Source organism: Rhinatrema bivittatum, chromosome 1, assembly GCF_901001135.1.
Source record: "Rhinatrema bivittatum chromosome 1, aRhiBiv1.1, whole genome shotgun sequence".
Classification (NCBI taxonomy): Eukaryota; Metazoa; Chordata; class Amphibia; order Gymnophiona; family Rhinatrematidae; genus Rhinatrema; species Rhinatrema bivittatum.
The window spans coordinates 34,883,994-35,172,351 of record NC_042615.1 but is presented as its reverse complement, the minus strand read 5'-3'; the positions used below and the strand labels follow the sequence as shown (position 1 = coordinate 35,172,351).

At 46.0% G+C, this 288,358-nt stretch overlaps 1 protein-coding gene and 1 long non-coding RNA gene across 4 annotated transcripts; one reads left to right on the top strand and one right to left on the bottom strand.

Annotated features, from left to right (window-relative positions):
* The first annotated feature begins 113,300 nt into the window (after positions 1-113,300).
* On the top strand, positions 113,301-252,910 carry SLC7A11 (solute carrier family 7 member 11). 3 transcript variants are annotated; one of them, XM_029593502.1, is made up of 12 exons: positions 113,301-113,792; positions 127,758-127,884; positions 135,636-135,751; positions 152,593-152,718; positions 156,741-156,840; positions 166,742-166,786; positions 215,974-216,097; positions 218,808-218,911; positions 220,880-220,976; positions 225,922-226,071; positions 236,614-236,791; positions 251,209-252,910. In XM_029593502.1, exons 1-12 carry the CDS (start codon positions 113,510-113,512, stop codon positions 251,271-251,273), a joined length of 1,515 nt encoding a protein of 504 aa, XP_029449362.1. In that variant the 5' UTR covers positions 113,301-113,509; the 3' UTR covers positions 251,274-252,910. The 3 variants fall into 3 exon arrangements, with proteins under 3 accessions (XP_029449362.1, XP_029449534.1, XP_029449445.1); XM_029593674.1 differs by lacking the exon at positions 113,301-113,792 and adding an exon at positions 115,304-115,428; XM_029593585.1 differs by lacking the exon at positions 113,301-113,792 and adding an exon at positions 125,215-125,310.
* Positions 120,843-142,329, bottom strand: LOC115087065. Its single transcript, XR_003855424.1, has 3 exons — positions 142,208-142,329; positions 140,996-141,064; positions 120,843-122,397 (listed from the first exon to the last, which is right to left on the bottom strand). It is a non-coding gene; the product is annotated as an uncharacterized LOC115087065 (long non-coding RNA).
* Positions 252,911-288,358: the final 35,448 nt, after the last annotated feature.

Here is a 288,358-nt window from a genome sequence, read left to right as displayed (position 1 = left end):
CTTGGTTCACCAATGAACTCAGAAAACTAAAACAAAGCTTAAGAAAGAAAGAAGCGACTTGGCGTAAAACTCCTAGTGACATCACCATCTCATCATACAAATCTACACTATACCAGTACAAAGCCCTCACCTCAAAATCAAAAAAAGATTATTTTGCATCTAAGATTCACAACCTGGTCTTTGATGCTAAAGCCCTCTTCGCTTATGTATCCAGCCTCACGCAAACCATACCGCGAGAAATCCCCAGCGACATGGCACAATCCAAAGCTGAAGAACTGGCCCAATTTTTCCAAAATAAAATCGACAATCTTTTAACCCAACTGCCTTCCAATACAGTAGACGCCCTCCCAACATACCAACACCCGACCTTCTTAAACTCCAGCCTTAACACTTTTGAGCCCGTCTCTTCCACTGAGATACAAACCATCCTGAGAAGAATGAAACCTTCATCTCATCCTGCAGACCACATCCCCACTAAACTACTTCTATCCATTCCAGACACAATAGCTACATCATTGACAAACATCATCAACTGCTCTCTAGCCCAAGGATCCTTCCCAGACGATCTCAAAATGGCCTCAATCTCACCTCTCCTAAAGAAACCCAACCTTGACCCAAAGGACCCCATCAACTTCCGCCCCATAGCTAACCTCCCATTCATCGCCAAGATCATGGAAAAACTTGTTAACACTCAACTCTCAAACTACATAGAAGACAACAATCTCCTCTTCGCCCCACAACACGGATTTCGAAAAAATCGAGGCACAGAATCTCTCCTCATCTCTTTGTCAGACCATATACTATTGGGCCTTGACAAAGGAAACTCGTTCCTACTAATCTTGCTAGACCTATCCGCAGCGTTTGATACGGTCAACCATGCCATCCTCCTAAACCTATTGTCATCCATAGGAATCAGCGGCACCGTCTTCTCCTGGTTTAAAACCTTTCTCAACAATAGAGGTTACAAAGTTAAACTCCAAAACAAGGAATCCTCAAGATTTGACTCTGCTATAGGAGTCCCACAAGGTTCTTCACTATCCCCGACTCTATTCAATATTTACCTTCTTCCTCTATGCCAACTTCTCACTGACCTCAATCTAAAGTTTTTCCTATACGCAGATGATATTCAAATCATCATCCCTATTAAAGACACTTACTCTAATGCTCTTGACTACTGGGAATCATGCCACCAAAAAATCAAACAACTACTCAACAGCCTACACCTCATCTTAAATTCCTCCAAGACTGAGATCCTACTCATCTCGCCTGAAAACACAAACAACAGTACTCTTCCTTCCAATCTTCTTACCACACAAACCAGAGACCTAGGAGTGATAATAGATAACCGGCTAAACTTCAAGGCACACATCAATAAAACAACTAAAGACTGCTTCTATAAACTCCAGGTCCTAAAAAGGATAAGACCTCTTTTCCACGCTCACGATTTCAGAACGATCATCCAAGCAGTCATTTTCTCGAAACTGGACTACTGCAATTCCCTATTGCTAGGTCTACCTTCATCCTACTCCAAACCACTCCAGATGGTGCAAAATTCAGCAGCCCGTATTCTGACAGGCACAAGGAAAAGAGACCACATCTCCCCCGTCTTGAAAGAGCTACATTGGTTACCCATATACTTCCGCATCATGTATAAGGCCTTAACCATCATCTATAAAACTATACATCAACTCACCACTCTCGATCTCCAATACCCTCTCCAATTACATAATTCTACTAGACCTACCAGAGATGCTTATAGAGGCTCCCTACTAGTTCCCCCAGCGAAAACGACCAAACACATCACCCTAAGAGATCGCGCCACCTCCACAGCTGGCCCTCTACTGTGGAATTCCATTCCTACAGACCTCAGACAGGAGCCATGCCTCCCAACATTTAGGAAAAAACTTAAGACTTGGTTATTCAAGCAAGCTTTTCCGGACACAACCTAATGACACAATCCAATGACTCATAAAACACATTGCCGTTTGTATTTAATATTTATTCTATACTACATTTATATTGTATTTTGTTAACTAGTCTCTCCTCTCTTCTTCCTTCCAAGTTCGGCTTCCCTTGTTAAATGTAACTGTACCTTCTGTCACCACAGTTCTAGTTCCATGTATTTATTATCATTTTTTGTATTTATTGCACCCCCGTTCTATGTAAACCAGCAAGATATGTTTTCATGATTGCCGGTATATAAAAACTCTAAATAAATAAAATAAATAAATAAATAAATAGACACCGGTTAATTTTAAAAAGAGAGTGCGAGCGCCAATAAACACGTGTATGTGGGCACGCGCGCCAAACCAAAAGTATTTTGCCTTGTGCGCGCACAAGCCCGCACGGCCGCGTGGCTGGCCCGTGCAACACTTACAATTCCTGGGCAGCAGGATGCCACTGTCCTGAGCGCTCTCCTACCTCACTGCCTACCTCCCCGGGATTTTTTTTGTTTTAAACTTTTGTACAATCTTTAGTCCCTAGATGTCCCCCTCCCCTGTTCCTTTATTATTCATTTATTTTACATTTACATTCTGCTCCAAAGTTTATGAAAAGAAATATTCTGCTATCCATCACGTGTCGGTGTTTATTGAGCACCTAGCGAGAAGAGGAAGGGGGGAGAGGTTGGAAGGTGGGTTGGGAGAAGGAGGACCTAGTGAGTGGGGAACAGGGGGAATAGGGGGAAAGGGATTTGGGAGAGGGAGTACGTAATGAGAATGAAATAACCTGAAAATGAAGAACAGACCATAAAGAAAACAACTCCAGGCATGTATTAGCAGTTCATATAGTTTATTTCACCTTAAAGAGTGGGTCAACGGTGGAGGAGGGAGAGGCATCTGCGAAGAGAAGAGGAATGCAGGCGCGAGATGCATCTGCGCTGGAAGGAAGTGCTGGAGCGCAATCACCATCTCCCCATACAGCAGCGACGAGCGACGACATTGACATCCACCTGAAAAAATAAAATAAAATTAAATACTTTTGCAATGCAACCTCCACACATTTCTGCGTACCCCCGGGGACCCAGAAAGGATGGCAGCACTTTAAATGTGGAATGCAGCTACTCATGTATACAGGAGAGATGAGTGAAGTTGGACGGTGGGGCAGGCAATAGTTCAGGAGGGTGGGAGAGGCATCTGCAGAGAGACGAGGTGTGCAAGTGCTACTATCCTTTCTTTAGTGGCAACTGGGGCCTATTTAATGTGCAAATGGCCAGTTCTGTTGATCCAAAGCCTCTTATCAGGCTTAAGAAGCCAACCTGCAGGGCTGGTCTTCTCTGGGCTCTCCCGGCTTCATCCCCCTTCCCCCTTGCTCTGTCCTTGTGTTGCTGGGAGAAGAACAGGAAGAGGACGTAATGTGGCTTGCATAGCAGAGCACAGAGCACACACGCAAAGAGAGGAATTTAGCAACAGTCAGAAACGGTGGAGCTTAATTTCTTTTAACATTTCATTATCTATTTGTACATTCTGGCCAGGTGGATGGTGATACACCCCCATTATTATTTTATTCCTTTTTCACCTGGAATTTCTGTCCATAAAGATTCAATGTTGCATTTTGTTTCCTGAAGCACTTTTATCCTGTTTGACTCAGTGCCCTCTTTAACACATACAAGCCGATACAGTACAGTGCGCTCCGGTGGAGCGCACTGTTAACCCGCATTTGGACGCGCATTTTTGACGCACTAGCTTTACCCCTTATTCAGTAAGGGGTAATAGCGCATTGAAAACGTGCATCCAATCTCCCCCGAAACTAATAGGGCCCGCAACATGCAAATGCATGTTGATGGCCCTATTAATTATTCCTGTGCGATTCACTAAATAAAATGTGCAGCCAAGCCGCACATTTTACTTTCAGAAATTAGCGCCTACCTAAAGGTAGACTTTAATTTCTGCTGGCACCGAGAAAGTGGCGATATTAAGTCGGAGGTCCCAAAGTAAAAAATAATTGAAAATTAAAAAAAAAAATGTAAATCTGCCCGCAGCTCGCGGGTTGAAAACCGGATACTCAATTTTGCCAGCATCCGGTTTCCGAGCCCGTGGCTGTCAGCGGGTTTGAGAACCGACGCCTGCAAAATTGAGCGTCGGCTGTCAAACTCGCTGACAGCCGCCGCTCCTGTCAAAAAAGAGGCGCTAGGGACGCGCTAGTTTCCCTAGCGCCTCTTTTTACCGTGGGCCCTCATTTAAATACTGAATCGCGCAAGAGCCGCTCTCCCGCGACTTTTACTGAATCAGCCTGTCTGTGCCAACCCTTCACCAATTTCATTCATCCTGTCAATAGTGTTAGTGATTTCTGGCCAAATGGACTCTCTTCCTACCGTTAAAACAAACTGGGAGGCCTGGGGTCTGTGACTGAAGTATGGAGCCAGAGCTGATCTGCTATGAGGGCCGTTGCTGAGGTCTTGAATTTTCAATGACGCGCCCGGGACTCTGTGCAGTTTACCTTTCTAGTCACCGCATTACTTCTGCTGTCTACTGAGCCTGATAGAAGGCATCCACCACTTCCAATGTTTATTCCAGGTTATGGCTTGGGTGTCGACACATCCAGTTCTGTATGGGCCTGTCCAGCCCATCCAGCAACTCCTCCAGGAGAACCTGACTGGCTACGTCAAGGCTTGTTTTTGCCTCTGGTTATAGCCACTTCTATCTGGCTTCTCTTAGCTGATGAAAAAGGCTTCATGGACTTTTCCTGGGCTGTAGGGTGCCATGCCAGAACTGTTGCCAAGATGTTTCTGAAGTATAACTCGCCTTTTCCAGGATGACGGTTTTGACTTCTGGATAGCTGGCGCTCCTATCTGGACTGGTGGCTTGAAAGGCCGCTTGGCTTTTGCCTATAAGTTGATTTGCCTGGTACATGGTTCAGGTGGCTTTTGGCCGGGTAGCCCTGTGGGCGCTTCTTTCAAAATTCTTTAAGAAAACATCTAGGTCTTAACCTATCTTCATTGTATTCACAGGAGGCAATGAAATGGTGGCTTGCATGGCTTGTGCTAGCTGGGTAACCTGCTCTTGTGAGAGCTGAACCAACCATTCTCTGGAGTTGCTGCTGTCCTTCAGTGAAGGACTGCATTACTCGATCCATGTTAGCTTACTGGCTTCGGTAGCACAAAAACTCTCTTTGAAGAGTTCTGACCTATTCAGGAGCACATGCACAGCCATACTTTCCCTTAAGGGGAAATAAATGAGAAAAAACAAACAAACCTGCCTTTTCAACTCTGATTCACTATATAAATCCTTCTTTCCAGTCAGAGTTTCCCCTTTAGCCCTCTATGTCTTAGTGCGGAGGAGCAGCAGGCGACCCCTCAGAGAAAAACAGGGTTCAGATTCCACCTCTACTCCTTGTGACCTTGGGCATGTCACTTTACCCTCTATTGCCTCAGGTATAAATTTAGGGGCCAATGCAATTAAAATGCGGTGAAAGCGGGAGCTGAGTGTTCAGCGCCCTCTTTCCTAACGCGCCCACAGGCACCCCCCGTGAGGACACCAATAAATATTTAGATTAGGGACCCCAGCGCCTCCTTGACAAGGGGAGCCCGTGAGCAGTTGGCTGTCCATCCGCTGGCTTAGAAAACAGACGCTGAATTTATCGGCGTCCGTTTTCCTAATCGGCGCACAGCCAGGGGTACGGGAAACGGATGCTTGTTAAATGAGCGTCCGTTTCCTGAACCCGACCACCGGCCCTTTTTTAAACTTTTTTTTTTAAAACTTGTTTTAAGATTTTGTTCCTCCTACTTAATATCGCAACGATACTGCTTTTCTGTGCAACTTTTGAAAGTTCTCATCAATTAATTCCTGTTCTAGGCAGGCATTAATTTTTTAGCGTAAAAATGTGCTTTTTAGACACTTTTTTTTTTTTTGCATTGCGGTGGTTCGCTAAGAGCCTCATCAACATGCATTTGCATGTGGTGAGCGCTATTAGTTTTGCAGAAGGGGATTAGGTAGCCGCCTACACAACCCACGCCCAACGGCCAGTTAGACAGTGCTCTCGTCTGAGTGCACTGCATCGCATCAGCCCCTTAGATTGTAAGCCCTTTTGGGATAGGAGAATACCTACAGTACCTGAAGGTAATCCACTTTGAAATGTTGAAAAGCAGAATATAAATTTGAATTAAACTCTTGGCTGCTGCTGCTGCAGAAAGCCACAGAAAAAAAAAAAACCCCTTTCTTTCTTTCTCTTTTTGGCATGGTTCTTTGCCTGTGTTAAGATTAGCTTGCAAATTCCCCGAACTGACACCGTATGTGACACCACGAGTGGTCTTGGGCTAGCCAGAGAATAGATTCAAGCTGGACTTTTCGCCCATAAATTTCTTTATTAATAACAAGGAAACAGAAACGGAAGCAGCTCTGCTTACCTTTTGCAGTTCAAAAAACTAAAGACAGCAATATAACTCCCAGTTCAGCTGGATTAGCCTTCCCAAGGCTTCCTTCTCTTTCCTGGAGCCTCTCTTATTCTCCCCGGACCTAGCTTCTTATTATCCCCTTCTAAGGAGAATGCCCTTCGAGAAAAACTCCCTTCCTGTCTGTGGCTTAAGATAAACCAGGCTAAATGCCTGGTCCTTGGCTTTTATGGAGGTTTTAACATATATACTCCTTCACAGTGATATATTTTTTTTCATTTTTTCAATTAGGTGTTTAAGAATATTTGGATTTAAGACTAAAAGGATGCTTTTAAGGGTATGATTACAGATTGGCCAGGGCATTTTAAGACATATAGCACTCTGAGGAATAATATGATATCCTTCTCTTTACACATGTGGTTCTTCATCTGAGTCTGAGGTTGTTGATACCATTTGAACTCCTCAAGTGGCGGACACCCCCCCTTGATTTGCTTTCTGTGGGTGAGTGGGAGATTTGCTCCACTCCTGGTTTCTCTTGATTATATCATTGCAATGACACGATGAACCAGCTGTGCTAAGTGATATCCCCATAGGCGGACGTGTGCCAGCCTTTATGAGTGGGTAGCTTTAAGAGCTGATCCCAGCTGGTCTAATGCATATACGCTTATTGTGATTATTAATCAGCTTCGGAGTCTCGAGGTGCACATGGCAAAAGAACTGCTCAAAAGAAGAAAAAAAAATTGTTTCTTCTTTTCCCGTCTGACTCATCGACATGCACAGTTTGAAGATTTTAAACTGGCTCAGACTGAAACAAATATTAGTGATATGAAATCCTTTTAAAATATATATTTTCTTGCGCCAGAACAAGATAGATATATATATATAGGCTGAGGTACCGTCAATCTGTTATTGGCTCTTAGCCTGCAGTTGCAGTCAGGCTGGCTCTTGCCATCTGTAATTAAAACATCTCTTCGTGAGCATGACTGTAACAGTCAGAAACTTTTTTTTCACAGTAACGTATTTAGCATATGTGCACTGGGTCATTCTCCCCATGACTGATATTCTTTCCAAATAAAAACCATGCCATGTAATTGCTTTTGAATTATATTTTGTTGTTTATCACAGCTTTTTTTCTGTTCTTTCTGCTGAGATGGTAAGATGCTTGCTTTGCTGCCAGAATTTAGAGTTCCTCGTATGAGTGGGTGGAAACGATGGTCTAGAGGTCAATCTTTAAAAAAAATCTAGGAATCTAGTTTGGTTTAGTTTACTTTATTGATTTGATTAAATGCTTTTCAATACAATATGAATGCAGTGTACAAACAAAAACAATATATATACACAACTGCATAAAAGCACATTATCATGCATCAGTAAAAATCAAATAAAACATAATGAGGCCTATATCAGCGCTACTTAGCCAAATAAGCTAAATGGGGAATGCTGACTATCCAGCTACCTTGAGCAGTTACCACTCAGCAGGATAAACCACTTATTTGGCTTAAGTAGTTAGCTGTATATCTAAAAGGCAGGCAGTGGGTGGATCGGGGCAGTGCTACTTATCTGGCTAATTTGGGGGTAGATTTATTAAGCCTCAATAGGGAGAAAGGGGCTAAATATTGTGGGCGGCATTCCTGTGATATTTGGTCCTTCTCTGACAAATTATCATGCTATTACTATGGGGAAACTTTTAAAGAGGCAAAAAATGCATGACAAAAAAAATTGCACCAAGTCAAGGCTCCTTCCTGTGCGATGGTTGACCAATTTGGTCACCATTGCTTAAAGGGCCAGTGACCTAAAAATGGCATTCCCCTCAAGAATATAAATCACTCTGGGGGTCGATGGTGACTCCTGCTCACCCTCCCCTCCCTTGCTGCCTACCAAGGCAAGGTCCAAGGATCAGACTTAAGCCATGTGGCCTAGGTCCAATCCCCAGACCTTGCCCCTTCATGTGATGAGCCAAGATCAGGTTGGCACCAGTTTGAAAATGGCAATGAATGGGCCTGGTGCTAGGGGGTGTCCCGGCCACCCAGCTGGTTATGGAACACAACTTTTTAAGGTACAGGGGTTAGGAGTGGGGGTCTACCTGCCCCCCCGACTACCAGGGTATTATTTTGGGGGCTTGAGTTGGCGAGGCAATAGACAACAGGGATCTTATATTTGGAAGGGGGTAGAGATGGGCCAGGGGGGTCAATGGGGCTTTTTGGCTTTGAAGGGGAAGAGGAAAGGAAGAAGCCATCACCACATGTGTGACATACGTTTTTTATTTTTATTTTTATTTTGGGGGGCCAATGCTGCTTTGATAGGCAGCAAGAGGGCAGATGGAGTTCATCATTGACCCCCAGGGTGATTTTCCTTCTTTAGGGGAAGGCTATTTTTGAGGCCACTGGCCATTTAATCAATGGTGACCCCGGCTGAAGTAATCAACCATTGCATAGGCATTGCAATCGACTCCTGAGGTGATTTTCTTTTGGCCTTTGGGGACTATCAGGCTCCTTGGCCCTTTAATTTTCCTGCAGGAGCATCAAGGTCCCATGTTAATTTTCCTGAGGGAGCATCAGGGCATACCTTCTTCAAACATAATAAATACAGGGGATTACTTTTTTCAAAATCAGCCATGTTATTTTATTAACATTGGATTGCCTGTGCAGAAGCTGCTTTGCATGCATTAGGGTATTTTATGCATGCAAATGTATGCAAAGCAGCTAATTTCCATAGAAGGAGGAACTCTTCTGCTATATCATGCAATATCTCGTGATAGTGCCACAATATGATGATATCGCGTGATAAACAGCATTTAACGCATATTACATGCTCTTTAACTCACAATATCTCTATATCTCTAGGCCTTAGCTGGATAAGTAGCAATATTTGTACTGATCTGATTATGTTAATCGGATAATTTAGACCTGCCATAGAGCAGGTCAATATCCCATGTAAATTAGCTGCATAAGTCTTATCTGGCTGACTTACACAGATGTTTACTTTTCAGTATTGAGCCCAATATAACTTTAAGTTTGATGCTTAGAAAGTTTAATTCAAAATGTGGACATCTCTGAATCCCTAAATAGATTCCTAAAATTCTAAGGCCCCTAAAGGCTGGGTCAGGGTGGGGAAAGACAATTAAGCATCTAGGGGGTCAGTTTTCAGCCTCTAGCCTGCTAGCAAAGTTACCTTTGGTTAAAGTTATCTGACTTACTTTGCAGGGATATTCACCTCTGAATATGCCCAGCTATGTCAAAAATAACTAGATAAGTTTAACTTGGGTGGCCAAATCTAGGTGCTCTTGCACCTGGATTTAAAATCCAGCCAGTCTGACCACCCCAAACTTAGCTCACCTTTCTTAAAACATAATCTTTATTCACAACTTCAGTCATATATACTACAGTAGACTGCCTTGACCTTCAGGCAGTGTACTCTCTCTACTCACAGTTTGCACTGCTTTGTCTCAGCTTAGTGACTGAACAGTATTACGTTACAGGAGCAGCCTTCCTCCTGGAGACCTGGGCCTGATCTCGTTCTTCCCACTTGGATCCCAGCTCTTATTCCCCAGTCTCTGGCTATGCCTTCTGATGAAGCCTAATATGATGGTCAATCATATATTAGTGATATGAAAACTTATGGTTAAAGTTGATTATAAGGGTATGTAAGTGAGGGATATTTAGTTTATGATAATTTAATTCTTATCCTCCCTTTAAAAAATTGAAGTGGCTATAGTTACTGGGCAAATGTAGGTACTGCAGAGCGGCCCACAATCTGACTGCCAAAACTCCCTCCTGCCCTCCTGAATGCAAAATTAAATTGCAGGGCCTACAGTACCTTCTAACCCAGCCCCCCAACTCCAGTCCAGCTAAAGATAAATAATACTGGTGCTGACAGCACTTTTGACCTCTCTGTCCAGCAGCTAATACATTTTAGCATGCCTGAGGGTGCCCCATTTCCACTCCCAGCCCCAGAAGCCTATCCACCTTTCCACCCCAAAAACTTCCATAACTAAGCCAGGATAACAGCCTACGGATGCTCTGACAGCATTGCATCTACTGTTGCTGTCAGAGCAATGGCAGACGTTAAGTTGGGAGGACCAAAAAAACCATGTTCTCCTGGCTTATTTATGGAACTTTTTTGATTTGTTGAGGCAGGTTTCTGGGCTAGGAGAGTAGTTGGGGTCACCCCAGGCACCCCACAATTTATCTTTGGGTAGGTGGGTGGGTTATTTAAAATCATTGCCTGGATGGGCAGAGTGTTTGTAGGGACTATTAGCCCCGTTACTAGAATTGCCACCTGGCTTAAGATTTTCAGAACAGGCTGATCCAGTTTTGGTTTTACCCCACTATCTGCATGGACTTGTAGATCTGGTGTCCTTAATGATTTCCCTAACAAAAGCAAGACTAAAAATCCCTGCAGATAGTGGGATAAAACCAGAACTGGATCAGCCAGTGCTGAAAACCTGGAGCCAATTGGCAACCCTACTCGCTACTGAGTTGTTTGCTTTTGTCTTTGACCAGGCAACAGGGAGGTTTGGAAGTTCTGCTGGCCCCCACCAGTTTAATTTTTGATTTGGGAAGACAAGGACTCAGTCCCCTAGTGCTGATTTTCAATGCTAGCTGGCTACGTTTGGATGCCTTCAATTTTCATTTCAACTCCTATATTCAGCCTGATTTTTTGGCTCTTAAAAATGGCTGACTACAGGATCCTAAATTAAGCACCTAAAAAATCGAGGCACCTAGCACCTTTTGAAAATGGGAATACAATGTATTTTCTTGTGTGTTTTAATTTGTAAACCGTTGTGAAGGCATGTCTGATGTGACGGTATGGAAATGCTAATACACTAAACTAACTAAACTAAACTAGTGATTAGAGTATCATCTCATGTTACTTGAGAAATTCTGGGTCACACTACCAGTGACGCTCAGTATGAGCAAGGCACTTTATTTCAATGTGTGATGGAGATCAAGTTGGTCTTCAGTCCTGGCCTGCAAATTAGATTATTATTTCCTCTGTTCTGTCGTCTTTATAAAAGGACATTTGTAATTGCACTGCACAAGGGATTTTGAAGAAAGAAAGGAAGAAAATAAATGTTGTTTTTTTTTGTCAGCAATTATCTGCGTACTGCATGGTTAATTATCTTTTGATCTTTCGATCACACATGCGGCTTCTGGCAAGCAACCAGTTTCAGTAAGGAAATGAGATTGCTACTGCACTCAAGACACTTGAAGAATTCTTCATTTCCATATGAACAAGCTGGCTGAGATGAAGGAGTGCTGAGCGAACAGATGACAACACTGATAAGAGGAAACTGGCATTTTTTTCAAGGGTTTCGGCTGCATAATCCACCTTTTAACATTTGTGTTGGGAAGTGGATTTTATTCCTCAAGAAGGTGCAAATGGAGCTGAACTAAACCATCATTTTGGACTGTGGCTTTGTCCTAGGCAGAGCACTTGGCTTGACAGAATAATTCAGATTTGTTGCATAATTTACCCAGCCCCCATGCTACTGTATGTAATGCAAATACAAAAGCGAACTCGAGAAATAAAAAAAAAATAACTGCACAATGGGAAGTATTAGGAATGGTTGGCTCTTACAGAAGGCTCCTGGTTCCAAAATGACCAAATAAAAGGAGAGAGCCATATCAGGCAGCAGGCAGAAAAATAAGCTTAAAAAAATATTGGGGCAGTTTTTATAAATCTGCACACACGCGTACTTTTGTTCGCGCACCAGGCGCGAACAAGAGGTAGCGGGATTTCAATAGATACACACGTAGCCATGCAGCCTGCCTCCGTTCCCTCCGAGGCCGCTCTGAAATTGGAGCGGCCTCGGAGGGAACTTTCCTTCGCCCTCCCCTCACCTTCCCCTCCCTTCCCCTACCTAACCCCCCCCCCCCCGGCCCTATCTAAACCTCCCCCCTATCTAAACCTCCCCCCCTACCTCTATCACGAAAGTTGCGCCTGCCCGAAAACCTACCCCAAATCCCCCCTGCGCGTGCCGAGCCTATTTTGCATAGGCTCGCGGCGCGCGCAAGTCCCGGCGCTTGCATGGAGGGGCATGTCGGGGGCATGCCGGGAGTGACGCGGCGTTTCGGGGGCGTGTCGGGAGTGACGCGGCGTTTCAGGGGCGTGTCCGGGGGCGTGGTTCCGGCCCGGGGGCGTTCCGGGGGCGTGACAGCGGCCCCTGGACCAGTCCCTGGACCGGAACATGGAGCGCGGCAGCCGGCCCGGCGCGCACAAAGGGGGGGGGGGGGGGGTTAGGTAGGGGAAGGGAGGGGAAGGTGAGGGGGGGGTGAAGGAAAGTTCCCTCCGAGGCCGCTCCAATTTAGGAACGGCCTCGGAGGGAACAGAGGTAGGCTGCGCGGCTCGGCGCGCGCAGGCTGCCGATTTTGGGCAGCCTTGCACACGCCGACCCCGGATTTTAATGGATACGCGTGGCTACGCGCGTATCTATTGAAATACCGCGTACTCTTGTTCGCACCTGGTGCGCGAACAAAAGTACGCATGTGCGCAGATTTATAAAATCTGCCCAAGCAGGCGTAACTTTGCGCGCGCCGGGCCGGCTGCTGCGCTCCATGTTCCGGTCCAGGGGCTGGTCCAGGGGCCGCTGTCACGCCCCCGGAACGCCCCTGGGCTGGAACCACGCCCCCGGACACGCCCCTGAAACGCCGCGTCACTCCCGACACGCCCCCCCCGACACGCGCAGGGGGGGTTTGGGGTAGGTTTTCGGGGGGTACGCACGTATCTTACACGCGTACCCCTTTGAAAATCTACCCCATTGTGAAGTAGATTTAAAAAAGAATCTGGTGCAGAGACACAAAGACTTTAGCAAAGAGCAAACTGGCATATACATTTTGTAATGCCGGTGGTCCCTATCCATACACAGGCTAGAATCCACACACCCACAACTCCGTGAACTCTGCCTTCTTCGACCCTGCCTGTCTGACCACACCTTAACCTTCTATTTCTGTTCTGGTGCCTTGGTCCTGACTGTCGGCTGCTGTGAGTCCTTCCCCTAGTCCGTGACACCTCTACTATCCCCTGTACCTTCAAATAACCCAAGGCCAGGGACAGAGCCTCCTGAGCAAAGACCTCTCCTCACTCCCTTCAAAGAAACCATGGCCATGGTCTCCCCAACCACTACTTACCCCCTTCCATGGCGATCTTCATTCTAGGAAGGAGCAGGAGTGATCCCGTCACTCCTTCCCTGCCAGCCTGCTCTTTAAAAATGGCACAGGCTAGTCCTAAGGCTGGTGCCAAGTTTGAAACCAATAAAATGGCACCGCCTGGCCATTTTCCTTCAGATACCCTGTCTATCTACACCTTCAAAGAATTCTAATAGATTAGTAAGACATGATTTCCCTTTGCTAAATCCACATTAGCGCTTCTCCATTAAGCAATTTATTTATGCGGCATGGCTGCCACTAAATGTCTACTGGTCCTGTATTTTTATGGGGTTACATGTTTACATAGATTTATTCTGTACAGTGTTTGAAAGTTTGAGTGTAGCATTATGGTTATGCTGTAGGAGGCCAGCACCTACCAAGAGGGTAGACACATCTACCTCTAGGATGAATGTCTTGGATGGATCTGGGTGGTGTAGGCATGGCTCAAAAGTGAACTCCTTGAGATGTTCGAAAGCTTGAAAAACATCCATGATCCAGCTCTTGGCGTCAGAGCCCTTTTTAGTTAGGGCTGTGAGTGGGGCTGCCAGGATTATTACTATGTCCCTTCTGTATAAAGTTTTGTGATTCTATTGAAGACCATACTTCAGCGGGTGATGGTGTGTGACGTCACTTCCGACGACATGTGAGTACGGGGATGCCCAACGGTTGCAAGCTTATGGAATGCTGTGGTAAGAGGTTGGTCTATTTAAGTTATTTAAAGGATTTTTATTAGATTTGTTTATGCTTTTTCAGAGAAATGTTCGCTTGAGCATGCAAGTTGACGCTTCCACACAGAAGTCTAGCGCTCTGAAAGTACAGGTTTATAATAATCATTCAGCGGAATGTCGAATAATATGGATTTTGGACCTCTATTTCAGTAAGTTTCATATTTCATTTTTGGGTCTTGGAATGGTAGTTTTTTATCTTGGTGGCGGCTTATATAGGTTTGGTTTAGGATTTAGGTGGTGATTTTGTTTTATTTTATTTTTCATTTTCAGAAGCTTTAATGAGAATTTGATATCATTGTGATCAATGCGGTTAGTATCTGATTTAGCTCATTTACCATATTAATGGCTTAAATTTGGAGAGGTGATGGTTTGATCACCTTGTATTTATATTAAACTTGTATTTATATTAAACTTGATAGGTGGTAGCAACTTGTTTATCTTATGCTTTTGTAAATTACTGACATTTGTTCATATGTCCTCCCTTTTGTAGTGAAGGAATATGAATATAGATCTGATATAATATGAGTCCCTGAGGAAACCCCTGACAGTAGGGGTGAAACGAAGATATCTTTTGTCGGACACATTGGATACATTGTGATGATTAATGAATATGCTTTAGTGACAACAAGCAAAGATACATTGAATGCGGATTAGATATGAGATCAAAGAAGAAGATATAATGGTTATAATTGATATTTGAAACACTTGTGTGTTAAACTTTGTATTGCTAAATATTCATTCCTAGTTAAATAAGCATCTTTACTGGAAAGGATGATATATGTTATTTAAATCTAACATCTCGAATGAACATTTGTTATTTTAATTGGGTTGTATGAATGTGTGAATGTGCTAGCTTAGTTTTAAATGTCTATGTAGGTATATATGTGGATGTTTGCAATAAATACTACACAGCTTAAATGTGTTGTCTCTCTATTTTTGTGGTTTAGGATTATTACTATAGCATAAATTGCCTATAGTAATTTGCAAACCACACGAAGCAGCCTAAGAGCCGGGTCCACTCCAATATGGCTTTTAATTTATCTGGGTCCATACAGAGGCCTTGCAAGAGATAATATAACAGGAAGAAGGGAAATTCTTCCTGTTCAGAAGAACATTTCTCTAACTTGGCATAGAGATGGTGCTCACGGAGTCTCTGAAGAGCCAGTTTCACTTGATGTCAGTGATCCGACAATGACTTCTTTAGTTTAAATGTCTGATAATGTATGATCTGAACTTTTCACTTAGCATCTCCTTTTCTGTCACAGACAAATGTAGGCCGTCCTTACCCTATCGTCTTTTATTGCCCCATACACGACCCCAGCCTCCAATGTATCCAAAACCATTTTCCTTACACCAGGTTTTGAGCCAGACATTGAAATTATCTATAAGGCATAACCTTTCCTTTCCTTTTCTAGAGAACTTCCCCCACTTGTCACTTCCCAGACCAACTGCTCTGTGAAGCAGTCATTTATGACATCTAGAAGCTTAACTTCCCTGGCATGTCCCAATGAGACATTCACCAAATCGTTACTAGGGTATTTGAAATCTCCCATTATTATTGTGTTAGAATTTCACAAGGTGTTTCATCATCCTGGTGAGGTGGACTGTGGTCTATCCCCACTGCTATACTCTTCCCCATTCTGGATGGAATTTCACTCCATATTATCATATTCTTATTCTGTCCATTTCTTTATTCTCTAACAAAGCAAGAGGCCTGCAGCAATAAAAATTGTATAATTATGTTGCTTTACTTAATCATTGCATTTCTAATTAGATAGTAGTACAGCAAAATCCACTTCAAACTTCCAGTAGTTTAAAGTAACCAGGATACTTTTCTTTAAATAATTCAGGAGTAAAAGTTCAACTATCGGGCCGATACAGAAAATCTCGCGGGAGAGCCGGCAAGCGTCCGCTCTCCTGGGCGTGCGATTCATGAAGCCAAGGTCTGAAAATTAGGGCCCGCGGTAAAAAGGAGGTGCTAGGGACACTAGCGCGTCCCTAGTGCCTCCTTTTTGCCAGAAGCGGTGGCTGTCAGCGGGTTTGATAGCCGATGCTTAATTTTACCGGCATTGGTTGTCGAACCTGCTGACAGCCACAGGTTCGGTGTTACAACTGTCGCTGCCCGACGTCTCCACTCCACCCACCTTACCTTTTTTGCGACTCCTCTCGTGGTTGATGGATGTCTGGCTGCTGCGGCGTCAGCCTGCTGTCCTCTCCGGCATCCCCGGTCTGGCTTGGGCGCTGCATCCCGCCATGTTGTCCAGGTACCATAGGGCGCGCACGCCGCGCGGCCCTGCTTCTTATTCTCTCTTTAGCGTGAACCTCAGGTGTGTCTCCCTGTGATGATTTCACGCATCCCGGATACAAAAGCCTACACTTTTGATAGCTAATCGAGTTAGCAAGGGAATCCTTACGGATGGGATTCGCTCTCCGTACCTAGCTACTCTGCCTCTCCAACTTTGGATTTTATCCTAACGGGGTACTCACTCCTCGGGGGCCTCTCTCATTTCTTGCAGGTCGCTATCAGGAACCGGTACTTGCTCCTCGAGGGCCCATGTTCCCTGACTCGCTGCCTGAACTTATTGCTTCTGCTTGGAAGAAACCGCTGCCTACATCATCAGTGAGTTACCAACTTTATTTCCTCAGAGCAGTTCCCTGGAACCAGGTACTCGCTCCTCGAGGGCCTGCCTCTATTCCAGCTTCTGTGTCACCTTCCGGGAGAAACCGCTGTTTGAGTAACTTTACCAACGAGGCTCTATACCAGAACTCTGTGTATGCTCCACTGTACTCACTATCTCAGTTTTCTCCACTACAGCACAGCTATTGAGGGATCGCTGTTCCAGTGTCCTGAGGAACCCTAAGCCCAGCTGGGCTTCATCTCTACTCACTACTGCCACCTCTGGTGGCTTCTTAACTCTGTCTAATAAAAGATAACTCTGTGTTGTGTGTCCCAAAGCTGAGCCTGACCTGTGGCCCCTCACGGGACTTCCCCCCCGTGGGCATGGTCAGCTGCCACAGTGTCCAAGGGTCCACCCAAAACCTTACAAACAATAACATTCGGAAAACGGACGCTGGCAAAATTGAGCGTCCGTCTTCCAACCTGCAGGCCGCGGGCAGATTTTACATTTTTTTTTTTTTTAGATTTAAAATTTTTTTTAATCTTTCGGGCCTCCAATTTAATATCACTATGATATTAAGTTGGAGGGTGCACAGAAAAGCAGTTTTTTCTGCTTTTCTGTCCACTTTTCCTGTGCCGGCCGAAATTAACTTCTGCCTTTGGGCAGGCGTTAATTTCTGAACGTAAAATGTGCGGCTTGGCTGAGAGGTCGATATTTGGTTCCACTTAGCAGGATATCCAGCCCCGTTCTGGCCAAGTAGTTAGCTGGCTAAGTGTGGTGGGTGGAAAACTAGAAGGAGCTACTTATCCAGCTAACTTAAAGACCTGGCTATTCAAGAGAGCCTACTCAGACTCCCTCAATCAACCAATGCACATATCTGACACACATCCAACAACAAAAAGGTCACATCCACCTCTTAGAAATAATAATGTACCAGACTTATTCTAGCAGTAGGAAAATCTATCATGCAACTGTGTTATAAAGCAACCCTGTAGAGGACATAAAGGAGAACTTGCAGTATGTAACAGTATGTAATACCTTTCAGCTAGCACTATGGAACTGAATGTTACCTAATGTATATAACCCTAGGTAAGAAAAATGGGAAATCAGAAGAGTATATATATGATATAGATAACACGAGCTTAGAAAGAAAAAGGAAATAAGAAGGAGTACGCAACAGTACGAATGAAGTAACTTGCAGTATGTAACAGCGATGCAAGAATTTAATGAGGTAAGAAATAACTGGTATATGTAACAGCACATACGACAATTTGTTACATGTTTATGTAAACCGTTTTGATGGCGAAACCAAATGACGGTATACAAAACACCTTAAATAAATAACTTAGCCAGACAAGTTAGACCTGCTGCGCCACTGAACATCCTGGCTAAGTTAACTGGATACGTTTATCCTGATAATTTATCTAGCCAGCTAGGTTTTGAATATGGACTTTGGAATCACTGACATTGCCTTTATTTGTGTTTAAAGGTTTTGAAAGCTTTTGTTCGGCCCTTCCCAGGAAAATGAAGCCTAAGTAAATTCTGCTGCATTTATTCTCATCGGTATCAGAAAGCTGTGCAAGCATCATCCTGACACGCAGAAAGCACAAACGCAGCTCAGACAAATGAAAAGTGAATGCAGGGCAAGATATCAACAAAACCTCAGTAAAGAAATGCCAAGAATAAAATGTCCTGGGACTGAAAAAACACAGTATGGGAAGTCAACAGAGTTTCAAAATCCCAGGGGAAGTCTGGGCAAGCATAGAAAATCCATAGATATGAGGCTGTGAGGGTGAAGCCTGGAACGGGGTAAGCTCTGTGACACCGCATCAGGAATGGGGCAGACTAGCCTGGGCCTTGTGGGCCTCATCTGCCACCATTTCCCGCATTCCTGTGCTTCAGACCAAAACCGGTGGCAGTTAGTTGATATCTTGAAGAAGTGGATTAGGGCTGCTTAACCATATCACACCTTCAGGGATTCTGCTGTTAAGCAGATTCCATTTCCGGTTCGCCTTCCCCAGTACCTTTACAGTCTGGGTTTATTAGAAAGAAGCAATACCGTTTGCTAAGAAAGAAACACCACGTTCTAACGCACCAATGAAGCACGCTTCACAGCGCTGCCCTTAACACATCAAGGTCTATAGGGTCTGAGTGTTCTATCATTAGTCGCGCAACATTTCCTCTCGGTGGCAAACAGTGAACATTGCAACATATGGAAATCACTGAAAGACCATATGCCGATTCACATGCACCATATTGACAGCTATTTATAATGTCATATGGATTCATGAATAATTGATATAGCAGAAAATAAGCCAGCAGAGATAAGTATTCATGACAGTGCCATAGAGCACAAAGGAAACAGATGTAGAGAAATGTAAAGGAAAAAAAAACAAAACCGAGAGAGTGAAAATGAATTGCATGAATTATTAATAGACTAATAATTACCAGTCGTACCCTTCTCCATGAATTTTGCAATTTGTACATAATAGAATTAAATACTCAAGGAAGTTGAATCAGGTAGAGCAGAAACTGCAAAGCTGCAAGATGTGGCGAGGGAAGCTGAAGCTGGCTGAGGTTTTAGAAACCCTTACATTGAAGACGTCGGATTGAGGAGAGACTGAAGGAAGATTATTGTAAATGCTGAGAAAATGAAGGTCTTGAGGGATAACTGAAGGAATCTGAGGACTCGGGCTGCCCCCAGCGTTTCGCGCTGAAAGATTACCCTAACTGGAGGCAGCGCCTCAGACTAGAGATGTTTCTTCCTGCCTTGAATCCGTCGCTCATTGCTCATGCTGGACCGGCCGCACTGGAAAAGCAGAACTGCCCATTCCAGAAGAGAAGCGACTTGCTTAGGATCACCCATGCAGACCACAGCTTGGCCTGTAGGCTTGTTAAAGGTGATCTGCAAATGCATCATTCCCGTTTGTGGTCACGCGTTGACTAAAATGTGTCTTTGCCGTTCAATTTGATTAAAGGCATGAGCCTGAATATTTCACCGAAGGACGCAGTTTTTATCTCTGTACATGTGAAGCCCTGAGAGTTTAGGGTAGAAACAAAAATCAAATTCTAAATGTTTAGGAAAGCTTCAATCTGTCCTTGAATGCCCCCTTATTAATACATTGCAAGGGATTTGCCTCCCCATCCACCCGCTGTTCTCTGCTACCTTCAATGTGTGCTCTTGGAGCTGTATTTTTAGACAAATGGTAAATTAAAAGTTTTATATGCATAATTGGTATGTTTAACATGTATGAGATGATTGTAATCCGCACTGAGCGTTTTGGATTTGCGGAACATGCGAAATTTTAAACAAACAAAATAAATAAATTCATCATCGATAGGCACCAATCATGCATTCATTCCATTATATCCCTGCGTTCATTATAGTGCATTCACGCATCTTTAAAACCAATCAAAGGACCAATGTCTATAGGCGACAGGTTATCGGCAGCATGAAGTTTGGAGGAGGCCACTGTGTGGAGGAAGGATAAGTGCCTCCACATTGCGAACGAAGGTGGACTGAATGCACACAGTGCCACAGAGGGATCGAGACCTTCTTCAACTCCTTGGATCCATCTTTTCCTAACTTTTGCCAGTCAGTATAATGGTCACTGAGGGCAGTAGCTGCAGCACTACGCTGCAGTGACGCTGCCCTCCCTCAGTCCTTTGCTACCAGTTCTGCAGAGGCTTCTGTTCCCAGAATCTTGCAATTAATTTACATCGGTGGTTTGCCTGGAGGAAGCAGGCCCTGCTCTGTGTAAATATTTCTGTCGCAACCTTTCTTTTGTGCTTGCCTAGGAACTGCTTTTTCAGCATTTTTTGCAGCTTAAGAAAATGGCTGCCGCCCAAGTAGGATGTATTTCTGTTCTGATGAGCCGGCAACTTCAAAGGCATAACTCATGAGTGGTAGGGCCTAAGGCAAATTGCTTCGTGTTTCCCCTTTTCCATTATGACATGTGGTGAAAAGGACACCTTTCTTTTCAGAGGGGAAATCAGTTCATTGCTCCTAGCAAGCCACCGAGACCCTACAGTTTGCTTAATGCAAGTTAGCCTATTAGTGACATCTCTAGTGGTCTATATGTATATATAATCAGAGAGATTCACATACAGTATCCAGCTAGATTACCACTGATAATTCTTTACAGAAAGCGCATTTATACTGCTTTTCTCTTCCGGTTTTAAATATAGATTTTTTAATTTTGCAAATATGTCCCCATGGTTCTGTCCTGTGAATGGCAGCGTTTCTCTTCAGGAGCTGCGCATGGTAACGTGGTGCATTTCTGAGGCTTTTCGCGAGGGGAAGCCTTTCATTACAGTTTATACATTATTCATAAGCCCATTACTTTATGTTAATAAATGATCTGTAAGCCGCTTGTAGCACAACTCTTAACACTAAAATGCCGCCTGTTGGACTTTAACTGTTTGTTGGTTTCCCCAAAAGTTCAAGACTGCGGAATCGGTTCATCCAAATTCTTTTTGTCTTCCAGAAGATGAAAAGAAAAAAAAAATGCCCAGAATAACAATGGTCACAAAAGCAAGTAGCAAATAAGAAAATATTTTCCATTAAAAATAAATAAATAAATAAAAAGATCTTCCGAGCCTACTGGAGGAGTCACCACCATAGACTCTTCATTATTGCTCTCTGCTCTGCCCGTGAACACCCATTCACCCCAAGCGGGCACTCGGCTTTTGTGCAGGTTCAGAAGGCCTCAGGCCCAAACCTGCTTACTCCTGCGTGATACTGGCATAATCCCAGGCTGGAGCCCTACCGCAGCCGTGCAACTCTTATTCCTCCCTGCGGCAGCCATTCTGACATGGATAACACGGATGATCTCCCAGGCAGCGGTAAGGATCGGAAAGCTGAGTAATTGGCGTGGACGGGCGGACTGGATAGGCCATAATGATCTTTTTCTGCCGTCATGCTTCCATGTTTTTTACACTTTGGGAAACACAGAAAGCAAACTTCAACGAATCCTTTTTTTTTTTTTCTATACTCTACGAGATAACATTCCCCCCCCCCCACCCCCGCCCCCAATATTTTAAACAAGGTTGCCCTAAATTTTAAAGGCAGCTTTGTCTTTCCTTTGCAGAAGCTGCTTTTATGGAGTCGGTGCTGATTTCCTGCACCGCCTTTCAAAAGCCTCTTTGGAATACTCTAACACTGTAATCTCATCTATGTCATGCACACTATCTGTCTTATCCAAATCTAAACCTACTTTTGCCTTCTTTTCTAAATTTTACTCCATCTCATACTCATTCGGTCACACCTTACATGTTCATTTTCACAGAGTACATATATTATCTACCTACATTCGGATCCTTTTGTGATATATCAACATGTCATTAATTTAAGCATGTAGCATACACAGTGTACACAGTTCTAAAGGATTATCACATGATACACACAAAATTGTCCCAAATCACATCTACATTAGCACACATGATACATTTACACTGTATCAATACCTGAAAGGTTTTAATGATGCATGAACTTCAAACGTTTTCTGTTGGAAAGGAAATAATAGAACCAGGGGTCATGAATGAAACTCCATGGGGGACACAAACAGAACCAACATTAGGAAATTATTTCTTCATGGAGAAGGTGGTGGATGCCTGGAATGCCCTTCTGGAAGAGGTAGTGAGGATGAAAACAGTCAACGAATTCAAAAAGGCATGGGATGAACACTGTGGCTAGAGGATGGAAATGAAGAAAAGCGTGCATGGGAGTAACTTGCATGGAGAAGCAGTTGCTTCCCTTAGCAGAGGGCATGGGGATTTCCATCCTTAACCAATTAGCTTGGATTCTTTTGACGTAACTGCAACATCGCTCTCTGCTTTGATGGCGGGAGGGGAAAAGGAAAAGGGGGAATTGGATTCAGATGACAGCCTATGCTGGACCCCAACTTTTACGGTCTGGGGTACTGATACACAGACATTAGGGAAAAAAGCAGCACTGCTTTTATGGCCAAGTTCAAATGCTAAACACATTCAAGCAGCATTGTCTGACATCAAGAAGGCTGCTCGCCCTGTAAAAATGTTGCTAGCAGTAATTTTGTTATGGGTTTGATAGTTGCATGGTTTTGATTGTAAATATTACTACCCTTAATATAAGGCTTGAGGGTAATGGGTATGGAGAGGCAGTATTATCCTTAACATAAGGCATGGGGGTTACCTACACGGAGCGGCAGTTTACTACCCTTAACAGAAATATGGGGATAACCTGCACAGAGTGATAGTTTCTACCATAAAATCTTGTTGGGCAGACTGGATGGACCATTTAATCTTTTTCTGCTGTCATTACTATGTTACTATGTATCATGAGACCTAAATAGGAGAAGGTGACACTGTCACTCTCACTCAACTCTGCCCACCTGGCTAACAAAGTTACCACACACCCTGACTCATGGGCAATGGAGGAGGAGTTGCAATCTTCTTCAAAGACACATTGGCTCTTTATTTAGTTACTACCAAACAAATAGGTAAATCAGATGGCCTAATAATTAAATTTTTGACAACAAGAGCACAAATCTCATCTATTGTCCTCCAGAGAATTACCCTATCTGAATTCATATGTGATGTTGCTACCAGCACTCTTGGTTCTAGGAGACTTCAATTACTATGTAGAGGTCCCCCCCTCCCAAAGGCAACACCGCTATCTTCCAGAGTAACCTGGATGATGTTGGTCTCACCCAGCTAATCAAGATTCCCATACACAAGTATGGGCACTCTCTAAACCTGATTTTCATTCTTTAAATATTAAGCTTGATCCCAACAAAATTTCAGAGATCCCCATCTCTTGCTCAGACCACAGAGTAATCCAGGCCTCTATTCCAATTTCTAGATGAATCCATCTTATCGTTACACCCAAACCTACCTTTAGGAACTTATCTGCAGTTGCTAGTGAAAACGTATGCAAACTCCTCAACATAACAGTAACTATTGCCACTACAGACCAACCTGAACTCTTAGTTCAGCAATGGAATGATGAATACTCTTCAGCCATCGAGGACCTAGCACCTCTCACACAGAACTCCACGGAATCCCCCAGAAGCTCTGATTCATGAAGGTCCATGTCTCCTCAAAGACCTCCTTTAACACCCATGATAAACATTATAAATACCTGGTAGTGCCCTCTGAGGTGTGCAACACTCCACAGTCTTCCAATTTATGGTAAATTAGTTCTTCCAGGACTTGCTTTATTCCCATGTAGTGGTCTACCTAGAATACATCCTGATCTCCTCAGTCATTGTCTGAGCACCAACACCATGTGAAACAGGTTCTTTAAAGGCTCTACAATCACCATCTCTACATTAAGTTAGAGATGTAAACCTTCGAACAAGAAGAACTCCCCTTTCTGGGGTATATCATCACACGTCAAGGCCTTTGGATGGAGCCAGAGAAATTAAAGGCCATATTAGAGTGGCCCCAGCCTATAGGCTTCAAAGAAATACAATGCTTTCTGGGATTCACAGGCAATTTATACCAGAGTATTCCACCTTGGTGGCCTCCACTCATGGCCCTCACAAGAAAGGGTTCAGACACTAAGAATTGGACCTCTGGTGCGATTCAGGCCTTTGAACAACTAAAGAAGGAGTTCACCTTCGATATGTGCTTACATCATCTATTTGTCTCAACTATTCATTCTAGAAGTAGAAGCCTCTACTCTTGGTGTAGGCACTGTCCTCCTACAGCATAACTCTAATGATACTTTTGTGACTTGCTCCAATTATTCAAGGAAATTCTCTACAGCTGAGAAGAATTATACCTTCAGTGATCCAGTGCTGCTAGCGGTCAAGCTAGCCTTGGAAGAATGACTACATCTGCTGGAGGGGACCAAGCTCCCAGTAACCATTTATATGGATCACAAGAAGCTTGAACATTTGGCACAAGTTCAGAGGTGAAACCCCAGGCAAGCCCACTGGTCTTTGTTTTTTAATCAATTTGACTTTGAGTTGCGGTACCAGCCCGCTGACAAGATCTGCTGAGTTGATGCTTTCTCCTGGATGTTTGATTCTGAGGGGACCTTGGAACTCCCACAGCTCATTATTAACCCAGCCAAGATTTTTGTCACCAGAACTTTCACAGTCCCTCCTGGCAAGATGGTGGTACCTGACATCTATATCAAAAGATTCTCAAGTGGGAGAATGACTCCTGTCTCTCTGGTCATCATGGCAGTACCCAGCCACTGGAATCAATCGTGTGACACTAGTGGTGGCCTCAGATGAAGACTTGTCCTACATGTGCCATGCATAAGAGTGTCAGAGCACAACTGTGGGGGTTGTTACAGCCGCTGCCAGCCCCCATGGAACCCTGGACCCATATGGCCACAGATTTTTTTCTGTGACTTTTCCTTCTCTGGTGGCAATACCACCATATGGGTGCTTGTGGATAGTTCTGAAAGATGGCACATTTCATCCCTTTTCCCAGATTCCCATCTGCACCTGAACTAGCTAAACTCTTTGTGCAACACATCTTTCGTCTACACAGGCTACCAATTCATATCCTTTTGGACCAAGGGGTTCAGTTTAGAACCTGATACTGGAAAGGCCTGTGCAGATCATTTGGAATTACATTTTTACCTACGCTGACCACCCTCAGAGTAATGGTCAAACCAAGTGTGTGAATCAAAGCCTCAAAGCCTTCCTGTGGCCTGATGTGAATTTATGTCAAGACAATTGGGCCTCTCTCCTTCCATGGGCTAAGTTTGCCCATAACAATCATGTGAGAATAAGCTGATAGCATATGCCATCCTGCACCTCAGCAGCACCCAGGAAGCTTAGTCTGGCTTAGCATCAAGAACCTGAAACTCAAGTTGCCCTCTATGAAGTTCGCTACATGATTCATAGGACCCTTTCCTATCGACCGGCAACTGGGCCTTGTGGCATACAAGCTCAGACTACCACCATCCTTGAGGATTCACAACATATTCCACATCTTTCTGTTAAAACCAACCAACTATCTTGGTTGGGCAGATCACCCCTCCAAATCACTAAAGTAGCCACCAAAGGAGATACCCAATTTGAGGTACAAGAAATTCTAGATTCACATAAAGTCTGAAATCAAATACAATACCTCATTTCCTGGAAGAACTATGGACCTGAGGAAAATTCTTGGGAGCCAGCAGCTAATCCGCAAGCTCCATGGACTTCCACATAAGATTCCCCAATAAAACTGAGACCAGGAAGATGAGGAGGGGGCTTTGAAGAGGGGGTACTGTTAGTATTTGTCGCTCATGGGAAGGCCCTGCAAGCTCCTGGACTTATCCCCAATGTCACCAGCAGCTGGCTGTGAGGTTGCGTCAGGATGCTGCCAGGCTCCCCTCATGTGGCATGGGATATCACAATCACTGCTGCTCCTCCATTCTTCCCTAGGTGTACATGTGCTAGACTATATGCTAGTTAAAGGGTTTCCCAAACTTCCCCTCCTCGCCTCAACAATGAGTCTTCTACCTACCAGAGTGTATTGCTATAGCATTCCTGCATTCCCAGCTTTATCTTGCCTTGTCTTCCAGTCCAGTCTCGTCCTGCCTTGCCTTCCAGTCCAGCCTCGCCCAGGTTGTCTTCCTTGTTGTTTCATCCAGTGTCTTCTGTTTGTCTATATCTGCATTCAGCTAGTCACTTCAGATCTTGAGCTCTTGCTTGGACCTGACCACGTTTGTCTGCTACCTGGATCTTGACATCTTGCCTAGGCTCAACTACATTTGCCTGCTGCCTGGACCTGCCTCCTTGCCTCTACCTGACTATTCTTGCCTGCTGCCTGCCCTGATCTTGACTTTCCTCTGACTCTTGTAAGTTTGCTGCCTACTCTATCTCTGGTGTGTCTATGGTTTCCAAGTACTGCCTCTACCCTATGGACCTGCTTACGTTCTGCTGGCCACCAGACTCCAAGGGCTCAACCTGCAGAAGAGACAGCTGGTAAAGATGAAGTTCCATTCTGTCCCGCTACAGGACACATTTGTCAGCTACCAGCGTAGGCCTTGGGGGCTTGCCCTCGAGGCTGTGTCAACTACGCTGCAGCACTAAGGGCTTACATACCCTCTATCCCTTACACCCAGCTCCTGATCACCCTAGTAAGGCTATTATACCTCCTCCAAATCTTGAACAAATCAACACAACTTCTTCCTGATTGTATCCCACCATTCGACTTTAGAACAACCTCCTCACAAGAGGTAGAGAATATACTCCTAAATGAGCCCATTAAACCTTATCCCGACCAGATTCACCTGCAATCTGAAGCTTAACCTAACCCCCTAGTAAGCTATTATAATAAATACATTATCCACTCACTCAAAAAGGCAGTTCTGAAGAAACCTGTCTCTGATTGGAAAATAATTGACAAATATCGCCCAGTCTCCAACCTTCTCTTCTTGTCCAAACTAGTGGAGAAAGAGGTTTACCTCCACCTCCTTAACTTCATAGAGGAATGTAATATCCTGCAAGGCCACCACTCCATCTTCAGGAATGGCCATGGAATTGAATCTGTCCTATTTGCCAACTCAAAAAGAATCCACCTCCATGCTGATTTGGGCAATGACGCCCTCCTTTTCCTATTAGATCTATCTCCTGTTTTTGGCGCTGTTGATCACCAACTCCCGCTTCAACATTGGCATCAAATGTACTGTCCTTAAATGGTTTGAGGCATTTCTGTCTAATAGAACACAATCTATTACTTGGGCCAACATTCCCTCCAAACCTAGAGATTGTGTATGGTGTGCCCCAGGACTCAGTCTTCTCTCCTATCCTTTTCAAAATTTACATTCGCCCAATATGTGACCTCATTCAGTCCTTCAATATTGAGTACCATGTTTCTGCAGGTGACATTCAGCTCTGTGTCAAAATTGGGACTGACCAAACTTCCTCCATTGCTAATCTCAATAACTTTCTTGCAGCAGTAGCCCAATGGCTTAGCAACTATAAACTCAAATTGGAACTCCTCTGGATCAGCTGCCAAGGGCATCCCTTACATCACTTCCCAAATAATCAGTATGATGCCTAGGAGTTCAATTTGATAAGATCCTCAGTATGGATACTCACATCATGAAGGTAGTAAGAACCTTATTCATACCAGATCTGCCAGCTGTGCAAATACCATGATAAAGACTATCTTTCTACCATGATCTTCATGTTAATCACCAGTAGAATTGACTACTCCAACTCTCTGTTCAATGGCATCTCACAAAATAGTATAGTACAACCACAAGAATTCTGGTAGGAACCAAAGCAATGGACCACGTAAAACCAATACTACTGGCTCCCAGTCGATATCAGGATTAAATTCAAAATTCTCTGCTTTGTCTTTAAGTGGGTGAATAAACAGGTCCCACAGTACCTATCTCAACTTGTTCTCTCTTACACCCCACATGAAAACGCTGTGCCTCCCAATTGGCCTTGCTTCCTTCCCCCTGTATTAAACTCTGAGCCTTCAGTTGCTACGCACCAAAAATTTGGAACATAATACCGCTAACTAAGCCTTGACCCTTTCAAAAGGTAAAAGCTAAAATATGGCTCTTTACCCAGACCTTCCCGGCAGAAACCTCTAGTCTGCTGACCTGAACTACCTGACTACCTATCCTGAAGGCCAAAAATTACACATCTTTGGATTCTTACTGCTATGCCAACTGTGAATTTGATGTTAACTTTATAGCAATTCAAATGGTATTATCTGTTTATAAATTTGCTGTAATTCATCTTGAGGCCATGCTTGGTAAAAGGCCAATATCAAATTAAAACATTTATAATACAACTCATAGTGTTCGACTGCACCATGGCATACAGTTTCACTAACATACAAGATACTGCACACATAAATAACTCACAGACCTCTAGCATATCGATAGCTTTTTGTTTTCAGTTTAAACTAGGTTTTCACTGATAAATTCCCCAATTTTTAGCAAAGATGAAAATTGGTTTAAACTGATTTGCACCCTAACTTCAAAAAACCTAGCTGCAGGCTCATGTGCTGCATGCACGGGAACTGGGCTCAACCTGCACGCGTAGCAAAAAGGTGCAGAGGCTGCGTGCGCTTGCAGTGCTGCAGCCAGGACTATATGCCCATCCCGCCGGTGGAGGAGGGAGACCAGATCCACCGCCAAAGCCAGAGTCACCACTAGAGCTGCACCAAAGGAGGGAGCACGGAGATTCTGCTGCTGCGGCTGAGGAGAGAGAGGCTGGAGTGGCCACCGGAGCCGTGCTGGAGGGGATAAGAGGTCTGCTTAAAGTGGTTTGCTTCTGTTTTGGAAGAGGAAAGCAAGGACAGGAGCAAAGACTCCTGGGACAGTATCTGCCGCTGCTTGGCTGTTTGGGAGAAAGTGCCCGGGGGGAGAGGCAGGGAAGACCTGAGAGTTAAGGTCATGCAGCCCCTAGGGAAAACAATTTAAATTGAATGTTTGGACGTTGCGCTGGTTAGTATTAGCCTCCATCACCATGACTAGAGGGTTTTGGCATATCTTGGTGGCCAGAGGAAAGTCTCTGTTCCGGGACTCCATGTCTTTAAGGAATCCAGTCCAGGTTTTCCCTGCAGGCTCACTGTATTCCCTGCAACAAGACAGAAAAGCACAAGGGCAGGCCTCGTGATTTTTGGAGGCGATTTGCCAGTGTAGGAACACTAAAAAGTGAAGTGACCAGCCCCTGGGGAGCTGGTTTGGGACAGCACAGCCACCGTAAAAGATTATGACATTAAATAGATGTGGCTGACATGTCTGCCTGTTTATTGAGACGAGTAGCAGTGCCAGGGGAAGAAAGAGATTTTTAACAGTGGCACTACTTGGGTGAATGATAAGCAATAATTCCCTGTCTTTAATTTCAGGGGAACACCATTCACTTTTCACAATTTCCTCAAACTTCACACTCTGCTCCTTGAGGGGAAAGGGTCTGCAGGTGGGGACTTTAGCAGAAAGCAGGAGGATTTTGGAAGAGGAGGAGGCAGAAGTGCTGATTGTCAGCTTTGCCATACTCAAAAGAATTTGTGGTGGAGCCAGCCTGAACCAGAAGGGAAGCGCTACAGGAACCATTAACGCCGCTGTTCCTGTGTCCCTGAGGAGATTTGGAAGCAGAAAGAAGAAAATAAAAGAAGTTTGAGTCCAGATTCCAGAATGACTCCTGTGCTTTGGAAAGTAAAGACAAAAGGGACAGGGTAGTTAATCGTATTAAAGCCGAACAGGAATGTGGTCTAATAGAGCCCATGCTAGTTAGAGGGGACTGTGAAGTTTGAGGAAATTGTGAAAAGTGAATGGTGTTCCCCCTGAAATTAAAGACAGGGAATGATTGCTTATCATTTACTTTTTTTAGCTAGATAAAAATTCCACCAAGCCACTCCTTTACAGGAGCGGCCTTCCTCCTGGAAGCAGAGGGGCATCCTGAACACAGCTGGACTTACACTCTTATCCCAGCCCCAGCTAGGTCCCACCCACCTAGCTCTCTCCCTCTGTGGGATTTAAGGTGGACCAGTCTCCATGCCTGGTTCCCCACAAGTTTAAAGGGGAAAAAACAGGGTCACCCTGTCACAGGTCCCCAAAACAAATTGAAAGGGGCCCCATAAATTAAACAAATACTCTTCATTTCATTCATTTTAAATTGAATGATTTCTCTAAGCCATTCTAGTCAATGGACTATAGGAAAACCACAGGTGCATGTGTACAGATAAACATGGATACAGTGTAGAGCAGGCGGTCAGCAGAGAAGGGGAAGATGAGCCTGTTGTCAAGGAGACACGAAAAATGATGCACCCCAGCGAAGCAATGTGCCAGTCTGACCTATTGCTGCAGACCGGGAACAGTGATGCTGTCACATTGATTATAAAGCCTAGCTCTGTGCTGTCTCTGAGTTCTTGTTAAAGATTTTTTGCTGCATCATATTTTATATTCTCACTGTGCCAGCAACAGTCAATCATACAAGAGAGGAAGGCAGTGAGGCAGCGCCGCTTCACAATATCTGAGTCTCATAGCAGATCTGTCTTGCTTCACTTGCAGTTTCTTTTCTGCTTTTCCTTTCTGGTAATTGAAGCCTTAGGTACACTTGAGATTTTTGCCTGGCAGCAGGCCCAGTGTGGGCAGTGGGCAATAAGCAGTGGGCATAAGTGAGCAGTGAGGGCAGGGCAGAGAGTGCAGCCTAACAGGGATAGTATTCTCTGCCTGCCAGTGTCAGAAAAGTAGTGCAGAGCAGACAGTGTGACATTCACTGCAGCAGTTTCTCTGTGCTCTTCACACAGCCCCGTGGCACTGGCATAGTCAGTGGGCATTACAGTACCAATACAAAATATTAAATCATTGTTGTAATCATCGCATCCCCAATCACATAAAAACAATCATGTCAGGGATAGGAAAAGGCAGAGCAAATAAAGTAAATGTAAATCTGTCCAACGTTGGCCAGGTTGGCTCTGGCACTGGCAGTGCCAGCAAGAAACTAAAACGTAGTCCCGGTATAGCAAACCAAGACGAGATCAAGTGTGAGAAGAACACTCCAAGGCTCTAAAAGAGGTTACCACTTACAAGCAACAATGCCATGAACCCTTGATGGCATCTCAAGTGGCAAACTGGCACCAAAAGTGACATTAGTATCCTAAGTCAACATTGCATGCACTATAAAATATTAATTCTGAAACTCATCCCTATTGTACAAAATAATGCACTCTGTTTAGTACTGGAACTTAATTTAATCCCAATATGAATTAATGTTTCAAGGAGTTGCCCTGCATCAGTGGGTGTCTCCCTAGACCACCAATTAAATTTCAAAAATCACATTAACACTATTATAAAGGGAGGTTTCTTCAAGCTCCACATCCTCAAAACTTAAACCACTGCTCCATACTCAAGACTTTCGTACAGTCCTACTAGCGACGATACTATCATACTTGGATTACTACAATTCCCTATTATTGGGTCTCCCCTACTCTACTATTAAACCCCTTAAAATGTTGCAGAATACTATGGCTAGAGTTCTAACTAATACCCACAAAGCCGACCACATCACCCCCATTCTCAAGGACCTCAATTGGCTACCCATTTCCTCCCCCATCACTCACCATCATTCACAACTCCCTGCACAACCACAATCACTCCTGGCTCGAGGATGCACTATGCTTCCGTTCCTCCAGTCGTCCCACCAGAACCACACTCGCAGGAACACGCTACACCCCCACCCTTAAAATCGCACACCACACCTCCACCAGAGAAAGAGCCCTATTCATTGCAGGCCCCACCCTCTGGAATACCATGCCAATTGAGCTCCGATTAAAACCATGTTCTCGTAAATTCAAAAAAGGGGTTAAGACATGGCTTTTTTAATTGGCTTACCCAGACTCGGACCCAACTTCTTCATTCAGAGATTGTGCCCTGTCCATTGTACTTATCCTGCAAGGTTATATATAATGCTTAATGTATAATTTCACTGTTATATAATATATATAGTCCCCCTTAGAGTGTATATTTTGCAATGTTATATATAGTGCTTATCATATGGTTATTAGAGATGTGCATTCGTTTTTGCCGAATTGGAAAATTGCAACGAAATTGTCCAATTCGGCATGTTTCAGGGAGCCCGAAAAAAATCAGGATTTTCCTGTTTTTTCGCAAAAATTTGTTTTTCCGGTTAGTGCGCACTAACGGGAGTTAGTGCGCGCTAACTCCCCGTTAGTGCGCGCTAAGTCCTGTTAGTGCGCACTAACAAAAACTAACAAAAAGTAACAAAAACTAACAAAATCTAACGGTTTTTGTTAGTGCGCGCTAACAGGAGTTAGCGCGCACTAACGGGGAGTTAGCGCGCACTAACTGGGAGTTAGCGCGCACTAACTAAAAATCGATTTTTCGCGAAAAAAAAGTCCCGAACTGAAAAATAACGACATTTTCCATGGTGGCCGAAAAACGAAGAACGACACGAACACAAAAAACGATGCACATCTATCCCATCGCTTGTACCTTCTCCTTCAGGCACTGTTCCTATTACCTTTTCCATCTGTCTTTCTTTCCCTCTCTTCACTCATTCCTCCTCTCTTCTCAGCTGCTCCCCTCCCTGTTTTTTGTTGGTTCCTCCTTTCAGTTATATTGTAAACCAGCATGATGTACCCATGAATGTCGGTATAAAAAAGCTAATAAATAAATAAAAATAAAAGAAATCACTGCTGGTATGCAATTCACTCAGCTTGAATATATATTTAATGCTTTTACTTCAGCGGCATTCCAAGCTGGAAGGACGCACAAGCAACATATATTTAAAATAGCAGAAAGATTGTAACAGCCAATCACATAGCGATATTTATATTATTTTAATTGGTCACTTTGGTATAAATCCTCCAATCATATCCACTAAAAACATCTGTGGAAAATAAACATAAAAATCATATTTCAAATTACAGAATTCCATTCTATTGCTTCATTTAGTCCAAACGTGGTTACCGCATTCAACATAAAAAGGCAATACTGTTTGCATAAGCTCAATTGAGCCACATAATCACCACCCCTGGGTGAATGGATAATCTGTTCTGCAACTGTCTAACATAAGGCTGAAAATTGGTGACGTTGCTCTACATAACTTTGTACTATTGGAGCCTGCGACTTAACCATGGATATAAAGCTTCTGTGTTCTATGAGTCTAATGTTTACCTGTCATTTTGTGCGTCCTATATAGATCTTATTATAACGACATACTATCATGTATATGACACATGATGACAGGCAGTTGGTTGAGCCATATTGATATTCTTTATCTGAACCTGAATGAAACCAGGTAGCTCCATCAATGGTTGTACTACAGATATCACAAGCACTGCATACAATATGCAGTGTTGTGCCCTCGGCTTTATCTTGTATGGTGGACAAATTTGACAAAGCTACAACCTCAAGGATGTTCCTTCTCCTATTATTGCAGTACAGAGAGGCGATCTGAATATTTCGTGAAGAGCCAGGACATGCCAATACTGATATATTGAAACGATGACTTGTTGGTATAACTTAGTGCACATGCCAATTCCGAATTGTAGTTCATTGTTTATGATAACAACTCATAGGGGTGGATTTTCTAAGTTCACAGAACTTAGAAAATCCGGTGGTAACAGGGGGCAGGGGGGCGGGCCTGCGCTAGCTGGCAGCGATCGCACAGCCGCTGTGCGATCGCTGTCGGCGATGCACCAAATAACTACACCATAAAAGGTGCAGTTATTCGGCGCGAAATAGGCAGCGAAAAGGATCCTTACCTTTTCACTGTCTGCGCCGTCTTCACGGAGTCGGCCCCGGTGACGCTCCGACTCCTCTTCTGGGGCCAACTCCGTCCCGATGTCCCCTTCGCAGGCGTGTGCTATGATTTCTAGCTATCGCATGCTTGCGCTGCTAGCGCAAGCGTGCGCTAGCCTTAGAAAATAAGGCCCATAATTTGCAAACAATGCTCATTGGTATGCTTTCTTAACCACAGTAGGAAAGCATACAAATGAGCATTGTTTGCAAATGATTATACATGCTCAGGAACCCTTATATAGGCTTTATAAGTTAGGCTCTATTATACAAAAGTCTACATTTGAATCTACAGCTGGCTTTGAATAATAATAAAATATATTTTGGATAGGACCTTTTTCCATATTCATGAGTTTATTTATTTATATATATTTTTCTACCGACATTCAATCTGAGATATCACATCAGTTTACATTAAGGTACTGTAGGTATTTCCCTATCCCCTGAGGGCTTACAGTCTAAGTTTGTACCTGATTTTTTCAATAAGGTTTTTGGGGTTCAATTTGTTCTACCAAACCTGCTTTTGTCCACCAAAATAAACTCTGAATTTTACCCTGAAAAATGAAATGAAGTATTTTTTTCCCCTGGTTTTCTCCTGTATTTCTTCTTCTTGTAATAAACTGATAAATTTCCAGGAGAAATTTTAAATCTGAAAATGAAGGTCCTTGTTCTTACCACATATACAATACAACTTACATTTCAACACTCACACCTTGTATGCCATACATAGCAGAATAAAGTGCATGGCACACCAAGGGAGGGTAATTTTCAATAGTGGAAATATTCAGCAGATAAGTGGCTGCCCTTAGTACAGTTATGCTTGTATTTTATAACCTGTGCAGTAGGAGTCAATCAGTTTATGAAATACCGAATTTCACCACCCCAAAAGTATGTGCCTATGTTTCAGTACATAATTTTGTACTATTGGAACCTGCGACTTAACCATGGATATACAGCTTCAGTGTTCTATGGATTTAATTTTTACCCGTCATTTTGTGCATCCTACATAGATCTTATTATCACGTGCAGTATTATAATGTACAGTACATGCACATTTTTCTAATATAGGGATCCATACAGCTTGTGCATCTATTTAATAAAAGTATATGCATACATTTTAAGTGTTCAACATTGTAATGTGCATGTAATAACCCTCGCTTTATACGTGGAGGCAGGGTTTTGTTATATAAAGTTGGCTGATGGCTGCACGTATCTCAGTAATGAAAACACGTGCGCACAATTCCACGCAGCAGTTTGCTGGGACCTCCCCCAGTTTACCTAGACCGTTACCAGTTCACCCATACTCGCCACCATTTGTCCGGATCTCACACTCACAGGTCGTGCCCTGTTACTGCCATCTCTCGGGTTCTGAGGAGAAATGAGCAAAATCCAATGTCAGGGATAGTGCTGTTGAAGACTGACAGAGCTCATAGGATAATTGTTTGCAATAAAGTACATGAGTAGTAGTCAGGTACATAGGCAACCATGACAACCATAAAGGAGCTGACTCATCTGTGGGACAGAAACTTCTTTCAGTTCAAAAGGGTTGAATTAGCACAAGTTTGAAACTTGTGAGCAGTAGCATCAAACATCAAGGCTTGAACCCTAGCCAGTGACAGGCACTACTGCTGACAAGTTTAAACCTTGTGCTGCTAATTCAACCCCTTTTTGTGTCTGTTACCGTGTGTCCAATGTATGTGCACATACTTTTCTGTGTCCTTAATTCTGCAAAGTATGTTTGTATAATCCTGTTGGGAGAAGCCATGTAAAGTACAATAAATCAGAATACTCTCAGTAGCAGCTGCCCTATCACGTTTACGGGTAGGTAGCCAGAAATTTAGATAGAAAAGTCATATGCAAGCGAAAGAACAAAACCTGACTGAGAGCAAACCCAGAATGTGTCATTTGATCTGTATTCCTGTTCTAAGATGGATTTGTCTTTGAATGTTTGTGGCTCAACAAGTGACCCTATCTTCTATGATCATTATGGGAGGTTTTGAGTCTCATGCAACCTAATCTTTCATCTCAGGCTAAATTTAGAACTGCTGAGAGAGAGAGTTGCTTTGAGAAAGGTTTCACGTGACCAGACCTCTCATCTCCCATGTGGACAACTCATCTGTCACACAGCCCGTACTCCTTGCTCGGCGGTGGTGATAAAAATGCTGACTTGCTCTGCAGTCTGCACCACCTGGCTAGTGGCTTCTTCATGAGGATGGCAGAAGGTAGGACTAGGGTCAGTCAGTCTTCTGTCGCCAGAAGTGTCAGCTCTTTATGATGCCATGGTTGCCTTCATGCCTAACTACATCCCGGGCCCATGTGATCAGCAAAAGAGGCCAACGGTGGAAGAAAGCGTCTGTAAAACAGCTCACACCCCCAGAGTCCTCCGGCCATGATTCCTTCAAATTTCCACAAAGTCATCTACCAGAAGCAAGAACATTATCACAGTGTTGGCGTGAAGGTGCACCGCGATCACTCCTAGCTGCTGCAAACATGCAATCTGGCAAAACTCACACTCAGGATTAAAGATGTACATATTAAATCTGAGAATACCCAGTAATCCTACAAGGGTAGAAAACTGATGCAATATCTTGCATTTATTGCTTAATAAACATCAACCCAGCAAGAATGATCCTGAAACAAAAAGAAAGTGAAAAGACAAGAATCAGGAGATAACGGGACAAAAAAAAAGACATAAACGTAAGTTATAGCTAATTAGCCTCAAGTATGATTTTTGAGCTGAAAAGATCTACATCAAGGGGGATGGGAAAGTACTGCCTAGAACTTCTTTTAATCTTTTCATTTTTCAAGGTACTGAGAGGAAGAAGGACTGCATTCAAGGTTTCCACTGAGCGTCTGCCAGGCATTGCACCATTTCACAAGCCTTGAAGGATTAGCAGCATTTGAGAATTTAATCTGTACATTTTCAGGCTTGAGCCTGAATTGAATTGTTTGCCGGACCTCGCTTGCGTAGCTCTTTTGTCCCTACATGCTGCTTAGTGATAGTGTTTGAGATGGCGTAGCCTTTGGTGAGAACGGATTGATTTGATGAGAACGGAATTGATTGGATGAGACTTAGCTTCATTGTATTATATTCTGAGGGATTTCATTTTCTGGTGTGTGTTTCTGAGGACAGTCCTTTCTGCTGGCTCTGGTTAGAGTTTGTTTGTGAGAGCTATACCTGGCCATCAGCTGGGCGGATCTGACACAATAAAGATGGAAATAGGTGAAAAGCAAAATGGTGTGGAGAGAGGGCTGCAGAACTCAGGAGATTGGATAGATGCCATGATTTTATGTTTTCCTTTTGTACCTCCTTCAGAGTTTGGCAATCTAAGGAAATAATAATAAATACTTAACATAAATAAATTAAGACCCATTGTCGTTGATTTTTATTTATTTATTTATTTTTTTGCGGAAGGGGTTTGCTTGCGCAAATTACTCTTTGGAAAGTTTTCTCTTCCAGAAATTGGACTAAGCCGGCTCATGTGGCGATATAGGAGCTATTTCAAAACTGTGTGCGGTAACTGGCTCAAAAAGCTTTTTCACACATATTTGTGACATTATTGTCCTTAAATGTGGATCATACTGATAGCGATCAAAGTGCAATGCAGCACTTAATGAAGGCAATACCCAATGGCCCAGCCCCCTGACAAAGGTTTTTTTCTAAACCCCACAGTTGCTTTGTGAGTTATGAGGCCAGAGTGGGAGTGCTGGAAGCATCCTTGTTGTAAAATATGTCGGGTTCAAAACTACCCATACACTATTTGCTTAAGAATAAAAAAAGGAATTCTGACTTTGGATCTGAGGTGAGTTTTCCTATCGGTTCAACCAAAAAGGTCAAGACAACTTGTAAAGAAGCTCCTTTCTAATAATGCCTTCCTCTTTATCTAGCTTTTAATCAACCCCGAGCTTCTTGCCTGCCTGCTTGGATATTAGCCAAGGACCAGTTTAGATGGCCAGCCTACATATTCCCATGAGACTTTTCCTCTTCCTTCCTTAGAATTGCACAACATGAGCTGGTAGAGCCCTGTTGGGACAAGCCATGTAATAAAACAAATCAGCTTTTCATTCTGCAATATTCCCAGCATCAGCTGTCCTACAAATTCTACAGGTAGGAAGTAAGATATTTTGATAGATGCATCAGAGTCAAGCCAAGACGAGCCAAAGCAAAAGATCCAGCCTGGCCTTGAGACCAAATACAAGCCAAGTCAAATCACATAACACCACAAAAAAAAAAAAAAAAAATTACACCAACTGCGATCCTAACATAACTTAAACAGCCTTTTGCATTTTACCACCCATGTGAGGTGGTCAGTTTTGTTCCGTTTCACTTTTTTTCTAAGTGTTTGTTTTAATTCATTCTCTTTTCTCTCTCGTTCCTCAATTTATTTTGTCTCTTTGTTTTTAAATCACCCATTTGTTCCAATTTTTCCTCTCTCCTGGGCCATCTGCTGTATCCCGTACTACGTCTTTCTGGTTTGCTCCCTCTCTCCACACGTCTGTTTTCTCCATTCTTCACTGTCTCTCCAGGGGCTGAGATATTCTAGAAGGGACGAGCCCCTTCTGGTGCCTCTGGCATGGCTCCTCATCCTGACAACCTTAGAGAAATCCCATGCTGTCACGTATCTTCATTTACAAGTCGATTTTAAAAGCCTTGCACGCACCAAAACCGGGAGATATATGTGCGTGACTCGGACGGATTTTAAAAGCTCGCGGCCATGTGAGCGTTGTGTGCACAAAAATCTTTTTGCCAAAAATGGGGAGGGGTGTGGGCTGGCCATAGGCCGGGCATGGACAGACTGGGTCTGTAGCACGAATCTAACGTGTAAGTATCTATGCACACAAGCATGTGCCGGGGTCCCCTACTGCAAAACTTTACTTCTACTATGGACAGAGTGTAAGTCTTGTAACAAAAACAATAGGCTAGCCAGCGGGGTTTTAAGGGTCAGGGTAGTAGGATAAAAGGGAGGCAAGTTAACTAAGTGGATTTGGAAATCCTCTTCTTTACTGGGCTGAACTGGGAGCGAACTAGGATAAAAGGGCTATTGCATCGGTGCACATAAAATTCCCCCTCTTATGCGCGTGTCAGAATAAAATCACGTGCACATATAGGCACAAGTATACATGCATATACGCATGTATGTTAGAAAATCGCCACATCCATGTTTACCTCTTAGGTTTCTGTTCTTTCACCTTCTTGGGTTCCACTCCAATGCTATGGACAGCAAGCAGTTGGGATTTAGTTTACCACCAGACCTTCTTATTTTGTAGCGGTCCTAGACTGCTTCCCATAGTGTTAAGGGAAATGTGAGACCACATCCTGACCAAGACCTCTACCTTGTTCCAAAGAGAGTTGGCACTTTGTGTTCTGTCTGGATGTTTTTGCCAGTTGTCTTTAAATCCTTGATGTCCCTCTGGTTCCTAAAGCCTGAGGGCTAACTGAGGTCCTGGCTACTACAAGCAAAAGCTCATTATTGAGAGATGAAAGTCCCTGCAAGCTGCTCTGTCTCTGGAAGTGGCCATCAGCATGGAGATCACCTAACGCTTCACTTGTACAGCAGGAGAAGGAGTGGATTGTGTTGTGGAACTCTTGTAGGTAGTTTGCTTCCTGTTACGGGTTGAAAAGTGTTGGGTCTTTCATGAGCTCCAAGTGATGTGCGAGTCAGAATGTAATTATAATATGTTGGCTGTCATGGCATCATAGGAACTCTTATAACATTATACTTCAGAGGTGTTTAATTACTTTCCTGCTGTGAGGCGGCAATTAGACATTGTACACATTTCTGTGCTTTTCCCGTTTTTAGATTCCTAACAATTCTCCTGACATAAACGAGTGGATATGTGTTATACAAGATTCGGTTGTTACTTTACAGCTTTTATGGCATTGCTCATTTCCCCAGTGTTTCCTATGGAGCTGCATAAGCGTTTAAGAGGATAATTAAATGGAGTCGTAAGTGACATGTGGGAAAGCATTTTTGGCTTCTTGCCCATGTTTCGCACTGACATCATCACAGCCTTAAGCTTGCTCACTCACCACCCTCTCCAGATGTCACTGATGTCAGCAGAATGACTTTGCATGTTTGAAAAGGGATAGTGAATCTCATACATATTGTAATGAAGCCGATAATGTACTACTCATGGGACAGCAGGAACCAACCTCAGATCCCAATTATAAAGGATTTATTCAGGTATTTAGAGCTGTGCGAAGCTTCTCAGCAGCCATTTTCACATGGAAGGATCCAATTCATTAATTAATTATTAAATTTATAACTCACCTAGCAAATGTTCCTAGGTGACGTCCAATAAAACATACCTATATACTAAGCATAATAGTAGCTCAAATTAAAAAATTAAAACAATAAATACAATAAAACATAACAGGTCAAATAAATCATGTCCACATGTATTGAGAATACAGTCTACAAAGGCTGGCAACCCACCATCAAAGCCTTTTTTAGAGGGACCCGCTATCCTTTTGCTAAATAGGTCTGTCTAAACCCCACCAAATGCATGTTTAAATACAAAAAAAAACCAGCCTCTTGTGCATAAAGTCATTTAGGAAAAAGGTCATCTCGGAGGGAATGTCATCAGGAAGGTTATTCTAAAGCACTGGCCCCTGACATCGCAAACATTCACTCTCTAGTCTCATTCAAGCGATAACCGTTAATAGATGCTACCATTTCTTTATGCAAAATGGAAAATCTGTTTTAGCCGGAAACTTTTCGAAGACCTGAATGGGGGGTGGGGGACACTGGAGCCCTAGGAGAACATCTGGCTGAAAGAAAGCAACAAAAGCAAAAGCCATGGCGGCAACACAGCAGCTATTTTATGGGCTTCTTCCACGGCACGGTTGCCATGTTCGTCCCCTTGAATATGGGCAAACAAGGCCCGTCGTCCCTCTGTTGCAGGTAGAAAGGCCGGGATTCGTTAAGATGAGATCGGGCTGCAGTTTCTGCATGGATAAAAGAGGGGTACACTCGCCCCCATTAGGGTCAACAGTGTTCGGATGCCGGAGAGCTGCAATTAGGTAGAAATTTACTGAAACAGTGCAGCAAAACTCAGTGCAAACGTTAGGCAGAAATGAAACGAAAGCAATGGTTCCCGCACAATATTAAAAATTGCATGACTAAAACATAAATGCTATAAAGTCTCTCATTTTATTCTCAGCAGCAATTATCAGTTCAGTGGATTACTTGATACCACTCAAGTATATCCACTGTGCTTTATGTGCATAAAAAGCCATATCTGCAGTACAGTAAAATCCAATCAGACTAGTAAACCTCGGACTTACAGGCTAATTACATTGCAGCAAATACTCACTATCCTCCTACCCACAGTTCTCAGGGTGTGGTATAGTAACCTTTTGCTTCTGCTTCAGAATCCTGGGACAAGAAAGAGTGTAGAATAGGCCATATTTGATCCAACACAATTAACCTGTGACGCCTTATTATTTGGTGATATCTAGAGATGGATTTCTGTCTGCTTCAAGCTCATCAGGTTTTTTTTTTTGTTTTTTTTTTTTAAATGTCTCCAGGTTTGCTGGGGAAATTCCATCAAACTTGGTGCATCCAATTTTCCCATGCATTTGACTGTTTCTGATGGAATTTTGATGTCCTGGGTTTAGAATTTCAGCATCAGGCATATTCATTTTTCACCTGGAATAAATCACTGGCTGGTTGGCAGTGAGAACCCACCACATAATCTCGTTCTGCTCCCCTCTGATGAAGGAGTACAGAGAGGTGTAAATTAGCCTGCCTGGTGTCTGAGTGTGTGCTGAGCCAGAGAGGAAGCGGGGACAGATACTGCAGTTAGTGGCTAAGCACCGGCCTCAGACTTAGACGAAGCCACACGTTGTCAGAATAGTATTTTCTTTGAATCCTTTTTTGTTTTGTGCCCTGTACGCTTAGGGCAAAATTCCCCCAACGGGGTCCTCAGAGGCCACAGACGGGTTTATTTTTCAGCAGTCCACAATGAATGTGCACGAGGTGTGTTAGCATACAATGGAGGCCATGCATGTAAATGTATCACATGCCTGTTCATTGTGAAAACCCTGAAACCTGACTGATTTGCAGCCCTTGGGCAGTTTTAGGGTTTGTTGTGTTAGGTCTGTAGATACTGAAATGACCCTTAGATGGATGCTCACGACAGGGAAGTATTCACTCTCATAGTCCCTGGGTGTAATTTCCATTCTGACTCTGATTCCCCCCCCCCCCCCACACCCCCCCAGCAGCAGCAGGACTAGTGCAACAAGGAAGTACTTCCACATACGCAGTTGGGGGGGGGGGGGGGTGCAGATGTGGGAATGCGGTGCCAGCATGAATCTCCTGATTTAATACTTCTCTACACGACAGTCGGGCTTTGTGCAGCTGCACGGCTCATACCACGCCTGAGCCTCGCATTCGGCACGCTATAACAGGGGGTGGAATCGCAGTACCGCAAGCTTTGACTCCATCAGCATCTTGCACAGAGCTCAGACTAAGTCACTGGCAGGGTCTCGCAATACCACAGCGTAATGCCATCTGATATCGGCCAGACGGCCATCAGGAGTGAGATAGCCCTAGGAGACTGCCTCCTTCACCCAATGGAAAACAGGGTCATGCTTTAAGCATATCGCCATCTGATAGCAGTGTCCAAATAGTCTCACATTCTAGATCTTCCAGCACCTTCCAGGAGCAGGCGTTAATTGATGTGCGCATCGAAAAAAGAATAAAAAGAAAAGAAATAAAAGAAAAAAAAATTGGACGATCAGGCCCATCACAAAAATCGCCGCCAAGTTTAACAGCATCGGTTTTAGTTACCCGCGGACAGTCACGAAAACCGACGCCGATAAACCCAAATCCCCCTACCAACCCCAACAAGAAAAAGAAATATCTCTCTATATCTATATCTATATCTATTTTAGACTTCACCCTTCCGGAGGAAGTGGTGAAGTCTAAAACTGTGAACGACTTCAAAGGGGCGTGGGATGAAAACTGTGGATCCATCAAGTCTAGAGGGCGTGAATAAAGAGGAGGCAGCAAAACACTGCACGGAGCGGCAGTAGCCACAGAGGCATTCACGGAGCGGGATGCCAATGGCCAGTAGTTGGTGTTCCACCTTCACAGAGCGGAAGGATGGAGGGCTGCTATCTCAAAACATAAAAAAATAAAAACAGAGGTGGGTAAGAGTATGGGGCAAGGGTGTGGCCTGCTTGTTGCAGCGGTTGCTACCCCTAATTGAGTTGGACGTTCACTTGAATGCAGATACGGCGCTGCTCTCTAAATTGGTGGTGGGGTGGAGGGGAATTAGGGCTGGAGGGTACTGGAAGCCAATAGTAACAGGTGGGAGAGAGAAAAAGGGGAAAAAAATGGATAAAGTGCATAGCTTGCTGGGCAGACTGGATGGGCCGTTTGGCCTTCTTCTGCCGTCATTTCTATGTTTCTATGTTTCTATCTAATGCATAACCATGGTGCAGCCGAATCCAGGGCGAGGAGCGTAACTTTCCCTGCTGAACCGCACATACACACTTCACCTCAGCAGCGGCCCGCACCTATCGGACCCGTCCCGGCAAGCACCCACCACGAGAGGTCCACGATACGGCGCCGCCGCTATTCCCTTCCGCTTCCGTTTTATTTTAAAGACGTATTTGCGATGGGTTTTGCTTGGGTGAGAGGGGGAGGAGGCGGGAGATCAAGTCGCACGTCAGCTCTTCCCGGGCAACGTCTGCCGCAGCCCCTCCCCACCAGGCACCGCCCCGCCCGACGCCGGGTTTGTCAGCGACCCTAGCACATCCTTGCTAACGCGACCCCCTAATTTAAATATTGCATGGCGCCGGCCCCCCCTTTGGGGCACCATGGGCGCGTTAAGAGAGCAGGCGCTGACTGTTCAGTGCCCGCTCTCTACGCTCCTTTATTGAATCAGCCCCTTAGTGCCCAGACGTTTCTGATCCAAGCACGGGGTGAGTAAACGTGAGATGTACGCTCACTCCAGACAGATGATTCTGTTTCTAAGCTGATTGAGTTGTGAATGCATCGGAAAGATGTGTGAATGGACAGTAGCCAAGGTTGAAGCCTCGACGATTCGTGCTGCTGCTCACAATTTCCAACCCTGTGCTAATTCAACCCCTTTTTGTATTTGCAACTATCAAACTCTTTCCTTCCATTGATGAGATTGATTCAGTGATCTCCGTCACTTATAGCTCGTCTTCCTTCAACTTTTAGACAAACAAGTTTGACGTGCATTCCTTCAGAGTGTCTAATGCATTTTGTCTTTATGTTTTTGAATCTCTCGTGGGATGTATTTCAAATTTACGGGAAGTAGTACACACCCAGAGCATAAGTACATATTTATGCATACTCTTGGCCAGGAGACCCACAGAGAGCATTAGAGTAATCAATCTGAGGGGGTAACTAATTCATTCATGACCAACTTACATGCCCTAGCTGGCACCAGTGTTACGTTTTGTGTGTAAACTAGGCAGTGGGCCCTTGGGTCGTGGAGGAGATGACTCAACCCACAGGGTGGAGCCCTGTGAGGACACGCCATGACAGGCGGGATCTCAGCAGTGATAGACAACAGAGGCAAATAGTTTATTATGCGGCAAGAATAACCTGAGGAGTGGGTTAATATACTCAGTCCAAGTTTATAGCCTGGAAGCAGGCTTCTCCGATAGTGGTCCGCAGAGCTGGGTAATCCAGGAGATACTTCCTCTGAATAAGACTTGTGCTGATGGTCTCCGGTAGTGGTCCGCAGTGCGGGGTAGGCCGGAGACTAAAGCTGGAAGTTGCACAAGATGATATAGATCCGGTAGTGACCCGTAGCACGGGGTAACCCGGGGAGTATCTTCTCTTGATGGAAAGATGTGCTGGCGATCTCTGGTAGTGGTCTGTAGCACGGGGTAAGCTGGACGCCGGTGGTGTTGGTAGCACAAGACTGTATGGATCTGGTAGTGGTCCACAGAGCGGGGTAACCCAAGAATCCACACGAAGAAGGTAGCCTAGGTCCAGAACTCACTCAGAGTCAGAGGAAGCTAAATGTAGAGGAGACAACGAGGAGACCCGGAACAGGAGCGTAGGAGGGTCGTCCCAGGAACGCTGAAGAACTCACTAGAAGAAAGGGTGAGAAGATGAGATGGCTTTCTGAGGAGCAGATAGCCCTAGGGGCGGCAAGGCCCCTGAGGAGCAGGTACCAAGGTCACCCAGTCAGGAACAACGAGACAAGGTCCCAGAATAGCGGCATAAGCAGGACGGGAATCCTTGCTAACTTGTAGCTTGGATGGTTAGCTGAGCTTAAGTACTGAGAGCGGAAGACGTCATGCAGTGGGGACGCCCCCAAGGTTCCCGCCATGACGTGTACAAGAAGGGGGCAGGCGCGCACACATACCCTAGGTTACCCCTGATACAAGATGGCTGCCGGAAGCACCCATGCCGTCCCGGGCACTCCATGGAGGTCAGTATGTGGAAGCGGAGGCGGCCATCCTCCCTAGACTTGGTGCTGTGGGAGAAAAGGAGGTAAGCAACAAAGGTCACAGCCATCTGTGACCGACGGGCACAACAACCAGAGGGCACAAACGTCTGATTAAGCGCAAAACCACATATACTCATCGTATCACGGTTACACATTTGCCTTTAATTATTCTGCCTACTTCCATCTGTTACTTTTTACTGCCTGTCACACTTTCCAAATAAAGTATGAAATTTCAGTCTGTTCCCACACCGGGAGAGTAGCTTTGGGATGCATGCTAGATTCATGTGGTATCTTGTTTTCCCTGATGCTTTAATCAAATTAGCAACTTTAATGTAGTTCTCGTTTACAGTAGATACAAGATATTATTTTCATAGAAAACAATGTTACCAGGAAGCCCTCGATTTCCACATTATTATGAGATCACAGCTATGTTATTTTACAATAAAACAGAACACAATGAGATCGATATTCCAAAAACCTAGGCTCTGCTTAGCCAGATAAAATAGCAGTTATCCGGCTACTGGTTATTTTCAGCGGCCGTGACTTCTCCGAATACCTTAGCTGAGCAGCACCCTTTAGCCAGATTATAAAGAAGGTGTTTTGGGGCACGCATGCCCTAGGTTACCCCTGATACAAGATGGCTGCCGGGAGCACCCACGCCGTCCCGGGCACTCCATGGAGGTCGGTATGTGGAAGCGGAGGCGGCCATCCTCCCTAGACTTGGTGCTGTGGGAGAAAAGGAGGTTAAGCAACAAAGGCCGCAGCCATCTGTGACCGACGGGCACAACAACCAGAGGGCACAAACGTCTGATTAAGTGCAAAACCACATATACTCATCGCACCATGGTTACCCATTTGGGTCTCCAGCCTGAGAGCAGCATCAAGGGTCACCGTCAGAATTTTAGCCTCCCCAACTGGCTTAACCTGAGATTCCTTGTCCTTAACTGATATTTGCATATCGATCGGATCCCAAATGCCAATTTTTCAGCACTTTTCTTGTTCCTGCATTAGAAATCTCTCACATTGAGAAAGAAGGTAAAAATATGTGTACTTCCAATTTTTTTAAATAGTCTTGGGTCACTGCGTGATGCTGGCGTGGGAAGATGAGAGTTAAATAATAGGCCCTGTGTTGTTAAAGGGGTTCTATGCCATGGTGTTGTCAAAGAAATAGGCGGGCACCCAGGCAGATTGCATGGATGTAGGCAGCCTGCTGTTTCTGGGTTTCAGAGAGAGGTCAGATACATAGAAGGTAATTTTCAATGAAGTTACACCCTATCGTAGCAATTTTACTCACGTAAAGTGCACTTACAAGAGTAAATCCTATGGACAATTCGATGGCATATATTGTAGCAATTTTCAAAAGCTCACTTACTCGTGTAAAATGCTATTTTAAACATGTAAATGCTTTTTAAAATCAGGCCTATAATTATATCAATTTACGCTGGGTACTTTGTCTAATGTAAATTGATTTTAGTATTACCATATATGATATTTTGTCTGCTATTTATTATGACCGTGGTAACTCGGTTTCCTAAATTACACACCACGTTGGATGATCTTTTGTTCAGGAAAATGGTATGTAACAGTTTTTAAACAAATGTTTATCTGCGTAATAATTTTGATTATTGACCCGTATATGTGTAATAATTGAAAAGTGGCACTACTCCTCTTAATTTCTTAAAATAAATTGAAGTAGATGCTGTTTGTTTTCTTGCATTTTCCCCAGGTTTTGGAAGGGGGGAGGGGAGGGGAGGAGAGTTACACGCTGGTTTCCCTGAAGTCAGCAGTCCAAGCTTGGGCCTTCTGCTTTCATCCTTTGGGTACTGCTTCTAATTGGCCATCACTGGTCGAGCATGGGCCTTCCTATGCGACTCACTCTTGGTGCTAGGTATTGGACACGAGGAGGCCCATATTCAGAAGCATTTAGCCAAGTAACCCAGAAGTTATCCGACTAAATTAATATTTGGGTACATATCTGCCTAACTTTTAGCTGGGTAACTTTTTATCTGGCAAACATTTGGCCAGATAAATCGGGGGCGTTCTGGGGGTATCCTGGAGGCCCCGAATTAGCTGGATAAGGTACCCGACATTGTTTTAGCAGTTGAAATTTAACCGATGAGCGCTTGACCACTCCTTGAGTTGCCTTTAATTATTCTGCCTACTTCCATCTGTTACTTTTTTACTGCCTGTCACGCTTTCCAAATAAAGTATGAAACTTCAGCCTGTTCCCACACCGGGAGAGTAGCTTTGGGATGCACGCTAGATTCATGTGGTGTCTTGTTTTCCCTGATGCTTCAATCAAATTAGCAACTTTAATGTAGCTCTCGTTTACAGTGGATACAAGATATTATTTTCATAGAAAACAATGTTACCAGGAAGCCCTCGATTTCCACATTGTTGTGAGATCACAGCTATGTTATTTTATAATAAAACAGAACACAATGAGGTCGATATTCAAAAAACCTAGGCTCTGCTTAGCCAGATAAAATAGCAGTTATCCGGCCACTGGGTATTTTCAGCGGCCGTGACTTATCCGAATACCTTAGCTGAGCAGCGCCCTTTAGCCAGATTATAAAGAAGGTGTTTTGGGGCATATCGTGGGCATGGTCAAAATATGGCTGGATAAACCAGAAATTCATTTTTTTCTGAGGCGTTTAAGTCTGACGTTATATCCAGCTAAACTTTAGGCCAGATGTTTAGGCGTCTGCGGCAGTGGGGCCTTTCAATCTACATGAATAACTTTATCCAGCTGGCATTTTCAGCATCTGTAGCACAGTAGCTTCGGGTTGTAGGCTTGCAAGGGTGCAACGTGCTTCCCATTTGGTGCTGGCGGTGGCGCTGTAGGCAGCAGAGGCAGCAACCAAGAAGGAGGTATCGCCCCCGAAAGAGTGTACAGGGGCTGTATAAACTATTTTGATCTTTCAGAAGAGCAAGCATTCACCAGGTATCGTTTTAACAAACAAACAAACAGTTTTGGATATTTATTTATTTATTTATTTAAAAGGTTTTATATACCGACATTCATCAATGATATCACATCGGTTCACAGCGTAACATAAAACTAGTGCCTGTAGCGGCGCTTTACATCGAACAAGTTTAACATAATACAATTAGAACATATTGAAACATAATAACTAGAAAGTAAAGGGAAAGGTGGGGGAAATAAAGAATTAAACTAAAATTAAAATAACATGTTTACAAAAGGGTAAAAGAAGATAAAAGGGGGGGGGGGGAAAGTGACAGCAGAAAAAAGTTAGATTAATAAATTATTGTAGGGAAAAGTGACAGAGGAATTATTGAAGGGAAAAGTGACAGAAGAATAAAGGTAGATGAAAATTATTGTAGGCAAAAATTGCAAGTATATACAATATGTACAATAATAGGGATTAACATAATTTAACATATGTGCAGGGTAAGGGGTGAAGGTAAGGAGAAGGGAGGGGAGAAGGGGTAGGAGAGGGGGTAGGGTGACATAAAAGGGAGAGAGGGGAGGTGGGTGTATGCTTTTAGTGGTAAGCCAGTAGCTTGCTCAAAGCGGATCTAGAGAATACCACACAGAGAGGCCACGCCTTGCCAGTACACATAGAAATCACCACTGCCTTGGCCTTTTTAGCCACTGGCAGTTTCCAGACCACTTATGGTTGATACTACTGGCACAACTCAGTCAGCCACGTCTCATTGTAATAAACCAATTTATTTATGCTTTATGCCAAAGATTGAATGACTACATATCCCTTCTAAATGCAAGACAGCAGAGAGAAGAAACTATGAAGAACTTCTATCACATAGAGGATTTTCCATCAGTGATGGGTGCTATAGCTAGGCTGCACACATGTGGCACTAAGACCTCCAATTCAGCAGGAAAGAGACTGTAGCAACAGGAAAGGTTTTCACTGTGAATGTGCGGGCAGTTTGTAATGCCAGGGGAATAATCATAGATGATTTTGTCGAGTATCCAGGATCCTGCCATGATGCTTTCATTCTTGCACGGTTTGACTGGAAGAGGCCTTTGAAACTGGAGGGTAAGTCAGAGCTCCTTCCAAATTTTTTTTTTAAATATTATTATATGCCTTAGTATGTACAAGTCTGGCAAGTAGCATTGGGAATAATGCAGAAAATCCAAGATATACAATTGTCTCCTTATCACACATACCCCCAGGAGCTTCTTTTGGCTCATGCACAACCAAGATGTACTGTTAGCTTCTGGCCCACAGTCACCTTTGATCTCTGAAGGAGCTTCCTGCTGTCTAGAGTAGTGCATCACATCATACTGATACTGGGGGTCCTCCTTTTAGCCTCCAAACCTTACACTATGCTGGTCTCCATAAAAGGTTAGATGCTGTGATCCACCAATCTTTTTGTCCACTGCACAGGTGATGGAGGCTATCTGCAAAAAACCAAGCTGTTCACCCCCCCCCCCCCCCCTTAGAAATCAACAGACTCCAGCACAGGAAAGGTACACTAGGTCTCACAAACACACCAGATCTGTCATTGAGTGAACCTTTGGCATTTTGACAATATGTTTCCGATGTCTGGATAAGATGGGCGGAGTCTTACTTTATAGTCCAGACAAAAGTGTGCCAGATCTTTGTCACTTGCTGCATTCTCCACAAACACTGCAACCCAACGAGGGGGTTCCGGGACCAGAGGAGCGCAATGGAGAACTTCATGATTCCGATGATGTACCAGACATCCAAAATCAGGCACCAGCTGCTGGCCATCATCTAAGACTCAATTTAATAGAGGAACATTTCTAGGTAAATATGAACTCCATGATGACAGCATGTGACAAAGCAAAAGGCGTCCAGACCGGAACAGTGCTCAGAATGTAACAATCGTTTTTCGCCCCACTGTTCCACATCTGTGTCTTTGTGTGTTATAGATACAGATTTTAATTATCAGCTGGCTTTAAGTAGCAAAAAAATGGTACTTTGGCTCATTTCCAGCACATGCTGCCAAGCTTCCGACTCTGGGAAGCAAGTAGATATATATTCATCCAAATTTGTAAAATGGACAGCTATCTTTTTTTTTTTAATGAGATGATAGCTGGATAAAGCTTTGCCACATAGCCGGACATACTTTATGCGGATACACAGCTCTTAGACTGTTTTGCACTTAGCTGGCTATATTGAAAACTTATCTGGACAAGTATATTGGGCGTGCTTTTTGATATTTTTGTTTAACTTGTATTATATGTTTCTTTCATTCATTGAATTTCTTGTACTTGTTTTGTTCTATGATCATTAGAATGTAAAGCTAGTTGCTGAATTATTGTTTATTGTAATCCGAGGTGATGTTTTTAACGTGCCACGGTATATAAAAATTTATAAATAAATAATATCTGAATAGCAGGTCTGCTAGTGCGGAAGCTGTTAATAGTCCTTTTGGCTAAATTCATGAGTGACTAATAACAATATTAAGAAAAACCATCCTCATGTGTGATTTACATGGTAGGTGATCTCGCTGTTTCTGGTTGCTGGTGTTTGAAAGGCAATTGATGGGGACACAAGGCTTGTTTACACAGAAATGCTTTTCCTGTGGAGAGATATATGCACACATGAATATCCGTCATCAGCTCCGAACAGCCTGTATAGGCTAATATTTCACATGGATCCAAATCTAGTGGTTGGGGCAGAGGGCTATGAACCAGGAGACTAGCGTTGGAGTCCCGCTGTCGCTCCTTGTGGCATTGGGCAAGTCACTTTACCCTCCATTGCCTCAGGTACCAACTTGGGGCAGGATTCATCATTTCTCGCGGAATGATGAATCCCGCGAAAAAGGGGGTGAGCCTGCGAAAGGCTGTGCGATTTCGCCAGCCGTGGTGGGGCCGGCTGCAGCCTTTCGCAGCGAATAGCGACACCGTAAAAGGCTTAGCTATTCTCTGCGCCACTGCCGGATAATGTTCCTCACATTATCGCCGGCAGCGGTGCCGCAGCCGACTCCTCCCCCTCCCCGCCCTGACTCCTCCCCTCCTCCTAATTTGCATTATTTTGCATGCATTAGGGCCTTATAGCGTGCGACAAGGCCCTAACGCACGCAATAATGCTTTGAAAAATAACCTCCTTAGATTGTAAGCCCTCTGAGGATAGGGAAATACCTATAGTACCTGAATGTAATCCACTTTGAAGTGCTGGGGAAGAAAAAGTGGAATATAAAAATCTAAATAAAATAAAAAATAAAATAAAATCTATTAGTCTGCATGGAGTTCTGTGTTCAAATGAGATGATGCATTGAGGTTTTGTATCTATGGATGCACCTCTGAAGTTGTACACAACGCTCTGCAATATTGATTTCTGTAGAGTGGAGATGCAAAGTCATCAATATGAGTCTGGTTTACAGATAGCCAATTCATTATGTTAAGCAGGGGTGTCAGCTCTGTTATCTGTGTGTTACGGTGTGACATATAGAGCGCTTTAAGTTGTGCACTGTCCTCTCTGCTTTATTCCACTTAGTAGGTTGGACCTTTCACCTGTTTAAGGACTCCATTTGCTGGACTGTTCCGCCATAGAGAGATGGACAATGCAGAGGTGAAAAGCAAACTCTGGGGGACGATGCACCCTTCTTGATTACCACATCAGGATGAGGGCCTAAAAGTTCCCCTAGAGTGTGGCCTGGACAGAGTTGTCATGTGAGTGGAAAACATTTAAAGGGAGGTAAGTTAACCCTTCTTATACCACTTTCCTGGCGGTGACCTCCTCTCTTCATGATCATCTCCTGCTTTGCCAGTACCAACACTTGTCTTGGATCTTGTGATCTGGAGTCGTTGTCATATAACGGTTGATAAGCTATTTCTTTCTAGCTTTCCATGTGTGTGCCGTACAGAAGAAGCTACATTTCAGGAGGAGGAGTAAGAAACAAGGGAAGCTGTGGCTCCTGCAGAGTCGCCTGACACCTGTTCCGCGGCATGCAGTGTGTGCAGGAGTGTGTGCGGTGTGTGCGGGAGTGTGTGCGGGAGTGTGTGCGGGAGTGTGTGCAGTGTGTGCGGGAGTGTGTGCGGGAGCTGTGTGTGGTGTGTGCGGGAGTGTGTGCGGTGTGTGCGGGAGTGTGTGCGGGAGCTGTGTGCGGTGTGTGCGGGAGTGTGTGCGGTGTGTGCGGGAGTGTGTGCGGGAGTGTGTGCGGGAGCTGTGTGCGGTGTGTGCGGGAGTGTGTGCGGTGTGTGCGGGAGTGTGTGCGGGAGCTGTGTGCGGTGTGTGCAGGAGTGTGTGCGGTGTGTGCGGGAGTGTGTGCAATATGTGCGGGAGTGTGTGCGGTGTGTGCGGGAGTGTGTGCAGTGTGTGCGGGAGCTGTGTGCGGTGTGTGCGGGAGTGTGTGCGGTGTGTGCGGGAGTGTGTGCAGTGTGTGCGGGAGCTGGGTTTTGCGGGGGGGTGACTGCATATGGCATCTACTCCCATGTCCCAAGGATGCTGCTGTCTTCTCTTCTGCTTCTTTCAGGCTGCACAACTGGCTTGTCAGGAATACCCTAAATTTCTGGTGCTGTGCACAAAATGTCTTGAAGATGCAGTAATAGGGAAATGATCATCTAAAAAAAAAAATGTCTGTGAAAAAAAATACGATATATGCATAAGTCACAAGTCAGTGATATGCAGTTTTCAGTGGTGAATAAAAACGCAACACCTGATATAAAGTATAACAAACGTATTTATTGTGTACAAAAACTAAGATTATTAACTATATACAAAAATAGTTTCCCCCCCCCTCCATTTGCATATTATGGGGTGGCCCCCCAAATATGAAGGGTGGTGTACCACCAGCCAGCGTAGGGCACAGCTACTAGCCTGTAATCGTCCACGTCGGGCTAGCAACCGGCGTGCCAGCGCTCTATGCCTGCTGCGCAGGCCCACCCTTTCACACTGCAGGACTGCCCTGCTGACTGCCCTGCGCAGTCGCTGCAGCTCTTCTAGAGCTTGCTGCTGATGCAGGCTCCTCCTCCTTTGAGGTGGGAAGGGGTGTGAGGCTGGTCTTCTGCTTGCAGGATGAGGGAATTGCTAGATCCTAGTGCAATGGAAAAGAGTTATTTATAAAGAGAGGCAAATATTAGAAGCTTAAAATGCCTCATGAGGAACATCTCAGTATGTTTGGTCTGAAAGTGCAATATCGTCTTCACCTTGTAGGTAGTCACCTTGTCTGTGACGCAAGCCCCGACTCATCAGAACTGTCATGTCAACTTCTATGTAAACATGTGTTAATCTCCTCCATAGAGACTTTATCCAGAAAATGACCTTCCCAATGTATATTGTTTGAAAGTGGTAGTGGTCATTAGAATCAGAGCGTATATTCTCAGATTTGGGCACATGGTGTAAAAACCTTTGCAACACGGTAACACTTGCCCTCTGCAGCCTGGACGATCAGTGAGATCATTTCCAAATTTACATCTAAATTTTATAGGAAACCAATGTAGTGCATCCAATTAGGAGAAATATAATCTTATTCCTAGTCAGTAGGCCTGAGTGGAGGCATTTTGTATTGCGTGCAACTTTGCTAAAGATTTGTTAGATTGATCAACAAAGAACTGCATTAACCCAGTTAATTGATAATAAAGGTGTGAATAAGAGTAACCAGATCTGATTTCCCAAAAAATGTTCTTAGTTGGTGAGGTGATGTAATTGAAAAAACATGACAACAATAGATGCTATAGGTGGGACCCTGATCAATTCATGATTTAATAGAACTCCCAACACACGAACTTGACCACTTTTTAGAAGTACTACATCCTTTAAAAAGTAAAAAAAAAAAAGGATCAATAGTATGAATTGAACCTCTCTTGTTTGGGTATTATGTGTTAACCTGTTCTGTGTCATCCAGAGAGCAAATTTTGAGAGAGAGCCATTAAGATGGGCTCCCTCTTTCTTTCTCCTGGGGCCCAGCTGCAAATGCAGCTGTATATCATCAGCATACATCTAGAACCAGGCCCCCTCAGATCGCATAAGATCTGCCAGGGGCCTAATACAGAGATCGACTCTAAGGTCCTTCTCCTGGATGGTGACTCCTACACGGAACCCATAGCTATGTGTGCTCGTAGTTAAGAGAATTGTTCCCTAATTGATCATGAGGTTGTACTTCTCTAGAAGGTGAACTGGAACTTTCGATCCCCTGAGATCTCTAGTTTTATTACTTCTCATTGTGTTCTTTGATTCTTCCATTTTTGGGACTAATTTAATTGGGATGATAATAATATATTGGGCTTAGTCCTAAATTTTGTGAAATATCTGCTTATTATTGTCTTTTTTTCATGATTTCAGTCCGATTGTTTCTTTTTGAGTTGAATGCTCAGCTTAATTGTGAAATATATAACTAGGTGACTGTATTTACCAGGTGGAGCTATGCTGATTATTATTATTTTTTTTTTTTACTTTTAAAATAATGGACTCTTCATTTGATAACAGCATCTTTGATAAAAGCAGTCTATCCTCAGTATATGCCATTCTTCAGAACAGGTAGTATTTCTGATCCCTGTTGTAATGATAATTTATTGACTGTACTGGGACTTATTTCCTGCAATTCTGACAAGTCTATTTTCACTTTTCATTTCCTCCGGCCTCAAGAACTTCTGAGTTAAGTCTGTTTGCAGCTGCCGGCCCCGTACAGCTACTAAAACTCCTAAAAGAGATCAATTATTAGTGTGTTCAAATAGCAAAACCCACTTAGCTTGCAATGCTGTCATATTTTATTTTGTTGAAGGTTCTTTAGAGAACTCATTATCTGTGCTTTCCTATCAGAATGTTTGCTTACTCAGATTGAGCTCCTTGAGGACAGATCGTCACGGCTTTTATTTATCACTGGATTCTAGTTTTTTGAGAAGTTAGTCCACGTATCATCTGCTTTCAGACTGAGCCAGAGGTACTCAAAGGTTGAATTAATACTTCAGTTTTTGAACCTCTTGCTGCTTTTTTTTTTTTTCCTGCAGCCCATGTCGTTAACAAAAACATGGCCTCAGTAAAAAGACATTTCTGTAGGGGGATAATCTGGCAAGCATGGGTTCTGTTGCAGAGTTTTATCATCCACCTAATGACGAGCACGTAGATAATATGCTGTCACTCCCTGTGACTTGGTACTGCTTCTTGTCTGTGAAGAAATGGCTATTCATTAAAATGATGCTGCCAGGGAAAAAAACAAATACAAGCCAAGGTTGTAAAGCTTTAATTGTGTTTATCTTAGGGCGAGTTGAGATCAATTAGCATTTTCTTTCCTTCATATTACCCAATCCATTTCTCACACCCTTTTTCCTGCCTCTCACTAGTGTATTGTGTCATAAATAGCAGGATTCAATCTGTTACGTAGCTGTCTATTGAGGGGGGGGGGGGGGGGAGGTCCCCCTCATTATGAAGAACAACTCATTAAACCACTAACATCTCCAAAGGACAAACCTTGCTCCATGGAAGAGCCAAGGCTGAGGGGCCCAGTGGATGGAAAACTGGTTTTGCACCACTTTCATAATAACATCAGACAGCTGGCTTACAGGCAGCTTTACAACAGCTTTGCCTTTTTGCCTGCCCATGGTCCTGCTACTAGAGGGTCAAGACCATGCTCCCCATGGTCCTGCCAATGCCTGGCTAAGGGAGGGTCAAGAAGATGACGCAGGCAAAAAGCCAACCTTGGCCTCAAGAAAACAGCTCAAATGCACAACACAATTTGATCCCAACAACTCCACCTACTTACCCGGCCTGTAGTGCTTAAATCCTAGGCAGGCAAACTTCCTATGCAGATTTTGTTGAGAAAACAGCCTAATTTTGTGGAAAACTTAATACATACAGATTTCTGTCCCTTGTGAAGTTCTCTAATTGTTCAATTTTGGTGCAAAGAACCAAACTGTCTTTTATGGTAGCCATGATAAAAGCTTGCAACAGTGAGATCTGAGCTCCCTGGGTCATCAACTAGTTGTAAATTCAAGAGTGTCTCCAAAGTGTCTCCAAGGACATTGGTGGATGAGGTAAGATTGAGTTGAAGTGGAGAAGTGTGGCTTGACAGTCCCCAGTGGGAGGTGTAGTTTCTCTTATGGTGTTTTGACAAAACCCATGAGCCCATTTGGCACGGGGTTCTTTTGGTGTACACTGGCTGAGACTTCACTTCAGCTAGTTTCTTCTTGGGGGGGCTCTTTTTCCAAAAGAGGGATCTTTTCTGCTCTCTTCTGTCCTGAGGTGGTTGGTGGACACAAGGGTGGGATTCTCAGGCCCTAACTGCTGTGTCTGTGAACCCTTGGGCTAAGGCAGGATTAACTCTACGTGCAGGGAGGAGCCCGGCGAAGCATAGACCAGTTAGGGCCTTCACCTATACCAGCCCACGTTCCCCTCTGGTTGAGTTTTTGGGTGACAGGGCCAGCAGAACTTAGGGAGGGGGGGAGTCTTTTCTGAAGGCTGAAGAGAAGGTCCGAAGATAGCTGGAGTCATAGGAAAGTGGCAGCAGTCAGGCTATTAATCACGTTGACTTTGGGAATAGCCACTGCTATTAATCAAGTTTACTTAGGGAATAGCCACTGCTATTAATTGCATCAGTAGCATGGGATCGTCTTAGTGTTTGGGTAATTGTCAGGTTCTTATGGCATGGATTGGCCTCTGTTGGAAACAGGATGCTGGGCTTGATGGACCCTTGGTCTGACCCAGCATGGCAATTTCTTATGTTCTTAGGCATATCCGGGTCCAGTCAAGGGTCAAGATCAGGTATCCATCCAAGGAAGGAGAAGAAGGATGGATAGACAGGCAGGTAGGCAAGGGCAAGAACTAGCAGGCAGCAAATATGGAAGACAAACTGGATGAAGACTGAAAACAAGGCTGGAACGAAGACTGAGCAACACGCACTACAAGGCAGTAGCTGGACCTGTTGCTGAAGCAAGTTGTGTCTAAAGCCCAACCTTTTTATAGGGCCTAGGTGCTGAAGTCATGAATAGGGGCTGTGGGGGATTTCCTGTTGTGGTCCCTTTAAGTGCCAGCAAGAGGTGCGATGTTCAGAGGCCAGCGGCATCTGTCCATGTGTCTGGCGATATTTTTTCCCATCCCTTCTTGCTTATTTACAATGTATTTTCTTAACACTGGAAATTTAACTCCTGATCAGAGGTGGAGTAAAGTTTCTTGGGCTAGTGTAACTCTATGCGGTTGACCCTGGAGTTTGGGGTGCTGTGGTCCTGAACCTGGGATTTATACAAGCAGAAACCTGGTTTATGTATTTTCTGCACACAGTCTATGAGCATACATTTTATGCTCTTAACTCATGTTTTATGCACAGCTTTCCAAAGCATAACCTGTGCTCATAATTTATGTTTTGTTTTCCTAATTTAGGAGCATAAGTTGTGCTTTTGTTAAAAAAAACTCCCAATGCATTTACATTCTATTAGTGTGCTGCATTGGGAAGCGTGCACCGAAATGCAGGGCACATTTTCTTATTTTTAGCTTACTGGCCTCTCAGGCTCTTCATAAATACGTCCGTACAATTGATGTTGTTCCACAGCAAAAAAAATATACTTTACTGAAATGCATATCAAGTAAAGCAGTGCTACAGATGCACACGACGCAAAAGGATCAGGTCTCCCAAATCTGGGGAGCAAAAGATCCAAAAGCGCAGTTCCTAATGCCACGTAAGTGTTGTAGCACACTCGGAGCTTCCACTGGCTCCAAGCAGGACTCTTCCCCCCTCCCCCCCCCCCAGACACCTGATCAAATCTTCGCGGTCCCCTTCTCCCACAAATAACTGGCACCGCCATGCATTGTTGGTTGCACTTAGCAACCCCAGTGACTCACCTGTTCCCTCGAGAAACGAACCCCTCCAGGGCGCTGCTTGCCGAGCTTCCCCCGGAAACTCTCACTCCATCCAACTTGAGAAAGCCGTACTGCTCCCCCATGGAAAGGAAATGCAAGCACCCCTTTTCCCTTCCTGGAGCTGGGAGAGCCTCAGGTCCTTACTGCCTCTCCCTTGCTGCCTCTCAGGTCCTTACTGCCTCTCTCTGGTGACTCATGAGGTCACCTTGATAGAATCTGGACACAGGCCCAGCCTGCAGGAGATGGACGCTATCACTCACAAATTCTTCTTAGCCTTACATGATAATCCAGAAAAGGGAATGAAAGAGTATATGAAAAAGCTGGAAGAATGGTCAAAGTTATGTAAAATGTGCTTCAGTGTTAAAAAGAGTAACATCAGGCACCTGGGACACAAAAATCCATTAACCACGTATAGATTAGAACGACAAGAACTGGAAACTGCCAGACAAGAAAGATTTATAGGAGTTTACTTTCAAAAAGTATAAAGACCAGGGGACACACAATGAAGTTATTTGGTGATACTTTTCAAACAAACAGGAGAAAATATTTTTTTACTCAGTGCATATTTAAACTCTGGAATTCATTGCCAGAGGAGGTGATAAAGCTGTTAGTGTAGCTTGGTTTCAAAAAGGTTTGGACAAGTTCCTGGAGGAAAAGTCCATAAACCATTATTAAGGTGCACTTGGGGAAATCCACTCCTTATCTCTGGGCAAGCAGCATGCAATCTACCCCTTGGGATCCTGCCAGGTACTTGTGACCTGGATTGGCCACTGTTGGAAACAGGATACTGGGTTTCATGGACCTTTGGTCTGACCCAGTATGGCAAATCGTATGTACTTATAAGCACATCAGATAACCTCAGTGTAGTAAAGCAACTGGAAAAGCTTTCCAAATGCTCAGCTGAATATGTAGAGATATCATCTGCAGGAAAATGGACATAATAATGCCTTTGTATAAATTTCTTGAGTACTGCATTTAGTTCTGGAGGCTGTATCTTGATAAGGACACTAAAGAAATGAAAGTTGTTCAGAGCAGGACTACTAAAATTATATAAGACCTGTAACACTAAGCCTACAAAGAAGCTTAAGACGATCAAAGTGTCCTTTGTAGAAGTAAGGGAAATGATAGAAACATTCAAATACTTGACAGGATTCATTAAAGTACAGGAAGGTACAATAATCTTGCATAGACAAATAAATTCAAGGATAAGGGCTCGTGATCTGGAGCTGCAGGGAGGAAGGCTCAGAGGAAACATGAGAAAATGCTTCTTTAATGAGAGGGTGAGAGATGCCTGGAACAACCCACCTGATGAGGTGCTGGAAACCAGTACTGCGACAGAATTCAAGCACGCTTTGGACAGACATAGAGGACAGTGCAAGGAGCGAGGTTAGGATGCCGCATTATTGTAAATAAACCGCCCCTTATGCCCTCAAGAGCAGAGGCGAGGGGTAAAAACAAGGCAGGAACAGAGAAAGCACAAGCTAGCAACACCCAAAGTCATGGGGTAGTTGGGTGGGAACCTACTCCTCAAAAACCAACGGGGTCAATGCTAGCAGGTTGGTGGTGGCCATGGGGACTTAGGAGGTCAAATGATCAGGCAACAGCTTCACTAGTGTGGAGCCCCTTTTGGTTCTCTCCCAGTTCAGGGTTAAACCAATTCTTGATTGGGGAGGGAACAAATAATAGTGTGAGTGGTTGGTTGGCTCCCCCAAGCGGGAGAGGTGAAATGGTCAGTCCCTCTGATATATCGCCCTCTGACCACCATTTTACCTGTGGAAAACTTTAGCTTCCCTTGCAGGGGTGGCACGCTGCCGGCTGTCCCCTGTTTTGATTATGCTGAAGGGAAATAATGGGTCATTGCTGCCTTCTGCAGAAGATGCGGGAGTCTTTCGGAAACATATGAAGACTTTGTTTCAAGAAGCTTTTGCCCATTTTATCAACTGAATAGTGTGTGTGTGGGATTTGGTATTTTAAGCTATATTATTTGCTCTATGTTGTTTTACAATGTATCGTCGGGGAAACTGTTTTAATATGCTCTGCACACCGCTTAGATCAGATTGGCCTGTTATAGGCAGTAAACAAATGTCTTCAAATAAATAAATAAAAAGCCTCTGAGTTTCTCAAAAGTGAGACCTGGGAAGGCCACGGAGCCTGAGAGACTTCCTTTGTTTGAAGGGGGATTTTTAAAGACACCTTTTCTTTACGGAGCTGGAAGTTTGTCCATCCTCCTGTCCCGTTATTGAGCTGGAAGTTTGCCCCTCGTGTGTTTTTCCCTTTTTTTATTTTCTTTCCATAAAAAAAGACTTATTTTAATTTATCTGGGTTCCCATCAGTTAGGGGCTCTCAGTCTTTTTTTGCTTTGACTTCCAAGCAGTGAGAGGGGACCTGGGATCATCTGCATCCCGAGGAGGGACGACTGACGGCCGCCCAGAGGAGAGGAGTGAGGGGGAGAAAGGAGTTTCGGGGACTGCGTGTGCATACATCCTGGGAGCAGGGGGAGCACAACCCCTAATCGTTCCGATGCTATGAGGAGAAAGAGAGAGGCGGGAGAAAACTGCTGGCGAGGCGGGAGATTCAGGTGACCGATCATTAACCTCCTACCACTGCCCCTTACCAGGCCAAAGGAGGGAAAAGAGACATTTCTAGTATTTGGGTAATCGTCTTTTACATTTATTAATAAATTAAAGAACAGCAAAGGTCACAAATTTACTAAGGAACTTGATGGTAACATGCAGACAGGGATTGTACAGCTGTAAAGGTCCTCGCATCATTGCACACCATTTCGGTAAAAGTACTGTTGGAAACCAAATCAGCTTTCAGTGTGTTTCCTGCAGCACAGATAAGTCAGCACTCGTCACTGCTGCATGCCATACTGCTACCTGGCGATTCAATTAATTGCAATGCACAGGGCCCAGAAGAATTATCTTCCCCCACTCAGGGAATCCTGCGCTGGTAGTACTTCTGTCCAGGACTATCCGCCCAGGGGTTACACTAGTTTTGGCAGCTTTTCAGATTATTACAAAGCTTGCTGACGGAACATGGAGAATGGGAGGAGCTGGTATTGGGTTATATTTGGAAAGTTGTATGTACATCTACCCAGGATGGGAAGACAGTAAAAACTCAGTCGGATTAAAGGAGTGGTATCTTATAAATGGCCAAGCTTCTACAGCCAAGTTATATCCTTTCCAGTGTAGACCAGAGTAACTTGGCATATTGGATGTTACTATGTTGGAGAGAGTGATAATGAACTTTGGGATCCCCGTGTCACGGTGTGTGAGCCCTTGTACTGTGGTAAGGTTTGCGCAGCCCAACTGGTGACCCAGTCGGGCCCCCTCCAACAGTAGGCGGACTTGCAGGAACTGGGACCAGATCAAAGCTTCACCTATACCAGCCTCCTCCACCGCAGGTTGAGCCCTTTGATTCGGAGGCCAGCAGGATTTAGGCGAGGGTCCCTTAAGGAACAGATGAAGCTGAGGGGCAGGCTGAGGTTGGAGCAAGTGGAAGACAGGCACAGTCGAGGTCCAGGCAGTGGTCAGGGCAGATGGCAGAGAGGCATGGTCGAGGTCTAGGCAGAGGTCAAAGCATGAGGGATCAGTTCACGGAAGATCAAGAGAATACTGGGGTAAGGTGGAGCCAAGGTAGGGGAAGAGCAAGGCAAAGGCGGCTGGAAGAAGGCAAGGCAGGGAGGAAAAGGCTACACAGGCTGGACAAGACTGGTGAGGCTAGGCAGGCGGGAATGAGACAAGGCAGACAGGAATGAAGCAACACACACTGCAGAGCAGGAGGACCTGTTGCTGAGGTGCCAGATGGGAGCGTGGACCAGCCTTATAACCTCGGCCAGTGATGACATCGTCACTCAGCACCACTTTGCATTTCTCATCTTGGAGCCTTTAAATAGAGGCCCACAGCATGCATACACACCTAAGGCAGGCCTTGACTGGAGGCTCAGAGAAGGTGTGTGATAGTGGTGATCCTATCGCATGGAAGGCCTGGCGGCAGCTGGGGTGGGTGAGAGCCGACTGTGGTGTGGCTGCCTCGGTCGGACGATCATTATACCCCACACCAGGATTCCAGTTAATGTGGGAGTGACTGCTGACCTGAGGAGACCCTGATTAGGGTCCAAAAGGAGAAAAAATTGGCATAAGCCTGGAGATCCCTTCCCCAGGGCCTGGAACAGGATGGGTGCAAGTGTGGGCCCAGGGATCTCTTCTCTAGGTCATCATAGGTGACCTAGAGTGACCTAGAGTCATCATAGGTGACCTAGAGTGAGTACAGAGTTGGAGATCCCTTCCCCAGATCCCAGGAGCAGAGATTGAGTATGGATGAAACTTTATTTTAAAAGTAATTTATTTATTTAGGTGTTTTATATACCATTGTCCCAAAATTAGATCACAATGGTTTACAAGATCAGCTTTCATTTACTGGGTCAACAATCCCATTCTGTTTAAATGTTCATATTCTAGGTCAATATACCATTAAATACATTTCTAGGGCATATTTATACATAATCTGGTTCGTCTCAACAGCAATTGTGTATTCTGAGTCGATAAAACAACATCGAGTACAAGGTCATTAGGATGCTTTGATGTGGAATTATAACCAAAGATTACCATTTCATTATCCTTCATGTTTAAATCGGTTTATATAGAATAGTGCTTAGTACTTATTGCTCAATCTATTAGAGTAATCACAGGTTCTGACAGTGATGATATTAGCATATTGGAGTTTTATGCTAGATCATGGCTTTCTAAAAAGCCATGTTTTCAGTTCTTGTTTGAAACTCTTTCTTTCTGTTATCTGGTGCAGAGACTCTGGAAGAGAGTTCCATAGTTTAGGACCCACCGGGGAAAACATTCGGTCTCTTATTTGTGTTAGCGGTGTGTTCCATGTTGGTGGTACCCTTAGAAGTCCTTTGTTTTGTGATCTTAGTGTTCTCTGAAGGGTGTATGGTTGAATAGTTACTCCTATTAAACACGGATTAATGTTGTTGATAATATAAAAAATGAGGGTTAATACTTTATAATTAATTTTGGATTTTATAGGAAGCTAGTGTAGTTCTATCAGTGAGGGGGGTGATATGGTCAAATTTCCTTTTCCCTAGTAAGAGTCTAGCTGAGGCATTTTGTAGTAACCGTGGTGGTTTTAGTAGTCCTGAGGGTAGGCCTGGTAGTAGGGAGTTGCAGTAATCTAAGTCTGAAAATATTAAAGTTTGTAAAACAGTGTGGAAGTCTTGTATTGTTAGTAGTGGTTTCAGTCGGTGTAGTATTCTCAACTTGGTGTATCCTGATTTAATTAATTTGCTTATATGCTGTTTCATTGAAAAGTTCTCATCAATTTATATTCTAAGGGCTCGTACTTGATCTGAGTTGTAATGTTAAAATTTCCTAGGTCTAAGGTTGGCAGTTTGATTATCGTGGAATTTCTCAACAACATAATCTCAGGGTTTTTTGTGTTTAGCGTTACCTTCAGCTGAGATAGTTTTTGTCTTGCCTTCATGTAGGTGGACAGGGTTGAAGCAGCTTTTTGAATGATTTGATGAATGGTATGTAAAATTGTATGTCATCAGCATATAGGAAGAAGTTGATTCCTAGTTCCACTAGTAATGTACATAGGGGTAGCAAATATACATTGAAATGGGTAGCAAAGAGTGCTGACCACTGGGGGACACCTGTATCAATTGGAAAGGTGAGGGATAGATGATTGTCTAATTTGACTTGGAAGGATCTATCTGCTAGGAAGGAAGAGAACCAGTCGATGACCTTTCCATCTATTCCAGTTTTTCTCAACTTATTGCACAGCAGGGTGTGGTCTACGGTGTCGAAGGCTGCTGTAAGATCAATTAGTACCAGGATATAGGATTCATCATTGTCAAACCCCTGTAGTACTGGGTCGGTTAAGGAAATGAGTAGGGCTTCTGTTGAGTGGTCTTTTCTGAAATTGAATTGGTTTGGGTATAGAATATTATTGTCTTCTAGGTAGCTTTCTACTTGTGATAGCACTGCTTTTTATAGGTCTTTAGCGATGAAAGGCAGGTTAGATATTGGTCTATAATTGTCCCAATCATCAATTGTGCCAGTTTTATTTTTTAGGATTGGTTTAATCACAGCTTGTTTTGCTCTTTCTGGGACCAATCCTTCTGATAGCAAGTAGTTGATTATATTTGTGATTGTTGGAGTTTTACACTGTGTACTGATTTCAGGGACTTGCGGGGATTGGGTCCAGTGGGTGAATAACAGGTTTAAATTTAGTAATGATTTGGTTAGTTTCAAGTTTTCTTACTGTGTCAAATGCGATCAATTTGGCTTGCTCGGGTTTTTCTTCTTGTTCTTTTGTTGGTATGTAGGTGGAGAATTGTGTTGTTAGCCTATTGACTGTCTAGCAATGATGTGGCATATTCATAGCAAGAGTTCTTTGTAAAATTGTGATTATTTGAGATAGATGTGGATGGATCCTTGATTAGGTTTTTGACTATTTTGAATAGTAGTTTGGAGTTAGATATTACTCCATGAATCTGTTTAGCGTAATAGTCTTTTTTTTGCTTTATTGATTTGTTCACGGTATTTTGTTAATAGGGATTTGCATTTTTCCAAGTTTGTGTTGCCAGTCCCCCATTTTGATGCTTTATCCTAGACTAGGGGTGCTACAGCTCTGGGTTCAGGTCTGGATGTGGAGGAAGACTTCTCTTCTGGGACCGCTGGTGCTATTATCCACCACAATCTCCGTGCCAGATAGTGAAGGATAAAAGCAGGGAAGCAAAAACCAGCACAACAGAGAGAAACCAGGAAATAACAGAAGGGTCCATCCCACCCAGTAAGTCCGCACTTGGGTCAAAGTTAATAAAAGTTGGTCTTCAAATAAAAGATAGTCTGTACGGTAACTTAAAGAAGAAGATCCAGGTCAAGATGACAAAAATTAGAATGGGCATACATCCAATGATCAACAAAAACCAAATGGTTTCTCTGTCCATCCGTACTCCACTCATGTCCCTTCTAGCTTTTGCACCTTCATCGTGATTGAAAATATTGTCACCTGTGCGAGTGAGATAACTCACACATGAACTGGTCTGGAAAAGTATCCCCAAGCAAAAATATCCAAACTGGGTTCCAACAAGCAAAAATCTTCAACCGAATGTCAACTATCAAAAATACGAGTCTCTTGAGTTAGTGGCTCAGAAGTCTACATCCTTCTCTTCACCCAATCTGTTAACTGGTTAAATGGGTTAAAAGATCTCTTATTCCAGTCCTTCGGGATACCAGGGCTACGCCCTTTTCCTCAGACACTGGTCAGCCAAAATCCAAAAATCTTCTCAAAATTCTCTTCCTCAAAACCTCTTTACGAAAATGCTCGAATTGCCTTCTGTGAGATCCAGGGGGAATCTCCAGCTCTCCAACACCTTGCTATGAGATCTTTGGGAAATCTCTGATCTTCAGTCCTCTCTCTCTAATAAAACACTGAGAAAGATTTCAGCTCCTCACTCTTCCTCTGTCACCTTCCCACCGAAGCGCTGGGCATGCTCCAAAATTCTAAAAAAAAAAAAAAAATTCCAAAAAACCTATCCCCACCAAAAAAAGTGGGGTTATAGCACTGGGAAGAATAAAAAATATCAAAACCCGTCCTTCTGCCCCTAGAGAGAAGAATCACATCGGGATAATGTTAGTGACTGGCCTAGCCCAGTCACATTTGTACCTGTCAAGCTTGATCAGTCTTTGATCATGCTCCAGCTTTTTTGGGGGGAGGGGGGGGGGGGGACTGTGACAGACCGCAGGTTTTGGAAGAGGGACCAGGCAGTAACACCACTGCTGGGCCTAACAACTTGGCATGGGCATTGTTGGAATCCTTTGTGTCTCAAGCGAAAAGATGTCCCCTATGTCGTGGGACCGTCAGACCAAACTTGGAACTGAAAGACCTGCTCCTCTGTCTGGCCTAGAAGACTACGGGGAGTGGGGAGTGGACAGGGCCAGGTTTAGGCATAGGCAACTACTTCTGGGGGGGCCAAATCTTTATAAGCACTGGAACATCACCGCTGCTGCCTGCGCCCAAACCTTACGTCTGCCGCCACGGCGCTGCTTCGCTTCTCTCGCGGCGCTGGTTCCCATGGCGGCAGCACAGACCTCAAAGAAAACTCAACATGGGGCCTTCCACAGCTTAAAGGGGAGGGAGGCAGGGAGGGTGGGGAGGCACCTGAGATAAAGGAATTTGGGCAGGAGGGGGAGGATGACTCTCCCTCCCACCATTGCCTATAGGCGCACACCGACTTAATCTGGCCCTGGGAGTTGAGGAAATGCCTGTTCAGCACTCTCATGCATTCAGACTATAAACGGACTTATCTTTTCTAAATCTTCTGTAAACATCTCCCTCAGAAAAATAAACTGCAAGTCCTTGGGTACTCAGAACCGAAGTCCAAGCCTGCAGCTCTTTGACCCTTCAGGAAAATGAACAGCAGCGAAGACGAAGCACAGGACTCGGTTAGTTACGCTGGGCAACTCCTTCAGCCTTCTCCAGCCCCCTGTGATGGGGTCCGCACCCCGCACAAGGGGAGATACGGAAGAAGGGAGAGAGAGAGAGAGTGGTTCCGTTTGCAATGCCAAAGAGGCAGGCAAGCTGCAGGGGAAGGCAGCCGGACATTGCGGTTCAAGGGAGAGATGTCCCGGGGGGGGGGGGGGGGGGCACCCAAGGGTGGAGGCCTGACGTGAGGACGTGACAAGACCTCACCCACAGCTTTAGATAAAAGGGGAGGAACTGAGAGGGCGAGGGGGAGAGGAAGAGAAACGCAGCAGAGGCGGCCTGGCTGTGAGGAACTTGCTAGGCATTAGAGGCGGACAGTAGAGCTGGGCCAGATGCTACAGCAGACACATCCTGCCGGGATAAGAGTCCAAGCTGCGGTACTCAGAGAGCACTTGTGCGCTTGGCAGGTTGTGACGTTGAATGCTCTGCTGAGGGAAGGAGCACTGACTTCAGTGCCAGGAAAAATAGTGGAAAGTGTTCTAAAGATCAAAATCACAGAACATATAGAAAGACATGGTTTAATGGAACAAAGTCAGCATGGCTTTACCCAGGGCAAGTCTTGCCTCACAAATCTGCTTCACTTTTTTGAAGGAGTTAATAAACATGTGGATAAAGGTGAACCGGTAGATATAGTATACTTGGATTTTCAGAAGGCGTTTGACAAAGTTCCTCATGAGAGGCTTCTAGGAAAAGTAAAAAGTCATGGGATAGGTGGCGATGTCCTTTCCTGGATTGCAAACTGGCTAAAAGCAAGAAACAGAGTAGGATTAAATGGACAATTTTCTCAGTGGAAGGGAGTGGACAGTGGAGTGCCTCAGGGATCTGTATTGGGCAGAAGCAGAAAGTAAGCCGCGACGTGCAAGGTGCCAAGGGAGTCTGCGATGGTTCTCTCCGTGGGCCGTCCCTGGTCGCACGGGTGAGTGGGCCAAGAGCAGACAGGCCGCGATTCTAGCTGCAGGAACCGGGGGGGTGGGGGGGTGGGGGGGATCCCGCGGTGCAGAGGCTGCAGGGAGGAGGGGCTGAGAATAGCAGCTGCAGGCCGCGGGTGTGCGGAGCCCCGGGAAGCCCATTGACAGGCTCCCCGCGGCCTGAGGAGGGGGGCAGGAGGTGTCCCCGAGGTGAAGGGCTGGAGCGGACAGCTGCGTGTCGATCCACTGCAGCTGCCGGCCCTCCCACAATGAGCTTGGCCGCCGTGGTGAGCCTAGTGCCACCGCGAGAAGGAGAGAGGGGAGCTGCAGAAGGCATTGAGGGGGGGGGGGGCCTTACAATTTAGTTGGAGCCACAATCCTGCCGACATCAGGGGCCCTATAACAAATGTCAAAATAAAGCCTGAAAACGTAAAATTAAATTAAATCAAGTAGAGGGCACAGGTGGGCAAGGTGTGAGGAGCCTAGAAATGCCCCTGCCATACCCCAGAAATGCATCTTTAAAACGTAAGATGACTCATTTGGGCCATGGGGATTTTGGGAATGAAAACCCCTTTACATGTGCGAAAGCAATTAAATGCAGGTGGGGACACCAGAGGGGTGTCTGGAAATCACTGCTAAATGTTTATTTTAGTAGAAAAGTGCACAATTTTTAAAGGGTGGGTATTGGTGTGAGTGAGTGGTTTTGTGGGTGCAATGGGCATTTGTGGGCATGGGAGCTAGGGGGAAACATTGTAGGAAGTGTTTTCAGGTGTTAAAGAATTTGTTTTGAGTGTTTTTGAAAGTTGAAATTTAAACTGGTTGCAAAGTGAACTCCAGTCCAGTGACTTTCATGCAGTCCGGGCTGGGTTTTACCGCGTCAAACGTCTAGGTAGGAAACAAGTTCCGACAGCACAGCATGAGCCATCAGACTGATACATTCTCCAGCGATCACCTTGGCAGCACAAAGGCTTTCAGGGTGATGAGGCCTGCGTAATGACACCAGAAAAAAAAAAGACAAAATACAATTTAATTTGACCCAACAAATTCCTTCTAGAGAGTATTCAGGATTCTCTAAATTCTTCAAAGGGCACAGCAACATGGCAGGAAAGGAAAGGCAGCAGAATTAAGACGCCTTTGGGCTGTACGAGCTGGTTCAAGAACTATTTAAGCGCGCATCAGCGCCAGCACAAGAACCCGATGGAAAAGTGTGTGGCAGCTCTAGAAACCAAGCTGAGAGGGAGAGCTGTGCAGTTGCTCTCCTCTTGAGGCCTAGCAAAGTTAATAAACATAGGAAAACAGCAAAGAAAAAGTAGCCAGTACGCATTGGGAGTGACTGTGTGCTTGAGTGAGTGCTTTGAATAAAAATAACCCGGATATATAGGCAGAGTTCAAGTGAAGTTACTCCCAGCTGACCTGCAGCGTGACAGCTGTCAGCTTTTGAAGATTATTGTTGTGAGTGGGTATCAAATGAGAGAAAAGAAGGCACGTGAAATAGGAACTGAGCTGATAAAGCTCCACCGTGCAAGCCCCTTAGTCCCCGGCCTAGTGCTGGACAAACAATACCCTAACTCCCGTGTGAAGCAAGTCAAAAGGAGTTAGGAGTCTGCTCCACACGTCACCGGTTCCTGAGGGAAACTGAGGAACATTGATTCCTTTTGCAATGTCAGTACCAGAAACGCTGGTATTTTTCAGCTGACTGAGGTTTTCAAGCGAAATCCCAGAGAAGTATTTTATCAGAGCGGGACGACGTTACGCATGATGTTATGTGTCCGTTTCATCCATGGTTTCATAAAAGTTTGCCTTTCATTCCCAGAATCTACAAATTAGAAATGGTGCTTGGTGGAAGGCTTTTACGCCTCTGTGAACGATTTCACTTGCTTTCCTTCAGCATAAGAACTGCTGAGCTTCATTGTGCTCGTAGTGAAAGGATGCTCATGAAACTACTAATTAAAAGCAGGCGCAATAACATAGTAATGATGACAGATAAAGACCAAATGGTCCATCTAATCTGCCCAGCAATTTGCCTATGGTAGTAACTGCAATCTTATGCAGGTTACCCCATGTTTCTGTTAAGGGTAGTAACTGCCCCTCTGTGCGGGTTACCCCCATGTTTCAATTAAGGGTTTAAACTACCACTCTGTGCAGGTTACCCCCATGCTTTCTGTTAAGGGTAATAACTGCCACTCCATGCAGGATACCCCATGAGTACTATTAAGGGTAGTAACTGCTGCTCCGTGCAGGTTACCCCCATGTTTCTGTTAAGGGTAATAACTGGTAGGGGTGTGCATTCGTTTTCAACGCATATGTAAAACGCAACGTAATTTTTTTTTTTTACTTAAAAAAGTGATGAGGCGAAAACGATCGGATTTCCAACTTATTCAACATAGCTATGTTGAATACGTTGGAAATCGCGATTGTTGATCCTAAATAAAAATTTAAACCCCTCACCCTCCTTAATCCCCCCCCAAGACTTACCAAAACTCCCCAAGCTGGCCAAAAGTTCCGTTTGGGTCCAACGAGGGGTCCGGGAGTGGAACCGCGGTGGACCACGTGACGTCGGTGTCATGTCGGAGTGACGCGACGTCACGTGATTCCCCGCGCGTCCGCTCCCGGACCCTCGTTGGACCCAAACGGAACTTTTGGCCAGCTTGGGGGGGCCTCCTGACCCCCCCAAGCTGGCCAAAAGTTCCATTTGGGTCCAACGAGGGGTCCGGGAGCGGAACCGCAGTGGACCACGTGACGTCTGCGTCACGTCGGAGTGACGCGACGTCGCGTGATTCCCCGCGCGTCCGCTCCCGGACCCTCGTTGGACCCAAACGGAACTTTTGGCCAGCTTGGGGAGTTTTGGTAAGTCTTGGGGGGGGGGGGGGGGATTAAGGAGGGTGAGGGGGTTAAATTTTTATTTAGGATCAACAATCGCGATTTCCAACGTATTCAACATAGCTATGTTGAATAAGTTGGAACTTTTGGCCAGCTTGGGGGGGCCTCCTGACCCCCCCAAGCTGGCCAAAAGTTCCGTTTGGGTCCAACGAGGGTCCGGGAGCGGACGCGCGGGGAATCACGTGACGTCGCGTCACTCCGACGTGACGCCGACGTCACGTGGTCCACCGTGTATTTGTATTTAGGGAATCGGTGCACGTATGGACATAGATTCAACTTATGGAATTCTACATATGTCCATATTGACCGAAATTGACCCCCCTTTCGACTTATGGACTTATGAACATAAACTTTTGGTCTGCACATCCCTAGTAACTGGCGCTCTGTGCAGGTTACCCCCATGTGTTCTGTTAAGGGTAGGAACTGCCGCTCTGTGCAGGTTACCCCCCTGTGTTCTGTTAAGGGTAGGAACTGCCGCTCTGTGCAGGTTACCCCCATGTGTTCTGTTAAGGGTAGGAACTGGCGTTCTGTGCAGGTTAACCCCATGTGTTCTGTTAAGGGTACTAACTGCCGCTCTGTGCAGGTTACCCCCATGTGTTCTGTTAAGGGTAGTAACTGGTGCTCTGTGCAGGTTAACCCCATGTGTTCTGTTAAGGGTAGTGACTGCCGCTCTGTGCAGGTTACCCCCATGTGTTCTGTTAAGGGTAGTAACTGGTGCTCTGTGCAGGTTAACCCCATGTGTTCTGTTAAGGGTAGTAACTGCCGCTCTGTGCAGGTTACCCCCAAGTGTTCTGTTAAGGGTAGTAACTGGCGCTCTGTACAGGTTAACCCCATGTTTCTGTTAAGGGTAGTAACTGCCGCTCTGTGCAGGTTACCCCCCTGTGTTCTGTTAAGGGTAGTAACTGCCGCTTTGTGCAAGTTACCCCCCTGTGTTCTGTTAAGGGTAGTAACTGCCGCTCTGTGCAAGTTACCCCCCTGTGTTCTGTTAAGGGTAGTAACTGGCGCTCTGTGCAGGTTAACCCCATGTTTCTGTTAAGTGTAGTAACTGCCGCTCTGTGCAGGTTACCCCCATGTTTCTGTTAAGGGTAGTAACTGCCGCTCTGTGCAGGTTAACCCCATGTTTCTGTTAAGGGTAGTAACTGCTGCTCTGTACAGGTTACCCCCTGTGTTCTGTTAAGGGTAGTAACTGCCGCTCTGTGCAGGTTACCCCCATGTGTTCTGTTAAGGGTAGGAACTGGCGTTCTGTGCAGGTTAACCCCATGTGTTCTGTTAAGGGTAGTAACTGCCGCTCTGTGCAGGTTACCCCCATGTGTTCTGTTAAGGGTAGTAACTGGTGCTCTGTGCAGGTTAACCCCATGTGTTCTGTTAAGGGTAGTGACTGCCGCTCTGTGCAGGTTACCCCCATGTGTTCTGTTAAGGGTAGTAACTGCCGCTCTGTGCAGGTTACCCCCATGTGTTCTGTTAAGGGTAGTAACTGGTGCTCTGTGCAGGTTAACCCCATGTGTTCTGTTAAGGGTAGTAACTGCCGCTCTGTGCAGGTTACCCCCATGTGTTCTGTTAAGGGTAGTAACTGGCGCTCTGTGCAGGTTAACCCCATGTTTCTGTTAAGGGTAGTAACTGCCGCTCTGTGCAGGTTACCCCCCTGTGTTCTGTTAAGGGTAGTAACTGCCGCTCTGTGCAAGTTACCCCCCTGTGTTCTGTTAAGGGTAGTAACTGCCGCTCTGTGCAGGTTAACCCCATGTTTCTGTTAAGGGTAGTAACTGCCGCTCTGTGCAGGTTACCCCCATGTTTCTGTTAAGGGTAGTAACTGCCGCTCTGTGCAGGTTAACCCCATGTTTCTGTTAAGGGTAGTAACTGCCGCTCTGTGCAGGTTACCCCCATGTTTCTGTTAAGGGTAGTAACTGATGCTCTGTGCAGGGTAACCCCATGCGGAAATGTTACATCATCCCTTTCTTCATGCCTATAGGGATCCACAGTTTTTTTCCCCATGGCCTTTTCGGGATCTGCAGTGTTTATCCCAGGAGCTCATTTAGTGCCATTATTAATATCATCAGCCTCAGGTGAGCGGCCTGGAACTCCGGGATGAGATCCCTGCATTGTGAGGCACGGACACCCAGCGTGCTTTTCACTTTCATCCATAATGCCACTGGTAAGGGCCGTTGATCAGGATAGCTCTCAAAATAAGTTAAAAACAATAGTCTGATTTTATTTGAAACTTCAATTATCTGGCACAGAGGTGCAGAGCAGTAAAAACAATCTTCGGGACTGAGCCTTCTTGGTTAAGGATCATCCTCTGCTTTACAATGGCTTGTCATAAAAAAACTGGAAATACACCGAGGGGGTACCGTAGGAATTATCATTTCATACTTCCAGCTTTAGGACACCGGTGTCTCGTGGGCTGCCCGGGTGTCTCCGCAGCAGTGCTGTGCACCTCCATGCAAAAGCACCTGGTCTTGATTCCCAGGTCAGATCTTTTACTGCGGAGGCAGCATTCATGGCCCCTGGAGAAGAGGGAGTCATGGGCCTGGTGGAGGGGCTATACCTGCTGCTTGGATTTAGGGCTCATGCTGGCAAGCTTCCAACAAGGAGCCCTGGTTAAGGGTCCCCAGCCGAGGACCGTCACTGCCTTTTGAACAGTCTAATTTAAATTACAATATTTGTGATTAGTTCTCAAGACTTAAAGGCCACTCATCGGGTCAGTGTGTTAATTTGGTCCAATGTTAATGTTGTTATCTGCATCTTGTTTGCTGATCTTTATCTCTAAGTATCTAAGTGGACTAATGAGGCAAGGATATTGCTTAAAGTAAACATTAGCATTTGATAAAGCTGTTATTTATCTACTCCCAGGACCATACTGTAGGCCTGAAAAACTCTGCTGTTCCTTGTGAGTCAGGTTGTATATTGTAATCAGTTTCTTGATCACTATCGGTAGTATCAGTGTCAGTATATGCTGCTCGATTGTTGGTTTGGGGCCGTGGTTACCGATGTGCGAGGAGCAGAACCAAGGAGGCCTCCCATGGGAACGTGCCAGTTAAGACTTACGAACCTTCGCTTCTCGGATGGTGCCTACAGCAGAAGTCTTCAGTCATGAATCATTGCGTCTCGAATTCTGCCATAAAACTTTCAAACAAAACCTCAAAACCTGGTTGTTCGAACAAGCTTTCACGCAATGATCATTGATTAATCTGAAATGCCGTTTTCTTGTTTACTTTTCACTAGCTCCCTGTTCCTTTTCTCTCCCTTATGTTTGTTTCAATCGGCTAATTTCTCTGTTCTCCCTTTACGCCTGCGATCCCTATTTGCAATAATTGTGACTTGACATTAACTAATGGAATAGGCCTGTAGCAGGTTATTTGCATATTATCTCTCCTGCTTCGTTATTGAAATAGAATATGCATTTGTTCTTAATAGTTAAAGGAGTTATTTTAGGCACTCCTGAAATCCGTTATTTATGTAAAGCCTGTTGTTGTTATTTGTTTACTTCCTGTAAAGCCTGTTGTATGTAAAGCCTGTTGCTAATTTATTGTTTACTGTAAACTGAGGTGATGTATATCTTTACGTGCCGCGGTATATAAAAATCACTAAATAAATAAATAAATGAATCAGGCCCAGACAAATGAAGAATTACAGTGGCATGATTTTAGGTCACCTGTTATTTGCAGGGGAAGTTTGCATATTGGTAAGGATCTCAGACATCCCCGAATCCTGCAATGTGCTTTTGGCAAAACAGTTTCCAACCTTGTGTGAAACTTTTGGAACTTTTTTTTTTTTTTTAATCATGCACTGTGGATGTACCAAGGTCCACTTTATTAGATGCTGGTTTCTCCCACCTATATTTGTGTTCTGTTCTTATTTTCCTATGTATATTTCTTCTCTTGATCTTATATTTTTCTTTTGTTACAATCTTGCACACAAAGTCCCTTTGAGAAGAAGAATCTGACAACATGATTTTGTCTCCTAGCTCTGCTGGAAAACGAGCGGTCAGGCAGACAGTAACAGAAGATGTATGTTGTGTGAATTTCTGGTTTATTTTAGGGATTTTGTGAGATTTTGTTCAGGAAATAGGTGAGGAAACAAATACGATAGCAGCTTGCCATCCCACTCCTGATCCTGAGCTGCCAAACACATCGGTTGCTTAAAAGATTGCAAAAGATCTGTCCTTTGGTTGGATTTTAGGAATTTCGGAACAATCGGGTTTTGGAGATATTTCATAGAGCCAAGCTGGGGTGGAATGGAAGTTTAAGGTCCCGAGCATGAAGTTGGATTGGCAAGGGCATGAAAACTCAGTTATTTTTGGTGCTCATTTCAAATCTGAGCCGGCCTGAAGTGACCAAAATAAATATTCGTGTCTGGGTGGTCACTTGGTGGCTTTGTGACGAGGAGGAAGAGGAAGCAAGGCTCTGGGACTGAGGAAAGGGGAGGAAGGTGTAGGAGGGTTTGGGTTCCAGGATCTGGGGAACAGAATCCGAGATGAAGGGAGAAAGGATCTGAAATGCAGTGGTGGAAGGAGGCAGGGTGAGGAGGGGGCAGGCTCCCCCACCTTGTTCTGCTTTGCATCTCCTGATCCAGCCCTTCCCACCCAATCTGCATACCCACACGCCTCCCACACCAACCTCTTCCCTCTCCTACACACCAACATTGCTCCCCCTCCCCCCTCTCACGCCCTCCCCTCCTGTCCCTGGATGGCCAGGATGGGAGGGGCTGGATTAAAGGACAGAGTAGCTCTTCTTAGCTCTGCCTTATCTCTCCCCCTCCCCTTCTTTCCCTGCTTGGGAGGGGAAGGGCTGGATCAGGAGGAGGAGGTCTGTTCTCTGCTGAGGGGGATTCAGCATCAGCTGGAAGGCAAGCAGATCTTAAACCAGCCTGCTGCCCCTAGATCTTTACTGCCTGTTGACAAATCCAGGCCTCTTCCTAGTCCTGGTGTCTGATGATGCAATCTGCTCTGGCTATGTAGGGCTCTGTGGCAGGCACAGTTCAGCTGCATGGTGAATGAGCAAGTACAATGAAACCATTTCTTCTTTGAAATGCTGAATAAGGCTTCTGGGATCTTAGCCAGGGACCTGAGAGGTAAACATGCTTAAGATGCATGAGGACAGGGTGGCTACTTTGTCTGAGTTGGCCACAGCCTTTGCAGAGTATTAGTGATAATTGTATACTAATCAGGGCAAGGTTACCTCCTTTTTTTATTTTTAAGATCAGCTAATTCACTAGTTCTTCCCAAAGAGGAGAGAAAATGACTTTATTCCCCTATTTCTCTTTTTGAATTACGTCTGCTGGTTAAGGTCTGCATGCTGGTAAGTCCTTAGACCTAAATGGCTTTGGTGTTGGCTAGAAATCGGTCCGGCTGCTGAAGAAACATTTCCAGGGCTTTCTGAAATTTGGCTGGCAAGTTCAATGCGTGATTCTACTATTGGGATTCCCAAGGAAAGCAGACCGATGGATCTAATGTGATTTGCTCATTCTTTGTATAGCTCTGGCTAGGGGGATGGAGGATTTCCTTCCACAGTTAATGGATAGAGGCTAGTTGGGTTTTGTGGTCGGAAAGCATTAATCTGATGTTTATGATTATTAGTTGTTGATGAATTGCAACTTATTACGTTAGTAAAACAGAGAGATGTTCACAGCAAATTAATATAAATAGCTAAAACGAAAACTTACCGAGCGCAATATTCAATAGGCCATTTAGCAGACAAGTTATTTGGCTAAAGTTAGCTGGATAACGTGTCAGCTACATTCAGCGGGATAAAAGTCCCACTGAATATATCATCCTAAAGTTATCTGGATACCTTTAGCCGGATGACAAAAAAACCTAACCGGCTATGTTTCAATATAGCCAGATAGATGTCTAGTTATCTGGCCGGATGACATGCTAAGTAGTCTTCACTACAGAATAAAATAGAAATACATAAATGGGCCAGCAGCCCAATCCCCTCCCCTCCAAAATAACTTAAAGGCCCTATCGAGCCATGCGCAGCTGACCCCTAAAACCCACCAAATTTAGAAAGACTCCCATCCCGGTGAATGAGATAATTCTATAGCAGCTTCCCTCCCACTCGTCTGCAAGGATTGAAAACATTGCGGTGACTCCACCTTCCCCCATCTCCCACCTCCCCTCTCCCTCCGACCCTCCCTATCTCCCTCCCCCTGATGCCATCTTTGCCGTTTCTGGAAACAGACGGCGCTGGAAGGGTAAGGTCACCTCACGCTTATGCTTCCATTGCTGCCTCTAGCTCAGTAGCAGTTCAAAGTTACCCGCTATTCGGCTAGTTTAGCTGCATAACTCAACCCCTTCCAGGAATGCCCCTGAAACGCCCCCATTTTATCTGCCTAAATTAAAGCCAAATAACCTCTTATCTGGGTATAATTTAGCCAGATAAGTGGCTGAATATGCTACATATAACTTCTGTTTTATCCATCTAAATGGCTTTTGAATATCTACCTCACTAATATTAAAAATTATGCAAACATAAAATAAAATAAAACAAAACAAAAATGTAAGTAAAAAAGCTGAGGTACAGAGTGCAGCAAGTAAAGTTAGCTGGATAAACTTATCAGCTAACTTATATTCAAATGTGAAACCGCACTATTGAATACAACCAGCTATCTTAAAGTTAGCCAGCTAATTATAGAAAAACTAATTATAGGGCAGCTCTTTGGCCTAACCAGATTTAGCCAGATAAGTCTTCCAGTTAACTCTGAATATTGGAGTTAGATAGTTAACTTAGCCGGCTAACACAACTCCTCCCAGATACAGAACGCCTCTAACTTAGCCATCTAAATATCTTAACCACCTAACTTACAGATGGGCCAATACAGTAAAAGTCGCGGGCACAGGCCACTCTCCTGTGTGTGTGATTCAGTATTTTAATTTATTTTAATTAGGGCCGGTGGTAAAAAGAGACGCTAGGGACACTAGGGCGTCCCTAGCGCCTTTTTTTTGACAGGAGCGGCGGCTGTCAGCGGGTTTGACCTCCGATGCTCAATTTTGCCAGCGTCGGTTCTCGAGCCCGCTGACAGCCACGGGCTCGGAAACCGGACGTGGGCAAAATTGAGCATCCGGTTTTTGACCCGCCAGCCGCGGGCCTATTTCAAATTTTTAAAATATTTTTCTTACTTTTTTTAACTTTCGGGGCCTCCGACTTAATATCGCCATGATATTAAGTCAGAGGGTGCACAGAAAAGCAGTTTTTACTGCTTTTCTGTGCACTTTCCCGGTGCCTGGAGAAATTAGCGCCTATCTTTGGGTCGGCGCTAATTTCTTAGAGTAAAATGTGCGGCTTGGCTGCACATTTTACTTTCTGTATCGCGCGGGAATGACTAATAGGGCCATCAACATGCATTTGCATGTTGCGGGCACTATTAGATTCGGGGGGTTGGACGCGCGTTTTGGACGCGCTATTACCCCTTACTGAATAAGGGGTAAACCTAGCGCGTCCAAAACGCGCGTCCAAAACGCGCGTCCAACCCCCCCACTTTGTTGCTGATCAAGTCATTTTATGGGCTTGTGCTGCTGTCTCCTTACGTCGTGGCCGCTTCTGCACGCCGGTAGGTCCCGCTCAGCCGGTAACGCAAGACTCCGTTCTCCATTCCCGACGTGCACCGGTGCCGGAGGTGCCAAGTCTGATCATGCGACACCCGCCCCCCCCCCCCGCTCAAGCTACATCGGCTTCCAGTGTCTCCATGCGTCCGGTGTCAGATTGGAGGCCTGACTTTTACAGCTCTGCACTGAGGCACCCCCTTATATCTTTCTTTTTTAATTTCTCCCTATCTGCCAGCGTGTTCACTGTGCACCTCCCCTTACTGAATAAGGGGTAAAGCTAGCGCGTCCAAAACGGGGTAACAGTGTGCTCCACCGGGGCAGATTTTAAAAGCCCTGCGTGCGTAAATCCAGCTGGATTTACGCGTGCAGGGGACTTACGTGCTGGCGCGCCTATGTTGCATAGGCTACCGGTACGTGCAAAGCCTCGGGACGTGCGTAAGTCCCAGGGCTTTGCTTGGGGGGCGTGCCAGGGGCGTGTCAGGGCAGTGCGGCATGCGGGGTGTTTCGGGGGCGGGGCTGTGGGCATGGTGCCAGCCCGGGGGCATTCCAGGAGCTTGGTCGAGGCCTCCGAACCAGCCCCTGGGCTGGGGAATGGTGCGCCGGCAGCTGGCCAGCGCGTGCAAGTTACGCCTGCCTCAGGCAGGCATAACTTTGTGAAGAAAGGTAGGGGGGATTTAGTTAGGGCTGGGGGGTGGGTTAGGTAGGGAAAGGGAGGGGAAGGTGGGGAGGGGCCGGAAAAAAAGTTCCCTCCGAGGCCGCTCCGATTTCGGAACGGCCTCGGAGGGAACGAGGCAGGCTGCTCGGCTCGGTGCGCGCAGGTTGTACAATTGTGCATTCCCCTGCGTGCGCCGACCCTGGATTTTATAACATGAGTGCGCGGCAGCGCACTCATGTTATAAAATCGGGCTTAGATTTATTCGCGCCGGGTTGCATGAACAAATCTACGCCCGCGCATAACTTTAAAAATCTACCCCATAGTTCTCTCGGATTGCCACAGCCCAGATGCATGACTCTGCATTTCTTGGCATTGAATCCCAGCTTCCATATCTTCAACCACTCTTCCAGCTTCCTTAAATCCTGTCTCATTCTCTGTACTCCTCCGGTGTGTCCACTCTTTTGCAGATCTTAGTATCATCCACAAATAGACAAACTTTACTTCCTATCCCTTCCGCAATGTCACTCACAAAGATGTTGAACAGAACCGTCCCAACACCGATCCCTATGGCACGCAAGCCCCCAGCAGTAGCAGTAGAAGTAGAAGGTCGGCGAGAGAGAGCGGCTTCAGCAGCCCTGCCGGCGAAGGTGAATATGCGCACGCCTGTAGGTCCAATATGGGCGCTCAAGGCAGCGAAGGCACATGCGCACACGCCGTGACCTTCGACGTCCAGCCGGTCACGGCATGTGAGCATGCGCCTTCGCTGCCTTGAGCGCCCATATTGGACCTACAGGCGTGCGCGTATTCACCTTTGCTGGCGGGGCTGCTGAAGCTGCTCTCTCTCGCCGCTCTCTCTCGCCACCCTTCTACTGCTGCTGCTGGGGGCTTGCGTGGCCGCGGCCAGGGCAGGTGAGCGGGGGCTGGGGGAAAGTTTGGGACTGTGAAATTTCGTCTCTCTCTGCTGGGGCTTGGATTGGGTTGGTTTGGTTTGGGACTGTGAAATTTCGTCTCTCTTGTCCATCCGAAGGAGGGTGCTTTGTTGCGCTCCCTGCCTCTGATCGCCGGCTGCTGGGGCTTGCTGGCACCGGGCGCTCAAGGCAGCGGGGTCTGTAGGAGAACCATTCACTTCCTGGTACCTGTCATTTCAAACGTCATTTGAAATGACGTTTGAAATGACAGGTACCAGCGCACCCAGGATACTGTATAGGCGCTGTATAGCGCCTATACAGTAAAATGGATTGCGCTTCATGGACGCGCGTTGGACGCGGCTTGCATTTGCATGCCATTTAAATACAGTATCGAGCGGTAGGTGATCCGAACTGTGCGTGCGGCAAACGCGGGTGTGCCGGGCACTAACGCACCTCTTTCTACCGCACCTTACTGTATCGGCCCGTTGATCAGGTTAGAACAGAATTAAGATGTGGATAAGCTTGTGAAAGAAATGAGTCTTTAGGGCTTGATCTCAAGAAGGATACTAAGTTGTAATGAACTCCAGAGGAGCAGATCTCTCTGGATCTTTCAAAATGTATTCCTTTGGCAGAAGGCACTACTGAATAGCCCCTACTGGGAGGGGCGCAGTGAACACGCTGGCAGGTAGGGAGAAATTAAAGAAGAAAGATATAAGGGGGTGCCTCAGTGCAGAGCTGTAAAAGTCAGGCCTCCAATCTGACACCGGACTCATAGAGACACTGGAAGCCGATGTAGCTTGAGCAGGAGAGAGGGGGGTCGCATGATCAGACTTGGCACCTCCGGTACCGGTGCACGTCAGGAATGGAGAGCGGAGTCGTGCGTCACCGGCTGAGCGGGACCTACCTCCGTGCAGAAGCGGCCGCAGCGTGAGGAGACAGCAGCACAAGCCCATAAAATGACTTGATCAGCAACAAAGCGGCAGAGCATCCACATGAAGCCTTCTGGGTTGGACGTTCACCGCATCCTTAGAGTGCTGAGGTAGATCTGGAGAATGGAGGGAGCCTGCTGTTTAATTTAATTTAATTTACAATTTGTATTCAGCCTTTTCAGACTACAGACCTGTTCAAGGCGGCTCACAATACACAATGACAATGACCCCCCTCCCTTTAATAATACTTTGATAGCATTAACAAAGATGAAGCTTTGCCATCTAGTGTACCCTACAAATAAAAAAGAAGGCTTAAACAATAATAAAATGACATTAACATAACAATAAGGTAAACCTATGCAAAAGATCAGGCTTAAAAGTCATACAGGAGTCTTATCCAAACCTAAAACCCTGACTGCCCATATAAAGTGTTTTATCCTCCCAAAGAAAGCAAAGTCATATGATAGCAAATAATCTACGTACCACCAGGACCAAATCCTAATTAAAATGTAGAAAGAGCAAAAGGATAAGTTTTCAAATTGCAACAACGCTGCAAAAAAAAAAAAAATCCTCAGTTTCCTTGAGCTGGAAAGGCAAAAGGTTGCATAATTTTGGAATCACTCCTGAAAAAACCTTTGCTATTCTTTTTTCTTGCCGGAGGGTTTTTAGTGAGGAAACAGATACTTTTTTTTTTCTTGGCTGGGACACAGCACTTGACAAGGCTGGTATCATGGAATAGGGATGTGAATCGTGTTCTCGATCGTCTTAACGATCGATTTCGGCTGGGAGGGGGAGGGAATCGTATTGTTGCCGTTTGGGGGGGTAAAATATCGTGAAAAATCGAAAAATCGAAAAATCGCAAAACCGGCACATTAAAACCCCCTAAAACCCACCCCCGACCCTTTAAATTAAATCCCCCACCCTCCCGAACCCCCCCCAAATGACTTAAATAACCTGCGGGTCCAGCGGCGGTCCGGAACGGCAGCGGTCCGGAACGGGCTCCTGCTCCTGAATCTTGTTGTCTTCAGCCGGCGCCATTTTCCAAAATGGCGCCGAAAAATGGCGGCGGCCATAGACGAACACGATTGGACGGCAGGAGGTCCTTCCGGACCCCCGCTGGACTTTTGGCAAGTCTCGTGGGGGTCAGGAGGCCCCCCACAAGCTGGCCAAAAGTTCCTGGAGGTCCAGCGGGGGTCAGGGAGCGATTTCCCGCCGCGAATAGTTTTCGTACGGAAAATGGCGCCGGCAGGAGATCGACTGCAGGAGGTCGTTCAGCGAGGGTTCCGGCGCCTCGCTGAACAACCTCCTGCAGTCGATCTCCTGCCGGCGCCATTTTCCGTAGGAAAACTATTCGCGGCGGGAAATCGCTCCCTGACCCCCGCTGGACCTCCAGGAACTTTTGGCCAGCTTGTGGGGGGCCTCCTGACCCCCACGAGACTTGCCAAAAGTCCAGCGGGGGTCCGGAAGGACCTCCTGCCGTCCAATCGTGTTCGTCTATGGCCGCCGCCATTTTTCGGCGCCATTTTGGAAAATGGCGCCGGCTGAAGACAACAAGATTCAGGAGCAGGAGCCCGTTCCGGACCGCTGCCGTTCCGGACCGCCGCTGGACCCGCAGGTTATTTAAGTCATTTGGGGGGGTTCGGGAGGGTGGGGGATTTAATTTAAAGGGTCGGGGGTGGGTTTTAGGGGGGTTTTAGTGTGCCGGCTCACGATTCTAACGATTTATAACGATAAATCGTTAGAATCTCTATTGTATTGTGTTCCATAACGGTTTAAGACGATATTAAAATTATCGGACGATAATTTTAATCGTCCTAAAACGATTCACATCCCTATCATGGAAGTTTACAGAGAAATACTCACGTCCAACACCTTTGAAGTACACAAATGGCAAGACATGCATTTTGAATTTCACTCGTAGAGATCGGAAGCCAGTGGAAAGAGACCAACAGTGGTGATGCTCCATCCCACTACTTGCTTCTTGGCTCTGTATTAGCAGCCATGATCTGTACCATCTGCAGTCTCACTAATGTGTTCTCCGGAAGCCCAATGTAAATAGCATTGCAGTGGTCGAGATGATTTAAGACTACTTTTTATTGACTTATGATGATTTAAGACCACTAATTTTACTGCACAGTTTTGTGATTTTAGGGGAGAATACGGTTTGAAAGTGTTCTGGTCTTAAAAACGACCACAGCTGCCTTACTAATCTAAGCTGCACAAAAGCTTTTTTGGAAATCAAGCTTGACTTGGCTTTTCGCTGCGGTCCAGTCAACACCATACGTGAAAAGGCTACATCCTCCCGGGCCTGCACATCCAGACAATAAAACCTGGATGTAAGGAGTATGTAAGGAGGACCATGTCACAGCTCGGCAAATGTCAATGGGAGACAACAATCTAATCTCCGCCCATGACTCTGCCTCAGCCCTAATGGGATGAGCCTTAACTTGAGTAGGCAATGACTTTTCAGCATCCACATAGGCGGCTGTGACTACCTCCTTAATCTAGCGAGCTATAGTAGCCCGCAAAGCTGGTTTGCCCTGCTTCCTTCCACTATGAAGAACAAACAGGTGATCCAACGTTCAGAAAGGTTAAAAAACCTCCAGATACCACATGACAAGTCTCTTCTCATCTAAGGGACGCTGGAGGCGATACTCCTCCGCATCCTTGACCTTATCCAGGGATTACAAGGAAATGGAATGATTCAAATGAAATTCTGAGACTACCTTAGGCAAGAAGGATGGAACAGTGCACAGCTGTAATGCCCCTGGAGTAACCCGAAGGAACGGCTCCTGGCAAGACAAGGCCTGCAGCTTGGAAATTCAACACACAGAATATATAGCCACCAGGAGCACTGTCTTCAAGGTCAATAACTGCAAGGAAAGGCTACACAGTGGTCGGAACATAGGACCCGCCAAGAAAGCCAGCACCAAATTAAGACTCCACAATGGAATCAGTAACCTCAAGGGAGGCCGAAGATGCTTCACTCCCTTCAAAAGAACGGGCCACATCAGGATGAGACAATAAGGAATCACCATTCATTGAGCCTCTGAAACTGGCAAGAGCTGGCACCTGTACCTTCAAGGAATTAAGGGCCAATCCTTTATTTAACCCATCCTGTAAAACTTCCAGAATGAGTGCAATTTTAACTGAATGAGGAAGAACACCACAATCCTCACACCAGGCCTCAAACACTCTCCAAACACGTAAATAGCCTAAGGAAGTGGAGAACTTTTGAGTGTAGAGCAAGGTGGCAATCACTGCAGAAGAATATCCATGCTTCAACAGGCGAGCCCTCTCAAGGACCAAACCGAAAGACAGAACTGAGTCGGATCCTCGTGAAGAACCAGTCCCTGTTGCAATAGATCCTTGTGTGGTGGAAGATGAAGGGGGGTCTCCACCAGGAGTCTTCGCAGATCTGCATACAGTCACTTAGGCGATCCGGTGCCACTAGGAGTACCATCCCCCTGTGGCCTTCGATCTTGAGAACTATCCTGCGCAATAAAAGCCATGGAGGAAAGGCATAAAGCAACTTGTCTTTCAGCCAGTCCTGTAAGAGAGCATCTATGCCCAGGGACCATGGATCTCTCCTGTGGATGAAGAATCAAGGAACATTCGTGTTACGAGAAGTCACTTGCATGTCTAGGAACGGAAGGCCCCAGCAATCCACTATCAGCTGAAACACCTCATCCAGCAACACCCATTCTCCTGGGTCCAGACTCCTCTTGCTGAGAAAGTCTGCTCTTAGGTTGTCTTTTCCTGCAATATGAAGGCCAAGAGCATCTGTAGATGCCATTCCGCCCTTTCTATAAGTTGATCTATTTCCTGCGACACTTGCTGGCTCTTGGTTCCTCCCTGTCTATTGATATAGGCCACCATCATCACGTTGTCTGAATCACTCAGACCGCTTGACCTTGCAGTCTGTGGCTGAACTGCAAGCATGCCAACTGGGCCGCCTGGGCTTCCAGGCGATTAATGTTTCAGAGGGACTCTTTGGCATTCCAGTGTCCTTGGGCCATCAGCTCCTGACAATGAGCTCCCCACCCCTGGAGACTCATATCTGTTGTGAGTTTCAACCAGTTTGGGAAGGTCAAGGAAACACCCTTTCTCAGATGAGCCACCTGCAACTACCACTGGTGGCGAGAGCAGATTTCCATTGGCAAGTGGAGTCAAACCGAGTAGTCTTGAGACTGTGGATTCCAATGAGACAGCAGTGAGCGCTGTAGAGGATGCATATGCGCCCTTTCCCAAGGCACTACTTCCAGGGTTGTCACCATGAAACCGAGCACCTGTAGATAGGACTGCACCGTCGGGCATTCAGTGCTCACCAACTGATGCACTTGTGACATCAATTTCTGAATCCGAACTTCTGGAAGGAAAACTTTGTCCTGCCTCATGTCGAACCAAACACCCAGATACTCCAACAACTGAGATGGCTGAAGACTGCTTTTGGCTAGATTCACCACCCAACTGAGTTCCTGCAACAAGGAGATCAACTTGTGGGTCACCAGGCGGCTCTCTTCTTGAGACTTGGCTTGAAACAGCCAGTTGTCCAAATATGGGTGTACCAGGATCCCATCTCTTCTCAATGCCGCTGCTACTACCACCATAACCGTGAAAAATATTCTGAGAGCAGTGGCTAGACCAAAAGGCAGCACCTGAAATAATAATGGCACCCTAATACCACTCTTGGGCTGTCTGGGACGAAAGGTCTGAGACCTACTGAAAGGCTGAGTCCCCTGAAAGGTCAATCCTCAGTAGGGATGAAAATGCTTGGAATCCTGGAGATGACTCCCTCATACCAGAGAGATGCTGCAACTGCTTCTTATCCTCCGGCAACTGAGGGACCAGAGATTTGCCCCAATTTCTCTCACTCCCAAACAAGAGCGAGTCTTTAAAGGGCATTTTTGTAAGATTAGCTTTGGAGGCTGTGTCAACTGACATGTTCTGCAATCATAGTTGACGCCTGGCCACTATCACCGAAATCACGCCTCTGGCAGATGTACGGACCAAATCACAGCCCACATCCACTAAAAAGATGGCAGCAGGCTCCATAATTGCTCTGAAATTCACTCCAGTATCATCAACTTCCTAAGAGAGAAGTAGACAAGATCGTGCCACTAGGGCACAACAAGAAGCTCTCTATAAAGTCATCGCTACTGCTTCAAAGGCTTGCTTAAGGATAACCTCAATCCTTCTATCATGTACATCTTTCAGGGCCACTCATCCCTCCACGGGGATAGTTATCTGCTTAGAGATGGTTCAGAACAGCTCATCCACTGAGAAACCGTAAATGCTCCCTCACCGCTGGATCCAGGGGTTACAGGCCTTCCAAGGTCTGGCCCCCTTTGAAATTTGCCTCTGGGTCGCCCCATTCAAGATCAATCAATTCCTGAATGGTATCTATAACAGGGAAAAAGCAAGAGGCTTTACGCAAGGAAACCAAAATGGTATTCTTCTTTGGTTCCAACATAGGACCTGCTCCAGCCAAACCTGCCCCAGCCAGCATCTTTAAGGTCCGGGAAACCAGGGCCGGCAATTCATCTCTATGAAAGAGCTGTAACATGGTCCGATACGGTTAAGAACATAAGAACATGCCATACTGGGTCAGACCAAGGGTCCATCAAGCCCAGCATCCTGTTTCCAACAGTGGCCAATCCAGGCCATAAGAACCTGGCAAGTACCCAAAAACTAAGTCTATTCCATCTTACCGTTGTTAGTAATAGCGGTGGTTATTATCTAAATCAACTTAATTAATAGCAGGTAATGCACTTCTCCTCCAAGAACTTACCCAATCCTTTTTTAAACACAGCTATACTAACTGCACTAACCACATCCTCTGGCAACAAATTCCAGAGTTTAATTGTGCATTGAGTGAAAAAGAACTTTCTCCGGTTAGTTTTAAATGTGCCACATGATAACTTCATGGAGTGCCCCCTAGTCTTTCTATATCCGAAAGAGTAAAAACCCGATTCACATCTACCCGTTCTAGACCTCTCTTGATTTTAAACACCTCTATCATATCCCCCCTCAGCCGTCTCTTCTCCAAGCTGAAAAGTCCTAACCTCTTTAGTCTTCCTTCATAGGGGAGCTGTTCAATTCCCCTTATCATTTTGGTAGCCCTTCTCTGTAGCTTCTCCATTGCAATTATATCTTTTTTGAGACGCGGCGACCAGAATTGTACACAGTATTCAAGGTGCGGTCTCACCATGGAGCGATACAGAGGCATTATGACATTTTCCGTTTTATTTACCATTCCCTTTCTAATAATTCCCAACATTCTGTTTGCTTTTTTGACTGCTGCAGCACACTGAACCGACGATTTCAATGTGTTATCCACTATGATGCCAAGATCTCTTTCTTGGGTGGTAGCACCTAATATGGAACCTAACATTGTGTAACTATAGCATGGGTTATTTTTCCCCATATGCATCACCTTGCACTTGTCCACATTAAATTTCATCTGCCATTTTGATGCCCAATTTTCCAGCCTCACAAGGTCCTCCTGCAATTTATCACAATCTGCTTGTGATTTAACTACTCTGAACAATTTTGTATCATCTGCAAATTTGATTACCTCACTTGTCGTATTTCTTTCCAGTCCCAGAGGAATTTCCCCATCTTCCAGGGAATCAGGATCTGCCTCATCATCAGTAACACCCGGGTTCCTATCGAATACCTGCAGCGAACCGAAGCATGCCTCGGTGCTTAACCATAGGAGTGGAAGAGGGAGGGGCCACTGGCAAAGCGTCCAACCTGACAGGAACGGGCAAAGCTGAGAACTGCGCCTGAAGAAAGGATGGTAAACCTTTCTTAAACTCCACCCCAAAAATGGCAGCCGGATCCAGGCCAAAACCAGAAGGAACTGCAGCAGGGCCCACTGAACTGCCATCTACTGCGGAGGAACCATCAAGGAAGTTTCAAGATCCAGCATACCTCCAGACAGATCCTTAACCAGACCATCATCAGGCTGGGAGGATCCAGGCTTAGCGAAATCAGAGGAAGACAACTCTTCTTGAGCCTCTAAACAGCATTGACATGGGTTAGAGGACATGTCAGGCTGAGGTGCCTGAATATGACAGGCAAGACAAAGAGAAAGGCGCTTAGGTTTCTTGCTCACCAGCGCCATCAGTGTACAGGCGATGGAGAATGTGCATCCAGCTGGCTCGCACTGAAAAAATTTCAAACACATAAAATTTATGCACACAAAAATTAGAAGCCCCAAAAGTAGCACTGCAAAAAACACACGCACAAACTGTGCATCAAGGCCTGGGCGCACTACCAACATTTAGAAATTTGTGTGCGCAAAAGGCGTGCCTAAACTGAGCACACAACTTGTGTGCAGAGCTGAGCACCGTGCACACCGACGTCCTGTAGAGGGCAGTAAAGTACGTATAGAAGCGTGTGAAAACGCCACTTTGGCCTTAAACGCGACACGCAGGCAAAAAGCCCACTGGAGCCACTCAACCCGCCAGGCTGCCCAGTTCCCCTAACCCTCATGGGAGTGGGAACGAACATCGGAACAGCATGGAGACTGGAGGAAGTCCTGCAAACCCTTCTATACTGTCTCTGCCTTTTCTAACTTCTTCTCTTTTTTTTTTAAACTTACCCAAGCTCAGCCCTTACTGGCTGAGCACAGAGACGGTCTCCGACTGTGGGGGGAGAGGGCATCTGCCGTCTCCGCTGCACTCGGCCTCCTGCACCCACTGCCTTTAAGCTGTACAATCAGCTAAATCCACGCCAGGAAACCCAGCTACTGGACCGAGGCACACATCTCAGGGACCACGGAAATCACCTCAGGAATTCTCAACTGGAGGAGGGACCATCTGGTATCACTGCAGGAGAGCGGGGCTTTTGTTTTTCTATATTAAATTCTCCTTCCAAAATCTGAAGCAATCCCCATAGGGAGATGCATGTCCACCATCTGCTGGAGACGGAGAATATTGGCAGGCTGGGGTCACTGCAGGAGTATATATACTGTGACGACAGCTTGCTCCGTCTCCAACTGTTGGCAGGGCAGCATAACCCACTGGTCCTGAGTCCATCTGTCTACGTGCCAGGAAAGTGCAATTTCCATACATCTGTATCTCATAGAATTGTTGAATCCTTTCCATTCTTTTAGCCATAATGAATTCACAAAATTGCATAATAACATACTAAATGATGGCAAAAGAAGACCCAAATGGTCCATCCAGTCTGCTCAGCAAGTTGCTTAGGGTAGTAACTGCCACCTCGTGTAGGTTAATCCTCCTGCAGAAATGTTGCACCTAAAGCTAACATAGGTTACCTCATTTCTATCCTCTAGCTTCCAGGGATCCATAGTGCCTGTACCATGCCCTTTTAAATTCCATTACCATTCTTGACTTCACCACCTCTTCTGAGAGGGCATTCCTTATATCCACCACCCTTTCCGTGAAGAAATATTTCTGACGCTGATCCTGAGATGACCCCCTTTGGAGCCTGATATCATGATCTCTAGTTCTACAGCTTCCTTTCCGTCGGGAAAGTTTTGATTTTTGTGCATCATTAATACCTTTCAGGTATTTAAGAGTCTGCATCAGATCTCACCTGTCCTTCCTCTCCTCCAGGGTGTACATATTCAGATCCTTCACTCTCATCTTATGTCTTCTGGTGCTGCAGACCCCCGCACCATTTTGCTTCACTGCTTCCATTCCATCTCCAGAACTGAACACAGTGTTCCATGTGAGGCCTCATCAAAGATCTGTGCAGGGGCATTATCACCTTTTTCCTGCTGGCTATGCCTCTCTCTGTGTAGCCCAGCATCCCTCTGGCCTTAGCCACTGCCTAGTCACATTGCTTCACCACCTTTAGACCACCAGTCCCCATCACCCTAAGGGACGGATGATTAAAACTAATTTGTGATTCATTTTAATTATTATTTATTTTTTATATTTGGTTATGTGTGAAGTATTTTATATTGTTAACTAGATATTTTATGTATGTGATGCTGTAAACGGCCTTGAAAAAAAAATATATTTTTTGGATTTTGCGGTATATAATATTTTAAATAAATAAAATAGATAACGCTCTCTCGATCTGTGCACATCAGTCTTTCATTTCATCACATGCAGGTCCTTTGGATTACTGCACCCCAAATGCATATCTCTTATATTTCTTGGCATTGAATCCTAGCTGCCAAATCTTTGACCACTGTTCGAGTTTTGTTTTTTTTTAAATCACTTCTCATTTTCTCTGCTCCTTCAGGTGTGTCCACTCTGTTGCAGATCTTAGTGTCATCCACAAAAGTACTTTTCCTTCTAATCACTCTGCAATATCACTTACGAAGATATTGAACAGAACTGATCCTTGAGGCACTCCACTTGTCACCATTCCCTCTCCAATTACCATTACTCGCTGTCTCCTGTCAGTCAACCAATTGGAAATGTATTCAACCACTCTTGGGACCCACTCCCAGGCTTTTCATTTTATGAACCTCCTATGCGGGACTGTATCAAAAGCCTTGATGAGATCCAAGTAAACCGCATTGAGTGCTCTTCCTTTACCTATTACTCTAGTCTCCCAATGAAAATCAGGTTTGTCTGACATGACCTTGCCTCGGATCCAGCAACCCATCGGATTGTAGATAGTTCACATTTACACTATAAGCAATGCCCCCGCTCTCCCGGAATTCTGCAGCCATGGGGAGGGCTGAAAAATCTGACCCTTTCCGCGGAATTCCCCGTTCTCCACAGAGTTACTGCAGGAGACCTGGAGCCGGGTCGACCCAGAAGCGGCAGCGGTGGTGGCCACCTGTGAATCTCTACTTCTCCTCTCCCCCACTGCTGATCCGAGCGCCTCAGGCCACTTCTTTTCTGTTGCCTGGGGCCAGGGCGTTGCAGTTTGTGTCTGCTTTGCCACTGGCCTTGACCTTTATTGCAAGGTGTAAGTATTTTGAAGAAACAGCAGTTTTATTTGCAGCGTTTATTGATTTTGGGCTTGTTCTTCAGAGAGCGGAACTCTCCAGAGTCCTTCCAGGAGCAGGCTCCCTAGTGCCGAGCGAGCGTGGTCTCCATTTAATGATGCTGCCTGGGGCACTACTAGTTTGAAAGAGGTATCTGTGAAGAGGAAGGAGGGCTTCGTCGCATTCCTTTTTCCAAAACTGAAAAATACTGGGACAGAAAAAAAAAAAAGCACACGGTTGAAAGAGCCAATTTTATTTTTTTACGGTGCCAAATTTGTTACATTAGAATTTAAATGGCGAAATTTAACAGACATCCAAATATATTTATGTGCGATAAAATACAACTGTTATGACATCAAAGCAGATGTGAAAGATCTTGCAAAACTCAACCAGAACAAAGATGAGTGATGCTGGGATAGACACCCTTATCCAGTTCCAACATATTTACAATCCCTAGACAGCAAATAGAATTCTAAAAATGTTTTGTAAAATCTCGATGCAACTTGGCCACAAATTATTGCTCAGTTTTATTTCATTTTCTGCTCCGCCTTATTCATTCCCCTGCAGTCATCCCCTTAGTTTGTCACATCCTCAGTCTTTCAGGCTGCCTTTAAACATTCTGTGATTGCAACTCTCCTCAAAAAATCCTCACTAGACTCTACCTGCCCTGCTAACTGTTGTCCTCTTTTCATCTTCCCTGTCAAATCCAGTAGGGATGTGCGTTTGTTTTAAACGATCGGCATATCCGAACCGAAAATGAGGACATTCCTGATCTGGAAGACTGGGCATGAAAATGGCAAACAGCAAATGAAATTTAACGTGGCCAAATGTAAAGTGATGCACTTAGGGAACCCAAATGTAAAGTGATGCACTTAGGGAACCCAAATTATAGCTACAAAATGCAAGGTTCAAAATTAGGAATCACCACTAAGGAGTCATCATTGAAAATACATTGAAATCTCCTGCTCAGTGTTCAGCAGCAGCCAAGAAAGCAAATAGAATCCTAAGGAATATTAGGAAAGGAATGGGGAATAAAGCAGAGAATATCATAATGCCTCTGTATCACTCCATGGTGCAACCTCATCTTGAGTATAGTGTGCAGTTCTGGTCACCACATCTCAAGAAATGGATAGCAGAATTAGAAAAGGTACAGAGAAGGGCAACCAAAATGATAATGGATGAAACAATTCCCCTTTGAAGAAAGGCTAAAGAGAATAGGAGAAGAGATGGCTGAGGGGAGATATGATAGAGATCTATAAAATAATGAGTGGAATGGAACGAGTAAACATTAATTAGTTGCTTACTATTTTGAAAAGTACATAGACCCGGGGGAGAAACAATGAAATTATTAGGTAATACATTTAAAAATAATAATAAGACAAAATATTTTTTTTTTACTCAGTGCATAATTAAGCTCTGGAATTCATTGCCAGAGGATGTGGTGAAAGCTATTAGTGTAGCTGCATTTGAAGAAGGTTTGGACAAGTTCCTGGAGGAAAAGTCCATTAACCATTATTAAGGTAGAGCTGCAGAAATCTACTTCTTATCCTGGGATAAGCAGCTTGGAATCTGTCTACCCCTTGGGTTCCTGCCAGGTACTTGTGATCTGGCTTGGCCACTGTTGGAAATAGGATGCTGGGCTTGATGGACCTTTGGTCTGACCCAGTATGGCAAGTCTTATGCTCTTATGTTTTTATGCAGTAGTAATTCATGGATTGGGAACCCAGATACACCTCATAGTCTCTCCGTCTCCACCTGCTTATTTCCATTTCTTGATATTCAGACTCAGGACTCTCTGAGAGCACTATCCAGTAGAGGTGTGCAAATGTTTTTTTTTTTGGGATGTTTTCGGTAGCCCCTGTCATATGGTGGGGTCAAAGGGCCGCGGGCACCATTTTGATTACTGGCAGCCACTGGCCCGGGAGCGGGAGATCTCTCCTGGGTCTACCCTCCTGCTGGACCACCATGGGCTTGGGTGATTCTTAGGGAGGTAGGAGGGGGTGCGGGCTGTATATTTATATAAATAGAAAGGGTTTTTATTTATTTATTTTTTTAATTAAATTGCATTTAAACTACCCCCTAAAAAAAACCCCCAAAAAACGCTAGGACAAACCTTACAAAATGTTATGGGTTTTCCTATCTTTTTTTTTTTTTATTCCCAAAATGCAACCAAATAGGAAATATCGACTTTATTTCCTATTTTGTTGCAAATGATTGCACATCCCTACTATCCAGACTAACCTCGGCCCTGGGGCAGGAGAGAAAGGAGACTTCATCAGGACTATGCTGTAAACTCTCCTGTCAGTACCATACCAGGGGTGATTTCATCATTCCTTGGGTTAAAGGTGGAAGTTGAGAAAGAATTTAATTTCCCTATTTGCTGGGCAAGAGCTGAAAATGACTATGGCATGAACCCTCTAAGGCATACCCTGGAAGCATGCACAGAGCTCTTGAAGTATTTGCATTATAATATTTGCATAATGGGAGGTGGTGTATTCCAGCTGTAGGAGGACAGACTTTGAGTAAATCATTTTACTTCCCTATACCATACTGTTCCTCAGCTGAGTTTACTGGGTTCTTAGTATGACTGAGTTATGGGGCAGGGCTCATTTGCAATGCCCAGGGGCATGCTACAGTGTAGGAGGAATATGTAATTGGTGGCAGTTTTCAGGAGAGTTTAACACAATTAACATCCATATACTGTACTGCTTCCCTGACCTGACTGAATTACTTATTAGACTTGCTAAATCCACTTTCAAACGCTCGGGACAAAAACAGAAATGCATGCACAGTGGGATCATAACATTTTCGAAGAGGCCCTTTTTCCACTGCTTCTCTCTCTTTAAATTCTGTGTGTTTTCATGGCTTCTTGTTGAGTGGAGAGAGAAGATAAGTAGAGCAGCCTGGTCCCTCAAAATGAACAAAGCTATGGGGTCAGATGGCATCCATCCTAAGACATTACTGGGGCACTTTTTTACCTGCGGGCTTTGAGCCAGTTTTCAGCAGTGAATATTAAAGTTTGTGCCTTGAGGAACTGGGCACATAGTTTTCAGACAGCCTTTTTAAAGGGGGAAAATAGTCATTTCCTCTGCATTCTGGCAGGCCAATTCCCACCAATGGGTTATGCACCTCTGCCAGCAGATGGAGACAGAGCAAAAGCTGACATCACAGATATATAGTCCTGCCCCAAAATCAGCCAGCCAGTATTCTCTATCTCCAGTAGATGGTGAACATGCATTTCCCTACTGGGGACTGCCTATGAGTAAAAAAAAAAGAATAAAAGGAAGACATCAAGAAGACATCAAAAAGACAAGATGTTGATATAGCACTGATGTCTCCTGTGGTGATACCATTCGGTCCCTCCCTCAGTAGAGTGCCTTCAGTCCGGTAGCCTGAAGTGGCATGGAGTGGCGATGGCCCTGGCCCTCCACCCCTCAAATGCCTTCAATAAAATAAAAGCTCCAGCCCTGGCCCCACCTTCCCATCCCTACCCCACAACCTCCAAGTAACATACCCCCCCCCCCATAGTCTCGACCCCTCCCCCCACCCCCAAGTTATACTAATGGCTCCCCAATAGTCTTAACCCCTTCCACCCACCCCTAAGTGAATCTGACAGCCCTCCAGATTAAAAAATAAATGGTCCTGGGCCCTACCCCTCAACCCCTCTTCCCCCCTCCCCCTGAAAGGAAAAAATAAAAAATTGTGTCCCAGCCCCTCCTTTCCCCCATCCCCGACCCTCCTCCTGCAGCCCCCCCCCCCCCCCCCCCCCATAATTTAAAATGGATCCCATGTTGGGGCCGGGTGCACCCTCACCCAGCCTGGTCGGTACCATTTTCCAAAATGGTACCGAACTGACCTTTCCCCAGCCATGTGACTGACCGCTCGGCACTGACCTCCACTCAACCTTCCCATTTGCCTCAATTTTATTTTTTTGGCTCTTTAAGGCAATGGTAGTCCCGTGAGGTTGGAGCTGCCATTGCATTAAAGGTACGCTCACCATGATCTTTTGTGCTGCAGTGTTTGGATGAGAAATAAATAAAGGTAAAAAAATCAATGCTTCTAGGAGCCTGAAGAGGATATAGGAGCGTTGTTAGTTTGCCAATAGCCCTTTCCCAACTGAGATCTCTGCAGGAAGAAAGAACCAACAGAAAGAATCAAGAGAATACAGACAGAGAGAGGAAGCAAAAAGGAATAGATCCAATAGAGAGCAAAGAATCATTAAAAAATAGCCACTGAAGAAAGGAAGTACTACATATGCAGAGACTCTAAGCTAAGCAATATCATAAATTGACGCAGGTTGCAGTGTAACAAAGAAACATCTATATACACTGTGGAGGCAGAACAGTGGTTCTTTGAATATGGACTTCTAAATGGGTTCTTGAAGCAATGAATGATAAAGTGACTTGACCAAGGAGTGCTGGGAGAAAGTGGGATTTGAACCCTTGTTTCCTATCCTTGCAGCCCATTGCACTAACAATTAGACCACACCTTCTCCTTCAGCAATTGTCAAGGAGAGGAGGTTATTTGGTCAGGTGGTTACAGACCATTTATCCTCTTCCTCTTTACCAAACTGGAGATGGAATTCTCTTGGCATTCCTTCTATACTGGGGCACTGACTTCTCTTCCTCAGCCAGTTTTGACCTTGAGAGGGCATTTGCATGCAGAGTAGATTAGCAACTGCTAAACATTCATCTTGATGGAATAGTTTCAGCTTTTTGTTTTTATGATTATTGGGAGTTTAGGATGTGGGTAGTGAATTAAGTTTATTATTTTACTTCTAGTTGTTAATTATGCTTGTATAAACCTATAGGATGATAGGATTTTAAATATGAGCTTTGATTGTGACTGGATGTACTGTATTCTGTTTTCATGAACTTTGCAATCTGCTTTGATTGAGTCTGAGGACTTTGGGAAGCAGAATAGTTATACACAATTAAAAAATAAAGGGGCAGATTTTTAAAAAGTTCGCGAGCACATACTTTTGTTCGCGCACCCGGCACAAACAAGAGTACGCCGGATTTTAATAGATACGCGCATAAAATTGGCAGCTTGCGCGCACCAAGCTGCGCAGCCTGCCTCGTTCCCTCCAAGGTCCCTCCAAGCTCCGAAATCCGTCGCCCCCCACCTTCCCTTTCCTTCCCCTAACTAACCTGCCCCCTGGCCCTAACTAATTCCCCCCTGTACCTTTATTTCACAAGTTACGCCTGCCCGAGGCACGTCCCCCAGGAAAGCCCCGGGACTTACGCGCATCCTGGGGCAAGCGCAGTGGGTGGAAGGGGCAGCTTTTCGGGGGTTACGCGTGTATCTTACACACGTACCCCTTTGCACTGTTACCGTACTATGATGGCACATGATTAATTTGTAATCTATACCACTCATAATTTTTATCGTGCCTATATGTAAACCGTTGTGATGGTTATCCAACTTAACGACGGTATAGAAGAGTTTTTAAATAAATAAATAAAAATTAAATACAGGTGGGTACCACAAAACTACTTAGGAATAATACTGTTAATTTACGATACAAATATAGAGAGAGCTACAGCCACAAAGTACGGAAGGTGAGAGAAAATAATTTACTAAGCCCTATGGAATGCCACCCACTCCTCCCATATTGTTGTCTTGAAGCTATCTGTCTTTCAGAAAGAAAGTCAAAGAGCTTTTTTCCCCTTCAGATCTTTCAACAACTGGAGATATGATTGTATACTACCCTTGAAAAGAAGATCAGAGCTAACTGATAGATTGGGATACCAGATGGAGCTGTTTTGTGGCTTAGGATATGTTACAGGTCTGTGATAAGGACAAGAATGGCAATCAGCGCCCTGAAACGAATACAGAGCAGGAGTGGAAATTCTTCCTCTGACTCCCATACTCAGGCTGAGTCCTGTGGCTGGCCCAGCTTCCTCAAAATGTTGCTAACATTACTGTAACTGAGTTCAATATTTAAGGTACCGATGTAATCCGCTTCCTAGATCTCTGGAGATTTCCTCAGTAGCGCGCAGACTTCTCATTGAAACTCTAGGTAACTGGTCGGAGATTCATGGAGGCATAGAAAATATGAAAAATAAGCGCTGTAAGGCCTGCCACGCGTGCTCAGCTTCATGCCTGGTGCATTTCGTAGACCTGTGACTTTTGCTGCTGTTATGTTTTTTTTTTAGATTTAGCTCACACCTTTTCATTGGGAGCTCAAGGCGAGCTACATTCAGGTACAGCAGGTATTTCCCCTGTCCCCAGAGGGTTCACAATCAATCAGGCTGATGCAAGAAGGCGCGCTCAGCACGGTGCACAGTTTAACCTTTAGTGGTGCTCACATCTTTTGTGTGCAAACATTACAGCAAGAAGGTTTGCACACAAAAAATGTGCATATAATAATGTGCATTTAAATGTGTGCCCTCGCATGGAAGTCCCATGCTCTTGAAAGACATGGGCTATTACTCCCTAATGCAGAGAGGTGCGCTGGCTTATCTTAGTGCTGGAAACTTAACGCCTAGTCCGAGGTGAAGTAAAGATTCCAGGACTAATGTAAGTCAATGGGCGGAAGCTGGAGTTCTGGTACCTGCAGAAAAAAACATGGTTTACATGCATATATTATAATTTTCCAAGCATAAAATGATTTATGCACACAAAAATTGCTTTCTGTATAGTAAATATATTTTGTGTGCATAAATCAAACTATCTCCATTTTCAGAGTTACTATCTCTCAAGGTCATACAAATTGTAAGGTTTCCATCTCAGGGCCTTCTCCGGTCATCTGTTGGGTGTCCCCCAGCACACTGTCCGCTTCACCCTACTCCACTGCTAGTGCTTCTCCCGCCAGATTCCCTCTGCAGGATCCCTGGAAGGAGTATAAGGCTGCCAGCACTCCAAACCAGCACAGAGTTCCATAGGCCCAAAGGTCACAGGTAATACCCTAAGAGTGGGGCTTCACCCCCTTCTTTCTGGTTCCAAGGCTTTTCTTCCCCCCCTTTGGCTTCTCCTTCTCCTTAATCAGGTGGACACCTGAGCTCTGCTCCCCCTCACTTCCTGCCCTGCAGTTCAATTCCTACTGCAGGAGGCTGTCAGTTTCCCTTCCCTCAACAGTTTCCCCCCTCTCCCCCCTCCCCACTCTTTCCCTTAAGGGGCACCAGAAATGGGGTGTGCTTCCCATTATAAAATGTGAGCCAGTTTTTCTGGCTTCGTCGATTATGCTCTAATATTGAAGATTTCAAATTATAATCTAGAGACTTTCACCATAGATTTCTTCTTACCTGAGCTTACCCAGCCAAACCATCAGGAATGCTTATGGTTGACTGAGCACTTCTGCTTGAATGCGAGCCTACAACGCCTTGTGATGAACACGTGTGCACATTACCGTATTCTAATAGAGCTCATCGATCTGCCGCTATCATCAGGAAGCGGTGGAACGCATTATCCATCCACTCTATTTTCTGGACATGCCGCTTATTTCATATACTCGTGGCAAGAACATTAAACAGCTGATACGGGCTGATGCTCCCTTTTCTAACATGAGTGCTGTTGGGCATATAACAAGTGTGATCGGTGTCCTCCCTTCATTGCAGGTGTTCACCCAAACACAGGTTTCAAGACTGAGCGCACTTTTCATTCGGATTGTCTTTCTTCTTTTGTTATTTACGTAGAGCAGTGCCCTTGTTTGCTTTTGTATACTGGCGGCACTAAACGCAGCATTAGGGCTTGTCTTAGCGCGCATAGAAGCTGCATCAGTATGGTCAAGACTCAAGCTCTGATACTCTACCATAGTCCAAAAAAACTTCTTCTGTGAATGACAAATGTTTATCTTTTATAATGCAGATAAAAACATACGTGTGGCCCTTTGCAGCGTCTTAGTCCAGTCCTTTCTATGAATAAAGCGCCTGACACGTACTGCGTTTCAAAAGTAATCTTTGTCAGGAGCACCTAGTTCTTCAAAACGCTGCATTGCTTACTCAAATGGCCCGGGTCACACATCAGCATGCAACGTCATCCGGCTTTTATAGGACGTTCTGTATCTGCAAAGCAGCCAATGACAGAATTAAACTGTTATTTAAATTAGCCAGTGAGATAAGTCGAGCAGCGCTGTGAAACATAAGAACATAAGACCATAAGAAATTGCCATGCTGGGTCAGACCAAGGGTCCATCAAGCCCAGCATCCTGTTTCTAACAGAGGCCAAACCAGGCCACAAGAACCTGGCAATTACCCAAACACTAAGAAGATCCCATGCTACTGATGCCAGTAATAGCAGTGGCTATTCCCTAAGTAAACTTGATTAATAGCCTTTAATGGACTTCTCCTCCAAGAACTTATCCAAACCTTTTTGAACCCAGCTACACTAACTGCACTAACCACATCCTCTGGCAACAAATTCCAGAGCTTTATTGTGCGTTGAGTGAAAAAGAATTTTCTCCGATTAGTCTTAAATGTGCTACATGCTAACGTCATGGAATGCCCTCTAGTCCTTCTATTATTTGAAAGTGTAAATAACCGAGTCACATCTACTCGTTCAAGACCTCTCGTGATCTTAAAGACCTCTATCATATCCCCCCTCAGCCGTCTCTTCTCCAATTGAATAGAAAACAAATTTAAATATGGAGAAAGCAAATTTAAATATATGGATACTATTAAAATAAAGTGTGCCACTCCAGTTGTTCATTGAGTCCCTGAGGTACTACTTTATCCAAAGTAAAAAACCAATAATTGCTCTCGATAATTGAGGTGGGCTTTTTACTTTGGGTATAGTTGTACCTCAGGGACTCAATGAACAAGTGGAGTGTTAACATTCAAGTGTGTTCAACAGCCAGCATGCAATGCATTGTGGGTTGTCAGATGGAGACTCAGTCGATGCCAATTGATCTCATACATATTTAGTGGGGATATTCTGAAAACCTAGCTGGCGGTCGAATCACCATGAAAGGTTTGGGAGGCCCTGCTAGAAATGGAATCATAACATTGGCGATGAGGCTTGGAGGTCATCTGCACGCAGCGGCAGTTGCTACTCTAAACAACTTGCTGGGAAGACTGGATGGACCATTCGGGCCTCTTGTTGTCCTCATTGACTCTGTTGCTATCTTATTATAGTAGATGTGGTGTGTGTCTGGCCTGATGCCAGGGTGTTTTCTAGTCCTCCTTCTCAGGTGCTGTTAAAGGTGCCCCATGGCATGGCTGTCAGGCCGGCATAGCATTGGAAAAATAGGGGGCCTGCGTCTTCAGATAATGCTCTTCCTTCTGAGCTGCACTAGGTAACACGTTTAGGGACAAGAGAACAATTAATCAATTAAGAAGGCAGAGTAGAGGCATGAACAAAACAAGATTTTATTTAGCCTTGGGATACGTTTGCCTTTAAAAACTGCAGTTGTTCATGACTTGCACCTTTCTAAGTCATTGGCTTCTATATTTTTACAACTCTTAACAAGTGATTTTCTATGTATGTCCTCCTGTTTCCAATTCTGGATTTTTTTTTTTTATACCTTTCTATTTTATTGCAGATGTGAGCAAAGCAAACTGACAATAAAGATAAGAATGCAGCAAAAATAAATGAATGGGTACCTCAGCACAAACTACAAAAAGGATAATTAACAATGAGAGGCAAACAAAACCAAAAATCGACTCTATTAGCCAATAAAACAAAGCAATCTGCAAACCTAATGCCCCAGATTATAAAAATCCAAAAAAGGACCCCATCTTCACGCTTACTTTGACATTTTCCCTTTTATGCTGTAGAAAGACTTTTAGTGTCTGAAAAGGAAAAATGAGCCTTCTCCATATTCTGATAAAACTAGAATTCGGTTTGCAGCAGAGACCTGGGACAAGTCTAAAGCTGAGTCCAGGAGGTTTATGTGAAGCTGCTAGAACTGCACCGAGTCTCTCAACAACAGTACTTTGCAAACTCGGGATATAATTATTTTTACCCTCCCAGAACAGCTTATTCATTTCTTGCTGGAAAGTTTTCCTACTCGCAGAAGAACTGGCTGGTGGGGGGGGGGGGGGGGGACTCCATCCTCCTGTCAGAAGAGGCCCCTGCTCGGTCGCCTCTGCAGTCTGGCGTTGCTGCTCAGTCCAGCCAGTTTGGGTGATGTAATCATCCTCAGACCCGCTAAATTCGGGCCAGCTGACAGGAACAGGTCACTCCCAAAGGGACGAACCGAAGAGGATCACCTCTTTGGGAGCCATTTGGGACCTCTTGAGATTGATTGGAGTTTCTGGTGTGAATGATTACTGCTCCTTTGTTAATTTAGGGGTAGAGTTTTCAAACCAGCGCGCGGGCGTATATGTGCGCATGCTACCCGGCACGCACACATGTATGCCCGGTTTTATAACTTGTGCACGTGTAAAAATAGAATTAACCCAAAGCTGCAAGCACCATTTTAACACAAGTAAAATTCTCGCAGGACTCACAAAATTGCAATAAGTGAGTAGTACAAGTTTAGCGAACCCTGTGTTGCCCCAGGCCATGTCTGTGTGTTAGGAAAATGTACAGTTGTGCTCTGCCCTCAGTGACAGTCCCAGGCCGTGATCTTAAAGGGGCCACAAAGCCTGTAGTATGACCCCACCCCTACTAAAAAAAAAAATCCTGTTGGCCCCTGGCCCCCCTTCTTATCCACCGACCACCTATATGTTAATCAGGGGTTCGCATGATTAAACCCCATCCCTAATGACTAGCCTCACTCTCAACCTAGGATACAAGAAGGAGCTGTTTTGTGGCTTAGCATGTGCTGCAGGCCTGTGATAATGGCACGAATGGCATTCAGCGCCCTGAAACGAATACAGAGCAGGAGTGGAAATTCTTCCTCTGACTCCCATACTCAGGCTGAGTCCTGTGGCTGGCCCAGCTTCCTCAAAATGTTGCTAACATTACTGTAACTGAGTTCAATATTTAAGGTACCGATGTAATCCGCTTCCTAGATCTCTGGAGATTTCCTCAGTAGCACGCAGCCTTCTCATTGAAACTCTAGGTAACTGGTCGGAGATTCATGGAGGCATAGAAAATATGAAAAATAAGCGCTGTAAGGCCTGCCACGCGTGCTCAGCTTCATGCCTGGTGCATTTCATAGACCTGTGACTTTTGCTGCTGTTATGTTTTTTTTTTAGATTTAGCTCACACCTTTTCATTGGGAGCTCAAGGCGAGTTACATTCAGGTACAGCAGGTATTTCCCCTGTCCCCAGAGGGCTCACAATCAATCAGGCTGATGCAAGAAGGCACAGTCAGCACGGTGCAAAGTTTAACCCTCAATGGTGCTCACTGTTTTTCTGCGCAAACTTTACTGCTGATTCAGCAAGGAGGTTTCCATCCAAAAAATGCGCTTATGACAATATGCGTTTAATTAGCTCCCTTGCATGGAAATCCCATGCTGATGAAGGCATGGGATTATTACCCTCCCAGTTCCAGAGAGGTGCGCTGGCTTACCTCGCGTTTTCTTAGCACCAGAAACTTAACTCCTAGTTCCTGCTGGAGTAAAAATGTTAGTCCCCGGGCGGAAGCTGGAGTTCCAATACCGGGACCCGTACTTGTTATTTTGTGTGCACAAAAAATGTTTTCTGTGCAGGAAGCATTTGTTTTTTTTTGTGCTCATAAATCAAACTTTGTGCATTAATAAACCCTGCGCTGAATTTCAGCACACAGTTTCAACGCTCAGTGTTTTTGCATTGGCCTCCGAGTGTGTACCTGACCTCTGGCTTTCCCCTCACTGCTTTGCAATGAACTAAGGATCCCCCGTGCCTCTCCTATGCCTTCTCTTACACCACTTCCCCTAAAAGGCTGCTCCAGGCATCCGCCACACCTTCCCCTGAGGACGTGCGTCCTGATGCTCCAGCGTCTATCCCCCTGGCTCTTCATACTGTTGACTTGTTCTAAAGGCTTCTCTCTTCTGAAGACGATTTTCTTCTTATGCATTATTTATATCTTTGAGGTGTTTGAATGTCTCTCTGTCAAATCGCTCCTGTCAGTTAGGTTATCTTTTATCTGTATCTTTATTAAGATTTATGAATCGCTTACACGCTAAAAGCGCTAAGCGATTTGCAGAGTAAATTGCTGACTAGATCTTAAAGGGTGATTAGAACATCTCCAGCTGAAGCGCTTAGGCAGCTACTGAGAGCAAGCCCCGCTCAGAATCTTAAAGGCCAAATCCAAATATTTAAACCTGCAACGCAATTAGATTGGTAACCAATGTAGTCTCCTCAAAAGAGGAGCTGCAGGCTCCTTCCTAGATCTACCGCACATAACCCTGGCGGCTGAGTTTTGTATAACCTACAGCTTCCTTAGCACCTCCAACCACCCATTTCCTCTGGCTCAAAAAAATGAACTGCCTTGTTTCACTCAGTCACATGCCATAATAAGACCAATTTTTCTGTTCTTTAAAAATCACTGGCTGTACTCTCTAAGGTAAAAGGCACTTTAAAAGAGACAAAAGCACTATCTCCTCAGCATGCCCTCTATTTGAAAGAGCGTTGCCAGACCCTAACTCTGGGACCAGGGACTAACACGCCCCTTCCATCCTGATCACCCTCTCCCCCTCCTCGCGTTCTTCAATTAAAAAGACGATACAGTAATGCAAAACTCCCAAATCGTTGGCTGTAAAGGCCGCAGCTTTATTAGCATAACAATAATAGAACAATAACACATGTACACAAGCCGTGGTTATGGACACTGGGGGCTGTGCCCCCGAGTCATTCACCACCTGCTGTGACAACCAAGCAAGGTAGCAATCTTCACCACCGGTCACCCGCCTTGGTACCAGGCAAGGGGGCCACCCGTCCGGGCGCAACCACGCCCTCCATCGCCACTGTAGAGGCGTTCCCTAAACCATGATGCAACCTTACACCACCTGTCAAAGCGTGCCATTGGCTTGCTGCGACAATAAACAAAAACAAATTATCCGCCATCTGACAATTGCATACTGTCTGCCCAACAAAGCCGAATGAATATATAAAGATGTAGAATCTATCTAACATCAGGTACTGCTAAAAGACAATTTGATACCTAAATAACCCCATACCCACATTAACCCTCACATCAAATACAGGACACAATATTAGCAAAACATACAAGAGTCTTTTGAACAAAGGTGGGGAGGGTGGGGAAGAAAAGGATCAGGGAAAGAGGAGATATTACGCATGGGCCTCGGATTTAAAAAGCCCGTGCGTCATCGGACCGCACCTCCCCCCGACCGTCCCCCACTGCCGACATCATCAGAGGTAGCCCGGCACCCCCGATGACATCACCGGCACTCTGCGTCTGCAACATCTTGCTGGCGGGAGAGCCTCGCCGGTCCTGGGCCCACCACGGGAGAGGGGGGCTGCTGCAATTCAGCCAAGCCCTGCCCCAGGTTAGTCACGGGCTTCCCGAATGAGACCCAATCTGTCTATTGTGAGATGAAATATACCAGAAAATTGGTAGCGGGTGAATAAGCAAGTGTGCCCCTCCTTGGGGCCGAATGGCCAAGTAGTTCTTCATGTTTTTTACTGGGCAGGTGACCGAGGAGCCAATGGAGTTCAATGTAAGTGAGACATCTTTGCTGGCCTGATCAGTCTTGGACTTGTGTATCCCTATGGAGATGCACGACGGTGCGCATGTCACATACTCGAATAAGATGCTGTTGAAACCGGAGTTGCATTTGGATGATGTCACTAGCTCGCTTATTCACAGTGCTCCAAAGAGTGCCAATGAGAAAGCCAAGCGAAATAAGCAAACCTCAAAGTCGGACATGCATATGGTTGGCAATCTCATGCATAGTTTTTTTCAATAGGTAGTGTAATCAGGAGGTGAGAATCATCCATCAGTCTGTCTTTCCTGGACCAACCTGCGAGCATCCTCTTAATTGCGAACGACTTGGTAGGGTCGCCCCAGCTGTGTGCCTTTGCAAAAAAGGCTAGCCCCGCTAGGTGCTTGATTATGGATCCCCTGGAGGCACCTGAATCCTTAGCGTGGAAGATATATTTGATAATGAAGGTCTCTGGTATAGGGCCAGCCATCCAGTCAAGCTTAGATAAAAATTCCTGCAGGTGATCATAGCTCCTGCAGTAGGCTGACCATGTGCTACCAGGTAACGATTCTTTTATGAGGTCTCTGGTAGTCAGAGACCAATCTCCCGTAGGTGGTCCAGAACTTCGGTTCCTGTCTCCTCCGCTGTGGGTATCTGTTTACGAAATAAATCCCACTTAGCTCGAGATAAAACATCAGCCACTCCATTACTAACCCCTGGTACATGTTGCACTAATAGTGGTACTGCTGTGTAAACTGGCCAGTACCACCTCTCAAAGGATTTCTGCTATGCGCGGACACTTAGCGTGTTGACAGTTGAGCACATGAACAACCACTTGATTGTCAAACCAGAATATAATTAGCTTATTCTGCAGCTTAGTTTTTCAAAGCACTAAAGCCCCAGTATGGGAAATAACTCAAGGAATGTAACGTTCCGAATTAATCCTGCCTCCACCCATGTATCTGGCCAAGATGCGGCAGACCATGCACCCTGGCAATACAGCCCAAAACCCCATCCCCTGGAAGAGTCGAAGTGTATGTCTAAAACCCTACTGGAAAGTCGGGACTCCTGCCACATAGATATCCCATTGAAGTCGGCCAGGAAGGATACCCAAATAGCAATGTCGTTGCACATAGGTCTTGAGATCCTAATGAAGTGGTGAAGCCTGTGTGCACCTGCAGTCATCACGGCCAGTCTCCTGAGGAATATCATTTCCATGGGTATCATTCTACAGGTGAAATTCAGACTTCCCACGATGGATTGCAAATCTCAGAGAGTCAGCTTCTTTGCATTTGCAGCTACATTCATCATATCTCACAACTTTGCTACTTTATTCTCCAGTAATCTGGATGTCATCTCCTCAGAGTCGAGCTGAGTGCCCAAAAAACAGATACAGGTGGTGGGGCCTTCGGTCTACTCCTGTGCCAAAGGGACTCTGAATTAAGATGCCATAGCCTGAAAAATGCAGAGGAGGCATGAACAGCAGTTAGACTCACTCAAATCAACAAATTAGAAGTCATCCAGGTATTGTATGGTGTTATTGATCCCAGAACAATGTACCAATGCCCAGTGCAGAAAAGAGCTAAACAGTTTGAAATAGGCGCAAGATCCTGAACAACCCATAGGCATGTATTTGTTGAAATAGAATTGCTTCCTGATCCAAAAACCCAAGAGTGGGAAACTATCAGGGTGCACTGGCAGCAGCCTGAACTCAGACTCGATGTCGACTTTTGCCATCAAAGTACCCTTTCTGCATCTTCTTAGCAGTGCTATTGCACTATCAAAAGACGCATATTGAACCGTGCATTCCTCCATGGGTAGATAGTCATTTACGGATTCTCCCTTGGGGTATGACAGGGTCTGTATAAGCCTGAATTTCCCAGGCTCTTTCTTTGGGACCATGGCAAACTGCGAAAGAATCATCTCAGTGAAAGGAGGAGCGTTGAAAGGACCCACTATGCTCCCCACAGCCAACTCGCCATCCAGTTTCTCCTGCACATGTTAGCGTGCAGTATGGATGATAGGGCATTGCTAGTGGTGGCACCCCCATAATTGCCCCCGAAATGGGATGTGAAAACCTTCTCGAAAACCTTGCTCAAATCGAAGTGCTCATTGTTCTTGGAGTAATGATCCAACCAAGGAGACATAACTGCCCAAATTATGGGAGATGGAGTCTTGCTGAAAACTCGGAATGCATTTGTGCTTAGTGTACCCAGACTTTACACATATAAATCGTATGCTTGTACTCCTACCCATCATTCATTAGATATGTGATGCAGTATTCTGGATCAAGAAAACATCCATGCTTTTTCCTATCCAGACAGCTAAACTTTTTCTTCAATCAGTCCTCACGGCAAAGATTATTTAAGTTTGAAATTATTTATTGTACAGGTAATTTTTCATTATTTACAATTGTTGCATCTCAAACGTTTGCCCCAAGGCAGAGATCTTTGGTAGCTGGAGACAGGGTGGCAGGAAGGAGAAGGAGGTCTCTTGAGTTGCAGGAGTTAGTTTATGGTAGAGGTAGGAAGCATAGGAGATATGAGGCTGATTTGCAGTAAGAGAAAAGGTAAAAACTCAGTCGTTTCACAGGGTTATACAGGATGCTGCTGGCTCTGAAGCCCGCATGGGCAAGACTGGGCTTTCATCCCGAGCTGCTAAGGAAAACGCCTGCACAAGCTGGGGCAGGGGGGCAAGGTCCAATGGCAGCGAGCCTAAGAACCATGTGACAAAGGGGGAACATGAAGGACAGTCCCTTGAGCCTATAAGGCACCTAGGAAGATTCAAGTTAGATTGAGGGGCATTCGAGCTCTTCAGATAGTGAGAGAAATGGAAGGGAGGAGGGAGCTTCTCTTAAGAGCAAAGGCTCCTCTTAAAGGCAAGGCTCACAGACTTTTATAAAGGGTTACAAAAAGTGTTTCAGTATCAAGAATCCTCAGAAGGGAGAGGCTGCACTAAACACAGTTAAACTACAGTATATACAGATACAAACATGTACCCACTGCTGGGGACAGAACATGCAGTCTTGCTCGCTCTCTTCCGAGAGTAGGGAAGGGTTACAGGTATTTAGAGTTCTTATTTTATTTGAATAGATTTTATCATGTGAACCTATTAGGTAATTATTGGTGTAATTGGTTAGTTCTTAGGGAGAGAGTAAGGGCTTAGGAGTAGGGATTAATTAGTTTTGGGAATATTATGGTTTTATATTTGGAATATGTTATTTTAGTGTTTATTTTGATTGATGAATTTAATTGATTTTTTTGTTATATTACTGTAAAGTTCTCAATGTATATAATGAATTTTTGGCAGATCCAAGATAGCGGCTTCAAGGGAGGACGGGAAGTAAGACGCTCTGCTCTTTGACAAAATTTTCTTCATTGCCGTAATGCCTCATACAAAGAGAAAGGGCAAGATACAAGTGGAAACCTCGACTATTCCTACACCTGCCGTTTCCCAATCTACAATTGAGGGCTTCTTCTGCCCAGTAAATATATTATCCCTGGATGAAGTGCCCACTATAGCTGCCAGTGAGGAGCAAACACCGGATCTGTTGGACATACAAAAATCTCTGAGTCCCTGGGTTCCCAGGACACCCTCGCCCCCAAGCTACGAGCAGTCTCTGAATTCGGGTCTGACTACTCGGCGGGTATTGCCGGAAGAGTTAACCTTTGAGGTGAAACCAGGAGACAACGCCATAAGCGAACAGGCTCTCAGAGGAATTGGTCTCTCAACACATTCGCTGCAGCAACGGCTGAAAACGAGTGGAGAAAAAAATCCAGACCTAACCCCGTTAATCTCTACACCGGAGGGGCAAGTAGGACTGATTGCGGCCCCATTATTGGGGCAGGAACGCCGTCAGGATGGTGGGGTAAGCACTACCATTACTTTGAGTGCGGTCAAACCACAAACGATTACTTTAGAAAATGTTTGGAAAGAATTACTCTTTTTAGAGTTGTCAATAGTAACATTATCTTCAATAATGACCAAGACACAACAGCGTTTTCGGCAAATGGATCCGTTATTAACCTCACATACTAATAAAATAAATGACTTGGAATCCCGAGTTTCTCAATTGAAAACTGTACAATCTGGATTGGTTCAGGGAGAACTGGCTAATTCAAGAAAAATAGAAAATATGGAAAATGTGATGCGATATATATAGGAATTTGAGAGTATTAAACTCACATTAATTTGATATCATCACATGAGCAATTTAAAAAATATCTGATGGAAATTTTACATATAATTCAGGAAGCAAAACCACCTATTGCAAAGATATATTTCTTAAATACTGAGAAGAAAGAAATGATTTGTAGAATATAGTAGGGATGTGAATCGTTTTAGGACGATTAAAATTATCGTCCGATAATTTTAATATCGTCTTAAACCATTATGGAACACAATACAATAGAGATTCTAACGATTTATCGTTATAAATCGTTAGAATCGTGAGCCGGCACACTAAAACCCCCTAAAACCCACCCCCGACCCTTTAAATTAAATCCCCCACCCTCCCGAACCCCCCCCCCAAATGAGTTAAATAACCTGCGGGTCCAGCGGCGGTCCGGAACGGCAGCGGTCCGGAACGGGCTCCTGCTCCTCAATCTTGTTGTCTTCAGCCGGCGCCATTTTCCAAAATGGCGGCGAAAAATGGCGGCGGCCATAGACGAACACGATTGGACGGCAGGAGGTCCTTCCGGACCCCCGCTGGACTTTTGGCAAGTCTCGTGGGGGTCAGGAGGCCCCCCACAAGCTGGCCAAAAGTTCCTGGAGGTCCAGCGGGGGTCAGGGAGCGATTTCCCGCCGCGAATCGTTTTCGTACGGAAAATGGCGCCGGCAGGAGATCGACTGCAGGAGGTCGTTCAGCGAGGGTTCCGGCGCCTCGCTGAACGACCTCCTGCAGTCGATCTCCTGCCGGCGCCATTTTCCGTACGAAAACGATTCGCGGCGGGAAATCGCTCCCTGACCCCCGCTGGACCTCCAGGAACTTTTGGCCAGCTTGTGGGGGGCCTCCTGACCCCCACGAGACTTGCCAAAAGTCCAGCGGGGGTCCGGAAGGACCTCCTGCCGTCCAATCGTGTTCGTCTATGGCCGCCACCATTTTTCGCCGCCATTTTGGAAAATGGCGCCGGCTGAAGACAACAAGATTGAGGAGCAGGAGCCCGTTCCGGACCGCTGCCGTTCCGGACCGCCGCTGGACCCGCAGGTTATTTAAGTCATTTGGGGGGGGTTCGGGAGGGTGGGGGATTTAATTTAAAGGGTCGGGGGTGGGTTTTAGGGGGTTTTAATGTGCCGGTTTTGCGATTTTTGGTTTTTTCGATTTTTCACGATTTTTCACGATATTTTACCCCCCCAAACGGCAACAATACGATTCCCTCCCCCTCCCAGCCGAAATCGATCGTTAAGACGATCGAGGACACGATTCACATCCCTAGAATATAGCAGTACAGACACCTGGAACTGGCAACCTAACAGATTTACTTCAGCAGTCATCGGAGGAACAAATAGACTTTCGGGGAACTCTGTTTGTCAGCTTTGTACTTCCATCAGATAGAGATTCTACACTGAGACTTTTCTTGTGAAACAGAGACAAATTATATTATGGCCAGAAGATACGGGTTTATCCCGATATAACAAGAATTACCCAACAGCGAAGGAAGAAGTTCCTAGCAATGTGCCAAGAGGTAAGAAACCTTGGTGCTCAGATTCGCTACCCAAGCAAATGTGTGATGAAATTAAATAATACAAGATATGTATTTTTTGATCCGCCTCAATTACGCTCTTTCCTAGATTTGCATTCTCATATGTTAACTCATATTGCTACCTAACCTGTCATGGTATACTATATGGGCCGGATTTTATAAAATTGCGCGAGCGCGTACTTTTCTTCGCGCACCAGGCACGAACAAAAGTACACTGGATTTTATAAGATACACGCATAGCTGCGTGTATCTTATAAAATCCGGGGTCGGCGCGCGCAAGGGGGTGCACATTTGTGCAACTTGCGCGCGCCGAGCCCGGCGCGCGCTGCCTGTTCCCTCCAAGGCCGCTCCGAAATTGGAGCAGCCTCGGAGGGAACTTTCTTTCCACCCCTCCGCATCTTCCCCTCCCTAACCCACCCCCCCGGCCCTATCTAAACCCCCCTACCGTTCTAGACTCTCATGATTTTAAACACCTCTATCATATCCCCCCTCAGCCGTCTCTTCTCCAAGCTGAAAAGTCCTAACCTCTTTAGTCTTTCCTCATAGGGGAGCTGTTCCAACCCCTTCTCTGTACCCTGTCCATCGCAACTATATTTTTTGAGATGCGGCAACCAGAATTGTACACAGTATTCAAGGTGGGATCTCACCATGGAGCGATACAGAGGCATTATGACATTTTCCTTTTTATTCACCATTCCCTTCCTAATAATTCCTAACATTCTGTTTGCTTTTTTGACTGCCGCAGCACACTGAACCAACGATTTCAATGTGTTATCCACTATGACGCCTAGATCTCTTTCTTGGGTGGTAGCACCTAATGTGGAACCTAACATTGTGTAACTACAGCAAGGGTTATTTTTCCCTATATGCATCACCTTGCACTTATCCACATCGTCTGCCATTTGGATGCCCAATTTTCCAGTCTCACAAGCTCTTCCTGCAATTTATCACAATCTGCTTGTGATTTAACTACTCTGAACAATTTTGTATCACCTGCAAATTTGATTACCTCACTCATCGTATTCCTTTCCAGATCATTTATAAATATATTGAAAAGAATAGGTCCCAATACAGATTTCTGAGGCACTCCACTGTCCACTCCCTTCCACTGAGAAAATTGTCATTTAATCCTACTCTCTGTTTCCTGTCTTTTAGCCAGTTTGTAATCCATGAAAGGACATCGCAACCATCCCATGACATTTTACTTTTCCTAGAAGCCTCTCATGAGGAACTTTGTCAAACAACTTCTGAAAATCAAAATACACTACATCTACCTGTTCACCTTTATCCACGTGTTTATTAACTCCTTCAAAAAAGTGAAGCAGATTTGTGAGCAAAGACTTGCCTTGGGTAAAGCCATGCTGACTTTGTTCAATTAAACCACTGGATTGACTAAGGAAGGAGCTCCTTGAACAAGCCAGAAAAGCATCAGGAGTGATATCTGGGGAAGAGAGAGAGAGAGGAAATAGGGAAGGTGAAGAGAAGTGGAACCTGTTAGGTTAGCAGAGCCTCAGTGACAGTGCATGTTAGTGAACCTGAGCCTCAGAGGCTGGGGGCGCCGATTGTAATAAGCCACGCTGAGCACTAACTTTACTCAGGTATGTAACATGGGTTTTAGGGTAGGAAAAAACCTCCGCTAAGAAACCCGCCATGTACTTTGCATGGGTGCATGCAAATCCCATGTAAAAGAAGGCATTAGCTATTCCTCAGAAATACAGAAAAGTGCATTAAAGGGCAGACAGCTTGAAGCACATTTTCTTAATGCTAGAAATTTAACTCCTGGGTCAGAGCAGGAGGAAAAACTTAAGGCTCACTTAGGTTCCTACCTGCTAACTGGCTTTCCTGTAGTCCTGACAGACCAGTCTCTACAAGTGGCTATAGACTGGTCTGGCAGGATGATCAGGAACTCACATTTCTGGTGGTAGTGTCTAGATGCTTCTACCAGACCGGACATAGGAACAGAATAACTGACCAGCAGAAATGTGAGTTTACTCCACCTCGTAGCCAGGAGTTTACTTTCCAATGGAAGCTCTTGGGGCGGGCACCGACAGCTTAACAGAATTCTGCCACTGTGCAGCCCAACGTTGGCGTACTTCTTAATTGTAGATGCCCACCACAGGGAGCTTACATTTTGTTCAGCTAGCTGTAAGCGCCCACTCCAGAGCAAATTCTTGCAGCCAAGGCCCTTTTAGCAGGGAATGGCAAGTAGAATCAAAGCATAAGCTCTCTGTGGCAGGCACCTACAGCTAGATGAACACCAGCAGCTGAACAGTATGAACGTTAGCACCGTGCGTGTACTGTCCAGCAATTCTGGAAAACAAAGCCTGTGGCTAGTGCCTTCCTAAGAGAGCTTGCAGGGGAGATTTAACTCCTGGGTCTGAGGTGGGGTGAACTCACATTTCTGGAGGCAAATGTTGCCTTTTGTTGTGCTCAGTGTAGTATTCCACCTCAGACCCAGGAAGGACTTAAATTTCCAATATCAGTTTCCTGGGGCTGGAACCTACAAATGAACAAGGTGTTAGCTCTCTGGGTCTGACACCTACAGGTGAACAGGATGCCAAAGTCACGATGCACAATACCAAAAGTGCATGCTCTCTTCAGCTGAGAGCTTATGTTTTGCTCAGCTGCAGATGCAAGCCCCGGAGAGCTTACCCTGGGAATATAACTCCTTCCTTGATCTGACATGGAGCAAACTCGTACTTGTATTGGGGCCACTGCTGGGCCCAGTGGGGTAGAAACAGCTAGACACTTATCACATGGGCACGGCAATAGACTGTCACGGCCACCAGAAATGTGAGTTAACAAAACACAGGAGTAAGGAGGTAAATGCTTGAAATTGGAAGGGGTGTGACCAAATTGACCTTGCATAAGGGTGTATGATGCCTTTTTTTTCCCCCCCCCCCTTGGATAAAATGGTCGGAGAAGCCACATTCTACCAGCAGGGCTGCAATAGGAAGCGGGGGAGGGGGCGATGGGGAGCCCCTGGCTAGCGAGGTACTCCTTCTGCTCTAATAGCAACCAGGCCTCCCCCCCCCCCCCCCCAGGCCAGGTGAGATCCATCAGCGGAAAGCCATCCTGCTCCTTCCAGCAGCAGCAGCCGGGTCACGGTGGAAGGCAGCCCAGATGCAGCTTTTAAACAATTCCTCCTGTTCTTTTTGTCTCTCTTTATTCTCGATAAAAGGAAGGCTACAAATCTTAAGCATCCTTCAGTAAACAGATTAACCAAAGCAATAAACGTCTGTCACCGAGTGCTTGAACAACCTGAAAGGTAAAAGAAAGGGATTATTATTTTTGTTTTCTCCTGGTCGGGCCGGGTGCTCTCACACACAGGATTTTTCCATGTCACTGTGATCTGCTTTGTGTGGTAGGCGTGGCCCTGACCTCCTCCAGATTTCTGTTTAAGCAAGATCTTTGTTCTTGGTAGATTGAGCTTCTGTCTCCCAATCTCTCTCTCTCTCTCTTTGTTTTCTCCTTAATACCTTGTGCAACAGGACTGCTTCTGCAAAAAGTGCTGAGTAATCCCAGGGCTTTCCATGTGGCTGATGCAAACCTGGGGAATTTGCATCATCACCCAGCAGCCCTTAAGCCAGTGTGACAGAGGGCTTAAATGCCGCACAAGCCCATGCGGAAGCTGAGCTGGTCTCCAACGATAGGGCGGTGAGCAGCCTGGAGGAACAGGTGTCTGGGAGCAGCCCTAAAGTTTCAGACGGGGAGCAGCTTGGTTCCAGAAGTTGTAGTACACAGAGAAGGATCAGCTGCAAGGGACAGAAAACACAGGGGCTGGCCCGGAGCTCTATTTTGAATATTTTCTTGGGCTCTGCATAGGGGGAGGGGGGTGGGGAACCTTGGCGGCAAACATGTTTAGAAAGCCTGCTGTGACCGTGGCCACCGTCTCCGGTGGGGACTACCTGCGGGGCGAGCCAAACGGCACGCTGCCACCGATAGGCCGCAAGGAGCCACCCAGGGAAGGAAAAGTGGTGCTGAAGAAAAAAGTAACCCTGCTGCGAGGAATCTCGATCATAATCGGGACCATCATCGGGGCCGGCATCTTCATCTCCCCTAAGGGGATCCTGCAGAACACCGGCAGCGTGGGAATGTCCTTGGTTGTCTGGACGGCTTGCGGCATCCTCTCGCTCTTTGGTAAGTCTGGAAAAGGTCAGAACCAAGCCGCTGACCCACCCTTTGGTTAGGAGGGAATTCTGTATGTGGGGTTTTTGGTTTTTTTTCATTTTATCAGATGTTCTGGAGCGGGGTAGCACCTGTGACCATTACACCGAAGTGTGCCAGATATGGATGTCCATCGTGGAAGCGTCTGAGCACAGATGCCCATGAAATGTTCTTTGTAGAATATATTCGTCTGAGGGCCGTCTTGTTTTAGATGTGGGTTAAAGACCTGGCTACTCAACGGAGTTAGTAGGGGATACATTTAAGACAAATAGAAGAAAATATTTTTTTTTACTCAACACATAATTAAAATCTGGAATTTGTTGCCTGAGGATGTGGTGAAAGCCTTTGGTGTAGCTGGGTTTAAAAAAGATTTGGACAAGTTCATGGAAGAAAAGTCCATAAACAGTTATTAAAGTCTTGGAGAAATGAACTGCTTATCCCTTGCTTATCCCTTGGATAAGCAGCTTGGACTCTATCTACCTCTTAGAATCCTGCCAGGTACTTGTGACCTGGTTTGGCCACTGTTGGAGATACTGGACTTGATGGACCTTTGGTCAGTCTCAGTATGTCAAACCTTATCTTCTTACTTTCTATTATTGGGGCTTGGGGTAACCTTCCTAGCCTTAGATTCTGTGTTTGGAATTGATTCTAGCAGGTTCCGCTGAATTTTAGTTGGCCATGGGGAGGCAGAAGGAGTATTGGGCTTATAGCTATATTAGCTTGTGGGGAATGATGTTCTTTTTTTTAAATGTCTGATTGAGAATTTATTATTGATTGCTTTGAAGGGCCCATGGATGACAGGGAACTAGTTATTGTTCAGTTTGATGGGCCTATAGTCCATGGCAACAAGGTGATTAGCTAACCATAGCAAGTAAATTGATCTGTAGTATTTTATACATGAGAAAGGGATTATGGGGAAGGTGATTTTTACACCATGTTATTTGGCACATGGGATATCTTGCCACTTTATGCGGCAGAATTATGTTTTTAACAGGTGGATTACGCAGCTGTCACTGTGTAACATTTGTAAGCTGCCTTGATTGCACATAAACGAATGAATATGATAATTTCTCCAAGCTCCCTCCACCAGCCGCAAAGAGAATTAGAGTTCGTCGGGTAAGATGATCCAGGGCTTTTCTTTAAACGTTACTGCAATGCACCTGTCAGGCGACGGCATCACAGTGCGGCCACGTCTGAGCGCGCAGGCTCTTTTCCTCAGAGCCACGATTTAGCCTCGAGCCAGACCAAAAAAAAAAAAAAAACCAACCCCTCTGATGCTGCTCCATGAAATGGTTCGCCCCCCACCCCCGGAAAGTCGCCGAGATGGTTTTCCTGGATAACTCCTAGCGCAGAACACGAATAAAGCAGCCCCCTCTGTGCGTGCAGGGGAAGGGGCGGGGCAGGCAGAGCCCCTCGCGCTTATCCGCACGCTGAGAACGTAACAATCGGCTTTAAGAATAGCGATGACAATAAAGAGAATGAATGGAGAGATGCGTGCGGGCTCCCGGAAGTTGCGCGGTCTGTCCGCAGCCCCGTTGCCGGGATTCAGACTGAAAGCGGAGGAGCTCGCCCACGGAGATGAACCAACGTTTTCCTGTTAGCGGAGCGGGTGCTTTACAGACTCCCGCTGCAATAACGTTGGCATTTTTTAATCTCGTTGTTTTGGGTTTTTTTTTTTTTACCTCTTTTCCTGTGCCCTATTATTGTTTTTTTTAGTTCTCTTATTATTCAGCGCGGTGCCACGGAACTTAGGACAAACCGGGGGGGTTGCAGGGCCCGGGGCACCTAATTGTGGCTGCGTGGGGGCCCCTCGCGGGGGGAGTGACGCCAACGCTCGCCCCGTGCGTCGGGGCCCCTTTGGGCGCGGGGCCCCAGGGCCAGGCAGCTGGCCAGCCCTGGTTATGGCACCTTCTGGCGACGGGGTGGGTAGGATGCTTGGGGCTGCTGGCCCCACCGATCGCAGGGGGTGCTAGCACCGTAGACCATCCACTTACATCCGGTTATAGTGCAGTCTGTTTTTTTTCTGCAGATTACTCTGCAATCAGCCTCTCTAAGCTCTGCCTTCCTTTATTAGAGTTTGCCTTAGACTCCTTCAAAGGGCTATAAATTTAACTGACCGGTAGCTGTTCAATAACATTTTGCCCGCTGTTGAAAAAACATACTCACGTGTTTGCCTTTTTTAAAACTGCGCACCGATTTTACCCGTTTCTGTTGTCCCATGGTAAACAACTGGACCTTAGTAAATTGGGCTTTTCCCCATTCTGTGCCTGGGGAAAATGCTTTTTACATACAGGGCCTTTAATTTTATGTAGTCAAATAAGACTTCTTTTGATTTATGGCCTGGTTTCTGGCTCGCTGGAGAGAGGTAGTTGAGCAACTTTGTGTGAGCAGCACACCAGGAGCCTTGGCTGATGCCAGTAGTGCTGGAACTGGGACAGGAATAGTCGCTGTGAGTAGGCCCGGCGTCTCACACCCCTGCCCTGCCCCTTTTGGTGCCAGCTGCCAGTTCGGAAGGACACACCCTTCTGGATCCACCAATAACACAATTGGATAACCACGCTGAGTAGATGTCGTTCTTAAAAAAAAAATAGAAAGTTTTTTTAAATTGCTTTTAACTTTGCAAATGAAAACCAAACCACCTGGGCAGTATGTTTCTCCAAAGTAAATATTGCATCGAGTAGAACTACAAGAGATTTTTTTAGTACCACAGACTTCCCCAGAGAAAAGCAGATGGAATAATGAACTACCTATTCCTATTTTTTTAAATCTCCAGTCTTATGAAATTTGCAGGATGAGTTTATACCACTTAAGCCAATCAGACACAGATCTCAAATTTATATCTATCCCAAGCACGCTTAGTGATGTTAATTATAACCATGGACACCCTATGCAGGTTACCCCATTCCTCTTGGAAGCCTGATGTTGCTGTATGGCTGCTGTTATACCAATAAACATAACAGCAGCGGTACAGTGGCATCGTGCCTGCATGGAGGAGTCTTCCAAGAGGGCTGCATGGGATCAGCACGGTTAGAACTCGAGCGTTATTGAGCACGCATGGGACAGATATTTTGCGACAGTGTACTGGATTTTCAAAAGGTTAAGAGCATAACAAGTAGCCCTGACCTGCAGCTCTCTTTCATCTTTGTTAGTGGAAAAGATACCACCGTCCCCATCACAACTTTTGGAATAGTCTTTTGATACTAAGATGCTGCATCTGTCAAATATCTTTATAGCAAACTCTTTCTACATGTATAATGCAACGTGCTACAGCAGTAGTGCTCAAACTGGTCCTTGGAGGCCCCCACTCCCAGCCAGTTGGGTTTTCAGGATTATCTCTAATGAATATGCATAAGATTTATTTGCATGCACCACCTCCTATGTAACTTGCTGGTGCGGCGGTTACTATCCTTAGCCAATAAGCCTTCATTCATAATGTTGCTGCAACTCCATCATTGCTCTTTGCTTCAACGGCAGGGGAAAAAGGGAATTGGATTCAAACAACAGCCAACGAGGGCCCCAAATTCTTCGGACTGGGAATCTGTTAAATATGGGGGGGAACCTGCACAGCGCAGCAGAAGCTACCGTGGCTTGCTGGGCAGACTGGATGGACCATTGGTCCTTTACTGCCGTCATTTCTATGTTTCTATGTTAGCAGATATTTCTCATGCAAATTCATTAGGGATATCCTGAAACCCGACTTGGTGGGGAGGCCCCGGGATTGGTTTAAGCACCCCTGTGGTACAGAATGGATATATAGACTTGTAATATTTGACTCATAAAAGATTGTTAATATAATGATATCGGGAATTTTGTAGCAGTGATCTCTTGAAAGCATAAATGCAACACAAATAGAAATATGGACAGAGGAGGCAGTAGTAATGTAGGCTACCCTAGAGGTTGGAATTTGTTGCCAGAGGATGTGGTTAGTATAGCCGTGTTTAAAAAAAGGATTGGATACGTTCTTGGAGGAGAAGTTCATTACCTGCTATTAATTAAGTTGACTTAGAAAATAGCCATTGCTATTACTAGCAACAGTAACATGGAATAGACTTAGTTTTTGGGTACTTGCCAGGTTCTTATGGCCTGGATTGGCCTCTGTTGGAAACAGGATGCTGGGCTTGATGGACCCTTGGTCTGACCCAGTATGGCATGTTCTTATGTTCTTAACTACTGCTTTGATGTAGAGAATTTGAGCACAGGGAAGAAAGAGAGATGGATCAAAATTTAGCAGAGATTTACTGGAGATGATTTGTAAGTGTGAGGTCGGATATTTCAGTCTGTTGCATGTGGATTGGAGTACTGGACTCTGAGCTCAGAGCAGAAAGTTCCTGTACTCCAGTAGACACCAGTAACAAGAGTCCTATTCCAAGCCTGGACATAGGAAGCATTTTTAATGCTGGATCATTTTCCTTAGATGTGTTTCTGGCAGCAACAAACCCAAAATATTTCATCTCTCTCCTTCATGCCAACGCGCCATCCATCCAATATTTGCATGAGCGAGGAATGAGGTTATAACCCTGTGGGAAGGGAAGAGTCACAGGAGGAGAATGGTAGACAGGAAGATTGCACCTCAGCGTATGGCTGGTGATTAGTTTGCAGGGAAGCTGCTGTACTGAGGGAGGGGGGATCAGCTTGGGGTGTGCGTTTAGTCCAATAAGAACCATGTCAGTGTCATATCCTGTATATACAACCAATGCAAATGCACATTGGGCATACATGGGTTGTAAATCTTTTTCATAAATACATAAATAAAGCTTGTCACATTATCAACAGATATAATTTAACTACTGGTGTTCTGGCATATATATCTGCCTCATCCTATTAGTTTTGTGAGCCTGCAGGTTGTGCTAAGTAAAAGACAGTGCTGTTACTTGATAAGAAGTCTTCTGCTCCCTGAGGGACCTATTCATTTCCATTAATCGTAAACTAATTGATTTCAAGGTTCTAATAGTCTCTTGCAACATTACAGCCCTCCAGCTAATGCACTGCCACGGCGTTCCCAGAACTCAAGCCCAGGGGTGACGGTAAATATGTGCTCAGGGAATCCCCTAAGTAGTGTTTACGGTTTATACCTTTGTTCAACCGTATCAGTATCGAGTGGTGGGAAGGAGGAAGGTGTGGTCTGATGGGTAGAACACTGGGCGATAACCCAGGGAAACCAAGGTTTAATCTGCTGACATTCTTTGTGACCTTGGGCAAGTCATTTTATCTCCTGTTGCCTCAGGTACTCGCTTAGATTCTGAGCTCTTTGAGGCAGGGACATATGATCAGGGCCAGTGCAAGGGTATTAGGTGCCCTAGGCAAACATTCTGCCTTGCGTTCCCCCCTCCCCGGTCGACTTGGCTCTTTTCCAGCCATCATTTACTATGTTACTATGAACTACTGTCAGGTGACATCCTGGCTGCATCAATGACTTGGGAAAGAAAGGGCTTGGTGGCTGAGCACGTTTGCAGTAGTAACCAGGTGCTTCCTTCTTACACCCCCCTAGAGCTGAGCTACAGCCCGCCAGCAAAGCTAACTGCCCGTGCATATCTGTCCTTTTTGCCACCAGAAAAGCGTAAGACACAAAGCCTTCTATTGCAGACCCTTAGTACAGCCCGCTGGTGGGTGCTCGCTGGCAAGGTGAGAGAGGCAGCGCGTCCACGTACTCTCCAGCCTCTTCCTCTATCTTCATCCTTGACTCGTGCTAACGCTGCAGCTGTACCACACTCGGAGGGAAAAATAAAAGGTGTCCGTTTCCCATTCCCACCCAGCTGTTTTCATAACTAAAATGGCTTTAGAGCTGGCCATGTTTTATGACCTTATCCCCTCTAACCCACGCAAGCAGTCATTCCTTGCTGAGCTGGCACTGCACATACACTGACTGGCCACTTCCTTCTGTACTTGGTGACTAGCACTGTCTCTGTCTCTGCCTGGACTAACGAATCGGAATGCAAGTTGCTGCTTGAATCACACAATTAATGATGTTTTACACGCCTAGTATATCTTTTCTCATGAATGCCAGAAAACCAGGAAATCTATCAAGTCCAGCCTTCAGATTGCCTAACACAGTGGTTCCTAAAGCTGTCCTCGCACATCAGATTTGAATGATGCGATGGAGGCAGTGCATGCAAATCTATCTCATGCATATTCATCACCGATATCCTGAAAACCTTACTGGCTGGGGATCTCTCAGGACTGGTTTGGGAGTTACTGGTTACCAGATCTCTTGTTTCTTTCTTTCTTTAAAGAACAAAATAGAAAGGGTGGCCAACTCCAGGCTTCACAAGCCACAGACAGGCTTGGTTTTCACGATATCCACAATGGGTATAGACTGGCGTACAATGAAGATACTGCGTGCACATTCTCTCGTGCATATTCATCCTGGATATCGTGAAAACCGGACCCGTTCGTGGTTATTGAGGCCTGGCGTTGACCACCTCTGAAATAAAATGTCAAGTTGGCATGATTCTCCCTTCCCCCTGCTGATAAAAACCCAGTGCTCCCAAAATTGTAAAAATTCAAGGACAGCCCCTACCCTCCCAGCCACAAATCTGGGGTTCATACGTCCCAACGGAGCAGGAGCAATCCCCGCTTTGAAGTAAGGACATAGCAGGGCAGAAGTGATTAGCAATTGCTCCAGCCTTACTTGGACTATGAATGCACACTGAAGGAAATGCCCCTAGTGCCTTCACAATAATTCACTGAGGAGTGAGGCAAAAAGAAATGTGGCCTGAATCAGCTCTGTCTGCTGAGATTTACTTCTGTGTATGTCATGTTTTGCATCTCGCTGTAAAGCACCCCCCTTATAAATGTTTCTGCTCATCTCACCCTTTACCGATGAATACTAATAGCTGATAAGACTATGCCCAGTTTCTTAACCATCCTTATCAAATTTCCTGCAATTAAAAAAGTTCATAGAAACAGACGTTTAAAAATCATGAAAGCCATTTTGACTTCCAGAAAATGAACAATATAATATTATTCTTACATCATTTGCAAGTACAGTATTTCAACCTTTGCTGACTTTGGGAAAGCTGTTTTGGAATGCAACTAATAGTTTTTAGAACATGGTATATACCTTTTAGAACAGCTGTTTTGAGCATGCACTATAATCAACATAGAAAATTGATCAATTCTCCTGATATTCAAGTTTTTCAACATATATACATACATGCATACATACATATATACGGTGCACAGTCTCTTTAATGGCTTTGTACATGGGAAACTAATTTCCTGTCTGTGCATTGATATTCACTGAAAAAAAAAAAGTCTGTCATCTGCAATCTCTCAGTGGTTATTATTGATGTGTCTGCTTCAAATTGAGAGCAGCTGCTGAGCCTCTAGGTAAGCCATTCCAATCTAAATAGAGAATTTATGATTGAAGGTTTCTGGTGAGAACTTTCACAGCTGAAATAAATCTCTCCTTGCTAAGGTAAGCTGGTGCAGATGGGAGGAGAGCCTGCCTTCCTGAGCTTTCTAAGTGTGACTGTAGGTGCTCGCTTACGCCGTTCTTTGTTACTCTCCCAGCAATCTAGCCTGCTGCCATCAGAGCTTTCTCGAGGATAGTACTGTGAATGGGAGATCAGCACGGTAACACACAGCAGATTAAGACCAACGGGCCCACCCTTTCTACTCACCTGGCTTCCTTTCCGGTTCCCTACCACTTTGGGTGGAATAGCATTTCAATTAGGGGTGGGCAGGCCAAAGATTTTTATTTCGGTTCGCTTCGGTGGGGATTTTCATTGGTTTTCATTTGGTTTTTTTTTCTTTTCTTTCCTTTTTGTTCATATTCCATGGTTGCATGCCCCCAAAAAAAGCACTTTTGAGCGTGCATATCGGAAGCTGCGTGCGCAAATTGGCGATCTGCACACGCGACGTCCGACGTGTGCGCACAAAGTGCTTTTTCCACGTGCAACCCAAAACTGCATGCACATATTTCCATAAATGAATGCAAACAAACCTTTTCATTCTTTTCGGAGGTGCTACTGATTCGGTTCAGAACAAATAAAAAATTGGCTTTTTAATTATGAAAAAAAAACCATTTGTTTCAAATGAATGCACAACCCTAATTTAAAGTTCCCTTACTTATTATTACTACTACTTAACACTTCTATAATGCTACTCAATGTATGCAATGATGTACTTGATGCACGCAGCGCTGAAATCAACACAGCTAGCTACCCACTTGCCCCATGTCATTTTACCCACTCTCTCAACCCAGTTCCTGGTATGATTTGTGGGTTTCGTGGGCACTTGGCCCGAGGTGGGAGTTGTTACCACCTGTGGGGAGGAGCATCACAGGTCCACACTGCCGGGAGGCGAGGTCTGGTACAGCAGGAGCTCTGGGAGAGATTCTGTGGGAAGGTCCTGAGGAGCAGAGTGAGAGACACAGCGCTGAGGGACCCCACAGGAAGCGGGTAGGCTGGAGAGCAGTGCTTGGGCGGAGTCCTCCAAGAGGATGGCGCTAGGCAGACCCGAGGGGCGGGAAGTGCGAGGGAGGTCTTGTTAATTTGTGATACATTTAACTATATTTGTGGTTATGTATTCTTTATTCCTGGAGCAAGAGTTTCTTGTGTGTCTTATTTGTGAAATCCTGTAAAGATGAAAAGAAAATATTCAGAAACCAGGGGTGGCTAAAAAGTCTGCAGAACCTGGATCTCTTGGCAATTAAAGAGAAATAATTTGTGGAAGACCCTCGTCCTTCATGCTAGTCTCGAAAGGCTGACCTTTATATTATGTACAATGTGTGCTTAACCTCTGTTACTTAACCTTTACCAGTGGTTGTTACGAGCAGTTGGCTCTGCAGTACTCGGTCGCAGTTATGTCACGCTGCCTTTAGGTGAGTGTGGCATAACAGAAAGCCTCCAGGGGTCCTGAAACAATGGGTTTTCAAAAAGGAAGGAATCTGAAAAATAGGAGCATCTGCCTTTGGGAACCCAAGAGAACAAGACCTGTCCTGGGCTGTTGCTAATTTCCCTCCAGGCCTTCTGGTTTTTCCCAGACCAAAAGTGGCTGTAGTGGTCTTACCATAAAGGATGGCGTGCCAAGATCAGACTCCTAGCCACTAATGCCTGGTTTCTCCTCAAGGAGCCCTAGGAAGAGAAATGAGGACAGGCCTTATAAAAAACAAAAAAGACTTTTGTCTGTCAGGAATAATCCTCAGCTTGATGGAATCAGTTATTATGAGTTAGTGGTCCATGGGTTGTCTGGGATGTCAGACCGGATGTCCGTGTGCTATCGGGATTTAAAGTTGCTTTCTCTGTCTTGCTGCTAGGCAGTAGAGTTATTTGCTACCCTGGCTGTTGGTGCTCTCTCTGCCGGGGCTCCTTCTTTTGATTTCCCTAGAAGATATTGGGGGTCACCAAACTTTGGTCTGGGTGTAAGTTACTGGATCCCATGGTGTGGGTTTGAGGTCCTAAGAAAGACAAGGGATTGGCCAGATTTACTTAGGAGAGGCAGTTAAGAGACACAGAGGGGAAATCTGGCGTGCTTGCACTCCTTCCTTGTCCAGTTCAGTTTATTAATTTGATGCTTGTACTCCTTCCTTGTCCAGTATGAGTTTTGTTTAGTTCAGTTTATTAATGTGATAGTCTGCTTTTCCACTAGGCATCAAAGCAGTTAACCAAACTAATCATTTAATACAAAATAAAAATAATAAAACATACAATACAGAAAGGTCCACATTCAGCCACTGTATGGCTCTGCTAGCTAGCAGGATAAACTTATCTTATCCTGCTATCCCTATCTTATCCTTATCCTTTGTAGCTGCACCTTTTAGTTTTGGTTTTTTTTTTTTTTAACTATTTTTCTCATTTTATCCATGTTTCCCTTTTGAAAGTTTAGTACTCGAGTCCTGGGTTTACTTACTGTCCCCTTTCCAGTCTTTAATTCAAATTTGATCGTATTATGATCACTATTGCCATCCTGTGCTCCACTGGGTTTTGCCTGCCTTCTGGCTAGCTATTTAATACAGACACTCAAACTCACTAAAGAAGAATATACCCCTATATTTACTTCTCCCCAAAACTTTTAAGTTCTAAAATTTCCGTTCTGATTCTCTTCAGCCACCAGCAAGGTGATCCTCTCCTCTCGGTACTCCCAGCCAATAATTAATAAAGGTAATAAATAAAGATGACTATAAATCTACTTAATTACACGTTAAAAGCATGTAAACAATGGCCTGAGGTACTAGTCTAACAATACAAATAGTAAAATCATTTTATATTCCAATAATTTGAGAAAACAACCACACTTTAATTATTTTCCAAAATCTAAGTAGGTTGTTTCCTTGGCTAAACTCACAGGGAAGTGAATTTGATAAGCCTGGAGCCGAATAATTAAAGGTAATATGCTGAGTCAGCTGGATTAACCTGCAGTTGTGGGCCACCTTTTTTATGCACAGATTTTACTGCTGATGCAGCAAGGAGGTTTGCACACAAAAACTGCGCGTGTACAACCATGCCTAGAGCTTAGGAGCCTCACATGGAAATGCAGAGAGAGGTGCCTGCTTAACTCTGGAAACTTAACTCCTAGTCTGAGGTGGAGTACAGTTTCCAGGGTTAATGTTAGGCAGACGCTGGAGTTCTGGCACCAGGCCCTGAAGCTGGGATTTTATGTGCAGAAGGCATGCTTGGTGCCCACAAGGCATGTTTTCTGCACATAAAACGTGATTCATGAGCAGAAAAAATGCTTTCTGAATAGAAAACATTTTTTGTGCACCTAAATCATATTTTATGTGTAGAAAGTGTGACTTGAAACAGAGAAACATGAAGGCAGAAAAAGAGCATGCAGCCTATCTAGTTTGTCATATATGCACATTCTGTAAATCTCCCAGAAACCATGGTTTATGTGCATACATTATATTTTTATGTGCACTAAGCATTTCCTTTACTCACATTTTTAACTCCCAGTGCATTAGCATGCCGTTAGCTTACTGCCTCCTGAGTTAAGGCAAATGTTTGGGTGTGCATTAAGCAATGGTGCACTACATTTTAGCACAGCTGTAACACTCAGTCCCAAACCCAGCTTTTGACGTTAGCTGGACAAACCCCAATGTCTGATATTTCTCCTTGCTCCCCAGATAAATGTTATCCAGGCAAATCGTTGCCTGCATTAACTTTAGCCACATTTTAAGAGAGGAGGCCTTGGAGAACATTTCTGGGGGGCGGGGTTTCAGTTTGTTGATCGAGCCAGGGTATTCAGCAATAGCAAGGGCTAAATAAAAAGGCCGAAGCATAGGAAACAAAGAGTAGGGCCGAACGGTCATTTCTCCCACCGGGGAGAGGTAAATAGTGACGTGCCGCGGGGATCTGTACGGGAACCCCTGCTTTACGGTGGGAAAGGGCGCGATGGGGCGAGGTGATCACATTTAACAGATGACCACAAAATGTTTCAGAGTTGTCAGATCAAGAGCCGTGTGGGAGAGATTGCAAGATGGCTTTGTGGGATTGGGGCATCCAGATGCAGATAAAATATAATGTGGACAGATGCCGAATGATGCACCCAGGTAAGAATAAACCAAACTCTAGCTATGTGAAAAAGGATCTTGGAGTCATTTGTGGGACAATAATTTGACATCCTCGGCCCAGTTAGCAGCAACAGCAGCAGTCAAAAAAAGCAAACAATGTTAATCATTGTTAGGAAAGGAATGGAAAATAAAACAGAGGATGTCACGATGCCTCTTTTTTTTACGATCCAGAGTGTGACCACAGCTTGAGCGGTTCTGGAATCCCCATCTCAAAAGAGAGATACTGTAGTGGAGCTAGTAAAAGTGCAGAGAAGAGTAAGCAAAATGATCAAAGGAATGGAACAGCTCCCCATACGGTGAGGCCCAACAGGTTAAGGCTCTTCGGCCTGGAGAAGTGTCAGGAGAGGAGATATGATAGAGGTCTACAAAATCATGAGTGGGGTGAAACAGGTAAAAAGGGAACAGTTATTTACCATTTCAAACAGGACTGGAGGCATGCCATGAAACTAATAGGTAGCACATTTAAAACAACTTGTAAAAAATATGTTTTTTCTCTTAGCGCACAATTAAACTATGGAATTTGCTGCTAGAGGATGTGGTGAAAGCAGTTGTCATAGCTGGGTTCAAAAGGGCTTGGGACAAGTTCTTGGAGGAAAAGTCCATAGAATCATTATTGGCCGTGTAGTCTTGTGAGAGCTGGAAGAAGGATAGGTTCTTTTCCCTGGGATCCTGCCAGGTACCTGTGTCGAGGACTGGCCACTGCTGGGCTGAAGGGAACCTTTGGTCTGACCCAGGATGGCATAAAAAGGCCCATGCCAGTGGCACCCCCCAATGTCCCCTCACAAGGTAAAAAAAAAATAGAGACGGGCACTGATTCCCTCACTCCGCTAGCTGAAGCAAAAGTGGTGGGCCAAATCCCTGCCGCCGGACTCCCGGACGCGTCAGCTGAGGCCCGCCAGATGTGCCTCCGGTACAGCCGACAGCTTCTGGCGCTTACCATTCTGCGTTCTAATCTGGGATTGGTCTGCCCTCCCCGGAGTCACGCGAATACATGAATATGAAGTTCCGGTAGCTGTCAGCGGTACCAGCACTTAGTATTCAGCTTTTCAGCTCAGCCGCAGGAGCTAAGGGCCTCTCCTCCTCCTGTTGGGCTTTGCAGACACTTTATTTTTTTGGTGTGTGTGTGTGTGGGGGGGGGGGGGAATGGGGATTCGGCTCACCGCTTTTTTTTTTAACTAGGAGATGGGGGTGGGGAGAGGGACCGGAGCACCCCCTGCTATTATTATTTACCATGCGAGTGGGAGGGAGGGGAGATGGGAGCACTGCTGGCCCCCCTGCTCTTTCCCCAGTAGACCAGGGAACAGCAAAGTTACCGGCATAATTTTATCTGATTAACTTTATCCGAGTATTGTCAGCGGCCCTTTCACTTGGGTGAGTGCCACCGCTGAATATCTGGGCAAAGTTAACCACAGAAAGATGTCCAGGTAACCTTGTGGCCCACTGTGCGGACAGAGTTGAACGTTTCATGTGTGCATTCACCCGACTTCCCAGAATGTTCTTTTTTTCTTTTGAGTGAAGCCAGGCGGCTTCGTTTACCCGCTCAACAGGATCAGATTTTGGCTGCCTACCTGCTGAAGTTAGATAGCGACACCCTTCGTAGATAGGCTCCTGCGTATTTAAGGATTTTGCTGTTGAGACTGCACGCAGTAGACTAGGGTGAGGTCAGGGTCTTACTTCCAATCTCTCTCCATGCTGAACTTTTCCGGCCTTCCTGAAATGTGTGCTGACCTAGGCCCTGTAGATTGCTGGTAATGCTATGAGCCCCATATTCAAGGAGGGCTTGGCACCCGGTTTAAGGTGGCCTGAATTAGGAGTCCTCTTTGCACACCTATATTCAGCCATTTCAAAGGCAACTTAGAGGCAGTAAAAAGGACTTAGGTGGAGATATTGACTCCTCTAAGTCTAGACACCTTATTTAGGTGCCCAGCACTAGAAATCAACACGAAGCACCTACATTTGTGTCCCTGCCCTATAAACACCATCACCGATCATCCCTCCTTTTAAATCGAAGTGCCTTGTGCTTTAAATGCCTCTAAATGTTAGGTGCTGACCCCAGCAAAACGTTTACATTCCAGAGTCTAGGGGCCTAACTCTTAATGTTGCCTTCTGAATATCTGGTTCTATAGCTTTTGTGAAATTTGAATACAAAGTGCCGGTGACTTTCTCATTCAGCAGGTCCATCCATTACACCGGACAATACTCTTGGGCGGAGAGGGGGAGAGACAAGTGCCAGCTCCCCTCTCTCGCCCAGCTTTGAGCAGCAAAAAGGTTCACCTACTGCTGCCACGAAATGAGGAGGTCGTCCAACCGACCCACTGCAGCCAGATTCACAACGGTTGCTTCCATCAATCCCGTCGCAGGTAGTTTGAAAACAGAAAAATAAATAAATAAATAATGGATAATTTAAAATCATTTCCATCCACCAGGTGCTCTATGCTATGCTGAGCTGGGGACATGCATAAAGAAATCTGGAGGCCATTACATCTACATCCTGGAGGCCTTCGGCCCGTTACCCGCATTTGTCAGAGTCTGGGTGGAGCTCCTTATCATACGGTAAGCTTTTTTCTGGAAACATCTCAGGTGCTAAAAGAAAGTCGAACTAAGCTTGCAAAAAAAAAAAAGTCTACGCCTTCTATTTATTATTTCAGAAAGCATAGCTCAAGCATTGTGAAGTGAGCAACGATGTGTTATGTTATAGCGAAACTCTGCCAAAAGTGAAAAAGAGACATGCTAATTAATGCAAAGGGAAATTAGCTGTCTTCCATTAACGATATTCTTTATAGACACGGGGAAGCAAGGAAGGAAAAACGTAATTTACCGATCTAATATTTTTTTTCTCCGTCACAATATCTGCTCTATGCTCACAATTATCATTAACTTTAGAGTCTAAAAACGGGGAGTGTTGGTGATATTTGTTGCACACACTCATACTGCTACACCTTCACACTCGTTAGCACAGGAGATAAACGATTCTCTTGAAGAGGAGGAGAAGTCCATCCTGCTGCACCAGGCACCAAAAAGGCAGGTCGCGGCATCCTTGGTGGGGCCATCCCATGGATCTGGACAACAAAGAGTACCAGATGGCACTGAATGAGTATTTCCAAAATCCGCCGTCTGGCGGTGATGATCTCATGCACTGCAAGATCAGTGCAGCTAAACCTGTGAGCTTTAAAAATCTCCATTCAGGGTCGATCTCTTCAGACATTCTTCAGTGGCTAGCACCATTGGGATAGGCTCTGCCAAGGCTGCCCCATCCTGGACCCCTCAGCAGTGAATACCACAGAATGGGCTCCGACGAGGCCACTCCACCTTTTCAGTGAGGGGCACCATGAGATGGGCTTCAGCGGGAAACGACTTTCAGCAGCCCACCCCTTGCTACCCTTTTGACCTTGTCTAAGGGGGAGGAAGGCAGATGCTGGGCAGAAAATGGAGCTCCCTATCCCCTCACCCTGTACATGGCTGCTGCTTACCTATGCATTGAGGGAGCCTGTGCAGGCTCTGCTGCCTTCACTGTCCTGCTGCTCCTCAGTATCTGGAGGAGGGGGTGCTGCCGGCTCCTCCGCTCTACACTCTGTGTCTCATCCTCACTCTTTCCTTCAAGCTGGCCGTGTCTCACGCTGCCTTTCTGGCAGGAACCTGTGCGGGCGTCAGCTGGCAAGCACACGTCTTTCTCTTCTGTGCCGCGCACTGCCCCATACAACTCTGGCTCGTGCATCCCCAGTCTCTGCACCGGTCACGTCTGGCTAGTGGCTGCCACTCTTGCACTGGCTCGCACACATTTTGGTTTGGAGCGGCTTTGTTACTTTCAGGCAGTTTGAGAAGGCTTCAACTCCCCAGGCCTCCCTCTTATTGTCGCTGCCTGCGGCCACTGGCTTTCAGGTTTCGGCAGAGCCGGCGCAAGGGGATTGGGCACCCTGTGCACCTTCTGCCTTGCGCCGTCCCACTTCCGGTCACAGCCCCGACTCCAGGGCGGGGATCACTTGCCGCTACTCCCCGTCCCCTGTTCCGCCCACCCAAATTTAAATAAAATAAACCCTCCACCCTCTCAAACGCCGCCAAGACTCATGAAAAGCCCGGGTGGTCCAGCACGGGGCCTGGGAGCGATGTGCCGCTCCCGGGCCTTCGGCTGCCACTAACCAAAATGGTGCCAGTGATCTTTAGCCCCTACCATATGACAGGGAGCACCCGTGCCATTGGATGGCCCCTGTCACATGGTAGGGGCAATGGCCACTGGCGCCATTTTGGTTAGTGGCAGCCGACGGCCCGGGAGCAGATCGCTCCCAGGCCCAGTACTGGACCACTGGGTCTTTCTGTGAATCTTGGCGGGGGGGGGTGTCGAAAGGGTGTCACGGTCACGATGGGGAAGAAGGCAGGGTGAGACGGGGCCTGGGCAGAAATTTGAAGGGGCAATTTTTGCCCTTTTAAAATTCTGCCGCCTGAAGTGGCTGCCTCACCCTGCCTCTCTGGCTTGCGAGCAGTGGCGGCGCCCCCTTAAGGTTGGCGCCCTTACCCCAGGCCTAGCTCGCCTAGTGCTTCCACCGCCCCTGGGTTTAGGTTTATGGCTTAGTTTTATTCGATATTTGACTTTGTTATTCCCCCATGTTATTTGTAAACCGATCTGATATGAATTTCTTTCATGAAGGTCGGTATATAAAAATGTTAAATAAATAAATAAATAAATCTTCCCACTATGAGGTGAATTTTAAGACCCGCGCGCCTTTGCCGGCTCGCCACCCGTGGACGCAGCGATTTTATAAAACATGCGTGTATACCTGCACCTTTTATAAAGTTGGCTCTATGCACGTACATGTGTGTGTGCACGGCAAATGCCGCCATGATCGCGTAAGTGGGGGGGGGGGGGGGGATTTTAGTAGACACGCACGCCGACGCAGTTACCTGTTTCCCCAGTTCGTTCCCAGTTCACCCCAGTAAAGGAGAAGACTTCCTAAACCCCCTAGGTAACTTGCCTCCCTTTTACCCTATTAGCCCCGACCCTTAAATCCCCGCTGACCAGCCTAGTTTTTGTTATTTTATTATTTACGCGCCGTCCATAGCAGAAGTTGTAGGGGACACCAGCGTGCGTTTGTGCACAGAAATACTTACGCACAGACTTCATGTTACAGACTCAGCCCGCCCACGCCCTGCTCAGACCCCGCCCCGCCCCGTCTCCGTTTTTGAACTTTCTGATTTGTGCTCGTACCAGGAGATACGAGTGGTTTTTAAAATTTGCGCGGTGCGCGCCGGGTCGAGTCACGTGCCTATCTCCTGGCTTTGGCACACGTGGTGCTTTAAAAATCTGCCAGTATGCACTTAGGAGATCTAAGTGAGTTACAAAAAAAAATTATCATTATTTAAACAAATAAGCAGCCAGACAATACATAAATAATAACAAAAATCCTTTCAAATTCACTTCTAAAAATCAATAAATCTCCCATCCCTCTTTTTAAATATAAAAATATGAAAGAAAAAGCATCCTTCTCAACATAGAACTTAAAATCAATAAGCCCTGACATCTCACATTAGCAATAAAATATGTATGTGCTTAACGTATAGCTCCCCACTGCTCCTTGTGAATAACCAAGCTTTCAGTTTCTTTTGGAAACACATCCCATAATTCGTGCGACACCAAATTTCAAATATCATGCCAAAATAACTACACGCCGACCTTCTAGTACGAATAAACCATGCCTCACGCTGCCTTTATTAAGTGTACACACTTACACGCTCTCATTCAACCCATTTACACGCCCCTGTGCTCTGTGCCACATTGTCTCATTAGCGGGTCGATACAGTAAAAATCGCGGGAGAGCGTCCACTCTCCTGTCACACACTCACACGGTGGCTGTGATATATATTCTCATGTAGCATGTCATACACTCACACGGTGGCTGTGATATATATTCTCATGTAGCCTGTCACACACTCTGTTGCAGTCTCTGCCACACACTCACACGGTGGCTGTGATATACATTCTCATGCCTGTCACACACTCACACGGTGGCTGTGATATATATTCTCATGTAGCCTGTCACACACTCACACGGTGCCTGTGATATATATTCTCATGCCTGTCACACACTCACACGGTGGCTGTGATATATATTCTCATGTACCTGTCACACACTCACACGGTGGCTGTGATATATATTCTCATGTAGCCTGTCACACACTCACACGGTGGCTGTGATATATATTCTCATGTACCTGTCACACACTCACACGGTGGCTGTGATATATATTCTCATGTACCTGTCACACACTCACACGGTGGCTGTGATATATATTCTCATGTAGCCTGTCACACACTCACACGGTGGCTGTGATATACATTCTCATGTAGCCTGTCACACACTCACACGGTGGCTGTGATATATATTCTCATGCCTGTCACACACTCACACGGTGGCTGTGATATACATTCTCATGTAGCCTGTCACACACTCACACGGTGCCTGTGATATACATTCTCATGTAGCCTGTCACACACTCACATGGTGCCTGTGATATACATTCTCATGTAGCCTGTCACACACTCACACGGTGGCTGTGATATACATTCTCATGCCTGTCACACACTCACACGGTGGCTGTGATATATATTCTCATGTAGCCTGTCACACACTCACACGGTGCCTGTGATATATATTCTCATGCCTGTCACACACTCACACGGTGGCTGTGATATATATTCTCATGTACCTGTCACACACTCACACGGTGGCTGTGATATATATTCTCATGTAGCCTGTCACACACTCACACGGTGGCTGTGATATATATTCTCATGTACCTGTCACACACTCACACGGTGGCTGTGATATATATTCTCATGTACCTGTCACACACTCACACGGTGGCTGTGATATATATTCTCATGTAGCCTGTCACACACTCACACGGTGGCTGTGATATATATTCTCATGTACCTGTCACACACTCACACGGTGGCTGTGATATATATTCTCATGTACCTGTCACACACTCACACGGTGGCTGTGATATATATTCTCATGCCTGTCACACACTCACACGGTGGCTGTGATATATATTCTCATGTAGCCTGTCACACACTCTGTTGCAGTCTCTGCCACACACTCACACGGTGACTGTGATATACATTCTCATGTAGCCTGTCACACACTCACACGGTGGCTGTGATATACATTCTCATGTAGCCTGTCACACACTCACACGGTGGCTGTGATATACATTCTCATGTAGCCTGTCACACACTCACACTGTGCCTGTGATATACATTCTCATGTAGCCTGTCACACACTCACACGGTGGCTGTGATATATATTCTCATGCCTGTCACACACTCACACGGTGGCTGTGATATATATATTCTCATGTAGCCTGTCACACACTCTGTTGCAGTCTCTGCCACACACTCACATGGTGACTGTGATATACATTCTCATGTAGCCTGTCACACACTCACACGGTGGCTGTGATATACATTCTCATGTAGCCTGTCACACACTCACACGGTGGCTGTGATATATATTCTCATGTAGCCTGTCACACACTCACAAGGTGACTGTGATATACATTCTCATGTAGCCTGTCACAAGCTCTGGTGCAGGAGCAGATGCACTAAGCAATTACCCCCTAGACACAAAGTGGGAAGAAAAAAAAACCTACAAAACCCTTTAGTACATCAGGACCCAAAAGGGGAAAAGCCCTTTAGTACTTCAGAGCCCCAGCCTGTGCCTCACACGTTCCCAGATGCTCCCTCTCTTTACCTTCCATCACCCGGTAATCCTGGAATACAAAAAAATCAAGACCTTTCAAAGAAAGGCCCCTTTTTCTCTAATGCCTGGTTTAATGTTACGCGTGGATTTATTAAAATATCGTTCAAGCCACTGGAAGCTTAAGAATTCCAAGCAGCTCGCAGAAGGCACAAAGAACACGTGGTCCCCCTCTATCGCTCGGTGTTTGCTGACGCCGCAGAGCCAGCCCGGGGGGTTAATAATCACAGACACCGCGAGGCAGAAATCCTTGCATCGATTCCAGACTGCGAGCCCTCTCTCCCTTAAACCCAGGGTGACCCTGCCATTCAGACTGTCCTTCCTGGGGGCCGGCTTGGCGAGGGCCGTGCCCGGGTGTTAGCCGCGCCGGGCCTGCTCCAGGACGGAAACTGTGAAAGGTTCCCGGGGCAGTGCAATAAAACGAGAGCTTGGCTTGCGAAAGGCCCTGGCTGGAGGCCAGGGCGGAAAAGGCGACGTCTGGACAGCCGCAAGCCGTAATCGCAGCCCTGCTAAGTCACGGTGACTCGGAGGCTGATCATCAGGATGCTGCACCACCGTCAGAGAAGGTTTCATAAAGCGGCTGACGAAACGAGGGTTCCCGTCCCTGGAGGCAGACACAGGAATCAGACCCTAATTAGTACAGTGCGATGAGCTGCACTGGGGTGTGTTGCAAGTCAGAGGGTTAATAATGTCTCACCCACACACCCTAAGCATGTATAGAAGGCAGCAGACACAGCCTCTTGTATCCAGGATGTGTGGTAAGAGCCACATCCCCCCTCCCTCCCTCCTGAGGAATAGCTCATTGCAAAATCAACATTTTGTTTGAAAAAAAATAATCCCCTGGGCTAGTCATTTCATGAGACAGTGGAGAGAAGGCAGCTGACTGTGCCGTAAATTGAATATTTCCACCTTCTGTCCAATCGCAGTGCTTTTTCCTTCCAAGTTGGATTCCCTAACAGTCCAGGTTCCCTCTCTCCCCTCTCCCTCCTCCTCCTCTCCCACTACCCCACTCTTGATTGTAAATCTGCTGCAGTGAAACGTGCTCTTGGCAGATGTTCGTTCCTCCACAACAAACCATTAAGATAGGCACCTCGACGGCTTTCATGTTGGGAAAACTTCCTTTTCCATAGCGGCAGAGGGAACCCATGATACAGCTCAGGCCAGAGGGTGTTGTGGGAGAGACTGCCGTTGTGGATCCAAAGCCTGGGAATAGGGAGGTGCTCTCTTCAGACATGAATAGCATCAGCCAGCGTTATCATAAGTGTGGGAGGCACTGACTGCGCTCCCCAAAAGACTGTACCTGGCCAACTTGCACCCACAGATACAGGCTGATGTAATATAAGATGCGCTGCGCTTGGCTGAGCGCACATATTAACACGCAGTTGTGTGCATGGGTGCTTTAAGCGCATACATTATATTTGATGCTTAGAGGACACCATTTGTGCACAAAGAGCATAAATCATGCCCTTTACGTGTGCTAAGCAGCCTTTTATTCACACATTTGCAAGTTAGCGTGCCTTTTTCACCTCCAAGTGCATTAGCTTACCATTAATCTACTGCATCAGGAGTTAACTCTTCTTTTGGCACCTGAGTAAAGTTCAGCACACTTTTTTTTTTTTTTTTTTACCCATGACCTATTACATCGAGGCCATGGTGAGGAGATTACCCGAGGAATCATCATGGTCAGCTATCGAAGAATGCAGCATGGCGGGAACGGGGAAGGCAAGGGACTTTAGGTGGACGGCGCGACAATGTGACAGCATCCTGACAGCAGTATAAATCGGAGCTGTAACCGGGTCAGGCCCCCTGTCTCCACCCTGATCCCCAGTCCTTTTTCACGCTCTCTCTCCTCTCTTCACCCCAATCCAATCCCTCCTCCTCCTCGTGCTCCATGGTGAGAGGTTTTTCATCTTCTTGGTTTTTCATCCGCTGCTGGCTCAGGCTGGCAGATAGTCATTCCCATCCCCCCGGGTGCTTTGCACCCTAGAAGACTGCCCCTGTCCCCAGGTATAGTGCACGATTTTCTCTAGCATCCATACGGTCACTAAAATGCTGTACTACTGGAAAAATATTAAGAATATTTAAGGATCCACTATAAATGTAGATGCTAGCGCATGTCTCGGATTCCTCCATTTTGTGTGGAGCATGAATTCTTAGCCTGTTGGCTGGGCACTAGGGGATTAAAACAGATGTCTGGGTTAAATTATGGAGCATGGAGAAGAAACGAAGACAGGAACATGGCAGCCCGGGACTCTAACCAGGGCTGAGGCAAACAAACATGACCGAAATCAAAGGGAGACAAATCTGAGAGAAGGAAGGTGGCAAATGTATCCGAGGGTCAGGAGAAGGCATTTTACCAGCTTGTTTGCATTATTATGGCTGCTGGAAAAGCAGCTGATCGGGCAAATCTCTGAAGGGTGGGAAAGATAGTTTAGGAACGGCGCCGATTCTGTGCCATGTGCCGACATGGCAGTATGAGCGCCACTGTCGTCTTTTACTCGGACTGCCTCAACTATGACCTTTTATTTGTGTTCATTTTGCTTCCCATAGACCTGCTGCAACAGCAGTGATCTCCTTGGCGTTTGGACGCTACATGCTGGAGCCCTTTTTCATTCAGTGTGAAATCCCAGACCTCGCAATCAAGCTTATCACCGCTGTGGGCATCAGTAAGTACAAATATCATTCTTATGAAATGATTTTTCAAGTGCAAGGTACACAAACAGAGATTTCATGCAGGATTAAACCTGTGGAATCGTTTTTTTAATGTAGCTTCATGTATGCCGTGAGTTCTTTACTACCGCGTTCGGCAGACAAGATACAACCAATGGCCTGTCAGTTGAGTAGTGTATATGATGAGAGGGGGGGGGGGTTATGAATGATTCATGTATGCAGTAACCTTTATGGTAGAGACTGTCCTAGCGCTAGGAGTTGTAATGGGAGGTGTGGCATGCGTGCATGGTAGCGCAGATGTATTGCTGTGTCTTTGGATATCCGTAAAGTCCTGTGAATACTGTGTATATCCTGAATGGATGGGTGTTTTATGTTTCGATTGATAACACCTTAAAAGTGAAAAAAAAGGATAATGTAGAGAGTGCAAGTGTGAAATGTGTGTATGAAAGAGAGAAAGTAATTTTATTTATTTCTTTAAAGACTTTTCTATACCGATATTAGTGGGGGACATCATATCGGTTTACAGCAGAACTGCAGGATGGAAATTACAATGAACAGGTATCGGGGAGAGGATCACATAAGAACAAATAAGTAGCAAAGAAATAAAGGAATACAAGGAAATAAAAAACAAACGTGTGGGGCTGCTCAGGGTACCATTGAGAGCCAAGAAACAGTAACATAGTAATGTAACAATTACTGGACAATTACTGGAGAAGAATCTGCAAAAAGCAAGAAAAAAGAGGCCTAGATAAGGATAAGAGAGATGTTGTACATATTTTACATGAGATTTAAACTGCCAATGTAGGCCAAAATAGGGTTTAAAAGGCTAGCACCACAATCCCCACAGGGAAAAGCAACACTTTTGGCCCGTTAAAAGTGGATTTTCCATGGGAAAAGTTTAGCCAGTGTTTTAAAAATAGAGGAAAGCCCTTAGAAAGACGTGTGTGGTGTTTTTCTGATGGAGGACAAGAAGAGATGTTATTCTAGTAGTTGCATTCACACTGATGTGACGTACAGGCCTCCAAACTAACTAGAAGAAATGGTCGGAGATCTGGCCAAAGACATCCAAAAGGTGAGATTTGGAGTCTCCTGGATACGGATTGGATTATTATTTCCTGCTGCAGACTCTGCAAGAAGTAGAAAGACTGAGAATGGCCCTTCAAGGGGCCTCTGCTCAGACAAACTGTGATGGGACCCATGAGAGGAGGTTTCTGTACTAGGCCTGGGACTCTGAAATGGCGGCAGTATCTCCATTCGTGGCGAGATAAAGTGTAACGGCGCTGAGGGTCGAGTTAAAAAGAGCTAGAACAAGGCAACAAACGTTTACGTAAACAAAAGGAAACGAAAGGAAAAAGAAACGGAGCTGGTTCTCCGAGCGGGTGGCTGAGAAAATAAAGAGCAAAAGATCAGCGTTCAGAAGGTACAGAGGAACTCAAAACGAGGAGCACCGGGAAGATTATTGGTAAAATTGAAGGAGACCAGGAAATAAATCAGATAGAGAAAGGCCTGAGCAGAAGAAAGGATGGCATTTTTCAGGTATATCAGAGGTATATCAGAGAAAGGAGGCAGGTCCGAGGTGGCATTGTAAGACTGAAAGGAGAAAAGGAGCACCGTGTGGAGAAAGGTGAGGGAGGAGCAGAAATGTTAAACAAGTAAAGAAGACCATGGAGAGCGGCCCCTGCTGGCAGTGGTACAGATGGGATCGGGGCAGGTACAATCCCACTTACAGAAAAGAGGGTTTGGCTGGAGCGAGCAAAACTGAACATGGACAAGGCCACGGGGCTGGATGACGTCCATCCAAGGGTACTAAAGGAGCTCAGAGACGTCGTGGCAGGTCCAGTGAAGGACCTGGTCCATAAATCCTTGGAGAGGTGCCACAAGATTGGAGAAGAGCAATTTTGCTCCCACGTCACAAAAGCAGTAGCAGGGAGGAGGCTGAAACGTTAGCCTTACCACAGTGGTGGGAAAATGAATGGAGAAGGCAACTGAAAGAAAGGATAGTGAGCTATCTACAATCCAATGGGTTGCAGGAGCCAAGGTTGATTGATTTTTTTTTTTTTTTGATTGGGTTATTAGGGAATCGGATCAAGGAAGAGCACGTGATGATGTTTGCTTGGATCTCTCAGCAAGGCTTTTGATATGTCCTACATAGGAGGCTCGTGAGTAAAATGAGGGGGCCTCAGAGTGGGTCCCTAGATGGTGGAATGGATAACAAATTGGCTGACAATATCAGGAAGTATTTGCAAATGGAGAAAGGAGAGTGATAGGTGGCGCTCCTCAAGGATCAGTTCTGGGACTGGTTCTCTTTGATATTTTTGTGAGCGATATTGCGGAGGGGTTAGAAATTAAAGTTTGTCTTTTTGTGGATGACTTTAAGATCTGCCATAGAGTGGACACACCTGAAGGAGTAGAGAAAATGAGCATAGTATCAGTAGTAACATAGTAAATGATGGCAGAAAAAGACCCAATGGGCCATCTATCTGCCCAGCAAGCTTTTTTTTTTTTTAATACCCTAAAAAAAAGGTTTGCTGGGCAGACTGGATGGACCATTGGGTGAGCTGTATTCAGTGGGGGGTGGGGGGAGGGGGCAAAGGACTGGTGTGCATGGACCGGTAGAGAGACCTCGAGATGATGGTGACCAGTGATATGAAGGTAGCAAAGCATTGTGACAAGGCAGTGGCTAAGGCCAGAGGGATGCTGGGTTGCATAGATGGAAGTACAATCAGCAGGAAGAATGAGGTGATAATGCCCCTGTACAGGTTGTTGACGAAGCCTCACTTGGAGTAATGTGTTCAGTTCCAGAGACCATATCTCAGAAAAGGACAAGGACAGGATGGAAGCAGTCTAGAGAGAGGCAAGTAAAACCTTTTCCGAAGGAAAGGAAGCCGTAAAACTAGGGGTCACGATACGAAACTCCAAGGGAAGACTCGGGAACAATGCCAGGAGATATTTCTTCATGGAAAGAGTGATGGAGGCAAGTACTGCCCTTCCAGAAGAGGTGGTGAAGATGAGAATGGTAGTGGAATTCAAAAGGGCATCGGACAAACACAGAAGATCCCTAGTGGCCAGAGAATGGAAATGAAGAAATGGATTAAACCCATAATTTACACTTCTGAATGGGAGTACCAGTGTGGAGCAGAAGGCATGGGGGTAACCTGCACAGAGTGGCTGGACAGATGGACCATTTTGGTCTTTATCTGCCGACATTAACTATCAGGCTGATTCAATAAAGTCCGCGGGAGAGCGGACGAATGCCCGCTCTCCCGGCGCGCGCACCGGCCCCTCACCGGTGCGAGCGATTCAGTATTCAAATGAGGTGGTGCGGTAAAAACGGAGAAAAGGAGGCGCTAGGGACACTAGCGCGTCCCTAGCGCCTCCTTTTTGACAGGAGCGGCGGCTGTCAGTGGGTTTGACAGCTGATGCTCAATTTTGCCGGCGTCGGTTCTCAAACCCACTGACAGCCACGGGCTCGGAAACCGGACGCCGGCAAAATTGAGCGTCTGGTTTTCGGCCCGACAGCCGCGGGCCGAATTCAAATTATTATTATTTTTTTTTTAACTTTTTTTCTCTTCTGGACCTCCGACTTAATATCGCCATGATATTAAGTCGGAGGGTGCACAGAAAAGCAGTTTTTACTGCTTTTCTGTGCACTTTCCTGGTGCCGGAAGAAATTAGCGCCGACCTTTGGGTCGGCACTAATTTCTGAAAGTAAAATGTGCGGCTTGGCTGCACATTTTACTTTCTGTATCCCGCGCACATACCTAATAGGGCCATCAACATGCATTTGCATGTTGAGGGCGCTATTAGGTGCCGCAGGTTGGACGCGCATTTTCCTCCCCTTACTAAATAAGGGGTAAGGGAAAACGTGCGTCCAAGAGCAGGTTAATAGTGCGCTCCGTCGGAGCGCACTGTATCAGCCTGTTTGTTTCTAAGTATTTCCATAGGAAGGGAGAATGGGCATACCAGTTGGACCCTAAACTTATCCGCAATAATGCTCTATGTTCCTACATTTCTGTGTGGGTGGCAGTTGGCTTGTGACTGATGCCCTTTGGTAGGTAATACAGTTAGACGTCCCTATACCTTGTTTCCACTACTATTTAGTTTTTACTGGAATTGTCAGAAAATCCACAGTAATGTCTTTAATAAAGAGAGCCTAGATGCAACAAATCGCCTCAGAGAGATATGTGAAAATGTCCACAGAAAACCAGCAGACTCTTAGACGTTTCACATGTTTGTGTCAAGTGCCTTCTTCCTTGAATATTTTCACCGTATGGCTCAATAGGAACGATGTGTCAAAACACAAGAAAAATGACAAAATGTTACTGATTTATTACATTTGCAGTGCCTCTCAGGTTTTTCTGAATTTCTTTGTGAATTTGATGAAATGTTTCAGAATGCCCAAATTTTACCCACTTCCACCTTTGGGTCAGATATCATCCTGGATATCCTCAAAGTGCTTAATTTGGAAAATGTAAGATTTCTCAAAATAGCGGCAAAAATGCTCATGGGAATGAAAATACAGCTTTTTGGGAATACCCATGCCGCTGTCCAAGTCTGATACATCACTTTCAATGCATATCCAGCATAACTCTCTGTTTCAACGGCAGGGGGAATGAAGAAAAGTGGATCTATATACAGACAACAACCAACAAGGACTGAATTACATAGTCTGGGTAAACAAATAAGCATGGGTGTAGCTTGCTTATTGAGGCAGTTACTACCCCTAACTAATTAAGCTAGATATTCACTTAGATGCAGTTCCAACACTGCTCTCTACATTAATGGTGGGGTGGAAGGGAAATAGAACCAAAAGGTTACTAAGAGCCAAGACTAACAGAAGTATGAGGAAAAAATAAATAAAAAGTGCAAAGCTTACTGGGCAGACTGGATGGGCCGTTTGGTCTTTTTCTGCCGTCATTTCTATGCTTCTTTGTTTCTATGAACACTAGTTAATACAATCAGCTATTAAGAAAGGTTTTGCAATCCGCCTTGCATTGAGAAGGGCAGAATAGAAATATTTTAAATAAATAAATAAAAATACATTGATGTAGCAGATACAGGAACAAGCGCAGTAAGCTGAGGCAACGGCAGGTCTATTGTAATCCTTACTGCGTCACATTTCATCGTTTCGTGACATTTGGTATCAAAGAGATTGCATCAGTCAGACAGTAAGGTAGTTGCCATGTTAGGTTATTTAAATGCCCAGAGATTAAAGGAAACAAACACATTGTAGGTGTTACCTTTTTATTGGACAAATGACTTGCTTCCCAGAGTTATATTCCCTTCAGTGCAGTAACTTGATGAAGGGACTGTAATGAAAGGGAATACAAAAATGGCTCAGTAATATCCCTATATAACATACTGACTATTATGTGGGCAGAAGTAAATTTGCGCTGAAATGGACCGAACGTGCGCCGCATTTCCTTCACTACCTATGCACATAACTCCTGGCCCTGCCCCGTTCCGCTTTTGTTTTCCTGACACGAGATATTCATGCAATCAGTACTTGTACGCGAGTGTGGCAGGTTTAAAAAATTGGCCCTGTGTGAATAAATGATGCGTTTCCCAGTTTTGGCGCGCATATCGGGCCGGATTTTAAAACCTACGTGTGCGGCCAGCTGGCTTTCCCTGTTCCCTCCGAGGCCACTCCGAAATCGGAGCGGCCTTGGAGGGAACTTTCCTTCCCTCCCTTCCCCTACCTGTCCCGTCCCCCAGCCCGAAACCCCCATACCTTTGTTGCAGAAGTTACGCCTGCAAGAGGCAGGCGTAACTTGCACACACCGGCCGACTGCCGGCGCGCGATCCCCCAGCCCAGAGGCCTTGCAGAAGCCTCTGGCCCCGCCCCCGCCCCGCCCCGTACCGCTAATTTTTTCAGGCCCCGGGACTTACATATGTCCTGGGGCTTTACACGTGCCGCTGGGCCTTTTGAAAAAAGGCCCGGCGTGCGTAATCCCACTACCTGCGTAGGGCTTTTAAAATCTGCCCCATCATTTTAAAAATTCACCTTTTTAACTTTTTTTGCAAAATTGCATTTATGAAGGGTTTTTCACATGTGTATGTAGCTAATGACTTGTTTTACATAAATTTGTATTGCAGCCATTCATTGTCAATGTATCTAAATTTCAGAAGTATAAAACTGCTGCAAAAACGAGCTATTTGTAAAGCAAATAGCATCATTATGCACATTTAAAGGGCAAATAATGCAGATTTTCCCATTTAAAATGCACTCTTGCTAATTTTGGCGTGCAGAGTGGCTTCTGCTAATACTTTTTCTCCCTTTAGAACACTGGCCTTTAAGACATTGGCTGTAACATTGCAAAATCTACTGGCCAAAGCAATGGCCAGAAGGGCACCCAGCACCCTGTTGGCAGTCCAGATGGCAGGGTTCATCATCCTGCTGCAGCGTTGCTGCTGAGGCTCTGTGCAGAGAGAACCCCACAGCCGAGTCTCACCTCATTCAGATGGTTGCATTGAGTCCGACCTTGCTCTGCAGTCCACAGAAAAGTGATGCCTGTTCTGCAAGACTTCGTTTCTTTCCACCAGGGACAGCAGAAGAAGAAATGGAAATCAATACCTCAGCATCAAAGACAATGAAAAAAAAAATCAATAACTGACCACGGTGGTTTCTCTACAAAAACCTGGGGCTTCATTAAGAGTTGAATTAAGGAATTTTCAGAGGTTAATGAATTGAAACATTTTATTTTAGGCAGGCATATGTATCTGGTAAAGAAAAAACAGCAAAGTAGACGCTTTGTGATCTTCAAGGTCAGTGATGGGAAATCCCATTAGAACATTTTGAAAATAGATGAACAATTTAAAGAAGAAATGAAGTTGACTTTTTTTTTTTTTAGTTAATTTGGAAATGTGCCCTGACTCAAACAGTGAAAGAAAGTGGAGATCTTATGGAATAACAACATCCTTTTGGGGGTGCATGGAGAGAGAGAGGGGGGGAAGTACTGTTGTGAATACAGACAGGTTGGGGAGGAGCAGCCATGTGTAATAAGATAGGTTTGGGGAATGGCTTCTTGGCTGAACTAAGAGATTCTTCTGCGCGTTGCTTTGGAATAAGACGTGAAGAAGCTCTGACATCAGGACAAGGGCCGAATGATCTAACAGGTTTAAGCAGGCGCACTTGGTGTATGTCCTTGGTCTCTCCTGCCGGCATGGACTGGAGGGTGGACTCACAGCCGCTGATGGTCAGGACCAAGGTACCAGAACAGGGTAGCAGATGGGTTCGTCAGGAAGCAGGCCAAGGGCAGGGCAGGTGGCGATAAGTCACAGTCCAGAGGCAAGCGACAGGTCGCAGCATGCAGAGTATGTACAAAGTCAAAGGCAAGCAAAGGTCAGGGCAAGAAGCAAACAAGGTAGAGAGGAAGCGAGACCAGGGCAGCGCCACCCAGCAGGAGATATTTTGGACTTAGAGCCGTTTGGATTTTTTTCCCCTTTTTGTTAGTGCGGAGGGGATTTTTTTTTTTTTTGTTTGTTTCCCCATCCCTCTTCACAACTTGGAGGAAGGAGACAGAGAGCTTTGATCTCTCCCAGAGAACGGGATTGTAACATGAAGACCTGGAGACCTCCCCCTCCCCGGCTGGACCTCCACTCCAAAGGCATTGAAGCAGGCTGTGGGCAGATGGCAGAACTCTGGACTCGGGTAGGACCTTTTCATGGACTCCCCAATCTCCTGGGCTGTTTGTACAGATGAGGAGACAGCGGCAAGCTCCCCTCTCCAGGAGCTGCAGGCGGACCCCAGCACCCCAGCGGAGAGGCAATGCCAGTGGTTCAAACGTACGGTTTCATGGGCGGAAGGTTCGTGGGACGGTGACCGACGTTTCGGAAACAATGAGTAATAAACTTCCTCTGGCCGCCCAGTCTGAGTCCCGCCCGTTTGTCCCCGAGGAGAAACCATCACCGGAGAGACGCACTCCCATCACCTGGGTCACGAAGGGTACATCCTTTCTCTCCCCCCGCAGGGAGAGCTCGCCCCCCCACGGGAGGTGCAGGAAGAAGGGGAAGGAAGGCGAAAGCAGCCCCCGAAGAAAAAATACCTCTGTGGCCATGGGGAAACAGCAGCCCTGTCCCCCCCTCCCCCCCCGACAAAGGGTTACAGGCACCTCCGAGGATCAGGACGCTGGGGGTCACGCTGGACTCGGGATGCCGGGCACTGGGCACTGCCTATGGGGTGCGGCTAGGAGGGAGGAAGTGCGACCATCCAAAGGACCTCGAGATGCCCAAATAACGGCCGGGAGACTGCGTCTGACTGAGGGCCGAAACTGCACTTATCCCGGCTCGCTGGGGCTGGACCGACCAGAGGTTTGCGCTGCCGAGAGCTCTCTCTCTCTCTCTCTTTTTTTTTTTTTTTTTTGCAGGTCAATCTTTCTTTCTTTTTTTTATTTCTTCTTAACCCTATCTCGCTAAGCAGACAGACCAACAGGCCTGGCTGGTTGTGAATGTATTTATTCTGAAGCATGACAGAGCGAGGGAAATTGAGAGAAATTTCTTTAGGAGGTGAAAAAAAAAAAAAGGATTTGGGCTGGTTTCTCCTCTGAAAAGTTTCATTACCGAGTACCATTTCATTTCTTTTATCTTATATATTAGGTAGGAAATATACATTTGATTCTTATTTGTTAATTCTTTGGTTACCGCGCTGCCTTCCCCCATTCCCTCCCCCCACCCCACCTTCCCTTCCCCTACCTCCCCCGCCCTTTCCCCCCTACCTTTTTCTTGTTCTCTTTCTTGTTTTCAAACTACCTTCGGCCCTGTGGCTGAAGTAAGCTGCCCGCGCCGGCCAACTGCCTGGCTCCTGCTCCGAAGAACTTGCAAATAAGTTTATGGCCCCAGAGGTGCAGGACAGGCACACCGGGGGTCAGGCTTACAAATAGGTCTAAAAGGAACGGACAGGTCAGTTACCTTTGGGCTGCTGTTTCCTAAAGGCTTGCGTGCATGCAATTCCAGTGGAGTGCTGCCTGCTGCTTAAACACTTCCAGCCCGGCTGCATTTTCAGCCGAATTCCACAGAAAATGTCTGGGCGAGTCGGGGCCGGAAACTGACCAGTCCTAAAGTTACCTGGGAAATTTTAGCCAGGTAACTTTACACTTTTTATTCTAGCATATCTGTGTTTGATTCCTGTTCCGCCTCAGCGGATATTTCCCTGTCCTCGGCAGACTCCTGGTCTTAGAGTATTGATGATAGCACATCTCTCCTCTACCAGAGACCGTGCCTTATCTATTGCAGGGCCTACACGTTGGAATTCCTTGCCCGCAGTGCTCCGCCTAGAAACTCGCCCAATCAAATTCAAAAAGAAACTTAAAACATGGCTGTTTCAACAGGCCTATCCGGATTAGCTCTTCTCCTCTCTCACCCCCCCTATGTTTCTTGCCTCCTACACCCCCTGCTGAACGTACCATCCCTTATCCCCCACTTAGTCCGTGCTAAGTGCCATCTCATCCTTTTAAGATGATACATTGTTAGCTCTATTTGTTTGTTATCTCTTGCAGTTATACTTTTGTATTGTTACTTTTGCAGTTTGACCTGTTCTTCCAGTGCTTTGCTATGTTGTCCCTTCCCCATGCCCTTGTTATGATGTACTTTCACTCCTATTGTTAAAATGTAAACCGACATGATGTTTCTTACTAATGCCGGTATTAAAAAATTTTATAAATAAATAAATGACAGGGTGCTAGATGTGGACGATCGGAAGAGGCCCTGAGAATTCTCTCTGGAGCAGATCTCGGTGCCTGCTGCAGAGGAAATAGTTTGTGAGGCAGCGAGGCAGAGGCAGTAACCGTTTCCTAGTTGGACAGGGTTTCTGCTTTCCTGCAGTTATCTGAGTTTCTAGAAGGCTTAAATGGTAGAATAATAATTGCCCTGCAAAAGGTATACAGAGGGTAAGGAAAGAGGCAGTGCACCTGGCAAGGTCATTTCTGCTCTACTAATTTAACAGGCGCACGTCCAGTTAATATTCCCAAACTATTTTTCTAAGCTGCTCTGGAATGCACATAATGACTTGGTTTAAAGAGCACTCCAGAGGACGCATTGGGCATCTGTCCAGTTATTGAGAAAATATTTTTTTTTATATCAGATCCCAGTAAAAACCTGCCTATAGAAAGTGTATTCCTGAAACATATATCAACAAATGTTTCTTCATGATTGGGGGGCTCTCTCCCCTTCTGTTGCTTGAAAATTAGAGCTGCCTGCCGCAGGGTTGCCAACTGGCTCCCCACTTTTTTTTGTTTTCAGGACAGGTCAACCCGGCCCTGGTTTTATCCCGCTGCATGCAATGGGCTCGTAGTCCTGCTTTTCTTTAGAAAATCCATGGCGAAATCGGAATTACAAGTCTACAAGGTCATGCCTGGGATGGATCAAAGAAAAGGGAGCCAGTTGGCAACACCGTACCAAGCAGAAGACTTTACCAAAAACAGGCAGCAAACTGCCTTGCTTTTCTGGTTGAGTAAATGGTGCTCTCTTCTTTTCTTGTTAAGCAGGATCCTTGGGTCCAGACCAGGCTTGCGAAGACGCTGGTTAAACTGAATTTACGGCCTAGCACCAAGACTGGCATGCTAAAATGCACAGAACTGCACGAGCTCTTTAGTAAATAGTGCACAGCGTTCGGTACCGAACGTCTATGCAAATAAGCTGGCAGCAAAGTAATGCGTCTACTTTTCCCATTTCACCAAAACATTTTGGGTTTTTTTTTGTGAAATCTGGCTTGCAAAGTTATTTTTTGTCATAGTCCAGCTATGTGCTCATAGCTAATGAGCCGCTTTGCATAATTTTGCATTATGGCCCCTTATTAGCTATGAAGTTGCATAAAACTTCACAGAAGTTAAGCTGTGCTTGCAAAATAGCTATTTAAATGCTAATACCTAAATTTTTATGCCCTAAAAGGGCAAATACTATGTGAAAGGGGGAATGGGAAAATACATAGTGCACAAAGTGGCCTTTTTTTCAACTCTGCAAACTTTAGCACCTTGTCCTTGTCGTATATCTTCAGACGTACAACAGTGGCATTGCTGCTACGTGTTAGCATGCTCAAAGTCAGCAACCCTTTCTCGCTATTTTATGGGACATTTGATAATTTGTGCAGTAGGAACGAGGGACGTGTCCGAAATCCCTTTCACATTCATTCGACTAGAGGAATTATTTCCTCTCGTGCGTTAAAACCCTCCAAGTGCAGGACAATTGATCAGTCCAGCAAAGTGGGAGGATAACTTTCAAACAACTGTGTATGGTGGCATATACGTGCATATATTTACCATAGTATTTTATAACCCGGTAGGGGACAGGGCAGGAGACAGGGCAGGGAAAGGAGGCCAAATACAGTAGCAACGGTGCTAAAGACTTCCAGCCAACAGTGAGCAGGGTGAAAAAAAAGAAAAGAGCATCGCATGAATGCTCATTTGCTAAAGGATTGCTAGACCAGTGCAGCCAGTAAGGGGTCCTGACATCAGAACTTATTATAGTGTTACCCAAACATGTGGGCAACATTGGTGCTTTCTCTAATACTTTCTTCTCCCTGATCCTTAATTCTGGTTTTCACCAAATGAAAAGCCTCCCCTCACTTCCCGTAGGGGATTTTACATTTTGCATAAGCTTGGGTAATGTACACGCAATGAGACAGAGGGCGTGTCAGTCAACCAGTAGTCTGATCCGTTTTATGAAGTATCACCATTTTATGTAGTCTGATGCCCTTTTATGAAGCATCACCCACTGATGCTTCATAAAACGTAAACTCAAGAAGGGAATGTGGCAGGCTCCATTTGTTCTGAAGGGGAAAATAAGTTGGGTGCATTTGTGATGATGGTCACGTCCCACAATTGCTCTTGCGTTCTCACCCTTCTGATGTACATGACAGTCATCACTTTCTTCTTCACCTCTTTAAACCAGCAATAGGTGTCTGTACATGATGAAGCCATTGACTTACTGAAAGCACGGTTCATGATTTCTTCTGTTGGCAAAGATTGTCTGAAAGCAGTAGTAAAACTCCAGTTTTGTTCTTTGTCAGCATGAGGCAAGGAACATGTTATGAGTCTAGCTTGGATAACACAGACTACTGACCAGATTTCGCTAATGGCCTGTTGTGTGAGATCATCAGGGTAGGGAAATCTCTGCTCCCCTTGGATAAACGTCCAGATTGGTCCTGGGCAGCTTATGCCTCTGTAAATGTATTCAGGCAGCCAAATTTAGGTACATTTTATAGACAAAGCTAGCCACTTGGATTTTGGTCTGAAAGTTCCTAAATTAGACAGCCAAAATGTGACCACCAAGATTTAGGCCCCGCAGCTGTGGCTGAATATATATCCTGGTATGGCTATATCCGAATCATGTAACTCATTGAACCAGTCTCTGTAACAGTAGCAACATCGAGGTCTACCTTTGCCATTGGGGCATGCAAGTTTATAATTGTATTGCGTAGACTATGAGCATCTATACCAACAACTTTATTTCCTAATGGCGTTTTATTCAGATTCCTCACTGCCCCTTACTGACTGTTGAAAAATGTTCCTTTGAGCAGTTCGACGTAAACATTCCCTATAATAGCTTCAGAAACCATCTAAAGCCTGGTCATGTGCAGAGGTCAGAGCAGAGCCACATTCGGTCCTGTTTTTAGTGAAACTGGGGCATAATGCTTCAGATCTAATATCAATTCCATCAAGATTACTGAAAGTCTTAATGGGATTAAGCATTCCAACAAAAAATATAATATTTAACAGGAGGATTAGCTAGGAAAACAGTTCACAAAGCAAATGATTATAGTACTTGATGGGCAACATGAGAGCCTCAGTACAAGAAGTGTTTGCACCATAAGTTATACACAAAACCAGGGAGTCAGGACATAAGTACATTTAATTGTATTCCATAGAAAGCCCAATGGAGAACTCAGGCATCAGAATTTCCCCCTACTTTTCAGTTGTTCTGTAGTTGATGTTGTCACTCTACCTCTTCTCAACACAAAGCTTCCTGACCCATTTTGTTCCTTATTGATGGGAGAAGCTGTGGAAGAGAAATTTGGTAGCCAAATCTTAGGTGTCATGGATCTCTTTCTACAGCTTCTGGGGCAGCTTCTCCCAGTAAACCACTGACTTCTAGGGTTCTCTCCAGAACCCTGTATAAAAAAAACTACTCTGGCATCCTGAAGGGTCACTTTTGAAAAAAGTCCAGATTTGTCCCTCGCCCAAGCAATTCTCTGCAGTGTTTGGAATCCAAAAAACCCAGGTCCAAGACTCAGTAATCAAAGCTTCGAGCTCCGGCATGGCAAGGCATCCCTTCAACTCATTAAGCTGAACAGAAGAAACAGAAGCAAAGGAGAAACCCGACTGCAGAGAAAGCTTAGAAGAAGCAAAAAAAAAAAAGTAAAAAACATGAGCCCCCGTTATTCAGTCACTGGTTTTCACTCTGGTCCTCAGGGGATTACCCAGCAGTCTAGTTTTTAGGATGTCCAGAGTGAATATTTGCATGAACTGCCCACATTATAGAGTAATGCATCTCATGCATATCCATTGAAGATAGAGCTTTGAATGTCTCATTTCGTTTGTTTTATTTGTTTTTTAGTTTCCTTTTGTTTTTATTATTCAGAACATAAGAACATAAGATTTGCCATGCAGGGTCAGACTAAAGGTCCATCAAGCCCAGCATCCTGTTCAACAGGGGCCAATCCAGGTCACAAGTACCTGGCAAGGTTCCTAGGTTCAACAGATTTCCTCAAGTCCACCTTAATAATAGTTTACGGACTTTTCTTCCAGGAACTTGGCCAAACCTTTTTTAAACCCAGCCCTACTAATAGCTTTCACCACATCCTCTTATACGTTGAATGAAAAATATTTTCTTTTATTTGTTTTAAATGTACAACTTAATAACTTCATTGCACGTCCCCTAGACTTTGTACTTTTTTGAAAGATTTGCGTTCACCCGTTCCATTTCACTCATGACTTTATAGACCTCTATCATATCTCCCCTCAGCCATTTCTTCTTCAGACAGAAGAGTCCTAACCTCTTTTAGCCTTTCCTCTTAGGGGACTGGTGCTATCCTTTTTATTATTTTGCTCGGCCTTCTCTGTATCTTGGCTAATTCTGCTAGATCTTTTTTGAGATGTGGTGACCAGAATTGCACCCAAGATGTGGTCACACCATGGAACGATCCAAAGGCATTATGATATTCTCTGTTTTGGAGCCTAGGCACAGGTGACATATACATGCCAACAAGTAAATAAACAAATAAATACATTCCTTTCCTAATAATTTATAGCATTCTATTTGCTCTCTTGGCTGTCGCCACACACTGAGCAGAGGATTTCAACATATTATCCATGAAGGCGTCTAGATCCTTTTCCTGAGTGGTGACTCCTAATGTGGAACCTTGCATTGTGTAGCTATAATTTGGATTGCTCCTAGATTAAATGGATCACTTTGCACTTGTCCACATTAAATGTCATCTGCCAGTTGCGGGCCCAGTCTCCCAATCTTGCAAGGTCCTCTTGCAATTTCTTACAATCCTCTTTGAATAATTTTGTGTCATCTGTAAATTTGATCGCTTCACTCGTTATTCCCATATCTAGGTCATTTTTGTTCAAAAGCAGTGGTCTAAGTACAGATTCCTAGGTCACTCCGCTATTCACTTTTCTCTATAGTGTTTCCTATCTTTTAACCACTCAAAATCTACAACAGGACATTGCCTTCTATCCCATGACTTTTAAGTCTCTCATGAATGACTTTGTCAGATGCTTTTTGGAAATCCAGATACACCGGCTCACCTTTATCCACCTGTTTATTTATAGCTTCAAAAAAATGTAGCAGATTGGTGAAGAAAGACTTCCCTTGGCTACGAATATTTTAATCCTTTGTAAGCCACTTAGAGCCATTTTTATAGCGTGGTATAAAAATACCTTAAATAAATGATAGCATAATAGACATATGAGAACTGAACTGAAAGCCACTGTTCTGAGCACCTGTCTTATTTGCAGTGTTTCCAATCCTCAGGCTCACAGTGTGACTCGCCATCTGCACTTCCCTACTGCCACTCGGTGAGTTATTGCACAGTTCCCACTAGAAGAGGGCCAGTCACACAAAAGCCGTGGCCTGTCAGAGTTTGCCTAGTGTTTCTCATTTTTGATGTGTGAGGTGGATGCCAGGCAGATTTATGGATGACATTTTCACCAAGTAGTGTCACAGTATAGTAAAAGATGTGATTATTAAGCCCCCTCCACGGTTTATGTCTGAAGTCGCTTTACTCTTAACAACTGTCTTAAACAACCGCAGCAACCAGGAACGACTTCCTTTGGAGTAGCTGTAGTGGATTGCTGCAATAGCCCATGAGAAAACTTTAGAATTACCAGGCCTGATTTTCACAGGCATGTACATGCTTAAAACTGGGTTTTACATGGGTAAATGCATTTTACCCCTGTAAGTAGGCTTTTAAAAATTGCTGCACTATATGTTATTGAATTGTTAATAGGTTGTACCTGCATGCGTACACTTTTCATGCTTACTGCAAATGGGCTCTTGAGAATTGCTATCTTACATTTCCATGTGCAGCTCCTTTGAAAATTAACTTGACAATGTATTGCTGCAAAGTATCGTGGTGACCACGTTACAAGCTCTGCATATGATCCTGTCAGTCTTGACCTGATGAAGGGAGCACAGCTGAGTCTCAAAAAGCCAGGCATGGATGTATTCAGTGAGTCCACTAAAAAGGTATCACCTGCAGCTTGTGGGTTGATCCTTAACTCTACCTGTAGATGTAAACTGTCGGCTTAGGGTGTGCAGCCCAAATTATTCTTTTTTATTCATGTTGCATATTTTTCATTTTATGTTGATTTAAGGCAGACTACTTCAATTTAGTGTACAGTAAGAAGTACATTTTCAAAGAGGTTTTGTGTGTAAGAATAGTGTCACATATATGCTATTTTATAAGTGTCAAGAGTATGCACATATTATCCATTTTGTGCATACATTTTACTGGCAGATAATTGGTGCTGGCTAGCGGTGTTTGGGGACAAGCTTCAGAAAAATGCAGACTAGTTGCTATTGTGTAAGAGGCATATGTGTATATATTACCAAACTTATTTGTACATATTTACCCATAACTGACTCACGAAAGTGAAATCAGACTCGTCTGTTGTCTGTAATTATTGGGCGGGAGGTCGGGTGAACTGGTGGGGGTTCAGGGTGAAATGCTGGAGGGTTTAGGTGAACTGGAGACAGACTGGGTGAACCGGCAGAGGTATTGGGGAACCGTGATTTCAAGTACGCGTGCAATTAAGTATTTTACGAATGGTATAAGCACGTACCTGCCCCTGCATATGGGGTTATCGCGCGTACATGCTATTTTTCTTATGCATCTAAAATATAAAATGGGTAGAGAAAGTATGTGTTTTCTTGCATTAGAAATAGTCGTGTGTACTAAAACATACCTGCGCATTTGTGGATCCCAGTTTATGAAGTTCTAGCACGTCTCCGCGCGTCCAGTTTCACCCGCAAATGTTCCGCGGACAGGTTCGAAAGTTAGACTTCCTGTGTTTTAGTGCGCACTAAATCAAAACGAAACAAACAAAAATGATATTGCGTCTTGAGTTGTTCTTCCAGACCCTCGATTATACAGTCGCTTGTGCACCACCTTCTCCCTACCCAGGAGGACTCTTCCCTGTAAAAACGGAATGGGAGACAGTACCTAAGGATCATAGGTGCTTATTCTAAAATGCTTTTATCCAGGCAGGTGCAGGCTGTACCTGTGGCAAGAATCTTAAATGGGATCCTCAGATATTGTGTAAATGTTTTTGAATGAGAAGTGTTCTTTTTTTTTTTTGGTTTTCACGCTTTTCTCTTTTTTCTTGTGTTTTCCCAGCTGCGGTGATGGTGCTGAATAGTCTGAGCGTCAGCTGGAGTGCCCGAATCCAGATTTTTCTAACTTTTTGCAAGCTTGTAGCAATTTTGATAATTATAGTCCCTGGAGTGATGCAGCTAATGAAAGGTATGAAAAAAAAAAACAAACACGGGTTTTTCTAGCTCTTATCTATTTTTTTTCCTCCTTATATACACTGTGCAATCACAAACAAAAAAAAAACCCAATCTCCTAATTAGGGCCTGCTGGTTAAACCTCATCTCTCTGCTGTTGATTTAGGACCTGATTTACTAAAGCTTTTTTTTTTTTTCCTCCCATAGACTCGTAATGGGAGAAAAGCTTTTGTGAATCAGGCCCTTAATGGAGCGGAGGTGGAGATGCATAGGGTGGCACTGGTATTACAGAAACATGACGGCAGAAAAAGACCGTGCGGCCTGTCCAGTCTGCCCAGCCATCTAATTTATCTAACCCTTAGAATTTCTATCAACCCCTCAAAGATCCCCTGCATTTATCCCATGCATTCCTGACTTTGGATACCGTTTGTGCCTCCAATATTTGAAATTAAGACATCTGAATGCAAAAATAAAAAAATAAAAAAATCATCTAAACCAAACCAAAGCAGAGAATTAGACCTCAATTCAATGGTTGCAAAAGCAACCACTGAATGAAGTGCTTTGAATACATTATTTATATGCTGTGCTCTTCAAATTTCTAAGCACGTGAGACATTGCAAACCGTGGCAAAGGAAGCTTCTGGGATTTCAGTGGCCGGAGGCGGTTAGCACGAGAGAACCCGAGACGAGACCTAGCTAAAAATGCTGCCGTGAAGAAAGGGAGTGCCGTGACATCACTGAATACATTTTCAAAACGCTCAATAGGAACATTGTGGGAGGAAGGCAGTTCATCATCTCTCATGGGAAAAAAAACCTGAAAAGGTCTTTTAGAACAAATGCTTCCCCATCTAAAAACAGAGATGGTCCCTTCAGAGCACTAAGGGGTATTGTTTCTGCCTGTGCACTGTAGTAGGTGCCTGGTTTGATTCCACCTGGATGTCATACCGTAGTGCCCAACAAGAAATATGTAGACCCCTAACAAGCAGAAACTTTAGTATTCAACAAAAAAATAGAAATTCTGCTAGGATGACTCTTACAATATCATATATTGGAAAAGTGAATGACCATCATACATGTCTACTGTACCAACGGCTCTCTCAGTAAAAGCCTTCCTGGTTCAGTGGCCTGGTGTTTGCGGTGCGGTCGGTCTTTTAGGTATGACCTTAGAGCACAATACCCAGTTTAATCATCAGTCATTCACTGAAATGTCCTTATAGCGGCCAAGAGTGGCTAATGATTACAAATATCATAAGACAGTGCACATATTAAATTCTTTTAGGTCGAATAGGGGTTTTCTTTTGGGCAGTGGCGCACGCCCTCCTTCGGAGTGCGTGCACGGGAAGTGTGAGGTGTTCCCGCCCTTAGTTAGTCACGAGCCTTGGGGTCCCACTAGGGCAGATGGGAGCAACCCCACAGCCCCCCCTGCCTGGGTTATGGCCCCCCATCCTCTCTTCAAAGTGGTCCCAGGAGTGAGACACCTGAGCAGAAGTAACTTCCTTCCCCCCTCCCCATGCTCAGAGCTAAGACCCCTTTAGACAGCCAGTGGTAGTACCATCTGTGACGTCAGTTTTCAGTCATTTTTTTACGTCTCCTGCGGGATGCAGGAGCCGCAATAGAATTTTTTTCTCATGTTTCAGTCGAGAGGGAGCTATCAGCCTCCCTCCCGAAACTCGTTTGCGATGGACTGAAATAGTGCCCTCTGCTGCCTAGCTTGGCTCCGGGTCCTCCCAGTACTGATCCGGCCCGGGTTTTCCTGCTTTAAAGCAGCCTGCACTTCATCACACATATAAATAAACACTACTAATATCAACTAAAAGCATCACCAAATAAAAAAACTCTTTACCTTCTTTCTAAATAATTTCACATCCTGCGCCTGTTTCACATCATCCGGCAGCGCGTTCCACCGTATGGGGGCCTACCACAGAAAAGGCACGTTGGCGGGTTTGCTGCAGATGAGCAGATTTAATATAAGGAACTTCTCGCAATTGTTGGCTAGCAGACCGCAAAGTGCACGGTGCTGATGTTGCTGAAAGAGCTGAGACAAATGTTGTGGGAGCCTCATCATGAATGGACTTAAAAACAAGCGTTCTGATTTTAAATCTAATGCGATGGGTTACAAGTAACCAATGTAACCTCTTCAACATTGGGGTCACATGTCCGTGACGTGCCACACCTATCAGTAACCGTGCTGCCGAGTTCCCGAAAAGTTGCAAAGCATGCAGATGGCATTTTGGGAGACCGATATACAATGAATTGCAATGGCCTATGGATGTCAGAATAAAAGCCTGAACTAAGTGTCAGAAATCAGAGGTATCCAAGAAAGACTTTTAAATGTCTCAATAATTTTAATTTGAAATACACGGTAGACAAGATGTGATGCAATTGTTGAGCATGCGTCAATTCAGGATCATAAAAGAAATCAAGATTGCGTACGCTCTCTGAAACTGCAGTTTAATTCCCTATTGAAAACTAATTGGTTTAAATCATCAGGCCTCTTATTTCTGGAAATTGAAAGAGCCTCTTTTCTTTTTTTTTTAATTCATTGTAATTCGTTTGCATCCATCCATTCAGTTACTATTGCTTCTAAACACATCCTCATCCGCCGCACAACATAGTCTAGGTCCGAAAAAAACCCATAAAATATAATTGAATGCTATCTGCATAGCATCTAAAACTGACATTCGGCGAATCCAGCAACTTACAAAGAGGTAAAAGATAAATATTAAATAACGTAGGGGATAACTCTGAACCCTGAGGTTCCCCCCTGTGCAATAAAAACAGATCCGAATAAGTGGCCCCAATTTTAACTCACTGTTGACGGGAATCCAAATAAGATTCAAACCACTTTAAAACCATCCCAACCAAATTAAGTTCTCTTAGTCTTGTGAACAAAACTGTATGATTAACCAAATCAAATGCTGAAGAGATGCCCAGGTATCAGGCAATTGCAGCACCCCCAGAATTCATTGTACACAACAGAAAATCATTCACTGCTACCAATACAGTTTCAGTGCTATATTGTCATTGAAAACCATACTGCTTATCGTGTAAGAGATGCCCCGAGAGCGAATAGTTGGTTAACTGTATTAATACTACTTTTTCTAATAATTTCCCAAGGGATAGTTGATTGGAAATTGGCCTGAAACTAGTTAATTTGTTAATCAGCAGATTGCCTTTTTTAACAACCAAACAAAATCACAGATTGTTTCAAGACCTGCGGATCTATCCCTTCAGACAAGGAAAGATTAACCAGTTTCATCGTCATTTGAATAAATTCATCTTTCAACAAAACCAAAAGACTAGTTGGACAAGGGTCCAGAGTCCAGAGTAGAAAAGGAATTTCTCAATTCTCAAGAACATTGTTCCCATTTCAGAACATATAGACACCAAGCAGGAGAACCCAGGCTGCAGCTGGAAGTTTCTAGTCTTTCTCTCACACACATACACACATTCTCTCTCACACACACACACACACACTCACACACACACACTCACACTCTCAGAGAGAAGGGGGAGGCGACAGAGAGAGAAAAATGAGTGTAGACAAGGAGGGAGGAGTGTGCAGGACGAAGCAGGGAACAAGAAGCAGGTGAAAGCCATCCAGCCGGACAATCTTAACGATGTCGGGGAGGTTCATGCAGAACATCCTTGTGAACTGCCTCTTCGGAAAGAGGTCAGATTACTCCGTGAAACCAAGTTCTTAAAGAAAGCCTTACAAATATACCTCTTTCAGGCAGCGTATATGATAGAGTCCAACGAGAAGACATAGCCCCGGTATTCCTTTGTTATTTATCTGCCACTGATTGATCACTGTTATTCTATTCATTTGTCTTTATGGTATGTAATATTGATCTGTTATGCTTTTATTACTGTGTATGTTCTATTGTACCCCACCCTGAACGTAGGAAGGGCAGGTAACAAAGATTTTAAAATAAACCAATAAAAAGAAACAATTAAAAAAGGGTTTCCCCCGTTCCTTGACTATGACTAAACGTTTAGAGCTATGTTGGATGTGTTCAAAGATATTTTTATTTTTTAGGAGAAACTCAGCACTTTAAAGATGCGTTTGTTGGAAAGGACGTCAGTGTTATGGGATTACCTCTTGCTTTCTATTCCGGAATGTATGCCTACGCTGGGTGGTGAGTACGAAAAGCCACATCTGCTGATTGCTTTAAACGGTATGAATACCATTGACGGTCTCTAGAATCGGTACTTATAGGGAAGTAGATCTCTTTAAAGAAAAAAAAATGTAAGCACATATGTCAACACATGCTTTTCCTTTCCTAGCCCCTTGACTTAAGTCCCATAGAACAATAATTTGGAATTATGTTTCTTCTTGCCTCTACAACAACCAATTCCCTTTTTAATGGCGTTTCATCTTACTCAGTCTTTTTACACTAGTGAGGAGTGAGGGTCATTATTTGTCTAAGTTGCCGCACCAAATTATGCATGAGCACCCCCCCACCACCAAGAGAACCCCAGGGGTACTCCTGAGGCTCCAGCTGTGGCTTTTCTTCCAGTTAGGGTGGTACAACCTTGTCTGCAGAGCTTTCCCAATATTAATTGTCTCCGCCCCCCCGAAAGTCTCTCTCCACAGTTCTTGGCAGGCAAGTGGAGGAAGGAAGAGAGGCTTGCGCTCGCTTCTTACGTAATTGGAAGTGGTTTACTGTTCTCTCCGGAGCTAGCCCCCAAATTAATAAGTGATGCCAGTAAAGGCTGGACGCACAGGCACAGGTGCCTACTGAAGCAGGGCAAAGCTAAAGCCAGGCACCCAGCTTATGAATCTAATCATCGGGGGGGGGGGGGGGGTGTTAATAAATTCTAGTCAAGAGAGCACCTTATATCCAAAGTTCCTTTTATCTAAAAGCTCCCATCAAAATCCTGCGTTTTGACCCCCATTCTATTATCCAAAATTACCCAAGTACTCAATAAACTGTTCGGTTATTTGGAGAAAATCATCTTTGGTGAGAAAATATAATCGCGGTTTCTCTGCTTCTTTTTTAAAATATCAGGGAACTTTCATTATCTGGAAACATCCAGTATCCAAAATCAGCATGGTCCCAACTCTTCTTGGCTCTGAGGGTTTCTGCTGGAGATTTCTTACTCTGTGACGGACCTTGGCTCAGCACCCTAGAGCGGGCGCTCAGATATTAGAGGCAGCTTTCTGTGACATACCTCGAAAAGGTTCTGATTCTGTCCAGATTACAGTATGTTCCTTCGAAATCTTCTATAAAGCTGCTATCTTTTTTGACCAAGATCAAATGTAAGGTTGGAGCCATAAGTTGAGGCTGCTCCTTTCTCGGCCTTGTGGCTGAAATTAAGAACATGTACAACATGGGATGTTAATGTCCTGGCACTTGATCTTACTGGGCAGATACAAATGGCCAAGGTAAGAGGATTAACCTTCCCATTAAAAGAACAAACAAAAGAAAAAAAAGCAACCGATATGCAGAATGCATTTGTTTCCTGGAAAAGATTGAATTGCCCTGGAAAAGTCTGAATATTGACCAGTTGAAAAGTTTGAAATATCTGGCCCCAGAATGATATTTTTTTTTACTCTGGCAGCAATTTTTCTTTCATTTTTAATTTGATATTTCGTGTGAAGGCTACGTGATATAAATAGAGCAACTATTGATTACACCAGGTACTGTATGTAATCCGTGCAGCCGTAAAGCTGGCTGAAGGAGGCTTCCTAACTATTGAGTAGGCTGACCAGTCTGTATGGCTTCATATAAAAAACGAGACAGGCTAAACCCAGTGCATTTATGGAGGTGTGGGACTGCCCTCTCCTGAGAAAACCAGAATTGCATCTCCATGAATGGCGCTGGGACATGAAAGCAAACTAGAAATGAAATGGCTTGCATCTAGTCATGCTTCAGGTCAATGATTTACTTCTTGTTGTTAAAACAGAAGAAGATAACTAGCCCACTCGTCAGTATGATTGATCTTTGCTGAAGAGCTGACTGACTGCTTCTCTTGAAATATTTATTATGAGCTATTGCTGATCTTACTTTATACCAGTGATGGGCATTAAATTCCACTTTCGCGTAAAAGCTTTTTTTGCGTACAGTAATTAGTCATGTTTACCAGGCAAAATGTTTGTCACCTTGTGCTCCTGTACTCTCGCTAATTTGCGGCATTCATTCTACTTACCAAATGACTGAAGGAAATTGATGTTAGCATGGTTTTGCAGCTTAGACTGATCTGCGCACATGTTAAGGCACTAATCCAACCGAATCAACAGCCAGCATGGATGAAATCATGGTGTAGCTGGTACTGAAGGCCTTCAGCAGTGAAAAGCAAAAAATAACGTGTTTCATATTGATAGGAAAACTGGCTGGGGGGAAGATTGACTGAAACGATTCTGCCATTGCTCTGTGAAAACACTGTAACCAAATTGAAACCTGGATCAGCATCTCAAAAGGTGTTTTGAGTTTAGAGGATAAATTGACTGGAGCAAGACGAATGCCAAATTCCAAGTGTTGTAAATTGCCGAGCCACAATCTTGCAACTGGGCAAAAGCATCGCTAGCGAGGAGATTGGACTTCTCGGCTGGCGTTCAGTTTTTATTTGGGTAGAGATCCCCTTCGGTCACAAGCATTTATTTTGTGAAGGGGAAGGTGAGAAGAAACACTCGTATGGAAGAATGGAAAGGGAAGACCGTCCTTGCGGTGCTCTTCACGTATGGTCCTTCTAAAAGAAGCAACCATCCCACTATGAAACCATTTTTTCTTAGAAAGAATGGGTCATGATCTTGATGCCTTGGGGTAAAGAGTTATTTTTGTCATTTTGCAATAATTTCTGGAGGGATCTGGCAGTTGCTTAAAGGTGAATTTTAAAAGCCCGACGTGCACCAAAACCTGGAGATATGCAAATGCCAGGCTGGCGGGTGCCGAAAGGATTTTAAAAGCCGCCCGAGTATGCGCCCAATCTCCCGCTGCGTACGCAAATGAAAAGCTCCAGAAAAGGGACGGGGTGTGGGCGTGGCCTGGGGGGAGCTGGCTGGTTCATCCAGAAACAGAGTTTAATAGTTTGAAAGTGGTGTCTGTGGCACTTAATTTTAGCCAGCCCTAGTGGAAGCATGGGCCAGAGTTCATGCAGTGAGGTTACCGGCCAGCCCTGCTGTCTTCACCCAGGTCCATTCACCATCTGCAGGACCTGTTCCAAGAACCCACTGAATAAATTCGGAAGGGATGACCCTTAACAGATAGGGAAAACCCCCTTCCATCATCTTTTATGTGCCCTAAGCAGGGGTTGCCCGTGCATGTTGAAACACCTCCCCTGCTCCAGCCCAGGATCGTTCCCACTCAGTCTGGATACATCTGCATGCACACATGACGTACGCATGCAAGTTTACCCACCTATCGGGTGAGCAATTTTGTAAAAAGGTCATGTCTGTGTGTAAAACATTCTTTTACCCACAAAAACACCTTTGCAAACTGCCCTTTAAATGTGATCTGAAAAACTCACATTTTTTAAAAATAAATCACGGTTCGGGTCAATAAAATATAATTGAATGGAACATAGCAAGGTTGTATTGCTTTGCATGACGTTTAAGCCTCTTCAGCCTTTGGGTTGTTACCTGAGAACAGGATATGCCCAGGGTGTCCAGCGTCAGTCTTCAAGGGCTGCATATCCGTCAGGTTTTTGGGATATCCCCAATGAATAAACATGAAGTATATTTGCATGCACACTGCTTCAGTTGCATGCTAATCTATCTCATGCATTTTTGTTAGATATATCCTGAAAGCCAGACTGGTGTGCGGCCCTTGAGGACTGCAGGTGGACAGCCTTGGGATATGCAAGCCCACGGCTACCCCGTAGCAATGAACCTTAGCTGCTAATACAGAAAGCCTGCAGGGCCTCTCAATCTTTCACAACTCAATTATTAAACATCCACTTATTACACTTTTTTTCAATACACATTGGCAGGCCATTTTCTGGAATAGTGAACATTGGGATGGTAACATTCAAACCGGTGCACGGGCGCACATAACACGTGCGAATTCGGCGCAGGCCCAGGGATGCGGCCATTTTATAACTTGCATGCACATGTTATAAAATAGCCTGGCTGCACATATGATGTGTAAATATTTATGCACGCATCTCTTGGCCCCTGCTCTGCCCTGCCCCACAATACCCATGTCACGCCCAGACCGCGCCCCCTTTTTAAAAGCAAGTGAGGTGTGCCTGGTGCGGGAGAGGTACGTGCCTGTAAGCGGCTTTTAAAACACAGCGGGCACTCGCCGTCTGCATGCCCGCTCATCTCCCAATTTTGGCGCGCACCGGGCTTTTAAAATTCACCTCTAGGTATGTAACAGTGATAGGATGGAGAACGGCACAAGCACTTTCTGAGGTATATATATATTTTCCATAAAACAAATGGGAGCAGAGTTATAGCAGTGGAAGTGTGAGATAACGAGGTTCTTCCATTCACCAGCGAGCAGGCCCGTCCCATGACGTCTCTCCTGGTAAAGTGGCACACTGCCACGCACAGTGTGACTCCTTCCTCTGTGCCGAAGCAAAATGATTGCCAATAATTTAGTCAACAGCTGGAAGAAAGTGACTGAGGGCCCTTCAATATTTGAATGATGTTTGCCGTACGCATAGAATGGAAGAAGCCCTTTTTTTTTTTTTTTTTGCAAACAGAGCCCTATGAAAGTCCTTATTTTATTTGTAATCCTCTGCTCCTGAGCAGAGAAATATGCGCTTGAAACTTTGGAAATCCCCACTTAGCCACGTCTCTCGCTGTAGATTGAAATTAAGACGAGGAAGAATATTATGCCACTCGGCCGGTCACTTGCATGACCTGTTCTTGGGCTCGTGTTCATGTGATGACACCGAAAGCATCAGCGCAGAATAAGCAGCTACAGATGGACTACGGAAGAAGGGGAATTTTGCAAACAGAGTGAAAGGCCTTTCTAAGAACAGCACACATTGCATTAACTAGTGGGGATGGGGGGGAACTGGAGGGCCCAGAGGACTGGCACAGTGTTAGTCTTTCACTGGCAGGCTGTCAGCTTAAATCCAGGTTGGGCAGGTGCTGAATGAAAGCCATTACCCTCTGAAAGCTACTTGTTGGCCTACGTGAAATGAGATGGTAGTCTCGGCGAACAGCTGTTTACATCAGCAGTAATTTTCTTAAAGAAAAAAAAGGTTGTCAGGGCCCATGGCACCCTCCAACTTCCATTTTTTTCCCCAATGCCTGTTTTAAGTCGCTGTGTGAACCTTTTGGCTCTTTGTAGCACCAGTATGGACGCCAGGTGAGCTTTAAAAGGAAACACCCCCTGAGGAGCTTCCCTTTGAAAATCAGCTTTCAGGTCTGTGATAACAAAGTGCCTGTGGATCTGCAGCCCCTGCGGGCAGTCTGAAAATGACCCCCCCACACACACACAACAGAAAATTGTGCTTTGGCAGTCCACTGTCTTATTACTGGGAAGCCGAGTGCTATCCAATAATAACTTATAATCTCAACGGAAATGGATTTGCTGAAAGCTGGTGCTCAGTAGTAGCTTGAAGATCTGTGGAGCCTGACCGCCTGTCGGTCACAGCCATTACAGGCTTTGATGTGAAGCACCCAAGGTCCACTTCCCCTTTCCAGCTGTACTGGAGGAAAACGTAAAACCCAAGTCTGCATTTGGAAGTGTGAAACTGTTTGACCGTGAGTGACGATCCTCTGGGCTGATCAGGGTTCTCTGCCCCCAAAAGTGTGTCCGGTGAATGAAAATGAATTTAAAAAAAAAGATTCCATCTTACATTCTAATTTACATCTGGGCGGCTATCGGGCTTGCAGTATTATTCTATAGAGACCTGACACAATGCTGTATGCATTAAAAGGGGGCCACAAGAAGTAGCCTGGTAAGGGTCCTCAGAAAAACAGCAGTGATTGCAATACTGCATGTCATTTGTTTTATTTTGGGGAGGGGGTGTATCCTTCCTTTTTTTTTTTTTCTGTCGGCAGTCTTTACTACTCTGCCCGCCCCTAACAGCGGCGTCTCAAGCGGTCCTCATTGGCCAGAGGGCTGTAGGTGCGCCTCCTTTGGCGGGCACTTTCAGCTGGCAGGGGGGGGGCTGCCACGGTAGCAACTCGGGCACGTCACCTCCACGGCATCCCCAGGACTGGCCGACCCTGACAGATGGGGGGGCCTGAGTGGTGGAAGTGGTCTGTCTCTCCCCCAAAATGCAATTCTAATTGCCACACAAGTTGCAGCAGGTTCAGAATTTGAATACCTGTGAGAAGACGAAGGTAATGTGCCTGCACCATGCCTCTTCCTTGGTGCTCTGTCCATCAATGATGGCAGTTTTGTTGGCTGAAAATACAATGGCAGTCGTGTAACGATCTTGATTGTGTGCGTGCGGCGTGCATTGAATCTCATTTTGTCAGTGCACGAGGTCTTAAGTCAACAGCCACTATGAATCCCAACCATTACCAGAAACCCCCCCCCTTTTATCTTCGGCAGCCTGTTCTTGTGGTTTGGTTAATCATCTGGCAGAAGGGGGGGTAGGAGGCGCCGGACGATGGAGGCCGCAGCCCAGAAATGGTTTAAATAAATAAATAACTAAAGCCAACAAGAACCAGAAAGAAGCAGAACCGCTAGAATAACAGAGGAACTGGAGAGATTTGCTTCCGAGGTGCGGGATAACATGCGATAATACAAACTCTGGTACGGCGCTGTAAAGCTTGGAGAGCTCCTTTTGCAGGGGGGGGGGGGGGGGGTGAGGCCTTCTTTCACTTGTGCCTCGCTGCCAAACTGGTGACTTGCACCACTGCCCCTGTTCAACTTGCACCACTGCCCCTGTTCAACTGTCGCTTCAAGATGGCAGGGAAATAATGACCACATTTTTCAGTTTGTTTCTTTCTTTCCATCTGATACCCTGCCTTTTCTGAAAGGTAGGCCCATGGCGGATTACATAACAGAAAAGGCGCCGAGTACATAAGTAATGGATGCATACAGATATAAGGTATCTTGCAAGAAAATAGATAAGAAGTAGGAGGTACATTAGGAAGGGAAGTAGGAACATTGGGTAAGAATTGCATACTGTGTGTATATATATATATATATATATATCTATCTATATATATATAGGCAGGAAGTAAGTTAACACCAGTTGGGTAGAGGTAGCCCAGATGTGGGCTGCTGTTTCCCTTTGTGCCATTTTCCATCTGAAACAACACAAGCACAAGTGCTATATCATTTCATGTTCTTTCTGTTTTATTTATTTATTTATTTTAAACCTTGCTAACAAAACGAAAGCAAAAAAAAAATGGAAGAACCCCCAAATAAAGAGAGAACGCAACAAAGACCCAAAGCGTTTTCCATGCGCGCCCCCTAGTGGATGCGCCTAGCTCAGTCGTACGAGAGAAGGCTCTCCTCCACTGTTAGCTGCTGCACTGCACGTAGGCCTAAGCAGACAACTTTGCAACTCTGCTCTCTAAAACCTCTGCAGGAAATCGCCATAAATTGCCTGTGAATAACGTAGACAGAGGTAAAACCATGCCTTAACCTCCCCCCCCGCCCAAATAGACAAGTTCATTTGGAGAGAGCTTCGTCTGCTGCTGTCCTGCTCCTTACCCTGGCTGGTAATAAAGTACCGCACATAAAAGAGCTGCCTGGTAAGCAGTACTTTTCTCCAGCAGCTGAGTCAGATGCATTATTTAATTCCACTGCCAAACGCCTTTTTTAAACTTTTCAGTGCGAAGACATTGAAAACCTGGACAACTCAGCGCTCCAATTAAGAAAGTAAATTGGGTCTCGGTGTCAGTATCAGCGCGGATTGTAAAGGCTTTTCACTCGAAGTGGCTGAGTCAGACAATTCAGAATTGGGTAGCGCTGTGGACCAAAACTGGCCCTCGCCGTGTTCAGGGCTGAAGCCAAAAGCTGCCTGCGGCGTGAAGGGTGGTTCCTCTTCCTTGGATAAGTTGGGGTTTTTTCCCCCCAGTCAAGAATATGGACTTTGGGCAGAATATCAGATCAAATGGCAACCTTGATAACATTTGCTATTTGACAGACATCGAAGATTTTCTGCTTTCCCTCCAGAGGATGAAAAGAATTTGGGCAGATCTAGCCCTACCTCTGCCTACTTGTGTTTTCTTCTTCGGCAATCCCTGGTGGTCGAGGGGGGGGGGGGGGGGTGGGGTGGTGTTATCTTCGTGATTATCTTATGCATTACTACCTTAAGAGACTGGCACGGAATAAGCAACCGCTCCATTTCTGTCTTACTAAACAGTAGTGTGTGACATTAAAGTTCCCTCATCAAGCCTGCAGGATTATGTAGTTAAAAGTCGCAGAAGTGGAGGAAAAGGTGCATCTTACATGGAAGTTTTAAATTGTTAGACCTTTTTTCTGTTTTATTGCATGCGATTTTAATGCCCTTATATGAAAATGAAGATTTGGGGCTTAACTATATCAGTTCCTTAATAAAGGGTCTAATTTTGGTTCTAATATGTATTACAATGTCTTTGGAGAAAGCAAAATTGGGGCGTACAGAAGGAATGATCCAAGTTACAGGTATTTGCACACAATGCAATACCAAGAATGGACTGAGGCCAGGTCCAGTCGCTGAGGCCCAGGCCCAGGACTGATGCCAGGGCCTCACCTGACGCTAAGTCCGGTCGCTGAGGCCAGGGCCTCACCTGACGCTAAGTCCGGTCGCTGAGGCCCAGGTCTAGGCATAGGCCCAATGCCAGAGCCAGGCCTAGGGCCCAGCTCAAGTTCAGGTTCTGTTGCCAAGATCCAGGCCTGATACTAGGGCCAAGTGCAAGGTCAGATCCTGTCGCCATGGCCCTAGGCTAAGGTCTAGGCTCAGACTTGATACCATGGCTTGGCCAGAGGCTGCGGCCGATAGCCAAGCCCCCGAGCCTATGAGCAGACCAAACACCAGATGTCCCATTGCTGAAAGCCCAGGCTTAGCCCCAGGACCTGGACTGAAACTGGGTTTTGTCGATGAGGCCCTGGCATAGGACCAGACCAAGGCCCCAGACCTGGACCTGGCCAGAGGCCGTGTCCCATCCCCAAAGCAAAGTCCTATTAGCAAGGCTCAGGCTCTTGGAATGAATGCCACATATCAATATGGAGCCATCCTCTTGGGTGGACGGCACCACAATGGAAAGCACCATTTTTCTGCCTTCCAAAAAGATAGAACATGTTGTGAAGCCTAGGTCTTGGCCTTGGCAACATAAACCTGGACTCAGGCTAGGCCTTGATGTTGGGTCTGGGCCTAGGCATGAGCCACAGCAAAAATCCCTGGCGTCTGGCTGGGGCCCAGCATTGGGCCTATGTCTTGGTAGTAGGACCCAGCCTTGGACCAAGCCCTGGCATCAGGCCTAGACTTTGGCAACAGGACCCAGCTTCAAGCCAGGCCCCATCGTCAGATCTAGGCCTGAGCCTCAGTGATGGGACCCAGTCTTAGACCTGGTTGTAGGCCTGCACCTAAGCAATGGATCTGGCATTGAGCCTTGGCCTAGGCTTGGACCTTGGCGACAGGATCCAGCCTCAGCATCAGACAAAGTCCTTGGTGATGGGACTCAACCTTGGGCTGGGTCCTGCTGTTGGGCCTGTGCCTAGGCCTGGGCCTTGATGATGGGACCTGGCCTTAGTTGAGCTCCAGGATCTGGCCTAGACCTTGGCGATGGGCCCCGGCATTGAGCTTGGGCCTCAGCGTTGGGATATGGCCTCAGAGATGGGACCAGCTGAGGCCTGATCCTGCTGGAGCCCTATTTAAAAAAAAAAAAAAAAAAGTACGAACGCAAAACTGCCCCAACATTTTGAGGTATTTTGATCTGAAGCTATTTTTATTTTATTTTATTCAGAATGAACCAAAAATGGCCTCATTCTTCACGTCTTCAGCATTTGCTTTAAATGAATGCACATCCCTATCATCTTCTTTGATGCTCAAAGGGGACTGGACAGCTAGTGATCTTTACTGTTGTCAGGCACATCCCCTTGAGCGAGGACTCACAAATGCATGCCTTTTGGTAAATTTTGTCTTCTGTATTGCAATAAGCTGATGCTTTACAAATTGTTTCTAATCTGCTTACAGGTTTTACCTCAACTTTGTTACCGAAGAAGTGAAAAATCCTGAAAAGTAAGTGGTTTTCTGCTTTATTTCGGCATGCCGAGCCTTCGTTTTTTGAACATGGACATCCTTTTAGTTTGCTCATGAAAGAAAGTGAATTTGAAAAATCTTATTGCGCTGCTTAAAAAGTCATTCCTTTGGTCTGAGCGGAGCTCACCGTTCCCCGTGTTCCAGTCAGAGCAAGAGCGTTTGAGTTCTGTGCTTCTTACATATTCAGCTCTCATCGTACAGAGTTAGCTGCTTCCTCACTATAACCCAAGGAAGGAAGAAGTGCATTGACTATTTATTTTTCATTCTTTAATTGCTTGAAAAGCTGATACTCGGTTTTTTTTTAGCATTCATGCCACCTGCCTCATGAACTGAAATATCTGTTTCATGAAAGTGTTGCAGATTGAAGTAAGCTGCTAATTGCACTACCGTTTCTGTGCTCTTTCTCTACAAACATAGAAAATGCCTTATAAGTTTGCTCTCACCTGTAGGCCAATGCATAAAAAGGAAACATAAGATGACGTTGGAATTCATATTCCATAAAAGCTCAATGCAGATCGGGATTTTAATTAGCAGAGCTCTTTCAGGTAAAGCTGCTCCTTCTGGTTAACAATAAAATTGTCACTTTGGTGAGCCAGCCCTAGGCACTGCCATGTGAAAGGTGCTGGTTCGATCCCGGAGTTGGCTGTTCTGTTCTTCAGGCCGGCTGGGGTTGGGGATCCCATGGAGACAGCGTTCATAGCCCCTGTGACAGGATAAGAACATAAGAACATGCCATACTGGGTCAGACCAAGGGTCCATCAAGCCCAGCATCCTGTTTCCAACAGTGGCCAATCCAGGCCTTAAGAACCTGGCAAGTACCCAAAAACTAAGTCTATTCCATGTTACTATTGCTAGTAATAGCAGTGGCTATTCTCTAAGGGGCGGATTTTAAAAGGAGCGCGAATAGCCTACTTTTGCTTGCGCTCCAGGCGCAAGCAAAAGTACGCGGGATTTTAGTAGATACGCACGGAGCCGCGCGTATCTGCTAAAAACCTGGATCGGCGCGCGCAAGGCTATGGATTTTGTATAGCCGGCGCGCGCCAAGCCGCGCAGCCTACCCCCGTTCCCTCCAAGGCCGCTCCGAAATCGGAGCGGCCTTGGAGGGAATCCTCTAACGCCCTCCCCTCACCTTCCCCTCCCTTCCTCTACCTAACCCACCCGCCCGGCCCTGTCTACACCCCCCCCTAACCTTTGTTGGGGGATTTACGCCTCCCGGAGGGAGGCGTAAATCCCCGCGCGCCAGCGGGCCTCCTGCGCGCCGGGCCGCGTCCTGGGGGTGGGTACGGAGGGCGCGGCCACGCCCCCGGACCGCCCCGGGCCGTAGCCACGCCCCCGTACCCGCCCCCAAAACGCTGCCGACACGCCCCCGAAACGCCGCGACGATCGGGCCCGCCCCCGACACGCCCCCGACACGCCCCCCTCGGAGAACCCCGGGACTTACGCGAGTCCCGGGGCTCTGCGCGCGCCGGTAGGCCTATGTAAAATAGGCTTCCCGGCGCGCAGGGCCCTGCTCGCCTAAATCCGCCCGGTTTTGGGCGGATTTAGGCGAGCAGTGCTCTGAAAATCCGCCCCTAAGTCAACTTAATTAATAGCAGGTAATGGACTTCTCCTTCAAGAACTTATCCAATCCTTTTTTAAACCCAGCTACACTAACTGCACTAACCACATCCTCTGGCAACAAATTCCAGAGCTTTATTGTGCATTGAGTGAAGAAGAACTTTCTCCGATTAGTTTTAAATGTGCCCCATGCTAACTTCATGGAGTGCCCCCTAGTCTTTCTAATATCCAAAAGAGTAAAAAACCGATTCACATCTACCCGTTCTAGACCTCTCATCATTTTAAACACCTCTATCATATCCCCCCTCAGCCGTCTCTTCTCCAAGCTGAAACGTCCTAACCTCTTTAGCCTTTCCTCATAGGGGAGCTGTTCCATTCCCCTTATCATTTTGGTTGCCCTTCTCTGTACCTTCTCCATCGCAATTATATCTTTTTTGAGATGCGGCGACCAGAATTGTACAGGATGGAGCAGAGGAAGTTGTGGTCATGGCTGGATTCAGTGCCCATGATTACAGTGCCCCTGGTACATGGTCCCTGGCCCAGGACTATCACTGCAAAAACCAAAGTAGCCCAGTGGTTAGAGTAGCAGGCGGAGAACCAGGGAGGTCAGGGTTCAAAGCCCGCGGATGCTTCTGGTGACCACGGGCAAGTCATTTCGCCTTCCAGTGCCTCAGGTACAAAACTTACCCCCTAGATTCATCAAGGCATGATGTATTTTCAAAGGAGGGGGGGGGGGGGGTTCCCACTATCACAGGGGGTGTTGGCACAATAGTGGGGGTCCCTTCCATAAAAACACATTGCAGCTGCATAGCACACGCCTTTGTGTCACGGCCAAACACCACGACACAAAAGAATGCAGCAAGCGGCCTTTTAACGCGATGGGACCGACATTACCTGAAAGGACTGCTGACCCAAAATATAAAAAAAAACCTTGTGGTCAAACGGGGAAGTTGAGCGGGGGGTCATTGCTGATTCCCGTCTCAACACAAGGCCTCTGGTCAAGGCGGCCCCAGCTCCCCCACAAATAGAAAAAAATTGTTTAAATTCTGTGTGCGGAGGCGGCGGCCCTCTCCCCCCCCCTCACCCAAGTCAAACCCTCACCCCTCACTCACCAGAATCAATCACTACCCAACCCCCCAACCCCCGACGTCAATCACTACCCAGCTCCCATCCCCTGGCCCTCCCGACGTCAATCACTACCACCCCCAATCCCATGGCCTCCCTGACACCAATCACAACCTCCTCCCACCTCCCCAAAATCAATTACAAATAACACAACCCCCCCCCCAAAAAAATGTCAGCACCCACCCGCACCCCAAACCCCCTCCAGAAGCCCCCTACCTTAAAATGGATTCCAAGCTGGGGCCGGGTGCACCCATTTTCCAAAACGCCACGTGACTGGGGAAAGCTCCGGGGATCAGAGCCATCTCAGCTTCTTGAAATTAATTTTTTTTGGGGGGGGGGGGTGGGGGTGGTTATGATTGTTGTTAGGGAAGGGGACAGGGGGTCGGGGTAGTTGCAATGGATGTCGGAGGGAGGGGGAGCTTGTGAGTGGCATTGGGGGGGTGGGGGGTGGGAATGGACGTGATTGACTCTGGGGGTGGGAGTAAGGCTTTCGGGGTGGGGGAGGCTGCCGTCGTCGTGCAGATAATTTAAACCATTTTTTTCTGCTCTTGGGGGGAGTTGGTGGCCCCGGGTTGAAACGAGGGTTCAGTGCTGAGACCCGCTCAACCTCCCCGTTTGGCTGCGGGGTTTTTTTTCCCCCCCGGTTGCTTTAAATGTGCGGCAGGCACCCATGTTGGGTTCCCGCCGCACATCTAACGCTTTCCAAGGAAGTGTTCTTATTTTATTGTGGTTCTAGGTCAGCCATGGTAAAATGTTTGCATCAAATTGCCTGTTAATGGCCTTCTTTGCATGTATTTGCATAATCCGTGCATGCAAATTGAAAGCCAAGAAGGTCGTTGTAATAGGGGGGAGGGTATCTGGGTGGAACGATGCGAAATATTGCGTCTATCGCGCCATAAAACGCTGGTTAGAGCCCTAACGTGGCTTGATGAATGACCGGTCAGATTGTGAGCCCTGTGGGAATAGGGAAATATCTGCCGTCCCTGAATGTAACTCGCCTCGCTACCAACAGAAAGGCCTGAGCTAAATCCAAATCCAGTCTAAACGAGCCAGGTTTGGGGGTGGGAGGGGAGATTTAAAGTGGGGGAGGGAAAAAAATATATATATATATAATATAATCCCTGGGCAGATGTTAATGAAAGTTCGTGAGGTCAGATCCTAGCCCTGGCTGTGTCTGAGCTGTAAGAATACAAATAAACAGGTGGAGAATAACAGGCCGGAAACCATTGTCCCTCTGGTTGTACCAAGCATTAGCCACATGCGTTTTCATATTTTCTTTTGGCCAAGAATCCTCCCAATCCCTGTATTTCTCACAGTTGTATTTTTGATCCAGAAGTTTCTTGCTCCTGTTGGACTTCCAGCTCAATCATTATTGGCCTCTTCTGGGGCTAAGGCACCTACGAACCTTCCTTCACAACTGCCTGTAGCTGTTCCCCGTTTTATCACCCCCCCCCCGCACCTCCCATCAATCTAGTTCAGCCAATCACAGCATCAAGTCCTTGGCTTCTTTCAGGCCTTGTGGCAGGCGTGCATCCTGAGGGTAGCCACTAGGTGTCACCGATGTGGGGTAAGGAGATAGAAATCATAGACGGGGCGGTGAGAACAGTAGCTGATAGTAGTGGAGTGTGCAGAGATTGGAGGGGGGGAAATGAAAGACTGAAATCAGAAAGAACCAACATTTTGAACTGAAAGCAAAATTCAAATTGGAGGCAATTGGAAGTTCTAGAAAAGGGAAGTAATTTGATTCCTGTTACATTAGCCTGGTAGCTTAATTTTGAAATGGTTTTAGAGGACAAAGCAAGAAGTCCTTAGAGCAGTGATTGCCAACCTTTTTTATGTCATGACTTACCCAGCATTGGGTTCACTTTGTCACCCCATTACCTCCCCTCCAACCCAGCAGCATCATCTTCCTTTTGTTCCGCTCCATCCTCTGGCATCACTTCATCCCTTCCTTCCCACCCCCTGGCATCACCACCATCTTTTCCCTCACCCTCCCAACGTTCCTCCATCGACCCTCTGGCATAACCGCCTTCTCCTCCCTCCTTTCCCTCACCCCTTGCTTTATCATTTTCTTTCCAACCCATCCCCCTGGTATCACCTTCCCTGCCCCGCTCTGGATTGGCCTCCAGCCAGAATTAAGCAATCAGTACTTCTGCCCTGTTGCCGCCACCTCCTCCTCTGCCGGTGGCCCCTCTGAAGCTGGAACCAAGCTGAGCCCTTTTGTCTCGCAAAACCCGCTTTCCTGCTCAGTTCTGACTTTGTTTATTTATTTAAAATATTTATCGATCGACTCCCTGGTCAAAAGGATACCTGAAGTAATGCACAAGATGAAACATAAAATCACGATAAGCGAGGTAAAAAGTCTGAAATAAAAATAAACACAATACACCAAGAACCAAAGAAAGATAAAAACTCAGAGAAAAGCCAGCAGAGCTGGAGGTGGAAGCAGATAAGAAGCGCTGTTCGCTGATTCCTCCTTCTGGCCAGGAGCCATCAAGTGGTGGACAGGGGAAGAGAGAGATTAGGATTTGGTCGCTGGCAATGACAGCTATGACCCATCCCTGGCTTCTCTCTATAGGCGGCAAGAATGATTTCGCAGCTTGCCTGAGGTTCTCCCCCAGCTCACTGCTGTTCCACGGTTCCCTGGCTGGGAACCTCTGCCTTGGTGGAGTAAATTGTAAAAAAAAATCTGATTAGAAAATGAAAAGAACATGGACAAATATTTTAGCAGAAGAGATTGCGAGACGGAGAAGCATGTCCTGCATGTATTAAGTGATGGGTTATTGCTGTCTTCGTTTAATCTGCCTCGGGAAGATAATTGGGTGTTCCAGCCATGTTTGGCTTTGGATCAGTGACTCTCAATCTCTGCTGTTGAAAGCACCTGCCCATAACTTCTGTGTAAACCTTTCTCTCCATTACACAAGTACATCAAATACATAACCACACTCAGGTGAGGGTTTCGGAGGAGTAATATTTCAGCAGTGCTTTGCGAATATTCACAAGCGGGCAGAAATGTGTAATATCAGGGTCAGGGTCAGTCATGTGAAGTGACGAGCATCAATCACGGCCACGTTCAGCCGTACAGGCGGCTCTGTTGATGTCCACGGAACACACACGCCCTGTGCATTTGCACAGCACTGGTGACAGCAGTGTCAGTTCTTTGCAGTTTTTGGGTGGGTGGTCTGGGTGAGCTGGTGGGAGTTCAAAATGAAATGGGTCGAAGTGAGCTGATAAAGTCCGGGTGAACTAGTTGAGGTATTGGCAAGCTGGTGAATTCCGGTATACGAGAAAGTACTGCAGGTGATACAGAAATGCAGAACATGCCTACTTTCTAAAATATCTGCTTCTGCAAGTTATTCTGAGCTATTAACGTGTGAATTGTTACAATTATTATGCACATAAAATTTACACAGGTAGTTTTTTTTAAAAAGGGTTAGAGAAGATATGTGCATTACAAATATATGTGCATACTTTCAGGGCAGAAAAATGTGGTATTTTATAAACAGTGCATCGCCTGCCATATAGTTTATAAAAATACTTGCTCAGCTGCATGCAAATAGTGTCCAGTGGACAGTTTTGAAATTTCGGCTGTTAAATATTGCAAGCTCTCTGGAGGAATGGCTGTAATTGCACCTGAATTTAGAGAATATTATAAGCCATCCTGATCATCGTTTGGAAAAGCAGGTCAGAAAATGATTATAATGCTGTGCAAACACCAGGCACGAGACCCTGGAGGCAAGAGTTTAAAGCAGGCAGTACTTTCCGAAACCTGTGACAGGAGCACCAAGGTGTTTCAGTGCACACACCTATCCGGAGCTTTGACAAGACATCTTTCTCTCTCTTTAGCTTCCTGGATGAGCCTCGCCGAGCTGCGTTTAACATTTCAGATCTGTCGCTCTTGCAGATGTGCGCAAATTACACTTTTGGAAAGCCGAGGGTTCCAGGCTTATTCCTTCTGCATTTTAACTTTGCCAAAGCAAGTGCACATTTCACGTTCGTTCGTTGACGGCTGTCTCTTGCCAGGTGTGCTGCAACATTTAAAGCAAAGTGTCTGAGAGCAGCTGGCACTGTGAGTCATCAAGGATGGGTGAGAAGTACCTTCCTCCTGCTTCCACGCACATTACAAGTCCCTTAAAAGACAGCTTTGCCTTCTGTGCGTTGCGCAGTTAGCAGTACTTTCTTTCAGTGAAAACATTTACTGCTGAAACATGGGCCTTAACTAATTCCACAGCCAAATTACCCTTCACCCCATGAATTCAGAATTGTAAATGTTATTAAATATTATTAAATGGAAGAAAAAGACCTCAGAATATCGATGACATGGCTACCATAGTTCAATGATTGAATCATTGATTCCATCATAGGTCAAAGAAACCTCCAACCTTCATTTTAAACTTCAGTTTTTCTTTTTTATTCCAAATTTTTTTTATTTTCAACAATGTTTCTTTCTTTTTTTAATTGATAAGGTGTTACATGAATATGGGAAATGCTTTTAGAAGTATTGCACCCAAATTGAAAAGTGTTCTTCAAAAGGCATCTGAATTAGAACCACAGTGATTTATAAACCTTAAAAGGACTCTCTTGAAATGGCACTCATCTTATTTCTTCTACCATTGTAGTGTATAGTCTAATACTGTACTGGATCGCTCAGTTCTCTTATACGATCGCAGTACTGACATCGAAAGCCGAAGGTAGCCATCGTTTCTCGGGAACGCTGCTTTAGGGCAATTCCCTGCAACACACAGTTTTCAGTTAGAATTTACTTACGGAAGTGAGCATGTGGAAGCTTTTGTATTTATTTTATTTATTTAGCATTTTTTTATATACCGAGGTAGAGCAGAGTAGCCTTCACTCCAGTTTACAAATTATAACAACATGTTACATAAAACTATTGAAGACATTGAAGAAAAACAACAATTAACAATCTGAGAACTGTCATGTCAAACATATGAACAAGGCAAGATATCCCAAAGGATAAGCACATTGAGTATAAACCAATGTATATTGAGTATAAACCAGTATATTTCTTGGAGGAGAAGGCAAAGAAATGACAAACGAGTAAGTGCCAAGACACAGAATGTCCTCTCCTCCCATGGTCCATCCGTGCAGTTACCATGGAATATGATCTATCAGGTAGCTGGGTTCCTGGCCACTGATCCAAGAGATGATTTCTGCAGAAGAGGGATTCACTCGTAAGAGGTTCCTGCTGTGAGGAATCAGGGCCTTGTTAAGTCCCTCCAGCTTCCTCTGAGATTACCACACCCAAGAACATTTCTTCAAGTTCTGTAGCATCTTCAAGAGTTCTCGTTCTCCTTTTGGGACTCTCTCTTTTTTTTTGTTCTCTCTCTTCATCTTTGGAAATTTCCAAGAGCATCCAACTATCCCCCTCCATGCTTGGAACATGGGTTGTGAAACCGGAGGGGAGACCACTCCCTGACTGAGGGACATAGATTTTAAGGGCCAGAAGACCTTCCATAAGGAAAGCCTTCGTTCATGAGAATGGTAGAGGGGGACACATGGAGCAGAGGTAACTCCTTGGAGGGAAAAAGGGGCTGTTCCAATTGGATACAGAAGTGTCAAACAAAGTTGGAGAGTGTACAGTGACCACTGCTTAAAACAACACTTCTCATGCAACTTAGTCAGGGTTCAGTGAATATGGACACTAAATTATTTCTGTCTTGCCCCATCCTGAGCTGTCCTGAAACAGGCTGGATTCCTTATAACGGGCTGCTTCCTTTATCTCAGCTCTTAAGATTCTGAAATAAAAATGTTTCTGTGGTCTTTTCTTCCATGCTCCAGGCATCCTTTGCCATTTGCTGTGTACCTATTTCTATTTAGGCTTATGTATTGCCTTCCTTCCCCCAAAAGGGGAACCCAAAGCAGTTTATAGATACATCAATAAAACAATACATAATCGGAAAACATAATACATGACAAAAGAATAAATAACATAAAAAAATAAAATCCCTGAATTCTGCTGATCACTACCCCCATTCTCGCTGGGCAACAAAAAGCAGTAACACATCTCTAAAAATAACCTCCCCTCCCCATATAAACAGCAACACATACTGTATAATCACTGCTGCAGACAAGGCGCATTATAAAATATCCAAAGGTGCAGTCCAACCCAAAGATAACATAAAGATAACAAAGTAAATACATTTACACTTCCACCCAACAACCCACATATTAATAAAAAATGAAAATCAGCAAAGCTAACCTGAAAAAAAAAAACCAACCCCAAATACTGTGAGCCCAGCTAAAAAGCAACCAATCAGGACCGAGATGTTACCGCCCACTCCTGAAGGTAACTGCCAGAAGGGCCTTCACTTTCATACGCCCCCTTCAGGAATGATGTCGGCGGGTCCTCGGCGCCCGCAGCATCCCGGCAGAACGGGAACCCAGGGGCCGGGGGCCTCTTTCGTCTTGCGGGGAGGCGGCTGCTTGCTATTAGTGCCAGCAGCTGAGCTCCGCAGCACTCACGGGTTAAATCCGTTCCTAGTCCTCCCCGTTCCCGTTTACGGCTCGACAACTAGTGCAAGAGGCAAGTTGCAATAAAAACTGTTGCCCCCTTTCTCTCCCCCCCCCCCCCCCCAGGGATAAAACCATCACATGCAAAACTCAATAATTCCTCTCAGCCGTCATCTGCACACATTACCAGTCCCAACTAGTAACGCTTCCACCCCGGAGCCAAGTAATTTCTATCGTAATCTTGCTGCTCAGCCAATATTTGTATAATATTGCAAAGAGATATAGACAGATAAATAGATCTGCGCCTGAATCTGAGCCGAAAATAATTAGAAGAATTTTAATTTGAGGTGAAATAATGAAGTACCGTGAATTGGTAGCAATGCAGTCTCTCTCTCTTTTTATTTTATTTTTTTCCTGTGATGTTTGACTCCCATCCATGAAACTTTGGTGTTTGCAGAGAGAAACACCTTGGTGGGCCATGAGCAATCCATCATCGTTTAAGGAGTTCCACAGTGCAAAGAATGTAGGATTGAGATGTATATCGTGTTTGTAAGCTTGCTCCAGAATTGATAAATCATGTCTTGTGCTGCTGCTGCAGACGCCGAGAAATGAATTGCTTCGCAGTGACCCCGGGGGTCTAAGATTAGTCCGGCTGTCTATTAGCTCTTTCCTGTGCCCTCCTCACTTCATTTACTCCTCTCTGTTCTAGGGAAGCCAGAAAACAGCAGACTTTTTTTTTTTTTTGTAGCAAGTTGCAAAAAGTTTTCTACCATCCGTCACCGGGGGGAAAACCCCACAGGATTTAAAAAAAGCCTGGAGGCATGGAACTTAATATCAGGCTTAAATAATCTTACCGCCACGCCAAAGTAATATATTTGCTGCCTTCCATTTATATTGGTGTCTGAACGTTGAGAAAAAAGGCCATGTCGATTAGAAATGAAAGGAGAGAGATCTTCTGCGTGAGATTTTGATAAATTTGGCTTAGACGAGCTGGCTACAAGTGGACCAGGGCTCAACGTTTGGGCCTCAAGGTTCAGACCCAGGTCCGGTTTTCAGGGTACCCTTCTCACCTGGTCCTCGGGCCATTATCTCTGCCCACATTGCTCATGAATATTTATTGCGGATGTCCTGACAACCAGGCCTGCCTGTGGCACTCAAGGACTGGAGTTGATGAGCCCAGGAATAGGTACCAATAGGAATGAGGGTGGGTTCAAAAAACGGATTCAGAGATGAAAACCAAACAGAGGCACACACAATAACAGCACAGGTACTATGGACCCCCGATCAGACTATTTATGATGTTGGATACTGGGTACATGATTCAAGCTTTTTCACAAGACATCCCAGTACTCAAGTCAATATGCAGCCACATCCGATGTTTCAGTTGGGACCCCTTTTTTTTGTGTGTGTATTTATTTTTCTTACATTTTGTAGTGAATTTAGTGGCAAATTGGCAGCACTGCAAAGCGAAGCCCTCCATCTGTGCTCAGTACAGGCGGAGCGCAAGCAGAAGCAGTTCTGGGAGGAGCACGTCTATGGGTGAGAAGGCCAAGTCACTCTCCGTGCCCGTGTGCGATCTTTGACCTCCCTGCTGAGTGGCGCGTGCTGTAGAACGGTCGCACGGCAATCCTGCAGCTACAGACCGGAGGCAGGCATGTTTACTGATGTGAGGGCCTTGTGTGCATTGCACAACACAAGAGGGATAATCTGTCCCCTTTCTCCCCTTTTCCTGGAGACCAGGCATCAAACTCAGCAAGTAGTCTTTCCATCCCAGAGGTGACTGCTAGCATGTTTCTCAACTACTATGAGGGCAACAGTCAAAAAGCTTTTGCACAGGTCAATGTGTGTTTACGCATGTTAAAAAAGCAATTTGGGGGAGGGGGAGGAGGAGGGAGTACTCATGGGGAATTCATCGTGAAATCCCATTCGTTTATTTTGCATTTGCTTCCCAGCATGTAGATAGTGATACAAAAATACCCATGCGCCCCTATGGCCCACGTATCAAAGGATAAACAATGCGGGGAGTTTCCCTTTGAAAATCAGCTTGTAGATCCTGCAAGGACCACGGGCAGAGGGAAAAATCTCTCTCTAAGCTGATTACCACATCGGGCCTTGCCTTGCTTGAAAAAAAACAAAAGCCTTTATATAAATCTAACGTCTTTGCTATTATTATTCGGAGGCAAGAATCAAAGCCATTTAGCTTTTTGAAAATCGCCCTCTCTCCACGTTGGGTGAAAGTGCAGGTGTTGCCTACTTTTACCCCCATTGCTTGGAGGTATTCACAGTGACATAAGAAGGTGCAGGAGGGAGGTTCTGGAAGCCAAACTTAGGGTTTTCGGTAGAAATCTGAAATCCAGAACCTCCAGGGTGGCATTTTCTGAAATGCTCCCCGTTCCATGTGCAGGTCCCCAGAGGCAGGCAGAGCTCCGGAGTCTCAATGTGTGGATGAGACGATGGTGCAAGGAAGAGGGTTTTAGATTTGTTACGAACTGGGCTTCATTTTGGGGAAAGGGGAGTCTTTTCCGAAGGGATGGGGTCCACCTTAACCAGAGTGGAACCAGGCTGCTGGCTGGACTGTCAGCTTTTAAGCTGACAGTCGCTCAGAAACGCATGGTTCAGAATGATGTATCTTTGAAGGAAACTAAAAAGAAAAGGGAAAATACAGCATCCTAGTAGAGAGGTTGCAATAAATTCCGAAGGGGATCAGGTGCCTTTAAGTAAAGTGCAGAAAGATTCCAAATTACCCATCCACTGATGAGCAGGTGGTTGATTCAAACTAGACACATACTTTGAAATGTCTGTATACCAATGCTAAAAGTCTAAAAAATAAGATGGGAGAGTTAGAGAGTATAGCACTGGATGAAGAGGCTTCTGGCTTCTCAGAGACCTGGTGAAAGGAGGATAACCAATAGGACACTGTGATACCAGGGAACGGGGAGCGTGACACAGTCACTGAAGAATACAAGGCGCTGGCCCGAGGAACGGGGAGCGTGGCACAGTAACTGAAGAATACAAGGCGCTGGCCCGAGGAACGGGGAGCGTGGCACAGTCACTGAAGAACACAAGGCACTGGCCCGAGGAACGGGGAACGTGACACAGTCACTGAAGAACACAAGGCACTGGCCCGAGGAACGGGGAGCGTGGCACGTCACTGAAGAACACAAGGCGCTGCCCTGAGGAACGGGGAGCGTGGCACAATCACTGAAGAACACAAGGCACTGGCCCGAGGAACGGGGAGCGTGGCACAGTCACTGAAGAACACAAGGCACTGGCCCGAGGAACGGGGAGCGTGGCACAATCACTGAAGAACACAGGGCGCTGCCCTGAGGAACGGGGAGCGTGGCACAGCCACTGAAGAACACAAGGCGCTGGCCCGAGGAACGGGGAACGTGGCACAGTCACTGAAGAACACAAGGCGCTGGCCCGAGGAACGGGGAGCGTGGCACAATCACTGAAGAACACAAGGCGCTGGCCCGAGGAACGGGGAGCGTGGCACAGTAACTGAAGAACACAAGGCGTTGCCCCGAGGAACGGGGAGCGTGGCACAGTCACTGAAGAACACAAGGCGCTGCCCCGAGGAACGGGGAGCGTGGCACAGTCACTGAAGAACACAAGGCGCTGGCCCGAGGAACGGGAAGCGTGGCACGTCACTGAAGAACACAAGGTGCTGGCCCGAGGAACGGGGAGCGTGGCACAATCACTGAAGAATACAAGGCGCTGGCCCGAGGAACGAGGAGCGTGGCACAGTCACTGAAGAACACAAGGCGCTGGCCCGAGGAACGGGGAGCATGACACATTCACTGAAGAATACAAGGTGCTGGCCCGAGGAACGAGGAGCGTGGCACAGTCACTGAAGAACACAAGGCACTGGCCCGAGGAACGGGGAGCGTGGCACAGTCACTGAAGAACACAGGGCGCTGCCCTGAGGAACGGGGAGCGTGGCACGTCACTGAAGAACACAAGGCACTGGCCCGAGGAACGGGGAGCGTGGCACAGTCACTGAAGAACACAAGGCGCTGGCCCGAGGAACGGGGAGCGTGGCACAATCACTGAAGAACACAAGGCGCTGGTTCAAGGAACGGGGAGCGTGGCACAGTCACTGAAGGCGCTGGCCCGAGGAACGGGGAGCGTGGCACAATCACTGAAGAACACAAGGCGCTGGCCCGAGGAACGGGGAGCGTGGCACAGTCACTGAAGAACACAGGGCGCTGTCCCGAGGAACGGGGAGCGTGGCACAGTCACTGAAGAACACAAGGCGCTGGCCCGAGGAACGGGGAGCATGGCACAGTCACTGAAGAACACAAGGCGCTGCCCTGAGGAACGGGGAGCGTGGCACGTCACTGAAGAACACAAGGCGCTGGCCCGAGGAACGGGGAGCGTGGCACAGTCACTGAAGAACACAAGGCACTGGCCCGAGGAACGGGGAGCGTGGCACAGTCACTGAAGAACACAAGGCGCTGGCCCGATGAACGGGGAGCGTGGCACAGTCACTGAAGAACACAGGGCGCTGTCCTGAGGAATGGGGAGCGTGGCACAGTCACTGAAGAACACAAGGCGCTGGCCCGAGGAACGGGGAACGTGACACAGTCACTGAAGAATACAAGGCGCTGGCCCGAGGAACGGGGAGCGTGGCACAGTCACTGAAGAATACAAGGCGCTGGCCCGAGGAACGGGGAGCGTGGCACAGTCACTGAAGAACACAAGGCGCTGGCCCGAGGAACGGGGAACGTGACACAGTCACTGAAGAACACAAGGCGCTGGCCCGAGGAACGGGGAGCGTGGCACAGTCACTGAAGAACACAAGGCGCTGGCCCGAGGAATGGGGAGCGTGGCACAGTCACTGAAGAATACAAGGCGCTGGCCCGAGGAACGGGGAGCGTGGCACAGTCACTGAAGAACACAAGGCGCTGGCTCGAGGAACGGGGAGCGTGGCACAGTCACTGAAGAACACAAGGCGCTGGCTCGAGGAACGGGGAGCGTGGCACAGTCACTGAAGAACACAAGGCGCTGGCCCGAGGAACGGGGAGCGTGGCACAGTCACTGAAGAACACAAGGTGCTGGCCCGAGGAACGGGGAGCGTGACAGTCACTGAAGAATACAAGGCGCTCCCCCGAGGAACGGGGTGCGTGGCACGTCACTGAAGAACACAAGGCGCTGGCCCGAGGAACGGGGAGCGTGGCACAGTCACTGAAGAACACAAGGCGTTGGCCCGAGGAACGGGGAGCGTGGCACAGTCACTGAAGAACACAAGGCGCTGGCCCGAGGAACGGGGAGCGTGGCACAGTCACTGAAGAACACAAGGCGCTGGCCCGAGAAACGGGGAGCGTGGCACAGTCACTGAAGAACACAAGGCGCTGGCCCGAGGAACGGGGTGCGTGGCACGTCACTGAAGAACACAAGGCGCTGGCCCGAGGAACGGGGAGCGTGGCACAGTCACTGAAGAACACAAGGCGCTGGCCCGAGGAACGGGGAGCGTGGCACAGTCACTGAAGAACACAAGGCGCTGGCCCGAGAAACGGGGAGCGTGGCACAGTCACTGAAGAACACAAGGCGCTGGCCCGAGGAACGGGGAGCGTGACACAGTCACTGAAGAACACAAGGCGCTGGCCCGAGGAACGGGGAGCGTGGCACAGTCACTGAAGAACACAAGGCGCTGGCCCGAGGAACGGGGAACGGGACACAGTCACTGAAGAACATAAGGCGCTGGCCCGAGGAACGGGGAGCGTGGCACAGTCACTGAAGAACACAATGCACTGGCCCGAGGAACGGGGAGCGTGGCACAGTGGCCCATAGAGCAGGGTACACCAACGCTGAGTCTCCCAAGTAGCAGTGTAGTACCAGGAGCAACCCCAAGGAGCGGGGAAGCCAGCAGGCAGGGCTTCAGAGGCGTGGGAGCCTTCCCGAGGAGCGGGGTAGCCAGGAGACAGGAGCGAGCCCCCGAGGAGCGGGTACCCGAGAGAGTGTCTCATGGCAGGAAGTACAGCACACGGGAACCGCGGGTCCAAGGAGACAGCAGCAGGAAGCAGCAATGAGGGAACTTGTTGCCAAGTCGACTAGAGCTAGGCCCGGGTGGTGCTTAAGAGTCCAGGGCTAGTGATGTCATCAGGAGGAGACGCCCCAGAGGTTCCCGCCTTAGCGTCCTTAAAGGTGGGCCGAGTAGCGCGCGCCTCGGAAAGCCCGGAGGAGACAAGGAGGTGGGCGGCGCCCCTGCCGCCATGAGGAGTCCTGGAACCGGGCAACATTCATAGGGAGTGGCTAGCCACGGCCGCGAGTTCACCCAGAGAGGAGAGAGCGGCAGCACACGATGTGAGTAAGAGCGGTCGCAGCCATCTGCGACCGACGGTCATAAACATCAGGACTTGGAAGTGATCTCTCCCCCACTCCACCCACAGAGAATCTTGGAAATCAGATTTTTCTTAACATCAGTTTAACAGTTTAAATCTAATTGGAGGTGTGGTCTTTGGTGTCCTGTGATGGGCTGCTAGCCCAGGGGTCAAACAGAAGTAAATGTAATATTTTTCATGCATTTACTATACTAGGCCTTGAGTCTGAATTTACAGCTTTACTGCATCTCTCAACCAGAATTAGTAAAGTTAAGGATTTCATTTCTTGGAATGCACAGAAAGCCAGAAACCGTTTAACAAAGAAGGGATCCAGTGAAATCCTTGAGTTCCCCAAATGAGCCGAGATTTCATGCACCGAGTGCTTGCAATAGATTTGTCCCTTTTATCATTCAGAAGGCAGCAGCCGTACTGTTTGACTGGCAAAAGAATTAAGCAAACAGCATAAACGATATCTATAAGCCCTTCAGGGCCTCAGCTAGACTCCTGACATCCTCGTGTTCTCCCAGGGGATGGTTTGTTGAAGCACTGCCAAAACGGAGAAAAAGAGCACGTGCCTATATTCTTTACTTGCACCTACTTCTCCAGTATATAAAAGTGTCATAGCCACAGGAATTATTAAAAAAAAAAAAAAAAAAAAAAAGTTAAAACATCTATAAGTACAGGCTAACATAGGTTGAGGCGCTGTCATGTTTGGCTTCCATCAAGAGGCACCATAACATAAGCTGCTGAGGGTGCATCACGTCTTCTTTCAGTCCATCCTCAGGCTCGGCACCACTGGGTGTGCAAACGATGCAGTTGCACAGGGCGGCCCACCCGGGTGGGGGAGGGCGGCGTTGGGAGCTGGTAGAGGCCCGTGCTACTGCTGCTGGACCCGCTCCCACTGGCGGTGGAAGAAGCAGAAGGCCCGTGCGGCCACCGGTGGACTCCATCCCACTGGCAACAAAAGAAGCAGGAAACCAGTGGGGCCCCATCTCACCGGCAGTGGAATAAACAGAAGGCCCGTGTGGCTGCCGGTGGGCTCCATCCTGCTAGTGGCGGAAGAATCCCGTCCTGCAGCTCCTCCTCAGGTGCTGGCCCTGCGGTAATTCACGGTGCTAGAAGTTCCTGTATTCTCATCTCGTGACTGCCTGGTCTGCATGGGTGTGCGAGTGGATGGGAGGCTGCCTGGGATGGGTGTGTGTCTGTGTGCGAGTGAATGGGAGGCTGCCTGGGATGGGTGTGTGTCTGTCTGCGAGTGAATGGGAGCCTGCCTGGGATGGGTGTGTGTCTGTGTGTGAATGGAAGGCTGCCTGGGATGAGTAAATGTGTGAATGGAAGGCTGCCTGGGTTGCATGTGTGTGTGTGAATGAGAGGCTGCTGGGATGGGTGTGTATATGTGTGTATGAGTGTGTGTGGCTGAGAGGCTGCCTGAGATGGATATTAGTGTGTGAATGGTAGACTGCCTGGGATGGGAATATGTGAATGGGAGCCTGCCTGGGATGGGAATGTGTGAATGGGAGCCTGCCTGGGATGGGTGGGTGTATAAATGGGAGCCTGCCTGGGTTTTGTGTGTGTGTGTGTGTGTGTGAATGGAAGACTGCCTGGGTTGCATGTGTGTGTGAATGAGAGGCTGCTGGGATGGGTGTGTATATGTGTGTATGAGTGTGTGTGGCTGAGAGGCTGCCTGAGATGGTATTAGTGTGTGAATGGTAGACTGCCTGGGATGGGAATGTGTGAATGGGAGGCTGCCTGGGATGGGTGGGTGTATAAATGGGCGCCTGCCTGGGTTTTGTGTGTGTGTGTGTGTGTGAATGGGGACCTGCCTGAGTTGCATGCGTGTATGTGAATGGGAGCCTGCCTGGGATGGGTGCATGTGTGTGAATGGGAGCCTGCCTGGGATGGGTGCATGTGTGTGAATGGGAGCCTGTCTGGGATGGGTGCATGTGTGTGAATGGGAGCCTGCCTGGGATGGGTGCATGTGTGTGAATGGGAGCCTGCCTGGGATGGGTGCATGTGTGTGAATGGGAGCCTGCCTGGGATAGGTGCATGTGTGTGAATGGGAGCCTGTCTGGGATAGGTGCATGTGTGTGAATGGGAGCCTGCCTGGGATGGGTGCATGTGTGTGAATGGGAGCCTGCCTGGGATAGGTGCATGTGTGTGAATGGGAGCCTGTCTGGGATAGGTGCATGTGTGTGAATGGGAGCCTGTCTGGGATAGGTGCATGTGTGTGAATGGGAGCCTGTCTGGGATGGGTGTATGTGTGTGTGTGAATAGGAGCCTGCCTGGGATGGGTATATGTGTGTGAATAGGAGTCTGCCTGGGGGGGTATGGTGTGTGTGCATATGCATACATGACAGCTTTCCTGGGATGGGCAGTGTGTGTGTGTGTGTGTGTCATGATGGGAGCCTTCCTGGCATTTGGGTGGTTGTAAATGGGAGCCTGCCTGGGGCATATAAGTGAGTGAATGGGAGTGTGTCTGGGTTGGGTGTATGTGAGAGAGAATGAGCTGTGGGTGGATCCCAACCTGCCAGCAGCTGAAATGAAGAAGGCCTGGGGCTGCTGGCAGATCCCAACCAAAAAAGAAATGCCTGCGGGTTTGTCTGAGGGAGGGAGAGAGTGTGTGTGTGTGTGTGTAAGAAAGAGATGAGAAAGGTTGTGTATCCCACTTCCACTAATCCTCAATCTCAGGGTGACTGGAAAGCAAATGTTCCCAGGTGTGGAGATCGTGAATTTTGAAAGTCCTTTTTAATTTTATTTTTCAGGTGTTATTTAATGTTTGCTGTTCTGAAATATTTTATTGGTGTTTGAGACATTTAAAATTAATTGTGAGTTTTTAATTATTCGATCTTTTATTTGTCATATTTGTGTAATGTTATTATTAGTGTGTTTTTACTATAATGATTATGCATTTATTTTTTTTCTTGATTTTATTGTTTGAGGCATGCTGATGGTTCTGTGTTGGGGTTTTTTTTTATTGTTGTTCTGCATAGAGTGTGACTCTTGTGTTTTTCAGTTCAGGTATTATCACTTTTATATTTCTACTTTATGGTTGCTCTATTCTTTATTTAGTGAAGGTCTATTTATGTTCTGCCTGAGGTGAGGTTTCTGGTAATAGGAGGAGTATTAGTGTTTTAGGGCTTTCAGAGGATCAAGCCTACACACAAAACATTTGACAACAGGCCTAATACCATATGGGTTCCAAGTGATTTTGCAGGGATTTCAGGTTGGCATCACAGTAGTGCATGCAAATATAGTTTAAGTGATATTTTTACCTCAGAATATGGTACTTTGATATTTTTTCTATATAAAATGCTATTATAAATCCATAACTCACTGTGTGTATGTGTGGAGCGAGCTGCGGGGGGAGGTTGGGGGAACGTTGTGCCAGGCTATAGGTGTGGGGGGGATGGTGGCAGGTGGGTGTGGGTGTGTGTGTGTGTGTGTGTGTGTGTGTGTGTGTGTGTGTGTGTGTGTGTGGGGGGGGGCAGCACGGTCATTTTGTTCGCACAGGGCAGCAAAGAAATCAAACAGGGGCCCTGTGCGTCCTATTCCAGGCATGGATGTGGTCCTGCCTGCCCTGCTGAATGCTGGCCCCCTTTAAATCCATCCGGGCTCTCCGCAAACGTTTCCAGTTGCATTTCCGAGCCTGCTTCTTCCTTTGCGGTATCAATCATCCCGCCTCGCGGTTTATTTTCACAATCAAGCGCTGCTGGGTAAATGCAGGAGCGTCCGCTTGTTTGCCTTAACAGGATAAGGGCGATTGGGGGCGGGTGATGCCGCTCACGGAGCGAGGAATGCGGCCCTACTGAAAGCAGGTGCCAAAATGTTGCCCTGCTGGGGGCGAGGCACTGATTGCACCGCTGTACAGTGCGCTGTACAGTGCACGCTCGGGAAGCCCCTGGTCTCCGTCCGTATTGCTTGTAATGGCCGCTGAGCCTACGGTGAACTGATCTCGAGAGCTTTTTTTTTGCAGGAGAGCCTCAAGTCCAAAGACCCCCACTGCTGGGCGGGTGGGCTTAGAGGGAAAAGCACGGTCTGGGCGTTTCAGAGCTGCAAATAAGAAAAAAAAACCCCTCAACAAAGCCCCCCAGCTCCTTCCAACTGTGAGGAGCTGCGGCGGCGGCGGCTTCTGAGGAGAGCGCCTCCCGGGGCGGCTGGGCCCGGGGAGTCCCCACGCGCCCCCCTGTCCTCGCTCCCTCCCTGAAACTGGGGGTCAGCCGCCCTCCAGGCCTCCCTGTGAGAAACCTTGTCCGTTGCCTTGCCTACCACGCTCTGAAGGCCCCCCCTGCGGCCTGCAATCTTTTGTTTTTTTTTCTCTTGGAGACGGCGCCTTTTTTTGTCCATCCCCGAAACGGGAGAGCGAGATCCTGATGACTGCTTGCGGTATAGGACACAGCACTGTACTGGGGTACCACAGTGTGGTCCTGAGTGATTTCATATGTGTTTCTTTTCTGATGTGCTTTACTGCGCCATTTGCGTTATTTTATTGGGGAAAAAAGCATGTAACGTGTCACATTGTATAAAATAAATAAAATGTGTCTACCGGTGCACGACCAGGGGAATGCAGAGCCTAAAAAGACGGATCATTCCTCTGCTCTGCTTTAAATCACCTAATTGCATTCCCGCTCCCTTCTCCGAGGTGGTCGGGTTGCTTTTTTGGAAACGGGGGGGGACCGAGCTGGTGCAGAAGGGCCATTTCCGGTCCTCCCACTCCGCGGGGAGACAGAAAGGAGTTGTAGTCACAGCTCCGGGCATTAGTAATCTCTGCCACTGGAGGCTGCTGGCGGGAAAAGCTGTCTGCTCTCGGAATTGCTTTTCTGAGCCGGCAGCTCCCACGGTAATGGCACTTTCAAATCAGATAGCTTTTTCCTGTCCCCGCTGCTCCTGGCTTCCACGGCGAGATGAAAATGAGAAGCAGGGGAGACCGGGTGAACTGTGACATCCTGTTCGGCAGATTGGATGCCGGCAGAAGTCATAAACTGAAGTGCATATTGCAGGGACGGAGAGGGGCCTCCTGAATTCCGAGCACAGTGCAGTCCAGGGGGAAGGATTCTGCCTTCTCTTAAAATAAAAGCCTGCACAAATGGCCAGGTTGCCCGCTCTTTCCTTACGATCCGCCGTACGAAGATTTTTGCCACTCGCAAAACGTTTTGCTGACATTTGGCATGCAAAAGTGAGCCAGGCATTTTGTTCCGGGATGCTGAGGATCTGATGGGGTTTGGAAAGCTGTGGTGTACTTTCTGACTGAACTGTCAGGCCGATACAGTACAGTGTCCTCCGGCGGAGCCACTGTTTGGCCGCACGTTTTCGACGTGCAATTTTTACCCCTTATACACAGGTCGATACAGCAAGGCCGCGTTAGAAAGAGTGCGGCAGTGCCGGGCGCACCCTCGTTCGCCGCACGCACAGTCCTGCTCACATACCGCTCGATACTCTATTTAAATTGCTTGCAAATGCAAACTGCGTCTGCGAAGGGTTAGGCCCATGCAACCCATTTTACTGTATAGGCACTTAATACAGCGCCTATACAGTATCCTGGGTGCGCTGGTACCTGTCATTTCAACTGACATTTGAAATGACAGGTACCAGGAAGTGGATGGTTCCCCCCCTCCCGAAGCAAGGCGCAGGGCGAAAATTAAAACAAAAGTGTAAAAACCAAAAGTGTAAAAAAAGTGAACTTACTGGTGGGAGCCGGCAGGTGCGCGTTCGAGGCGGGAGCGAGTTCATCGAGGCGGGAGCCGGCGGGCGGGCGTGCTGTCATTGAGGCGGGAGCCAGCGGGCGGGTGATTGTCAGCCCTCTCCCCTCCTCCCGAAGCAAGGCGCGAAAGCAGCCTTGCTCCGGGAGGAGGGGCGAGAGGACTGGCAGTGTGAAGCGACCAAGCGACTTACTTTTTTTTGCAGCCCTCCGGAGGAGACGGCCATCAGCAGAAACGGATCGCTGCTCCCGGCGAAGATGGACACCTGCACGGGGGAAAGCGGCCCCTGTCCGTGCGATTGGCCGCTCAAGACGTGACGTCACGACGTTTGGCGTCACGGCATGTGACGTCATGTCTTGAGCAGCCAATTGCACACACGGGCCGCTTTCCCCCGTGCAGGCGTCCATCTTCGCCGGGAGCCGCGATCCGTTTCTGCTGATGGCCATCTCCGGAGGGCTGCAAAAAAAAGTAAGTCGCTTGGTCGCTTCACACTGCCAGTCCTCTCGCCCCTCCTCCCGGAGCAAGGCTGCTTTTTGCGCCTTGCCTCGGGAGGAGGGGAGAAGACTGGCCATCCCGAGCGTAGGATTGCCCGTCCTCTCTCCCCTCTCTCTCTTAAAACTTTTTTTTTTGATATTTTTTGCTTTCGTTGCTTCGGGAGGAGGGGAGAGGACTGGGGCTGCCCCGGAGACCAGCACCCATGGACGCGGCCAGGGCAGGAGAGCGGGTGCTGGGGGAAAGTTTGCCGCCTACCCTTACCCCTGCCTCTTAACGCAGGGGTAGGGGTAGGCGGTAAGTTAGCAGGTCAAACGCGGGGCAAAACGGCAGGTTAAAAAAGGGATAGTCGGGGCGCGCGTTACTGGATGGTAGGGAATAGCTAATTCGATTGTTTGCATGCAATATACATGCCGCGTGCGGAAGGGGTTGCCCGGGAATTTTAGGACGCGGTAGGAGTAGGTTAAAGGGGATAGTGTATCGCAGGAAGGGCTAACGCGGCCGGAAAGTGAGTAGAACGCGAGTTAGGTGCGGGGTAAACGCGGCCGCACTTTACTGGATCGATATGGGGTGCCAGCTGTAAACTGGGTGCTGGGGAAATCACAGTTCATAGTCGACTGTTCAGTCTACACTTTGTGTTCAGGTGCAAGGCATCCTGGCTTCAGGCTGAGCACAGGTAAAATCAGCCACAGAAACTTTAAAAGGTAAACAAGCCTAGCTCTCCCTGAGTACTTACCGCTACTGCCAACCAGCCTTATCTCACCGGCGCCTAGGCTGGCCCTACAGCCTTGAGCCCTAGTTCTCCGGTTGCTTACACCACGGTTTATAAAGCCCGGGACTAACTGGTAGGCTGGGGCAGCTGAGAGATGAAGTGGCTCCCCCCCTCCCAAGATGAGGCTGACCAGTCCCCCTCTAAAGACGCACAAGAGTGATCGCACACGGCCCACAGGGATGAGGCGAGAAATCAAGATTACCTCAATAAACAACATTCCACGTTATTATTATTATCATGATTTGTACAGCCCACACCAGACGCACACAGTGCAGTTCAGAGTCAGATCATGAACAGCCCCCTACCCCTTGGAGGTTAAAACCAAGCCAAGGCAGATGGACAGGATACACTAACGAAAAATAAACAGGAGGCTTTGTGTTAAAACAGCAAGGTGATGAACGGAAAGATTTAAGGTAAGTGGGATTAAATTGAGGAGGGGCAACTTTTAAGAGTTCTCCTCAGGTAGGACATTTTGTATCTGGAAACGTTTCGAGTAGAGCTGCAGTTGTGCAAGTTGTTACGGATCAGCCTTGACTTCCATAGTGTGACGCTAGGATTGGAATATCTATCGGCCCTAATTCTGTGTAGGACACTGAGAAGCATTCCCCAATGCAGAGGCCAGATTGAGAACTCTTATTACCTGAGTGGGATACTTTGGGATTAAGGTATTAAAAGCAGCTTCAAAGAGATGAGTTTTCAAGCTGGATTTGAATCTGGCAAGAGAGAGAGAGGGAGTCAGCCTGGCACACATGTGCGGCTCCCATTGTTTTGCTTGTTATTTCATAGGGGAGTGGGTGTTTTTTTTTCGGTTTGTTAAGCGTTTTTATTTTATCGGTTCGATTTATTTGTCAAACCAAAAGAAAAACATTAAACAACCCCCTCCTCCCTAAAAAAAACCCAAACAAACAAAGAATGAGCAAAATTTAAAAAATTGGGCCTCTGGTGGCACTGGCAGAGCCTCCCCCGGCCAAAAATCTGGCCCGGGACTGGGGCCTGCTAGGACACAGGGCCAGCCCAGCGCCCACCTGGCACCAAGGCCTGCCTTGAGCCAGCCAGCACGAAGGCCTCCCCAGTGCTTGGACCTGCCCCATGCTGACCTGGCAACAAGGCCTACCCATCCCCAGGGCTTTCCCCCAGCCATCCCAGTGCCGAGGCCTGCCAAAGGCCAGCCTGGCACAAATGCCTACTACCTAGCACCGGGGCCTGCCCCAAGCTAGCCTGGAGCTAAGGCCTACCCAGCACTGGGCTCTGTCCCAAGGGGGGGCCCAGTCCAGAGTCACGCTCTCCCCCCCCCCCTTTAAAATTGCCAGAGCCAGGGAACTCCCACCTCGGCCCCCACTTACCCCCTTCTCAGATCTTTCAAAATGGGTAAGAGCGATGCCAAGTCGCTCCTGCTTGCTTCATGATGTTTTAAAAAATGGCGCCGTCCACCTGGAGAATGGCACTGAAGTGAGGCTGATGCCATTTTGCTGTATGGGCCACACAAAAACAGAAAAATGACACCAGCCATACCGGAGAAAGTCACCAAGCACTGTCCTTTAGCCAGGCGGCTCCATCACTCCTGCCTGTTTTGGAGGATCCGGGAAGGGGGTAAATGGGAGCCGGATTGGAAGGCCCCCAGCCCTGGCAGTTTTAAAAAGTAGAAGGGAGAGAGAGATCAACCCCAGATTGGCGCCAGGCTGGCTCATGGTTGGCCTCATACTGGAGGCAGATCCTGGCGCTGGGTAGGCCTCTGTGCTGGACCAGCTCTAGGCAAGCCCCAGTGCTTGGTAGGCCTCGGCACTGGGCCAGGGGGGTCTTGCCAGGACCCGCCTGAGGTCTTTTTTTTTTTTTCTTTCAAAAATGCCACTAATACGAAAATACCCAATCATTTTCAGGTATGTTCGTTCATAGGAGGCCATTTTCAGTTTATTCCATTCGGAATGAGCCGAAAATGGCTTCATTTGTTGCATTTGGGGCATTCATTTAAAACGAATGCACATCCCTAGCATGCATATAGGGAATCCATGCCAAGCATTTTGTGCATCTGGGTGGAAGAGCAGAAGGCAGCTATAGATACGAGCCACTTACCTGAATAGCGAAGGTTTGGAAAGAAGAGTGTACGGGGAGAAGAGAGAGAGGAGCGATAGTGAGGGGCTGGAGAGTGAATACACATAATATTGTCATATCCTGAGGAAAGTATTACAACCAATAATTCTTTATTGGCCAGAGTTCTGTATATTTATTTGAATATAATAATGTTAGAATGCCTACATTTGTGTGCGAAAAAGATCAAGTTGTTTACCAATTACAGTTAGTAAAGACACCAGTAGTACGGGCATAGCTGATTAATGATATTCCGGTTTTCTCGGTACTTACTGTCTGTTACAAGTATTTTTATTCAGCGCTGGGGGGTGCAATGTGTATTCTGTGATATCAGTGGTAACTTACAATGGCAAATTGTTTTTTTTATGAGCCTTGTCAGTGTTGAAACTCTCCTGTTAAGAATTAAATGTCAAAGAATTTAGAGCGTATTAAAAATCTGACTGAATTCCTTGCCCTTCCGAACCCGGGAAATCAGTTTTTGTTATCAAAGTAGGTTATTAAAATGCTAACAACTGTTCTTCCTAAGAAGTTCAGAGAGAGAGGTTTTTTTTTGATAAACGTTTCCTGGGCAAAGTGTTTTGTATTCATATTATTTACAAGCCTGCAGACTAAAATGCCCATTTGAAATCATGATGCTCTACCTTATCTGTTTCACCGCGAACTTTGAACATCACTGTTTTCCCTAATGTATAACTAGAAAGTTTGGTGTATGGTAGTTATTCAGACTAGAGGAAGGATTTCTTGGATGCCTGGGCAGAAAGTGATTCCATAAGAAAAAAGAAATCTCCTGTCTTCAGTCACCAAGATCCAACTTGGTCTTCAAATGCTGTTGTTTTTTATTCAGAGGCTGAAGCTTACAGCTTTAGACGGACAACTGCAAAGCAAAAATTAAAACAAGCGTGCAAGAAATGAAAACAAAAAATTGTATTACGCTGTAAAACTATAGCTCTGCGGCCCTGTTATGATTTTTTTTTTTTCGTTAACGGCCTTTACTGGAGGTTGGTTCCTCTCGCTTCAAGGGCTCCCGGTATGCGGACTCTGCACCGGAATGAGGATAGGACTGCAGGCTGCAGGCTGGTCAGAGCAAGAGAACGTTGTTAACCGTGACGGGAACTTCAAGTAAAGAATTCTGAATGAGCGCAGAAAAAAAAAATAATGGAGACTTCCATAGGGGGACAAAGACTCAAGAACAACCACTGACATTTAGTCCTGCAGGGGTCTGAACGCCTGCCCTTACAGTGACTGCATACTACTGCTCTGATGACCACCTTCACTGGAAACTGACTTTTCATTTGGAACAGAAAAAAAAGTCAATTTCATTCGATGTACTAGCTTCAGCTGAAGCATGAGTATGGAAGGGGAAAACTTGAGCCAGGATATAGAAACAGATATTTCTGCATAATATTCCCAGGTCAATTCCGGTCCTCAGGAGCCACAAAGAGGCCTGGTTTTCAGGATATCCACAATGAATATGCATGAGACAGATTTACATACAGTGGAGACAGTGCATGCAGTTCTGTGTTGTGCATACTCATTGTGGATATCCTGAAAACCAGGTCTCTTTTTGGCTCTTGAGGCCTGGAGTTGGCCTCCCCTGCTTTAATTGTATAATCAAATCCACACAACCTCATTAACTGTTCCCACAAATCTGAATACTCATGAAGAAATATTATTTTATGTTACTCCTGAATCTGGTCTAGAACGGGTAGATGTGAATCGGTTATTTGCTCTTTTGGATAGTAGAAAGACTAGGGGGCACTCCATGAAGTTAGCATGTAGCACATTTAAAACTAATAGGAGAAAGTTCTTTTTTACTCAACGCACAATTAAACTCTGGAATTTGTTGCCAGAGGATGTGGTTAGTGCAGTTATTATAGCTGTGTTTAAAAAGGGATTGGATAAGTTCTTGGAAGAGAAGTCCATTACCTGCTATTAAGTTCACTTAGAGAATATTAGCCACTGCCATTAGCAATGGTAACATGGAGTAGACTTAGTTTTTGGGTACTTGCCAGGTTCTTATGGCCTGGTTTGGCCTCTGTTGGAAACAGGATGCTGGGCTTGATGGACCCTTGGTCTGACCCAGTATGGCATGTTCTTTTGTTCTTATGACTTTCATACCATCTTGTCTTGTTCAAGAGCTTCTTTTCCACTGACAGAGGTTTGCTTCTTGTGCATTGTTTACTCCCTTGAGGTATTTGAATCTTAGCCTCCTCAAAATGCATCTACTGCGGGGCATGATTGGATAGTGTAGTCCTGCAAAAAATGACAGGGATAAAAGGTATTGATGCAAATTGAATCACTCCTCTGACCACGCCTCACTCGCCCTGGAACAGTCTTTTCTCAGTGCTGGAGATTTGGGATGGGGGCAGGTAACAAAAGGTGTTTTTATTGGCCCATCTGTGATAACGGCAGTTATCGTGTGATAAATACTTTATTTTAACCCTACCGCACATTAAATCCAGCATTGTTCTGTGATATTTTTCTGCAAAATGCGATAGAAGTCCCTCATTTGCATAATGTTCCTGATTTTGCATACTCGACTTATTTAAATATGGGTGACGCGATAAACATCACTTTTAGTGTGCAACGCTGGCCTAATGTAGCTTGATGAATGACCCAGTTAGATTGTGAACCCTCTGGGATGGAGAAAAACCTACAGTACCTGAATGTAATCCGCTTTGAAGGGCCGAAAAGCAGACTATAAATAAATAAACGTTAAACGTTCTTGCAGACGGGGAACTTGCCCTAGGGTAAGCAGGAACCCAGATGGTGGGTGGGAGGTTGCCAGTGCAGGAGCACGTGTGCAGGTGCAGGTGGGCTTGGGCAGTGCTTGGCAGGACCCTCCAAATGGCCACAGGGTTTACCCTGAGTGGGTGTTAAGGGTAGCACTGAGATGTTATGTGACAAGTACCCTTTTCATATTTCGAGAACAGATTCTAGAAATAACTTTAGTCACAAAATCAGGGTCCACCAGAAAGAATTCAATACCATTAAGTGGATGCAGAGGCCCAGAAATATTTGATTCGTTCCAAACCCCCTTTGCAATTGGAAGTACAAAACAGGAGGGGACTCATCATCCAGCTGAAAATCTTCTTTCAGAGTTTCAAAAGATGTAAGCCCATCATCTGCCCATAACTGGACCACAAATATAAAACCCTTTCTAGCCCACTGCAAAGGTACAGTTAGAAATAATAGAGTTTTGAGAAATGGAAGATAACGGCGACAACTGTTTGTTGGGAGCATGAATAAATATATGCGTACAGCTCTTCCGACCCAACAGTGTGTGCCAAAATAGGGTTTGTCCTAGAGATCTTACAGGTGTGAATAAAGATATAGGAATAAACAGTAAACTCAATAACCCTAACTCACCTACTTGCTCCTTTTCAAAAGACACCCAGGTTGAGTCATCCTGAAACTCAAACCACGACTGGAGGCTTATAAGTCTAGCCACCCAGTAGTAAAGTCACAGATTCGGAAGGGCCATGCTTCTTGATTTTTGGACATCCATAGAGTGCTCAACTTAATTCCAGCAGGTTTAGTTTGCCATGTAAATTTAGCCATGGAGCAGTGTAAGTCAGCGACCACAGAGGAGGGTATATTACAGGTATGGTATGTGAAGAAAAAGATATAATAGATGAGACAAGATATTCATTTTAAGCAAGTTTATTATGCCTGCCCATAAAAGAGCAAGATCAGCCCAGTACCTAAGATCAATTGTGATCTTACCAAGCATAGGACTATAGTTAACTTTATAGAGATCTTTGAAAGGGTACACACTGTTGGGTATACTATCTTGATCCCCAAATATGTAAATCCATCCCGAACCACTTCAGCAACAGCAAGCTCACAAGCTATAATCTCTGTAAGGTAGCACTTTGATTTGGAACAGTTAATCATATACTTAGACAAAGTACCATATTTTAGAAGAATATTCATTAGGGCAGGCCCAGAGTTCAAAGGTTCCTTCAGAAATAAGAGGTCATCATTGGCTTTCAGGGATTCCAGCAAAGTATTGGTGCCAGACTGACCCATCCCAGCAATGCCTCAGGTGCTTCTCTAGCCACCACCAGAGGCTCAATGGCATGATCAAACAGTAAGGGGAGAGCAGGAAGACCTGACCAGTGCCATGTAATATTTTTTCAAAGCGAAGAAGAAACCATTAATAAGTAGCTGCACTCTAGGGTTGGCATACAATGGTTTAATCAGGAAACCCATAACGCTCTAGAACTGCAAAAGTCTTGAAGAATCATAATTTTGCTACCCTGGCAAGTACGATCACTGCCAGCTCAGGCCACAGCTAAAGGTTTTGCTTGCTGAGAAGTTGTGGAGCCGAGCAATCACAGCCTGTGGCCTGCTCCTTTGGCTGGAGCCAGAGCTAATGCATGCTCAATTTTTACGGCGGCACTTTTGCAAGGCATAATAGGAGAACAGGCAGCTGTTTTCTGAAGAAGGACAGGAGGGTCTCTGTCATTCACCTTTTCAGAGACCCCTAAGAACAAATACTATTTCTGCTCGAATGATTCTTGAGGCCCTTGAGCTTGTCCACTACATTTTTTATTAGTTCTTTCCATCTTATCTCGTTTTGCTTTGACAGAAGTTAGAGTTCTCCAGTGTCATAGATACGGGAAGGTTTATCATGGACTGACTCTTCCAGCTGTGCTACCTTATCAACTATAATTCCCAGGTGCGAGTCCAGGTTTTAGTAATTCTGGCAGCAAGTGCTTCCATAGGGTGTTTAATATATTCCGCACCTTCGTGCATTTCCAGTTTGGGTGCATTCAGGCCTTCCTCTGAGGCCGGGTCAACCGTCATTACTGCCTTCTCTGCGGTCCAGATGCTGGCAGCTTTTCCATCTTAAGGCGCTGCTCAGCCTACATAGCGAGGATAGTGTTTGCTATAATCATTAGAAGCTCAAGCTGCCATTTCACTGTAGTGTGACAAAATTTCAGTGCCGAGAGGGAAAGCTATTTAGGTCTAGCAGGAGCTCAGCTGCATGGCAACCACCTAACTGAGAGCATAACCAGAAGTCCTTCAATTAACTTTCTTAAGAAATTTTTGGTGGGATACTGAAAGCAGATCCTAAGAGAACAAAATCAATCATTAAATGTCAGCACAAGTATATTTTTTTGGAGCATGAGTGACCAACACAGCAAATTATATATAGAGAAATGTCTACATCTTAAATCTTATTACCTTTCCAAATGCATGCTCAAGAAGAGATACAGATTCACGTACACTTATTTATTTGATTTATATTCCACTTTTTGGCATTTCAAAGCGATTACATTCAGGTGTGTTTTAAAATGCACCAATCGTGCACAAGTATGCTCCTAATTTTAAGAGATTACTCGTGCACAGCTAACATGCGTTTGTCTTCCATAGGACTTTGTCGGCTTTTATGCGCATATGTCAGCAGATTTTAAAGCATGTTCGTGCCAGGCACTGACCCAGTTTTCCAGTTAAGTCTACTTAATATCTAGGTCTTTCATGGCCCTCTGGTTCTTCATCCTACATGCTGCCCAGTTGACCCGGACTCCTCATCCTATCCTGTAAGCCCTAAAACTCAAGATCATAAGAACATAAGAACATAAGAAAATGCCATACTGGGTCAGACCAAGGGTCCATCAAGCCCAGCATCCTGTTTCCAACAGTGGCCAATCCAGGCCATAAGAACCTGGCAAGTACCCAAAAACTAAGTCTATTCCATGTAACCATTGCTAATGGCAGTGGCTATTCTCTAAGTGAACTTAATAGCAGGTAATGGACTTCTCCTCCAAGAACTTATCCAATCCTTTTTTAAACACAGCTATACTAACTGCACGAACCACATTCTCTGGCAACAAATTCCAGAGTTTAATTGTGCGTTGAGTAAAAAAGAACTTTCTCCGATTAGTTTTAAATGTGCCCCATGCTAACTTCATGGAGTGTCCCCTAGTATTTCTACTATCCGAAAGAGTAAATAACCGATTCACATCTACCCGTTCTAGACCTCTCATGATTTTAAACACCTCTATCATATCCCCCCTCAGTCGTCTCTTCTCCAAGCTGAAAAGTCCTAACCTCTTTAGTCTTTCCTCATAGGGGAGTTGTTCCATTCCCCTTATCATTTTGGTAGCCCTTCTCTGTACCTTCTCCATCGCAATTTTATCTTTTTTGAAATGCGGCGACCAGAATTGTACACAGTATTCAAGGTGCGGTCTCACCATGGAGCGATACAGAGGCATTATGACATTTTCCGTTTTATTCATCATTCCTTTTCTAATAATTCCCAACATTCTGTTTGCTTTTTTGACTGCCGCAGCACACTGAACCAACGATTTCAATGTGTTATCCACTATGACACCTAGATCTCTTTCTTGGGTTGTAGCACCTAATATGGAACCCAACATCATGTAATTATAGCATGGGTTATTTTTCCCTATATGCATCACCTTGCACTTATCCACATTAAATTTCATCTGCCATTTGGATGCCCAATTTTCCAGTCTCACAAGGTCTTCCTGCAGACTTGCTTCTCTTCGGGAGCGGTGTATGCGCACTGCGGTTTTAGGTTTTACAATATGAAGGTACGCGTGTAAACGTTGGTCCCCGCTCCAGAATACCCTGTACCCCCCTTATTCCTCGCCCCCTTTTCCGCCCTCCTTATTTGTCACGTGCACACAGTATGTACGTGCGCTTCTAAAAATCTGCGCTGCTCGCATGCAGCCCACATACCGGTGTGCATGGCCGCTTTTGTGCAAGCAACGCTTTTAAAATCTTCCTGTTAGTTTGCACCCAAGGCAGTGGAAGGTGACGTGACTTGCCAAGGTTACAAGGAGCAGCAGCCGGATTTGAACCCTGGTTTCCAGCCCACTGCTCTAACCACCAGGCTGTTCCTCCTCTGAATATTGCTTGGTAACTCTGCTTACAATCTCTGGTTTCTTTACTTTGTGATAATTATCGATGGAGGAGGAATTTTTTTTTTTTTTTATAATGATAGGATGTTTGTAAGCTGTTAAGTCAGGACAGGCTGGAGGAAGTCCAGAGAGAGGCTACCAAAACAGTGCACAGTGTACACCAAAAGCCCATGTGAGATGAGATATATGGCCCTAAGTATGTATACTTTAGAAGAAAGGAAAGACAAGGAGGATATGGTAGCTACCTCTAAGATATTAGCAACACACAAGAAGCAACCAGGCCATGGTAAGAGGCTCCAAGAGATTCAGGAGAAGCATCAGAAAATGTTTCTTTGAGGAAAGCAAGCTAGGTGCATGGAATGGCTTTCCATTGGAGGTGATCAAGTAAAAAATAATGGTAACAGAATTCAGGAAACCATGGGTTACGTTCAGAGGATCCCCTGGTGGTGAAGACGGGAGGGAATGCTGGATTCATGGTGTGGGGTCATGGAACCGGGCGTGCTAGATGGATCTTGCGGTCCTTACCTGCCATCACATTCTGAGTGTTTATGACAAAGGATAACCAGGCTGCAACTATCCTATCGCTGAGCTTCAGGCAGGGCACTATCGGCTGCAGTCCTCCTGAGCGCCCCACGCCAGTCTGATTTTCAGGATGTCCAAAATGAAGATTCAGCAGTTGGATTTGCATGCACTTTCTGTAAGAGCCGGGTTAATTGGCAAATTTTGTTTACTGAGAAAACCCAACCTGTTTGCAAGCCCTGGAAAACCGTCATTGAGAATAATATTTATATAATAACTATATATATATATATATATATTTATATAAATATTATTTATATAAACTTCATAGGGCTTCACAGGTTGATATGAAATCTGAAAATGAGGAGGCTTCTTTCTTTTCATTAAAAATGATTTTGGCTCGGGGCACCTGTTATCCTGCTCATAAATCAGGTGTTCAGAGATATAATATAATTCATAATTCATACCAGGACCTTGAGGATTACAATATTTTATTTTGCTGCTCTTATTTATTTATTTATTTTTGCAAATCTTATCCCCTTGTGCTGCTTCTTCCTTTTTATTTATTTGAATCAATCCCCTGGGGGATGTTTGCCGAGAGCGTGCAGGGGCAGGCAAGGCGAGAGCAAAAGCCCTCCGGCCTAGCGCTTCATAATCCAGTTAGGATGAAATGATCTGAATTTGATGAGTTTTTCTGTGCCTGTGTCAGTCCTGGCTCGGCAGGAGGTGCTTTTCTGGAAATCCCGTGCCATCTCTTCCACTGTTGGCTCTTTGCTTTGCTTTGTAATCCCCGGGATTTGTTTGCCTTACATTACAAGGCAAGCCGTGGATCACCGATGTCGGTATTAGCTGGGGAGAGGCCGGCCTGGGAGTGGAAGGCTGCTGGCCCTGCTAGACACACACACACGTTTTTCCCCTTACAACAAAGTTACGCGGTGCGAAACCCCGCTGGTCTCAGCCAGGCAAGTCACCCGCACGAAATCCCAGCGCCCGGCCGGAGCTGGGTTCTGAACTCGGTCCGTGGCACTGGGTTTTGGAATCGCTGCGATGAAAAGGAAGGGATAATATAAAATGTGCCGGGGGATCGCGCATGACAGAACTGTGCAGACCACGCGTGCGAAGGTTTAAGCCTCTAACTTTGTGAGCATGCCTGGGAACTTTCGATTTCCAGTCGCCCTGAAATTGTCGCAGATTAGCAGGGGGCTGAAAGGAGGGGGCAAGTGCGTGCCAGACTTTCTCACATACAGTGTAGCATATGCCAGTCACAAAAAAACCCCAAAATATAACGTTTGTGTAACCTTTGTTGTGTGACCTTATTTTTCTAATCGGATAGTCATGGCCAATTTTTCCTCATTCCCCATCTCGTTCTTTTCCTAATTTTTTTAGGGTCTTTTTTTTTTTTTTCTCTTTCTGTTTCATCTCTCTCATGACATCTTCTCTTCCTCTCTCAATTACACACACCCAAAGCTTTCACTCTCGCATGCTGTCTTTTTCTCCCTCTCTCTCACACACACGTACACACACACTCCTCCTCTGGCCACCACAGGATGAAGGGCTGCGGTGGTCCTGATGCTGGGCCTCCTCTTTTCAGTCTGCCACAGGGTGGAGTCTGCAGCAGCCCTGATCACTGCTCCTCCTTCTCAGTGTGGGTCCAAAGCTCCTCCTCCTTCCTGCCTGCGTGGCTCCTGCAGTCTTCTTCCGGGGCCTACGTCTACAGGAAGCGGCACCAGGAATTTTCGGATGTTGACCCGGAGACCCGGCAGTTCCTCCAGAATTCCGGGGTCTCCGGCGCGAGTGCAGAGAGTTCCCAGTTATGTTTGTGAGTAGTCAGAAATCCACCAAAGCACCCTCCCCCCTGCCCCCAGGATCTGAAAGACACATGAACGGTGATGTGGCACAGAGCCAGTGGTTTGTCTTCTGCTAAGAATGCTTCCTTGCGCAGTGCTCATTGTGCAAATACTGGTCTGTCCTGAGTTTGCTTTCATAAGAACATAAGAAATTGCCATGCTGGGTCAGACCAAGGCTCCATCAAGCCCAGCATCCTGTTTCCAACAGAGGCCAGACCAGGCCACAAGAACCTGGCAATTACCTAAACACTAAGAAGATCCCATGCTGCTGATGCAATTAATAGCAGTGGCTATTCCCTAAGGGGCGGATTTTAAAACGAGCGCGAATAGCCTACTTTTGTTTGCGCTCCAGGCGCAAACAAAAGTACGCTGGATTTTAGTAGATACGCGCGGAGCCGCGCGTATCCGCTAAAATCCTGGATCGGCGCGCGCAAGGCTATCGATTTCGTATAGCCGGCGCGCGCCGAGCCGTGCAGCCTACCCCCGTTCCCTCCAAGGCCGCTCCGAAATCGGAGCGGCCTCGGAGGGAACTTTCCTTTGCCCTCCCCTCACCTTCCCCTCCCTTCCCCTACCTAACCCACCCGCCCGGCCCTGTCTAAACCCCCCCCTTACCTTTGTCGGGGGATTTATGCCTCCCAGAGGGAGGCGTAAATCCCCGCGCGTCAGCAGGCCTCCTGCGCGCCGGGATGCGACCTGGGGGCGGGTCCGGAGGGCGCGGCCACGCCCCCGGGCCGTAGCCACGCCCCCGGAATGCTCCCGACACGCCCCGAAAACGCCGCGCGGTTCGGGCCCGCCCCCGACACGCCCCCCGACACGCCCCCTCCGAAAACCCCGGGACTTACGCGAGTTCCGGGGCTCTGCGCGCGCCGGTAGGCCTATGTAAAATAGGCTTCCCGGCGCGCAGGGCTCTGCTCGCGTAAATCCGCCCGGTTTTGGGCGGATTTACGTGAGCAGGGCTCTGAAAATCCGCCCCTAAGTAAACTTGATTAATAGCAGTTAATGGACTTCTCCTCCAAGAACTTATCCAAACCTTTTTTGAACCCAGCTACACTAACTGCACTAGCCACATCCTCTGGCAACAAGTCCCAGAGCTTAATTGTGCGTTGAGTAAAATAATTTTCTCTGATTAGTCTTAAATGTGCTGCTTGCTAACTTCATGGAGTGCCCCCTAATCTTTCTATTATTCGAAAGTGAAAATAACCGAGTCACATCTACTCGTTCAAGACCTCTCATGATTTTAAAGACCTCTATCATATCCCCCCTCAGCTGTCTCTTCTCCAAGCTGAACAGCCCTAACCTCTTCAGCTTTTCCTCATAGGGGAGCTGTTCCATTCCCCTTATCATTTTGGTAGCCCTTCTCTATACCTTCTCCATCACAACTATATCTTTTTTGAGATGCGGCGACCAGAATTGCGCACAGTATTCAAGGTGCGGTCTCACCATGGAGCAATACAGAGGCATTATGACATTTTCCGTTTTATTCACCATTCCCTTCCTAATAATCCCTAACATTATGTTTGCTTTTTTGACTGCTGCAGCACATCCATTATGATGCCTAGGGTTATTTTTCCCTATATATTCCATGCCTTTCTTTTGCAAAAATAGTCTTCAGGACTTCCCTTGGAGATCTGGCCTGCATGGTGACCCTTGAGATTTAACGTCACACTTTTCCAGGCTTCCTTGGACTGGTGGGCTGCATTTTTACTCACCTGATAGCATATGCATGTTTTCATAATAATGTTTACTATTAGATGCATTAAAAAGAGGCTCTCTGGGAGGTGTATCTGGGGGTGTGGTTAGAAACTATGCACACACTTATGTTTCTGGTATGCATGTTAACGCAGAAAGTTAGCCATGCCACACAAATGCATTAGTTAAAGCAAAAATCCACATTGAATGTACAATATACTAAAGATTTTTCACCTCTTTCTACATCTGACGTTAGCTGCATTGCTAGTGGGTGCAATGAAGTCCGCACATTACTTTGTGTTAACAGCAGATTTTAAGTCATTTAGTTCACAGACCAGGGATGGGCACTTTTTTTTTTTTTTATATGTATGACCACTTTTGTGGCTCTCGCCTGCATAAGGAAGCAAGGTGTGTGTGTGTATGTAACTCAATGGCTTTGGTGATGGATATGTGAGCGAGTGACTGCATCGGGAGTGATTGTGTGACTGGGTGCAATGTGTGAGTTACCCCCTTCCCTCACTTCTCTTCTCTCTTCCCTCCTCCATCTATCTTTCCCTTTGCTCTCACCTCACCTTTCACTTACATTAGAACATAAGAACATGCCATACTGGGTCAGATCAAAGGTCCATCAAGCCCACTATCCTGTTTCCAACAGTGGCCAGGCCAGGTCACAAGTATTTGGCAGGATCCCAAAGATCAATGGAATCTATGCTGCTTATTCCAGGGATAAGCAGTGAATCTCCCCAATTCTACCTTAATAGTAGTTTATAACCTTTTCTTCCAGGAACTTGTCTAAACCTTTGTTTTGTTTTTTTTGAAACCCGGCTACATTAACAGCAACAAATTCCAGAGTTTGTGTTGTGTAAAAAAAATATTATCTCCTATTTGTCTTAAATTTATTATCTAATAACTTCATTGAATGTCCCCTAGTTTTTGTACTTTTTGAAATATTAAACAAATGATTCACGTTTATCCGTTCCATTCTACTTATTAATGTATAGACCTCTATCATATCTCCCCTCAGCCAAGCTGAAGAGTCCTACCCTCTAGAGTCTCTCCTCAGAGGGGAGCTGTTCCATCCCCTTTATCATTTTGGCCGCCCTTCTCTGTACCTTTTCTAATTCCGCTACATCTTTTTTTGAGATGCTGTGACCAGAATTGCACACAAACCTCAAGATGCGGTATCGCCGTGGAGCATTCTGATATTCTCCATTCTGTTCCTAGAATTTCCTTCTTTTCACCCCCTTCTCTTTTACCCCCGCTTCCTTGCAGTCTTGACTCATCCTCCTCCCCTGCCTTCTCTTTTCATTACCACCCCCCCCTCCCTTCACCTGACGGCTCTCTCTCCTGTTGGTGGAGGGGATGGGAGCGCCTCCTGTTGGTGGAGGGGATGGGAGCGCCACTAGCACTCCAGCCTTACATTTTGCTGACAGGGAATGGCAGTCCCACCAGCACTCTGGCCTTCTCAATGTCGCCGCACGGGACTTTACCTTCTGCCGGTTGAAGATTGGGTAGTCTATCGGCACTCCAACCTTCCCTCTGCCACCGCGTTCACCCTTTCCTTCCCCCTCCCCTTTGCGGGTCAACTGCTGTATATGGTGTCTTCGGGCCCAATTAGTACTGGAAGAAGTTACAATGCTCTAGCTTTTAGGCCATTCCTACCCCCCACAAGTCATCAACAAAAGCCCACATGACCATGAGCCTTTGCCAGTGTAGCCAGCATGGACAGCCTCAGAACTGTAGTGTCAGCATGGCAAAGTGTTCTGTAGAGATGTGGCAGATAAAGAGAGCGTTTCAGCGGGCTGGTCAGCCTTACAATTTACCAATGTGAAATGGCTGGATGAACGAGCACCATGGGCCATTTGTAGCCTGCAGATGATAATTTGCTCACCTCCGACACAGACCCCATGGCGATCCATGGGGTGTGTCCAAATACAGGAATATAACGAGAAATGCAAAAAAAAAATGCAGTGTACAAGAGAAAACTTCAGAGATGGTGGAAAGGGATTTAGAAAGCCCTAAGTTGCACAAAGGAAGAACAGAAAGACAAAGAGAAGGCAAGCAATGTGTCATCAATTTCTCTCCAGTAAATGGAAAGGTGTGCAGCAGTGATTAGGAGGAGTAAATACGTTCTAGAAAGATGATGATCCATAAATTCTCATGGCAATACGTAGTTAGCAGTTTCCTAGGATTATATTCTGATTCAAAGACATACATCAAGGAAGAGAAATAGACAAGCTTGGAAAAGAGACCTGCTGTTGTACACCACTGCTAACTTCAAGTACACTTTGATTAATTGCATCAACATAGATATGTCATAAAAAAGGGGAAGGACCCAAATCAAATATCTGTCAGCACCGAATGGGTACGGATGGTATGCAGGGACCCGCCACAATGGTTCTGTGGTCTGCAGTAGTGCTGTAGGGACTATGCTGAAAACATAATAATTTAGCATAGTAAATGATGGCAGATAAAGGCCAAAATGGTCTATCTAGTGAGCCCATTTTTAGGAAGAATGATACCTGCAAATAATATGTGCAGTAACATCTGTCATTGACCAGGAGTGTAATCCAGAGAGTGGTACTTGCGATGGGTAGAAATGTAGCACGAATAAAGAGATGAGGAATCTAGTCCCTCTTGGAGTGCATTTAAATTGTATTAAGTAGTTTTGGATGTGTTTATAAGAGACACAAACAAACGCCCAACAGACATTTCAAAAGAAATAAACTGTAAGAAAACGGACAGAAGCAGTTCCCCTTTGAGTTTGAAAACTGCCGTGCCTCAGGGAAGAGCAGATCGCTCCATCCATCTGAACCGGATTGACCTGATCCCGTGCCCCGTCTAGAGGAAGGAGGTTCAGGCAGGATCTGCTTGCTTATTTAATACACCTCTGAAATCCTGCCTAAGCCCCTCGTACCTCTGTCCGCTGGCCTGTTTCCACTTTTTATAACTGCCTGAGGGCAATATGGCACTTTCTGTTTTGTGTTTTATATTTCAGTTTCGTTTTTGGTCTTTTTCCTCTCTGGCTCTCCATTTCGCGCTTCTCCTTACGCGACGATTCGCCTCTTCTTTTATGTCACAAGCGGATAGTGGAAGTGGCGACTTCTAAAGCTGGCTGCAGCCCGGACTGGCAGTTTAGACGAGGGGGAAAAAAAAAAAAGTTGTTTTACTAGCAACGAAGGGAGCGCAAAGGTCTTATTCTCCCCCCCCCCCCCCCCTGCGTCAGCTTTAGCATTTCTTCTGGGATGAAACGGTGCTGGCCCAACCCTAGAAAGGGCGGCACGGATCGTCATCGTTGACATTCATCCTACGGATTCTGTCCATGTACCAAGGGTCTGCGATGTTGGCTGCAGGGAGTATTAGTAATTGAACGTTTATTTACCTATCCAGCTCTCCTCTTTCACAACATAAGGTATTCCTCCATAGCAGTACAGGCGCATCTGATGTTGGGCTGGTCCTTACGTCCCAGCGGTCCTGGCTTTGGATCCTACTGCACAGCATCTGATGGAGCTGGAAGGAGCGGGGCAGATCGTGCCAGGAGCACTAAAGCACCCCCACCCGATAGATGCAGCATGGGAGCGCTCCTTTAGAGCATCTGGCCCATAGAAAGGGTGCACGCAGCTCCATGGGGGAGTGAGTCTTACACCATCAGCTACAATCAAATGACTGAGCCTCCGCCAGAGGAAAGCTCCCTGCAGGCTGCTGGAAAATGTGTCCATGTGTCCGGGGAGAGGACCCATCGGAGAAACCCGCTCCCCCATTCCCCCCCCTGCGATACCCAGCCCGGCGCTAAGATATTTCTTCTTTCATCGGAGTGCAAGCAGTGGAACCCGGGCAGTGGCAAACAGAAGGCGACAGGGATTTGGGATCTGTAACCCCCCCAGTGTATCGGTCCGGCCCTTACCGGGAAAAGATTATTGCCGTACGCATAAGACCCTTTGAAAAGCAGACCCGCACCCCCTCCTCCCAAGTTCTGCTGTTGTATTTCCCTGACAAATAATCTACAGCCAGGCAGTGCCACCCATTGTAATGCCTCCCAGGGAAATAATCTGTGTTCAGCTGCTGGAAGGCTGCATCCTACTGATGAACAGAAATGAGAGGGGGAATTGAAGTGTGGAAACGGCTCTCGCCTTGTTCTTTATTTCATCCCAGAGACTCGGCTGCCATGGGAATTCTCTCCAATAAAGTTAGCATGAAAATTCTCGTTAGGTTAGCCGCCTCTTTCTGCTGATTGAATAGGGACGGCGTCAACCTGACTCCTCCGTGCCTAGCAGAATGTGCTCCGTCTGCGAAATCCGGAGGGACGAGGTGCTCCGTGTGCTGTGGTCTTTTTCTGCTGTATAGGGAGAAGGCAAACGGGAGGGAGGGAGGGAGGGTGCCTGGCATCAGCGTCGATACTGCAGGTGTAATGCTGCGTTATAGCGGGATTCCAGAAGAGAGATCATTGTGATATTTATGCATGCACAGTGTACTAAATGTCATCTGCAGAGTACGTGGGGGTTGTTTTTGTTTGCTGTGGGGTTTTTTTTTTTTGTGGCAAGGATATAGTTATTGTAAATAGTTGGGCCCTCTTCTCTCTAAAGGAACAGTAGACCAGGAGTATACAAACAGGATGTGAATGTAGTTTCTTTCCAGTGAATTCCAGAAAACAATGTTAGGAAGTGGGGGGAAAATACGCATGCATATTGATTTTCTTTTCCTTTCTGGGAATCCGGGGGGGGGGGGGGGGGGGGGGGGGGAAGAGGTTTTTTTTCAGAAGGCTAAGGGTGAGGGCACTATTGGAAACAGCAACAGGCAAGATAATCCCCTTCCAGAAGTAAGAACATAAGAACTTGCCATGCTGGGTCAGACCAAGGGTCCATCAAGCCCAGCATCCTGTTTCCAACAGAGGCCAATCCAGGCCACAAATACCTGGCAAATACCCAAGTACCCCTGGCAAGTAAAGCAAACGTAGAAACGGGTCTTAAACCACCGAGATAAGAGAGAAAATTCATGAGAGGCCAGAATTTCTTTTAACTTTTCTTACAGTGTTAGTACATTTATTTTTATGCTGGTAATTTTGTTCTGCTTGTTTGGGCATTCGGCTTCCACTGGGCACTGGCACCATCGGTCATCTTTCAGAACTGTTTCCTGTAACTTGACCTACTTGCTTAGTCCAACCCTTAGCCTTTTCCTTGTGCAATGACCGGTAACCCATCCTCCCCAGGGGCTGTGAATGGTCATACTTCTAGAAAGAACATCCAGTTAGATACTGTATATATTTTTGTAATTGTTTCTGAGCAATTTCCAGTGTGAAAATTCCATTTTAATTTAGAATATATTATTTTACAAAGCATTCAAATTTTTAGCAGAGTACATTGATTTATACTGTATATAAAACATATATATATAGATAGATCACTTTATTTGAATCTTTACATTCTTATATTCATTTGTAAATGATATACAGTGTGAATTCTGAGATTTAGATACTTATATGACTGCTTGCTTGGGAGTACTCTTATGCTTCTAAGAGTACTGCATCTCATCCTCTACTTCTTGCAGCATCTTAACCTAGAATTTGCTCTTTAATCAAACAGTTCAGTCCTTTCTATGTAGGAAGTGGTCAACAGAAAAGAAAGAAGTTACACAGATAAATACATATGTATATGTTGGGCACATGGCAATAGACACAAAAGGGATTGAATTAGCACAAGTTTGGAACCTGTGAACAGTAGCCCTAATCATCAAGGCTGCAACCCTGGCTACTGTCCATTTATGCATTTTTAATATGCATTCATAATTCAATCATCTTTAAAAAATCTATCTAAAGTGCATAGTATAAGTCACATTTACTTACCTCATGGTTGGCTCTGAAATGGCTGAACAGCAGTTTGGCTGCCAGGTCTTAAGGAGCTGCCATGGGAAATTTAAATAACAATAGGAGAACAAGCTTGTAGGAGAATATGGGACCAGCATAGACGCAAAATGATTGGGTGGCCCTAGTGGTTTGTATGATGGCCTAAGAGTCATGAGATCTGCATTCAAATCCTACATCTGAAAATATTTCTGATCTCAGGAATGCATTTTGACTGTAATCTGTCTTGATCAAGAGTCAGCATATTTAATTATTTCAGAAGGAGCAGTCTGGTGATTAGTAGGGAAATACAGAAGAAACATTTCTTTTTTATTTGTTCATTTGTTTCATAGGGCATCTCATTTAGTTCATTAATTTAAAGCAAAAAAGTAGATGGGGTAGGAGGAGAAACTTGAATTTGTTTTCTTTTTTCAATTTTTTTTTCTGGGGACAAAACACCCTAGTATAACCAACAAAGAAACAGGATGGGAGAACTAGCTGGGATTGTAGAGGGGCACAACTAAACAAAGAATCAGAAAAGGGGTGAGATGGGACATAACACCCTGTTATAACAAACAAATAGGGTGGGAGAACTAGGCTGAGATCCAAACAGCATAATAGGCATGCAGGTAGGCAGAGCAGTAGCAGCAAGATACCCCAAGGTAGTACATCTGGGCCATGGCAGGTAGGATGATGCCACAAGGTGGGAGGCCATTCTGTGCATCCACTACCCTCTTTGTAAAGAGATATTCCCAAAGATTATTCCAGAATATATTGCCTTCCACCCTCATTACATGACAGCTTGTTCCAGAGCCTCCTTTTCACTGAGACTTGCCTCCTGTGAATAGAAACCTTTGAGATATGTAAATGTCTATCTTATTTCTCCTATCTTGCCTTTCCTATAGGGTGTACATGTGTAGATTTTTAAGTATATCACTATATGGTTTAGAACAAAGACCACAGACCATTTTAGTAGCCACCCTCTGGACCAGCTCCATCCTGTTTATATCCTTTTCAAGATGCAGTCTCCAGAATTGTACACAGTAATCCAAGTGAGGTCTCACCAGGGACCTATTCAGGCACAATAACACCTCCATTTTTCTGCTGACCATTCCTCTCCCTATGCAGTCAAGCATCTATTTGGCTTTAACTGTCACTTCATCCACTTGTTTGGCCACCTTAAGATCATCAGAAACAATTACTCCCAGACCCAGCTCTTCCTATGTACTTAGAAGAATTTCATCTCCTATATTGTAACTTTCCCTTGGGTTTTTGCATCCTAAATGCATTACTATGCATTTTTTTTAGCATTAAATCTTCTCTGCCAGACCCCAGACCATTCCTCGAGCTTTTCTAGATCCCTCTTTATGTTTCCACATCCTTCCTGGCTGATTTAATCTTCTGCCATTCTGGACCTAAAAAAGTTCTTCTTTAATTTAGGTGCTGGACTGCCATTTTTTTATTGCTGTCCAAGCCAAAGCTGTCAACCCTGCCAAGATCCTGTCCTGTCTCTCTTCCTGACATGATAGAATTTGCTGACGTGCATTGTCTACTGAGATTTTAGATATTACAAATGCATTTATTGATAATGTAACTATACCCCGTCACAGTGCTACTCTCTGTATGGAGAACTTTGTCACACTCATGTGCTGTGCTGTGTATGGTAGTGCTGACTGACTCCATACTAAAACAAATTGTTAAATACTAAGACAAAAAAAACTGGCAGCCTGGTAAGACTCTTCTTCTCAGTCTCAGTGAAGTGAACACAGTGCGCTGTGTTCACTTCACTGTTCAGAGACAAAAAAATCACTAGCATAGCTGCAATTGCAATCTCCACACTATTTCCCACTAGGAATGTGCAGAGGGACCGCATACGTTACATTTGGTATTCATATTCGTCGGGGGGGGGGGAGGGGCAGATACATTACATTCGGCAAGGGGGGCCCCCGATTCATTCATGCGTTCCATTCTTATTCGTTTCCCGGCTAAAATTTAATTAACTACAACATCCCAGCCTCCTGACCCCCCCCCCCCCAAGACTTGCCAAAACTCCCTGGTGGTCCAGCGGGGGTCCGGGAGCCACCTACTGCACTCATGCCTTCGGCTGCCGGTATTCAAAATTACGCCGATAGCCTTTGCCCTTACTATGTCACTGGGGCTACCGGTGCCATTGGTCGGCCCCTGTCACATGGTAGAAGCAATGGACGGCTGGTGCCATCTTGTGCTCCTACCATATGACAGGGGCCGACCAATGGCACCGGTAGCCCCTGTGACATAGTAAGGGCAAAGGCTATCGGCGCCATTTTGATTATTGGCAGCCGACAGCCTGAGTGCAGGAGATTGCTCCCGGACCCCCGCTGGACCACCAGGGACCTTTGTCAAGTCTTGGGGGGGGGGATCATTTTGTTTAAATTTGTCTTTAGATGGCTGAATAATTCGGTGAAGATTCATTGTATTCATGGGAAATCGCGATATGTTTCGCAACGCAACGAATACAACAAATATGGCCCTATACGTTGCGGATTGCCAATACGTTGCAAACGAATGCACACCCCTATCTCCCACCCTGATCCTCTCCCAGTGAAGAGAAAAATCAAAATCATAAGAAATGTACTGCCTGTTTTCCTGGCATAATTAGTGAGACCACTGCCCCATACAGAAGATTAAAGCAACCCTTTACCAGTGCCCAGTCCAAAAGTTAAGCTTTTTTAAAACTGTCAGAGAGCTTCTCCTAGCATGTCCTTCTCTGAGAAGAGCTAGAGAGGAAATACAGACTGCTTATTGCACATGTTTGGACTTTACAGTGGAAGAACATTACTTGATCCAGATAGCAACTATAGGCTAGTTAAAAAGATGCTGCATCACAATTTGTTCTCTGGCTAATTTCTTTTTCAACTTGACTTTCCTTGGCTCTGACAAGTCAGTGAGGTCACATAGGCAAGAACTGGTTGCTCTATTCATCTGCTTTCATATTTTACATTTCATTTCACTGCATGGATCACCCTGGCTGTCTGGTTTTAATTATACAAGTTTCTGGGGTTGTGGGTTCAGCCCCTCAAAAAAAAGACAACTTACACCCTGGCTGTCTGGTGTAATTACACAAGTTTCTGGGGTTATGGGCTCAGCCCCTCCAAAAAAGACAACTAACATAAAGATAAGGATAACATCTGCTGGTTAAACTGTCTGGTAAGGACAGGATCATTTTTAGAAAATGCAAAAGAAAGAAATAAAACTTTTTAAAATATTTTTTAACTGGTAGAATGACTGCATAAGCATCCATAGTTAAGTAATGTCCACTGGATCTCACTTGATTGGTTAATAGTAAATATTTGCTTTTTAAATCAGATAGGCAGAGAGGTGTTAGAAGCCTTAACACGGCAGCTAAGCTCAATTTCTTATTGCAGATGAGAATTATAATTAGTGCTAAATCAACAGACTTCTATAATCCCCTGACTCAATGTAGCTCATGCCTTTCCCATCTAAAATCTGGGACAGGCTGAAAGATCAGGGACAGGGGACCGTAATCAGGAAAAAGAAGCCTTCGGGACTGAAAGAGAGAGAGAAGCACACATAAAGCTATTGTTTTAGGTTTTCTGAATCCTCTAAGCCAGTGGTTCCCAAACCTTTCCTGGGAGACCCCCCAGTCAGTCCATTTTCAGGATACCCACAATGAATATGCATGAGATAAATTTGCATGCAATGGAGAGAACCACTGCTCTAAGCTTTAGAAAATAAAACACATGCATTCCTACATTACTATTTGAGTCTTCAAATTCCTCGTTTGGTAGTGCGAGGATTCGAACTGGGAAGATAAAACCTTTTTGATGTATAAACCAACTACCTCACTAAGCGAGAATGAACCTTGCAAGACCTTTCCTGTGTCACAGTGTGTGTATTTTGAGGCATTCCTATGGGCGCGTTTAAATTGGAGGAATTAAAACAGTGCACGTGCGATGTTCAAAGGCGAGCCTGCTATTTTACTGCCAGCTTCTTTGCCCGCAGGTGCAAAGGGCACGTTCATGTTGACAGTACCTACTTTGCATTTGCGACTGGCTCCTCCTTTGAAAATGGACTGCAGTTGTAGGCGGGGCTAAAAGTGCATTTGTGCATGGCAAACAACCCAGGCTATTCAAATTGTCCCCTTGTATGTTTATCTTCAATAGCATCGGTACCGTACGTGGAAGAAACATATTAAGATGTCCGTACTCGCAAAGGTGCCCCCTCCCCTCTCCTGCCAGTGCGCCAGACTGCTGGGAACAGCGTGAGTCTCAGATGTGCCGCACAGCATAAATCCTGTGTGCCACCTGCAGTCAGGCTGATTTTAAAATGAACGCGTGTGCGCCCATCCACGCACGGATTGTCACGCCAGCGGAGACGTGCTGCAATTTTTATATCGTGCGTGCAAGTGCACCCGCATCGTTTAAAAATCCCCCTGCCGCACATATGCGTGCACGTAATCTTAAGAGGCGCCTCGAGTAAGCGTCCCCCGCGGGTATTTCCTCCAGGGCCTTAGCGGCTTTTACGCGTGCACGCAGGCAGATTTTAAAACACGTCCGCGCGAGGGAAAAGCCTTTTCCCGGTCGGTCCATCAGTTTGTGCAGTTGATACTGAGGTCTTCAAGACCCCTCTGGTTCTCCATCCTGTAAGCCCCGCCCCCCCCCCAACTTGTCCCTGAAACCTCACGCTGGGCCGAAACCTGTGCAAGTCTGAGATCTCCGGACTTGCTCCTGTCAGGGCCAGCAGTAAAGTTATGCGGATAACACGCCAGCGCTCACGCACCCTGGTCAGCGTTTTCAGAATGAGTTACAGGCGTAAGTATTGGCCCCGCCCAGGGCCTGTCCCTTTTCCGACCCCCCCCCCCCCCCCCCCCTTATTCTTGACGCGCGCACAGCTTCTTAAAATTTGCGTTGCTCGCGCACCTATGGCCATTTTTGGGCGAGCAAGGCTTTTAAAATTGAGCTGAGAGGCTGTAAAGGCTTCCTGCTCTCAGCAGGGGTTAGTGATGCTCCGCACAATGCCCCGAGGCAGCAAGCTAAATCCATTCAGACTTGAAAGTGCTTTTTTTTTTCTCTTAAATTGGATGGGATTTTTTTTCCCCGCCCCCCCAAAGTGTTGATAAGTAGGGATGGGGAAGGCAGTCGTTATTCAGGGGACCCGACAGATCCCCCGTACAAAAATGGAGCAAATCAGAGTAACAGCCCTGGAAGAACGTTCCCTGAATCTTGGTGGATGGTGCAGTATTTACCCACTGGGGTCTGTAAACCGCATGGACTGTAGGAAGTGGCCTCCCTTCCTCCTAAAGACTATCACTGGGAAAAAAAAAAAAATGTTAACACAAAAGCGGTGCAGACTTAAATTCCTTTTGGTCCAGAAATAGCAATTTACCTTGGAATAAGCTTGCTAAAGGGTAGCAGAACTGCATCAGCATTTTAAATGTCATAAAAGCATCCTAAAAAGGCCTTTGCTTTTTTTTTTTATTTTATGGGGTTCATTTTTTTTTTTAAAAGGTCAACGTCCTCCTTTCTCCCTTCTAAAGCTGAAAGACAGGAAAGGTTACTAAATATGTGTGTCGGTACAGCACGTCCGCGCTGCTCACACTGGTTTGGCACTGCGTAGGAATTTGGGCTGCAGCCGTTTGCACGTGCGGCGTGTTAACCCCACGAACCCCGACACAGAGTCCTTGGTGTTATGAAGAGGTGGTAGAAGCAGTACAGCGAGGGTTGGACTTCTCATTTTCCTGTTGAGAGTTATTGACGAGGTCCGGAGCAGGGTCATGACTGAGATGTACTAATGGCGCTGGTTCTCAGATTGGCGCATGCACACGCGTGTGTGTGTGTTCCGTGGATTTCCATTTGGAATATCCTGACTGAAAACCCGATATTATCTGCGGACTTTGAGAACCAGTGCTGGAGACTCTTGTCGTCTCGAAGTGGTTCTTCATGCCCGTCTCCAGGCCACCCTAGTAGATCTGGTTTTCAGGATAAGCAAAACAGGTGAATAATCTTGACTGCCAGACCAAGGGGGGCCAATGAAGCACCTTTCCACTCTTTGCACGCGTTAATGCGCCTGCATTATCCGTTGCAAGCAGTTAATGCAGGTTAAGTGCTGTTAACATCTGTAAACAAGCGTACAATAGTGTTAATATGACATCTATGCTAATGAAATAACGGGATGCAAACGTATGCAAATCAGCTCATTACCTATTAGCATACTGAAAAAGTGCATGTGTTAAAATGCGCACAATGCATCACTGCCACATTCTCGCAAAAAACGAAACTCCTCCTTGGGGAGACATAGTTGACTTTTTTACATTACCTTCTGAATGTACTTCACCATTAGGGGAAAGACGTGCCTCTTATTACTGCACATCAGGAACACCACATTTCCACAAGCTAATGGCCAACATTGATGCAATTTAGTAGATCAGTCTTCAAATGCATATAAGTATCCCACCGTAATATAATGTAATCATTGTGCATAGCCCGAGAACCAGCTCTGTTGAGGAAGCTGAAGAACTGCACCCCTACCATATGGTGAAAATATGCTAATAATCTTTATTTTGTAGTTTACCGACCGGTTTAGAATATTTGCGCCTTGTTACTCCTGGTCAATAGTTTCCTATTATCACCTTCCCACTCAGCCTGTGGATATTTGTGGAACTGGTCTCGGTCGGGCTATAGCACCCCTCCCCACCCCCCATTGTACAACCCCCAGCACATTCAGCCTGGTTATTGCAGTGACGGTCCTTGAGTGGGGACCATGTACCAGTGCTCTTTCTGGAACGTGGCTAACGTGGTCCCTAACTCTAGTGTCATCAGTGCACGATGACTGGGATCTCCTCCCTCCCAGGGGCTGTGAGCACCGTCTTCACAGCTTCCCTCAACTCCAGTTGGTCCAGGGAGCAGCAGCCTGGGTCCAGGAGTCAAATCCAGGATGCCGGCATGGCACATGCTTGTCCGTGAGCCACCGGGCCAGCCCACCAGGGGGCCAATGTAATAAGTAGCACTAAAGCTGCCATGGATTTTTGCACATACTTGCATGGGGATTTGCATGCGTTTGTCCCCGCCCTAGCCTTACGCATATATCTGCTTTAAAACATGCGGCTGGTTTAGCATGAGTGTATGCAAATGAGGCAATTAACCATTCACGGGCTATGCAGGGAGCCGTGCATCGGTTAGTGTGAGATTTGGAACACAGATGTTTTAGCGCCTGGATCAGGGCAGGAGTTGAGTTACAGCACATGTCTGGAGAGCGGTTTACTCTAGGGTTCCCATGGATTGCCTTCACTTTGTCCGGCTGTTTGGAACATTTTTGTAGGTCAGCTGTAGCGATCTCTGCTGCATTCCAGTGCCTTCAAGCATCCGCCGGTATAGCTGCCACGCGGTCGGAGGTGGAACATGGAAGGGGCTAGACATTGCTCTACCCACCTTCAGTTCTTCTCCTGGACCACTCATTTCTTCACTGTTTTATAAAAAGGGAAGGCTTTCGCCCCGAGAATCAATTGTGGGTCGCCACACTAATGAGGGCTTCAGCGTGGTTTTCTGCGTGGCCTATTACATAGGGCCATGAGCGTGCGTTTGTGCGTGGGTTCCACTTTTGCGCGGATTTTCTGCGTACATCTCATTTGCATACGTATCCTTCATTACGTCCCGCGGAGGCGCCCGCTTTTGTTGCTTGCGCTAAAAAAAAAAAAAACGCACCGACAACTAGCGCCAATTTCACTGCTGGTCTTATTACATCGGCCACAAGATCTGCTAATGACTTTTTTCCTCCTTGTTGTTCTTTTTCAGGGGATCCTGCAGTCTCAAAGCGTGAGAAGATATCAGTAACTAACTCAGTGCTGCCTTTTGCTTTTCAGGAATATCCCGCTTGCGATCTGCATATCGATGGCCATCGTCACGGTAGGCTACGTGTTGACGAATGTGGCGTACTTCACCACCATAAGTGCCGAGGAATTGCTCCTGTCAAAGGCAGTGGCCGTGGTAAGTTAAGGAAAAAACTCAAACGTGTCATCGGTTAGGGCAGACGTCCGCTGGGGTGGCAGAGAGGGGCTTGAAACTCTGCCCCCGTCTCTGAAGAGGCTCCACTTCTAGCAACTGAATGGTCCTTCTCCTTGAAACAAAACATCGTCAGTCAGATTCTTGTATTTGCTTCTCGTTTCATTTCCCTGTGGCAGTTGGGGACATAGGTTCTGCGGTGGGGACAGGATAAATGTGAAGCCCCCCCCCCCGAACAGTCCGCACTCCAAACATAAATGAGCTTTCGTGTACGAAAATCAAAGCTTCCACAGGTGCAAACTAGAGAGGCAGTCCGTGTTAGGAGATGCCAAAAGCAGAGATAAGAGTTTCCTGCATTCCAAAATCGCACAAAGGCAGCTGCAGTTCCTCATGCTTCTTAAGTGCGGTTCAGCAACACGAGGATCCCTGGGTCTGTGTCCCCCCCCCCCCCAAATGGTCTCTATCTCTTCAGCCCCCAGTGGGAAGCTTTTCAGAATCCCCTTCCTGACTCACTCTTTGTTACTCGGAGGGGGCAGGTTGGTAAGCAGCGGACCTCTCTAGGACCTCTGGGGCCACCCTTCACCAGTCTTACAGGAAAACAGCTCTCCCCTCCCCACCTCTCGCCCCTTGGCTGATCTTCCTCGTTCTCTTTTGGATGCCTCTCCTCAGTGATTGCTCCAAGAACTCTCCTTAGTGACTCATGGAGTCATTATTATACTCTCCGTTAAATCTGACCCACTCTTTAGGGGATGAACGCTCCTGTCACTCCTAACTGATAATATATTTCTATGGAACTCCCCTTACCAGAAAGTATAGTGGGGCCTAGTTTGGCCTTACAAATTTGTGTCCTTTGCGTCCTGTCCCTCTGTGGGGTCTTTGTACTAAGCAGTGGTAAAATCATCCATCGTGGACGGTTAATGCACTGATTTTTACTGACAGTGGTAACTAAAAATTTAATGCATGATGTGCTAAAAAGCATGAAGCCTTTATTACATCAGGCGGTAGCAGAATGTTCTAGATAACATTTCATTTCACCAAGAGAATAGCCAGGGGATGTCATATCCCAAAGAACTCTCACTCCTGAATGAAGAGCCTCAGTGTACCCCGAAAGTCCCCTACAGAAAATACTGGGGATGCCATGCATCAAAGTAGCCCCCCCCCCAGTAAAGAACTAGGGACCACTGTTTCCCCAAAGTATCTCCACCCTCACCCCCCAGTGAAGAGCCAGGGCCGCTGTACGCTGAAGTAATACCCACCCTGATTGAAGAGCGAGGGGCCATTGTGCCTTAAAGTAACTCCCCCACTCCCCAAGTGAAGAGTCAGGGGTCACCATGCCCTGAAGTATCCCCCATTCTGAAGGACCCCATTGCCCATCTCCTCAACCACATGCTAAGGACTGCCATGACTCACTCACCCCCCCGCAGCCACTCCACATCCCCCATCCGGTCGACCCCCACCTTACCCTATCTGAACTGGAGAAAGCGCACATCTTTCCTGCTCTGCCACTTCTGAAATCCAAAATAGTACCATCCTCCCTTCATGCAACTTGCAGTAACCCTTCGAGAATTTCATTTACCTACCACACAGCTCATTTTAATTTTTTCTTTTTTAGATTTAGGCCAGGTTAAGTTGATATGAACATTAATGCAGGCCAATGCAAAACTTTGCCTTCTACCAGGGCAAACCTTGAATGTAGATTGAGGCATATTGAACGCTTGTGTAAGCATTAATGAACGTTTAATATATAGACCACCGTGTGATGCAGTGCAACCCACCAGGATCGTGACTTGGAACAGTTTTTGAGGCATCTACATATATAGTGGAGCTCTTGGCATCTCTAATCACATTTCCAGTGCTAGCAGGAGAAAAAGGGAGGAGGGAAGACAACATGGCATATGCTGTGGCAGTCTGTTGGCATTTCCACAGAAAACAATGCAATTAGCAGGGCTTGTCATTTCTTGCTTTATAAAATGTGCAGCTGAGCAACACTTGGTGACAAGCAAATCTGTAACTATTCTACTTCGGGATCAGTGAGTGTTTCAAGTTTGGATACTGATTTGCAGGTCTATGCATGTAGTTATTGATGCATTTATTTATTTCAAATGATTTATTAATCGCTTTTCTGATCAAAACTTCCAAAGCGATTTCACAACAAAAGCCTTGGGGAGCTCCGAAACATAGTTTTTTTTTTTACTTTTGGAGTTAGCCAGACTAAAGCCGGTTCCCGCCCCACTGAGTGGGCAAACTCATCGTGTGTATGAAATAAATCCACATACAAAGAGCCAGCGCTGGAGGCGTTCCGGGGTTTAGTGCTAAACGTCCGCTGGCGAGCGCACATAGTGAGTGCTGTTCAGCCCAAGCTCTGCACCTAAGCCCCGATGGGGGAAAAATAATAGCTGCCTTAAAGTTATCTAAGGTTATGCGTGCAATTTTATCTGGGTATACTCAGCGGCAGACTTAGGCACAGGAATCCCACCGAATACCTGAGTTAAAGTTACGCGCATGACTTTCCCTGGCCGGCTTACCCACTCACCAGTTCTCTGATCTGGCTTATTTCTCCCGAAATCCTGTTTAGCTCAGAGCACATTGCTCAGACGAGTCAAGGCCGAAAGCGGCCTCGTTTTCAGTCGCAGCGTTGCTCGGTGGCCCTGCTACCGGCCCAGTAAATTAACCTTTCCTCTCCTACTTCGGCCAGACCTTTGCAGAACGACTGATGGGAAAGTTTTCGCTGGCCGTGCCCATTTTCGTCGCCCTGTCCTGCTTCGGATCGATGAATGGTGGCGTCTTCGCTGTTTCCCGGTGAGTCGATGCATCCTTGCTAGAGGGGAGGAACAGGGGGGGGGGGGGGGGGGGGGGGGAAAGGGATTCAGGGGGCAGGTGGTTCACGCGGACGTGAACGTAATTCTGTCTAAATAACTCATCAGGGTTTCCCCAGACTCGGTCCCTGGGACCTTCGGTCAGGTGTGGTCTTCGGGCTATCCACAGTAATATTCCTTCATGGCTCGTAATTACCACGGTTCGGGCTAGGAACCAGATGAATCTGAATATTATAGTAATCCTGAGCCCCCAGACCTGGTCCAACCATCCTGAGAACCGAGTTTGGCATGTCAGGCGCTAGGATGATGCAGCTTTTGTGAGAGATCCAGTCTGAACAGCCAGCAACGGTTAAATCGAATGTGTGGCTTACAAAAAATGCTGGTCCTCTCTCGCAGGCAGAACACCTGCTGGCCCCATTTTTTTTTTTTTTCTGATTCAAACTAAAGCATCCCCTGACTGAGACAGCTCAGGAACGGCGGCTGCAGGTAATTTTAATGGAGCAGACACATTTACTGCGATTAAAAACAGGCAGATGCATTCAGCCAATCAAGCAATTTAATTGACTGAATGCCTCAACAAGTCTTCGAGAAGAGCTGTTGCTCTATGCAGCGGCAATGAGATTGTGTAAATTATAGGACAGGTTTCTTTTTTTGCTTTCTGTCTTAACTTGAAGCTACTGTAGATTAAAAAATATAGCCTCACTTAAAATGTATCTATAAATCTCCTCTGCCGTTCGCTGTGGATGTGGCTTCCAATCATTCACAGCTCTGACAAGACCAGACCTCTTCGCATGTGCTTTATGCTAGTGGATCACATTGAAACAGTTTGCAAGAACATATTTTCATATCAGGGCAGACAAGCCAGGGTTATAACACATACTTATCTGTTTTAAAGATGGGGTTTTAGCTGTGATGACAGGCGCAGGAACCTCTTGGGGTATCAAAACATGTTTCATTTCATTCTGCAGTTCCTTTAAAGCAGCAGGGATTGCTAAGTTTGTTTAAAATAACCCCGTCAACTTTTGAAATAAATGAGCTAATTAAGGTTTCTCATGTTCTAATCTTTATTTATATCCAGGAGCGTTACCCCGAGAACTATATACCAGGCTCAAGTGCCCTCCGCTGCCTGGCTAAAAGTGTTTGTGGGCTAGTGCTTTATAGCTGCGTTAAAAAGAGGCGAGGCCATGCTTAGCTCGAAGGAAGACAACAAGCGTGCATTCGATTTTCAAACGCACGTGTGCCGTCTTACCCCCACTCAGCCGCCTGGCACAAACAGCAGGTGCTGCAGTGGATGCGCCCTTTCCACGTGCAGACGTTAAGCGAGCTCACTCTCCATAGAGAAACCTCGTTGGGTCCGTGTGCCATTCGAAAATTAGTTGCAAAGTGCAGGCATGCGTTGCAACTCAGCAGCCTAGGGAAAATCCCTCCCCCCCTTCTCTTGCCCCTCCCCCGCAAAGTTTAAAGAATTTGAACGCTCTTCTTCTTCTTTGGCCTCACTTTCCATCCCTAGCCCAAGTAAATTGTTGAGCAGAATTATATGTTGGCATCGTGGGCAGCTGAAAAGTAAATGTTGGTAGAGGAGATCTTTAAAATGGGTTGTGCGACCATGGGGGAAGCTAAATAAGGAGCCGACACTCCTAGACTGAAACTGTTTGCTGTCATTTTGGTCCCCAAAGAATTTCACAATGACAAGTCCAAGTCTCCAGTCAGAGAACCGTCTAGGACGAGCCAGGGAAGCCCGGGCTAGCCCACGATGACCCATGGCAACCTTAAATGGATGTCTGGAAGAGAAAAAAAACTAATAGGCGAACTCTGCAACCCTTACTCTTTGGGGGGGGGGAATTGATGGACGCTTTTGGCATCCTTAGAAATCACAAAGCCCATTAGCTTTCCATTTTGTGGCGACTGTGTGCGGGTGTGTGTGTAATTGTCCATATTTCTCTTCCACCAGGATGTTCTACGTTGCATCGCGTGAAGGTCACCTTCCGGAGATCATCTCCATGATCCACGTGCACAAGCACACTCCTCTGCCAGCCGTCATAATTCTGGTAAATCCGGTAAAACCTCTTCCTGGGGGCACGTGGGGGGGGGTGTGTGTCTCTGTGGGAAGCACGGCCCGAGTGGGGTTTGCTTAGCTACTGTGAAGCTCCATAGGGGACGTGCCTCGCTGGGTGACTTTCGCAGCAGCAGCTTCACCAGCTTTTCTTAACCTACAGCTTAAGCTGCATTCAGTTGCATCAGAAGTTGAAGCTCCATTAGGAAAATGTGAACCTTCTTTCCTTCTCAGTAGTAAATTCTATGGTATTATTTAAACTTAGGGAAAAATTCTGCATCATAAGTCACCGAGCTGCCAAAAAGCTACAGATGATCGCCTTCTGAATACCTGTTGCACTGTACAGTGCGTTAAGTTTGGCCACAGCTCGGGAAGAGTCAGGAATACCACCGCCAGCGGGTTCTAATGACCGCCCAAAGACATGCGTACGTGCAGGGCTTTGGACACGCACGTTCCGCTTCGCGTGTGTTTTTCCTTCCTCTGACCTAACCCCGCCCCTTTTTTACCTTTTTTACCTGTTAGTGGTCAGCGTGAGTACTTTTTTACGGGCAGTAAAGGGGAGGGAAACGGCAACATTCAAACTCCCCAGGTAACCCCCCTCCCCCCAATTTTACCCACGGACATGGCTTTGAATATCACGTTCCCTATAGAATGTATTAGTGCAAAGATGCACAGGGGAGGGAGGCACCCAGGGGCAGCTCAAGGCAATCTGCTGCCTGAGGTGAAGGATGAAATACCCCCCCTCCCCCCATGGCCCGGTGCAGGTGAAATCACCGAGGGCCAGGGCAGGGGGAAGACAATGGAGGGTGCAGTGACTTGCCCAGGGTCACAAGGAATGGCAATAGGATTTGAACCCTGGCTTCCTTTCTTTGCAGCCCCACTGCTCTAACCACTCAGTTTTTTGGCCCTGTTATTTTTTTGTTCTCAGTCTTCAGTCTTCACCCCACCCCCTGGGTCTAGGAATAGGACTCCTACACTCCCTATTGCCTGCCTCCCACCCTTCTCCAGGATCAGCCCCCTGGGGGTGTGAGAGGCTGGTGAATGGCGGGAGTCTCTGTGTGTGTGACACACTCTCTCTTAGGACTGATACAAGAGGGTTAGAGGCCCTGGACCAACCTTACAGCCTTTCATTCCCCCTTCCCTCCCCCATAATTAAAACTTAGGCATTCTGTTCCATTTTAAAAATGTATTAACTTCCCCAACCTAAAAAGGCAGATTGCATATGGGAAACAGACATTCAAAGTACAATCTTCTGAAGTAAAAACATCACTTACAACAACATATATATTATATTTACATATACTGCAAAAAAAAAACCCCAGACATTTTCATTAATAATAGTTTAACAGACGTAATAAACTACTTTTCTCATAGTAATCAAGGTGGTTTACTGGATCCCATATGGTATTAGGTCTATGGTAAAGTGCACTGGGTGTGGACTTGGCCCACAGAAAGCCAGGAATAAACTGAACTACACTTCCAATATAGTAAGCCTTCCATATCATAACTGCCAGCACTCAACCTATGAAAAAGCCATACTGCAAATATTACATCAGGCCCAAAACACCAATACACCTCCTATTAGGAAAACAGATTAAAGCTAGGATGTTGTAAATCCCTGCACAGAAACTACATACTAGAAGAAAACCTAAAGCCTCAGTTGCACAAGCGGAACACAGGCAGGCTCTCACCAAATATAGAATAAAGAGACCATAAAATATTAATTGAAACGTGCAAACAAAAACTAAACTGGAAATCACAAGAAGCCAAACTCTGCAAGCAATGCAAACGCAATCAAGAAATATAAAACATCGAACATACCAATAAAAAGAATGTGAAACCCGCTGAAAACTTCAGACAATTAAAAACACATATAAAAATGTTAAAAATATTACCAAACACTAATAAAATATTTCAAAACAGCAGACACATAACATCCAATAATTAAAACTAACAAGGATAAAAAAAAATCTCCCACTTTCCATATCTAGGAACTTTAGATTTCCAGTTCTCCTGAGACTGTCGTAGATTGGAGGAGGGTGCACAAAGTTCAACCTCACTCTCACACAGACACGCTCCCTCATAGACACACACAAAATCCCTCTCATATATACACATACATTCTCATATATACACACCCCCCCCATCGTCATACAGACACTCCCACCCTCCATCTTATACAGACACATACCCTCTCATAAAGCCATTCACCCACACCCACCCTCCCTCTCATACACTCACCCACCCTTTCATATAGACACACACACATATACACACACACCCTCTCATACACACTCAGAAAGTCTCTCTCACACGCAGGCACACACTCTCACAGGGCAAGTCTCTTTCACACACACATTTTGGCCCTTTTCTCTGGCTGCATAGCAAGGCCTCTTCTGCTACCGGCTGCGGAGAAAACGCTGGCGGCACCGCAGTGACTCTTCTTTGGCAGCTGGATACTTTCTTTGGCAGCCCCTCAGATTCACTTCTCCTTCTCCCTCCATCCTTCCCCCCAGTGATGTCCGGTTCCCCTCTCCTTCACGCAGACTCCCTCTCTCTTTTGCACACACTTTCACACAGGCTCCCTTTCACACCCATAGACACAAACACACTCTCTCACTTCCTACCCCACTCCCCATCAGAAATACAGCAGCAGCTTCCTCCTTCAGCCCCCGCGACAGACGGGGGGGGGGGGGGGTGTCTCTTCATTTTCCTGAGGCCGTGGGGGGGCTGGTGCAGCTTGGCTTCCTGCACTTGCGGTGGAGGAGGAGGGTGGAGCCAGCGCTGCTGTCCGTAGCTTGCAGAGACAAAGGAATGGGGTGTTTCTGGGTAGGGAGAAGTTAAAAAAAAATAAATAACTGAAGGCAGGTAATGTGTCTGCTTCGAGTTTACCCAGATGCTATAACTGCATAATACACTTGGCTATGGATTGCTTTGAGTATTCGAACTGCCTCTTCCTGCAGCCCGGGGCACGCGCTGATCTTCCGCTTCGGGCCAACCGCGTGACCTTCTCTTTTTCCTGCCCTCGCCGACCCGCCCACTTCCTCTTCCGGGCTGCGCGGGTGGGAAGAAAAAAAGGACCCGTAGCTTCCACCGGCCTCACTTCAACCGTGCGTGGCCCGGAGGTCTCCTTCCGCCAGGAGCAGGATGGTCCACGCTTCCTGGCTGGCACCCGCGACGGACCCCATCCTTCTTCCCCCCCCCCCTTTAGTACGCTACTGCCGCGGGACCTTTCTTTTGTGGGTGGGGAGTGGAAACCCCACCAGCACCTGCCGTCAGAGTTTGCCTGAATGAAGGGGTGAGGTGGCCGGGGCAGGACGAGTTCGGGGGGGGGGCAATTTTGCCGCCTCAAAATCTTGCCTCCTGAAGCGGCCGCCTCACCCTGCCTCATTACAGAACCGGCCCTGGATGCACCTGAAATAAGATGCCTGCCCCGGGCCTAGAAATACTGAATACTGGATCCTAACAGTCAGCCACGGAGCAGTTAGAGAAAACTCGCAGCCCATTAAACCTCTCTGTTAGGGGAACTATCCAACCTTACTTCCCTGTCTTCTTTTTAATTGACGTGGATATTAATGGAGCCGTCGTGGTGCCTTCTTCCTTGCCTCTTGAATAGCTTTTCTCAGGCTGTGGTGAATATTTGCCCTTATTCTGCCAGTAATCTAATCTTTCCGATATACCGTCTCCTTCTGCAGTTATTGCGCGGCAAAGCCCTGATTATTTCTTGCTTTTCCCTCTCCGGAAGCCAACAAGAAGTGGGGTAAACTGAGCGGTATAACTGATGTGAACTTCTTTTTTTCTGTAAATAGGTCTAAGAAGCCCTACGTTTTGGGGTTTTTTTTCCCTGGCAATATAATCTCTAGATTTCCTAAGAGAATATTTAAGGTTCTGTTTGTAGATCACAGGTTGTGGGTTTCCTCTTATATCTTTCTTTCTTTCTTAGAAAGCCACAGAAGTATTAATAGTGCTGTAACCGTTCCCTATTCTGTTGCCTCTTCCCTGTCTCTGGCATCTAACCGAAGAGGCAGGCGACGAAATCGCCCCTCATTATACTGCATTTCTGGGGGTGGGGAATGATGGAAGGGTGAGTGAGATTACCTGGTTCTCTTTCCCGGTGACACAAAGTCCTACAGAGTAGGATGTGAGTTAATAAAGCCTCGGATCCACTTAATGGAAACTCCAGTTTAAACGTTAGCATCTGAGAAGCACCGAAAGCCTCATTACGGGCTCCTCGCAAATGAAAAACAGATAGGAATGAACGAGCACGGGGAGAATCGGGGGGAACAGACAGAGCAGGGCTGAGACTCCCCGATTAAAAATGTTTCATTGAAAGCGTGCACTTGGGGTAGGAATGGACGGTTTTGACAGATGCTCTGGAAGAAGGGACACTTGCTAATGCAGCCTTTCTGAGAGGTGGAATGAATCTTAGATGCACAAAGGAGCAGCTTCCATTGCTTTTATCAGCCTGTCCTGCAAACCCTTTTCCATTTCGGCCAGCGTGCTGCCTTGCTGCAGAAGATTGGCATGGATTTAGCGATTTTAGTTTCATTTTGAAATGTTGCCCTTGATTCTTTTTTTTTTTTTACCTTTTTTAATCTGCAGACACCAACTCCAGTACATGTATCTCACACGGTCATGGAGGAGGCAGTTCTCCCCCCCTGGATGCAGAACGCACGCCTGGGCTCTGTTGAAAGCTTTGCTTTCATTCGTGCGGCCTTTGGCAGGTGCAGCAGAGGAGATGGGTTTTAAATTTGTATTTTATTTTTTTGTATTTTATTTTATATTGTAACCTCCATGCAGTAAGTGTGTGTGCTCTGTTTTGCTTCCGTTGCTCCAGGAATGACACAATAGCCTCTTGATTCAATAGGGTTAATGTCCTGTTACAGTTGTGCCAGCGGCTGAAATAAGTTTCTTTGTTTTTTTGTTTGTTTTTTTTGCAGTATCCGTTAACCATGATCATGCTCTTCACTGGGGATCTCTACAGTCTCCTGACGTTCCTCAGTTTCGCCAGGTGGCTTTTTATCGGACTGGCAGTCGCTGGGTTGATTTATCTGAGATACAGGAGGCCCGACATGCCCCGCCCTTTCAAGGTGATGACCGTAGCCTGTGTGACTGTCATACACAAATCTGTTTTTCTCTCTTCTTCCTGACCCCACCCTCTCCCATTGCCACAGTTTCATGAAGGGTGGGGGAGGGAGAAGGGCACCCACATGCCAAGTGCCAGGACACAGAAACTCTTGGAAAGGACATACAGTGAGATGACTGCAGTGCCTGCTGTTCTTGTCCCTTACTGTGTGATTCTATGTTAAATTTGAGCTTGTTCTTCCTGTTTTATCCAAGGTAGACCCCTTAGAAGTCAGTTCTCATAGGGGTGACAGAGATAGGGTGGACCATAACTGGGCATCCCACTAAACTTCATGCTCTGGGAGGGAGGTGGTGGTGGGAGGGATTACTGTCAGTTGTTGATCCACTCATTACTTGGCTTTCAAGCACCACCCTCAATGTACTTTGTTTTATAAAATGTTAATTCAACTATCCTCAAACACATCAGCCTCTCTCATGCAGTCTTGATCTCTATCACAACTAAAGCCTTGCTAATATACACTCACCTCCATACTTCCCCATAAACACACAGCCTCCTCTCTTATACTCACACACACACACACACACACCCCCCCCCAAACCCACGGTTTCCTCTCTCATACACATACACTCCCAAACACACAGCCTCCTCTCTCATACACACACACACACACACTCCCAAACACATAGCCTTCTCTCTCATACACACACACTCCCAAACACACAGCCTCCTCTCTCATATACACACTCCCAAACACATAGCCTCCTCTCTCATACACACACACTTCCAAACACACAGCCTCCTCTCTCATACACACACACATACACTCCCAAACACACAGCCTCCTCTCTCATACACACACACTCCCACACAGCTTCCTGCCTCATGCATACATACCACACTCCCACACAGCTTCCTCTCTCATACACACTCCCAAACACACAGCCTACTCTCTCATACACACACTCCCACACAGCTTTCTGTCTCATACATACATTCCACATTCCCACACAGCTTCCTCTCTCATACACACACACTCCCAAACACATAGCCTTCTCTTTCATACACACACACACTCCCAAATACACAGCCTCCTCTCTCATACACACACTCCCAAACACACAGCCTCCTCTCTCATACCCACACACACTCCCAAACACACAGCCTCCTCTCTCATACCCACACACACTCCCACACAGCTTCCTGTCTCATACATACATTCCACACTCCCACAAGCTTCCTCTCTCATACACATACACTCCCAAACACACAGCCTCCTCTCTCATACACACACACTCCCACACAGCTTCCTGTCTCATACATACATTCCACACAGCTTCCTCTCTCATACACATACATTCCCAAACACACAGCCTCCTCTCTCATACACACACACACTCCCAAACACACAGCCTCCTCTCTCATACACACACTCCCAAACACACAACTTCCTGTCTCATACATACATCCACACTCCCAGTCTCCTTTCTCAGACACATATACCCCAAACATAGAGGTGGTTCACTCTCCCTTTCTTTAAAACCTTCCCAGCCTTTCATCTGTGTCTCCCTTGTGCCACCTCTCTCTCAATATGCCCTCTCCCTTTTCTGTGCACCCCTCACTTGTGCTGTCCTCCTGTCTCTAATCCCCCTTCCTCCCCATGCTATTGTCTCTCTCCCTTCTTCTTCCCTCCTGTCTCCCCCTCCTTCCCAGTGCCTTCCTCTTTCTCTCCTTTCCTCCTGTATCGCCCTGTCTCCTTTATTCCTCTTTTGTCTCTTCCTTCCCTTCCCCCATCTGTCTCCCTCTTTCCCTCATGCCCCCGCAGTGCCTCTCCCCTTCCCTGTGGCCTTCTTTCCATACCCCCCTCTGTGTCTCTTTACTCCCTTGCTCCCCTTGTGCCTATCTTCCTTTCCCTCCCCTTTTCTGTGTGACCCTTCTGTCTCTCCTCTTTCCCCACCCTGTGACTCTGACTGTTTCTTTCTCCACTTCCCCTCCTCTCTTCCAGTATCCCTCGGCTGGCTCACTGTAGCCCCCCTCTCTCAGGTCTTGGCCCAGCACTCAGTGTGGGAGGGGGAGGGACCCAGAGGGGCATTGCTGCAGAGATCTGTGGAGCCACTGGGAACTGAGGGCTGTGCTGTCACCCCGCCTCCTCTCTCCATCCCATCCAATCACAACACAGGAAAGGGGGCAAGAGGGTGGGGACACAGCACAGCTCTGGGTTCTGTCTTCCCCTGCAACCAGGAAGCTGTGGGAAAGAGAAGAAGCCTCCTGCAAAAAACGGAGTCTCAATGTCCAGTCAGTACTGCTCACCGGACACTGTACAACACATCTGAAAACCTGGCTGTCCAGTTGGCAACCCTAGATAGAGGTATATCTCAGCCTGGTGTCTCTGAATATAGTGTTGCACAGCATGGAGATGACTGCAGAGAGTGTGAGAGAGGTGTTATACCCTCTCATCTGAAGCATTTTACTTCTGCAAAAGAGTGTGAAGAGGTAAGGAACCTCACATGGAGGTTCCTTATCTCTTTTATTAGTTTTATAACCCAGTCGCGCTAGTGAGAAGTCCCCTTGTTGGGGCTTCTTCTGGAACCCTGGAAGCATGAGGCCTAAGTCCGACCACTAGATGTCACCATTGAGCCATGACTTTACCTTCCCTTCCCTGCCTCTGCACTATCTCTTCTCCCAGCCGACCTAGGGAGCAGACGACCCCAGCCGGGAGTCAAACCCAATATCATGCTCTTTCAATATGTTTTTCATTGATAATGCATGACACTCCATCACTTGGGGGGAAATTTTGTGACTTCCCACATAAGAAAGTCAGCAAATATGTGCATAAGTAATTTCAACTTTCAAAGCAAACTACTGTGGTGTATGTTTACTTTGAAAATGTTCCCAGCTAAACATTTCCCACGCGTAATGGCACCCGCTAATTTTTGAGCATGACATTTTGCGGGAAATGAAAGTTGTATTGAAGCCCATTTCCAGCCTCAGTATGGCCGGCAGTAACGCAGCCAAATGAGTGGCAGTGCAAACCGGCCTCCTACAGTGATGCCCTAGGTCGCAGTGAGGGGCAGTGGCGGAAGCTGGATTTGAATTCAGGTCCTCCCGCTTCTCAACCCCATCATTCTGACTAGTAGGGCTGCGTGCACTCCCTCGCTCTCTCTCCTAGTACACCTGATTCACTAACGGTTTTTCCCATCCACACAAAATGGGAGAAAAGCCTTCATGAATCTGGCCCACGGTTTGGAGCAAATATTTCTCTGTAATCCCTGCCAGACTCTTCGGCTACGCCTTCAAATACTACGGGAGAGAGCCGGTGTGTCACAGCACTACCAGCCCTTCGGGATTTAAAATCTGTGTCTTTCGTTCTTCCTTCGACCCTCCCGTTCTCCGTTCTGTACCATCTCTCTTTCTTCTTTAATCTCTCTCTCTCTCACTCTCTGCCGCTCGGGCTCTTTCTGCCTCTCCCTTTCGGTTTTCTGGCTTGTCACAAGTCCTCTTAAGCTTCTGCTCTGGAAAGATGTGCCGGAGAAAGCAGTAACACTTCAGGACATAAAAGGGGGGAGGAGTGGGGGAAGGTAATCTTCAGAGGATTCGGCAGAGCAGCCTGCTCTATACAGCCTCTTGCCTGAGAGAATACAGTGTCAGGGTGACAGTGAGATTCAGGAGCAGATTTCTCAGGTTTTCTGCCTTTTTTTTTTTTCTCCTCACTGTAAATGGAGCGGTGCCATCAACACACTTTATTTATGTATGCAGGTATCAGGGTGAAAATATAAGCAGGAGGCTATAAAAATTATAATTAGCACATTCCAAAAACTGTTGTTTTAGTTGACTTCATCTCCCCTAAAAATATTTCCCATGCCGGGATAAAATAATCATAATAAAGACCACTATAAGCGGATTTGAGAAATGTAGTTCCATTGAAATGCCCTGAACATTTCCTTAAACCAAAAAACAATCAAGGGTTCTGTTTGCAAAAGACCTTTTTTTTTTTTTTTTTATAACCTTCTATGCCAATGACAAAATCCTGTCTAGCTCAGAGGGTACAGAGGGCAGCAACAGTCTTAAGGGTTTATCCGTGGGACACAAAAATCAAAAGAATTCAGAAAGGGATCAGGATCCGAATGGGGGATGCCAGAACCCAGCCAGTCCGAGGGCATTTCCAGAGAGCATAGTGGGAGCCGGTGGTGGCGAGGAGGGGAATGGTATAGCAAGAGCCAGCATGCAATCTTAGGACATATTTTTTTTTATGGGGAGGGGGGGAAGAACCTTTGCCCGAAACTTGAGACAGAAATCCCAGTCGCTAGTTGGATTTTTGCTAATACTTTTGACATTTTTTTGATTGCTTGCTTGTTTCCACTTTGATTACCTGCCTGACGCCTTAAGCGTCCCAGCAGGAAACAATAAAAACTAAAAGCCATCACCATACCAATTGCACGATTGGAAAAAAAATAAAAAGTGAAACATTAATGAAAGAAGACAATTTAAAAAAGGGAACTAATAAATGGTGCCAGAATGAGGTTGAAGCGATGAAAAACGGGTAATGTTTCAGAATAGATGAGGATGATGGAAGATACAGCAGAGCTTACTTCACGACTATGCGACAACTGGGGCAGCTTAACCAGGAATGAATATTGTTTTCTATTTACATAACCAGCCTGCACTTTGTTACTTATTCCCAGGGATTTGTAAGCACTGGACATATGCATTTATAGAAGAGCACAAAATGCTGCCACATTGTATGTAACTGGAATTTGAATCCTGGTTCAAATAATATCTGTAGCCTGTGTGTGTGTGTGAATTCCATCCCTCTAGATTAAGCTTTTCTGTTTTTCTTTTTCCCACTCTCCTACCCCCAGAGTATGCATGCCTATCAGTATGAAATAGTCTCTTCCTTCACGTCCTGCAGACCAGTCCAGACCAAGGGGGATTTCCTCCCACCAGCAGAGGGAGACAGAGGACCAATCTCTTTGCCTTCGCGGTGCCTCTCTATATAACGTGGTCCCATCGGAGGAGGAGTCACTAGTCCTTTGCCTCCAGCAAAGGGTAGCTGGAAGGTCTGACGAGAAAAAAAGAAAAGAAAGAAGATGCGGACTCTGAGTCTAAATGCCCAAAAAGTGGGTAGAGTTCCTCCCTGATAGGCCGGGACTGAGTCAGGAGATTGCATTCAGGGATAGCTGGCGGTGTCTGCTCTTCCCTGCCCCCAGGGCACTCCGAGTGTTGGCCTCGGGGTTTCTCAGCACTTCATAAAGAAGATGCACAAGGCCTATCTGGAATTAAAGGGGCAGCAGAGTCATCAGCCCCAGGCCCCGAGGGGCATGAGACAGTGTCCCTCCCGAAAGAAAGCACGATGAGAACCGGAGGGAGGAATATCTCCCCGGTGCCATGAACCCAGCCCTTTAAGGGAAGAAATCTTTTCCACTGGGGAATCGGACGAGGAGGAGCTGGAAGAGGGTGAGCTGCGTTTCCAGACTGAGCACTTGCCGGTTAGCCTGTTCAGACAGCAAAAAATAAGTGCTCTCATTTCTAAAGTCTCAAAGGAGTTGTAGGGGCAGGTAAAAGAGGACAGACCCAAGGGTAACCCAATCCTGTCAGGGATTAAGAAGCCAGCCAGAGCATTGTGCTGCACTTGGCCATTCATGATCTGATGGCGGCGGAGTGGGACACTCTGGAGCTGGCCCTAAAGAATTTCAGAACCATGGACGGCCACTATCCCCTGCACGAAAGGGAGAAATCCTTTCAGACACCTCAGGTGGTTGCTGCAGTGACAGAACTGTCAAGAAGACCCACAATTCCTGTGGGAGGAGGCGCAACCCTCAGGATTCCACAGGATCGCAAACCAGACACATGCACAAAGAGATCCTGTGATCTGGCCAGTTTAGCCCTGCAAGCGGCAATTTGAGGGGGGCTATGTGGCAAGGGCAATGGTCTGCTGGCTGCAGCAAGGGCAGCACCAGGGAGGTCCGGAACAGTTAACAATGGAAGCAGCAGCAGCCTTTTTGGCGGACATCTTCTGTGATATCATAAGGATCTCTTCTGATCAGGGGAACACGGCAGTTATCTCGAGGCCTTTGCTATGGCTAAGAAATTGGGTGGCAGATTCAGCCTCTAAAGCAAGGTTAACCAGGCTGCCCTTTGAAGGGAACCTGTTATTTGGTGAGCGTTTGGCCACAGTGGTAAAGGAATTTGGAGAACCAAAGGCGCCAAGGCTGCTGGAAGACAGGAAGCCCGTGGCCAGAGGCCCCGCCTTTAGACCTCGTCCGAGGGACATTAGACAGAATAGACCAGGGCTGCAGAGGGCTAGGTCTTCCGGGAGGTCACAGTCCTTTCAAGGCAGCAGGCAGGGAAACTGCGAGGGTAAGTTCAGAGTGGCACCTTCAGGAAAAAGGGGCCTTCTGACAATTGCGGAAGCCACTCCTCGATCCCACTAGTGGGGGGGGCACCTGCAGAAGTTCTACAAGGAGTGGGCCCAGATCACAGGCAACAGATGGGTGCTGGAGGTGGTTCGTCAGGGTTATGCGTTGGAACTGAAGGCTCCAATGCGCAAAAGTTATGTCAGAGCCCTGTTCAGGGACTCAAAGAAAAAAGCGGTCTGGAAGACAGTCCATGGGTTGCTAGTTAGGTGCCATTGTTCTGGTACTGAAGCAGGAGCGAGGAAGAGGAAGATACTCAATATATTTTATTGTGCCAGAGGAGGAAGGCACATTTCGACTGGTACTGGATCTGAAAGGGGTAAACAAGGAGCTACCCCATTTTCAGACGGAATCACTGAGGATGGTGGCTAGGGCAGTGTGCAAAGGAGAATACCTATCCTCCGTGGACCTCACAGAAGCATAGCTGCCCATACTGATCAGGCAACGCCATCAGCAGTTTCTGAGGTTCACGATAGAAGGGCACCATTTTCAGTTCAAGGCACTACCGTTTGGACTTGCAGCAGCCCCCAGAACTTTCACAAAGGCGATGGTCGTAATAGCGGCATTCCTCCGCAAGGAGGGAATCCGCGTCCACCCATGCTTGGACGATTGGATGATAAGGGCCAACTCGGTCCAGGAGGGGATGCAAGCAACTCAGAGCGTGGTGCAGGTATTGCAAAGCTTAGGCTGGATGGTGAACTAAGCCAAAAGCCACGTGCAGCCATCTCAGGAATTGGTGCATCTGGGGGCTCGATTCGACACAAGAGTGGGCAAAGTATTTCTGCCGCAGCAGAGGATTCAGCAGCTGCAGCAACAGGTCAGGTCATTCCTGAAGGCCCAAAGCCATACAGCCTGGATACCTGGGGTCCATGACATCAACAACAGAGGCAGTTCCCTGGATGAGAGCTCATATAAGACCACTACAGGAGAGTCTTTTTTTCCAGGTAGTTGAAGCAACAAGGATCCTTCTTTTAGCCAAGACACGAGGCATCCTAGGCTGGTGGCTGTCCAGGACCAACCTTGAGAAAGGAAAAAACCTAGAGGTCCCCCAGTGGATAACAGTTTCCACAGATGCCAGCAGGAAAGGATGGGGGGGGGGGGGGGGGGTGCATTGCAAAACACACACAGCGCAAGGCCGCCGGTCCCCGCAGGAGGCAAGATGGTCAGTGAATGCCCTGGAGACAAGGGCAGTCCGGCTGGTGTTAGAGGAGTTTCAGGAAATACTCCGGGGAAGAGCAGTGAAGATTCTTTCAGACCGTGCCACAGCCATGGCCTATGTGAACAAGCAGAGAGGCACAAGGAGCAGGCAGGCCCTGAACGAAGCCCAGTTGCTGATGCAATGGGCAGCGACATCGCCGCAACCCACAAAATATTCGAGCAGATTTTTTGAGTTGCCAAAAGCTGGACCCAGGGGAATGGGAGCTGGTGGACGTCGCCTTCCAGCAAATAGTAGTTAGATGGGGATGTTCCAGTTGGGACCCGATGGCAGCCCACAAAAATAGAAAGGCAGATCAGTACTTCAGCAAGTCAAGAAGTGGCCTAGCCATGGGAATGGATGCAGTAACACAGTCCTGGCCGCAAGCAGCGCTATTGTACATTTTCCTGCCAAGGCCCTTGGTAGCCAGGTTCATCAGGAAAATTGCCGGTCACCCAGAAATAATAGAATTGGTGGCCCTGGATTGGCCAAGATGCCTTTTGGTATGCAGATCTTCTCAGGTGCAGCACATCGGGACCAATAAAAGTTCAGCCTGATTGCAGGGCTGCTTCATCAGGGCCCAGTGTACATGGAAGATCAAAATCCCTTCTCACTTATAGCCTTGCTATTGAAAGACAAGAATTGCGGAAGAAGGGGTGTTCCAAAGAAGTAATCTCTACTTTATTAAAGGCACGGAAACTCCCCCCCCCCCCCCCCCGAGTGTACACAAGAGTTTGGAAATGCTTTCAACATTGATGCGAACAGTGGGCTGCCAAGGCAAAGAAGGCAGACCTGCCAGTAACCTTGCAATTCCTGCAGGCAGACCTGGAGAAAGGCCTAGCGGGAAATTCTTTAAGGGTGGCAGCAATTGCCTGCTTCAGAGGACAGATTAAAGCAGCACCTTTAGGTGCACAGGCGGATATATCTAGATTTCCAAAAGGTGAAAATCAAGTGCGCCGTCCGAGAAGAAACCAGGTACCAGCATGGGACACAAACCCGATGCTGAGAGCACTAACGCAGCCGCCCTTCGAGCCAATCAAACAGGCATCGATAAAGGATCTCACGCTGAAAACGGTGTTTCTGGTGGCAGTCTTTTCAGCGAGGAGAATCTCAGAGCTGCAAGCCCTGTCATTCAGGGACCCGCGTTTGCCATTCTCCAGGAGACAAAGTCACAATTAGACCGGTCCCTTCGTTCTTACCCAAAGTGGTGTCACGTTTTCGTATGAATGAGGCGATAGGAGAGAAGGGAGGGGGAGTAAGAAGCCGAGCATGACAGGTCTGGATATAAGAAAGATCCTGCTCAGATATCTGAAGACCGCCAACCACTTCAGAAAGTCGGATAGGTTGTCAGTGCTGTACGCAGGGCCACCCAAAGGGGAGGCAGTGTTAAATGCCTCTATCGCAAGATGGATTAAGGAGGCAATAGCCTAAGCTTTCGTGCTCGGGGGGGGGGGGGGGGAAAGGTGCCGGAAGGTCTCAAGGCTCACTCCACCAGAGCCCAGGCAGCATCATGGGCAGGATCCGGAGCAGTTTCACCGTTCGATTATCTGCAAAGCAGCTACCTGGGCCTCGCTGCCTTCCTTCACTAAACACTATAGGTTAAACGTACAGGAACAGAGGGATGCGGCATTCGCAGGCAGCTATGGAGCACTCCCGCCCGGAATGAGCACTGCTTAGGTACATCTCTGTTGGTCTGGACTGGTCTGCAGGACGTGAAGGAAGGTGAAATTGGGCCTTACCTGCTAATTTCCTCTCCTTTAGTCCTGACAGATGAGACCAGAACCCACCCTAAGGAATTTTCATTTCTTTTTTTTTTTACCTCTCATGCCTTATTTACAGTAATTATAAAAGAAGGGAACGTATCGAGAGATAGGGAGCAGGAAGATGAATTATTCCCTGTACTGTGAAAACCCGAGGACGGGGAAGAGCCGACATTAAGGTTCCGATTTTAATTGCTTTTTCACAATGCATTTTGGGTTTCTTTTTCTTCTGCCCTTGAGACACAAGGATATAGAGTATTTTAAGTCACTCGTCGGAGTAGCTAGAATCAAACGAAGTACGTATCCAGGAAGAGAAGGCTATGCTACCGCTCGCGGACGTAGCAGAAAGGAACACATATCCAGCATGGGCAATAGACTACTGACACCTTCTCCGGTGTGATCTCGTTATATTATAGAGAAGCGCCATGAAGGCAAAGAGATTGGTCCTCCCTCTGCTGGTAGGAGGAAATCCACGTTGGTCTGGACTGGTCTGTCAGGACTAAAGGAAAGGAAATTAGCAGGAAAGGACCAGTTTCACCTTTTATCAATAAACTGCTAGTGTGGTAAATACTGCAAAATGTTGACCTAGAGCAGTGCCTCACAAGGTTTTCAAGCTCAAGGCACACCTACATTAACAAAAAATGTGTAGCACACCGACCTCCACAGGGAAGGCAATGTGAACATGGAGAGGGCTCGTATTATCAAAAGAAGAGCTAGGGAAGCACTGAAAGCTCCACCAGTCTCTCTTCCAAATTTTAAAAGAAAGGGAAAGATGGGACAGAGACGCACATTAGCAGTGTTAGACAACACTCTGAAAAGGGAGTTTTAGGATGTCACTTTCACTATTGTCTGCTCTGTATTGGGGGTAAATGATGCTGTTTGCACTAAATGGCAGTCTTATTACAGACTGACCATTCCATAATTACAAATACGCATGTATCTTTAAGGTTACTTAGGACTGCTTCCTGATCCAGGTCACTCCTGACAGGCTGATCCACTTCTGGTTTTATCCCAGTGCAGCTGCGGAATTGTAGATTTCATTTATTTTGCAAAGGCAGAAAATACAAGACCTTAGAAGCACTGAGGCAAACTCGTCCTATCAGGGTTGACCTGGGCCATGTGTCAACCCCCAAGGTTACTGTGCAGCAATGGACATACATTTGTTGTGTTTGTATTTTCAGGTGCCATTGTTTATTCCGGCGCTGTTCTCTTTCACCTGCCTCTTCATGGTGGCCTTATCGCTCTTCTCTGATCCCATCAACACGGGGATCGGCTTTGCGATCACTCTCACCGGTGTCCCTGCCTACTACCTCTTCGTGATCTGGGATAAGAAGCCAAAATGGTTCAGGAGGTTCTCAGGTAAGATGGCGAGCTCTGTCCCTTTGTGTTAGTAGTTAACTCAGTTCAAAAGGGAAGCCAGTGGATACAGCTGTGAAGGAAGACCGCCAAGCGTCCAAAAATCACGGTATGTTCCATTGCCTCTGGCAAAAATCTATGCAGCAGGACACAGGAAAGAGCAGCCTGATCTAGGGTATCTACAGCCCTTTAAGCTGTGAAGGGACTGTACATGGGGTAAGCGATGCTGAGGAACAGGTGATGAGGTTTGACGATACAAATGGGGATGTGCATAACATAGTCATTGAATGTTTATGCATCTACTATGCATCAGATGTGTTACTTTCTCTACATCTCATAATGAATCCTCATGTGGAAAATGCACTAAACATTATGTAATATTAGAGGTCCCTCTGCTTTTTTGTGATATGGAAGCTCAGTACCCTATAGGTATTCATAGATTCTCGCTACTGTCAAGAACTTCAGATATTTTAGGCTAAGAATGGTGTGTGTATGTTTTTTGTCCTAGATGATGTTTTGAATTGTCTGATCACATGGTGAATAGATTTTATGTGCGTACCTTATTGTTACACGCTTTTATGAATGCACATCTATTAACCGCCACGATCTAATGGAGTGTGCGGTAAAGAAATAATTTTAAATAAAAGAAAAATAAAGTTTTGGTGATGTGTTTGACGAGGACTTAACGTGAAAGAAGACCCAAGGCTGACAAGCTGAAAACAAAAAAAAAAAAGGACAATGAATGAACAGAAGACAGGCCTCCCTGGGGGCTTCCAGAATAGCGAAGACTGTGAAATGTGGATAGGCTGGAAGTTGTTCAGAAAAAAAGAGTCATGTGAGGCAGCAGTAAAACCGGACTCGGAGAAACAGGCCCTCGCACTACCCATCAACAAAAAAAGGAAGTGGTGCCCCCATTACCTCTTGCACACATTGTAACGCGGAGGTTCCCTAAGGCACACGAGGGGATCCCATCAGCCAGGGGTAACCAAAAATGTTCAACTTCACCTGGTTCCTGGACCAGATGCAGGCTACCAAGCAATGCCCGTTCCTTGTGGATACCTTGACAAAACCAGAGCCGCCGGGGGCTTCTCCAGGTCCGAACGGTCGCGGCCGCCGTCAGAGCCTCCCGCGCGCTCCTTCGCGTCAAAACGCGGCATGGAAGGAGCAGTTTTGCCTTTCCAACGCAGCCGGCTTTCCTTCTAATTAAAACAAATCTTAGCTAATTAAAATGCTGTGCCTTTGGCAAGCTGTTCAATTAGATGGGTCAGGATGGCAGATGGGTTTCTAACAGGGAAATAAAAATAAATAAACGTTTGCATTTGAGTTACTGGGACCCTGGCAGCGTGGGAGGAGGAAGGCCGTGAAAAGAAACAACGTTTTACCTGTTGTGACCATGCCCCCCTCACTCCCCTGGAGCAGGCAGCTCTCCAGGCTCTAAACGCAATAACCTGCTGCATCTCTTCCCCCCCATGGCACATGAAAAAGATTATTACCCTGGGCCCAGATGCCTCCCGAACAGCAAAGCTAGAGCGTTAATATTTGTGAAAGAAGAGCTCGACAGAATGACTTTTTGCCATCGATGCGTACATCAAATTACTGATTTTTATTTTTTTTTTGCCTATTTTTGTACCGTATAGTTCAAGAGAAGTATTCCTGCCGCACGCTTGCTAATTATGTTATTACTCGGCTAGAAGAAGCAGGAAAATGAATGATTTTAAGCAGGGCCGGCGGAAGCACTAGGCGAACTAGGCGATCGCCTAGGGCGCTGAGCATTAGGGGGCGCCGAGCCGCTGATGGCCAATGGTCGCCGGTGGACGTCATCCCAATGGCGGCTGAGCGGGGAACTACTGCTATGCTGTGCCGGATATACACAGCAAGAAGATCGGCAGGACCGTGGTACAGTCGCATCTAAACATGCTGGTGCTCCTCCTCCTTCCTGCCCGCGCGGCCCCGGAAGAAAAATGTTGCCGGAGCCTCGCGGGCAGGAAGGAGGAGGAGCATCAGCCAATGCAGGAACTTCTCTTCCTTCCTGCCCGCGCGGCCCCGGAAGAAAAATGTTGCCGGAGCCGCGCGGGCAGGAAAGAGGAGGAGCATCAGCCGCGTGCAGAAGAGGATCAGCGCGGCTCGAGAAGACCGGCGCCGCTGCAGAGCCCATCCTGCAGTGGCCCGTGAAGAGGAGGCCCAGAGGTGAGAGAGAGACTGAGGGTTTGTACAGTGTGTATGTGTGCGTGTATGAGATGAGTTGAGAGACTGTGTGTGGGAGTGAGGACCTGAATGTTTGCAGAGACAGCATGTGAGAGCCTCTGTGTGTGTGAGAGAGACAGCATGTGACAGTGAGAGCCTGTGCTTGAGCAAGACAGCATGTAGGAGTGAGAGAGAGCCTGTATGTGTGTGTGAGTCAGCATGTGACAGTGAGAGCCTGTGTGTAGGAATGATTGTATGAGAGAGAGAGCATGTGACAGTGAGAGCCTGTGCTTGAGCAGGACAGCATGTGGGAGTGAGAGAGAGCCTGTGTGTGTGAGTCAGCATGTGACAGTGAGAGCCTGTGTGTAGGAATGATTGTATGAAAGAGAGCATGTGACAGTGAGAACTGTGCTTGAGCAAGACAGCATGTGGGAGTGAGAGAGAGCCTGTGTGTGTGTGTGAGTCAGCATGTGACAGTGAGAGCCTGTGTGTAGGAATGATTGTATGAGAGAGAGCATGTGACAGTGAGAGCCTGTGCTTGAGCAAGACAGCATGTAGGAGTGAGAGAGAGCCTGTGTGTGTGTGTGAGTCAGCATGTGACAGTGAGAGCCTGTGTGTAGGAATGATTGTATGAGAGAGAGCATGTGACAGTGAGAGCCTGTGCTTGAGCAGGACAGCATGTGGGAGTGAGAGTTAGACAGGATGTGCAAGAGAGAGACTGTGTATAAATGATTGTATGAGGGACAGCATGTGAGAATGCCTGTGTATGTGAGAGAGAGAAAGCATGTGAGAATGAGAACCTGACTGTGTGTTTGAGGGAAGCAGACAGATGGAGAGAAAAGAAATATGTTATAAAAGGAATTGGCAAAAAAATAAGAAAGGGAAGGTGGAAAAAAAAAAAGCCTGTGACCAACCGATTAGAAAACTAAGATCAGACAGCAAATGTAAAAAGAAATAAATTACTTTTTACTGATTGGCACATGTAATCTTTGGGAATGTGCAAGAGTAGCACTTTCTCTATGCGGATCTCACAATGTGCGAGATCAGCATAGAGGAACTGGAAGCCCATGGGGCCTGCACAGAGGAGGCAGCAGAATGGGCTTCAGTGCCAATAGCAGCAATCAGCACCTCCGCAATAGCCATACAGCAGCAGTGACAGTGGCAGCAGAGGGATGAGAGAGGCTCTGAGGTTGCTGGCAAAAGAAAGAGAGGGGGTCTCTGCCTTTAGTGTGTGCATGTGTATGAATGGGAGTCTGCCTGGCGGTGTATGTGTGTGAATGCATGGGTGCCTGCCTGAGGGTGTGTCTGTGAATGAGAATGTATGGGTGTCTTCCTGGGGTTTGTATGTGTGAGAATAGGTGCCTGCCTGTTTGTGGTGTATGTGTGTGTGTGAGAATAAATTGGTGCCTGCCTGGGGGTCTGTGTGTGTGATGAATGTGTGCATGCCTGGGGGATGGGGAGGGAGTGGTGTGAAAATGAATGGGAGCCTGCCTGGGGTTCAGTGTGAGAATGACTAGGAGCTTGCCTGTTGTGTGTGTGTCTGTGTGAGAACGAGTGGGAGCTTGCCTGGGAGTGTGTGTTTGTGTGTATGTGAGGGAGCCAGTGAGAGTGAGCGCATGAGTGTGTATGAGAAAATCCAGGGGAGTAAGAGTTTGTGTGGGGGTGTGTGTGGAGGGGGAGAGAGTGCCTTAGAGCCTGAGTGTGTCAGTGTCTGTGAGAGCGAGAGGTTATGGTTGGGTATAAGAGCATGAATGTGTATGTATGTGACAGTGTATGTGTGAGAGAGAATGGACATGTGAGTGTGTGTGAGAGAGAGAGGATAACCTCCTAATCCTCGAATCGACAATATCAGGGTGACTGGAAATCAAGAGCTCCCATGTATGGACAGCAGGGGCTTTTTAAAATCCTTATTAGTTTTAATTATTGTGTGTTATTTGATATATGTACTGTTTTGAAATATTTTATTGGTGTGTGGGAAATTGTAAAAAATGTATATGATTTTAATTAATAGAAATTCTATTTATCAGTAGTTTTAAAATATTTTATTAGTATGGTTTTACTATTATAACTGATGCTTTGTTTCTTGATTTTATTTGTTTTATGAGGAATGGTTGTTCTGTTTTTCCATTGCTAATACACAGAGTCTGGCTTCTTGGGGTTTCCATTTCAGTTTTTTCTAATTTGTGCTCCTTTATTTTGTAATCTGTATTTGGTGAGGGTCTGTCTCTGCTCTGTGTGTGTGACCATGATGAGAGATTCTGCTATCATATAGTGTCTGTATAGAGATCTATAGCAATTGGGTTTGTTTTGTTTCCTCAGTAGGTGGTGTATTGGTATTCTAGGACCCAGTGTAATATTTACCCTTGCTTTTTCACAGGTAGGGTTATTGTTGTTTGAGTCCTTGGTGTTATTACTGTTATGTTATGATGGGATTGCAGTATAGATTTTGGGTGTCTCTTTTGCGGTGCTTTATGTTAGTTCACAATGTGCCTGGCAGTGGAAGGTGTTTGTGCTGCTGTTACTGTGAGGTGACACCAGAATTTGAAAATATCTTTTAGTATGATGAGCTGTAAGGGAAACATCCAAGCTCCATTGTTTGGGGGAATTTCAGTGGATGCACAGAGATACAGAACTGGAGGTGCAGGATTTGTATTGACATTCTGTCCCTTCCTATATATTCCAGACTTCATTCTCATAATCATATAGAATTAGTTGAATGAGGCTATCAAATAATTTTATAGTAGTTTTACTAGAAGTGTGAAACTGGCCAGCTTTTTAAAATAATGCAGAGGACCCTTTGGACTTTTTTTAACAACACTTTTTTTTTATAACCAATTTTAAAGCAGGATCCATGCTATAGAGGTGGGTGTGATGAAGAAATGTCATTTTGGCTCCCCCCCCCACCCAAAACAAATTCTTCTGTCTAGAGATGCCACTGATTTTCTGTGGCACACAAATGCATTGGCCCCCGGGCACCGGAGACCCTTGGTGCGCCACTGGGTGCGAGCCATATGGGGCCGCAAGTGGTGGCAAAGAGGAGTGGAGATTTGGCAGGCCGCAAGCAGTGCCCAATCTGCTCGCGACCCAGAAAACCCCAGTCAGCGGGCGTGATTGAGAATGAGGTAGGAGTCGGGGCCGAGACCGGGGGGGGGGGGGCGCAAGGAAGAAGGCTCGCCTAGGGCGCCAAATCCCCTTGCACCGGCCCTGATTTTAAGACCATCTGGAAGTTCCCAGGGAATCGGTCCAGCACTGTTTGGATCGAGCCTGGCGGTCTTCAAGACAGAGAAGCGAGGATGGTAACTCTCCAGCATGTGAACCGGCAGTACGGTGCCGCAGCGATAGGGTCCTCCTCGTTCGTGGCCTTCCCCCTTTCCCGGGTTTAAAACGAGGGGCGCCTTCTCTTCTTCGCCGTCCTGCTGTGCAGCCGGACCCGATCAGCCCTCTGTGGGCTCTCCGGGTTTAACATCACCAAGCAGACAGGCAGAGGGGCTTCCCAGCCAGGCCACGTGCTGGGCACATTCGACTGGTGCTGCTTCTGCAGGATAGTCAGACGAATATCCGAACATCTCGGAAAACGAAATCTGCTTATTCCATTGCCATTTGTTGCCACCTGTTGAGTCCAGCCTGGCAGGGGGTTTTTTTGGCTGGGTTTTGGTTTTTTTTAATCTATTACAACACTGATTGCAAACCCCGGGACGGACCGACATTTGTTTATGAACCGGGGCGCAGATGTGAAAAAAGGTGCAGGCCGGAGCAATCAAAGCTCAGCCGCATGCCAACCAGCGCAATCTACCTCATTACTAATAAACATGTCAACCATTTTTCCAGATTTTACCAGCCCTAAGAGTGTCACAGGTTAGCTGGTTTACCTCAAGTACGGTGAAATTCACAAGTCAGCGAGATAAAGGTTAAAGGCAACCATCTTATTTATTTCCATCCCTCCCTCCCCGCAGCTTGAGGAAAATATCTTTTGAGAAGAGGAATCTGGATGCTCTGAGAAATGCATGTGGCCACAGGATGGCAGTATTGAGCCACGGTTTCATTTTACCATTGCTCTGCAGATAGAAGCGTTTCCTCTTTAAGGGAGCGAGGCAATATATAAAGCTGCTGTTGCCAGCTACGACATTGTGGCCTGTTCTTTTGTAGTTTTTTTTTTTTTTTTATTCCTCTGTTCATGAAAACCTGAGGCTTGTAGAAAGGAGTCACTGATGCCTGTCTGAGAGACCCAGACGATATTAGGTCAGAGAGCAAACAGGACCTGGCAAAGAGCATTTAAGTGAATGAAAGCCACCTTGCGGGGCATCCTGAGGAAGCAGGAAAGCGAACAGCAAGGGGGGGCGAGAGACCAGCCTCCCAGGTACAGAGTAATTATAATAAATAATAAGAAAAAGCCCATGCAAGCAGGTGGGAGCCGCTCGGTGATTGAGCATGTGGATCGCCCCCCCTTGCTTTGTCCATGAGCCTCACCTCTGCAGGAATAAAAAAAAAACTGATTACAATGTACCTGGGTGAGCACATGTGAGAAATGCTCTCTGGTCTCCAGCATGCAGCAGAGTCCATTTAAGATGCTCCTCCGAGGTCTGGGTAATGCATTTAACCAATCTTCTGCAGTGTCCGTCCAGATCTATTCTTCTTACTTAGCAGCAATTGTAAATTAATTTAACTTGCTTCCAGGTTATATACACTGAGCTTCCCCTGCATGCAGCCTGAGTTTACCACATTTTTCTTTATTGTAAATGGTAGCAGTGCACGTACTATTCATGGGAATCGCTTACTGTACTGGATGTTAACTGAACATAAGGCTTGCCATACTGGGTCAGAAAAAGGGTCATCAAGCCCAGTATCCTGTTTCCAACAGTGGCCAATCCAGGTCACAAGTACCTGGCAGGATGCCAAGGGGTAGATAGAGTCCAAGCTGCTTATCCCAAGGATAAGAAGTGGATTTCTGCAACTCTATCATAATGGTTTATAGACTTTTCCTCCAGGAACTCGTCCAAATCATTTTTAAACGCAGCTACACTAACAGCTTTCACCACAGTCTTAATTAAGCGTTGAGCAAAAAAAAAAAAATTCTCTTAGTTTTAAATGCATTACCCAGTAACTTCATTGGGTGTTCCCTGGTCTTTGTACTTTTTGAAAGAGTTCCATTCCACTCATTATTTATAGACCTCTATCATATCTCCCCTCAGCCTTCTCTTCTCCAAGCGGAAGAGTCCTAACTTCTTTAGTCTTTCCTCATAGGAGAATTGTTCCATCCCCTTTATCATCTTGATTGCCTTTCTCTATAGCTTTCCTAATTCTGCTATATCTTTCTTGAGATGTGGTGACCAGAACTGCACACGATACTCAAGGTGAGGTTGCACCATGGAGTGATACAGAGGTATTATGATATTCTCTGTTTTATTCTCCATTCCTTTCCTAATAATCCCTAGCATTCTATTTGCTTTCTTGGCTGCTGCTGCCTGAGCAGAAGATTTCAATGTATTTTCAATGGTGGCACCTGCATCCTTTTCCTGAGTGGTGACTCCTAATATAAAACCTTGCATTGTGTAGTTGTGATTTGGGTTACACTTCCCCTAAGTGCATCACTTTGCACTTGTCCATATTAACTTTCATTTGTCATTTGCATGCCCAGTCTCCCAGTTTAGCAAGGTCCATTTGCAATTTCTCACAATCCTCTTGTGATTTGACAACTTTGAATAATTTTATTTCATCAGCAAATTTGATCACCTCCCTCACTGTTCCCATTTCCAGGTCATTTAGAAATATATTAAAAAGCATCAGTCCCAGAACAGATCACTGGGGCATTCCACTAACCACCTTTTTCCACTGGGAAAATTTACCATTTAGCCCTACTCTCTGTTTTCTCCTTTAACCAGTTGGCAATCCAAAATAGGACACTGCTGTCTATCCCATGACTTTTTAATTCCTAAAAATGTCAAATGCTTTCTGGGAATCCAGAAACAGTATATCAACTGGTTCATCTTCATCCACATGATTATTTATACCTTGAAAAAAAATATAGCAAATTGGTGAGTAAGACCTCCCTTGGCTAAATCTGTGTTGGCTGTGTCCCATTAAACTCTGCTCATCTCTATGCAAATAGAAGGATAAAGCAAGTTATACAGTGCAGTAGCTTTCAGAGAGTTGCACTCCTTTGTTGCGGTTGGGTTTGTTTTACACCTTTTTACAAAATGAAGAAAAATAATGAGATAACAAGTGAGAGGACAAGTGATGGAGAGTGCACAGATGAAATTTGCATTTTAATTGCAGTTGGTAGACTGATGAGGACATCACTTGTCAACGCTCAAAGCCGGATCATGTTCTACAAAGCAAAAGAGTTGGCTCAGTTGAAGTGCACTGTTGAAAGCAATGTAGTATATGATGGAAGAGAAGGACCAATTGGCCTGCCTAGTCTGACCAGTGTCATCCTCTCTGGTTCTCCACCACTTTGAGTGGATGAACATGCACAGAACTCCCATACCTCAACCAACACCAGCATCAACAAGTCATTTCCCTGATGCCACCTCTGTCCTCTCCATGTGCCAAGCAAGCCCATACCCTACCACAGCACTGACTACCTCCACCCCATCCATTAATCTATGCCAGGTATCCACAGCACCTCCTGGAAAGAAGGTCCTTCTCATGTTTCCACCGAGTCTAGCATATGATAGACGAAGTTGACCACAAGAAAGGGTAAGGCCCGTCTGCTCTGCTTATCCCACTCTGCTAAGGATACGTCCCACCTGCCACCTGGAGAAGTTTGACTACCTGCATACTATTTCTCCTTTTCCAAGTCCGTTTTTGCTGTCCTCCTGCTTAGTGCCTTCAAATCCCGGTAGGTGGCCCTCACTCCATGAGCAGCTCCTTCGGTATCCTGGAAGATGGGCCACATTTCGGGAGCCGTTCCTGTTGGACCCTAGCTAGTGGCCCGCACAGTACATGACCCTAGCAGATGGCCCATATTCCATGAGCATTTCCTGCTGGGCCCTAATAGCTGACCCCTACTGTAGTGGCTAACAGAATCTGACCTGTGGTTCAAATTGTTATTTTTAATGTTACTGTTAGCTTCATTGAGCACACCGTACTGTAGAATAATAATAACAACACACGTCCCCAGCCTTGCTGCTCGGACAGGAGAACCCACAGTCAGCCCAAGTGAAGCTCTGTTTTAAAAGGGTCGGGCTCCACAAAGTCTCTTAAGTCTTGCTTTCCTTGCCCTGGTCAATGCAGATATTCAAATGCTCTGTGTTATTGCTGCTTCATGTACTCCTCAGCCTAGAAATGAGGGTTCTCTAGCTCTGTGCAAAATTAAATTGGAGAGTGCTGGTCAGTATTTCATTCTGGTACTGCTTTCCGAGTTCTCAGTCCATGTAAAAAATGAAACTGCTTGCACCGTAGTGAAACCCTTCCATTTCAACTGGAATATTGGAGGGGGGTGGGGTGGGGGGTGGAGGAGAAGCCGCACAGTCATTTGCGTGGCTTGTTCTCATTGTCCTATGGTACTGTACTGCTATGCACTTTCATGACATCTGGTGTTTGGATGGTTGCTGACAGGATGTCAGATCAATAGTATAAATAAGGAAGAAAGCAAAAAAGGAGACCCCCCTCCCCCTTACCCTCCATTGTCTGCTACAAGACACTTCCAGTTCACCTCCCACTTCACGATCCTAAGCTCAGGAAAAAGACAACGTGTTCTCCTCAGAAACTGACTTTTATTTATTAGGTTTGGCAGGATTTGGCATTTAGAAAATAACAATTCCTATTTCTAACATCCTGGCCAGTTTTCCCTAGAGATAGTTCTGTACCATGGGTGGTTTCACACACGCCATAAACCTTAGCCTGCTTAATATATTAATACTTATGGCTAACTTACTTACCCCTGGTCCCAACTTCAGGCGGTATCCCTGGCTGGAGGTCTGGAGAATGTGTGCAGGGAAGGAGACTTGCTTCCTGGATTTGGTACTAGCAGAGCTGGCGGCAGTCCAGGAAGGAGACCTGCTTCTGGCTCTGGTAGTTGCCAGGCTTTCTGGGGCTTGCTCTCACCCCTCACCGTCTCAGATACCGTGTCACTCTCCTCACCTGAGCAGGGTGTCTCCTCTCTCCGGTCTCCTCTCCCCACTCTCCTGGCCACACCCAGCCTTCTCCCTCCTCGATAGCAGGGGGTGCTGGTCTGCCTAGGGCTCCCCTTTCGCTCTTCTGGTTCTTTTTTCTTTCAGGGGCCTTTCTCTGGTTTCAGGGGTGCTCTCGGGGTTCACTCTTTCAGGGTCTCATTCCCAGGGTCACTCCCTCCTCCTCATTTGCCCCTGTCTTATACTTTCCAGCTGATAAATGTGCTTAAACCCATGCATAATCACGTGGTGGGTGGAGGGTCTTTGCTGCACTGTAGGTCTTTCCCCCCCTCCCCATTTCCTCAGGGGGAGTACTGCCACATCTCTTTTCCAAGCTGTTGTGCCAGAGTCAATGTTTTTCTCTGTCTCAGACTGCCCGCCCCCCCCCCCCCCCCCCGCTCTTTCCAAGGGTGTGGGGGTCTTTCTGACCTCTGTTGGCTGCTCCATGACTCCTGCTTAGGGGCTTTGCTGCTGTACTGTTCTTCTGCTTTGGTCCTGTTTACCCAGGCACTTAAAAAAAAAGCAGGCAGATCAGGATAAAGTATCCTTCAGTGTAAAGATCTCTTGTTTTTCCACTGAGACAGTGTTTTGCGGTTCTGTCAGTATTTGCCTGCATACGTCTTTGGCTATTATGATTCATATTTGGTGCTTTCAGTGGTAAATCTTGGGATATCTCCCTACACCACCACCCTAGGACTTGTGGTTCATTGCAGGGAGCTCTGAGAGGACAGTGCTAATAGGTGTGGAATTAACAGGCGCAGCAGCATCACACTGCTTTGTTTATTCATGGAAAACCAGAAACCCCGTCTCCAAGCTTTTTGTGTGCTTAGGGGGATGCACGTGTCTGTCTGTCTGTCTGCAGGGAAATTACCAAAGTCTCTTTTGCCCTGTATGTTTGTCGGAGCAGGGATTGCCTCGTGTGGTTTTGTCAGCGCTGTGTACATCGAGTTGTGCTATAGAAGTCACGGGTAGTTATAGTGCTAGAATGAGGTCTAAGGAGGGATTCTCTAACACATTTCAGCACTGCCCTAAATGCATACGCTTAGGAAACCCCAGGGATGGTAACTTTCAAAATCGGCAACCGTGCGCGCATACATCGGCCGGTGACCAGGGACCTGGCCATTTTATAACACATGCGCGCATGATATAAAAGAGTCTGGCCATGTCAGTCAAATTTTAAGTGGACGCACACGTGTGTGCGCAAACCCTGCTTCTACCACGTAAATTGGGGGATTTTAAAAGGGGTGCCTGCCGAGTCCCAGTTTTGCCAGTTCCATCCCCAGTTTGCCAGGTTAAGAGAGAGGTCCCCCGCCCCCTCCCCTAGTTTGATAGCCTTCGCTCTCCCCAGTCAGCCCTGATCTTAAAACCCCACAGATCTGCCTATTTTTCTTTAGATTTTACCTTACACGGCACCCGTAGCAGAAGTCAAGTCACGCCGCAGGGGGCCCTCGGCGCGCGCCGGGTCGCCTCAGGATTTGCGCGCACATCTGAGGGTCACAGCCCTGCTCCCGTTTTGAACGCTTCCGAGATCTGCCCGCCGCTGCGGGAGATACGCGCGTAGTATCTCAGCGGCTTTTAAAATCTGCTCGGCGTGCCTGAGCCCGGCTTCTTTGCGCATCCCCTAATGAACGCACGCCACGGGCTTTTATAATTCCCCTCTTTGCTTTGATCAGGGGCTTGTCTTGAATATTAAGATGTTTGTCCTCCTTTGGAACCAGACAGCTTGACAGCGAGTGATCCCTGGAAGGCTCTTTAAAGCTGAAAGATGGGTGCTGCACCCACCAACACCCCCCATCCGAATCGGAGCGTTTTACCTGTCTATCAGACCTTTCTGGGTAGTTTTAGCTCGGAAGTCAATGTGTCACTTATTTATTTTTTTTTTCCAATTCGCTTGCCCGATGAACTTGCCTACCAAAATCGCACATAGCTTCCCTTTACCCAGATTTTACAGTGCAGGATCATCCTCTCTAGTCATTTTTCCACTAATAATCTTGAGCATTTTGCATGTGCAGAAGTCGGAGTAATTCACGGTCTCCTCCAGGCAGCTCATTGCTGGTTCTTCTCAGCCTGGACATCCTGGAGTTTGCCTTCTGCCTTTCCTGCTTCCATGCTAACCTGCTTGCTTGTTCCTTCATCGTGTGAAGACTTCGTTTCGCCCTTAAAACCCTCTTTTCCAGTGTACCCCACATACCCTCACTCCGACTCTTCTGCGTCTGTCTCCCTCCCTCCTCGTTTTACCCTTTCATGTCGGGTACCATTTTTTCGTTTGTTTTTCACGCTACTGAAACTCGGTCGCGTGTCTGCTTGGAGTCATGGGCTTCTCTTGTATTTCCTAATCTGTCTACATGCTTTTCGGTAATGAACTTTCGCTCATCTTTTTCTTAAAATGAATACGCCCGAGAATGAAATATCCTTTCTGCTACATCAATCCCTCGTTGGCTTTCTTGGCTTATGATCCTAAACTTGCCTCCTCTGCCCAGAGCTTTGGTATCTCCCTAGAACGTTTGCGCCTTACGTTACGTAATATCTCAATGTAACCCCCTCCCTGTACGGTCACCTTCCCAGCCCCGGGGAGCAGGGTAGTTGCTATCCCGAGGCGGGGGAATGGATCTCCGGGGCAGGATAAGAACACTCCACATAAACAAAGCACTCTCCAGGCGCAAGCTGTGCTCCAAATAAATAAATAGTTTCCTGCAGAGTCTTCAGTGACGGTTCAGGGAGATGCAGAAATCAAACAGAATCACAGGGTTCGACGCGGCAGGAAAAGCGTTACTTGCCTGCCGGCTTCAGATGGAGCCGCTTCCCGCCTGCCCGCCCTTATGTACAGTTGCTTGTTTGCGGTATTAACCGTTTATCGCAGCTGGGGTGGGCGGGTTGCCCGAGCCGATTGGGGCTCAGCCTGGTGCTGAATGGTTGTCTGACTTGACGGTGGTCAGGTCAGGCCCCACGTGTGGCTCCCTGCAGGGTGGCGGCGGGGGTCACGGGAGCGGCTATAGCACAATGCTGGTAACTAACAGGCCGGGTGGCCCGGCGGTGTTCATCTTGCTGGCTGGTGGCGGACGTTCACTGTGGCCTGGTTATTCCTTGCTTCTGTTGGGCTCGGGCTTCTGGATTGTCGTGTGAAATGAAGCTGCGGCCTATTTGATCCCAATCTGTTGTCAGTGTATTTATTGTATTTGTTATTTGTTAAAGGGGAGGATGCTGGGAGAAGGGTTACATCACAAACAGTGCATAATCACAATAAAGGAAGGAACAATTAATACAATTATGCAATCAGTGTTGCTCATGGTTGCCATTTTCTTTACTCTGTTCCTCCTTAATCATGATTTTATTTCTTCACATCTTAATTACTGCAACTCTCTGTTCTCTGATCTCCCAAGTCCCAAATCTCTTGACTTCTGTGTGCCCTGAAAGCTGCTGCTGCTTGCCTTGTCATCCTCTCCATGCCAGTCCTCAAAGAGCTGCACTCTCTTGTGTTGCTTTCATTCTTAAAATCCCTCTTTGGAACTGCTCTTGTTCTGGTTTTCTTTCTGTTCATCCTTCTCGCCTTTCCTTTGCTCTCACTCTTAGCCATCTTAGCCCATAATGTAGCCAGAGTGGATGGCAGAGCTTGCTCCTTGCATTCTGTCTAGAATTAACGGCTAGCATCCCTTTGCCTCACAGAGATAATAACTCTTCTTAAATCCCACCTCAAGACTCACCTCATTGCCCCCCCCCCCCCACCTTTGACTGCTAATTCCTTCGTATGCTGCATTTTACCTCATGCTGTGAAGTATTTTGAATACTTTAACATGAAAAGTGCTTCATAAAATAACATTTATATAGAATTGGAATATAACCATCCTATTGTGATCTGGTTCTAATGCCATCCAAGATATGACCATATTTAAGATCATTCAGATTATTTTGCAAATTGAGCATCCGTGGTCTGAAAATCTGTGCAAGTTAGCATCTTGGGTTTACATTTGGTTTTTGTTTTATTAGTAGAAGAGGATGTCCATGGGGGTGCGGTGCTTAACGAAAATTATGTATGATGTTATGGCGGGTAACCACGTGTGCGGATCGTGTGCACCAAAGGAACCTTCTGCTACTCACACAACATTTTTTTCCCCATTTTTCTTACAGACCGAGTAACTAGAACATTGCAGATAATTCTTGAAGTTGTACCTCCAGAAGATAATCGCGGTTAATGAGCCATCCCACGGTGAAGCAACAGCGGCAGTGCCATACCTAGATATTCAAGTTTCAGCTGTGCACATGAGTTTAGGGGAGAAGGTTGTTTGTTTTCTACGAAGAGTTCTGAGAATGGCACTTAGCCAGGGGAGGATGCATTGTGGAATGCAATATATTAGCTTCAAGATGAAAATGAGCACATATTGCTTATCCAGTGGTCTACATGTACTATAGCAGTAGTGCAAAAGCATTTGCTGCAGAATATTTGATAATTCATAAAAAGGGGATAAAAGTCATCTATCCAGAAAAGAGTATGATCTGGCAAATGAAGCTAATATTTTGTGTTCTAGACTCTGCGCCTATATCTTGTAGCATTTGTTTACTTTTTTCAAAGTCTTTCCATAAGCAACGTAGGGTGTTAGCTGTGAGAACATGCATACAGCAGACGTGAACTGTCTTCTTAAACCAATACTGACTGCTGGGCATGGGCACAGCTTTGAATTCATCTCACTTTTATCAAGGGGCTAGCAATAACACACTGTAAAGAATTATTGCCCTCTATGAGATTGCACTATGTCAGAATCTGTTGACTCTCCAAGGTTTACATTTTTTGTTGTGTTCTGGGTGGAATATTTGGGGAAAGTTTCACGTCATCCTACTGCTCATGCCGTCAGCTTGCCCCTTTCTGTCTCATTAACACGCTCTGTTGGCACTACAGTACTTAAACTTCCCTTCCACACAGCGTGTGCCAACCTCGGTCGTTTTTCTATTGGGCTGGCCCTAGTAGATATAAAGGTGAAGGGATAATGAAGCCCTTTCCTGTTTGTTACTGTAGAGCAGTGCTAGACATTTGGTATGAAAACTTCCATGCAATGCATGTTGAGTATATACTTGAACGAAATGGTGTTGTGCTTGTGAAAATCAAAGGTTCCTATCCTGTGAATGAGCTGATCCCTGGGTATCGGCTCATCTTCTGCTAATGAACGTTTGGGGCATAGGTCAGTAAAAGATACACAGATCTTGAACAAGTGTTTTCAATGCTATCATGTATGTACAGTACATGTATAAGTTTAGACATATTGGTGGAACAAAAGTGTTTTGTTTTTCTCCTTTAGGCTATTGTTGGGGCACAGTTTCCCGAACAATGTACACACATATGTAATTTAATGCTCCTATTTTACATAACTTATAAAGACATTTATTTATTTGGATGGGAGTTTTAATACTTTTAGAACTCCTGCTATAGTGATGCCAGTTCTTGTTTTGCTATTGCAAACGAACGGTTGTGGAATCGTTGACCACGACCGTGTTCAGGGTGATGGGAACAAAGTGACTTTGACTATGACGATTGGTCCCTACTGTGCCACATTACCAGTTTGATTTTAAATGTCATAGAGAGGTCAGGAGTCAACATACATTCGCCACTTGCATTCCTTCCACATTGGAACTTATTTTATGAGGTACCGTACTGTAAGATATTGCATAAGACATGTAATTATGCAATGCTGTAATGTTTTTAGTTGTGAAGCTATGCAAGGTGTACAAATAGAGAACTTGATTTCTAATTTGGAATGATATGGAGGCATTAACAGGATTGCTGACAATTGCCAACGATTGAATGTTTTCTAAAAAAAAATAAAATAGAATAAATGCATAAACCTAAAATGTGTTCTTTTTCTTGAGCGAGATTAACATCGGAACCAAAAGCCTTTGCAAGGAAGATGACTCTGTGGCTTACAGGAAACATGAATCCACAAAGAAGTTAGAAGTCAGAGATGTTAAGATGGTTAGAACATTGTGCTGTTCAGTTCAAGACATTTTTAAGCACATTCATCCAGTAAGGTCACATTTTTTCCAGGCTTTCTCTCAAAGCACTTTTTATCTCTGTCTCTTCCAGGAGCCTCTTTACAATGCAAGTCAAGCTTTTGACTACTTTTGTCAGTAGGAGGCTCAGCACTCAAGCTGCATTCTTTTCCCATCTAATTCTCTTTTCTAGGTTAACTCTCTATTTTTTTGCATCCAGCTGCTTCAGGATGGGATGGGATGTCTTTGGGTCATTAGAAGTGAGCTTGTCCATTAATGAGAAGTCCGTTGGGGGACTTTCTGTTTTGTTCTTGTGCAGGTACTCTTGTGTGGGTAACGATGCTCATCAGAAATCGGGCACTTTGAACGACAGGAACTTCACGTAGCCCAACATATGAAAAGAGAGTGTTAGATTGGTCGTATCTAACTTTAGGGAAATAGCTCCAGCACTTCCAGTCTTATGTGATGCTTCTTTGAAGGGTGGACTGGATTTCACATATCCATGTCCTGGAATGCCACCTGCTTTTATGATAAAGACAACATCTGTTTTGATGATACCATCAGCCACTTTTGTTGATTATTCAATGGAAGTAGGCCATGAGAAATGATAATAGGGGTTATATAAATAGATAGATACATATAGCTATATATATATAGATATATATAGATATATATATAGTATAAGCAGTCTCCTACTTTTCTGTGGTCCATAGGGACCTTTGGTGCACCTTGGAAATTCTTTCAAGCAGGTTTGAGACAACTTGGGCAGCAGTGCAAGACTGAAATCACCAAGCTGAATCGAAGCGTTTACATACTCTAGATCAGCGCTTCTCAACCGGTGTGTCGCGACACACTAGTGTGTCGCCAAACACCGCCAGGTGTGTCGCGTCTCCCGGTGTCCCACTACCCCGTTCTACTTTCCTTTTGCCTTTTTCCAGCACACGCGGGCCAATTGGAAGCCTTCGTTCTTCCTACCCCCATTACACAATGGGAAGCCTCCTTCATTCTGCCTGCCCCCGCGCAGGCCAATCGGAAGCCTCCTCCCTACCAGTGGGAGTAGGAAGAAGGGAGGAAGCCTTTGATTGGCCGGTGAGGCAGGCAGGGAGGAATTTTGAACTCTGACGAAGCAAGATCGCGCAGTGAAGAGGAAACCCGACCCCCGACGAAGCAAAGCCGCCATGGGAGCCCATTCCCATGGCGGCGAAGAGGAGACCTGACCCCGACAAAGCAAGGCCGCCACAGCCTGTGGCGGCAAAGAGGAAACCCGACCGAGGCCACCACGGGAGCCCATTCCCGCGGTGGCGAAAAAAGAAGGCCCGCCGGAGTAAAGCCGCGGCGGAACTGGAGCCCATCCCTGCAGCGAAGGAAGAAGAAGTTTTTGGTGAGAGTGGGTGCGTCTGTGCGTGGATGAGTGCCTGGGTGAGAGCGGGTGCGTCTGTGTGCGTGGATGAGTGCCTGGGTGAGAGCGGGTGCGTCTGTGTGTGTGAATGAGTGCCTGGGTGAGAGCGGGTGCGTCTGTGCGTGGATGAGTGCCTGGGTGAGAGCGGGTGCGACTGTGTGCGTGAATGAGTGCCTGGGTGAGAGCGGGTGCGTCTGTGTGTGTGAATGAGTGCCTGGGTGAGAGCCGGTGCGTCTGTGTGTGAATGAGTGCCTGGCTGAAAGCTGGTGTGAATGGGTGCCTGGGTGAGAGGTGGTGTGTGTGGGTGTGAATGGGTGCCTGGGTGAGAGGTGGTGTGTGTGGGTGTGAATGGGTGCCTGGGTGAGAGCTGGTGTGTCTGTGTGTGAATGGGTGCCTGGGTGAGAGCTGGTGTGTCTGTGTGTGAATGGGTGCCTGGTTGAGAACTGATGTGTCTGTGTGTGAATGGGTGCCTGGTTGAGAACTGATGTGTCTGTGTGTGAATGGGTGCCTGGGTGAGAGCTGGTGTGTCTGTGTATGAATGAGTGCCTGGTTGAGAACTGGTGTGAATGGAAGCCTGGGTGAGAACTGGTGTGAATGGGAGCCTGGGTGAGAACTGGTGTGAATGGGAGCCTGGGTGAGAACTGGTGTGAATGGGTGCCTGGGTGAGAACTGGTGTGTCTGTGTGTGAATGGGTGCCTGGGTGAGAGCTGGTGTCTCTGTGTGTGAATGGGTGCCTGAGTGAGAGCTGGTGTGTCTGTGTGTGAATGGGTGCCTGAGTGAGAGCTGGTGTGTCTGCGTGTGAATGGGTGCCTGGTTGAGAGCTGATGTGAATGGAAGCCTGGGTGAGAACTGGTGTGAATGGGTGCCTGGGTGAGAGCTGGTGTGTCTGTGTGTGAATGAGTGCCTGGGTGAGAGCTGGGGTGTCTGTGTGTGAATGAGTGCCTGGGTGAGAGCTGGGGTGTCTGTGTGTGAATGAGTGCCTGGGTGAGAGCTGGGGTGTCTGTGTGTGAATGAGAGCCTGGGTGAGAGCTGGTGTGTGTGGGTGTGAATGGGTGCTTGGGTGAGAGGTGGTGTGTGTGGGTGTGAATGGGTGCTTGGGTGAGAGCTGGTGTGTGTGGGTGTGAATGGAAGCCTGGGTGAGAGCTGGTGTGGGTGTGAGAGCATTTGTGTGTGATTGAGAGCTTGTATATAAGAGACCATGAGTGTGATTGAGAGAGAGACTGGTCAGGGAGGTGAGAGAGACCGAGACTGTTCGTGGGGTCTAATTGGAGTTATGTGTGTGAGTGACTGGTTGTGGGCGCTAAGGAAGAGGACTGTGAGGACAGAGCTTCAGCAGCCCTTGCTGCTTCCTGTGAGTGCTATTGGCCTGGAAGGGAAAGGAGTAGGAGAGTTGCTGGAGAGGGTAAGAAAAGGTGGCTTTTTAAATTTATTTTTCTTGATTGCCATTTTAATTATTGGGTATTATGCGATGTCTGCTGTTTTGAAATATTTTATTGATATTTGGACATGTTTTAATAATTTTTATGAGTTTTTAATTGTTGGATATTCTGTTCAGCAGCTGTTTTGTAACATTTTTAGTAAAGCTTTACAATTATTTCTGTGTGGGGCGCTATAGCAGCTTGGCTTATTCTGTTTTCCCAATAGGAAATGTATTAGTGTTTAGGGCCTGGTTTAATAGTTGTATTCCTTAGATAGGGATTGTTACTGGTTGAGTGTGTTCCATACAGGTGTATCTTTGTGCGGGTTAGTTTGTGTGCATTATTGCAGATCCTGGGACTATGTTAGGTGCTATATTTCTCTTTCCATTTCTCTAGGTTTGCACTGCATGCAGAGTGGCTTTTTTGGTTTTCCATTCCAGTTTCTGTCTCCATATTTATAATGTGTGGTCTTTCTGTACTTGGTGAAGGTCAGTTCTGGGTGTGTGACAGAGGTGAGATATTTTACTAGCATGTAGGCTTTTGTATCAATCTTATTTGTTGTGTTTTCTCAATAGGATATGCATTAGTGGTAAATTACTGTCTTTTCATAAGGAAGGCTATTGTGCCTGGTAGTAAAGGGAGTTTGTTTTGCTTTTACTGAGATGTCATCAGAACCAGAATATCTTTTTTTGTATGGCGAGTTGTACGGGTAATGCCCTAGATCTGCTCTGCACTCATTGCGGGGGGTTGAGGGGATTCCTGTGGATGTAGAGTGCATGTTTACATTTAGCCCCGTGACGGTCACATGCTCAGTGTGTCACGCATGTGAGAACCATCTGTCAGGTGTGTCCCGGCCAAAAAAAGGTTGAGAACCACTGCTCTAGATGATGTTATTAATAAGAATCTTAGCTAAATTGTGTGGGCTATGGAGCTTCTGTGTAAACAGGGAAAAAGGGAGCTTGCTATTATAAGAGACTAATTAGAATGCAAAGCGCCAAGGCTGGGAAATCTCTCTGCGAACCTTGCAGTTATCTAGAATAGTGCTTCTTACTCGGGGCGCCGCGAGAAGAGCTGGGTCTAAAAAGACAAAGCGCCTGCAGCATGACGTCCTGCCAGCAGAAGGCGGCGGAGAGCCGCTTCCCTCTCTGCTAGCGCTCTCTCTCTTGCAAAACATGCTGGCCGCGGGTTGTTATTGCAGAGGAGGAAGCCACAGCAGCAGGTCAGTGCTGCTTAGGTTTGAGCTGGGTCTGGATTGGGGGGGGGGGGGGGGGTGTAGAAAAAGCTAAGTGTGCCAAGAGGTGTGGGGGAGAGGGAAGGGAAAATGATAATACTAGGGAGGAGAGGGAGGGAAGGTGATGATGACAAGGACTAGAGGGGGGCTGGGTGGCTGGACAAGGAAGGTGATGAGAGAGCAGAGGGGTAGAAGGAGAGGAAAGGGAAGGGAAGAAGATGATAATGTCAAGGGAGAGGGAAGATTAAGATGATGATGCCAGAGGGTTGGAGGGAAGACAAAGTGAGGGTGGAGGGAGAAGGTGAGGATGCCAGGGGTGGCGGGAGAGAGAAGGGAAGAAGGTGGTGATGCCATGGGAGAGGGAAGAGAAGCTGGTGGTGATGATGATGCCAGAAGGGTGGAGAGGGAAGAGAAGAGAGAGTGATGATGGTAGGTGGGTGGAGGGAGAAGGTCGTGATGATGAGAGGGAAGGTGGTAATGTTGCCAGGGGAGATGGAAAAGGTGAGGATAACGCCAGTGGGTGGAGAGAGCGGGGTTGGGGTAGAGAGAAGGAAACGAGGTGATGTCAGGGGAAAGGGAAGAAGACGTGGAGGGAGAGGGCTGGTGGGGTGACAGGGAAGAGAAGAGGATGATTGTGTGCCACGATGAAATGAACCCTGTGCCGGGTGTGCCACAACACAGAAAAGGTTGGGAATCACTGATCTAGAAGACCATGGTTTCATTTCCTTGGATGCACAATTAAACTCTGGAATTTGTTGCCAGAGGATGTGGTTAGTGCAGTTAGTATAGCTGTGTTTAAAAAAGGATTGGATAAGTTCTTGGAGGAGAAGTCCATTACCTGCTATTAATTGACTTAGAGCAGTGGTCCCCAAACCTGTCCTGGAGGGCCACCAGCCAGTCGGGTTTTTGGGATATCCACAATGAATATGCATGAGAGAAAATTTGCATGTTACGGAGGCAGTGCATGCAAATTTTCTCTCATGCATATTCATTGAGGATATCCCAAAAACCCGACTGGCTGGTGGCCCTCCAGGACAGGTTTGGGGACCACTGACTTAGAGAATAGCCACTGCTATTACTAGCAACGGTAACATGGGATAGACTTAGTTTTTGATACTTGCCAGGATGCTTGGAAACAGGATGCTGGGCTTGTTAGACCCTTGGTCTGACCCAGTCTGGCATGTTCTTAAGGGTATTATCTTCCCATGGAGGAAAAGGGCATGGCAAGGAGCGGAGAATATAAAGAGAGGCAAGCTTTCCTTTTAAACTCTCTGTGACACTTCAGTGTGATCCAAAACTCAGCAGTACAAATTCTTCCACTGATAACTTCTGGTAAGTGTAACCTCCCTGGGTCAAACAGAGTGGAAAGTAGGCAGCCAGCATTTTTTGGCCTGTGATACATCTGCTGCTTTGTGACCTGGTGTGTAGGAGTCAACAGTAGGAGTAAACAAGGATTTCTGCATAACATACACACAAAAAAACCCTATTATTTACATTTTTCTGCTCTAGACCACAGTACACACAGGTCTGTCAAGCAGGGCAGATCGATGTTTTATTTTGCACACGGTCTATGTGGAGTGTATATAAGAAGGAAGTTCTTTAATGGTGATGTTCGTAATTCCTTTTGCGGATTTACAGTATTTTTCATTTTCTGTGTTTCTAGATAACCCCCCCCCCAAAAAAAAGAAATATATATATATATGACATGGGCCAGCATTCCTCAGCTCTGGGCTTTTATGCTGCAGATGCTTAATAAATCTCAGTGTACTTCAAAAGATCACAAAATGAAAAAAAAAAGTGTTTTTCTTTCCAAATACGAAAGCACTTCTTCTTGTACAAATCGTATGCATGGGAATGAGTTAACTTTCTGGTTCTTGATTGTAAAGAATATATTAGGTAGCACATTCGGTATTTCAAAACGGTGCAAAGGTGTTTACATTCTGTAGCTTATCGTGTAGCTTATCATTTGGACAAATAGAGCAATCTGTTTGTCTAACATAAATGTGTTTTCCAATCCAGCTTAACCACTGAAATAGTTTTGATGCAGCTGCCTTCTGACACGTTTTACAAGCCCAAAGACTTCGATGCGAGAATGTGATCCAGGTCTGTGTCATTTAAAAAGCGAGGTGGCGGGCGGGGATAGGGGTTAACGGAGATGTATTTGAAAATGAGCTCCTGATTCAGTGTCTGCTGATGAACGATGGAAGAGCTGAGCTCATGCACGTGTCTCCCCCCCCCCCCGCCTCACTTCTTCAGCGACCCCCAGTCTAAAACGTACTCGGGCGTCTCATGATGCATTTTCGTCTCATGATCTGACCACTCACTACTTTTCATTATTCAGGCTTGCAGAAGGACTGTAGGATTGATGTTTCAAGATGTTCTACGTAAGAATGGAATGACAAAAACTTCCTGCATAGCAGCAGTGGTTTGGCCTATAGAATTTAAGTAAATGAAACTCTTGATGTGCATCTTTTGATTTACATGAAATTGCACAATGGAATATGAATTATATTGGGAAGATTGTTGTCTTCCTGTTGCGATTAACATTTCTTATTTTTTTGGTTGGAAAAATTAGCATTGACCAAACGAGTGAGCTCCGTTTCCACAGTATTTCTATTAAATACTTCTCAGCAGAAAGTAAGGATAAAAGTCAAAATTAGACTGAATCTGAGACTGGTTCACAATCATTGTTGGCACCACCTGCCTGGTATATATCGTGGATGTTTCTGCTGGCATACGCTCACTGCTGTGTCTGCAAAAGGAGAAGCAGCTCCCTATAAAACAGTAAAACCATGACTGCTCACTGCCATCACAAGTCCGTTGGCGTAGCCTGCCGGATAGAGTCGGTACTTTATTGGTGCATTGCACGTTGTAGTCATCCTCCTGTCTACTGCAGCACCTTAATGATCCCCACCAGAAAATCTGGGTCACGTTCACTGCAGATGCACTGTGATAATGTGAGGCTGGCTTTCCATAGACCCACCGCCCCTTACCAGACTTCTGTCTGAAGTAACTTATCTCAGTTTTATATTTTTTTTTCCCCTAGTTTTCCATACAATTTTTCCCCATTCGGGACTTCAATTCCTATTTTTAGCTCTTCCCCACTTCCCAGTCGCTCCAAGCACAGGATGAACGCAAATTGGTTGTTGACTCTTTCAGAAAGTACAAAGACTAAAGGACATGCAATGAAGTTACCAAGTAGTACATGCAAAACAAATAGGAGAAACTACTTTTTTTTACTCAGTGAATACTTTATTTATTTATTTATTTATTTAGTAATTTTTTATATACCGCGGCACGTTAATAACATCACATCACCTACTTAAGCTCAATTTGTTGCCAGAGCTTCCGTGTTCAAAGCTGTTAGTGTTGCTGGGTTTCAAAAAAGTTTGGACAAATTTCTGGAGGAAAAGTCCATAAACCATTATTAAGGTGGACCTGAGGAAATTCACTGCTTTCTTATCCCTGGGATAAGCAGCACGGAATGCATTTACTTTTTGGGATGCTGCCAGGTACTGGTGACCTGGTTTGGCCACTGTTGGAAACAGGATTCTGGGTTTGATGGACCTTTGGTCTGACCCAGTATGGCAAGCCTTATGTTCTGTGCTCTAAGGCTGCCCAGCCTGAACATTGTCACAGAGAGAGCTGCTTCTGAAACAGGTGGCAGAGATGAAGTCAAGCAATGCTCCCAACACCAGGAGGCCGGAGAAACTGCCGTAATGCACCATTTTGAAAAGCTATTTCCAGACAGAGGGGAAAGAATCCGATCCGTGCTCGAGGATCAACATTCCAGTCGCTGTCCCTTCCTGGATCCCTTGCGGATCATTAAAAAAGTCATTCCGCCTCCAGGTTGAAGGAGTGTGAAGATGTCACTGTTAAATCCTACCCAGCTCTAGAGCGAAGGCAATGCAATGGGAATTTCAAGAGCAAGCAGTGAAATGTGTTTGAAACTCAGCTGGGACTGCAGCTCAGGCTGAGGTCGTGGGTTGCTTATCTTGCAGGTGGCACGTGCTGTCACTCTTCCCATGCACTGCATGAGAATTCAAAGCCCCTCGTTAGGCAGTGAAAATGTTTACTCTAAGCCCTTTCAGGCTTGAATTTTACTGTGGCAAGTGAACGTCTTGCTCTTGAATAATTTGGCAAGGATCTGGCACTTTTGCTTTTTCTTGCCGAGATGTTGTTTTTTTTTGCATTTAGGCGCTGCATCATTGAAGGAGCGATTTTTAAAGTGCCTGGGTAGCTCGAGGATTACTCGTAGACTCGCAAATCTGAGTGCCAGCAAGCAGCATGGGTACAGAAGTACTTTTACCGCAGGTGCAAAGCCCTTGTAGCAAGGTACAAATGAAATCCCCAGCCCATATCTTGCCTTCCCCAGACCTCCCTACCCTGCTCCCCCTCCCTGCCTCTTTTACCGTGAAATGGCGAAACATGCTTTTAGGGTCATTTTCAGCACTGGGAAGTTAGCCAAGTAACTGCTTGGAAGCAGATGTGGAACGGAAGGTACGAGTTTGGCGAAATTCCCGCTGTACTTATGCACCTAAGTTTTAGACTGAAAATTCATAAAAGTTAGGAGCCTAAGGCTTGGGGGAGGGGAAAAGGTCATTCCTGATGTCATCTTAGGCAGATAAAAGGCTGTCAATAAATGCCGATTGGCCACTAACCTAACAGCCAGGAGGAGCTAAGCAGAGACCCCCAATTCAAAGAGGAGGGCAAATAAAGTTCTTCTAGCAGAGAGATATCCTCAGTAGGAAGTAGCGATAAGTGCAAGGACGATTTAGCGACATATCTCGGCAGCAGGCGTGGATAACCCGTTCGGGGCGGAGAATTAAAGGGCAAGAGCTACCAATCTGGTGTTCACCCAGCAGACGCAGAGAGGAGGTGCTAACTAGGATGCGCGTTTGTTTTGAAACGATAGGAAAAAAATGCGATGAAACACTGTTTTGTTACGTGTCGTTTCAAAACAAGACAAAAATACAACTAAACTTGTTGGGGTTTTTTTTTCGTTTTGGACTACAGCCCTGGACGGGTCTCCTGCCACCTCCGACGACTCCCCACCCCAGCAACACCAAAACCAAAAATTATTAGGTACCTTCCCCTACCCCTTCATCCTTCCTGGACCCATCTTACCCCATCCGTGGTTTACCTGAGGTTGAGCTGATCCCCAGGAGCTCCTGGCCCCTTCGGCCTGTTTTGGAAGTGCGCGTATGATGCTGGGCCGGGAGGCTGTACAGGACACAATCAAAGAACAGAACAGGGCCGGGCTCGGAGCTAGCTGGCACTATTTTGAAAACAGACCCGGTGGGGCAGGAGCGACCGGGGATCACTTCGGCCCCGTTTCGACATCTTACGACCCATAGATGAGCTAATATGGGTGGGGGAATAGGGAAAGGCTGGAGATTTTTTTTTAAATTTTTATTTATTTTGGTGTCGTCCTTGTCAGGGCGGTCAAGTAGGTCTCTGTCTTCCTCCTGGCTTGGCCGAAGATTTCAGGTGGATTTTGGGAGCTTCTGGCAGGTGGGAAGCGGTGTAGTTATTCCCCTGCTTCTTGAGCTATAACTAAGAGCTTGACTTATTAAGCTTTTTTTTTTTCCCATAGACACAGAATGAGGGAAAAGCCTTCGTAAATCAGCTTCTAAGTTTGTACCCGAGGTGATGGAGGGTGAAGTGGCTTGCCCAAGGTCACAAGGATTGTCCTTGGGAGGAGCAGGATTTGAACCCTGGCTTCCCTAGTTCTATCAACCTGCTGCTCTAATCATTTGGTTGCCTGTACACCACCTGGGAAAGTGAACCTAATCCCCTTCCTCCGAGAAGGTGCCGCAGGCTGCCGCCGGTGCTAGAGAAGCAGAAAAGCTTAATCAAAATGCAAGAATGTTTTTCCTACCCTTGAAATAAATTTTGAAAGTGAGCTTTCTGCTTGAAGGAAGATTCACCTCCAAAAAGGGAGAAAGTGGTTTTCCTGAAATACTCACGGATAAATCCCTTCCTGCAGTTCACTGCATACAGTAAAAGAGAGCAGAGAACAGATTCCTCCTCCTCTGAATTAAACTCCTGCTCTTACTGACTGGGGAATGCTCTAGGAGTCGCTTGTATTAAACCACAGGAATGTACCATTGTGGCACCTCCCATGGGGACGCGCACGTGAACGATTCGGTCTATCTTCCCAGGTTCATCAACCGCGATATGTCCTTTTCTACGAGAGACACGTTTTCCGGGTAAGGATCCTTACAGAGAGAGAAAATCTGGCATTAAAATACTGGCTTCATAACTCTCACAATATTATGTTAGAATTTGAGATTAGCATGCCGGGGTTTTACCGTGGTGTTTTTCCCACTTGCATTCTTGTTTTCTGATATATATCCACTCAAGCGCACATTTTGTGCTCGCCCTTGCAGCGCAGCGTTAATGTACAGAGACTCTTGCATTGTGTAATTCTTGTACAAAAACCCACTTATGCCTATGTAACCCCGTTTTAGAGTGGCAGCTTAACTATCAACGGGGCCCTATAAGAATTTGTAACTCTTGGGGATGGCTCCACTTTCAGGGACTCTTATACTGTCTCTTGGACCCCAGGGCTGGGTTCTCTTACTGGTGGGGGGAAAGGACGTTCTCCTCCAAGACCTTGGTGGTAGGGGTGAGTGGTAATTCTTTTGCCTGGGAGGGGTGTAACTTCCTTACCACTGTGAGTGATGTAGGTGCTGAGAAAAACTCAGGAGACTTGGATAAAGGGTCCAGATCAATGACTTTACTGAAGTTGTCTCTGAATAGTTAATGGCACAGGTCATATCGGTTCTTACCACCACTGGTGGCTCTTACAAGTCTCAGTTTTCCTCCATTTGGTCAAGGGTATCTTTCTAACAGGGCAAGGGAAAAGCTCACCCTCCAGGCTTGGATAAATGAGGTTTCCTAGTGGGTAGGGCTTTCCTTGTGTGAGCAGAAATGCCCCTCCATGCTGGCCAGAAAAAAAAATATATAACACATTTTCTGCACAGTCCCAGTTTTCTCTTTCTCCAGGGGTGAAGATAAGAACATAAGAAATTGCCATACTGGGTCATACCAAGGGTCCAACAAGCTCAGCATCCTGTTTCCAACAGTGGCCAATCCAGGCCATAAGAACCTGGCAAATACCCAAAAACTAAGTATATCCCACACTACTGATGCAATTAATAGCAGAGGCTATTCCCTAAGTATAATTGATTAATAGCAGGTAATGGACTTCTCCTCAGAGAACTTATCCAATCCTTTTTTAAACACAGCTACACTAACTGCACTAACCACATCCCTGACAACAAATTCCAGAGCTTTATTGTGCATTGAGTGAAAAAGAATTTTCTCTGATTAGTTTTAAATGTGCCCCATGCTAACTTCATGGCATGCCCCTTAGGCCTTCTATTATCCGAAAGAGTAAATAACCGATTCACATTTACCTGTTCTAGACCTCTCATGATTTTAAACACCTTTACCATATCCCCCCTCAGCCGTCTCTTCTCCAAGCTGAACAGTCCTAACCTCTTCAGCCTTTCCTCATAGAGGAGCTGTTCCGTTCCCCTTATCATTTTGGTTGCCCTTCTCTGTACCTTCTCCATCTCAATTATATCTTTTTTGAGATGCGGCGACCTGAATTGTACACAGTATTCAAGGTGCGGTCTCACCATGGAGCGATACAGAGGCATTATGACATTTTCCATTTTATTAACCATTCCCTTCCTAATAATTCCTAACATTCTGTTTGCTTTTTTGACTGCCGCAGCACACTGAACCGACGATTTCAATGTGTTATCCACTATGACACCTAGATCTCTTTCTTGGGTTGTAGTACCTAATATGGAACCCAACATCGTGTAATTATAGCATGGGTTATTTTTCCCTATGTGCATCACCTTGCACTTATCCACATTAAATTTCATCTGCCATTTGGATGCCCAATCTTCCAGTCTTGCAAGGTCCTCCTGTAATGTATCACAGTCTGCCTGTGATTTAACTACTCTGAATAATTTTGTATCATCCGCAAATTTGATAACCTCACTCGTCGTATTCCTTTCCAGACCATTTATAAACATATTGAAAGGCACCGGTCCCAGTACAGATCAAGTGGGGATCCTCAGATATAGTTCAATTTTGTTCTTACTCACAGCTCCCCAGACGTTTAGTTCTTCAAATGCTTTGTTGGAAAATGATCCATTCAAGAACACACAGCTCTCAGATGCTCCTCCCTCCAGTTCTTTCAACCAAAAAGTATTTTCCCAGAAACTGTGCCCAAAAACCACCAGAAGGTCCTTGCAGTGGATCACCACCATGCCTCTGTCTTCCAGGAGGGTGAAAAGGGGCACATGTATCCTGGGCCCCACAGGTGAAGGTTTCCCCATTACCTCTCTCCAGGCAACACCCAGGGGGTTTTACAAGGCTTCTTACAAAGAAAAATGTGTAAGAATTCCAAAACAACCCAGAGTGCAACCCCTACCAGCCAGTGAGTGGCCTGAAAGGGCGACTTCTTGAGCTCTCAAGGACACCTGCCTGGAGTGCCTGAGCCTGAAATCCAAAATAGGTAAAAGCTCCTGCACCCCCTCTAACTCCAAAACTTAGACTGCACCTCTCAGGGAGGATGACCATCCCAGCACCCTGTACACGAATGGCGCCTGCCCTTAATTTTAACCTGTCTTCCCTAGCTAAAGGAGTTACTAGGGCAAAATACGAGCAATGAACCCCAGGGGCTCGTTTCACCTACATAAACTTGCATTGCTTAACAATTTGGTCCTTAGAATAGCAAAAACCCCACTGGCATATTGCCTAGGAGATAAGTGGAGAAACTCAAAGTCAGGGCAAATTATCATGAAAATAACGCATAATCAATTGGTCAATATAATGCTCTATGAGTAAGAGTGAAAAAGAAAACCAAACCTGTGTTTTGTGAATAACGTCCGAGGGATAAATATTAGTGTTTCAATTTTTTGCTTTTTATAGTGCATACGTTTTCACACATCTCCTAGCAATCTCTTTCTTGATCTCACCCGCATTTTGGCGCAGTTATATGCCGTAAACTTAAAAGATAAAACATTTGAAAAGATTGCCCAGAAAGAAATGAAATCCGAACCCTGGGTATTGTCCCTCTGTAATCTCTGTGCCAGCTGGATTTGCCCGAACTTGGTACTGCGAGCCCCATCATGGGCTTGTTTGTAGGAACCCTTGAATATACATTTCGGCATGGATTGCCCATCCATGCCTCTTCCAGCCTCGTCCCTCTCACTTCCTCCTTTCAATCCTCTGGAGCTGAGAGGCATTTGGGGCCGATGCAATACTGCATGCTCAGGCTGGCGCCCAGCTTAACCAGGGATTGGATGCACATTTCGGACGTGCCAGGCTAACACCCGGTGCAATAAGGGGATTAGCACGTTCCAAAAGTGCGTCCAAACTCATGCGTTCCTAATAGTGCTCATCACTTGTAAATGCCATGTAGATGAGGCTATTACTCTCGATGCAAAAAATCGCCCTGCGCCCAAAGTGCACTTTTTAACACTGCAAATTTAACATCAGCCCCGGAGCTGGCGTTAAGTCTTGCCGGGCATCAAGGGTTCACTAAAAACAAAAACAAAAATCCTGCTTTCTGTGGTCCCTCCTACTTTTAGTATCATCCCGATAACTAAGCAGGAGGGAACCACAGAAAGCAGGAACATGAAAAAAAAAAAAGAAAGTCTTGATGGCAGCCAGCTTTAGGGAAACGAACGCCCAATTTACCAGCCTCCATTTTCCCTAACCCATGGCTCTGCGCACGGCCACGTCTCCTGAGCGCCTGATGCCAAGGACACACTAGGGACGCACAACTCATCCCTAGCGCGGCACCTCATTTCCGTACCACATCAGGTGCCCGGGAGACCTGGCTGTGCGCGCATTAAAGAAACAGGCGGCCAGTTTGCCCAGCTTATTGCACGGGCCCCTTCATCTTTCAGATCAATCAAAGACATATTGGAATGTTTCTCCCATTCTAAGGCTGTGGGGAAAATAGATTGGAGACAGGAATCTCGGGCTGTTTGTTTGCTGATCACTAATTAGTGATTATTAGACTGACAATTGTTCACAGACCTGGATGTATAACTGTGTCTAATGGAAATGATATGAGATAAAACTGTTGCAGGAGCTCTAGTTCTGTTTTCTGTTGTTTTTTTTCACTCCTCCTCGCATGTGATTTGGACAAAGGAGGGAGAGGGTCATTTTCAGAGCCCTCTTAGCTGCTTTAAAATGGATTTAACATGCCTAGATAAGCTTGCCCTGTTTGAAGCCAGCCCCCTCAGTCTGTGCTCCCGTAGTGAGTGGACGCAGAGCTGGCGTGCGGGGGCTGCGCTCCCAGAGATCCATTCAGGTTGGGCAAGGAAAAACGAGCGCGCACGCATGACGTTTCCCCCTCGCGGTCACCCTCACAAAAGAGCAGGCGCGAGGTATGGAGGGGGGCGGGGCCAGTTTTAACGCACGCACTGTTTTTAAATGGCCTAACAGGACAGTGACGGCACGGGTTAACCCTGCCTGTTAAAAACCACCTACAGAGTTTGCAGCTACATGGACTGTTTGACAATGCACCACCCCCCTCCCCCTACCCATGAATTTAACATTGGGATACTTTAGGGTTTATTCTCTCTGGGAGATTGGTTACCCTTGCCATTGACTTTTGCATCCGTGAAAGTCATTCTAGGAGTTCCCATCTGCCAATAACCATCAGCTCCTTGGCCATTACAGAGTAATTGAATTTCAAGCACACGGTATAATTTGCTGGTAGCAGGCTTTGCTTGCCTAATTATGATTTCCAACTGACTTTTAGAGCTAATCAGTGTGCGGCTCGGAGGTCTGAGGTAGACCGTGCAGGCAGGAGGGGGGCATCTTGAACATCCGGAAGGGAAAGCTCTTTATATATTTGCTGAAGACTGTGAATAACTTTTCGCAGGAATCTTTCCACAATCCTGATTTTTTTTTTTTTTTTTTTTTGGAGGCAATGCACCCATAGTGTGCCTTAAAGTTTGAAATGAGTCTTCATTTAAAAGCCTACAAAAAGCTATTCTGTGCGTGTTGCACAGACGACTGATTCATTCCTCCTGTTCTAGTTCAGGTTTTTGAATCATGGCGCAGCAGAAGCTGGAGGGCTGCATTCTTCCTGGCATCTCTTATTTCATTAGAAGTGCGTCTTGAAGAACATCTGTGGCTAAAGCCCAGGTAGCTGACAGATTACTCAGGTCTCTTGGGTGTCTGGATTTTCCTGTCTGCACTCTGAATCCCAGTCACCCTCCTAACAGAGCACTGTTGAGCGCAATATTTCTGTCAGTGTGAAGCTATACATCAGCCTACGCTGTTGGTACCCGGCTGTATCCTATTACACCCTGTCTCCATGCTGTTAACCTGACTGAGGAGGTTCATGCAGCATAAACAAAGAGCATAATGCGTCCAGGCACCCTCTTTTTAAAAGGATCCTGGATTTCCTTGAACTACGCTCTTTTGCTTTAACATGGACTCTGGACGACTTTAGAATTTCTGCTTTCACAGCTGATTTTTTTTTCATTAACATTCTGCGCACACACAGGCCCAAAGCATCTGATGTCTGTGAAGCTCTCTGCTCGCTACCTGTGCAAGTTATTCCTCCATACACTCCAAGAGCACTGTGGTCGTCTACCCGACCTATTGCCTCTCATTTTTCATCCTTAGATTGCAAGTACTTTGACAAAGAGAACTCCCTTCCACCTTCTGTGCCTCTACGACATTTTAATAATTGATTCTAGCCCAGTGCTGGCTTATCTCTGCGCTGACTTTACTCCTGCATGCTTTTTATAGTGCTGCTCACTAGACAGTCAGCACTATGTAAAAACTGAAAGGTATGGGGTTGATTAAACAGCAAGGGTTCGAAAGGAGACCATGGCAGACACACATTTGGAAGGGTTGACCAAACACCTAATACGCTGTCCTGAGTTTGGAACGAGATTCCCTGGGAGCCCAAATCATAGCAAATAATGCAACGTAAATTCCTTTCTAAGGGGAAGAACTCATTATCTGCCTCATTACAACTCGCATAAGACAATCATTCTCCCTTTCCAGTCGTACAAAATCGCTTTCAGGACTCCAGCACATCTGGAAGCCAGGAGAGGAAGCTCGCATGCATGCTCAGAGAGTGACATCAGTGTGCCAAGAGCAAGAAGTAAAACCTGTCTGTCCACACTGCACTCAAAACGCGACCTCACGCACATTCATATGTACACTACAGTATGTGCTCAGCTTCATGAGAAATGCTGGCGGAAAGGCCAGCAACCAGAGGTGCATTGAAAATGCTTTGCAAGAGTCCCAAAAAACAAGGTTCAGAGCTGCATGAGCTGCAATCCTGGGTGCCCATCTACTAAAATTCCCAGTGGCTAGGTGTCCATGCCACTAAAAATCTACATTCATATTTTAGCACTCATTGACACCCTTGTCGGTTGCCTTGGCAGAGAGAGTTTGTTTTGTTTATTTCTATGAGTTCAAAGACCTTTGGTTCCCCATGGAGTGACAGCCAGCCCTGTCAGTCCTTTCATTTGACATTTATTGACTCAGGAAGATCTCAGGATTATGAAATGGCCCTCCTAATTCTCCATTTAACCATTTCCTTCATGGGAAGTGAAAACTATTTATAAAACAAAAAGGGTGATTTTGAAACTTCCCGTGCTGCTTCTGTGCCCAGTAGTGGTACTCCTTGCAGATAATACAGGCTGGAAGGGAAATGCGTGTACTTGTGTACAAACATTGCTTCTGCTTTACAGCGAGCACATTAAAGCACATGTACTGAAGCATGCGTATTAAAGTATGCACAAGTATTGAAGCACACATAATAAAGAACATGGATTAAAGCACACATATTAAAACACGATATCGAAGCAAGCATATTAAAGCACACCTATTAAAGTATGAATATGAAAGCACATATATTAAAGCATGCTTATTAAAGACATTTATTAACATGTGTATATTCAAATATGCATATAAAGTACACATATTAAACTATATATATTAAAGCATATTAAACATTATAAACGAGTCTTTATATTGTCATTATATTTGTTGAAATGTGAACCGAAGTGATTAGTAACTATGTTACCTGAACTGCGGTATATAAAACTGTTAAATAAATAAATAAATAAATAAATAAAAAAAATAAAGCACATGCATTAAAATGTACATATTAAAACACGTATTAAAATAGATGCTATAAAGTGTGTATATTAAAATTTACATATTGAAGTATGCATATTAAAGCATGCACCGGATGGTATGCATCCTAGGGTTCTGAAGGAACTCAAAAATGAAATTTCTGATCTATTAGTTAAAATTTGTAACCTATCATTAAACTCATCCATTGTACCTGAAGACTGGAGGGTGGCCAATGTAACCCCAATATTTAAAAAGGGCTCCAGGGGTGATCCAGGTAACTATAGACCACTGAGCCTGACTTCAGTGCCGGGAAAAATAGTGGAAACTATTCTCAAGAACAAAATTGTAAAGCATATAGAAAGACATGATTTAATGGAACATAGTCAACATGGATTTACCCAAGGGAAGTCTTGCCTAACAAATCTGCTTCATTTTTTTGAAGGGGTTAATAAACATGTGGATAAAGGTGAACCGGTAGATGTAGTGTATTTGGATTTTCAGAAGGCGTTTGACAAAGTCCCTCATGAGAGGCTTCTACGAAAACTAAAAAGTCATGGGATAGGAGGCGATGTCCTTTCGTGGATTACAAGCTGGTTAAAAGACAGGAAACAGAGAGTAGGATTAAATGGTCAATTTTCTCAGTGGAAAAGGGTAAACAGTGGAGTGCCTCAGGGATCTGTACTTGGACCGGTGCTTTTCAATATATATATAAATGATCTGGAAAGGAATACGACGAGTGAGGTTATCAAATTTGCAGATGATACAAAATTATTCAGAGTAGTTAAATCACAAGCAGACTGTGGTACATTGCAGGAGGACCTTGCAAGACCTGAAGATTGGGCATCCAAATGGCAGATGAAATTTAATGTGGACAAGTGCAAGGTGTTGCATATAGGGAAAAATAACCCTTGCTGTAGTTACACGATGCTAGGTTCCATATTAGGAGCTACCACCCAGGAAAAAGATCTAGGCATCATAGTGGATAATACTTTAAAATCGTCAGCTCAGTGTGCTGCAGCAGTCAAAAAAGCAAATAGAATGTTAGGAATTATTAGGAAGGGAATGGTTAATAGAACTGAAAATGTCATAATGCCTCTATATCGCTCCATGGTGAGACCACACTTGAATACTGCGTACAATTCTGGTCGCCGCATCTAAAAAAAGATATAGTTGCGATGGAGAAGGTACAGAGAAGGGCAACCAAAATGATAAAGGGGATGGAACAGCTTCCCTATGAGGAAAGGCTGAAGAGGTTAGGGCTGTTCAGCTTGGAGAGGAGACGGCTGAGGGGGGATATGATAGAGGTCTTTAAGATCATGAGAGGTCTTGAACGAGTAGATGTGACTCGGTTATTTTCACTTTCGAATAATAGAAAGACTAGGGGGCATTCCATGAAGTTAGCAAGTAGCACATTTAAGACTAATCGGAGAAAATTCTTTTTCACTCAACGCACAATAAAGCTCTGGAATTTGTTGCCAGAGGATGTGGTTAGTGCAGTTAGTGTAGCTGGGTTCAAAAAAGGTTTGGATAAGTTCTTGGAGGAGAAGTCCATTAATGGCTATTAATCAATTTTACTTAGGGAATAGCCACTGCTATTAATTGCATCAGTAGCATGGGATCTTCTTAGTGTTTGGGTAATTGCCAGGTTCTTGTGGCCTGGTTTGGCCTCTGTTGGAAACAGGATGCTGGGCTTGATGGACCCTTGGTCTGACCCAGCATGGCAATTTCTTATGTTCTTATGTTCTTATCACATTAAAACATACATATTAAAGAATGTGTATTAAGACATATGTATTAATGTATGCATATCAGAACACACATAATACATATGTGCAATAAAGCATATGTATTAAAGCATGCATTAAAGCATGTGCATTAAAGCATATATATGAAAGCTTGCACATTAAAGCATCTGTATTAAAGCATGCACATTAAGCACACATATTAAAGCATGCATATTAAAGCATACATATTAAAGCATACATATTAAAGCATATGTTAAAGCATGCACATTAAGCACACATATTAAAGCATGCATATTAAAGCATATGTTAAAGCATGCACATTAAGCACATATATTAAAGCATGCATATTAAAGCATATGTTAAAGCATACACATTAAAGCACATATATTAAAATATGCATATTAAAGAATGTGTATTAAGACATATGTATTAATGTATGCATATCAGAACACACATAATACATATGTGCAATAAAGCATATGTATTAAAGCATGCATTAAAGCATATGTGTTAAAGCATGCACATTAAAGCATATATATGAAAGCTTGCACATTAAAGCATCTGTATTAAAGCATGCACATTAATGCACATGTATTAAAGTATGTATATTAAAGCACACATATTAAAATACATGCATAAAAGCACACGTATTAAAGTATGAGTATTAATGTTTGGGTTAAAGGACATGTATTAATGCACATGTATTAAAGCACACATATTAAAACACACATGTTAAAGTATGCATATTAAAACACACATATTAAAGCATGTTCTATAAAGCTTGCGCATTATAGAACAGTAGTTCTCAACCTTTTTTCTATCGGGACACACCTAAGAGATGAGGCTCACATGCGTGACACAGTGAACACATGGCCATGATGGGACAATATAAGCATATGCTCTGCATCCATAAGAGTCCCCTGCTTCCTAGCAATGGGTACCGAGCAGAACTAAGACATTTCTCTATACAACTCATCATACAAAAAAGATATTCTGATGTCATCTTAATAATGTGTACATAATAAAGGGAACTCATATAAAAAATTAAGCCCTTGTTATGATTTATTTTGTCTTAAAGATGTCAGCAAGCCAGACGGTGTGTTCAATAAAATCTGAACCGCGCAGTCTTTTCTATCATCCACCTTGTGTTTAAGTGAGTCAAAATAGTAAAGCTAAATCAATATTCCAAACTTATCTTCAAAACCACCAATTTCATTGACTGAATACTAAATCCAAATATCTACAAGAAACATACATTCCGTTAACTAATTTGAAATTCCAAAGGAAGCCCGACACGGCCGATGTTTCGCTTGAAAAAGCTTCATCAGGGGTCACATCAATAAATGGTTTTTCAATTTAAAAACTATAAAAAATCAACAAACAATATCAGCATTTCAGAAAATGTTTTAAAAATATTTTAATACTTATCTGCACAGTCCCACAAAAAAGGAATACCGTGCCCCTCATCACCCCTCACTACTCAATCATCCCTTCACAAGCTCATATCCCTGTCCAACATTCAACACCCTCCTCCCACATCCTCATCCCTGTGCTCCCTCTCTCCCCTATTCAACTTCTTGCTCTTCCCTCTCCCCTTCCCTACCCAGAATACCTCTGACACCTCTTTCCTATCCCTTCCTGCTCAGTATCCCTCACTTTCCGTTCCCCTATCCCCCAACCCAGCTGCCTCACACCTCCATTTTTCCCCTTCCATCTCTCTTCCCTTCCAGTAGCCCCCAACTCCTCTCTCCTCCACCTTTCCCTACCCAGCAACCCTGACCTCCTTTCCCCACCCCTATCTCCCCATGCCTTCCTGCCCAGTACATTTCCCCCTCCTCCTGGCTACCAGTCAGCAGAAAAGACTTGTCCAATCTAGAGTTTCCCCTCCTCTTTATCAGCTGCAGATGAGGGCAAGAAGCACTTAGGAGAGGAAGATGAGGAGGCAGCAGCAGCGGATCTATAGAGAACATAAGAACATAAGAACATGCCATGCTGGGTCAGACCAAGGGTCCATCAAGCCCAGCATCCTGTTTCCAACAGAGGCCAAACCAGGCCACAAGAACCTGGCAATTACCCAAACACTAAGAAGAACCCATGCTACTGATGCAATTAATAGCAGTGGCTATTCCCTAAGTATAATTGATTAATAGCCATTAATGGACTTCTCCTCCAAGAACTTATCCAAACCTTTTTTGAACCCAGCTACACTATCTGCACTAACCACATCCTCTGGCAACAAATTCCAGAGCTTTATTGTGCGTTAAGTGAAAAAGAATTTTCTCCGATTAGTCTTAAATGTGTTACTTGCTAACTTCATGGAATGCCCCCTAGTCCTTCTATTATTCGAAAGTGTAAATAACCGAGTCACATCTACTCATTCAAGACCTCTCATGATCTTAAAGACCTCTATCATATCCCCCCTCAGCCGTCTCTTCTCCAAGCTGAACAGCCCTAACCTCTTCAGCCTTTCCTCATAGGGGAGTTGTTCCATCCCCTTTATCATTTTGGTTGCCCTTCTCGTACCTTCTCCATCGCAACTATATCTTTTTTGAGATGCGGCAACCAGAATTGTACACAGTATTCAAGGTGTGGTCTCACCATGGAGCGATATAGAGGCATTATGACATTTTCCGTTCTATTAACCGTTCCCTTCCTAATAATTCCTAACATTTTATTAGCCTTTTTGACTGCTGCAGCACACTGAGCCGACAATTTTAAAGTATTATCCACTATGATGCCTAGATCTTTTTCCTGGGTGGTAGCTCCTAATATGGAACCTAACATCGTGTAACTACAGCAAGGGTTATTTTTCCCTATATGCAACACCTTGCACTTGTCCACATTAAATTTCATCTGCCATTTGGATGCCCAATCTTCCAGTCTTGCAAGGTCCTCCTGTAATGTATCACAGTCTGCTTGTGATTTAACCTCTCTGAATAATTTTGTATCATCCGCAAATTTGATAATCTCACTCGTCGTATTCCTTTCCAGATCATTTATATATATACAAGCCGTTAAGCCCGTCTCAACGGGCTACATTACATTTTTGTTTTCGGTCCATTTTCGAAAACAGCACCCTCCTACACTTTTTCTCCCTCATTCCCCCTTCCCCTCAGTCACTCACCCCCTTCCCACCCCTCAGTCTTACTCACTCTCTGTCTCCCACTGCCTCCTTCCCCTCCCCTTCCCTCAGTCACTCCCACCTCTCTCCCCTTCCCTCAGTCACTCCCCACCCTGTTTCAATCCCATCCCCTCTCCCTCAGCCCTCCTCCACTCCCTTTTTCTCTGCTCCACAACTTCTTAACCTTCCACTTACTCACATCCCTGTCTCTCACCTCTCCCTCATTCTCCCTCATTCTCCCTCTCCCCTCACTCTTCCCCACCCCCCTCCCTCCCCCCTCTCAGTCCCTCCCCCTCCCTCACTCCCTTCCCCCCACTCAGTCCCTCCCCCTCCCTCCCTCCCTCCCTCCCTCTCACTCAGTCCGTCCCCCTCCCTCCCCCTCCCTCAGTCCCTCCTTCCCACTCAGTCCCTCCCCCTCACTCAATCCCTCCCTCCCCCTCACTCAGTCCCTCCCTCCCACTCAGTCCCTCCCCCTCCCTCAGTCCCTCCCTCCCACTCAGTCCCTCCCCCTCACTCAATCCCTCCCTCCCTCCCACTCAGTCCCTCCCCCTCACTCAATCCCTCCCTCCCTCCCACTCAGTCCCTCCCACTCCCTCCCTCCCTCTCACTCAGTCCGTCCCTCCCTCCCTCCCTCTCTCTCTCTCCTCCCTCCCTCGCTACTGGCCGCCGCTGCTCCTCATCTCTGGAACTGGTATCTCCCCAACATCCTCATTAGTAAACACGGAGGCAAAGAATTCATTTAGTCTTTCTGCAATGGCCTTATCTTCCCTAAGAGCCCCTTTAACCCCACTGTCATCTAATGGTACAACCGACTCCCTCACAGGTTTCTTGCTTTGGATATATTTAAAAAAGTTTTTATTATGAGTTTTTGCCTCTGTGGCCAACTTCATTTCAAAGAATGCACCTATCTCCCTCAAGCTCCTGCTTTCACATCCAGGCTCCATGGGGTGAAGAGAGCATCGGCAGCCTCACTGCCAGGCCAGGCAGAAGAAGATAGTGTCCTGCTGGGCCCACATGAACAGGAGTTGGTGATATTGCGCTCTGATCTGGATGAAGGAAGAAGGAACAACCTCTCTCTGGCCAGGAAGAGGAGAAGGAAGCAAGAGCAGCTTCCTGTCACACCCAACAAAAGAGATGTCAGCTAACTCCTTCCCAGACTGTTGAGGAAAGATCAGTCTTCTGCTGGCTCTGCGACACACCTCCTGGGACTTCGCGACCCACTAGTGTGTCCCGACACACCTGTTGAGAAACACTGTTATAGAACACATATTAAAGCTTGCGCTTTAAATAATACATATTAATGTATGCATATCATGCTGGCTGAGGCATGAGCTCTTGAACTGCTGTTAAGTTGGTACAGCTTATTTTCTGCATGTACAAAATACGCCTTAACAGGCGGCAGCTGAGTCACCACGTCCAAGGTCTTTCGCCTAACCAACCATCTCCCCCTTGGGTTGAGCCTACAGGTTTTGGTGGCTGGCATGACCTACAGGCTGACCTGAGGTCAAGGCAGAGTCGAAGTCTGGTCCAGTGTCGAGGCAGATTGAAAGCAGTTCCAAAGGGGGGAACAACTCAGGGCAGACAAGAGGGAGAGGAACAAGGAACAAATAAACAGACAAAACCAGGAGAGGACTAGAAACAACTGGAAGCAGCCTGGGACAGGGAGGGAGACATAGAGCAACACTGGCAACTAGCACTGCTGAAGACGAACAGGAGACCTGTTGCGAAGGCGCTGAGTGGTAGTTTTGAACTTTATTTATAGTAGGGGGAAGGCCCATAAGAAGGGCTCTGAACTTCAACCATGTTACCTGGGTTGCTGCCTAATACCAGAGGCACTTCAGATTAGAAATGAGGGGTGTAACCGTACCACCCCTCTTAAGCCTCCTCCCCAGGCCCCTACGCTTTGGCTTATGGGGAAACAGTCTGTGGAATCTCCTGGTTAGTAGAGGGGCATGGACATTTTTTATTGGCTCCCACATGTTCTCCTCTGGAATATACCCCTTACACGAAGCCAAGTAATGAAGTACTCCTCATTAGGGATGTGCATTCATTTAAAACATCAAAATGTTGCCGTCCTGTGGGGTGAATGTGCCAGAGTTAATTAACTCTGGGGCAATCCCAGCAGTTGACGTCAATTGAAGAAGAAACGAAGAAAGAGGAGGATGTCACCTGAGCTGCTCTGAGGCCTTGGCTCCGGACCTGGGCCTGACCCTAGGCCAAGGCCCAGGTGTTGGTACCTGGCCTCTGGGCTGAGCCCTAGTGTCAGCACCTGACCTAGGCTGAGGACCAGACATTGGGAGCGTTCCTCTGGGCCAGACCTCGGCGATGGACCTGGGTCAGGGCCAAAGACCCGGCATGGGGACCCAGCCTCTGGGCTGGGACCTGCCTTCAGGCCTGGGTCTGGGTTGAGGCCCCAGTGTCAGGACTCAACCTCCAGGCTGGGCCATAGAGTTGGGCTCCAGCCAAGGTCCAGGCATTAGGACCTGGCCTCTGGGCTGCCCGCAGAATCGGACCTGGGCCTGAGACCATATGCATAGGCCAAGCCCAATGTCACGGCAACCAACTACCATCCTCGGCCTACGCAAGGCCTAGGCATCAGCCTCAGCCTAGCCTTGCCGATGGATTTTCAAGGGGCTGGGTAAGTGGGGGCATGTGGTATGCTGGCCCCAGCATTTTTCTGGGTGGGAAAGAGAGAGGGATGGGAGGCCTTGAGATGCTCTGTTTTCATTTTTTGTCCATTTTTGGGTTTGTTTTTTTTTATGTTTTAGTCACTTTTTTTCACACGAATGAAATTAATCAAACATTCCATGAACTTTTGAACTGAAATTCATGGGAAAAAACTCCCAAAAATTAAAATTAATATTTTCCCTGCATACCCCTACTCCTCTTATTCTCTTAGCACCCAAGATCTCAAAATTCCATGTCGGCATCAGAGTAAATCATCATGGATGTTGGTGGTTGTCTATGCCTCCATTTAAGAATCACTGGCTTCCAGAAAGAGACATGAAAGGCATGTGAATATGCAAGGTTAGAAGGTAATTTCAGCTGGTATGTGAAAGGTCCTATTGGTCTCAAAATGGGTTAAAGGCCAATGAAGTGAGGGTTGAACTTTGTAGAGGGAAGCTTCAAGTGGAGATTCTGTGTACTTAACCAAACCAGTGTTCCTGGTGAAAGCAATGGTGCGGGATGTTTTGTTTCGTCAGCTTTTTTCTTGTAGACCAGATGTTTTAAGAAGAAATTGATGGGTCTTGTCCCAAAGTTCCAAGAGGTTCACTGCAGTTTGATTGGTTGCCAGTGTCTTGGTGTTTAGAGGTAGAGGAAGAGGAACCTTTGGGTGTCTACTGTGGACAATGAAGAAAGGTGATGCTCCGGATGTTCTTAAGAATGATTATTATAATAAAGCTTTGCCCATGGTAAAAGCTGAAACCAGTTGTTCTGCTGTTTGGAAGTGTAGATGTGAAGGAAGGCTTTTAAAATCTGATTTGTTCTCTCTGTTAACCCATTTGATTGGGGGTGGTATGCTGAGTAAAAGTCAAGAGATACGTTGAACGTCTTACAAAAGCTCTTCTAGAACTTCGAAGTGAACTGTATCCCTCGATCACTCACAATATGTTCAGGTAGTCCGTGTAAACAAAATATTTCTTTGAAGAACTGACATGCTAGATTATCTGCTGAAGGCAATGATATTAAAGGAATGAAATGAGCCATTTTGGAAAAGCGATCCATGATGGAAGGCTTTTAAAGAGGGACAATACAGGGCCCAATGCATGCACATTAAAGTGCACGTATTAAAGCATGCATAATAAAGCATGCGCATTAAAGAAAACAGTACAGCCATCAGATGTAGGGAGGCTATGTTGCTATGTGTGTCCAAGGCTTGTTCAGAACTGGCAAAAGTTGGAGGAGATCCCAAGGACACTGATGCGATTGTTTGTTGTGGGCACAGTTAGTGCAGGAATCCACATATGCTCAAATGTTCTTGGCCATTCTAGGCCACCGGACTCCCTGATGTCTGCTGAACCTGGAATTGTGCCCCCATTTGAGAACTTTCTCTTGAAGATGCGAGGGTACTATTGTCTTGCCAATCGGGATGGTGAAGGAGGTGACACCAAGAATCTTAACCAGGTCCAGAATAAATTGGAATTCAGTGACCATATCAGATAGATCGAAGAAATGGGATAAGGCATCTGCTCAGACAATTTTCTTGGCTGGGCAAAAGACTATGCAGAAATTGAATCTATTGAAGAACAGTGACAACCGGGCATGGCGGGGGTTAAGCTTCTTGGCCTCCTAGGAAATTCTTGTGATCCATCAAGATTATGAAGGGATGTTCAGCTCCCCCTAAATAGTGTCGCCCTTGTCACATGGTAGGAGCAATGGATGGCCGACACCATCTTATGTGGGCCATCCATTGCTCCTATCATGTGACAGGGGCTGACCAATGGCACCGGTAGCCCCTGTCACATGGTAATGGCAAAGGGCCATCGGTGCCATTTTGATTAGTGGCAGCCGATGGCCCGGGAGGGGGAGATCACTCCCGGGACCCCCGCTGGACCACCAAGGACTTTTGGTAAGTTTTAGGGGGTCAGGAGGGTGAGGGGATTGTAATTAAGTAAATTAGAAGGGTTGGGGGTGGGTTTGGGTTTTTATTTTAAATACATTTTCCCCTCCCTCCATGCAAACCTGAAAACGCATTTTTCCCGAATTTCGGGTCCCCCAAAATGGGACAAATTAGGCAATTTCAATGAAATTTCCTAATTCGTTCCAAACGAATGCACATCCCTGAGATGGACCATCTGGTCCTTTTCTGCCATCATCACTATGTTACTATGCTACTATGTGGGACTGTATCCAAAGATTTGTTGAATGCCAAGGAAATCACCCAGGATAAGTTTGCTGTCTGAAAATTGTCCAAGCGCCACAGAGAACATATTTTTAGCTGGATGGAGGGGATACATTCCCAAGGGCAAGTTTTGGGTGGAGAAAGTAACGCAACTGGCTCAGTAGGAGAGTTAATCGGGTTATTTAGCAGTGTGGGTGTACCTGTGAACGTACACGGCTATCTTAAAGTTAACCAGATAAGTTTATCTGACTAGGGCTGCTCTTCAGCCATTTTAACCAGATAATGCTGAAAGCCTGTCTTTTTCTGGCCAACTTAGCTCTGCCCTTTAAGTTCTGTCCCCTTGCTACCCAGATAATAGTTTGGGGCTGGTGAGCTTGGTGGGAGTTTTAATACCCGCCACTTGTCTGGCAAAGCTTGAACTTAGCCAGAGATACGGAGAGGAATATCAGCCTCTGTATTTTCATATCTAGGTGTGTTACTTTCCATAGAAATATTGCCAACAAAAAAAAAGCAGGTGCAAGGTCCAGAGGTGGCAGATCTCAAAGGGAAAGTACTCAATGTGTCCCATCTAGCCCCATAGCTTTGTCCATTTCCCTATCTGTTGTCATCAGAAGAGATTCTGCTTCTGCAGAAAGAAATGTATTCAATGTATTGTTGGCCATGACAAACGGTAGAAATATAGATCTTTAGGACAATGAACATATCATCTTTCATAAAGATAAGGTTTGAACCTAAGTCACCATATTATTTTGGGCTTTTGGAAGGTGAACAGAGCAAAAAAAAAAAAAGCAGCTGCTATAAAAAGGAATAGTTACATGATAGCAGCTGGGAAAAAAAAGATATTTGGCAGAGTTCGAAAGTGTTTATTCAAAGCATGCAGGAAAGGGGGCCACCATAGATATTTCCTGAACACTTTCCACTCCATCCAGAATCATGCCTACAAAGATTGTTTCACCCAAATACACACAGACTGTTGTGATCGTCGGCCGCGGGCGGCCCAACTCACGTCCTGCCATGCCTGGCCTTCTTCTCCGGGTGAGCTTGCGGCCCTGGCCAGCCACTGTCGCCGCATTGTCCCTGGTCCTCCTTGCTCCACGCGGTGGCTGGGATGCCGCTGACCCACGCTCCGAATCTGGACCTCCCTAGGCGCACATGCACGCCACCGGGTCTCCTTTTAAAAGGCCAATGGCAGGAACTCCCGGGCCGTCCCCGACTGATGACATCGTTACTCTGAGATATTTAAGCACCTCTTTTGGTCTACTCAAACTGACTTGGCAACGAGTTCCTTGAGCTCTCTGGTGCTTGTTCCTGATCTCCTGACTTATGGTTCCTGCCTTGGATCTCTATTTTCTGCACCGGACTCTGGCTCGGGTACCCGCTCCTCGGGGGCCCTGCTTGCACTTCCCTGAGGCTCCGCCTCCACACTTCCCTGCTCCTAGGGGTAGCCCCTGCGCTCCTTACCAGAGATCCTGCCTGCTCTCTTCCCCGCACCTCCATTACTTCCCACTTCACCATTACTTCATCTGAGATCCTGTTTCTGCGCTTCTCCGCTCCTCGGGGCAGCCTCTACGTCACTGCACTAGAGACGCTGACTCTGTGCTTCCTCACTCCTCGGGGCAGCCTCTACGTCACTACACCAGAGACTCGGTTCCTAAGCTTCCCCGCTCCTCAGGGCAGCCTCTACGTCACTGCACTAGAGACGCTGACTCTGTACTTCCTCACTCCTCGGGGCAGCCTCTACGTCACTACACCAGAGACTCGGTTCCTAAGCTTCCCCGCTCCTCGGGGCAGCCTCTACATCACTGCACTAGAGATGCTGACTCTGTACTTCCTCACTCCTCGGGGCAGCCTCTACATCACTGCACTAGAGATGCTGACTCTGTACTTCCTCACTCCTCGGGGCAGCCTCTACGTCACTACACCAAAGACTCGGTTCCTAAGCTTCCCCGCTCCTCGGGGCAGCCTCTACGTCACTACACCAGAGACTCGGTTCCTAAGCTTCCCCGCTCCTCGGGGCAGTCTCTACGTCACTACACCAGAGACTCAGTGGCTACGCCTTCCCCACTCCTTGGGGCAGTCTTTGCATCACTGCACCAGAGATTCTGTTTCCACGCTCCCCGTTCCTCGGTGCCTGCCCACCTCACCTCTGCATCGAAGATCCTTCCTCTGGTACGTTCTATCTCCAGACCTGCTAAGTACTGCGATTCCTCTGAACTGTGTCACTCTGTTCCCGCTCCTCGGGGGCACCTCGCAGAATAACTTCAGCACAGACGCCTGCGATCACGTGGTGGTGACGCAGGAATTCTCCCTCTCATCTGAACTACGGTCGTGTCCTTGCTGCCCCTGTTCCAGCTGGCCTCGCCTCCCGACGGTGGGGACCTGTGGGGGTCCTTTCCCTCAGGTAGCATCAACCTCCACCTCGGGCCAAGGATCCACGAAACCCACAAAACCTAACACATACCTTGCATTCACCCTTGGCAGACCTCCTACCTGAATACATTTACTCATCCTCAAGACAACTCCATAGCTTCCACACATAACTATGGGAGTGGTTCTGACACTTTTGTTTTATTCATTTTCATTTTATCTTAAATCCTTTGAGTTATTCACAGCACCTTGTATATAAAGAGCTTGTGTTTTCACAATATTTCTTTATACTTGGGAGTCACAAACTTTCTTCTTTAACTTTACCTGACTCTATCTAATTCTATTCTCTCTTCAGAAGCAGACTCTCAGAATCTCTTATGATGACAACAGATAGCAAACCTGCAAATGGACAAAGCTATAGGGCTAGATGGGCTACATCACAGTGGTGTAGCCTCAGGTGGCCCGGGGTGGGCCACAGCCAATCAACTTTGGGCTCAGGCTCACCCAATCAGGGCTGCCTGACACCAAACAGGGCCTGAAGAATGGCTGCCATGGACTCCTTCATCGCAGAGGCTGAAGAAAGAGAGAGGCTGCTGAAGCAAGGCCACCACGGGAGCTCATCCCCGTGGTGGCAAAGAAAAATTCCCACTGAAACAGGGCTGCCACGGGAGCTTATCCCCATGGCAGTGAAAGAGAGGGCCTGCCAAAGTAAGACTGCCACGGGAGCCCGTCCCTGTGGTAGCAAAGAAGGTGGTCCAACGATGTAAGGCCACAACGGGAGCCCATCCCCGCAGCAGCAAAATAGCCTGCTGGAGCAAGGCCATAGTGGTGAAAAAGAAGGCCCGCCAGAATAAGGGCACTACAAAGCCCATCCTGGCAGTGGCGGAAGAAGATGTTTGGCGGTGAGGACCGGTGCGTGCATGTGAGAATGGGAGCCTGAGTGTGTGGGTGTGTGAAAATGGGAGCCTAACTGTGGGTTTATATGTGCGAGAATGGGAGTTTGTGTGTGTGTAAGAATGGGAGCTTGTGTGTTGGTGTGGGTATGTGAGGGTAAGAATGGGAGCCTGGGTTGTGCATGTGTGTAAGAATAGGAGCCTGGATGTTTGTGTGTGTGTGAGAATGGGAGCTTGTATATATATATGTGTGTGTGTGAGAATAGTAGCTAGTGTTTGTATGTGTGGGCAAGAAAGGGAGCCTGGGTTGTATGTGTGTGTATGTGTAAGAATGAGAGACTGGGTGTTTATGTGTGTGGAAATGGAAGCTTGTGTGTGTGTGTGTGTGTGTGTGCGTGCATGTGTGTGAGACAATGGGAGAATGGGAGCCTGGATGTTTTCTGTGTGTGAGAGAGAATGGAAGCCTGGGTATTTATGTGTGTGAGAATGGGAACTTGTGTATATGTGTGTATGAGAATAGTAGCCTGGGTGTATGTATGTGTGGGTAAGAATGGGAGTCTGGGAGCTTGTGTGAATGGGAGCCTGGGTGTTTGTATATGTTTGAGAATGGGAGCTTGTATATGTGGGTAAGAATGGCAGCCTAAGTTGTGTGTGTGTGTGTGCAAGAATGGGAGCCTAGGTGTCTGTATGTGTGTAAGAATGGGAGCCTGGGTTGTTTGTGTGTGAAAATGGGAGCCTGGGTGTTTTGTGTGTTTGAGAAAGGGAGCCTGGGTGTGTGAGTGAGAGCATGAGCTTGTGTTTGCAGTAATGAGGAGAGCTTGTGTGTGTAAGGGAGTCTGAGAGAGAATGCATGAGCCTATGTGTGTCTGTGAGAGAGGAAGGGAAGAAGACAGGAGAGAGAAGAAACAGAGAAGCTTGACTCTGGAGAAAGAATTAGGAAAAGACTGACAAGGGAAAAGTGGAAAAAAAAGAGACCAGGACCAATTGTTGAAAGAAATAAAATGATCAGACAACAAAGATTAAAAAAAAAACAACATTTTGATATTTTAGCAATTGGAATATGCCATCTTTTGGTATTTGCATTCCTTATATTTTTGTATTTTGCTCTAAAATATAAATATAAAAAGATCAAAAGATTTCAGAGTCTGGTTTCTCAGGCTTTCTATTTTGGTTTACTTTGCGTGTTTCTGTTTCTAATTTGTAGTCCCTTATTTCTGTATTAGGTAAGGGTCAGTCTGTGTCCTACCTGTATGTAACTGAGGTGCAGTATTTCTGCTCGCGTGTAGTTTGTAGGGATTTATAGCAGTCCGGCTTCTTCTGTTACCCCAATAGGTGGTGTATTAATGTTCTAGGGCCTAATGTAGTATTTTCATTTCATAAGGTTGCTGTTATTTGAGTCCTGAGAGTCAGTACTGTGATTCTATGGTGTGGCAAGTTTCTAGGCAGCTTTCTTTTTTTTTGCAGGGTTTTGTGTTACTTCACAAAATGTTTAGGAGTGGAGGGAGTCTTATTTTTTGCTGAGGTGACGCCAGAATTGGAATATAGTTTTTTCATGCTGGGTTGCAATGTGAACTGCCTAGTTTTGCTCTGCGCCCATTCTTATGATTAGTGCGATTTTATTGTAGTTATGGTGATCTCTGCCTTTCTGGAAAGAGGATTCATGAAAGAATACATTGACATTTGTTTTATGACATGATTGATTGGATCTGATGTTTGTGTTCTTTACTTTTTTACATGATATTCTTGTGTATTTATAAACTACAATAAATATTAAAACAAATTCATACAGATTAGTAAGGAATTTTTAATGCCAGTAAGTGCTTGAAATAATTGAGTTAAAAAGGTTTCAGTCCTGATGCATATCGGCTGTTGTAGACTATTTAGAAACCCAGTGTAGGGTGCATGCTAAGGCATCATTTATCATTAAGAGTATAACTAGTAGGGTTCAGACCAGTATGCCTACAGCCCACACATGTTAACCTTGGGCCCACCCAAAAAATCAGTTCTGGCTCTGCCTCTGATATATTCTAGGTTAAAGAAGCATAAGCTTATTTAGGACATACCTACCAGGTAGATCTCAACATTTCTCATGCTTCAGTGAACACCTGAACAAAAGAAAGCTGTTAGGCAGAACAGTCTCAAGCATTGAAATTTGTGATACAGAGCTCTATATATATCACTCCTTCCCAGTGGATTTAAGTTCCTTATAGTAATTCTCCAGCCATTTGAGGAAGTCACAAGAGAACATTAATGCAAATACAGCAACTTTTAGGGCCTGCTTCATTAAATATTTCTTCCCATTCTCTGTGACTGGGAATCAGGCTCTTATTCATGTTAATTATTTGATTTAAAAAAAATCATGAAATATTTGCAATAGATCAAAACAAATAGCCAAAAATTGCACCTTTGAAAAATATCAGAATACAACAAAGGATGGAATATGCATAACTCGATGCCTGCCAGATAACTTATGGTATCACGCCGAAGGTTGTTGCAGAATTAGCAGATTATGTCTGCAAAAGCGAAAGCACCAGAAATAATCATTTACCAAATTATAACCTGAAAGTGCTCAATGAAAACCAACTGTATTTTTTTTTTTATCTTGCCTTCTGCATAGAAAAACAAATAATGCCAGTCCATCCACAATGGAAGATGTAGTCAAGCATGCTTAACTGTAGTCTGTAATAAGAAACCACTGCAGTCTGAGGAGATGAAAGCAAATCTCTTCCAAGAGATCATCACTGACAGTGTTGCGGCAGAAAATGCCTGCTTCAGGGGCTGCAGATATCAAGGCTTGCTACAGAACAGGCCATATCCTCAAAAAGACTAAGATGGCTGAATAAAAATTACCCTAATATTGATTGAGATGATGTCTCCTCAGGTTAATGCAGTTAGTGTAGCTGGGTTAGTGTAGCTGGGTTCAAAAAAGGTTTGGCTAAGTTCTTGGAGGAGAAGTCTATTAACGGCTATTAATCAAGTTTACTTAGGGAATAGCCACTGCTATTAATTGCATCAGTAGCATGGGATCTTCTTGGTGTTTGGGTAATTGCCAGGTTCTTGTGGCCTGGTTTGGCCTCTGTTGGAAACAGGATGGTGGACTTGATGGACCCTTGGTCTGACCCAGCAGGGCAATTTCTTATGTTCTTATGTTCTTATGACATGCTAGAGAAGTTAAGCATCTAGATGCTATAAATGACTCTTTTATGGGGAGAAGTTGGTCCTAGAACAAACTAGAGGGGCAGCTATATTAGATCTAATTGTCAGTGGCATGCACAACCTGGTATCATGACCTGAAAAGAACCCTCTGCATTCAGAATGCAAATCTTTTCAATCTCTGGACTCTGGAGTATCTTGACAAGTACATTTTTTGGGCTGATTTTGAATTTTACAGAACTCAGGATAAAGAACTTGAGAGGTTTTGTAATATCATAAAGAGTTGGTTAGTTTTGCATGAAGACTAGAAGTTCTATATTGAACCTCAATAGACCAAAGAAGCAACTGGAGTTGCAATAGAAGCTGTAGAATGTGCATGGTGAAAACCAATGCTTCTGCGGTGCTTGAGACAGGGTTCAGGAGGAGCTGCTAGCCTGAAGAGATCCCAGTTTCAACGGAAGGAAATTTCAGAAAGTAAGCTGCCTCAGGCATTCCTAGCGGCAAGGGCCCAGTGGGAAGAGGAGAAAAACAGGCAAAACAGGAAAGATCCAGTAAAGAGCTCAGAAACATTCAAAAGGTAACCAATCAGGAGGGAGAGCCTTATAACATAGAAACATAGAAATGACGGCAGAAAAAGACCAATCGGCCCATCTAGTCTGCCCAGCAAGCTCCCACACTTATTTTCCCATACTTATCTGTTTCATCAACCACCAAGTTCAGGGCCCTTGTTGGTAACTGTTTGATTCAAATTTCCTACCATCCCCTGTCATTGATGCAGAGAGTAATGTTGGAGCTGCATCAAAGGTGAGCATAAGGCTTGTAGAGAATAGAATCCAAGCTGTGGAGTATTAATAAGATCACACAGGGTGGCAGCATAACAAGGAAACATATAAATATCTATATCTGTATCTGTATCTATCTTTCTGTAATTATTTAAATATATTGTGAAGGCAGAACAAGGGAAGATAGTATTTCTATCATGTATGTTACTATACTAATCTACACAGGGTACTAGTGAAGAACCAACAAAAGAAAAATACTGTATAGATTTTTAGGAATTGTAAAATTATAGTGGGGTATCAGTCAGGGTACACCATCGTTTATAACTGGCATCACTGGACCACTCAATCATTTACCCCAGAATCACAAAATCCTCAAGTTCTTTTTGTTTATATTGTTTTGCATATAAAACAGAGTAATTGCCCCAAATCTCTTTGACATCAGCTGAGCTCCTGCAGCAGGGGTATAAAGATGGAAAAGTAACTTAGCTGTGCAAAGTGCTCCTGTTCGGACCACTGACCATCTCACAGAGGTCCAAAAGAAAATGAACAAAAAAAAAAGCACGAGGATCTTAGGATTATGAGACGTCTGGTCATGTCAGTTAATAAGTTATTGTGTACTCTGACGTATCAAGGAATGCCGACTTGCTGACACTCCAACCGCACTATAATTGAACAATTCTTAGAAATCTTTCTTTTGCTGGTTCTTCAGTAGTACTTTGTGTAGGTTTGTGTAGGAATACCATCTCCCCGTTATTAAGAGATCTGAAAATGGATAAAGCATCATGAGATACTTGCTTTATAGTACCGAATAAAGACCCGGGCTTTTTTCAGGGGCTTATGTACCAGTTCTGAGGATCAGCAACTTTTTCCTCTATCTGCGTGAATTCCCCTAGGGCTTTTCTGTTCCCCCTCCCTGTGACCTCTCTCCTGTGTGGAGCAGAGACTTGTGGAAGAGAGACTGCTGCCTGGGCAGGGAAGTAGATTAGAGAAAAGGACTGATGCTGGGCCCCTGGGAAAAGAGAGAGGGGATTCAGTGTGCCTGCTGTGAGGATGGAGGTGAGAAACAGAGAGGACCCCGGGGGGAGAGGCAGAGGGCAAAGTAGTGTGAGAGGGCTGGGAAGTGTTCGCTTAGGGCCGCTGAGATTATTAATGGTGTGTGTGTGTGTGTGTGTGTGTGTGTGTCTATGTGTTAGAGGGG

Bases quoted from the DNA above. Each gene is read 5' to 3' on its own strand.
- SLC7A11 (XM_029593502.1), top strand. From the start codon at position 113,510: ATGTTTAGAAAGCCTGCTGTGACCGTGGCCACCGTCTCCGGTGGGGAC. The intron at 135,752-152,592 runs GTAAGTACAAAT...GTGTTTTCCCAG, and splicing joins TATCACCGCTGTGGGCATCA to CTGCGGTGATGGTGCTGAAT. The intron at 152,719-156,740 runs GTATGAAAAAAA...TTTATTTTTTAG, and splicing joins AGTGATGCAGCTAATGAAAG to GAGAAACTCAGCACTTTAAA.